General features: G+C 40.7%; 3 protein-coding genes and 1 long non-coding RNA gene across 11 annotated transcripts; 2 read left to right on the top strand and 2 right to left on the bottom strand.

Moving 5' to 3' along the window:
• The first annotated feature begins 691 nt into the window (after window positions 1-691).
• Window positions 692-55,720, top strand: tcp11l1 (t-complex 11, testis-specific-like 1). Of its 7 annotated transcripts, none has more exons than XR_009513358.1 (12): window positions 692-824; window positions 4,203-5,502; window positions 7,437-7,637; window positions 9,029-9,161; window positions 10,323-10,443; window positions 15,403-15,623; window positions 19,469-19,605; window positions 21,671-21,858; window positions 27,931-28,112; window positions 30,310-30,482; window positions 35,791-36,028; window positions 54,185-55,720. XR_009513358.1 is itself a non-coding variant. In XM_059976104.1 (12 exons), the coding sequence occupies exons 4-12, from the start codon at window positions 7,484-7,486 to the stop codon at window positions 31,727-31,729; spliced, it is 1,545 nt and encodes a 514-aa protein (XP_059832087.1). In that variant the 5' UTR covers window positions 692-824; window positions 4,203-4,303; window positions 5,393-5,502; window positions 7,437-7,483; the 3' UTR covers window positions 31,730-33,334. The 7 variants fall into 7 exon arrangements, 5 of the variants coding, with proteins under 5 accessions (XP_059832087.1, XP_059832090.1, XP_059832089.1 ...); XR_009513357.1 differs by lacking the exon at window positions 54,185-55,720 and adding an exon at window positions 31,494-34,674 and having other exon boundaries at window positions 35,791-37,047; XM_059976104.1 differs by lacking the exons at window positions 35,791-36,028; window positions 54,185-55,720 and adding an exon at window positions 31,494-33,334 and having other exon boundaries at window positions 4,203-4,303; window positions 5,393-5,502.
• cstf3 (cleavage stimulation factor, 3' pre-RNA, subunit 3) lies at window positions 34,822-141,807 on the bottom strand. 2 transcript variants are annotated; one of them, XM_059976096.1, is made up of 21 exons: window positions 141,581-141,807; window positions 115,753-115,854; window positions 115,490-115,585; window positions 59,386-59,418; window positions 56,273-56,370; window positions 56,106-56,172; window positions 55,977-56,011; window positions 55,750-55,876; window positions 53,689-53,766; window positions 53,409-53,571; window positions 51,377-51,486; window positions 49,647-49,763; window positions 49,015-49,089; window positions 47,571-47,714; window positions 46,352-46,454; window positions 45,587-45,656; window positions 43,491-43,686; window positions 40,448-40,601; window positions 40,211-40,305; window positions 38,921-38,981; window positions 34,822-35,570 (listed from the first exon to the last, which is right to left on the bottom strand). In XM_059976096.1, the coding sequence occupies exons 1-21, from the start codon at window positions 141,605-141,607 to the stop codon at window positions 35,365-35,367; spliced, it is 2,157 nt and encodes a 718-aa protein (XP_059832079.1). In that variant the 5' UTR covers window positions 141,608-141,807; the 3' UTR covers window positions 34,822-35,364. The 2 variants fall into 2 exon arrangements, with proteins under 2 accessions (XP_059832079.1, XP_059832080.1); XM_059976097.1 differs by lacking the exons at window positions 115,490-115,585; window positions 115,753-115,854; window positions 141,581-141,807 and adding an exon at window positions 63,213-63,328.
• Window positions 141,808-141,846: 39 nt separating this feature from the next.
• Window positions 141,847-231,944, top strand: LOC132397386 (uncharacterized). The gene is made up of 3 exons (XR_009513356.1): window positions 141,847-141,904; window positions 215,407-215,592; window positions 228,588-231,944. It is a non-coding gene; the product is annotated as an uncharacterized LOC132397386 (long non-coding RNA).
• slc35c1 (solute carrier family 35 member C1) lies at window positions 164,881-174,906 on the bottom strand. The gene is made up of 2 exons (XM_059976092.1): window positions 174,190-174,906; window positions 164,881-166,488 (listed from the first exon to the last, which is right to left on the bottom strand). Exons 1-2 carry the CDS (start codon window positions 174,692-174,694, stop codon window positions 165,929-165,931), a joined length of 1,065 nt encoding a protein of 354 aa, XP_059832075.1. The 5' UTR covers window positions 174,695-174,906; the 3' UTR covers window positions 164,881-165,928.
• Window positions 231,945-243,793: the final 11,849 nt, after the last annotated feature.

The following is a 243,793-nucleotide window of genomic DNA, read 5'->3' as shown; positions in this document are numbered from 1 at the left end:
AGGTTCATTTTCTTGCAGACATTTACATGAAAATAAAGAAATACAATAGAGTTGACAAAGTCCATAAACAAGGACTGACAAACAATGTGCAAAAGAAGATGTAAACTGTGCTTGAAAATAAGTTTGTAGAATCAGCTTAGAATTGGGATGAGTGAAGTTATCCACGCTGGCTCAGGAGCCCGATGGTTAGGAGCCAAACTGTTCCTGAACCTGATGCTGTGGGTCCTAGGGCTGCGGTACCTCCTGCCCAATGGTGGTAGTAAGAAGAGAGCATAGCCTGGATAGAGAAGGTCTTTGATGACAGATACCTCTTCTCGTGTCAGTGATCCATGTAAAAGTGCTCAATGGTAGGGAGGGCTTGGCCTACCTTCTGTAGCCTTTTCCATTCCTTGTGTTTCAGGCACTGGTGAGTCCAAACCAGCCTGTGCTGCAATCAGTCAGGCTACTGGTTGGGTTTTTGGTGATTCATTCGGCCCAATTAATCAATTAACTCCGAACCTGTAAGACTGGAATATGGAAGGAAACCCACGCGTTATAACAGCAGCTGGAAATTAACCCTGGCCGCAGGCCATAGATTCGGCATAGTTTTTGGAAGAAAGAAATCGAAAAACAGGTTTGGGACAAAGGTAGAGATGATCCTTGCTTACTGTCCAAAGTTCCTCAAGCAGTTTGTTTTTAAATTCCAGCGTCTGCAGTCTCTCGGTGACAGATGACGTAATGGAACCCTTTGATGGCAACTACAGCTCCCATAACACCCAGCGGCGTATTTCCGGCTCATCATTTCCGTAAATAAACGGTCGCCAGCCGGCCGTTTCGGGCTGACGGTGAGTGGTCTGCGGGAGGTGGAGTAGGTGGCTGCCGGCCGAGCGAATAACGGCGCTCGGACGGATAGATTAATGACAACGGGCTGTGAGCTGGGCCTCGGCGGTATGGAGACGTGAGGCGGTGTAGCAAAGAGCGGGTGAGAGCGGTGGCGAACAGGGAGGAGGCCTGATGGGGTGGTGGTGGTCTCTGCTCATGGCCTGAGACCGGGCGTTGCACAGAACACGCTGCACACATTTAAACACAACGTATATGGGCCGATAGACAGGTGCATACAACTCTGCACATGTATATACAGCTATCCAGTACCTGCCAAGTACATATTGTATGATGTATATATCATCTGTTAGACTGTATGTAATAATCTATATATGCATATTTCTTTTCATCGTATATATGTGTCATAAACACACGCTATCCTATACAGTCTGTTATGATACATACATACATGCGGCACAGAAATGCCTACCACGCCCATGTTTGTTTCCATCCCCACTAATCCAATTTGCCCACTCTTTTGTGCCTTGCCTGTCTAAATCTTCGTTAAATGTAGTGATTGTGTCAGATCCTAAGTCCTCTAACAGCACATTCCAGATACCAGCCACTATCCCTGTAGGGGAAGAAAAGAAAACTTTTCTCTCAAATTCCTCTTATTACCAATTAAATCAAATTAAATTTCAATCGACATACACAGGGTGCTGGAGGAACTCAGCAGGACAGGCAGCATCTTTGGAAATGAATAAACAGTCGATGCTTCAGGTTGGGACCCTTCTTCAGGACAGATTAGACTGTTTATTCATTTCCATAGATGCTGCCTGACATTTTGTGTGTGTTTCTTTGGACTTTCAGCATCTGCAACTTGTGTTTTAAATTTCATTCAAATGACTTGTTGTTTTCCATTCTTCTACGTAATTCTTTCTTCTCTCCACAACAGTTTACTCTTAAACTTCAAACCCTTTCTCATATTTGATGCTCACACTATGGGAGAAAGATTTCTACTAATCTACCTTACATACCTTTTATAATTGTAAATACCACAATCAGGTCACCCCTCAGTTTCCGTTGTTCCAGAGAAAACAAATGTATCCTCTCCGATTGCCCCATAGATAAAGTCCTCCGGTCCAAGCAAGATTCTGGAGTATCTCCTCTGCACTGCCATTGTTGTGTTACGATGGGATTGTGCAGTGTTTAGTAAAGTTGCAATATAACAACTCAAACTTTTATTTTCTGTGCCCTGACTTATGAAGGCAAGGGTGTCATATGCTTTCCAAGGCCCCTGTGTTAAGCAACATTCCTTAGTGTCCTAATAGTTACAGTATATATCCTGCCCAGAACTCAGCAGGTCAGGCAGCATTTATGGGGAGGAATAAGCAGTCAAGGAAGTGTCTCGGTGTGAAACATCAACAGTTTATTCCCTTTCATAGTGCTGCCTGACCTGCTGAGTTCCTCCAGCTTTGTTTTTGTGTGTGTTGGATTTCCATCTGCAGAATCTCTTGTATTTACTATATATCCTACTCCTATCCTACCCAATGATTTGGAGTATGGTATTAATGGATTTGTGGCTAAATTTGCCAATTATACAAAGATAGATGGAGGAGTGGGTAGTGTTGAGGAAACAGAGTCTGCAGAGAGACTTAGATAGTTTATGGGAATGGACAAAGAAGTGGCAAATGAAATAGAATGTTGGAAAGTGTGTGGTCATGCACTTTGGTGGAAGAAATAAACGGGCAGACTATTATTTAGATGGGGAGAAAATTCAAAATGCAGAGATGCAAAGGGACTTGGGAGTCTTTGTGCAAGATACCCTAAAAGTTAATCTCCAGGTTGAGTTGGTTGTGAAGAAGGTGAATGCAATGTTGGCATTCATTTCTAGAGGCATAGAATATAAGAGCAGGGATGTGATGTTGAGGCACTTGTGAAACCACACTTGGAGTATAGTGTGCAGTTTTGGGCTCCTTATTTTAGAAAGGATATACTGGCATTGGAGAGGGTTCAGAGAAGATTCACGAGAATGATTCCAGGAATGAAAGGGTTACTGTATGAGGAACGTCTGGCAGCTCTTGGTCTGTATTCCCTGGAGTTCAGGAGAATGAGGGGGGATCTCATAGAAACATTCCAAATGTTAAAAGGCCTGAACAGATTAGATATGGCCAAGTTATTTACCATGGTAGGGTATTCTAGGACAAGAGGGCACGACTTCAGGACGTCCTTTTAGAACTGAGATGCAGAGAAATTACTTCAGTCAGAGGGTGGTACATCTATGGAACTTGTTGCCACGAGTGGCTGTGGAGACCAAGTCATTGGGTGCATTTAAGGCAGAGATAGATAGGTTCTTGATTAGCCAGGGCATCAAAGAGTTTGGGGTGAAAGCAGGGGAATGGGGATGACTTCTGCTCCTCTATCTTATGGTCGTATTTGGCTTCACCTTGCACTTGGGATTAAATTACAAATGCCTACATTCTGACATCTTTTCAACTTTATTCTGTAACTTTAGACAATCTAATTCATCATCCCACAACATCGTTCCATGTCAAGTTTATAAATCATACCTCCTACATTCACATTAATCCTACATTAATCTAAGTCATTAATATACACTTAGTGGCCTCTTTATTAGGTACCACTTGTAGCAAATAAAGTGGCCACTGAGTGTATGTTCATGGTCGTCGGCTGCTGTAACCCTTCCACTTCAAGTTTCGAAGTGTTGTGCATTTAGAAATGCTGTTCTGCACACCACTGTTGTAAAATGTGGTTTTCTGAGTTACTGTTGTCTTCCTGTCAGTTTGAACCAGCCTGCCTGTTCTCCTCTGACCTCTCATTTTCACCCACAGAACTGTCACTGACTGAATTTTATTTGTTTTGCTTTTTGCACCTTTCTATGTAAACTCTAGGGATTGTTGTGCATGAAAATACTAGGAAATCATCCCTTTCTGAGATATCAAATCATTTCATCTGTAACTAACAATCATTTCATGGTCACTTAGATCCCATTTCTTCCCCATCTGATATTTGGTCAGAACAACAACTGAACCTCTTGACCATGTCTGCATGCTTTTATGCATTGAGTTGCTGCCACATGATTGCTGGGATATTTGCATTAACAAACTGGTGTACCTAATAAAGTGGACACTGAGCGTATATTGCTTGTAGTGGATGAGGTAGATTCAGTTGTAGCATTGGAAATGCCACTGAAATGAAAGAAATTATAATGTTATGAGGACAGTGGGACTACGTTTGTATTGAAATGCTATGGATTTGACAGGTGAAATGGACCATGTTGTGTTTTGGTATGTTTTTTTGTTGCGTGTGTTATTATTTATATGTTTTGGGAGTTTCTCTGTGCCAGTAGCACTTTTAACTTGGCTTATATCCTACTCTAGAAAATTGAACATCTAGAGCAACTGTCCAATTGAGTACAGAGAGTGTGCTGTTCACATTAGACCTGTGGGATGAAGGATCCTTGGCTCTATTTCAGAGATAAGTAATGGACTAATTCCTAGCGTCTTGGCCTGTTGCTTATTTCTCTATCAAAATTCTAATGTAGATTCTGTTCTCACTTGGTGGTTTGTGAGATTTTGCTGTACACAAATGGATTGACATCTTCCTGTCATGATACCAATCGTTAAATGTAATATTTTTCATGTAGAAGTAACTTCGTATGGTTAACGACCAATTACCCTTTAACATCACCAAGCTACATAAACAGTAATGTATATCAACAGGGAACATTTAATTTTATAATGCAAAACTTCACACCAAACCTTAGAAGGGAATTTCTGAGTTGAGAGTTTAATTAGCCAAATGCACGGTTATCAGTAGCTGCAAAAGATGCGGCACATTACCATAGCAGTTGGCATAGAGCTTTACAGAGCCAGTGATCAAGCTTCAGTTCCCTCTGCTGTCTGTAAGGGGTTTGTACATTCTCCCCGTGACCACCTGGGTTTCCTCCGGGTGCTCCGGTTTTCTCCTCCATTCCAAAGACATACAGGTTAGTGTCAGTAAGTTGTTAACATGCAATCTTGGCACTGGAAGTATGGTGACACTTATAGGTTGCACTCAGCACATTTGATGCAAACAATACATTTCACTTTGTTCTTTGATGTACGCATGACAAATAATTCTAATTTTTAAAAAATTTAAAGATACAGTACAGAATAAGTTTTTCAAGCCACTCCCTAGCAACCCACTGATTTAATCCTAGCCTAATCATGACAATTTTCAATGACCAATTAACCCACTAAAAGCATATCTGTGAACTATGGGAGGAAAAATCCACACATTTCATGGGGTTGATGTACAACTTCTTACAGAGGACATCAGGATTGAACTCCAATGCCCTGATTTGTAATAGCGTTCTACTCACCACTACACCATCCTGGCACCCAATCTTTAAAAGAAATCTGGATGAGCTCGATGATAGTGTTAGAAGGACACAAGAATTGTAGGGCTGAAGGAGATTATGGCAATAGTAACCTTACACAGATGGGCAGTCACTTAGCTGACTATCTTTTCACTGAAGAAATGATGCCTTCCTACTGAATATTTGCTGCATTTTCTCTCTGTCTTTCAGATTTCCACAATCCGTGGTACTTTGCATGTATACATGAGAAGATTCTTGATAAGTGTACTTCCATCTCAATGAGAAAAGAAGCAGTGCTGGATCCAGGGGAATGAAGTCCGGCAAGTGCTGCATGCTTTACTGCAGAGCATTTGGGGATTGCTAATCACAATATTAAATTTAGAATAATAATAGAATATTATATAAGTCAATCAAGTGTTGTAGTGCTTAACTTGAAAAGGCCTAGCTTCCATAACAAAGTGAATTGGCAAGTAGAATGGAATCAAATATTGGTAGTCCAAGCAGTAACTGAACGACAAAAATCTTTTAACGAGGTGATGGACTCAGTATAAAAAAGGCACTGTTAGATGAAGGGCATATATAGCATCCAGGAGTTCCCTGGATGATAAAGATATTGAGATGAAAATGAGACAGAGGAGGTGGTAAAAATATAGTAGGGGTTTAAATGAAGGATAAAGGGAAGAGGCAAAGACAGACAGACAGACATACTTTATTGATGCTGAGGGAAATTGGGTTTCAATACAGCCACACCAACCAAGAATAGTGAAATATAGCAATGTAAAACCATAAATAATTAAATAATAATAAGTTAATCATGCCAAGTGGAAATAAGTCCAGGACTAGCCTATTGGCTCAGGGTGTCTGACACTCCGAGGGAGGAGTTGTAAAGTTTGATGGCCACAGGTAGGAATGACTTCCTGTGACGCTCAGTGTTACATTTCGGTGGAATGAGTCTGTGGCTGAATGTACTCCTGTGCCTAACAAGTACATTATGGAGTGGATGGGAGTCATTGTCCAAGATGGCATGCAACTTGGACGGCATCCTCTTTTCAGACACCACCGTCAGAGAGTCCAGTTCCACCCCCACAACATCACTGGCCTTGCAAATGAGTTTGTTGATTCTGTCGGTGTCTGCTGCCCCAGCACACACCAGCAAACATGATAGCACTGGCTACCACAGCCTCGTAGAACATCCTCAGCATCATCCGGCAGATATTAAAGGATCTCAGTCTCCTCAGGAAATAGAGACGGCTCTGACCCTTCTTTAGATAGCCTCAGTGTTCTTTGACCAGTCCAGTTTATTGTCCGTTCGTATCCCCAGGTATTTGTAATCCTCCACTATGTCCACACTGATCCCAAAGAAGAAATGAGAGTAGACCAGTAGCATACATAAAACATAGCCCAGAAGTCTTTCATGAACATACAATTAGTAAAATATTGGTGAATATAGGAAATAAAAGCAGGAGCCTGTCATGCCTGCATCACTCTTCTTTCAGAGCATGTCTGACCTTTTACCTCAGTTTCCTGCTCTAATCCTATAAACTTTGATTGGTATAACATACACCAATCTATTCAGTGACTGAATCTCTGCAGAATTCTCTTGGAGAATTCTAAACATTCGCTTTCTCTGGGGAAATATTTATGAAGCCAATTAGGATTCATAAAGGGTAGCTTCTGATGGCAGAAGGCATGCCTTTCATCTTTCATCTGTCTTCACTTGTTGCTATGGTAATGATGGTGAATAGGTTAAAAATAGAAGTTTAACAGTTCTCAGATTAGAAAAGTTATTCAACTGAGACTGGCCCACTGGCACAGATAGTAGAGTTACTGCCTCACTCCACCAGAAGCTTAGGCTCACTCCGGTGCTGTCTGTACAGAATTTGTGCATTCTCCCTGTGACTGCATGGGGTTCCCTTGGTGCTCCATCATCCTGTGCCATTTCTGTAATTGCAATTGTAATTTCCTGTTAAATTATGACTCATTTGCAAAAGTATAGTTGGAAATTTTTTAAAAGGTTATTATTACACAACTTATTGAAAAATTTTTGCAACCATTTTGGGTGAGCCTATGAAAATTAAGTTTTATGACATTGGTAATCATATCACTGAAATAGTTCGCAATTCCAATTGGTTAATTTCATGGATACCAAAGGAATCTCATTTCTGTGTGGAATATCTCACTGGGGATTTTTGTAAGTCCCCAATGCCAAGCAGAAATTAAAATCAGCAGAGCTCAAGGCCACTGTCTTTTACAGGTTCAAAGTCAAAAAGCTGTGTGGAGTATAGTTGAAGCACTTCAAACATGCCAAAGGAGCCAGAGAAACCACAAGAAGGTGATGGGGAAGAAAAACCCATGAGTACACATCATAGCAGGCAGGATGATTCAGAAGCTGAAAATGTACATCATCAAATAAGCCAAGACACTGAAATCTCCCACAGAGAAGGCACTGTTCGTTGTAAGTTTGTAATTATACATCTTCATATGCCCAAGCGCAGGATCAGAGTTATGAAATGTGGCAAAATTATTGATGTGATTTGTTATGATGTATTTCACTTCTCTCTTTGTGAACTGCTCTGCAAATTCCAAAGTACTAACTCAGAAATTCTTTTTCTTCATAGCCCGCCACCCCAATAGGTCATAAGCGGCCGATAGCGGCTTGTCAGAGTCCTCTCTCCTGGGCCCATCTTTCAAATTGTTCCCAACTGTAACCCATCTTTGAAAATCTTTTGTCTCTCAAAGATGAGCTTCTGTTGGTGTTCCTGTATTTCTGGGTTATTAGAGGATGAGGTTGCTAGCCCAATGCTGAACCTTCTTCTCTCAGCAAGGTTTGGGACTGTCCATAGCAGAGTTAATAGAAATAGCTACATTAAAAGATTTATTAAGATCAATGGTGTATTGTATCACTTCGGATTCTGAACCACAAAGAGGAAAATGCTTAATCATCTTATAGGAGTAACGTGATTTATGATTTGTACAGGCAGATCAGCGGTGCCATTTAAAAACTCAATTTAAAAATTGCAAATTGCCTGTAGTTTTGATAATTACACAATAATTGAAAATCAATAATTTATATTTTTTGCAATTAGCGTTTTGTGCTTTTGTTTCTTAATATTGTAAAATATTTTTTTAAATTACTGATTTCATTAGTTTTTAATATTTCTGAATGCCAGAGGTAGCAAGGGTTTTCCTCTCTCATGCACATGCCCTAGCCATTCTGCGGTGACAGTGGCAGCACCTTAGTAATGAAGATTCAGGAAGTCTTCATGAGAGAATTCTCACTGAAGATTCAGACAATGCATGTGCCGGCAACTTAGATATATATATAAAAACAAGGCAGTGTTTTTTAACAGTGAATAATACATATTGTAATGGGGGGGATAACATTGAAATAACAATGTGGTAATGCTGGAATAAATTGTAGTTTATATATTTTAATGAGTACATTCTCTTTACATTTAATTGACTGTTTAATAGAATTGTCAATCCTCAGCTAGGATATGAGAATGTTCCAATCATAAACATTTAATAATGGAATGCTTATAATATTTAATTCACACTTCTTATTAAAAGGATTTCTGTGCAAGGGGAGACAAACTATATGGTTATATGGTTGTCCATCTGATTCAGATTTGGTTAGATGTTTAATTAACAGAACTGACTTTTATTCTGCTGATTTCTAAAATTCAGTGATTGATTCTTGTTTCAGATAGTCACATCAGATCTGACCTTGAAATCCAGTACTGAGAAGTGATGTTAGTGCCGGCTATCATCCTGCACATTTATGCAAAGGTCAAGGATATATTGAAGTATGAACGTGTCATGACATAATTTTTCTTGTGATTCCAGCTGTTTCTCCTAGCCTGGCATCTGTAGAGGAGCTAATTGAGACAGAAAAGGGCATTTATAACATGGCTCTAGCCCATGAGATAGTAGTTAATGAAAGCTTTGAAATCAAAAAGCGAGACCTACCAGAGAACAGGTATGTTTCTTGAACAGAATGGTAGTGTTTATTGTTTTAGCTTTTGAACCTTTGTACTTTTTATTCTCGTTAATACGTCTGTTGCTTTGCAGTCAAGATCAGATTCTGATCCTTCATTTGATCTCAATGCTAAATGCCAATATCTTTATTTGCCTTAGTGAAATCAGTCAAAGCTTAGTTCTGGGCAAGCTGAGCTTTTCTCTTTGTAGGTCACTGTGACTTAATTTCTAAGTTCACATATTATCCTTTTGCCTCACTTGCCCTGTCACGCACAACCTGGTTCATTCATGGAAGGCTGTGTTTTATCTACTCTAGCCTCAACAGTTTCCTCCAGTTCTGCAAAATCATTTTGAAACCTAAGTCAACCTGAATCTGAGGGACTGCCTATGATAGAAGAGACCTGGACTCTCTTTCTATATTAAAGAGATTATAAAAGTCTGCAAAAGGGACAGATAGATGAGTAGCTTTTGTAATTAATTAATCAAGATAGCCTTTAATATAGAACTTGGAGAATAAGTTCCTTAAGCTTGCCATAGCCAGGGTGTGGTTGTGAGGATAAGCTCCCACTATCTGTATGGTCTCTGACCAGTCCGGATCCTGGCCTTCATGTGTGGCTTAGCTACTAAGCCTGGTGGAATTATTTCTACAGACAGGAGAACGGGTAAAGGTGGGTTACTGCTGCTTTAAGATCCACTGCTTTGGGCAGAAAGGGCTTGTCAGCTGTGGTTGGCTGCACACCTAGGAGAATGAAAACTTTGATGTCAGACCTTCACTGCCTTGCAGCTATACCCACTCATGAGGAAGACTGGGATTAAATCCCAAGGAAAAACCCAGAGTTGGTGTCCCTAGGGCAGTCCTACGTTGAGTTCAGTGCTGGCAACACTTGTGATGCTGCTGATGCCAAACTGTGTCGGTCTCTGCCTTTCCTTTGGATTCATCAGCTGCGCGGAGAGGGGGAGTCTGCTGCATGGATAACACATATTGCACTGCCGTGGCTTGTATAGGCAGCTAGGACGCAACATTCGTGGTCGACCCTGATCAATGGAGGGTCCACAGTAGAATAACAGCATCAAAAATGACACCTATGGTACATAAAAATATTTGTGCTTTGAAGTTAAGAGTGACTGTATAACTAATCTACAATTGGCGACATGTCAACAGTTTTCAGAAGACAATTGAAGGAATTGTGAAGAAAGCTTTTTGGGATTGTTTAGAAGCTCAGCTAAATGAGGATCCACCAGTTTACGACCATGCAATCAAGCTTCTAGGTGAGATTAAAGAGGTAAGATATCTTCAGGATTATTGTGGACCCCCACCAGATCCCCCATCCGATTTCATTTGAAGACTCTAATTCCTTTGTTTAATATTTTATTTGGAAATAGTTAGTTACAGCAGTCCCATCAACAGTCATGAGGAGATGGTGATGGTGGGCTGTTTTAGAACACAGAACATTATAGCACAGTACAGACTCTTCAGCCCATGATGTGCCAAATTCCCATCTCCAGAAGATAACATATTCTACATTAAGCTATTGAAACCTATCAAATTTTGAAAGACCACTATGGAGTGGGTGTGGAGAGGATGTTTCCTGTAGTGGGGCTGTCTAAGAACAGAAGATAAAGCCTGAGGATAGAGGGACAACCATTTAGAACAGACATGAGTTATTTCTGTAGCTGGAGGATGGTGAATCTGTGGAATTCATTGCCACAGACAGCTGTGGAAAGCAAATCATTGGATATATTTAAAGCAGTTCTTGATTAGTCATAGCATCGAAGGTTACGGGTAGAAGGCAGGAGAATGGGGTTGAGAGGAGTGTCAAATCAGCCATGATGGGATGATGGAGCGGATTCGATCAGCCGAATGGCCTAATTCTGCTCTTTTGTCTTATGGTCTAAGTATCACTCCAGTGCAAAAGTGAGTTAGCAGATTTTTTTTCTCATACTCCAGTAGGAAATCAGCTGGGTTTTTTGAAACAATTGGTAGACGTTACTGTGTTCTCACTAAACTTCCAAATTTCACAAGCTGCTGCAATGGAAGCTGAACACTCCGGCTCTCTTGTCTGATACCATCATTGTGTTGGTAGTGATGCTGTAAGGTTAGTGATTGAATTTCCTGCTGTATATTGGTCACTTTCTCACTTGCAAATAGTTTAATGCTTTAATACGGAATAGCAAGCAGTCCACAGATTCCTACCAGTACTTGGTTGTAACCATACAGTATGTGTGGCCTAATACACAGCCTACCCTGCCTTCTGGAGGTAGAATCTGGAGTGAGGTAGAGAAGCAGAGATGAGAGGTAGCTTGCACACCAAGCAATAGCCATTATTGTAAGCTTTTTAAAAACACTTGTCATGATAATCATACATTTAAATATTGTTAGAACTGTACAAGTGAGTGTATGATTTATAAATCATTGTAATTAAATTTATCATAATCATATAATTTAGAAAAAAAGTTGATTCATGTCCATCTTCTGTCCAGACTGGTATTCACTGCATCACCCAAGTTGTTGTACTTAACACTTAAGAGTAAATAGATTATTGAATTTTGTTGACTATCTTTGTAATGTAATTTTTATCTATCCACAAGTGTCTATAAGATCGAGAGTATTTTGAATATTAAATTGAACAGCTTGCATACTCACTTCTGTTTTATTGCAGCAGTACGAAATGCAGGAAATATATTTAACTTTATTACCATGGTGTGGCTACTTGAGTAGTATAAAAGCCACAGTCATCCAGCACAGAAACATGTCCATGCTGCCCACCGTACAGGTTTAATTGCTATTCAACCATACAAATGTAAGCAGCCAAACAAAGCAGCAATCCTCCAAGGCCAAGGTTCAAAAGCTCAAAGTACATTTAATATCAAAGTATGTATGCTATCTACAACCTTGAGATTTGTCTCCTTACAGACAGCCACAAAACAAAGAAATCCAATAGAGCCCATTTTTAAAAAAAGACCATCATACATGCAGTATGCAGAAAAAAAACCCAAATTGTGTAAACAATAAAAGTAAGCAAATAACATTCAGTACTGAAGTTCACAAAAGTGTGTCTACAGACACAAAGCCTGCAGCCAATTCAGGAGCCCATTAGTTACAGGTCACAGCCTCAGTTCTGTGCAGAGACCAGTAAACCTCATGTAGCAGCGAGCTGAACTGGCCTGTCCTTTGCCTCTGGCCCTGACACCCTGACCTTTTCAATGTGGCACAGTGCTTAAACTTTACAAACCTCTAGTTATTCCTTGCTCTCGGACCTGAACCCTGCCACTTCATTACGTACCCCATCATCTCGATTCAGCCCTTATCCAATCTTTCCAATTCAGCTCGGTCTAAGGCCTGGGCTCCATCTCCATTTGCCTTGCCTTGGAATCCAAATCCACTGCAGCCATGGCCAAATATTAGCTCATTCCCACTCTCGTGCCCAGGCCAAGCCACTTCAATTTGGCCCATGCACACCACGTTTCAACCATCCTGCACCTTTGAAACTTCAGTTAACACAGCAAAAATGCTAGGTTGTACAGGCGGTTTAAAAGCTCAACTCTGAATGGAAGTTGCAGGTTATTGTTTACAGTGATCATTTACCAGAAAAAGTTTGATTAATGAAGTAGTTAGGAGTTTTAGCCGAAGTCCCTGAGTGTCATGGTCTGTAGACTGATTGTGCATGGGGTGTTCTGGAGCAGTATCTCAGCAAGAACAAGCATGCAACAGTTCCTTATCCTGCGCTAGTGCAGCTGCAAATGAACACAATCCAGCTTGTCTTCAATCAAGTGAACACTAGAGAGCAGCACAGATAGGAGAGGTCAGCCCACATTAATCTGGCGTTACTTGCATTATGTCTGTAGCTTTTGTTGCCGTGATGGCTCAGGTACTTAGCCAGATGTTTCTTAAGTGTTGTCGGAGTACCTGCTTCTACCACTTCTTAAGGCAGAGTATTCTGGACTGTGTAAGGAAAAAGAAATTCCCCTGCCCCCACCCCCCCAAAGATCCCCTCTAAGCTTCCACCTCTCACCTTAAACCTGTGCTCTCTGGTCTTCGATACCACCACCATGGGGGGGAAGAAAAACATTTTTACTATCAACCACACATAATTGTATATATTACCCCTATGCGGTCATCCCCAATTTTCTCTGTTCCAGGGAAAACAAATCTAACCTATCCAGTCTCTCCTTAAAAGCTCCTGCCTGTAAGGAGTTTGTACATAGTCCCCATGTCCGAGTGGGTTTCCTCCAGGTGCTCCAGTTTCCTTCCACATTCGAAAGATGTACAGGTTAGTAGGTTAATTGGTCACATGTATGTAATTGGGCATCATGGACCATTGGGCCAGAAGGGCATGTTACCATGCTGAATCTCCAATGAAATAAATTGTAGTACTCCAATCCTGGTGAATTCTCTTTGCTCCCTCTCCAGTACAGTCACATCCTTCATGTGAAGTTGGGGTTGAGGTTTACCTATATATTGACTATTCCTTTGATAGTAGTAGGCAACTGTTGATCCCAGAGGATCATGGGTTTGCGCCCATGGTGAACTGTGGCCGCTCCAGGGCACAAGCCTTGGTGGGAAGTTTTGAAGAACTGACTGTTGCCCATGTAGCAGGTTACCCCTCTCCACGTCACTGATGTAGTCCAGGGGAACAGCAAGTGCCGATACAGCTTGGCATCAGTGTCATCGCAGAGGTTGCTAGAGTGAAGTTGTAAACAACATCAAACTGCCTTAGGGACCCTGGCTCCAGATTTCTTCCTTGGGGTTTACTCCCGAAGTCTTTCCCGTGGGTGGGTATGGCTGGAAGGCAGCAGAGGTTTAAAATCAGTTTTCCTTCTCCTAGGTGGGTTGCCAACCAAGGCTGATGAGCCCCAACTGCCCAAAGCAATTGGTTTTGAGGCGCCAGTGGTCCACCTTTGCCCCTTCTCTTGGTAGTAGAAACAGTTCTGCTGGGCCTAGTAGCTAAGCCGCATGTGAAGGCCAAGAGTTGGACCTGATGTCAGAGGCTGTTAGAGATGCATGCCATTTGGAGCACTTTATAAGTTGTGGGAGCTTATCCCCACTACCACCCCTGGCTGTGACACCCTTAGGAACCATTCCCTTGATATTCCTTTACACATTGCTGTAGTCTTAATGATCAGAATCAGATTTGTTATCATTGACCTATGTTGAGAAATTTGTTTTGAGGCAGCAGTACAGTGGAAGACATAAAAAAAAGTTACTATACGTTACTAAAAACAAATAGTGCAAAAACAGAATAGCAAGATAGTGTTCATGGATCATTCTGAAATCTATTGGCAGAGGGAAGGAAACTGTTCCTAAAATTTTGAGTGTGTCTCTTCAGGCTCCTATACCACCTCCCTGATAGTAGTAATGAGAAGAGGGCATGTCTGGATGGAGAGTGCCCTGGATGCCACCTTTTGAAAATGTCCTCAATGGTGGTAAGATTGTGCCCATGATGGAGCTGACTGAGCTACTCCCTCTCCACCTTGTTTTGATCATTGACATCTCCATACCAGGCTGTGATCCAACTAACGGAATGCTCTCCATGGTACATCTGTAGAAATTTGTTAGCATCTTTGCTGCTATACAAAATTTCCTCAAATGTCTCATGAATTATAGCCATTAGAGTGTTGTCTTCATGATTGCATCAGTATGTTGGGCCCAGCATAGAGCTTCAGAGATGTTGACACTCAGGAACTTGAAGCTGCTCGCTCTTTCCATAGTTGACCCCTAAATGAGTACTGGTATGTGTTCCCTCAACTTCCCCTTCCTGAAATCCACAATCAATTTCCTTGATCTTGTGCTGACATTGATTGCAAAGTTGTTGTTGAGACACCACTCAACCAGCTGAGCTTTCTCATTACTGTACTCTTCCATGTTACCACCTGAAATTCTGCCAAAAACAGTTGTGTCATCAGTGAACTTATAAATAGTATCTGAGCTGTGCTAAGCCACACAACCTTAAGTGAAGAGATTAGAACAAGTGAAGAACCAGTGAGATTGCACCCGTTGTAGACCTACTGTAGTAGTAGGCAAATTTCAGAGGACTTTACTGTGGATGGCATGATTTATAAAACATTATGCTGGTAGCTAAAGGTGCCACTTGAACATGTAGATTTGTGCATAAATGGACCATGCCTGTGGTATACCCATGTCTTTTGGGAATATTTTGGGATAGATTGTTACATTCACTTTGGAACTGTTTGGATGTTGCTGATGTTTCCATCTAGTTTCTGATAGCACTGTTATCTTTTAGACTCTGCTCTCATTCTTGCTGCCTGGTCATACCAGGCTGAGGAACCAAATCAATGAAGTTCTGGATCTGGACCTCATAAAACAGGAGGCTGAGAACGGAGCATTGAACATCCCAAAGCTGGCTGAATTCATCATCGGGATGATGGGAACACTCTGCGCCCCTATCAGGGATGATGACATCAAGCTCCTCAGAGATGTCTCTGACGTGGTGCCACTATTCAGGCAAGATTATATACTAAGATTCAGTAATAACGTCTGAACTTCCTAGTGTATCTTGTTTTTATTTTGATTATTAGTAACAAAGTGAAATTTGCAATGTAATATATCATCCTTTCTACCTTTTTGTTCTTCTTCACTCTTCTCATAGTGAACCCCTCTCCCCCCGCCCACAAACATGAAAACTAAAAGTTGCTGCAATTGAGGAAGGAACTTAAGAACTTTCATTTATCTACCTATTCTGACAACTTAATCAACTATATAATATGGTCTCTTGTTTGATTAACTGTTGCAATCTGAACTACATTTGGCCAATGCATTATGGTCGTATGTTCATATACCAGAGTTAGACCATAGAACCACAAGGCATAGGATCAAGATTAGGCTATTTGGCCATTGAATCTGCTCTGCCAGTCAACATGGCTGATTTATTTTGTCATCCAGGAACTTAATTAACTTAATGCTTTGTTTTGATTTCTGGAAGGAAAGTAGGTGCAAAGTATTTTGGTTTATTGATTAGATTCTATTTCTGAAGCTATTACTTTTGATTTGTGCATGATTCTGCAAAAATTTGAAAGTGACACAAAACCTGGAAGTATTGGCAAAAATTGAGGAAGATTTTAACACCATAAGAGGCCATTATATAGCTGATGTTATGGAGAGACTTCGCTGTTGAAATTTAATGTCTAAATCTGTGAAGTGATGCAGTATGCCACTGAGGCAAAGTAGAAACAATAATGACTAACGGGACCACAGGAACAAAGAGACTTGGGCATGAGGACAGGTGTCCCCCGTTTTTCGAACATTCGCTTTACGACAACTTGCTGTTACGAAAGAGCTACATTAGTACTTGTTTTCGCTAACCAAAGAAGATTTTTGCTTTTACAAAGAAAAGACACCCGCTTTATACGTGTGTTTACCCTGAGAAAGACTACAATGACCGTAAAACTTTGTGCGGGCAGTTGTTTGCGTATGTGTGTACATGCGTATGCACATGTGTACCTGCCAATTTTTTTTACTCCAAATTGACTTTGCCCATTGTCTTCCCGATTTTGATAAGTTAAACTACACCTTACATACAATATTTCTACTTTATATAGGGTGTATATTTATCATATCATTCCTGCTTTTACTATATGTTAGTGTTATTTTAGGTTTTATGTGTTATTTGGTATGATTTGGTAGGTTATTTTTTGGGTCTGGGAATGCTCAATATTTTTTCCCATATAAATTAATGGCAATTGCTTCTTCGCCTTACGACATTCGGTTTATAAACGGTTTCATAGGAACGCTCTACCTTCGGATTGCGGGGGAAGCCTGTACGTCTGAAGATCTGAAGCAGTAAATACATAAAATGTAGCAATATATAAGAAATTGTGTCATTCTGCCAAGAAGGTTAAAGGTTATTTAATGTGTAGATAATTACCTTGATCATTGTAGGGCAGTTTGAGAAAATTATTGTGTAGAAGCGTTTGATGTCTCTGGCTTGTACTCACTGTAGTTTAGAAGAATGAATGGAGATCTCATTGAAATTGTTGAATAGTCTAGATCAGTGTTTCCTGAACTTTTTTAGCCCAACGCCCCCCAAAGCACTTTCATACTTGCCAACACCCCTTCCCAAAAGCACCTTTATACCAGCCAACGCCCCTCTTAGGCACAATGTACTTTCTGGCACCCCATTAGTGTAAAATCATGCCTACCATGTGCTAACATGAGAAAAATGATTCTGCTTTTTATTTGTCTTTAAACCTAGCTTACACAGTACCTGTGCACTGTACAGCAGCTTTGATATCAATGTGATCCATGAGCTTGATGGTTGTTAGCAATTGTTGAAATATCTGGTTAAGTTGTGACAGCAAAAACCTGAAGTTCCCACACATAACAAGCGGTTTCTGTTTTTTTTTTGTGTGAGTATGTGGTTCACTGCACTGAAACCTCTTTCAACAAGGTAGGAAGATGGAAATGCAATGAAGAGCAGTTTTGCTCTCTTCAAAGACCAGGAAGCTTTATATGCAAGCTCTGTTTTTTTTCTATCACCTTGCAAAGAAATGGGTTAATTACCCAGTCCAGAATTTCCAGAATGCTCAAATCCTTGAATTGTTCAGAAAATCCTTCTTCAGTGACTGTAGGTTTTAGCAGTACTCTTGCAAATCACTGTGAACAAGAGTGCCATACTTTCCACGCATTACAGAGAAAGTATGAGAACATTCTTCTCCCAATAGTTCCAATTTTCTGATAAAAGTAGACACCATATATTTTGCCTGGCAAACTCTAGCTGAGATTTCTTGTGAGTTTTTTTCAATGGTAGCTTTCTCTTTGCCATTGTCCCATAACGTTGTGACTGGTGAAACACCTAAACAAGCTTGGATGTGCACTGTCTCCCATCTCAGCCGCTGAAGCTTGTAGAGTTGTCATAGTTCTCTGGTGGCCTCCCTCACTAGTCCCCTTCTTGCACTGTCACTTAATTTTTGAGGATAGCCTGCTTTAGGCACATTTTCAGCTCTTCCATATTTTTTCCATTTCTTGATGATTGACTTGTACTGCAAGGGATATTCAATGATTTGGAAATTTTCTTGTATCCATCTCGTGACCTGTGCTTTTCAATAACCTTTCCATGGAGTTGCTTGTAGTTTTTGCCAGGATACTGACTCACCTGCAGTTGGACCTTCCAGATGCAGATGCATATTTACTACAATTAATTGAAACATGTTGTCTGCACACAGTGATCTCCATTTAACTAATTACGTGACTTCTAAAACCAGTTGGCTGCACCTGTGATGATTTGTTGTGTCATATTAAAGGGTGTGAATACTTACGCAATCAATTATTTTGTGTTTTATATTTGTAATTAATTTAGATCACTGTGGAGATCTGTTTTCACTTTGACATGAAAGAGTCGTTTTCTGTTGATCAGTGTCAAAAAAAGCCAAATTAAATCCACTGTGATTCAATGTTGTATAACAATATAACATAAAAACTTCAAAGGGTGTGAATACTTTTTATAGGCACTGTATACTTAACATGATGCTGTGACATCAGCACTGGACTCTGGAGAGAAGGTTCCCGAGTTCGAATCCAGTCGGGCTGCTCCCGGACGTGCTTTCCATCTGTGCCGGGTTGAGTGTCAAGCTCACAACTCGACCTTGTAAAAAAAAACATTGCACTGTGAAAAGGACGTGGGGGACCACTCACAGAATCTTTCCTCCAAGACAACCACTTGGAAAACAAAGTGATTGCTGAGGCTCTGGCAGAGTACGGCACACAAAAAAAATACTTAACATGCCGATGAGGCAGAGTGTGACAAGCTTTTGTGCACAGTTTAAATTCCTTTGTGAGCTAATAGCAAAAGATGTATACACACCCCCCCCCCCCCACCTATCTACCTTAGAGAGACGTTGGTTGAGAGCGATAATAAATCTGCCATGGTGGAACACATTGAATGGGCCGAATCGGCTAATTCTGGTCCTGTGCCTTATGGTCTTAGGCTGGCTTCATCAAATAAAACAGAGCTTTAATTGAACTTTTATAATCAATAGTTAAACCAGAGCTGGAATAAAAAGGATATGAATACCCTAGAGGGAGCATGGAAATTTACTAAAGCAATTCTCTTCACTCAGAGGTTTGGGAGAGTGTGGAATGGGGAGCCAGCGCAAGTGGTACATGCATGCTCGATTTTAGCACTTAAGATAAGTTTGGATGGTAGAGGTATGGTCCAGCTGCAGGTCGATGGGAGTAGGCTGTTTAATTGGTTCAGCATGGACTAGATGGGCTGAAGGGCCTGTTTCTGTGCTGTACTTTTCTGTGACTCAAAACAGCATGAGTTATTCTCAGCATGTATTCTCTATTGATAGGGAGATTTTTGCTGTGCTGGACTTAATGAAGCTCGACATGGTGAATGTTACCATTAGCCGCAGTCGACCACACTTAATGAAGCAGTCTGTTGATTACGAGCGAAAATGTTTCCAGGAATTCCTTGATAAGCAACGTGGTGAGAATGAAGAGTCATTTTATAGTCATATTACCTAGACAGTTTGATGTTTTTAGACTTCACTTGTTATCTATGTGTAACTAAAAAGAGATTTGCTTTATATGTCACATGTACGCTGAAACATCGAAAAGTACAGTGAAATGTGTCGTTTGCATTAACAGCCAACTCAGTTAGAGGATGTGCTGGAGGTAGTCTGCAACTGTCACCATACTTCTGGCACCAGCATAGCATGCCCTCAACTTACTAACCCTACCTTGTACATCTTTGAAATATGGGAGGAAACTGGAGCACCTGGGGAAATCAATTCAGTCATGGGGAGAATGTACAAACTCCTTACAGACAGCGGGTGCTAACCTCTACGCTACCTAAAGACTGAATTTACTAAAATGGAAGAATAACATAAACAGTGGTCACATCAGTAGAGAGAATATGGGTAAATCAGTTGATTTTGGTTATAACCGTGGTGTGCCTTTTTAGGTAGAATGTATCTTTCTTAATCCAGTTATGTTGTTTAAAAATATTCCTCACTAGTTCTCTATCTCAGTCAGTAACTAAAACCAGGATAAGTTAGTAATAATGGTGTGCTAAGATCATATGTTATTCTATTGACATTGCTTATAATATTGCTGAAGAAAAAAAATCCTATGTTTGTTAAAGTCTCTGACCTGATTTAATTTACTTTATATTTAACAGTTTGGTTTTATAGCTTAGAATCATTGAGTTATACAGCAAGGAAGGAGGCCCTTTGGCCCAACCCATCCCTGCTGACCAAATTGCTAGTTCCACATGCCTTCATTTGGCCTGTATCTCTCAGGTCCGCTTTATTTCTCTTCCTTCTTGCCTTAAATCTGCATCCTTTAGTTTTGGACTCCCCTACCCTAGGAAAAACACTGTGACCATTCACCTTGTCTCTGCCCTTTATGATGTTATATACACTCCTTATGTAAGGCCATCCCTCAGTCTCCTATTTTCCAGGCTAAAAACCACTGTCTATCCTGCCTCTCTTTGTAACTCAAGCCCTCCAACTACAGCCACATCCTTGCAAATCTTTTCTGCACTCTTTCCAGCTTAATGACATCTTTCTTTATAGCTCAGTGACCAGAACTGCACATAATTCCTTAACTGTGGTGCATCTAAAGGAAGCAATACAAGCTTTGTACATCCTGGCTTCTCAAGCACTGCGTTTTCTGATTTTAAATGAATTTATTTATATTGGATCTTTTATGACCTCTGAATATTTCAAAGCTTAGTAAGATCAGAAAGTATTTTTAAAGTACAACAGACTAATGTACTGTAAGCTTGCAAGAACAAAAATGTGGTAGTGTTCAGACTATTTATAAAACACTACAGCACAATACAGGCCCTTCAGCCCACAATGTTGTGCTAGATTTTTACCAACTAAAATCAATCTAACCCTTCCCTCCTATATAGTCTTCCATTTTTTTTCCTCTATCGTCCATCTGCTTAATTTAAGAGTTTCTTAAATGCCCCTAATGTATCTGCATCTACCAGCATCCCTGGCAGGGCATTCCATGCACCCACCACTTACTGTGTAAGGAATGTGCCTCTGACATCTCCCCTATACTTTCCTCCAATCATCATAAAATTATCCCCCACCCCCAGTATTAGTTACTTCCTCCCTAGGAAAAAAGCCTTTGGCTATCCACTTGATCGATGCTTCATCATCTTGTACATCCCTATCTAGCTACGCTCTATCCTCCTTTACTCCAAAGGGAAAAGTCCTAACTTGTTCAACCTATTCTCATTAGACAGTTTCTCTTTTCCAGGCAGCATCCTGGTAAATGTCCTTTGCACCCTCTCTAAAGCTTCTGCATCTTTCCCATAATAAGACCAGAACTGTCACAATTCTCATGCGGCCTAACCAGATTTATAGAGCTGTAACAAAATCAATGAAAATAGGAACACACTAATATTAACATTTTCCTTCCCTGACACTATCAATAGTGTAAAATTGTAAATTTCTTTAGTAAGACAACTTTATTGGAAATGTGAGATCCCCCCCTTGATTTTTTTTTTAAAGATTTGTTTTTCTTTTTTATCATAGGTTCACTGGAGATCACAACGGAGTGGCTGCAAGAGGCCGCGAGTGAAGTTCTGGGTTCTGATACTTCTGTGCTTGATGGAGCAACAGCTGCCGCAACCGAAGTTTCGGCTTTGGGCCCTTCCTTGGTATTAAATCATGCCTATGTTAAATTACTGAAATGGGATCACGGCAGCAGACTCTTCCCGGAGGTTCGTACCATTTCCTCACCTCGTATGTCCTGACAGGAACACAGAAAATAGTAGGTCATCAGGCCCTTCAATATGACGTTGTCAGATCTGTGCTGGCCTTAATTTCTAGTGTGTGTCATTTCTCTATACCTCGCTATTCTTCAATCTATCTAATATTTATCCACCTCCATTTGAAATAGTTCCAGTGATCCATCTTCCACCAAATTCCTATTTACCACTGTTTGTGAAGAATTTCTACATACCTAAGTTTCAAATCACTGGTGCTTTATCTTGTAGATCTTGTCCCCTTATTTGAGATTCTCTTAGGGGCGAAAACTAGCCTCCTTTCTAGTTCACTGGAAGGTACAGTCTTCAGTGATGTCTATACTTAATGTGACATATAAGTGTTTGGGTTATGGATTTGTACTTGAATGGAAATCTGTCAAGCATAAGTTTTATGTAATTAAAGCACAAACTTTGTTGGTAGCATAGAACAGTAGAGGCCCTTCAGCCCACAATGCTGTGCATTTCTTTTTAACCTACTCCAAGATCAATCCCTTCCCTCCCACATGGCCCTCTATTTTTCTTTCATCAATGTGCCTTTGTAAGAGACTGTTAAATACATCTGCCTCTACCACCACCCCGGCAGGGTATTCCATGCAGTTACCACTTGCGGTGTGAAAAAATGTAGCTTGGCAATCCCCAATTGCCTTAAAATTGTGCCCTCTCAAATTAGTCATTTGCACCCTGAGTAAAAGGTGCTGGCTGTTCACTCTGTCAATGCCTCTTATCTTGTACCCCTCTATCAAGTCACCTCCGATTTTCCTTGATCAATGAAGGAAGATTTGAGGAGACTAGGCTGCTGTTCAGAGTTTAGAAGAATGATAAGTGATCTTTCTGAAACATAGGGTTATGAGAGGGATTGACAAGGTGGATGTTGAGAGGATATTTTCCCTAGGGCAGGGGTCAGCAACCTTTACCACTGAAAGAGCCACTTGGACCCGTTTCCCACAGAAAAGAAAACACTGGGAGCCGCAAAACCCGTTTGACATTTAAAATGAAATAACACTGCATACAACGTCTTGTTTTGCCTTTATGCTATGTATAAATAAACTATAATGTGTTGCATTTATGAAATTGATGAACTCCTGCAGAGAAAACGAAATTACATTTCTGCATGCAACAAAAACATTTTGAACTCCGAAAAAAAGACGTTGGGTTGAAGGTTACTTTTAAGTAAAATACTCAACGTCTATTTGAGTCCTTCTTGTATTTATGAAAAACGCCAAACTTAAATTTGCCGCCAGCAGCAAACCAAAAATAACGTCAGCCAGCTGTCAACCTGAAAAATAAAAGGACTATTTCACTGAACAATGAAAACATATGAATATACGTAAAATAATACGCAATTAAAATATTTATCATACTTCTTCAGGTTGACTCACACCTGACAATGCAGTCGTATTCAGTAGGGATGGATCGATGCTTAGGGGAGTGACCGGGAAGGATAATGTGTTTTTTTTCCTCTCTGAACTCACAGAAGCGTTTCCCAAACGATGTTTGCATTGCGATGATTGCAGAATGTAAATACTCCGAATTTATCATGTCGTGACATTGTTTGAACTCTCTCAAATTGGGGAAGTGAGACAATGTGCCTTTCTGTAAATCTCTGGCAAGCAACGTCAACTTGCGCTCGAATGCAAAACATCCCCCAACATGTGCAGGGCTGTACGTCCTTGCCCCGTTGAAGAGCTGTGTTCAGCGTGTTCAGGTGCGCTGTCATGTCTACCATGAAGTGTAGCTTTTCCAGCCACTCTGGCTGTTCCAGCTCAGGAAAGTTGAGCCCTTTGCTGCCCAGGAAAGTTTTCACTTCTTCCAGACGCGCGACAAAGCGTTTCAGCACCTCCCCTCTGGACAGCCAGCGATAAAAACACGTTGTAGCGGTTGCTACACGCAGTCAGTAAACTGCAGTCAAAGATAGCTTTATTCGAACTAAACAGCCTTGCTTTTAAGCCTCCCTCAACCCGCCCCCCATGGGCGCGGATGCTGCAAAAGACACGTACTCACAAACCCCCGTAGGCTATCTCCCTTAGCCTGAACGCTGGCTAATTGTGAGCCGGTTCGGATGTGTCAGGAAATGGGTCGCCCGCCACAACGTCTTATTTAGATTGTACAAGATCACCATAATCTTCAAATTTAGATTTACATTTCAAAAACTAACAAACTAACATAAAAAACATATTAATTAAATACTGACCATGTAGCGGTGTGCTACACGCAGCGCTAAAATTACGACACGGAGTCGGTAACTGCAGTCGAAGGAAAAAAACTTTATTCGAAATCTTCAGCCTCACTTTTAAGCCTCCCTCAACCTGCCCCCCCCCCCCCCCCCATGGCGCAGAGGCTCCAAAGCTCTGTGCTCGCAAACCCCCGTAGGCTATCTTATTGTGAGTCGGTTCGGATGTGCCAGGAAAAGGGTCGCCACAACCAATTATTTCCCAAAGCAACAGGGAGCCGCAGCACAGACCTAAAAGAGCCACATGTGGCTCCGGAGCCGCGGGTTGCCGACCCCCGCCCTAGGGGAAGCATTTCATGCCAGTGGCGTAGTTTCACAACAATGAATTTCTCCTCTGAGGGCTGTGAATCCTTGGAATTCTCTCTCCCAGGGAGCTGTGGACAGAGTAAGTGAATGTATTTAAGGTGGAAATTGGTAGAGATCTGAAATACTGAGGAATCAAGTGTCAGGAGAGAGAATAGGAAATTAAAGGCACAGATGGTTTAGCTATGACCTCACTAAATGGGAGAGGGACAGATGGACCTGCTCGTCCGTGGGCTCCTATTTCTCATAATATTAAGAAATTGCAGAGAGTTGTGAACGTAACTCAGCACATCAACATGTTCAAGAAGGGAACCATGGATGATTCTGGTAACTATAGACTGGTGGGTCTTGTGTCAGTGGTGGGGAAATTACTGGGGAGAATTCTTAGAGGTAGGATTTATGAGCATTTGGAAAACTATTGCCTAAATTATGGGAGAGCCAACATGACTTTGTGTGGGGCAAGTTGTGTTTTACTAATTTGATTGAGGTTTTTCACAAGGTGACGAGGTAATTTATGAAGATAGAACTGTGGATGTTGTCGACATGGATTTTGATAGGTTCCTCATAGGAGGCTCATCCAGAAGATTAAGAAGCATTAGATCAATTGGCTGTTTGTATCAGAACTAGAATTGCCCATAGAAGATAGAGTGGGGGTCTAAGGGAATTAACTAGCTGGAGGTCTGTGATTAGTGATGTTCTGCAGGGATCTGCACTGGGACACCGCTGTTAGTGATGTATATAAACAACATTCCCTTTAATTTTTTTATATAGCTGCACAGACCAACAATTGCTCTGGGCAAAAAAATCTTTACATGGCCTGAAAACTGTGTTGAACTTGAAATTAACATATAAAAGAAAACTCCGGTGGTGTGGCAACAAAGGCTACATGCACGGGAGCATTTCAGTTACTGTGCAGCTTAGAGGGAACAGTATATGGAAATGACCTGGATGAAAAGGTTAGTCAGTTTGCAGATGAAACAAAGATTGGTGGTATTGTGGATAGCATAGATGACCAGCAAAGAATACAGCATGATATAGATCAGTTGCAGATATTGGCGGATGGCGTTTCAGCTTGCCAATTGTGAAATGTTGCACCTTAGTAGGTCAAATGTAAAGAGATGATACTGTTACGTACCCCGTAACTGGGTGTCAAACCAGCAAAGATAGAAGTATCCGTTGGAGTCTGGTGGTACCAAACTAAAGGTGTTTATTAGTAAACTACACAATACAATATAAAAAATGCAAATATACATATAAAACAAGTTAGCAGTAATAAACCTAAAAGTGCAGGAATAATAATAATCAATAATAAACAAGCTCTATTGATGTCTAGGGGTAAATGAATTGTCATAGGAAAGTATAGAGTTCAGTTCATAAATGCTGAAGTAGTTACGGTTGTTGTGTTGAAATCGTTGGGGAGGGAGAGAGAGAGAGAGAGAGAACGAGCGAGATGTAACAGTTACAGCAGCCAAACCTTCCATTGCTTTCTTAATCTGTCGTATCGTTGTGGCCATTCAGTTATGACCCCTCTGGTCTTCAGCTAGACTGTTCTTCTGTTGTGGACTCGTCACTCTGGCATGAGTGGACACACACACAAGTCCCCACCGGCCCTGCTGTAACACTGTGAGCTTTACTGACCGATCTCCTGGTTTGGTCTCCAAAGCCCCCACCTTTCTGTGGGTTCCAACACTCAATCAGTGTTCACTGGTGTGTCTGAAGGGTGTCTCTCCAGACCTGTCTTTTATCCCCATTCATGGGGTCTCAGCTATCCATCAACTCTGAATGACTGTGTCCATCAAATCAGGCCACTCCTGCTGTCTCCTGAGGAATGTTAATGAGCAAACTACAGTCCTTGTAGTAAAAGGCAAATAATCCAGAAAGAGTCATAATTCAGTAAATCAACAGTCTCTCTCCCCTCTCTTATCTATAGCAGATGTTCTTGCCTGGGCTTTATCTCTTTCTCTCATTAGCAGCATAACAACAGCATTAGTTCGTAGTTCTCAGGAGTGGGGTTGGGAACGGTTAACTCTGCACCCCATTGTCCATCAGGTCTGCCCATCACTCATAACAGTACACTGTTCAGGGCAAGACCCTTAACAGTTTTGAGGGGCAGAGGGATCTTGGAGTCCACATTCATAGCTCCCTAAAAATAGCTACACAGGTTGATAATGTGGTTATAAAGGGGTATGACATGCTTGCCTTTATTAGTTGAGGCATTGATTTCAAAAGTCAGGAAGCTACGTTGAGCTTTATAAAACTTCAGTTAGTCCGTGTCTGGAGTACTGCATACAGTTCTGGCTGCCCCCATTAGAGGAAGGATGTCGAGGCTTTGGAGAAGTGCAGAAGAGGTTTACCAGGATGTTGCCCAGATTAGAAGGTATGCGCTATGAGAGGTTGGACAAACTTGGGTTGTTTTCTCTGGAGTGGCAGAGACGGAGGGGAGATCCGATAGAAGTTTATAATATTATGAGTGGCATAGACAGACGGTATCTTTTTTCCCAGATTTGAAATGTCTACTATGATAAGATAGACTACTGATCTTACAATCTACCTCGTTATGATCTTGCACTCTCACTGTGTCTGTTACACTTTATCCTGCTTTCTTATATCGTTGTACCTTATTTGTTCCACCTCAATGCAGTCAATTGATCTGAATGAACAATATGCTAGACAAGCTTTTCTCTGTTCCTCAGTACATGTGACAACATAACCAATTCCAATTCCATTGTGATACTTGTACCTGCTTACTGTTTTGGCTTTCGTGGAGGTTGAGTGATTTAAGTTTGAGAATAGCAGCCTTTTCTGGATAGTATCTGAGTTCACTGAACACAAACTACTTACGTAATGACAGTCTATAACACTTAAAGGGTTTTTGGCTATACTGTATAAGTGCTAGATTTTCCTCTTTTAAGTGTATGATTAGTGGTCTGGTGAAGGACAGCAGTGAGGGAATTAGTAGTTTGTCCCATTTCCTTAGCCAGAGTAAAATCTATAAGACCACATGACATAGGAGCAGAATTGGGCCGTTTGGTCCATTGAGTCTGCTCCACCATTGCTGATATATTATCTCTTCTCAACCCTGCCTTCTCCCTGTAACCTTTGATGCCCTTACATTCAGGAATCTATCAACCTCCACATTAAATATATCCAACAACTTGCCCATCACAGCTGTCTTTAGCAATGAATTGCACAGATACACTTTTTTGGTTAAAGAAATTCTTCCTCATCCCAGTTCCAAAGGGACATCCTTGTACTCTGAGGCAGAGCTCTCTGATCCTAGACTCCCCCACTATAGGAAACATCCTCTCCAAGTCCACTATATCTAGATCTTTCAATATTTGATATAATGTGAAGCAACAAGGGAAGAACATTTAAAATCTGACAATAATTGACAGAGAACGAAGCAATTCCCTGGATGAGCCTCCTGATGAGATAAATCCTGTACTGAAGTTTGACCTGCTCAGGTGATTTGCCTTCTTGTTCCTTTCCTTTAGACTGTACTGATGGACGAGTCCCGGTTCATGGAGATGCAGAGGGAGTTGAATCAGCTGACCATTATTGCAGCTGCCCTGCTAGTTATATACAACATGACTGGTGCTGCCATTTCAGGACTCTCGGGATTTCTGGACAGACTGAAGGGGATCATTAAAGTCTTACTGACAGGCATGCATACGCAGTAAGTGATTTATTACATGCTTCAGCTATTTATGGCTCTGTTGATTTGGATTTCACCATCCAGATGGTTTTGTCAGAATATCTAAATCTTAGTTTTAAAGAACCATTTGATTACACAAGAAAGGTTAGTGTAGGTATTTTATTTTTATTTTTTATTTAGAGATACAACGCTAAATAGGCCTTTCGAGTCTTGCCACCAGTTTAATCCTAGCTTAATCATGGGGCAATTTACAATGACCATTTAACCTCCTAACCAGTTGGTCTTTGAACTATGGGAGGAAACCAGAGCATCCAAAGGAAACCTAGGGATGTACAAACTCCTTACAGATTCCACTGGAATTGAATTCCAAACCTTGACGCCCGGAGCTGTAATAGCGTTGCTTGTGGCACCCACTGCATATTTATTGCCTAGTTGACTAATAATCCCTGCCTCCTGGGCTTTCATCTTGAATGTATGCTTGTGTTAGAGGAGACACAAGCTTGAATGTATGCTTGTGTTACAGGCCCCTCAGCCCACCATATTATGCAAGCCTTTAAACCTACTCCAAGATCAATCTAACCTTTATTTCCCCACATAGTCCTCCATTCTCCTTTCATTCTTGTGTCTATCTTAAGAGTCTCTTAAATGTTTCTAATGTACTTTCTTTTACCACCACTCTTGGCATTGTGTCCAGTGTATTGCAGTCTGCAGGACTTGATATTGAATTCTCCAACCTTAGATAACTTTCTGTTTGTTTCAGGATTGACGATTTTTACCTTCCATCTCTTCCTTTGTTCTTTCTTTCAGTTCCCAGTGGGCCAGACTCTACAGTATTACCAAGATTTTAACATTAACACCACATTATTAGGCAAGAGAGCTTAACTGCCCTTTTATTGCTAGATTATTAGTCACAAAGCACTGCAGCCCAAAAACAGGCCCTTCAGCCCATCTAGTCTATGCTAAACTGTTATTTGGTCTAGTCCTATTGACACGTACATGGGCAATAGTTCTCCATGTACTTAACTAAATTTCTCTTCAATGTTGAAATTGAACCCATATAGTTATGTCACCCTATCCCAGAGGTTCCCTTTGTTACATCCACTGCCCTTTCCATCTTCTGCTCTCTTCCTGAATTCAGATGAAAGGTCTTCAATCTGACACATCATACCTCTTTCCATGAATGCCGCCTGATTGGCTGAGATTTTCCAGCCATGAAATTTGGTGTTGCATCTCATGTTTCTATGGAATGGTACATCTGCTTCAGTCTCATCAATTCTGATCTGTCACCTAACCTCATTCATATCCGTCTCTTTCCCATGCCCTCAATACCTTCATACAAGTCACCTCTCCATTACAGGTTGAAAATTAATGCTTCACGTAGTACAAATGGTCATTTTTAGTAAAGAACTCCAAAGTTCAACCACCCCATAGATGCTAGAGTGTCTCTCAGCCATTGAGAGGGTAACCTCTAATTTTCAGTATCCTGTACCACTTACTGCTTCTCTCCCTTCTCTATTTCACTCTTCTTCCCTCTTCTCTATCTTATCTATGTTTATTACCTTCTCACACTTTGTCTCTTCCCTTCTCCATCTTCCTTATCCATTTCTCACCAAGTTCCTGAGCCCTTTCACAACCTCTCCCTCCCACTCTACCTTCTCTCACACCTCCCCTGCCACTGATACTTCCTCCACGTAGCTCTCCTCTCCAGGACTGCCAACACATTATTTATTAAAATCCTAACACGGAGAATTAAAGCTTCTGCCTGTAAGGAGTTTGTATGTTTTCCCCTTGACTGCATGGGTTTCCTCCAGATGCTCCGGCTTCCTCCCATAGTCCAAAGATGTGCTAGTTGGTAGGTTAATTGGTCATTGTAAATTGTCCTGTGATTGCTGGGTGATGTAGCTTGGAAGGCTGGAAGGGCCTGTTCCGTGCTGTATCTTAATAAATATGTTTAAAAATATATATTGCAATCAGTTGACCCCACAGACTGTAATATTGGGAATGCTCTCTGACTAATTTTCAGAATCAGAATCAGGTTTCAGGTTTATTATCACTGACATGTATTGTGAAATTCAGTGTTCTGTGGCAGTGTAATAAACAAAAAACTATAAATTACAAGAAGAAATATTCCAGTATTCTTGCTTATTCTATGTAAAAGAAACAGAGAACCTTGAGTGATGAAATGAACTGATTTATTTTGAAAATGCTGCATTTACAGTTCCTTCCACCTTGCTGAGGCCATGACCAGTATGAGTGAGCAGATTTGTGTGGAAGTGAACCACTGCTTAACTGAACATGGTTTCTCACTACTACCTACTGAAAAAGAGATGGTATTGAAAGGTCAAATCCAGGCTGTAGCTAGTCCGGATAACTCTGTTCGCAAATTAATAGGTAAGAATGTATGTTGAATTACATTAAAATGACTTGTAGTTGTAATTTGTACATTTGGCAGTCCAGACCAGTCAGTGTTGTAGGATGGCCTTTGTTGAAGCTGTCTGCCAATCAGAAATGCTTCAGTTGCTGCACAGAATCTAATAATTGATCTGAATCCAGAAATCAAAGGATTGGAGGATTGATCGGAGCCAGATAAGGTGACTGAGCTACGGGTGGGCAAATCAAACATTCGAGCTTGGGCCTGGTCACATTGGCAATTATCTAGCTAAAAATTTTGTCAACAATTGTCAGTGAGTTCTTATGTTTCAGATGATGTCTAAAATAGTAGAGTCGAGCAGATTAAGCAGGAACTTCTAAAAGATTAGATTAATATGAGCCCTGATGAAATAGCTCAGCCTGAAATATTGTAGAAGCTGCATGACCTGCTGAGTTCCTCCAGCATTTTGTGAGTTGCTGTGGATTTCCAGCATCTGCAGAATCTGTTGTGTTTAGATAAATACCTTATGTTGTGCAAATAAATGTTTCAACTCTCACAGTATCAAGTACCTCCAACCACCACCAGGACAGGCTTCCAACCCTTCTAAGAGGGCGGCTGTAAATTCCCATCACCGGATTCCAGCGGTGATCCTTTATGCTCACACATTATGTGATTGCACCTGTTCAAACCTCATTTCAGTTTTACATTCTAGCTCTAGAACTATAGAAGAGCTAATTTAGAGTGTGTTCCATCATAATTGAAAGTAAATGATTACTGTTTTTAACCAGTTACTTTATTAATTCTGAATTTGCAGTTCTGATGTAGCTACAGTGGAAGAAGGATTATGTTTTTAAGTTTTGGTTTTATTTTTTTCCAGTCTCCACAGAGCTGTTTGGAATCTTAGTAAATCCCTGGTTCTTGACTGGATTGTGACTTGGATATTCCAGTTTGATTTTTTTTAAAAAGTCTTTTTCTAAGGAATCACTCTTTGCAACTCTCCACTTTCATTTAGAATTTTTTTCTTTTGCCAGATTCACGAATTCAGACTTTTCTGAAGATGCATCTCATGTCAAGTAATCCAAAATCCGTTTCAGTCCCTGGAGGGCTTAGCCCCATTAGAACAGAACTGGAAAAGATAACAGTTAAATTTCTTCACCTGGTGAACTATAACAAGATGGTCTTCAGTCCTTATTATGACACTATCCTGGCTAAAGTGCTCCAGAGAAACGAGACACAGCTTCCTGGAATGGGTGAGAAGGAGCAATGATCATGAAATCTAAAGCATTGCACACTGAGCAACAAGATCTTCCCATTTGTGTGTCTCTCCACAGCTGATTTCATTCTCTTTATGGTTTGGGAAGGGAAAGTTGTGAAGAAATAGCTGATTTTGGGGTAATCTGAGGCTTGGGGTGAGGGGGAGTATCCAGTTGAGCTTTGCTGTTTGTGTAAAATAGGGATGGTGTTTTTAAGTCGAGATCCAATTCTCTTCTGAGATACTCATTTTAAATATTTCTTCTCCAAAGCTTTTCTCCATTCCCCTCCTCCATCCCAAAAACTCAGATTTAAAACACCTTGAAACTTTCACTAATTAGAGGCCCAGTGTGACTAATTGGTAAATAATTAATAGAAAGAGCAGCCCTTGGCTTTGGTTAGTTTAGACAGATGCCATGGTATGGTGATGCATACCAGACGGTGCAAGAGGCTCACTGCACATCTCTGGGCAGTGTTTGTGTCTTTGGTGAATACTGGATCTAGCTGGTGTGGTCTGATAGTAGGAACCCCCATCTCTGATGAGCTCTTGCATAATAAATGAAGCACCTCTTTTTGATGCATCTATTTAATTGAACTGTAATCAACAGAGAACCTCCCTGTGGCAACAAGAATGTCTTTGATAAAACAACTCTTATTTCTAGAGTGTAACTACAAGCCTTCATTCCACCCTGTATTCAGGTCAAGAGTTATCACTCTTTCATTAACTTATCTAGATTTCCAACCTCATTATCCTTGGCACAAATCCAATCCAGAAAACCTTCAAATATGATATTGTGAAAATAGAAAGCCCACTTACACTGCAGTTATGCCTGAGTTGGAAGCATAAAATGGATATTCATGTACCATTCAACCTAGTTTGTTGCTTAAATCCATAGGGAATATTTTAATCCTTCTCTTTTGTGGTAGTTCAAGATATACTATATAAAAAAAAGGTACCAGATGTCTTTTCTCTTATATTTATATATATATGAATGTCTAACAAGCCGACACAAAAATGGATTATTTTTGGGAGCACTGTAGAAACGGTTTAAAATGAGGATATTGTTTTGAACAGCACACACAAAATGCTGGTGGAACACAGCAGGCCAGGCAGCACCTATAAGCACAGTCGACAGTGCTTCTCCTTATAGATGCTGCCGGGCCTGCTGTGTTCCACCAGCATTTTGTGTGTGTTGTTTGAATTTCCAGCATCTGCAGATTTCCTCGTATATTGTTTCGATTTGCTTTTATGCACATTACTAATTACTGAATAGTCATCTTTATTTAAATGAAAGCTTTTGAAACATAGTGGCTCTAAACTCAGTATTTTCCTTACTGCTGGTTGTGATCTAGTATCATTGCTTGCTTGCTGAGCATTCATTATGCTTGCCTTTTGTGTACTGTTACAGAGACTGGCAATGGAAACAGCATATATTGTACTGACTACAAGTTGTACTTTACCAGTGTAAATACTAGTAACTTATTTTGTAAAACTTGACAATGGTCACTGATTTTTTTTTCCAGCTGCATGTTTCCAGAATTTTGCAATGTACAGTAGTAATAATGTATAGTATTTAAAGAAAAAATGTATTCTGGTGTAATAAAGGTACATTGAGTGGCAGTAGTAGTTTTATAAATAAACAACAGTAGATATGAATGTGTTTATACAGGTGATGCACTGTGGCTCTGACCACAAGTGCTTGTGTTGATGACTGTACATTTAGGAATGCCTTGGTCAAGGTGGGTGGGGTTGAAGTCAACCTCCTGTTATTAGAGAGCACATTAGAATTACTTTGAAAGAGACATCTTTTAAAAAAAGGGTTTAATGTAGGGTGGTGTATCACCATAAAAGACCAGGCAGGGCTCTACTATGGTTCAGACATGTCCTGCTATTCACTGATAGTTAACTACATCCTCACCCATTTCTAATTCATCTCTATCTTCTCTAAAGCCCCAACATCTATTGCCCTCTGTCCAGCTCTCAGCAGAGACTGTATCACCCTTTGTAAAATGCCTGATGCTAACAGCCAAAAATTCAGCTCAAAAATTTAGCTCATGACACCTAATGGAAGCCCAGCATTGCACAGGTCTGTCTGTCATTAGGCCAAATAAACTTGGTTTTAGATGTAAAACATTGACCTGCCTGGCCGTGAACTATCCGTGACGGAAGTTGGAAGGACTGCGTCAATCTGCAGCACTTTCATCCGATCCATCTCTGAGCAATGATAGTGTTGCTTGTGGCAATGAATAACCCAGAGGCAAGAGAATGGAAAACCTTTTGAACTGACTTTATACTAACTACTTCAGTTCAACTTCAGATCATGACTATTTCAGCCAATATAAAGTTTTGACTATAAGGTGAAGCTAATCCTTAGACTGTGGTAACTGATTTTCATGTATTACATTGAGAAGTGAGAGTATTAGTGCATGAAGAAGTGGTGAGTTGGAAACCCATTCTTGATTTTAGAGGTTAAACACTTGCATGCCTGTTGATCAATGACTCTGATTTCCAGCAAAATATTTCAAGCACAGTGTACGTTTTCTACACTAAATCAAGGATGAATTATAATCTACAAATGGACATTAGATGTTGACAGTGGAAAAGTGCTTTTCAAAATGCTGGGTTATCAAAGAGGATTTTTTTTTCTTTGGCACATTTAAGATCTCAAGCCTTCTTTAAAATAATTAGTTCAGAACTAAAACCTAATTGTGAGTTACCAATTAATTCCATTACCCATTTTCCAGCAGCCTTCTGTTTTTTATAGTATATATTAATTACGTTTTTAACTGTTCCTATTGAATCTGTTTTCACAAACTAACAATTGTTTTTGGAAAAAAAATCTACAATGAATTGCAGAAACACAGGTTGTAGGCTTCTGACAAATGACAGGGTGCTGAGTCATCTTTCCATTGTGCCTGGTCTGGCAAAGCAGTAAACCTGTGCAGCTCCTGACATTCACTGTAAGTTACCTTGCCTTATATTCTTAATAAAACATTCATTGATTTCTAGCAATACTTGGCTGCTGCGCCTGCTATTTAAAGACATAGCAAAGACACTGAGCATCTCGCATACATTAAGATGGCAAAAAACAAGAGTCAGAGTTTAAATGCATTTTCTGTCTTTATTACAAAGATTGTGTTCAGGCTCTCAAATTACAAAAGGAAAAAGGTTACCTTAAATAATGGTAAAATGACACTTGGCAGGAAACCACATGGCATAACAGTTGTAGTTTATGGGATAATAAAATACCTTTCCTTGTATTTGCACCATCCAGTTTTCTTTAAAAAAATGAAACAGACAAATAAAACAAAATCACAAAGATTCACAAGTTGCATTTTTGCATGGAACTAGCTTGCAGCTGAAATGTTTGCACTGGCTGTGTATGGGTGCAATGTCTGGCGATCAATACCAAAGTTTATTATTCTGCCGAACAAAAGCCTCTTCAAAAATGCAGTTTTTCGTACAGAAGAAGTCAGGTTTTATCCAGTTTTTTTTTGTCCCCCTGTCCGGATGAGCCACCTTACTCGAATGAGGCACAACAGTTTAAGCACAGTCTCATTTCCACAGGCAAGTGAAGACACAGCTCATTTCTTGACAGCTTAAGAATGACATTCAGCTCCTTCAAGACATAAAATGCTGCTGGTAGAGGTTTATCGGACTCGCTTCTGCTGGCGAGCCCTGTAAATGTCGTGCACAGGAGGTGCCACCGCACCCTTTTCCTCCTCTTCATCAGAATCTTCATTTGCTGCCCTTTTCAAGGGCTTTTTAATCACTGCATCATTTTCTATAGGTCCATTCCCTTCAGCAACTGTTTCCGCTTGGCCTCCAGTGATCAGTTCAACAGCTTGTTCAACGGCTTGAAGAAATTAAAAGACACACATTAATAAACCAATCTTTCGTGGGGTTGGGCGAATGAAATTTCAGTGCTATCATTACCATTTCAAGTTTGTTATTAAAATTAATGTTGAAGTGGTCTTTTACATGAGGATGTTGTTGACTGGAATGTCTTCAAGAGGCTGCATTTACATGTTCTGCATAGTGTTTACCTCACTTGCTTGTTAATTGTGCTTTCACAGTCTACAACCAGTCCTAATTCTAAGTGAATGGAACACAACCTGTAAGCTGAGGAATCAAATGGTTCCTTGTTTCTGGCAGAAGAAATCAATGATCAGGTCACTTTGGGATCCCAGGAACACCGTACAACACAGATGGAAATGTTTTCTCACCCTCAGAGTCAAAACTGGACACCAATGATATGTACCTTTATACAGGCTGCGGCCATCAGCAAAACCAACTCATCAGCACACCTCTGAGGTAATTAGGAATAAGTGATTATTTAACACATTTAATTACTAAAAACTGCTGTGGGTTCACTCTAGGTGAAAAAAATAATACTTGCCATGTCTAGCTTTTTTTAAATCCCCAGTTTTCAGTACCAGGTTTAATATCACAAATTATGGCTGCAGTGCAATACATTAAAAAAAACTATAAATTACTATAATATAAGAAAGCTCATCTGTGTCACTACTTCTTTAGAACACTGAAGAAGTTTGGCATGTTCCCTCTGACCTGCACCAATTTTTAATTGATGTATCACAGAAAGAATCCTATCACAACCTAGAATGGCAATTGCTCTGCCTACAACCACAAGGAACTGCAGAAACTTGTGGACACATCTCGGCACATCATGGAGCCTTCCCTCCATGGATTTCTTGCTGCCTTGGTAAAACAATCAAAATACTCAATCTCCCCTTCAATCCTGAACCTTGTCCTCAGCCCCTACCATTGGGCGGAAGATACAAAAGTCGAAAAGCACAGACTACCAGGCTTAAGGACAGTGTAAGAGCAATGTATCTATTTTCTGAATTTTGTGTTACGCTTTCATTATGGGTAATTTATCATGTGGGTTGAGCGTGGTATAAGTGAAGAGTATATTTTTGTCACGCTTTGTCTTAGGTTGGTTTAGGTTAGAGCAGGGGATAGGTGGGGAGTATGGTTTTTTTTGTTGACTGCTAACACCTAAATGTTAATTGATTTAATACGCTAAGATTGTTTAAAAACACTTAAGTATGTTTAGATGGCTTATTTTGTTCCATCATTAGTTTTAGTTTCATTAGTGTATTGTTACAAGGTTGTTCATCTTTGCTGGTTTCTTTATAAAGGACTGAGCATACTTTCTTCGACTTAGAACTTTGTTACTCTTGGAGCACATCATAGTGTCAAACCCCATGCTTAGTCTCTGAGCAGTTTTGGTTTGTTTTTGTAACCGCTACAGACAGCTTCTGTCTTTCTGTTTTAAGACACTTGAACAATAAAACGAACTGTTCACCTCACAGTCTTATTCTGTTATGACAATGCACCCTATTGTCTGCCTGCACTCTCTGTATTGTAACACTTCATTCTCACTCCGCTATTGTTTTACCTTGTACTATCACAATGTATTGTGCTGATGAATTGAAGTTTATGAATGGTATACAAGACAGGTTTTTTTATACCGTGTCTCGATACAAGACCAATTTACTAATTCTCCTGTTATCCTGAGCAACATTCTCTGTAACCAAAGAAATGCTGTTCATTTAGCAATTCTGGGCCTCTTATCTAAAAACGGATGTGCTGACATTAGAGAGGGTTCAAAGGAGGTCACGGTAATGATTCCGAGATCGAATGGTTTGTCATATGAGGAGCATTTGATGGCTCTGAGCCTATAATCACTGGAATTTCAATGGGGGTGACCTCATTGAAACCCATTTTAATATTGAAAAGCCTTGATAGACTGGATATGGAGAGGATGTTTCCTGTGGTGGGAGAGTCTAAGACCAGAGGACACAACCTCAGAATAGAAAGGAGTCCTTTTAGACCAGATGAGGAGGAATTTTTTTAGCCAAAGAGTTATGAATGTGGAATTCTTTGTCACAGGCGGCTGTGGAGACCAAGTTTGTCTGTATACTTAAGGCAAAGGTTGATAGATTCTTGATTAGTCAGGACATGAAAGGATGTGGGGGGAAGGCAAGAGATCGGGGCGAAGGAGAAAAATGGATCAGCCATGATGAAATGGCGGAGCAGACTCGATGGGCCAAATGGCCTAATTAGCTTCTATATCTTATGGTCTTACGGTATAAAATCGTGAATGACCGAGAGAGTGAAAGCATCAGTCTTTCTCCCAGGTTTAGGTTTAAAGTGAGACGGTAAGGATTTAGTAGGGACTTCAGGGGCAATTAATTTTTAACAAAGGGTGCAAAAATAGAATGAGCTGCCAGAGGAAGTAGTTATGCAAAGTACAACAGCAATTTTAAAATGCTGTTAAACAGGTTCATGGATAGGAAAGGTTTATAACTAGCTTGGTGGACACCAGGTCCAAATTAACCATTTGGACCAAAGGGCTTGTTTCCATGCGCTACAACTCTGACTCAGTGTTTGCAGTCACAAGTAACCCAGTCTAATCCCACAGACCTGCATGCTTTTTAAACGCAGCAGAAGAGAGAATGCAGAGCTGGTAATAATGAAATCCTTTTTTAGCAGGAGAAATTAAAAGGAACATAACACCACAATTCATTGAATGATAAAAGTCATGAAAGATGAAGGGGTTTAAAACAAATACAGTTTATTATGCAAATATTTTAAGACTTTAGAGATATGAACTTAAAGTTCTGTTCATGCTTTGAATTGGACAGTGAGGATCATGCAAACTGAGATAGTAAACATTCCTTTGCTGTACTCAAGACAACGCAACGTGGACTTTAAAAGAAGTACAAGGGTTTGAATTCCTAACTCTCAATAGCATTTAAAATAAGTACCTCATAGGAAACATTCTATGTCATCTGTCGTAATATTGCTAAAAAAAGTCAGTTGTAAAATATGTCAATGCTTTGGGCTAACAGTTTAACCAGCTTACTTGAACACAATCAGTTTCTTCAACATTTGTACAAGAATGCTGTTAAAACCAAGACACTGGGTATATTTAAAGTGGAGGTTGATAAGTTCTTGATTAGTATCCAAAAATTACTGACAGAAGGTAGAACAGAGTTGAGAGGGATAATCAATCAGTCATGAGTGGACTCAGTGGGCCGAATTCTACTCCTATGTCTAAGGAAAGCAAATACAATTTCAGAAGTAAGTGCTGATATGTGATCTGATATCTATTGCATGGCTGAGTGCTCATTGTTTTCACCAGAGTGTCACAAAGTAACAGCAAAGAATATCGCTTACTGTCTGGTAACTGGCAGCGACGCAAAACTTCAATTAGTTCATCAACTTGAACAAATGGCCCCTGTGGGAAAGAAGTTTACAAATATAATGAGATACTGAGTAACTATCAGTTCAACTCATTGAAAAGAGAGTTTTCCAGTCACCACTTTCTTCAAACTCTGCCTCATTTTCTTGTGTCAGTGTCCAATCCAACACATGAACATACAATATATAGAAAGGGTTCAATTAATTAACAAGAAGATGGAATGGTTATACAGTGAGAAGGAGGTAAGTGTTGCAAGTGCTGGCTTCCCATACTATTGAGCGCAGAGAAACTGTGGTTCTGACAGGTCAAGGACTCCAAGAAACCTTTCGTTCAGTAATTCTGCCAAGATTAAAATCAGAACATATATAACATAGGCCACGATGTAAATCACTTCTTTAAACAGGAATTTAAGGCGACTGCAAATTGCAAAAGGAGGATTTGATCCTACAAAACCTTCACATCAATAACCTTTCATCAGAAAAGTTAAAAAAACAAGCATGGTTCAAGATGCAGAGGAGGGAGATTGAGAGAGACTGAATGCCATTTTGCCCTCTGTTGGTGTGATCAAATGTGGTTATTACATCCTAGCCGTCTATGCGATACACAAGCCAGGACAACACAATATGGAGAGTAAGCTGTTGCCACGCAGCAAGCTCTTCCTCTCTACACAGCTAATGAATCCAAAGGAACAGCAGAGACCCATACAGTTCGGCACCAGTAGCATCGCAGGAGTTGCCAGTCAGCATTGAACTCAACTTAGGAACTACAGCTCCGGAGTTTTCTGTGGGGTTTTCTCCTGAAGCCTTCCCCATGAATGGGTATAGCCACAAGGCAGCAGAGCTTTGAGATCATTGTCTTCCTTTCACTAATGAGCTGCCAACCACGACTGATGTTAAACCACTAGGTACCTGTTTTTGCCACTTCTGTCAGTAGAAATTGGTTCTGCCAGGCTCAGTAGCTAAGCCACATGTGAAGGCCAGGACTTGGTTTCAGAGGCTGTTTGGGAGACTACTCAGAGGCTATTTGGGAAAATTAAATAGATAGTGGGAGCATCCCCACCCCACCCCACCCACTGGGCTGTGACAACCTTAAGGAGTTAAAGAAGTCCTTAAGAAGTTACTCTGACTTTAGTGACCGAGCAAGAGGTCCACTACTGGGCAGATCCTCCTCAATTCCCTCAGCGTTTTACATGTCTGCTCATTATAGTTCATGTTTCAAGGACACCTGAATTGGGGTCTATTGAAAATGGTCACTGCTGAACTCACCTGGAAACACATAGGTGGAGGTAACAGTTTCATAAGCAGCACAGATGCTGGGGGTACAGGAAACACTCCCCCTGGGACAGGATGGAGACCAGGAGCTGTACAATAACAAAAAGTGTTCAAGTATTACACTTTTTAAGCAATGATTAAGCAAAGCACATCCTGACATCCTGTCAGTGAGCCCATTAAATAACTGACAATATTGAAATCAGGAAATAAAAAGCAACATCAGTCACTTACGTGCCAGGTGTCGGGGTTGGAAAGGAATCATCTGGTTTGTGTCAGGTTTTGGATACTCTGGCTTTCGGTCAATCTCATCCTTCATTATGGTTACAGTGGAGGGGGTCACTATGGGGTCTGGGATAATGGCCGTTAGCTTGGTTCGAGAGACGTCCTGGAAGGAGGCAAATCATTGTATTTAGTACGGTGGCATTAACATAAGTTTGTAATAATTGTCTGCTGCTCTCGGGTAACTGTAGTTCTGTGTGTTAGCCAACAGTTCTTCAGAGAGAGCCCAGCTCACCTCGAGTGTAGTGTTTCACACTGCACCGGAGTTGTCCCATTCAATTGTCACATCTCAGCCTTTCAATGCAAGAGACTTGCTCTCTGAATTTGCCCATTACCTTTCATAACCTTTAAGCTGTTTGCCTCACTGATCTCCTGTGGTACTAGGTTCCACATTCTAACTGTAAGGAATCCTTCTGTACTTTTCATCTGACTTGTATTCACAAACTTTGGTTTTGGAAACTCTCTTTCAATTTTACTCAGTGGGATTTATTCACCACTTTATAGACAATAGGTGCAGAAGTAGACCATTCGGCCCTTCGAGCCTGCACCGCCATTCTGAGATCATGGCTGATCATCTACTATCAATACCCGGTTCCTGCCTTGTCCCCACATCCCTTGATTCCCCTATCCATAAGATACCTATCTAGCTCCTTCTTGAAAGCATCCAGAGAATTGGCCTCCACTGCCTTCCGAGGCAGTGCATTCCAGACCCCCACAATTCTCTGGGAGAAGTAGTTTTTCCTTAACTCTGTCCTAAGTGACCTACCTCTTATTCTCAAACCATGCCCTCTGGTACAGGACTCTCCCAGCATCTGGAACATATTTCCTGCCTCTATCTTGTCCAATCCCTTAATAATCTTATAAATTGCAATCAGATCCCCTCTCAATCTCCTTAATTCCAGCGTGTACAAGCCCAGTCTCTCTAACCTCTCTGCATAAGACAGTCCGGACATCCCAGGAATTAACCTTGTGAATCTACGCAGCACTTCCTCTATAGCCAGGATGTCCTTCCTTAACCCTGGAGACCAAAACTGTACACAATACTCCAGGTGTGGTCTTACTAGGGCCCTGTACAAATGCAAAAGGATTTCCTTGCTCTTGTACTCAATTCCCTTTGTAATAAAGGCCAACATTCCATTAGCCTTCTTCACTGCCTGCTGCACTTGCTCATTCACCTTCAGTGACTGATGAACAAGGACTCCTAGATCTCTTTGTATTTCTCCCTTACCTAACTCTACACTGTTCAGATAATAATCTGCCTTCCTGTTCTTACTCCCAAAGTGGATAACCTCACACTTATTCACATTAAACATCATCTGCCAAGTATCTGCCCACTCACTCAGCCTATCCAAGTCACCCTGAATTCTCCTAACATCCTCATCACATGTCACAGTGCCACCCAGCTTAGTATCATCAGCAAATTTGCTGATTTTATTCTCAATGCCTTCATCTAAATCATTGATGTAAATCGTAAACAGCAATTTTAAACAATAAGTCAGACTCTAGAAATAGAAAGGACAACATGAAGAGCAAAATAGAAATTGTTTCTAGACCATCCTTACTGAGATTTTTTTTGAAGAGGTTACAGGGAGAAGAGTCAATGGTCATGCATTAGATACATTCCTATGATTTTGATGAGAAACTCATAACAAACCAACAATTAAGGTCAGAGAATGTGAAGTCAGAGATAATGGAATGGATCTATAACAGGCTTCAGGGCTGGATGGAGAGCATGGGAGTAAAGGAAGAATGCTGTTCGTAGTGAGAGAAGAGTTTCAAACAACATTCGAAAGGTTTCAATGAGATCCCCCCTCATAATTCTGAATTTCAGAGAGTACAAACCCAGAGTTATCAAGCATTCCTTGTATGATAACCCCTTCATCCCCAGAATCATCCTTGTGAAACTCCTCTGAACCCTCTCCAATGTCAGCACATCTTTTCTTGGATGAGTCCAAAACTGTTCACAATACTCAAGGTGAGTCCTCACCAGTGCCTTATAAAGCCTCAGCATCACATCCCTGCTCTTGTATTCTAGACCTCTTGAAATGAATTGCATTTGCACCAACACTACCTGCAAGTTAACCTTTAGGGTGTTCTGTACAAGGACTCCCAAATCCCCTTGCATCTCAGATTTCTGGATTTTCTCTCCGTTTAGAAAATGATCTGCACACTTATTTCAACTACCAAACATTTCCCAATGACCATGCATTTCCCAACATTGTATTTCACTTACTTGCTCATTCTCCTAATCTGATGAAGTCCTTATGCAGCCTAGCTGTTTCCCCAACACTACCTGTCCCTCCACCCTATCATCTAAATCATTGATATACAGCATAAAATGAAGTGGTCCCAACATAGACCCCTGCAGAATACCACTAGTCACTGGAAGCCAAACAGAGAAGGATCCTTTTATTCCCACTCACTGCCTCCTACCAATCAGCCAAGGCTCTAACCATGCCAGTAATTTTCATGTTATGCCAGGGGCACTTAACTTGGTAAGCAGCTTCATGTGTGGCACCTTATCAAAGACCTTCTGAAAGTTCAAATATATAACACCCACTGCATCCCCTTTATCTATCCTACATGTAATCTCCTCAAAGAATTCCAACAGGAAGACCAGATTTTCTACCAGGCTCTAAAGGAAAAGTGACACTCACACTCAAGTATCCGCAGTGATCCAAAGTTTCTAGCAGAACAGTTCCTCTGTGAACTGATTAAATTTAAGTGCAGCAACACTCAATCAAATATTAATAAAAATTAAAGCAGATGTTCCCCTAGAGTGGGGACCAGCTAGCAATGTTTTGAAGAGAAAACCTAAGCTGTAGAACAGTACACGTGACATCAGTGTGAAAGAAAACCATTAAAGTGGCCAATGGACGTAGCAAGGGATTATTATGGAGTTTCAAGAAGAAAACATTTCCAGGATCATTAAGGACATAACTAACTGAATGCCAACTTTGTCAGTGCTGCACACATCCCAATGGAAGGTACATACCTTGTATCCGAGAGCTTTAAGTTCACTGTTTGAACAGGGAAACAGGTCCATGAACTTGTATCTGTCCACCAATAATGCTGTTTCCTTTCCTTCATATTCCTCCTTAAAAGCAGCGAACCTCCTCTTTTCCACCTTCAGAATACTGGCTAGGTCTCCAATGTTACTTTCAAAAGCTAGAAATCGTGCCCAGATCTCACTGTAATGGTAACAACAGGAAGAGAGAAAAAGTAAAATTAGGGTGCAATAACCAGACTTATTGCAGGTGAGGTCACACTTCGGTTAGAGGAGCAACACCTCAATCTATCTGGAAAGCCTTCAACTTGATGAACATCAGTTCCTCCAGCTTCTGGTAATTTCTCCCCCTCATCTCTCTTTTTCTATCCCCCTTTCTGCCCCCACTACCTCTTTTTCTCTTTTCCTTCCTTTTCTTCCATGATCCACAGTCCTCTTCTTTCAGATTTGTTCTCCTTCAGCCCTTTACCTCTTCCACTGATCACCCCTAAGCCTCTTACTTTGTTCCCCATTCCCCTCTCACTTGTCAGCTTGAGCTCCTCTACCTTCTTATATTGGTTTCTGTCCCTTTCCTTTCCAGTCCCAATGAAGTGTCTTGGCCCAAATCGTCAACTGTTTATTCCCCTCTGTGGATGCTGTCAAACTTGCTGAGTTCCACCAGCATTTTTCAGTGTGTTACTTTGAGTTTCAAGCTAATTAATTCCTTGCAGACACTTTTAATCCACAGTAATTGGAAACACACCATAGAGCAGTACATGAGACAGTTAATCAAGACTTCAACAATGCCTTACGCAGAATTCATACTGGTAGTGGAATCCAGCAGCTATCACAAAATAAACTGCTTTAGCAGAGGTGGGTACAATTACAATGTTTAAAAGATATTTGGGCAGGTACCTGGACAAAAAGTTTAGAGAGAACATAAGGAATAGGAGCAGGAGTCGGCCATCTGGCCTGTTGAGCCTGCTCCACCATTCAATGAGATCATGGCTGATCTAGCCATGGGCTCATCTCCACATACCTACATTTTCCTCATAACCCTTAATTCCCCTACTAGAAAAAATCTATCCAACCTTGTCTTAAATGAAAGATATGAGGCAAATGGGACTATCTGGAATAGACATTTTGGTCGATATGGACGAGCTCAGCAGAAGGACCAGTTCAGAGAAGCACAGAATCAGGTCTTTCGGCCTTTCTAAAGCCAGAAGAGATGGGAGCAAAATTAGGCCACTCGGCCAATCGAGTCTGTTCTGCCATTCCATCGTGGCTGATTTATTAAACCTCTCAACCCCATCCTAATCAGTGCCAAACTATTATTTTGCCTAGTCCCATACGTAGGCCATAGCCCTCCATATCCCTCCTGATAAGAGTCATACAACACAGCTTCCGTGACCTACAAATCTTCATTTTTACCCTTCAGACATAGATCATTGAGGATCCCTACCAACAATCCCACACCCACCACCATCAGGAAGGAGGTACAGAAGCATTAGGACTAGGACTGGGTAACAGCCTTTTCCCTCAGGCTGTGAGACTAATAAATGTCCTGCCACCACTGAGGTCTCGTCAGTAGAACAGCAAGCTGTTTACTGTTTACCTCTGCTGAGCTCTGTATTTAGATTTATATTTCATTATTACAAAAATATTTTGGCTCATGTGCTGTGTATGATATATGTCTGTGATATATGTCTAGAGGAACATTGTTTCATTTGGTTGTATATATGTATAGTTAGATGATATTATTAAACTTGAAAATCTCAATATATGAAATCTCTTATAAGAAGATACAAGTAGATTGCTGTAGACTAATCCAAATAATTGTAAATGTGTGGAGGTCCATTCCCTCCAAAGAATATATAAAAATAAATGTTTTCAAAATAAAAGTTAAGAAATGTTTCTATTCTGATTCATTGACTTTTTTCAAAACTTACACCAATCCTCCAGTTTTTTAGACTACTTTTATATAATTAATTATAAGCTGTTTGCTATCTGTGAGAATTTCTAATAAAGCCCACATTGTTCTACATACACTTTAAAACATTGAGTTTTCGATGGACCATTTAAAGTTTAAAGACAGGAAACATTACCCAGATTTCTCAGGTGGTAAGGAGCCAGATGTCAGGACACGTTCAAACAGAACCCTGGTGTTGTTGTCCTCTGAAATGCAGAGAGAATGCAGTTGAACATCTTGCTGTGCTGTACAAGTACCTGGGAATCTGTATAACCTACAAGACTGTGGACCAAGACCTGCGAAGTAGGACTAGATCACAAAGATACATCCCATCGAGTCTGCTCCACCATTCCATCATGGCTAATTTAAAGATCAGCTTTATTTGTTACATGTACATCGAAACATACAATGAAATTTGTCATTTTGTTGTCAATGACCAACACAGACCAAAGATTGTGCTGGAGGCAGCCCACAAGTCATACCACACTTCCATAGCATGCCCACAACTTACTAATCCGGTCTTTGGAATGTCAGAGGAACCTGTAGACCCCAGAGGAAATCCTGCCGGTCACGGGGAGAATGTACAAACTCCATATAGACAGTGGTGGGAAATGAACCCCAGTTGTTGGTGTGGTAAAGCATTATGCTACTGTGCTTCCCTCTTGAAATTACCTACAAAAGATGTTGAGACTGACCTTTTTTTTTTACTGTTTATACTCATCTCTTGGGAAAACATCTGTGGTCAATGACGTCCTTATAGCAAGTGACATTATGGTCCCAGCTTGACTAAATATAACCACATTGTTCCAAGATAATAATCAAAACTATTATATTTGCCAACATCTAACTCTTCATTGGTCTGAAGAAATTTATCATGCACAATTAAGAATATACTACTTACCATTTAAATGAGAAAGATAGTCAATATAAGCCAATATATACTCCGGAATATCACCATACTTCTTCAAACCAAGCTCAAATATCTTGAAGGCTACTGCCTTGTCCTGAAAAGGAATGGTCAAACAGTTACTTGCTTTAGACAATGAAGACATAGGAGCAGTTTCAGACCATTTGGTCCATCAGGTCTGCTCTGGCATTTGATCACGGCTGATTAATTTCCCTTTCAATTTCATTCTCCTGACTTCTCTCTGCAAACTTTAACACCCTGACTAATCAAGAACTCAACCACATACCCCTGCATGTAAAAAGGGACAAAATAAAATCCCCAGGTGATTCACTGGACAGAATGCAAAGTCATCATTTATGCATCCTACAATGTATCAGTACACTACATGCCAGTGGCTTAATTTTAACTAGTCATTTAAACTCTTTGACATTGCAATAGTGCCATTTGATTGTTTCAGATCACAAAAAAATGCATTTGTTTGAAGTCTTTGTAAATCAGCAAGATGATTTTAACAAGAATAATTGCCAATGGTTCCAAGGTTGTCAAGCCGAGGGGTGGTAGGGGGGACAAGCTCCCACTACCAATAAGTGCTCCACATGGCATGTGTCTCAAATAGCCTCTGACAACCATGTCCAACTCCTGGCCTTCTCGTGTGGCTTAGCCTCTAAGCCCGACGGAACTGTTTCTACTGACAGGAGAAGGGGCGAAGGCGGGTCCTGGCACCTTAAAACCAGTGCTTCGGGCAGATGGAGCTTGTCAGCCTGGGATGGTAGTCCATCTAAGAGAAGGAAAACTCTGATTTAAAACCTCTGCTGCCGTGTGGCTGTACCTACCCATGGGAAAGGCTTCGGGAGTAAACCCTGAGGACAAATCCGGAGCTGCAGTCCCTAAGGCAGTCTGACGTTGGCTTCAACCTCGCTCTAGCAACTTCTGTGAAGTCACTGGTGCCAAGCTGTATGGTCCCTTGCCCTTCCCTAAGACAACATTGGTGGCATGGAGAGGGGAGACTTGCTACATTGGCAACTGCCGGTCTTCCATGCAACCTTGCCCAGGCCTGCACCCTGGAGGGGACACTCCAGCATTGCCTCACCGCGAAACACTGAAGCAAGACTTTCCAGGCGCTGACCCATGGTCTCGTGAGCTAACGGATGCCATCAATTGCCAGGCCTAATGACCCACAAGTGGAGGGGTGACCCCAAAACAAGCAGCATACCTTACTGCAGTAGTACTCCATGAGGGCAGCAGACACATAAACATGATGGCGGGTTCTGGGATCTTCCCGTGCCTTCTTAAATATGGATCGACCGGACTTGATACCTTCCGCTCTCCGTGCAAACTTCATATACTGGATGTAAACCTTCAATTCAAGCACAAAAGATTATGACAGAAAACCCTACATTTCCCAGGTCAGCATTACAAGATGGGTTCCAGCCAATGGAAGTTCCATGCACAGTCCAGATCTTCGTTAACTCAATCAATTTGTGCCTATTAGGGCACTAATAGGTGTCCTCAGTGTTGCCCGACTGGGGGGGGGGGGGGTGGAGAAAACAACACACTGTCCACAACAGAACCCTATCTGCTCTGCTTGTTAACTGCATTGAGATGTCCCAAAGGTGTCAGCGTACACAGATGGAGGATGAGGTGCTATTCCTCAGCCTTACATTGGGCGTCACTGGACCGATGTTGGAGGCTAAAGACAGAAAGGTCAGAGTGGGAATGGGCTAGATGGTTAAGGTGACAGGCAACTGGAAGCTCAGGGGCATCTTAGCAAATTTTTCTGCAAAACGGTCACCCAACCTGAGGGTGAAGAGGAGAGCAAATGCAATACCCTGAACTGGAAATGTGTCAATGTTTCCTATTTTCTTTTGAAGGAACTGTTAACTTGACAACTTCAGTCTGCACCCTATCACAAACGTTCCCAGAGTCCTCCTTTCTGCAACTAAAACGTGTGTTTTCTCACTTTCTCAATTCTGACAGAGGAACCTTGACATGAAATGTGCACCCTTCCCATTCATACCACTTGAGAAGCTAAGGGGTTCAACAGCACTTTCTGTTTTTGTTTTGGATTTCACAACATATGCCAGATGTATTAAACCAGAATCTGATTGGCTTTCTAGCATTTCTTCTTTCAATAAATAAAATATAAGCTGGTGAAGTGTTTAATTCAGGTTTAGTAAAAACATCAGGGGATATTTAAAAATTTTTATTTAGAGTTAGAGGCCCTTTCGGCCCAATGAGCTGCGCCAGCCATTAAACCCAGCCTAATCACAGGACAATTTACAATAAATTAACCTACTAACCAGAATGTCTTTGGACTGTGGGAGGAAACCCAGAGTCACAGGGAGAACATACAAACTCCGATGCCGAGCTGTATTAGCATTGTGTTTATGTTACGTTACTGGGTGGATCAGTGGAAACAAGTTACAGATCAGTCATAATCAAAACAAACTGTGACAGAGGCTTGAAGAAATGACGGACCCCTACTCCTATTTTCTTTAATATTCCTATTCTTCCCCTGCTGGGAAAAAATCCACTCAGATTGTTTTTTTTTTGCCATCTCCCTGCCACTACTTTTAAGTCAGTGAGAGTTTAACAAAAGATGGATTAAAATGCACACACTTATTCCTACAGATGGTACAAACTAAAGCCACACTTACCAACGTTGGATCGATATCTTCAATAGCTAAGAGCCGATTGTATATGCTGTGTACCTTTTCGTACTTCATTCGACTCTTTAATATAAAAGAAATTTGACATTAACTGCTGGAGTGCAGAATAATAGGGAGCAGTATGACACAATATTGATTTCACTAACTTCCGATAATTTCTCCCTACATCCCCCTTTTCCATTCTCCCCTCTGGCTCGCCACTTACCTCTGTTTTTACTCCACACCTGCCCACCACCTCCCTCTGATGCCCCTCATCCTTCCCTCTCTCATAGTCCACTTTCCTATCCTATCAGATACCTTCTTTTCAGCTCTTTACCCCTCCACCTGTCACCTCCCAGCTTCTCAATTCAGCACTCTTTTCCTGGTCACCTATCACCTTGCAGTTTGTACTATCCCTCCCCCTCCCCACCACATTCTTATTCTGCTTTCTTCCCCTTTCAGTTTCAGTTCTGATGAAGGGTCTTGACCTGGAATGTCGACTGTTTATTCATTTCCACAGGTACTGCCTGACCTGCTGAGTTCCTACAGCATTTTGTGTCTGTTGCTCTGGACTTACAACATCTGCAGAATCCCTTTTATATACATTTTAGAGACCAGAGGACTGAATAATGTCTACTTACCTCTTCATAATCCGCATATGCAAAGTAAAGCAACATGTTCTTCTTTAGCAAAGTGCTGATGGCCCTCTCGTAGATATTTGCAGCTTCATCACTGAACAGTTTTGCATTGTTCATGTCCTGTCAAAGAGTAACATTTATGAGAATGGCAACTCAAATTAATTGGTAGTGATACAACAGTCATTTAAGAGTCAAGAATAATTTCCAGGAACCTACCAGGAATCTGCCATCTTGTTGGCATTGTTAATAAAAACAAACTATGTTTATGGGATAACACACTCAAAATGTTGGGGGAACTCAGCAGATCAGGCAGCATCTATCAAGACCAGGACTGATGAAGGGTCTTGGCCCAAAATACTGATTGTTTACTCCTCTCCATAGATGCTGCCTGACCTGAGTTAGTCCAGCATTCAATGTGTTACTCTGGATTTCAAGCATCTACAGAATCTCTTGTGCCTATTAACCACATTTACATGAAATGTTGCCATTGAAAAGCAGCAACCATCATTAAAGACCCTCACCACCCAGGCCATGCTCTCTTCTCACTGCTGCTATAAGGCAGAAGGACTTGCACTACCAAGTTCAGGAACAATTACTACCCCTCAACCACCAGGCTCTTAAACAAAAGTGGAACACTACACTCATTCTACTTCTGGTGTTCCCACAACCAAGGGTCTCACCTTAAGGACTCTATTTATTTCATGCTCTTGATATTATTTGCTATTTATTCATATTTGCATTTGTACAATTTGTTGTTCATTGATCCTGTTTACACTTACTGTTCTATGGATTTGCTAAGTATATCTGCAAAAATAGAATCTCAGGGTTGTATGTGGTCACATGCATGTGCTCCGATAATAAATTTTACTTTGAATTTTGCATATCTTTACAGAACTTCATAAACTACTCTTAATAAGTTTACCTTATTAACAAAATAACTTGCATTTATATTGAGCCTTTACTGTAGTAACACCTCCAAAGCTGCTTCCCACGAAGATATCCAGATAAAGTTAAAACACATTAGGTAATGTAGAGATCCCAAAAATAGGTGAGAGAAGACCTTTAGGGAGTGGAGGGTGTTCCAGAATTTGAACTTAATTAAGAAAATCCTGTAGGTTGGGTGCAACAACAACTATAGGTCATAGGTTTAGGTGAAAGGTGAAATATTTAGGGGGAAACTGAGAAGTACTTCACTCTAAGGGTGATGGGAGTGTAGAACAAATTGCCAGCAGAAGTGGTGGATGCAGGTTCAATTGTAACATTTAGAAGTTTAGAAAGGTATGTGGATGAAAGGGGTATGGAGGGCTATGGTCTGGGAGCAGGAAGGCATAAAACCAGGATGGCATGGACTTGATGGGCTGAAGGGCCCTTCTCTCTGCAGCAGTATTCTTTACCAGTTTAACACACTACTTTTAAACAACCTAGAAATCATGTACAACACAGGGAATGTCAAATAATTCCAAAAGTCTTTAAATGGTCTGAGCAGTCTAACACAATATTAATGACCCTGGAAGTTAATAACAAACAGTCTCACAAGCCCAAGATATCTTAATCAGTTCCATAAAACAATTGGTGATTATTTCTGCAAGGATGGTCCAGAGGTGAAACCCATTAAATTGGACTAGTAATTCACTTATAGTTGGTATTCTTGGCAACCCTCACACTAAGCGTGTTGCATCTTCTTATAATCATTGCTTTTATTATCCTTTTTAGATGTACTGATAATTACCTACCCCCTTTTCTGCTAGCAGCTTGCTAGATTGCTCCAAATACTGTGCAGCTTCATACCAGATGTCAGGATGATGCCCCAAGACCAGAAGACATTGCTCATAGGCAAACATAACTGCAAGAAAACACATCAATTCTTTAAAGTCAGTAATAGATCTCAAAAGAGACGTTAGCTAATTTACAACACATACAAAGTGCTGGAGGAACTCAGCAGACCAGGTAGCATTCATGGAAAAGAACACAGTCAGTGTTTTAGGCCAAGACCCTTCGTTAGGAATCGGAGATCACAGAGGGGTAGCAGTGAGAGAGGATTTCATGAACTCCCGTTGAAGGGAATATCTACACTTCTTCAGGACAGGCATCACTGGAAGAGACTGCAATATAGTAGTCCAATCACAAACAAGAGAAATCTGCAGATGCTGGAAATCCAAGCAACACACACAAATGTTGGAGGAGCTCAACAGTCCAGGGAGCATCTTTGGAAATGAATAAACAGTCAAGATGAAGGATCTTGGCGTGAAATGTCAACTGTACTCTTTTCCTTGGATACTGCCTGGCCTGCTGAGTTCCTTTTGTGTGCATTGCTTGGATTTCCAGCATCTGCAGATTTTCTCTTGTTTGTGGTTAGCTAGCATATGATCAGTTATATAATATCTGGTTCTTCCAGAATAACACACACAAATGTTGAAGAAACTCAACAGGTCATGCAGCATCTATGGCGAGCAATAAATAGTCAACATTTTGGGCCAAGACCCCTCATCAGGATCTGCTGAATTCCTCCAGCATTTCGCATTCTCCATAGATGCTGCCTGACCTCCTGAGTTCATGCTTTGGATTTCCAGCATCTGCAGAACTTCTTGTGTTTATGGTACTTCCAGAAAACCAATTTTAAAGAAAATATTTCTTGCCAACTCTTAATTTAAAAGATATCCAATTTATTTGGGTGATGGGGTGGAGATACGTCTCTACTAAAGGAGGAGTAAGATGTTCCTTCGCTCTGCAGGACACCCTTGGGCAAGGTGAAGCACCTGCTTATCCTCTCGATCAGGGTCAAGTGAAGCCATGGGAGCAGGTGGTGGATGGTCGTATGAGCAGCTGGTGCAACACACACATTCCGGTTAAGCGACCACTGACACCAATCAGACAGTCTCTGAAGAGTATTGATAACGACTGGGGTCACCCATCTTGTGAAGATATTGCCCAGAAGAAAGCAATGGCAAACCAATTCTGTAGGAAATTTGTCAAGAACAATCATGATTACATATCATGCTTGTGCATGTCATACAACATGTCACAAAACGATTTATTTATCTCCTTGTAATGGCTTTTGAAGAAATTTCATAATTGCTTTATAGACAATTCAATACTCTCAAAACATAACAATATGTAAGTACTTTTACCTAAGGTACTTAATGCAGTGCCTCAAGGAAGCATTATGACACTAGGCCAGGAAAGAGATGAACAAGTTCTTATTTGGACTAATAACCAAAATACTGACCAAAGAGACAGGTGGAGCATACATAAATAGAGATATGAACATTTAGAGAAGGAATCACAAAATTTGATGCATTGAACATTTTGAAGATAAAAAAATCAGCTTCATTTGTCACAGGTACATCAAAAGATACAATGAACAGCGTCATTTGCCCTACAGTCCGAGGAGGTGCTGGGGGCAGTCTTCAAGTATCGCCACGCTTCTGGTGCCAATATAACATGCCTACAACCTATTAATCTATATTTTGGGATGTGGGAAGTTATCAGAGCACCTAGCAGAAATTCACACTGTCACGTGGAGAACATAGGAACTCTTCAGACAGCAGCAGCAATTAAACCCCTATCATTGTTGCTGTAAAGCGTTACACCAGCTGTTACGCTACTATGCCGCCTTAGACAACATGGTTGCTACTTTAGGCACATCAGAATCTCTCTTAAGAAAAATGAAATGAACAAGCAGTAAATATCTTTTTAGATTGCTTTTGCACAACACAAAATGAAGTTTCTATGAAAATGGCAGCGATATCTGTTAATTAGCCTCACCTCGTTTAGTGATTAGTGTTTGGTCTTCAGTGCGAAGCGGGTTACTTTTCTCCCATTGAATATACTTCTTCCACATCTCCACCTGCTGTGCTTCCTGAGGGCTGTTCTGTGGCGGAACTGACGGAGCATTGCGGTCTAGACCTTTCATGACAGTTTCATACTCCTGCAAGGGAAATATGTAGCTTCATAGCTCTGATGTACAGGAAGAAGGGAGTCCCTTGTATTTTAAAGTTGCCCCAATTTGCAGTAACCTATCACAATTTAAAATGGGAACACTTACCTTTGCCACTCGTCGAGCGTTCATATAATCTCTGCTCCGATCTTCAATCATTTTCTTGGCCAGGTGTATGTTAATGCTCTGTGGAGGAAGAGAGAAAAACTCTTTACTTCCATCACTTTACAAGCTTACAGATAGGGTCTACAATTTCTTGTTGCTACTGTGGCAACAAGTTCCTCTTTCCCTTTATCATTTCCTGTCAGTCACCTTATGTACAGATACTCCTGCTCATAAGGTCACTTTATGGCATGCATTGAGTACATAGCTAATCTTTGCATATACAACCATACTCAGTTACATGTACATTGTGTTTTATAGGATTGCTTTTATATTTATAGTGTTTTTTTTTATTATTTCCTTTCATCATATTGTGTTTTGTTACGCTACATTGGATCTGGACTAACAATCACTTCATTCTCCTTTACAATTGTGTACTGAAGAATGACGATAAGCAACCTTTAATTATGAATACACAATCTTGAAATTGTTATTATTACAGCATAGAAGAGGCCCTCCCAGCCCTTCGAGCCACACTGTGCTGCCCAGCAATCCAATTCAACCCGAGCCTAATCACATGACAATGATCAATTAACCCAACCGCTGCTTCTTTGGACTGTGGGAGGAAACTGGAGCAAATGGAGAAAATCCATGCGGATACGGGGAGAACATACAATCTCCTTACAGGCAGCGGCAGGAAATGAACCCAGGTCACTGGTACTGTAAATTGTTGTGCTAATCTTTTATGGAGGCTGCATGCCTATTTAATCTAATTACTCATATTAAAACATAATTGTTTAATAGAAAATACTCAATGTATTACTTGTCTAATTTTTAAATACTGTTGGGTGCTAATATTCTTTATGTCCGTCTCACCCATTTCAAAGCAGGAGTAAATCATCAGGAAAATGTTTGCTAAAATGGTCAGGTAGGAGCTGGACCTGATGTTACTGTATGGGGTTGGTACAGCACTTCATGCGGAAGGTGGTCAGATATTCAGACTCTGCAGTGATGGTTTCCCATTACAGTGACAGCAAAAGGGCAAATGGACAAATGTAAGCAGACTGTTTAAAAGTACTTATCAACTTTGTAACAGACTGCATTATGATGGTAAAGTCAAATCTGGCACAGGGAAACCGTGCTTAGTGTCCACTTTATTAATTACACTTGTACATCAGCTTGTTAATGTAAATCACTGATCAGCCAATCACATGGCACCAACTTAATGTATAAAAACATGCAGACATGGCCAAGAGTTTCAGTTGTTGTTCAGATCCAACATCAAATTGGGAAAGAAATTAGATCTAAGAGATTTGGACCCATGGAATGAATAATTATTGGTGCCAGATGGGGTGGACTGAGTATCTCAGAAAATGCCAACCTCCTGGGATTTTCACAAACACCACCTCTGAAATTTACAGAGAAGGGTGCGAGAAACAAAACATCCAGTTTAGTTGGCAAAAAAGCTTTGTTAATGAGAGAGGTCAGAGGAGTATAGCCAGGCTGGTACAAGATGACAGGAAGGTGATAGTATCTGAAATAACTACACATTACAACAGTGGTGTGAAGAGCATCTCTGAATGAACAACACATCGAACCTTGAAGTGGATGGGCGACAGTAGTGGAAGACCACCATCCTCAGAGGACATTGTGATAAATAACTTTGCTCTTTGAAAGGGCCGTGACTTTATTATTTTATTTAGAGATACAGCGTGGTAACAGGCCCTTCTAGCTCAGTGAGCCTGCATCACCCAGTTATGCCCATGTGACCACTTAACCTATGAACCCTAGGTAGGTCTTTGGAATGTGGAACAGAACCACAGTGCCCAGGGAACAGACAACTAATATTCATTCAAAATGTAAAAACTCCTTACATAGAGCAGAGGAATTGAATTCGAGTCATGGCGCTGTAATAGCAAATCACTACAATATTGTACTGCCCATAATAAACACTTGATTGAGCAGACTTCACAGTTCGTCCTTGTTCAAGTAAGGAAAATATTCTAATTGGCTGTAAACCTTAACCTTCTCCCTCCGCAGTATATTATCTGTGTCTAAAGGTTTTACCTCTTCATATTTGTTATAATCTCGCCATAACTGTTCAATATTTATCATAGGGTTGACACAGCCTCGCTGATACACTCGGCGCACTGCTGTTATCCTTTGGTTCTCTGCATAGGATCCTACTGCCTCCCTGTCGGAAGTCATGTGCAAGCACGTTAGAGTGAACACAACCTTTCTCTCAGAATAATTAAAGTCAGAATGAATGAACAAAAATAATAGGCATTACTTACACTCCTTTCAAAAAGTTAATGTAATCAACCCATATCTGCAAGAGATTATTAAAATTATTACAGTTTCAGTTCACAAAGTATTTTAAAAATCTTTTTAACACGTTGTGGTATTGAAAAGAAAAGAATTACTTGGTAGGACATAATCTCCATGCCAATTTTATCCAAGGCAAAATCATAAGCTTGGGCCATCTTCTCCCTGCAGTGCAACGGATGAAGGTGTTACAGAACATTTTTTGACAGCGGAAATAAAATTATTTTTAAAAATGAAAGCAAAGCTACGACACTTCAGCTCTTACTTGTAACTAGGAAGTTTCCCTTTAGTTTCCCGTACATAAGCCAAATAACATTTCCATAGATCAATATGCAAAACCTTCATAAGACATCGCTGAAATAACTGGAAAAAAAACAAATAAAATTAGAAATTTTTGAATGAGGAAAATTTTAAGACATATTTCTTCCTATTCTTTAGACCGTAAGTTATCCCGTGACCACTAGGTGCTGTGGCTAGTTCTCCTTAGAACTCCAGACATCTCTGTTTATAGAGCAAATATTGCAAGGCTACACTTCCTGCTAGGAGCTCAACTTTATTGAACAAAGGTCTGTGTACTTGATACATCGAATGTAAAACTCAAAAGCATTTAATTTCATTCCAGTGCTGACAGTCCATTCAAGCTTCTTCTCACCCTTCCCTGATCACTTTGCACTAAAATGAATTTTGTTTTTTTTTGTTCTTAAGGGTTTTTTTAAAATAAAAAAAAATGGATATAATTTATGTTTATCTTGTCAACCCCAGCACCCAGGTCATGATCTCTTCTTGTTGCTACCATCAGGAAGGAAGTACAGGAGCCTCAGGATCCGCACCAGCAGGTTCAGGAACAGTTATTACATCTCAACCATCAGGCTCTTGAACCAGAGGGGATAACTTCACTCAATCCATCACTAAAATGTTCCCACAAACTATGGACTCACCTTCATTGACTCTTCACCTCATGTTCTTAATATTCATTGCTTGCTTATTTATCTATCTATCTATTAAATAATTAATTAATTAATAATTACTTTCTTTTTCTATTTGCAGTTTATTGTCTTTTGCAAACTGGACGAATGCCCGTGTTGATGTGGTCTTTCACTGATTCTATTATGGTTATTATTCGATTATGGATTCATTGGGTTTGCCCACAGGAAAATGAATCTCAGGGTTGTATATGGTGACATACTGTGCCTATAAAAAGTATTCACCCCCCCCCCCCCAAAGCTTTCGTGCTTAATGCTTTGCAACATTGAATCACAGTGGATTTAATTTGGCTTTTTTGACACTCATCAACAGAAATGACTCAAAATGAAAACAAATTTTTACAAATTGTTATTAATTTATTACAATTATTAATAAATAATTGATTGCATTATTACTCAACCCCTTCATCAGTACTTGGTAGATGCTCCTTTGGCAGCAATTACAGCCTTGAGTCTGTGTGGATAAGTCTCTTATCAGCTTTACACAACTGGACGCTGCAATTTTTCCCCATTCTTCTTTACAAAACTGCTCAAGCTTTGTCAGATTGCATGGGGATCATGAGTGAACAGACCTTTACAAGTCCAGTCACATAATTAGTAAATGGAGATCAGTTTTTGGAGATCAGCTGTGTGCAGTCAAGATGTTTCAATTCCTTGTAGTAAGAATACACCTGCATCTGGAAGATCCAACTGCTGGTGAGTCAGTATCCTGCCAAAAACTACACCATGAAGACAGAAGTAACTCAGAAAACAGGATATTGAAAAGTCAGGAGATGGATACAAAATTTCCAAGTCACTGAATATCCCTTGGATATTCTTCTTCTCCCAGAGAGTTGTGGGGGTGTGGAATGCACTGCCTCAGAAGGCAGTGGAGGCCAATTCTCTGGATGCTTTCAAGAAGGAGCTAGATAGGTATCTTATGGATAGGGGAATCAAGGGATATGGGGACAAGGCAGGAACTGGGTATTGATAGTAGGTGATTAGCCATGATCTCAGAATGGCGGTGCAGGTTCGAAGGGCCGAATGGTCTACTTCTGCACCTATTGTCTATATTCCTTGAATATCCCAGTTAAGTCAATCATCAAGAAATGGAAAGAATATGGCACAGCTGTAAACCTGTGTAGAGTAGGCCATCCTCAAAAACTGAGTGACCGTGCAAGAAAGGGACTAGTGAGAGAGGCAACTAAGAGACCTATGACAACACTGGAGGAGGTACCAGCTTCAGTGGCTGAGATGACAACTCTGGAGGAGGTACCAGCTTCAGTGGCTGAGAGTGTGCATATAACAACTGTTGCCTGGGTGTTTCACCACACACAGCTTTATGGGAGAGTGGCAAAGAGAAAGACACCATTGAAAAAAATTCAGATGAAATCTCAGCTAGACTTTGCCAGAAGGGATGTGGGAGACTCTGAAGTCAGCTGGAAGAGGGTTCTATGGTCTGATGAAACCAAATTTGAGCTTTTTGGCCTTCAGACTAAAAGCTATGTCTCGCGTAAGCCAAACATCATTCCTACCGTGAAGCATGGTGGTGATTGCATTGTGCTCTGGATGTTTCACTGCAGCAGGCCCTGGAAGGTTTGTGAAGATAAGGGGTAAAATGAATGCAGCAAAATACAGGGAAAACGTGGAGGAAAATCTGATGTAGACTGCAAGAGAACTGATTTGGGAGAAGATTTGTTTTCCAGCAAGACAATGATCCCAAGCATAAAGCCAAAGCTTCACAGGAGTGCCTTAAAAATAACAAAGTTAATGTCCTGAAGTAGCCAAGTCTGAGTCCAGACCTCAATCCAAATGAGAATTTGATGTTGAATTTGAAAAGGGTTGTTCACTCACAATCACCATGAAATCTGACAGAGCTTGAGCAGTTCTGTAAAGAAGAATGGGGAAAAATTGCAGTGTCCAGATGTGCAAAGCTGATAGAGACCTATCCACACAGACTCCAGGCTATAAATGCTGCTAAATGTGTTTATGCTAAATACTGACTTGAAGGGGGTGAATACTTAATCAATTATTTTGTGTTTGATATTTGTAATTAATTTTTATCACTTTGTAGAGATTTGTCAACACTTTGACATGAGTCTTTTTCTGTTGATCAGTGTCAAAAAAGTCAAATTAAATCCACTGCGATTCAATGTTGTAATACAATGAAACATGAAAACTCCCAATACTTTTTATAGGCACTATACAAGGAAGTTACTCATCTATGTAAAAAATAAAGGGATTTGGTTCACATGCTTAAGGCCAAGTACATTTTAAGATAAGGTGTTCACCAAGATGTAAAAACTAAATTATTAAGCGAACATGTTAGCTTGCAGTGACCAACTAACCATAAAGTATATCTGGCTCCTTTCCTTCTAGTGCGTTAGTGGGATAAAAACTAAAACCTTTAGCTTACCTTTTCGACTTTGTCATAGTTTTTCGCTTTTATCTGTAGCAACAAAAAAAAAGATTCATTACACTTTCCGTAAGTGAGGAAACACTTTGTCTTAAAAAGAATAGCAGTTCCACAGAGATCTCCCTGTGGTTAAATTTTGACATAGAAGGCAAAGTTATAAAAGAAAAAGATATTTAACGAGGATTCAAATTAGTATGGCAGTGATATTAAGGTATTTAGTGTAATTATATATAAGGAAGGAAGGATGTAAACATCAAGATACTTTAATAACTCAAAGTAACAAAAGAAAAAAAAAGATGAAATAGAGATGTAAACAAGAAGATCTAAAACTAGTTCTAAATCATTTATCTTTTTTGTTATTGAACTGTATGACATAGAAACAGGCCCTCGACCCACCACATCTACATTCCACCATAATGCCTATCTGCACAAATCCTGCATTAATTCAATACCTCTCTATTCCCTGCTCATTCAATTATCATTCCAGATGCATCTTAAAAGATGTTATGGCCTCTACTCCAGCACCTAGTCCCAGACACAAATAGCTGTGTGTGAAAAATTTCTCTCAGATCTGCTATAAAACCACTCCCTTAAACCTATGGAAACAGGCATTAGCTATCCACTCTACCCATTCCTCTCATAATTATGTACCACTGTCATGACTCCTCTCAGCCTCCTTTACCCCAGAGAAGATACACCCATTGCCTCCAATCTTGTTTGTAACTCTAACCCTCCAATCTAAGCAATATCTTGGTGAATCTTTTCTGCATCCTCTCCCTAGCTTAATCACATCCTTGTAGCACTTGGGAGTATTGCGACGATACACAATACTCCCAAGTGCTGCCTAACCAACGATTTGTACAACTGTAAAATAATATCCCCAACTCTTGACTGATGGCTGATGAAGGAAAGTGCACCATACCTGTCACCACCCTGGTTACCTGTGCTGACATTTTCAGGGATCTCTGTACTTGTATTCCAAGGCCTCTCCATTCAGCAATATCACCCAGCCATTTGCTGTGTATGATCTACCCTGGCTTAACATCCCAAAATGCATCACTTTACACTCGTCTGAGTGTCTATCTGCCATTCCCTTGCCCACTTTCCCAGCTAAACTCTATCCTGTCGTAACCTTAGACAAACTCCATCATTGTCCATTATATCACCAATATTGGTGTCATCTACAAACCTACTTTTCAAATCACCTACATTCCCATCCAAGTTATTTATATATTTGACATAACAGCAAAAAGTCAGAACTGATCTTTGAAGTACACCATTGGTTAGTCCTCCAATAAGAAAAATATAAATCCTCCACTGCCACCTGCCATTAACCCAATTCTGCATCTAATTTGATAGATCACTCTGGATCTCATATGTTCTAATCTCTAGGTCAGCCTATGTGGAATCATGTCATTAATGTCCCCGTAGACATGTTTACTGCCCTATCCTTATTAATCCTCTTACGAACCACCTCAAAAAATCTCAAATTCCTGAGACATTATTTCCCCCTGCATAAATCCATAATCAGTCATTGTACTTCCAAATGAAAATAAATCCTACCCCTCAGAATTCCTTCCAATAACTTTCCCACCACTGATGTAGGGCTCACTGGCCTGACATACCCTGGCTTATCCATTGTCATGCATCAAAACCAGTTGAAATATAAAAATAATTTTAATTTATATGTAGGAATGCTTTAGGATATCTTAATTGCAGTTACATGCTCTGAAAGAAGTCATGAAGTTCACACCAGTGAAGCACATTTCTCACCCCCCCCCCCCCCCCCCGTTTGCATGTCAATGCTGCAGTGGAGGCCCATACAGGTTAGACAGATGCAATGTTGCTGCAAAAATTGCAATTTGATTCTGACAGAACCCAAAACCCTATAAATTTCAAACTAAAGATCACATATTGGAGGATGATTATATACACCTGGATTATGTTTTACTGTGCTCTAGTTATCAAATAAAATCTGGAATTTAACTTACTATTAAGATATTAAAGTGCCGCTGTAACAGGTGACAATTTGTAGTAGGTGTAAATTATTTTCTTGAATGCACTTCTCTTTCCTAAATGAATACACAGCTTTTGCTTCTATCTCCTCTGGGACAGAGAATTCCTGATCTCAACTACACTCCACATGAGAAATGATTTTTGTCTCATCTCCTTGATTTTTTGTCCAGAATATATAAATCTGCATTTTCTGGACCACCCATTGATGAGAACAACTTCCTTATTTCATTCCGTATCTAACCATTAGAACCTTATATAGATGTGTAGCCTCCGCTCAATATTCTTTGTGTCAACCTCACTTTTCCTGGGCTAAGCTTACAGCTGAAAATCCTCAGCCCTGGAACCATGTCTGTGCCCCTTCCAAAACATTCCTGGAATTTGGTAACCAAAATTTGAAGGCAGTTCTCCAGCTGTGCCCTTTAAACAAGTTCACCATCCCTGCTTTTGACCTCAATGCCTCAATTTATTGAGGTAATAACTCATAACACTGCCTATATCATGCAAGATTAAAATATTTAATATTATCACTACTTTATGAAGACTTGCATTTTCAAAATACAAGATAAATCAGTCATGTTTTAATCTTCCTTTATGGAGGGGATTGGAGTGAAGGTGTCAAACAGATCAAATCGTTTAACATGATAAACATCAGTTTGGATGAAGCATTTAATCAGAAATGTTAATTTTGTTTCTCTCTCCAAAGATGTGGGCTAATAAAGTCATTCAGTTACACAGAAGGAATCATTTGGCCATCACATCCTTGCCAACACCTTTTGCCTTATTCACTAACCCCATTTACCTGTATTAGGGTTGTATCTTTCTACGCCTTGCCTATTTAAGTATTTGAGTAGAAGCCTCTGAAGTATAGCATTTTGTCTGATTTCCTCACCTCCTCTGGCAGTGCATTCTATACATCAGCTATGTTCTATGTGAAAAACTTTCCCCTAAAATCCTTTTAATTTCCTACCTTTCATCTTAAAACTGTACCTTCTTTGTTTTGATAGATGTACCATGGGTAAAAGATGTTGACTATCTATGTCTCTCATAATCTAACATACTTTTATCTGGTGATCTTGGCAGGTAAGATTTGTTTTTTTTTTAAATTTGGGTAACCTGGTTTTCTCTAGAATAAAAGTTCCTAACCTTTATTACACCATGGACCCTTACCATTATCTGAGGGGGTCTGTGGACCCCAGATTCAGAACCCCTGCTCCCGAGAATACGTCCAACCTATCCAATCTCTTGCCATATGTAAAGTCCTCTGCACTCTTTCCTTCTCTGTCCAGTGCAATTACATATTTCTTATGGTGTGATGACCAGGACTATGTACAATATTCGCGATGTGGTCTAGCATTTGGCATTAAGTTGCTAATGAATACTTAACTTTTTATCTTCTTTGTCATCTTATGATCAGCTAAAAATCTCCAACAGGTTCTGCTGATTTTACAAAATTTTTCAGCAACTGGTGCTTTTGTTTTTGTGCTAATATCTCAGAACTTGTGTCCTGGGGCCAATAAATATATCTATTTCTAATGAAGTACAGTGTCCAGCTATCTGGGCTTTGCACATTGAATTGAATTTATTTAAATTTTACATCCATCTCACAACATGAGGGAGTAAAAGTCTGTGCATTGTGACTCCATCACAATGTACAGACAACTGAATTTAAAAGTCTACTGGCTTGTATAAAGAAGCTGTCCTGTAGCCTGTTGGTTCTGGCTTTAATGCCATGGTACCGTTTGCCAGATGGAAGCAGCTGAAACAATTTATGGTCGGTGTCCCTAATGATCTTCCAGGCCTTCTTTACACACCTGCTGTTGTAAATGTCCTCAATGGAGGCAAGTTCACACCCACAGATGTGCTGGGCTGTCTGTATCACTCCCTGCGGTGCCCAGCGATCAAGGTTGGTGCAGTTCCCGTACCAGGTGGTGATACAGCCAGTCAGGATACTCTCATGGTGGCCCTTTCGGTCTTGAGGATTTGGGCGCTCATGCGAACTTCTTCAGCCGCCTGAGGTGGAAGAGACGCTGTTGTGATTTTTTTGCCACAAACCTGGTGTATACAGTCCAGGTGAAACATTACCTCAAACATCTGAAATGCAATTTGCCCACATCTTCACTGAACAACTACTAGCTGTTTCAGATTTCTAACAGATACTGTTCTTTATATAGTGAATATTCATTGGTGTAGGACCGATTCTGAATTATTGTTTACAGCTTGGTGGCAGGAAAAGCAAAGGTTTAACTTGAGTTTTGCATTACAGGAGGAATCATCTGCTAACTAGCAGGTCAAACCAACATACAACCCAGAAATAAACCTTGCATTTCTTCAACAAAGAAAGAAAAAGATATGCTCTTTAACATTGCTTCTGACTTTTAACCTTAAGAAAATGAGGACTTTGTCTTTGCTAACTAACCCATTTATAAAAATTAAGTTATATAAGCAATAAATATATGGCCTCATTGGTCTCCAATGGCCAAACACAATAGAACATGAGGATTCCAACATAATTTTATTAACATTTTATTTTGTCATTCGATTTCTTACAAAGTACTTGGATTTTACTTTTCCCCAAAAAGAACTCCTTTGGGAAGCAAAAGCAGAGAGTTGGCGTAATTAAGTTTTTATGCATTGCAGCTGAGAAGTAGGAAACTAGATGCTACATTACCTCCTGGTCGTCCCAACTATAAAGAGTATATAGAAATTTACAACAGAAGACACAAAATGCTTAACTCTTGGAACATTCAAAATCCTGACTTAAAAATTCCACAAAGATAAAAGAACGCCAATAATTTTCCTAGTGGCAGAAGATACTTTTCAATTAACAATAGGAAATGTGGACTAGATTTCTCCCAAGAATGATTAACTTTTAATGTAATCAGGGTTAAGGGCCTTAAAGTTCCATTGAGGCTACATAAAAGTGCCAGGAAAGCTCTTCTGATGCTTGTAAAACCTTTCTCCTATGATGTAGGAACACTGTGCAATCCTTCCCACTTTGCAGGTATTCTTTCTGTGAAAACATCTCAAAATCTTCTGGTCTCCTTCTGAACCTTAAAACATTCATGGTGTAGAGTTAATTTTTCTTCAATAATCACCAGTGTATTTTGTTTCAGTGTAAAACTTTTAATACCTTTATTAGCACGTTATATTTTGAGGGATCATAACAGAATTTGAAGATACAGTCTGACATTAACTAGACTTACTAGTCTGGAGGATATATCACAGACACCAAGGATTTGATTAAAAGAATAGTAGTGCTTTATTTTATCAAGGTCATGCAAGGAAATTATTGCAGGTCCCTGCAATATACAGAGTTCTCTTCATATACTGTAAATCTGAGGTAGGAGACTCATCACAACATTATACAAAGAGTATCTATTGTTTCTGGAGATCATGCTTTTCTTAAAACCAGAATTTTTCTCCTTTGACTTTCCTTGAATCATGAGAATCTGCAGTAAAGATTCAGTGAATGGAACCAGTGATCAGAACTCCAGGGGATAACTTCCCTGCCTTTGGTTCAACATGTAAACATTACTGCTGGAGCCCTTCCCAAAAAAAAATCCGCCAAGGAGTCTTAAAAGCTCACATCATTCAGAAGTGGCCTCATTGACCTATATGTTTTGGTCATGTCCCACTTTACATAATTACTGGAAGGACATATTTACTACTATTTCCTCAATTTGGAATATAGATTTACAACCTCATTTTATTACTGCAATTTTTGGCATACCAAATGAAGATGGTAATCAGTTTTCCCCTTCAATCAGACGAATGATTGCTTTTGTAACATTAATGGCCAGAAGGTCTATATTACAAAATTGGAAAGAAGTAAATCCTCCTACCACGTTTCAGTGGCTTTCTCAAACTATTTCTTATCTGAGCCTGGAAAAAATTAGAAGCACTATTTTTGACTCATCAATTAAATTTGAAGAAACTTGGAGACCATTTATTCGACATTTTCATATGAATTAATTTGGCCTTTTCCAGACCTTCTTTCTGCTTATTCATGTTCAGGTATGGAGTTCCGGAGTTTTTTGACACTATCATATACTTGTAAACTATTATTATTGCCCATGTTAGTTTAGTTTAGTGTTTTATTTTTCTTAATATATACTTTTTTCACATATTTTCAAATTTTTTCTTCTTTTAATGGTTATTTTTGTTTTTTTCATATATAATCATATGGACTTGATTGATTAAGGTATTTTTTTTTCTGCTGATGTTTAATAGGATATTGTTATCTTATTATCAACGTGACTTCAAGTCTATTGTATTCATAATTTACTCATTATTATGTTATGTTTTTTTTATATGTATATATGAAAATCAATAAAAAAATTGAAAAAGAAAGAAAAGAAAGCTCACAGGCTCTTCTGAACATTGTCAGTCAGATTCTATAAAACTCTAAAATACTAAATTCCTTTAATTCAAAATTCAAGACCATTTAAAATCATTTCCGGTTTACAAGTGTAAACAAGAACAAAATAATTGATGAAGTAGCACAAAAACACAGTAAGATAAAGAGCACGATAATAAAAACACAATAAATATAATTACATGAGATAACTTATATTCATAGGTCGATTGTATAGACATGAAGTGACGCTAGCCACAGAAGAGTCAGTACATACAGTGACTGAGAAGAAATGATCAAGAAGTGGTGGTTGGGGGAGGATGGACAATGATAATACAACAGATTCCATTATAACATTCCCTTGAGCCAGCTGAATATACTTTCCCTGCAATGTAACCTCAATGTGATACCCAGGAATGTTCATATCATCTAATGCACTATTTTTCATGCAATAATCTTTGTGTCTAACTAGATAAGGCCATAAAGACATAGGAACAGAATTAGGCCTTTAAGCCCATCAAGTCTGGTCTGCATTGACACCCTTATTAATCAAGAACCTATCAACCTCTGCTTTAAATTTACCCAATGTCTTGGCCTCCACACAGCTGTCTGTGGCAATAAATTCCAGATTCACCACCTCTAGCTAGAGAAATTCTTCCTTATCTCTGTTCTAAAGGGACATCTTTGTATTGTCTTGTTGAGCAATCTAGAGCTTCTTGTGAATCACTGTCTACAGAATGAAATGAGCTGTAAACTGTGCAACACCTGTATACATTTCAGTCTAAAGCTACTCACAGAACAGGCATCACGATCCAGTAACTCTTAACATGAGCACTTTTTTCCACATATACAGTAGCAAACTCAAATGACTAGAGCAATGAGTAAGAAATTCTCCTAGAATTTCTTACTACCTCAGTAAGCATAACGTGTCATGGTAGCATGATGCTACTACAGCTCAGGGTGATGGAGTTCAGAGTTCAATTCTGGTGCCACCTGTAAGGAGTTTGTATGTTCTCCCCATGATTGCATGGTTTTCTCCGGGTGCTCCGGTCTGGTTAGTAGATTAATTGGTCGTTGTGAATTGTCCTGTGATAAGGCTACTGTAAAAAGGGTGGGTTGCTGGGCACTGCGGCTTGTTAGGCCGAATCTGCACTGTATCTCTAAATAAGTAAATATACAAGAACATGGAACAGTATAGTACAGCTCAGCCCACAATGTTGTTCTGTACCAATTCAATCGGTAATCAAAGTGATTTCTTCTGCCTACACAATGGCCATATCCTTGCATTTTCCTCACATTCATGTCCCTATATAACATCTCTTAAAAAAGATGCCCCTCACATCTTTAAAATTACCCCCTTTCACTTTAAATGCACATCCTCTGGTATTAGCCCTTTCTACCCTTGAGAAAACACACTGCTTGTCTGCTCTATCTATGCCTCTGATAACCTTATAAACCTCTACCACATATCCCCTTAGCCTCCACTGCTCCATCTCTACTACAAACCTATTCTTTACAGATGTTGTGCATTACAGTCAAGATGTGAAACCTCTACTGAATTTACCTTTCACAGAAACGTGGGAATGAAGAATCTACATGTCTCTCAAGATCTTGTAGTACAATAATTAACAAAGAAAAAGTTCCTCACCTGGACTCTAACTATTGTGGCTAGGTAGGTGTTTTAATAACCTGGACTACACTTATTTAAAAAAAAGAGCCAGACACCCTTGCAGAAGGATACTGAAATGATTTCTTCAGTCATAACAGTTATCCATGTTACAGATCTATATGAATCTCATTAGTACACTGTCAGCTGGAAGGCAATCTGTGCATTGGGCTTTCTTTCCACTTTTTGTTCTTGGGATGTATAGGGAATTAGTGCCATCAGTTGATTGCTCAAAACACTGCAATCAAGGGTAATTCAGCAGAAACTGTCCCTCTCATTAGTAATAACTAATTGTCTTCATTAGTTAAATCTAAAGTCTCAGCAGACTTGTAGCTTTAAGACTTTTGGTGTGGTTGTTGATGCAGCTGTGTCCAAAACTATAGCTTTTTTTGGTTTTATACTCATTCATTCATTGTAGGATTCAACAAAAGGCCAGGAAACATTTGTGTTTATTTATTTAGAGATACAGCACAGAACTGACCCTTCTGGCCCAGCCAGCCATTTATCCTCGCCTAATCACAGGACAATTTACAATAACTGATTAACCTACAGACGGCACTGGAATTGAACTCTGAACTCCTTCGCCCCAAGTTGTAGTAGCATCGTGCTAACCGCTAGACTATTATGGTGCCCTATTAGAGTAAGCGAGGCAGTACTTCCAGGTGGAATATTGTAACAATCTGATACTTTCATAGTTATAGTACCATGACTGATATAAGTTTATTGATAAAAGATTATTTACGGAACTGTATATAAATTCTTTAGCTATCATATTGGGATTTAAACTTGCATCCCTCGATCTTAAGTTCAGGTTGTGAATTACTTATTAAGTAACATGACAACTCTTCTACTGTTTCCAAGGCAACAGCTTCTATATGCTTGAGCTGGAAGCCAATGTCTCACTCACCGCCACAAATTAGCTTTTCCTTTCTATTTTAAACCTTTGGACTAGAACATTAAGTCCTATCTCATGGGAATGAAAGAAAGAAGTCAATAATGTTGTCCAATTCATAGAGATTCATGGAGTTACTCAACCCTTTTTTTTGCTACCCAGCCTCACCCCTAACTCTAAGATTCGGATGCAATTTGTTCATAAGAAACTTTTCATGACAATAAGATCACCATGGAGCCTACTTTTACAGCAATTTCTTGTAGTTTACAAATATTTAAAGTGGGGCTTGGTTGGTTCTGAGGAGCTTGCAGGAAAATAGTGAGTTAGAGTTGTGCAGCACTTGCTGCAATCTCGTATATCTATAGGCCAGGGGTTGATTCTGTCTGTGTGGAGTTTGCATGCTCTTACAGTAATTGCACATATGCTCCAGTTTCCTCCCATATCCCAAGGATGTACTGATTTGTAGGCTAACAGGCCACTGTAAGTTACAGTGGACCTCCGTGATAGGAGATCAAGGAGTGGAAGGGCACCTGAAAGAGAACAGGAAATAACTGGGGGAAAGGGATTGCTCTGAGAGCTGACAGACTCAATGGACTGAACAGCCTTCTTGTAGATCAAAAGGCAAAATGACAAGCATAATTTCTTGAAGGTGATAGGCCACGAAGAGTATCATACCAATTCCAGTCACTACATCTATGTGGTGGGCCAGATTGCTTGTTTCCATGCAATGGAAGGTAAATATCAGAATATTCTAAAGAAGTTGCCAAAAAGACTTCATTATGGCCCCACAAATGAGGACTAGAGGGTTAGGCTAGCAAGGATGCAGTTGCTGCACTTGGGGCAAAGAAAATCAAGAGGAGATGAGACACAGGTATTCCAAGACATGTCTAGTTTAGATAGGTTAACTAAAGAGAAACTGTTCCCACCTGTTGATGGTCAAAAGAATGGGGTACACAAATTTAATAAAATAGGGAAAAGATACAGTAGCACTGACATGAAAAAATATTTTTATGCTGAAATGGTTATGACCTGAAATGCACTGCTAACAAGGTAGCATAGAATCAAACCACAATTTAAAAGGGAAATATCATAGGAACTTGTCGAGTTGAGTGATAGGATGAATGGGATGGGGCCAAGAGGCTTCCGCTGTGCTGTGACAATTCTAGTGATAAATCAGAAGTCACTTCCAAACATCAAAAGAACAGATTCCCTACATCAACCATGTTCCTTTGAGATAAGATACAAGGAAACACAGACTTTACTAGAGATGGGACACATTCAATGTTTGGATAATTTAAATAAGTAACGACCAAATATAAAGAATTTAAAGTTATTTCACAGACTTTTCATAATCTGAAAAGTTAACTATTTCTCTCCCTACAAATGCTGTCCATCTTACTGCACATTTTCTAGTTTTATTTTAGGTTTCCAGCACCTGTAGTGTTTTGCTTTTGGGCTGATAATGCTGGGAACAAGTGAGTGCCTGACTATTTGACAAAGCAGCTTATTGCTGGAACTGTCCATTGAATGTGGCCTGGCTGTGGTGAGGCAGACTCTCTCTGTGTCAAATTGTTAACAAGCTTGAATTCTTGGTGCCATAATGAACTGCCCTTCAGCGAACAAGACCTTCACCATCTCTTGCTCGATTAAACCTTTATTCAGTAGGTGCATGCAGAGATAAATTGGTATTTGGCCCAGTTCATCTTCAGCAGCATGATAGCAAAGGACTTTATGCTGTGGAGACTGCTCCCAGGGTTGCACACCAGCAAATGATATTCTCAGCAGAGGAACTGTCCATGATATAGTACTGCCAACAGGCAGGAGGGTGAGCCTGGGATTGGGGTGGAGAGGGCACTCTGATATTCTAGTTAGGGAAATTACCTAAAGTAGGGTCTTGATAGTGGAGATGTCTAGGGTATTCTTCATCAGCTCTTTTGTTCTCTTTGGATCTCCTTGATATGTAGTCCTCCCACCCCACCCCCTTCCCTATCTCTTGCAGGTTTTTCTTTCCCACAGCTTTGCAATAATTTGTGTTTCTATTCTTTGCATTATCTGCGTGATTTATTATCTAACATCGCTTGTTGTCCTACCAAGTTGATTATCAATGCTTTAACCGCCTCTTCATGCTGAGAATATAGCTGCTTTCCATTTCCATTTGGTTTCATGCTTTAATCTTCAGACGTAATGGAGTTGAACAATGGCTGTGGTATTTTGAGACAGTATGTGAGACAATTGATGAATCATTTTGTTTCATATTTAGTAAGTAACATGGTTTGATAGTCCAAAACAGTCAAGTTCAAAGAATGCCAGGATTACTGAAAACTTCAACTGAAGAATGAAATTCCTCATTATCAATTTACAAATAAAGAAACAGTGTCAGTTGAAGGACGCAAACATTTCACAAGAACATCTCACTCCTCTGATTTAATATTCTGCCATTCTGAGAACATTTCACATAACTGAAAGGCAAAGGGGAAAAAATATTTATATAGCACTTTTCATAACCACAGGAGAACTAAGAGTGCTTTTCAGTCAATAAGTACTGTAGAAATGTTGTAACATTGAAAATATGTCAGTTCATTTACACACTACAAACTCCCTCACACGTCAACATAAATAATCTTCTAATGATGTTGATGTGGGGATAAACATTAGGGACGCTAAAGAGCATTTCCCCCATCTTTAAAATTACACCAGGGAATTATTTTGTTTACATCCATCTACAGAAGCAGATGGTTTAAATATTTCATGAGGAAAACAGCACCCTCACTCAGGCCTGAGCCAATGGAGTACCATTTGAACGTTTCCTACGCTGATGTGAGTATGGTCACCACCGAGCTAATGTGACACAACCTGCTGCCTCACACTACAGAGGTCACTTCCCATTTGAAATCTCACTTGTTAATATCCAAATGAATATTTTATTTTAAGAGGATAGCAATGTAGAGGATGCTCTGCAGGTTCCAATTACCTTTCCCCATGGATAGAGGTGAATTGGAATAAATTAAGATCATTAGTGCACACATCAACGACCAACGTAACTATTACCTCTCGTTGAATGTATCACCCCACAGATGGCCTTTCTTCCCAAGGTGCCCATACTATAAAGGTAAGCTTTCAAAGCATTGTGGATATCTGCATATCAAGTGGCCTTCCAAATATTTAAATATGTTTAGTTTGGCTCCACCACTCTTCCAAACAGCAAGTTCTAAACCACCTCCTTTACAAACTACAGTACCATGTTGGTGTGTTACTGTAGCATAGTGGCTAGTGCAATGCTATTACAGTTTGGAGTTCAATTCTGGTGCTGTCTTTAAGGAGTTTATGTTATCCCTGTGACCAACATGGGTTTCATCTGGGTGCTCTGGTTTCCTCCGGTTTCCTCCCACAGTGCAAAGGCGTACAGGTTAGTAGGTTAATTGGTCACTGTAAATGGTTCTGTGATTAATAGGTGGGTTGCTGGGTCAGAAGGGCCTGTTTCTCATTGTACCTCTAAACAAATAAATACATATTACCTGTCCTCTAGCCAACCAGCCAGCCTGTAGTTGAACATGTTTGTTTGTTAATCGCTTGGAAGGACTTTTCATATTAGGAGTCCTTAGAAGATTACAGCCCAATAAACTAGAGATAGATATAATTTCAATAGTGCAGAAGTCGGATCAACTTTAACCTACACACTTAAACTCAGTAAAAGCTTCTCAAGATACTTATCAAAAATTGAAAGCTGACGCCAGGTTGAGAAATAAGAGGACAAAAATAAATCAGAGATAGGACTGCCTTTAAAGAGGAGTAAAAATAATATTGACACATACAAGAAATTGCAATGCTGGAATCTGGAGCAAAAAACAAACCACTAGTGATTCAGGAAAGGATAAGAGGTCCATGTATGACCACTGGAAAGTCACCTCACATGCGAAGTGGAAAGTCCAGACCAAACTTGAATCACAGAAGGCTCCTTGACAGACATGTCAGGACTTGAATGCCATCATCTTCTACAAAGCAAAATACAGAGGATTTTGTTGCCTTTTATGCTTGCTTTGACCAACAAAACATGGAGGTATCTTCATAGACTTCCACAGCCTCTAATGATGCTGTGATTTCAGTCTCTGAGGCCAAGATGACAGCATCCTTCAGGAGGGCGAGTCCACAGAAAGCATCTGGCCCAGGTAGCGTACCTGGCCAAGTATTGGATCAACTAACTTAAGTATTCAGACATCTTCAACCTCTTGCTTCGGCAATCTGAAGTACCCACCTGCTTCAAGCAGGCTTCAATTATATCTGTGCCCAAGAGGAATGTGGTAACCTACCTTAATGACTACAGTCCAGTAGGACTTACATCCACTATGATGAAGTGTCTTGAGAAGCTGGTCATGAAGCATATCAAGTCCTGCTCGAGTGGCTTGGATCCACACTAATTTGCTAACTCTTACAACAGGTCAACAGCAGATGCCATTTCATTGGCTCTTAACTCAGCTCTGGAACATATAGACAATGAAGCTGCATACAACAAGATGCTCTTCATTGACTACAGCTCAGCATTAAACACTATCATCACTTTGAAACTGACAAATAAGCTCCAAGACCTCGGCCTCGATAACTCCTTGTGCAACTGGATCCATAATTTCCTTACCTACAGACCCCAGTCAGTAAGGACTGACATCTCCTCCACACTCACCATCAGCACAGATGCAAAGGCTATGTGCTTAGCCCCCTGTTCTAGTACCTCAATATATACGACTGTGACTCCAAAGCCGTATTTAAGTTTACTGACAACATCACTATTGTTGCCAAAATTAAAAGTGGTGACAAATCAGCATGTAGGAGGGAGACTGATAATCTGACTGAGTGGTGCCACAACAACCACCTCTTAATTCAATGTCAGCAAAACCAAAGAGCTGATTACTGACTACAGGAGAAAGAAGCCAAAGGTCCTAAACCTCATTAGGGGATTGGAGGTGACGAGGGCCAGTAATTTTAAATTCCTTGGTGTTACCATATCAAAGGATCTGTCTTGGACCAGCATGCGAATGCCATTACAAAGAAGGTATGACAACGCCTCTACTTTCTGAGAAGCTTGCATAGATTCGGCATGTCATCTAAAACTTTGACAAACTTCTATAGATGCACAGTTTGAGAGTATCCTGACTGGTTGTATCATGGCTTGGTACGGAAACACCAATGAGCAGGAACAAAAAAATATAGAAAGTGGTGGAATCCAACCAGTCCATCACAAGTAAAACCCTCCCCATCACTGAGCACATTTACAAGGGTATTGCCACAAGAAAGCAGCCTCCATTATCAAGGACCACCACCATGCAGGCCAATCTCTCTTTCACTATTACCACGAAGCAAGAGGTTCAGGAGACTTGGGTCCCACACCATCATGTTCAGGAACAGTTATTACCCTCAACCATCAGACTCCTGAACCAGCATGGATAACTTCACATAACTCAATGCTGAACTGACCCCACAACCTACAGACTCACTTCAATGACTCTACAACTCATGTTCTCAGTATATGCACAATTTGTCTTCTTTTACACGTTGGTTGTTTATCAGCCTTTGTTTATGTAAAGTTTCCATAAATTCTATTGTATTTCTTTATTTTCATCTAAATGCCTGCAAGAAAATGAATCTCAAGGATGTATATGTACTTTGATAATAGATTTACTTTGACTGGAGGAATTCAGTAGGTCGAGTAGTATCTATATCATTGCAAAAGCTATAAAAACCTGATTTCTGAAGTAAAAGACTTTATATGCACTGAATGAAATTATCACCATAAACTGATACAGAATTCTGTAAAGCATTGAAAAAAGAATTTAATCTACCTTGAAGTGAAAAATCATAACCCTTTAAAATATTTTATTTTAAAATAACCTACTTTTGAAATACTTAATATCAATACACACTCAAAGTACTTTGTTAGAGCCAGGTGGCTTGCTAAGCAGCATTATGGTTTAGCTAAGCTCAGAACTCATGCATCAAAATGTTGCACTTTCACAGTACTTTGCAGCAGGGCAATTCATTAACAACTTGAAGTTACATCAAAACAAAACCTATTTCTTGATTGTCAAAGAAAATTGAAAAGAGCACAGCCAATGGAGAAAGACTGAAGTCAACATTCAAAGTAAATTTATTATCAAAGTACATATATGTCACCATATACAGTACTACCTTGAGATTCATTTTCTTGCAGGCATTTACGGATACCGGAAATCCCAAACCCAAGGCAGTTAGTTTCATGGAATAACATTGGCAAATAGATAGTATCTCCACAATTTCTTCTGCAAAATCTGTACCACACTATTTCCTTGTAGAAGACTTACAAATGCCCAAACATCCAACCTTCCACTAGAAACGCCATTCACTGTAATTCAAGATAAGCAATATTAATGCTACTATTATAGTTTAGTGACCTCAAACTGCCAAGTGTAACTTTTCTTGGCTTGTTACAGCTCTTAATTCTCATATCCCAAATATATCATTTTCTCTAATAACATTACAAAAATAAAGGAGTACAAAAATATACTAAAATGTTCAGTTCCCTTGGCTGCCTTTGTCAACAATATCCCATGACCATGTTAGATTGAAGTTTAAAAGACGACGTTTCCTGAAGCAGCATAATTGCATTAAGGATATCATACAGTCAAATGTGGTTCAATAATATTGTAAAAACTGCAGAAATTATCATTATTGAGCTGAAATAGCATGATTAATAATTCATATGATCGACAAATTCAATGCTTTCCTCCACCCAGACTAGTGCAAGTAACAGCTCAACAGTGTGCTGGAAGAATGCATCGTCAAGCAACATCTGTGAGAGGAAAAGAAGTTAAAACCTTGCAGCAGGGCCCAAAACATCAATTATTCCTTTCCTCCCACAGATACTGCGTGTCCTAGAGTTCTTCCAGCAAATTGCTTATTGGTCCAGATCCCAATCTGCAGTCCCCTGCGTCTAATTAACAGCTCGACTCATTAAAATCTTGCCATGCTTGAAATCAGCTGTGTCTTTTATAAAGTGTTACCTGAAATCTTACCCGCACTCTGCAAGCATAGGAGACTGAAATATTTAAATTATTTTATGTCCTTTGTCACCTCTTCCCTCGTATTTCATAAATTTAAAATACCTTATATAGTTGAAACACAGAAATAACCAGAACCAGGCACACATTAGAGCAGCATTTCAGTAGTCATTTAAATACTTACATGTTGCTACTGAAATGCAATGTAAAGCTAAATTTAAAGCAATCAAGCGCTTAGAAATCATCACACTGGCCATTGAATTAACCTTTCTTTTAAAGAGAACATGCAAGGCTATTATATATGACAGAATGCAATGTGAACTGTTGTTACCCAAGGCTAGAGAAAGAGGATATGGTTTTATGATTGACACCTTCAATTTATTTTGACTTCACAGCTTCAATATATAATCCTTATTTATTATTCTCTTCAAATTTTGGGATACTGCTAGCATAGTAAACCAGGGAAGATGGGATTTAGAGCCAATAGAAAGACTAAACCACTGGCCTTTGAAAGGCATTGTCGGAAGAACTGAGAGAGGACTTTAATTTATTCATTAGTAATCCGGGAGCTTTCAACAAGCCAAAGTTTATTTCCCATCCGATTGCTGTTCAGAAGATGAACTGCTTCTTTAAAATACTGCAGTCCTTTTTGAAGACAGAGGTGCTGTCAAGAGGTGGTTTCAGGACTTATACTCAATGACAATGAAGGAATTAACAAGTCAGGATTGAGTGCAATTTGGAGGGGAACCTGCAAGAATTGGCCTTCCCATTTGCCTGCTGCCTTTGTTTTTTCTCCGGTAGCAAAGGTCATTCAATTAGGAACAGCCTGTGAATAATTGCTGTGTACTTTTTAGGTAATAATGCAGACACTTTTGCAGAAAAGATTTACAAAGATGTTGCCAAGTCTCAAGCAACTGAGTTGTAGCTACAGACTGGATGGCTGATGAAGGGTCTTCCTGGCCTGCTGGGTTCCTACAGAATCTTGTGTGTGTTGTTTTTGTCTTCGCAGAATTTCCTCTGGTTGTGGTTGAATGGAAGAGTAGGAAATTAAAAGGTGATCTTGCAGAGGCATATAAAATCATGAGGGAGCATACAAAGGGTGAAAGCACTCTCTCATTCCCCACCCCCTCCGCAAGGACAGAAAAACCAAAAACTGGAGGATATATAGGATAAGGCGAGAGAAAAGATTTAATAACTTGAGGAGCAACATTTTTTTCTTTTTTAAAAAACGAGGAAGATGCATGTATGGAATGAGCTGCCAGAGGAAGTGGTTGAGGCAGGTACAATAACAACTTTTAAAAGACAGTTGGTCAGGAAAGGTTTTAATGGATATGTATGGGCCAAACATGGGCAAATAGGGCCAGCTTTGATTGGCACCTTGGTCAGCATATATCAGCTGGGCCGAAAGGCACATTCCCACGCTGTGAAACTTTGAGTACATGTACGCAAGCCCCACTTGCTGCTCCCCTAGTGAAGCATATAAGCAGTTATGAGTGTGCAAGGTACCTAACAAGCCACTTCAGCATCTTGCATTAAATTGAGCTTCTTTAGTGTTGTGGGAGTTGTACTCATCCAGATAAACAGAGAATATTGTGCCTTACACGTGGTGGAAAAGCACTGGGATGTCCACAGGTGAGCCACATACCACAGAATGAACAGACTTTGCCTTGTACCCTAAGGATTTAACTAGATGGTTCAAAAGTGTTTCTAATCATTGGTGACCTAACACAGAATCTAGAAAGCAAACTAAAAGCTGAAAGTACTCCTTAGGTCAGGATGCAGTAGGGCAGAGAGAAACAAATCTATGTTTCAAGTTCATGCCTTGTTTTCAGGAACAGTTGAAGGTGGTATTGGAAATAAGTAATTGACAGAAGACAGAAAATTAAAAGCTTAATCATGGCTCTAATTAGGCAGTATTAAAACAAATTCCACAGCACAGTTTAATAATGTGAGCAAAGCCAAAAACAAGAATTCTGAATCAGAATCAAGTTTATTATCACTGACATGAAATTTATTGTTTTGTGGCAGCGATTACAAATAAGTCATAAATAAAGGTGAAGTGATTTTTTTCTGATTTGCATAAAGGAGAAAGGTTCAGAAATATGGAGAAGACCAAGTACAGTGATACAGTGTCAATCATTGAGGCAAGCAGTCCAATCAGGTGAATACAGAATTGATATAACACCCCAATTTTGTGAGGCAAAGAATTAAAACCAGTTACTGAAGGCAAAGTCAGTGAAACCGTATATCAGAGAGAGGTGGGGGAATAGGTGGGTGGTTGGAAGGTGTGCTGCAGAATTGAGCTCAGTCAATCATTTAAACAAGAGCTCCATAATCACAGTAGAGATATTCCAACATTCAACAAAATGCATACAATAGTCACCCATAATAGTATTGTTATAGCAGAAATCTACACCACTACAACATAGATTGAGGCATATCCCTCAATCCACAACTACTACCAAGCTAAGGCATTAAACCCTAGTCCAATGAAGGTTGCTTAAGGACAATCCAGGAGCAGTACTAAGCTTACCTCAAAATAAGCCTGATGAAGCTGCAAGACAGGACTACATGCCGACTAAGCTGATGTGCCCCAAACAAAGCTAAGCGATTCATAATCAATGTATCAGATGTCAACTTAATTGTGGATAGTCACGCTGAACTAAGATGTTGATGCAAATCCAAAAACATCCCCATTCTCAATGACGGCGGAGCAAAGGACAAGTGCTTGAGACGAGGCTGCAGCATTGAGTCAAACTGCTGGACAAACTGGGACAAATTGCTGGACAAAATGGGACAAACTTCCAAAGTCTTTCAGTGCTGTTACAATACTGAAATTTACACAATGCAAAAAAATTGCTCAGTTTTGTCCCATTTGCAAAAAAGCAGGACAACTGAAATCAGGCTAATTACTACACAAACCGTCCACTCTCAGAACCAAGTTTATTAAACCATAAGACATAAGAGAATTAGGCCACTTGGCCCATCGAGTCTGCTAAACCATTCCATCACGGATGATTTATTATCACACTCAACCACATTCTTCTGCCTTCTCCCTAAAACCTTTAATCAAGAACCTAACAAACTCTGCCTTAATATATACCCATTGACTTGGCTTCTACAGCTGACTGTGGCAATGAATTCTATTAATTTACGACCTTCTGACTAAAAAATATTTTCTCATCTCTGTTCTAAATGGATGTCCCTCTATTATGAGGCTGTGCCCTCTGGTCCAAGAATCCCCCATCAGAAACATTCTCTCAACATCCACTCTAAGCCTTCGATATTTGGTAGGTTTCAACAAAACCCCCCTCATTCCTCTAAATTCCAGCGAGTATAGGCCCAGAGCTAAATGCTTATGTTAACGCCTTCACTCCTGACTTCATTCTCATGAACCTCCTGTAGATGCTCTCCAATACCAGCACATCTTTCTTAGATAAGAGGCACAAGACTGGTTGCAGTACTCAAGGTGTAGTCTGACCAATGCTTTACAAAATCTCAACATTACATTTGTCTTTCTAACCACAGACTCAACCTGCAAATTAACCATTAGGCAATCCTGCACGCGGACACTCAAGTCCCTTTGCATCTCAAATTTTTGAATTTTCTGTCCATTTAGAAAATCATAAATGGCTTTATTTTTTCTACCAAAGTGCATAACCATAAAAGTTCCCTACACTATATTACATCTGCCACTTCTTTGCTCATTCTTCCAATCTGTCTATGTCTTGCTCACTCAACACTACCTATTTTCATATCATCTGCAAACTTGGCCACAAAGTTGTCAATTCCATCATCTAAATCACTGATATATAACGTGGAAAGAAGCAGTCCCAACATCGATCCTGCAGACCACCACTGGTCCCTTTATTTCCACTCTTAGCCTCTTGCTAGTCAGCAAACTTATCCATGCTAGTATTTCTGAAAATTGAAATAAACATCCACCAATACTCCTTTGTCTATCCTGTTTGTTATTTCCTCAAATTCCAACAGATTTGTCAGGCAAGTCTGTTTAAGGTTTCCCCTTGAGGAAACCATGCTGACTTTGGTCTATTTTGTCATGTGCCTCCAAGTACCCCAAAACCCATCCTTAATAACGGACTCTAATTTCCCTTCTTCTGCCTCCCTTCTTTCTTAAAGAGTGGTGCGACATTTGCAATGTTCCAGTCCTCTGAAATCATTCCAGAATCTACTGATTCTTGAAAGATTACTATGCCTCCTCAATCCCTTCAGCTACCTCTTTCAGACCCCTGAGGTGTAGGCCATCTGGTCCAGATGACTAACCTATCTTCAGACCTTTCAGCTTCCAAGCACTTTTGCTTTGGTAATAGCCAAGATATTCAACTTCTGCCTGACACTTAAATTTCAGGTATTCTGCTAGTATCTTTTACAGTAAAGACTGACATAAAATACTTAAGTTTGTCCACCATTTCTTTGTCCCTTATTACAACCTCTCCAGCATCATTTTCCAGTTGTCTATCTGAAAAAACTTCTTGTATCCTTTTATTATGTATTATTGACCTGCATATTTCATCTTTTCTCTCTTTATGGCTTTATAGTTGCCTTCTGTTGGTTTTTAAGTTTCCGAATTCTCTACCTTCCCACAAACATGTCATGAAATTTGTTTTTGCAGCAGCAGTACACTGTAGTACATAAAAATATCACTAAGTTACAATAAGAAAAATAAAAAATAAATTAGTGTGAAAAGAGAGTAAAATAGTGAGGTAGTGTTAACAGGCTCATAGACTGTTCAGAAATCTGATGGTGGTGGTGGGGGGGGGAGTTGTTCCTAAAATGTTGAGTGTGGGTCTTCAGCCTCTTGTACCTTCTTCTCTGATAGCAATGAGAAAAGGGCATGTCCTGATTAGTTAGGGTTCTTAATGATGGATGCCACTATCTTGAGGCATTGCCTTTTTAAGACTTCTTCAGTGGTATGAAGGATGGTGCCCACGAAGAAGCTGGCTGAGTCTCAACCATCTGCACTTTTTTCCAATCCTTTGCATACCAGACAGTGATGCAACCAGTAAGAGTGCTCTCCACGGTACATTTGCAGAAAGTTTCTAGTATGTGGCAAGACACCTAATATCCCCAAACTCAATTCTAATTAATTATAGCCACTTGCATGCCTACTTTGTAACTGCATCAATATGTTGGGTCCAGGATACATCTTCAAAGTTGTTAACATCTCAGAACTTGAAACTGCTCAGCCTTTCCAATGCTAACCCCTCAATGAGGCCTGGCGTTTTCTTTTAAATTTCCCTTCCTGAAGCCTACAAGCAATTCTTTGATCTTACTGATGTTGAACACAAGATTGTTGCTGTGACATCACTCAACCAGCCGATCTAACTTACTCCTTTACACCTCTTCTTCACCATCTGATATTCTGTCAACAACAGGCATTTATAGGTGGCTTTTGAGCTGTGCCAATTCACACAGTCACAACTGTAGACAGTAGACTGGATGAAAGACATCATTAACACCAATCATCATCAACGCTCAATTGAGATTTCACCACTCTGCTCCAGACCTCAAAGCCTTGGTGCGTACTGGAACCAGAGCTGAAAGTCAGGGGTGAAGTGTGTGATTGCCTTTAAGAGGTAGGCTTTGATTGAGTGGGGCAACAAGAACCACTGGTAAAACTGAAATAAAGGACATCAATGCTTTGAATATTGAAATCTAACTTGCCCAAAGAAAAATAGCTGTGGTTAAGAGGACAATCATTCCAAGCCTAGAACATCACCGCATGAGTTTCTCAGGGTTTTATCCACCTTCAGTTATTTCATCAATAACCTCTCTTTCTTTCATTCCAAGATCAGGAGTGGGGATATTTGCAAAACACTTATAATTTTCAACAAGTGACAAGGCCTAGTTAATAATCAGGCATGAGCTGACAAGTGGAAAATAACATTCACATCATAAATGACCTCCTCAAACAAGTCAGTATTTAACCACATACCTTTGACATTTAATGGAATTACCTTTTTTGAGTCTCCTACCTTCAGGTCCAGAGTCCAGAACCTTAACTGGATAGGCTACATAAGCACTTTGGATACATGAACAAGTTAGAGGCTGAGTATCCAGCTGTGAGTGATTCACCTCCTGACCTGCCAAAGCCTTTTAATCATGTACAAGTAAACAGCATGGTGGAAATAAAATTAGCTTCATGTTACATATACAGTGAAATGCGTCATTTGCATCAATGACCAACACAGTCAGAGGATTATGCTGTGGGCAGCTTGCAAGCATCGCCATGCTTCCAGCGCCAACATAACATGCCCACAATTTACTAATCTAATCTATATATCTTCGGAATGTGGGAGAAAACTGGATCATTGAGAGGTAACCCACATGGTCACAGGGAGAAAGTACAAACTCTTTACAGATAGCAGCTGGAATTAAACCCTGATTGTGATCGTAACACTAACCCTGGATGAATGCAACTTCAATGAAATTCAAGCTCAAGGACATCCAGGACAAAGCAGGTTTTTGATTGGTATCTCATCATCCAATGTCTGGAATATGGGAGGCAACTGGAGCAGCTAATGGAAAGCTTGGAAAGAATTTACAGACTTCTAACAGAGAATTAAAGCTGGCTTGCTGGCACTGTAATTGTGTTGTGCTGACTGCTATGTTACTGTGCTGCCCCATTTCCTCTCCAGGTTCCTACTACTACGATCTGGAAATCTGCCATTCAAAGCTGGGTCTAAATGCTGCAATGGCATCCTGGAACACATTAATTAAGACTGCAAGTTTCAAAAAGTTAGCTTAACATCACCTTTAAAAGATCAATTAAGAATAGGCCAATCTGGAAATATATATATATAAAAAATGAAAATTCCAAAAGATTTAGATACCTATTTTCTGCAATTACAGCAGCATTGTGGAAACCAGACAGTGGCTTAGACTTGTTTTGTAGGAATTATAAGCAAGGCTAAAACATCAAAGAAAATAAATTTTGATCTGTTTTCATGCTAAAAACTAAACTTGCATGCAACTTAAATTGGATATGCATCATGGTGAAAAGAATCATTGTTGTCAGTGATGCTTTGATGGAATAAATATTACTGGGTTGTTAGTTGTAAACAAAAACACAGGACCCATTGGGTATTTTGAAACATACTACAATGTACATACACTACAAATATGAACTTACTCTGGGAAAGGCTACAAGTATGAAAGTCATAATAGGCGTGTGTATCAAGTCAAGTTTATTGCATTTAATGAGACATATATATATATATATATATATAATATACATAACCATTTAGTGTATATAGAAATGAGACATTTCTCCAAACCAGGGTGTAAAGCACAGAAACACATATAACACACGATAACAATGAAGGTAAGGATAAAATCTACAGATGAATCACAAACTAATAGCAAACTAAAGTGCCCCTTAAATATTGTACTGGAACAGATTAACCAGTGATACTTTAAATACAATATGGCAGGGAGCTCAGAAGCCTAATGGCCTGCGGGGGGGGGGGGGGGGGGGAGAGGGGGGGATGTTTCTCCTCCTGATCATTCTTGTTTTTATTCATCATAGTCTCCTGCCTGATGGTAGAAAGTCGGAGGATGTTGGATGGATGGGTGGAATCCTTACTAATAAGGGCAGTGCGTATGCAGCACTCTGATAAATGTCCCTGATGGATGATAGGGAGACCCCTATGATCCTCTCAGCTGTTCTCACAGTCCTTTGTAGGGACTTCTAGTCCGATGTTCAGCTGCTCCCATACCAGATAGAGATGCAACTTGTCAGGACACCTTCAGTGGTGCTCCTGTACAATTAAGATGGGGGAAGGGGAGCCTTGCTTGCCTCAACTTCTTAATAAATGGAGGCACTGCTGTGCCTTCTTGTTTAGGGAAGTGATATTAAGGGACTAGGTGAGGTCATCCATGATGTGAACTCCCAGGAACTTGGTGCACTTAACTCCTTCACTCTCACTATCGAGAAGCCATGTATTCATGATTGGGGTGGGAAGAAGATGGTTTGTATAATTGCAGATGCAAAAATGAAGATGCTCTAGTTAGGGGTAGAGGGGTACAACAAAGTTACATTTTTTGGTGTTTTAATCTACTTTAATAAAATTCAAGAGATACATTAAATAGTAAAAAGTTAAAGAAATAGAAGAGCACAAACTATAAAGGGATATTCACAGACTATGATGCAGAACTGATAAGAGGGAATAAGAATGAAAGCTACTGCAGCTGGGTTGAGAGGTATGCACAGAAATATAAACTAAATTTGGTTTAAGCTCATCTAGGATGGGCATACAAGTTTCAGTATTCTGCTAAAGAAATGACATTACAAGAGATGTCATTGTTGTAGTCACCATTTAGAACATAAATAATTCACAAGAGAGAAACAGCTAACATGCCACTGAACCAAAATGTTAACTTCATCCATGAAGGCTCCATTGCCTGCTGAACATTTCTAGCAGTTTTCCAGATTTCCAGCATCTCTAGCTCTTTGATTTCAAATAATTCACGATATTTAACGTGGTCTCAAATTGCAGAGTCAATATCCATGGAATGAACATGGGAAGATACATACACCCAGTGGCCACTTTATTAGGCAAACCTGTACACCTGCTTATCAATGCAAATACCTGATCTGCCAATCACATGGCAGCAACTCAGTGGATAAAAACAGGCAGACATGGTAAAGTGGTTCAGTTGTTGTTCAACCAAATATCAGAATGGGAAAGAAATGTGATCTAACTCTACGTGACTTTGACTGTGGAATGATTGTTAGTGCTAGATGGTGAGGCTTACATATCTCAGAAACTGCTAACCTCCTGTGGTTTTTCCACACACAACAGTCTCTGGAACTTAGAGAATGGTGTGAAAAAACAAAGATCGAGTGAGTGACAGTTCTGTGGGTAAAAACATCCTGTTAATGAAAAAAGTCAGGAGAACGGCCAGACTGGTTGAAGCTGACAGGAAGATGACAGTAACTCAAATAGCCATGTGACAACAGTGGTGTGCGGAACAGCACCTCTGAACACGAAACCTGAAATAGATGCGTGACAGAAGACCACACAGGGTTCCGTTCCTTACCGAATAAGGGTATATTATTGAAATGTAGTACTTAATCTAAGGGAATTTTGAATCATAAGAATTTGAAAAATTGAGAGAATTGGATAGATAGGGAAGGAATGACAGTCATTTATTTGTCTAGGAAACTTCTGGACACATTCAAGTGTTCCTGTATCCTGAACCTTTCAATGTTCTTAAAGTTTATAGTCTTCTTCCAATGAGGGTGGCTGTAACTGCATGTATATTTATTTCAGCCAAGACACTAATTCATGCAAAAGGTATTAAAATTTTATTTTGAACATTTTAACATTTCCCAGTTTTCTGGAAGCATGAAAGGAAATTTACAGTAAAGTCTATATATTTCATCAACCTACTAAGCCGGATAAGCTCAGTTGTGAATATCACTGACATACATGTAAAAATTGTATGTGAGTGATGTGATGGATCCTGGGCATAGTTCTTGAATGCACTGCCTTCAACTGTATAACTACCGGACATCGCAGCAAGGATTCAGATTCTGGCATTTATGGAACTACTTCACATAAAATCAAGTAAATTCATAAGGAATGCTTAATATATTGAATGCTAGCTTAACAGACATTTGAATGTCCAGGTCAGTGCCTTTAACATCTAAAAATTTTCACTAAATGCCTAGTGGTCAATAAAGCAACTTTAGAGCACAGCAAGTTAATTTGCACATACCTGGCAGCATTTGCTAAATCGCAGAAACAAATGCTCTGCTTAATCTGTTTCTGGTGCTGTACACTGAAGAATATACGCTGACCAGGAAACTATAAGAATTCTTCTCCAATGAATTAGTCTACCAAAGCAAGCAGAAGATGCATCTAATTCCACTAAGAAATGATTTTTCCTGGTGTAGGATTCCCTCAACTGCTTTGGTGTCAGTCTTGTTTCTAGATGTTAAGAGCAGTGCTTGAACTCAAATTTTTATGTTTTGTGTTAATGGCCATTAACACACTCTCATATATTCTAGTTTAAAATACACTCAGTGGCAACTATTAGATATATTAGCTCATTATTGCAAATATCTAAACAGCCATTTGTATGGCAGCAACTCAATGCATAAAAGCATGCAGACATGATCGAGGTTCAGTTGTTGTTCAGAGCAAACATCTGAATGGGGAAGAAATGTGATCTAATTGACTTTGGTCACGGAATGATTGGTAACAGATGGGGCAATTTGAGTACTTCCTGGGATTTTCATGCACAACAGTCTCTAGAATTTAGAGAATAGTGCAAGAAACAAAATATACAGTAAGCAACAGTTCTGTGGGTGAAAGTGCCTCGTTAATGGGAGAGGTCAGAGAAAGGCCAGACTGGTTCAAGCTGACAGTAAATTAAATAAAGCATTACAATAGAAGATCTCTGAACACATAACGTAACACCATAAGACATGAAAGCAGAATAGGTCATTCAGCTCAGTCTACTCCACCATTCCATCATGGATGATTTATTGGTTGTCAAACCTTGAAATAGACCTGCTACAGATGAAGACCACAAACATACTCAGCAGCCACTTTATTAGGTATAGGATTTACATAATAAAGTGGCCACTGAGTGTACATACAAAGCTACTTAAGGTTTTCAGAGCTTCATGTACTGTATGCCATTTATTCACCTAAGTACGTAAATCCTCAGTTAGTAAATCATTATACCACACAGACAAATTTCACACCTTTTAAGCTACTGCTGGCACAACTGCTCAAGAAAATAGTACAGCATAACTGCATCTTTTAACGGTGTTTCTTCACAAATGCCTACAATACAGATAATGGCAGTTTGTATCAAATAAACAATAGTGGGCAGAGCAGTAAGTTTGTTTTGGTGCTGGAAACTTATGCATATGTTTGAGATACATGTATTGGTGCATTTTTAAAAAAATGTCAAAATAGGTTTAGCACCTGTTAAATCAGGTGAGCTGAACACCAAGAACAATTTTAACCCCTTAATTTTCAAGCACTAATACTGATTCAGCAAGATTACATTTATTTTCTGTTACCCAGGGAGCTGGCATAAGGTTAGCCAGTTATTAATGAGATACTTTACTGTTTAATATTTTTGTTTGAAGGATTGTTCAGATAGACTACATGGAGGCTTTGAAAGCCAGTTAAGAAATATCAACTAAATATTTCTATTTTTTTTACCTCTTAAGATGAATCAATGAAACAACTGGAACTCATTACAGCCTTAGGATAAACTAACAGGAATGGCAGTAGACATGTGAGATTTTTAGCTCTGTAAACTCAGCCAGGGAAATATGGTAGTTGGGATTTGAGCCAAATAACCCGAACTAAAAAGCAGACAGCATCAGTAACAACCACCATGATACTACTGAACTGTTATACAATGCATCACAACATTAAGGAAAAAATACTGCCACCTTTACTAGTCTGTATCAAATTCTAGGTATACATCTTTTGAGTAGTCACTAGGGCTAAGATGGCCTGCTTTTACTTCAGTTCCAAGATGAATGACATTAGTGTGGCTACTATTTCCACCGCAGATACAGCTGGGCTGTCTGGCAGGGCAAGTTAGAAGCTTGGAGTGTGCTTATGCTCCTGATAAATGGATTCCAGATAATCACTGCCATGCTGGAAGAGCAGGAGTCAATGTGGCTTGTTTGTTCATGATTTTGCCAGGTTTGAAATTCATAGTCAATGTTGGTCTTAAGAAGTGGTTCCCAGGACACAGAAATTAGTCCACATTTTCTTGGATTTTATTGATTGTTTTTCCTATCAGAGAGTATTGAACAGTGGGGCACATTGGTAGTTTAGTGAAATCCATTATCTGATGTCTTGGTCAAAAGCGACATAGAGCTCATTTTCTGAACGTGCATGAACACAAGAACCAACTGCCATGCATTTGTACAGCTGAATGTCTTAAGCTGTAATGATCCTGCTTCTGGAGTGGAGACAATGTAGCTTGAACAGGCCCAGAACAGATCCAAGTGAAAAGAATTTCCAAGGACAACCAAGTCTGAAAATTATCCAGATTCTTGAGGGATGGATTCAATTAAGTCACGTCAGTCCATGCATCTCTTTTGGCAGAGAAGATCACATTTATTGTGCCTCTAGATCAGGGGTTCTCAATCTGGCATCCACCCTTGCTTGATGGTTTTACTTCGAGGTATGAAAAAACGATTGGGAACTCCTGCTCTGGATGGATGGAACCCACATCACATCTTCTGTGGGTTGAATACCACTTTGTAGCAGCAGAGTAGCAAGGCAATGAAGCTTACTTTAGCAGGGAAATTCAATGCCCATCACCAACAGTAGCATCACTGACCCAAAGGACATAGTTGCCAGATTGGAATGAGAAGGAGCAACGGGCAAATCCACTTGACCATGTCTTGATAAATGTAAATGCTGCAGATGCATCCATCTTTGATAGTATTGATAAGACTGAGTATCACAGTCAAGACAAAACCTTATCTATGTGCAACTACCATTAAGACTTCGTAGCTCGAAAGAGGACATTTAGAAGTTACTGCAAACTCTCAGCAATCTGTAACTTTGATGTTTCAACACAAGACCATTAGACACAGGAACAGAATTAGGTCATTTGGCCCATTAGTTTGCATGTAATAGCTTTGGTTCAATGAAGATGGGTTTTCCTGTAACAGTCTCATGAACCTGAAAGTGAAGGACCAACTTGGTGAAGCCATATAAACTAAATCTACATGCAATCGTGAATAATGATTAACAATTAAATAGCCAAAGGGAAAGAGACTCCCAGGATATCCCCGTTCTTCAATAGTGGTGCAGTCCAGGAATGCCAAAGATGGGGCTCCAATGTCTTCTGCCTGAAGTGGTACGTAGACAATCCATCGCTGCTCCATCCAATAGGCCCATTATAGAACTTGCCTTCACTCAGCTCTGTTTATTCCACAGGAAACCAATGAAAGGCTTGAAAGCAGTGGATAAAGCAAAGGCTCTGGTGGTGTTTCAGAAAAGCTAGAACAGGACAAACCCAGCCACACTACCTCAATACAACCATAACTGTCAAATCAACTTGTTCAGGGTTTAGGCTAGACAGGAAGGATTTAAAGTTAAGCTTAACCAATCAGTTAGCTTAGATGTTAGCCAAATATCCTGTATATTATTGAATTCGTATTTTCTATGCTGATGAACAAAAGGTCACATTAAGATTTATACTATTTAACACATAGCAAAAATATTTAAATACTTGGGCTCAATTTTGATTAAAATTGTCTTATTACAAATATTTATTTCAACAGCACATCAGGAAAATGTAGCCTTAATTAATATTATATCTTTTTGTTATTTTGCATTTATCAGGTTTCCTGAAGGAGTAATAACATGCAGAATATAATGGGACTAACAAACAGGATGCTCAGTGAGCTAGTCAGTCTTTCAAGTCAAGACTTTTACAGCCTGCATAAAGAGGTGGAGGCTAAGGGTGAAGTTAGAGCTGGCAGGTGATAGGTGGATCCAGGCAAGATGGGCAGATAGGCAAAGGGAGGAGGTAAAAGTGGAAATAGTGACAGAGGGCAGCAAAAGGGCTACAGTTGATGGAATTTGATATGGTTGAGCATGGAATTAAATAAGGGAGGCGAAGTGGGCAGATGGTAAAATGGGGGGTGGGGAGGGGACCCAGTGGAAAGAGCTTGAGAGTGATGGATAGATTGAGTAAGTGGAGGGAAATGAACCTACTAAAATTATTTCCAAGAATCGGTACAGGCATGATAACCAGGCAACCTCTTCCCATACTTTAAGATTTCACAAAAACTTTATTCCCCATACATTATTTAGATTAATTATATCCAAAACTCCAGGGAGAAAGAAATGTGTGCTGCCTATTAATGAAAACCTTTTATTAACCATTATTAAATAAAGATCTTATTAACCAATTATAAACAAGATAAAACAGCATCCCTACTCTTACAATTTAGAGCTCATACAATTATTAGTGATGTTTATTGGCCGATACATCAGTGCTACATTTTTATTTGCAAATGTTGAAATTTGATAATTTTTATGTTGACAGGGAGAGAGAATAAATGCCAGACAGCTGACAAGCATTTGGCACATCTTTGGGATGAATTCTTACCACAAAGTTAGCAAATCAAAATAAAAAATAAGATTTAAAGTTCTAAAATAAAAAAAGTACAGATATAGATAGATTCTGGATTGAGGCTAGTGATTTAATCATTTATATATTTGAAAAAAGCAATCAAAGTTGATGCTCCAATGGAGTGCCAAGTCAGTGCTATCCAATCCAAGGTGCCACCTTCCTATTAAGATGTTAAACTTGTGTCCTGTCTAATCTCTCAGGTCTATGAACATAATTTTTTTTGTTGTAACGCTATTTCTGTAATTTATAGCAATTTTATGTATCTGCACAGCAACATATTTCACATTAGTCAGTAACAAATCTGTCAGTGCACAGACTCTCAGCTATCTAAACCTTTGAGATATATTCCTTGTACTGTAGCATTATCCCTCAATCAAAATTATAGCAAAAGTTTGGCTTCCATTAATCTGGAGAACTGTGTGTTCTTTAGCTGCTGCATATCCTATGTAATAAAAATAATTACATCTCAGAAAAGCCTTATTGACCGCAAGGAACTATGATATATGAAAAGGTAAGCGAAATCACTGTACCAATGCATGCCTTATTTACTCTTTCTTGGAAAACTGAGGTTATGTGCAGTAAGATATGACGAGTAGGACTTATGCATCTAGCGCAAGCTTTTTCAGAATGTCAGCTTCTGCGACATCTTCAAAATGCATCTTTTCAACACTACCGCACAACGAAGCTTAATGGCTGAGTTGGACTAGCCCATTGAAGGCCAGTTTATTCCACAGCTCTTTTGTTTCAATATGCATCTAACCTTCACAAATTAACTTGCATGTAGTACATGTCAAAACAGCCCAAATCTTCTATGTACCAGCTGCAGATCTATTTAACTGTGGAAATCAGGATTCCTGCAAGGCACAAACCTAAACTTTCACTGCAGACTACCACTAAAAGGATCACTATGAGCCACAATGATGGAATCCTAAAGAAATTCCTGAACTTCTGTACATTGTCCCAGCAAATACACCAGTAAATCTGTCTGAAGAATGTCCAGTTACCCCATTTATTTCAATGGCAAAGAAATTAAAATACATTAACTTAATTGTTTTCTCAACAATTCTTAATTTTCTGTTTGTAAATTTTAATTAAAATGACTAGGTACGGTTAAATCAATAGCTTTTGAATGCTGAACGGTGGCATTCAAACAATAAACCTGTATCTTTGACAGCTTTGTCCAGTGTCTAAAGGTGGGCAGCTTGCATTATTATCAGAAGGGGCTTTTGCTGCACTAGATCTCGTCAATCAGCTTGGAGCTGGTTTATTTTAGAAGCTTGTGTTCCAGAATCTTGGCAAAGTAGTTTTTTCTAATATCATTCTTGAGCCCTCTAAACTAAACCCATCAAGATTTTGTACATTTAAGTTGGAGTTTATGAAGTTTGAACTAAGAATATACAATCAACTTCATAGTTGCAAACTAGATAGAAAACCTGTTAATATATAAAGAAAGCAATGCAATGGCAGTTCCCAACTGCATGTCATGTAGGGAGGCTGATCAGGGGACTTGGTCACAGAAAACCAGGTGAGGCCCTCAGAAGTTCATCTCACTCTAGACCTCAACCAATATGGCACTAGTGGTAATTGTACTGGGAAACCCGCAAGCAGAATTTAACCCTTTCATTTGAATAGAAGAGCTATTATAGCAAGTACTAATAAAACAATGCAAGTGTACTCAATTTGTTTTATATCTTCTAATGTTTAACTAAGTGCACTGATATTTTCTTTTGACGTGTACTTTTCTAACTGGATGTGATAAATGTACATATAAACACCTTATTCTTTGGAAAGGATATTATAACAGTGTAAGGTTGCAATTAAAATTAGGCAAACAATAACTTACATACACCATAATTTTACAAGTGAAATAATGTTTGATTTATTTAGAATATACATGCTCAAATATTAGGTCACAATAAAATCTGCAAACATTGTAAACCAAGTGTTCAAGTGTTTAATCACAGGTATTCTGCTAAATTTTAGGTCAATAAAAAACTGATCAATAGAATTACAACCACTGAAGTACAGAATCCAATGTTCTTCGTACAAGATACATTGCAGACATGTGCCATGAATAAGACTGCTCCCTAAATGGAAAGGAGAATGGAAAACAGACCATCTGGTTTTGGATGTATTAACATTCCAAGAACAGAAATTAATGTTCTTCCCTCAACTAATGGGATTACAACTGTCACATTATTGATATTTTCATAAAATTTACAAAGCAAATCAATTCAACATTTGCCTAGAATGTAGCATCTAACGATGCAATGCCTAGGAACAATTGCCACTCTTGCATCACACGTAACAAGCCACAATTTGTTAATTGGTTTAGATACATCAGCCACAGAATAAAACCTAATTTTAAGAAGTTCAGTCTGTGCCATTGGGTCAATGTATATGTCCAAAACTTGGTGCATGCAAGTAACTTTTCATTGCTTATCTTTTATTACAATGACCACTAAAATCCTGCTTGATTATGGACCTAATGCAGATAAATGAGATTTAATGTACACAAATGCAACAGTTGATGTGAAGCAGAGGGTTAAAGGTTCTGTTTTTAATTCTATCAAGAGTAAAATCAGCACAGTGAAAAAAATCATTAGGTCAAGAGTGAGGTTGACAGACCCACAAAACTTGCCAACTTTGGGCTGCCTCAGAAGTCAGACTACTTAACTCATTAGCAAAAAAGAACCGAATACTTGTGGGCATTATTGCACGATTAACTAAGCTCATTTTAATAGTTTTCAGGATGATCAGGTGCTTCTGTACATTTTCCTTGCTAGTTCTTCTCCACTACTACAAAGCAGCAATTCCTAGATGGGTTCATTCCAATAAACGATGGGTGGCCTCTGATACTTCAGTGGGATGTCCCATGTCCATATGCAAGAATGTCACCTTGGATGGAGTCTTGATCCTTTAAAAAAGAGAAGCATTCAACCTCCACAGGGTTTGCTCAGTAATGACTAAGAGCCCTAATTTATTTGATCCCCATTTCAAGTTCAACTATCATTGCTGCAGCTGAGTAGTAGTTCAGGGCATGGATTGAACTTATGTTTTTATGTTGTACTTCATCTACTCATTCAATAACTGGAAGTAAAATGCACTCTCAAGATCTTTGCAGCAAGAGTAAATTTGTAGAACACCTCCCTACTGCTTCAAACAGCTTTGTAAATTTCAAAGTAGGCTGATCCAAGATTGTTTGTCATTTCCAGCATACAAGTGTAAAGGAGAAAATAATTGTTACTCCAGATTGATGCACACAAAAAAAACCCAAGATAAACACATTAATAAAAATAATATAAATACAAAAGATGGATACATAAATTGATTACATGTCCATATAGTTGACTGACAGGAAATGTAGTGGAGGGGTGGGTTGGTGGGTGGAGCCTTATTGCTTGGAGAAAGCAACTGAGTCTGATGGTCCTGGTATGCATGCTATGCAGCCTCCTCCCTGATGGGAGGGGAACAAACTGTCCTCAAGAAGGGTGGGTGGGATCCTTCGTGATATCACTGGCCTTCTTCTGGCACTATGATACTTGAAATAATGAAATGCTGAGATAGCAAGGGCTAAAAGAAAGGTCCACATCTACAGCACACTGAATGACCAAGAAATATTTGTCAACTGTAGTTATCAAATTAGCAAACCAGTTTTTAAATCTCCTGAAAAATGTTAGATATAAAACCACACAAAGCGTAATGTCTAAATGGCAGGCGTTAACCTTGACTGGTCCAGTACTGATGAAATCCACTGCTGGTTTCATGTACAAAAGGCCACTTGGATAAAGAGCTATACAAGTGTCACTTTTATATTAATAGAACCATTCTCCACCATAGTTCTACAGGAAAAGTAAGCAAACTTAAAATAAACAAAACATTTGCCCTTTCACTCCTTTCCCTTCATTCATAAAGTGGAGTGCTACTTCCAAGTGGAAGTATTGATTTAATATACTTCCTGATGTATTCTTTTCTATTCAACAGGATCAAAGATGCAATGACCACTTTCAAGAACATCTGAACCTTGAGTAGACTTCTGGACTGGGTTCAACAACTTCAGACATTGAAACATGTGCCTAGACCCACATTGGCTTCTTTCCACAAACAATGATCATTTCTTTATCAGCTCTCCAAAAGAGGGTTCTTTGTTCTTTTATCCCTTTCCCCAACAAATCAACTCTAGTTTTAACATGTCACCCACTGGAAAATGAACTTGTTCACCTACAAAATTACTGCTTGATGTAATGAACATTTTCACTTATTTTTTCTAATTTTAAATTTCCACATCAGCAATACTGGATAGGTGAAGTGCAAATACGAGCTGTATCCTATAGGATTTGGATGAATCATTCTACTGTAACTGAAACCTTTGAAAAATATCGTAATCAGTACTTAATGTTGAGAATACTTATAAAATGTAAAGGGGAGCTGATCAGCTCCAATAACTCAGCATAAAGCCCATAACCAGAAAGAAAACTTCCTTACATTGGGCCTTAAGCTTGGCAATGAACAATGCATGCCTAATATTCGCATGGCCACATTAATCTAGCAACATGGGGCAAATAGCTTTGAATGTTGGAACAGACAACCTCCAACTTCAATATGAAAAAAAAAATCTGCAAATGATTTCTCACTAGTAAGCTGCTGTTTAAATACTGCGCAAATAAAGCATACAAATTCAAGTAGTTTATTATGTTTTATTATGTCAAATACAATGATGAAATGTGGTATACCAACAACAATGTAAACACAAGAGATGCTGCAGATGCTGGAAATCCAAGACACACACAAAGTGCTGGAGGAGTTCAGCAGGGCAGGCAGCATCTATGGAGAGAAACAAACAGCAGATGTTTCAGGCTGAAACCTCTCTTCATCAGAACAAAATGTGTGTTTAATACACTGGAAGCACTGCCCAGCAGAATAGCTTTACAATATATAATCATTGTACTGGTAATGAGGTGTTGGCCCAATTGTACTGTAATACTGCACACATTATGTTACATGACTAACAAACCAAATTGGTGGTGATGGAGGCTAACTAAATAGGAAAATTGTCTCCCCCCCCCAAAAAATTCCAATCTTCCATAATGCCAGGTCCTTTGTATGAATACTAAGGTCTGAAATGTTACAATTATGCGCAGTCAGATGCATCAACCCTGGAGATTCCCACAACTAGATAACCAGTTCCAGGCAATCCAATTCACCCCAAAGGTCAAAAATGGCTGACAGAACTGGATACAGCAAACGTTATGAACCAAACAACATCATAGTGGTAGGTCTGCAGACCAGCATAGTTACAATAAATTGATCAGTTATGTCCTCGTCACAAAAAGCAGGATAAACCACAGTAGCTAATACCACCCAGTCAATCAGGCAATTGATGGAAGATCAGCAACATTATCAAATGGCACTCACTCAGTAATAACCAACTCAGCAATGTTTTTGTTCAAATTTTGCCAGATGCTACTCCAGTCCTTGTCACAGCTTTGGTGAACATATAGTAAAAGAGACAAATTCTAAATGAGTTGAATGAACGCCCTTGATAAAGACACATTTGACTGAGGGAGGCTAAAATCAAATTCAATAGGCAAAGGGAAAATGCTCCAGTAGAGGGAATAATATCTTAGTCATAGTCTTAAGAGCATGGAAACAGATCCTTTGATCCAGATGATATATGCTTACCAAGATCTTTTGTAAAGGAAATGGCTGCAGTTGCTAAAGATCAACCATTCCTGTACCAGGATATTATTGCTAGGAGATCCTCAGGACTGTATTCCTCATCTAACCATCTTCAGTTGTTTAATGACCTTCCATCAGTAGTGGGTAATGTTCACAGACGGTTCCACAATGTAGAGCACACGATACTTTGTAGCAAATGAAGCTGACAATACATACATGAAGAAAGGCTGCGACAGAAATGTCAAATGCATTAGTATAATAGACTCCAATAAATCATGGGTTACTAGTGACTAGAAATTGAACTGGACCATCCGCAGGTGGTGGTATCGCACAGCAAACCATTCAAGTCTTGACACTCCAATGCTCTTACATCAACAAGGTACAAGCTATGGAGAAGCAGGACGACACATTTTCCACTTGCTTGGAAGAGTGCTGTAGTGATGATCCCTATTAGCTTAATATGCAAGAAAAAAACTGCCCATTTGATTTGCACTATTTCAAACACATCAAAAATTGCTTACACCACTGGCATTTAGATGTTTCAGCATGTGGCACCTCTAAATTCACTAGTTACTTGCTGGGGTTTTTCAGTAGCACCTCCAAAATCTGCTATCATCAAGGACAAAGACAACAAGTATTTGAGTACTCCACCATCTTGTTACCTCCAAGTTGAAAACTTTCTTGACTTAGAAAAGTACTGCCAGTCTGTCACCAGATGCAAGCTCTGGAAATTCATCCCGAAGAGCACAGTGGTAATTTTTGCACCACAGGGAAGTGGGTCATTACCTCATGCTCAGTCACGTTTGAAGGTTGTGCCTGTGATGGAACTGACTGAGTCTACAACCTTCTGTAATCCCGTGCATTAGATGCTGCATACCAGGCAAAAAGGGATGAGCAAATAAAAAGTGAAAACAAATTGGTAAAGTTGTATTAAAAAAGCAACTTAATTATACTGCTCAACTCACTGCTAAGTCAAAGTTGATTGCAGTGCTAATCTTCACACGATATTAAACCATGCTGTCTGCTCATTAGAATAACAAAATGTCTTCAACATTATTGGATGTCAAGAAAATATTTTGTAATTGTAATGACACTACCAAAACATTCTCATAAATGCTTACATAGGAAGATAAAGAGAAAAATGGGTTAGAATGGCCCATTCCCATGAAATAATGTGCAAGTATTATTTGACACCAGTTTAAAAATGAGAAATACATCGAATAACTTGAATTAAATTCTTTAGGCATCTTGTACTGAGAATTTCAATTTGGAAACCCAAATGAAAACTCTTAATTCAATCTTGCCCAATACAAGGTACCATTCCATTGCGAGATGTGGCTGTTAACGTATCTCCTGAAACAAATCTATACAGTTTCAGTCCGGTTCCTAGTAGCTATAGAAATGATTTAATAAACCAAAGATGCATGCTGTGGAAAAATGGTACCTGAAACCACTATACTCACACTGTTTACAGAAAGGCAAATCAGTACAAGTCTAATGCTACATATTCACTGCAATCATTCTCTTGTAAGTGGATGTTTTTCCCCAAAGCAAAAGATCTTATTCTTTTGGAATGGTGTTTGCCTAATTAAAAAAAATTGCTGCGGCAAATCACTGAGAACCATCAATTTTGAATTTATCTGCTATGCTAAGAATGAGCTTTGTTCCTGGAGGACACTTAATTAGCTTCCTGCTATTTTAATGCATGTAAATGAATCACAATTGTAATAAGTTACTGAATACATAATTGATCAGCAATTGCACAATAAATTTGTTTGGTTAGAGAAATATTAGGGCCAGCAAGCGCTCAAATTAAACAGCACTGCAGAAATCAAGTTCAAAGTAAATTTATTAAGTATCTGTCACCCTGAGATTTATTTTTGCAAATATTCAGTCGAACAAAGACATCTTAAATATTATTAATTTTGAGTTACAATGTCAAACAGGCTCTTCCAGCTTTTCGACCCATGCCACCTAGCAACTCACCCATTTAACCCTAGAGTAATCACAGGTCAATTTACATTGACCAATTAACCAGTAGGTCTTTGGGTTATGGGAGGAAACCCAAACAATCCACCGGGGGGGAGAAACACACACAAACTCCTTAGAGGGCGCTGGTCTTGAACGCTGACACCTCAAGCTACAACATTATGCTAACCATTACGATACCGTGACGCCCATACAATAGAATGAAAAACTACACAAAGACTGACCTAATGTGCAGAAGACAAACTGTAGAGAGAAAAAAATAGTATACGGAGTCTGCAGGCAAAGTGACAATGGAATACAGTGTAAGGAAGTACACGATCATGCACCTTGGTAGAAGGAATAAAGGTGTATACCGTTTTCGAAATGAGGAATGAATTCAGAAAACATAGGTGCAAAAGTTCTTGGGAGTCCTAATGTAGGATTCCCTAAAGGTTACCTTTCAGGCTGAGTCAGTCAATTGTAATGTGAGCATTCACTCTGAGAGAGACTAGAATATAAAAGCAAGGTATCAATGCTAAGACATTGGTCAGACCATATTTGGAGTATTGAGGACAGTTTCGTTTCTAAGAAAGGATGTGCTGGCACTGGAGGTCATTGAACCATTTATGGAACCACTTTCAAAGAAGCAGAGTTCAGAATAAACCCAGTCCTGATAATAGCTATATTTATTTAAAATGGTAAACACCAATGTTGTAAATATTACAATATTCAATTGACATAATCATTTCATTTGAGGTCTATTACTTGATCAAACTTGAATTTAAATAAGGTTTATCAGGTGTAAGTTGTTTGAATTGTTCTACAGCACTTAAGCTCATGCTTTTATAATTTTATCTCCACTGCAATCACAGCTTATATGTATAATTAATACTCTGAATACATATATCAATTTCCACCCCTTATAGTTATGTTCCAGCATCCTACTGCCATGAAAGGTTGTAGTGGCTTCTTTTTACCAGTAAGTTTACTTCCAGTGAAAACATTCACTGTAACTTAACAAGTAACTATCAAAACAGGTAGCTGGAAATATAGCAACTCAGTCATGACAATGTCCTTCTCTATATCTCACAAGAAATGTTCACTTCTATACTATCAGAAAATCTATGAAAATTTACTAAATACATTTTAACATGAATGGCAGTGTTACCATAACTCTGATTAACACCAATGCTGCCAGTTTCAGTGTATTATACAGGATAAACAATGACCCTAAAGGGATATGCAGGGCCCAAGAGCTACACAGCACTAGATATTTCACATTATCCTAAAACGACGTTCATTTTATTAAAGACAAACTTGAGGCTCATTTCAAAGATCGCTGATAGCTGTGTTTCATGCGCTGAATATAATTCCTTTCCGACACCCTGGTTGTACCTTTCCGTCTTAAATAGTGGTGTAAGCTCTTGTGCTCTACATCTATTCTGCATGTTTACTCTACCATAAGCTTTAGAAAGCAGTTTAGATACACCAAGTTTTAAAGGCATTCTGCTTCAATGGGAGAGAATAATCAAAGTGTAAATTGAGCTGTAAAACTGAGATCCTTTCGGAGGTGGATAAAAGCAGCTAGCAGATATACACCTAAACACTGCAAATCAGTTACTCGTCATCTTTATTGGCAGTAACCCTTACACATGTTTGGACCACATCAGTTTCCTGGAGTGCAAATAACAGAATAAAGCTGCTCTAGAAATACAGATAATTAATGATCCATCTCAAAAATTGTATGGCTGGAGAATGTATAGAGTGCTCTTCTGAAGATAGTTAGCTATCTGGTTGCATTATACTCATTCACAATACAGATGAACATGGCTCAATTAAAGAAAATGCTCATTGGTGTGTGAATGAGGTGTAGAGACCTCATACAGGTATTTACAATCATGTGGCACTGAGCTTCATCAGAATCAAATCTGTCATCTTATTCATCTGTGGGATTATGAATATATAGGAAGATAGGGACTGCCCCACCTTGGAGAACATTAGAATATTCTCAAGTACAACTAATATTAGTCCATTCATAACACCCATAATCCCACATTTCAAATCTTTTTATTATTTAGTTCTTTCATTCAGAACAAACAGTAAAATGACAGCTTTAAAGATATAAAACTAAATATTACAAAAATGTAAATGCCAATTAAATAAAAACAAGTGACTTTAAAAGCCTTAAAAGCTTATCCCATCTCTCAATGCTACAACAAGACTATAAATATATTCTAATTTGTTATCTATGGAAATGAATAGTCAACATTTTGGGCCAGGACTCTTTTATCATGACTGAAAAAGGGGGGAGATACCAGAATAAAATTGTGGGGTGGAAGGGGCAATAGGACTAGCTAGGTGACAAATGAGGCCAAGTGGGTGGGAAAGGCAAAAGGCTGGAGAGTGGACCATGGGAGCAGGGGAGGAGCAGCGCTGGGTGAGGTGACAGGCTGGTGAGAAGACGTGAGGCCAGAATGGGGAATAGAAGAGGGAAAAGGGAGGGGAAATAATTACGGGAAGAAATTGATACGAATGTAATCAGGTTGGAGGCTACCTAGACAGAATGCAAGGTGTTACTCCTCCACTGAGTGGCTTCATCATGGCAAGAGAGGAGGCCATAGACTGACAATGTTGGAACAGGAAAAGGAATTAAAATGTTCCGCCACCAGGAAATTCTGCTTTTGGCAGTTAGGAGAGTGGAGATACTCAACAAAAAAGCCCCTCTCATTATGCTGAGGCCGTATCAGGAGTGCTGGATACAACAGACGATCCCAAGATTCACCTGGAAGACTGGGGACTTGAATGGAGGCAAGAGGAGAATGGGCAAGTGTAGCATTTGTCACTTGCAGGGATGTGTCAAGGAGATTAGTGGAGAGGGGCAAATGGACAAGGGGATCAGAGGGAATGATCCCCGAGGAAAGCAACAAATGGGGAGAGATAAATGTGTTTGATGGTAGGATCCTGCTGAAGGTGGCAGAATTTGTGGAGAAACTATGTAGAAATGCTAACTAGTTGTTCTGAAAGTTAGTTTCAATCTTCATCACAAGACAGCATAATTCAAATTCCAGCAAATCAGCATTTGTTAAAAAAGAATTCTACTTTAAGTCTCTAAGGACCGTTAATTCCTACACTCTCATGCCCAAGCAGAGTATTGAACACTAACACTATAGGCTATTTAATTTGTATTAAGGAATACAGAGCTTATGGGTAAATTATAGTTATCAAATACAAGTCCTACTTTAGTGCAGTATGGGTTAAGTTATTCTTCTCCCTTTTCACTTGCTTTGTAGTAGCATGGGTACTGATGGGCATGCTAAGCACCAATAATGGCTGAAGTTTTAATTTTTATAATCTATATTTTGCCCCAAAAATCTGGAAGGTCACACCTGTAATTTTCATTGAATTTGGAGAAATCCAGTACTTTCCCTACATTTATAAATGAAACATTTATTTTGAGATAATGCAAACAATAGTGATCATTTATATCATCACATTACCAGTTGAAAAGGAGTGCAGGAACAGAGAAACCTGGGGTTTACCCAGGTCAAGTCATCATGCATCATCGAAATGGAGTACAAAATACTAAACCACTACATGCCTTAATTAGAGCTTTGCTTGTTTTTGAAGCCCAGTTTTAGAGGTATTACAGTGACTTACTATAATGGCAGCAAGGATGAAGGAAATTCAAGAAAAAATTGAATGCTTTAATGCTGATCACATTGTGCTGCACTCATTGCTGCAACAATTCTTGTGTTTAAAAATTAATACTATGGTAAAGGAAATAGATTTTATAATTTTGAAAATAATTTTTCCTGAGATTACAAATAGAGGGGTCCAATGTTATAGGCTTGTTGGGATTTTATTTCTAGTTACTGTTTTGAAAGTGATTTCTTCAGGCATTGTATTCCACGTAGTGAAAATCTATAGCATTAGCCTTACCTGGTGTACTCTCCTCCCGAGTAGTAATGATTCTCTAAAATGGACTTGGAAAAGAATATCAAGATTACATTTTTATGCGATACATTTTTGCAATAGGCCTTCTACTAAAGATCTACAAATAGACTATATATCCCACCTACTCATTTCCCAAGAAATTGGTCACTAGCTCAGTGCTCCATTTGTTCATGAGCCTTGAAATATCCTCAGCATTATAAAATTTGCCTACTTAATTAAACCCACATCCAAACTTCAATTAATATTTTTTATTATTCTAGCACCAAGCCAACCTAGTCTCTATTTTATCATCCTCCATAATTTTGCTCAATTTTTAGTTTTATAGTTTTGCCCATTTGCCCTTGTTCATATCACTAGTACACACTTGCTTAGTCCCCTTAAATATGGTAAAATACATTTTCTTAGAGCCATCAATCATTTTAATAACATTAGTTTTTCCCCCAGTGAAGTAACCAAAGGGATGACCATTGTGTTATGTTTATGAAGTCCTTTAAAGTTCAAAGTAAATTTTATTATCAGAGTACATATATGTCAGCACATATAGCCCTGAGATTCATTTTTCTGCAGGCATACTCAGCAAATCCAGAGAATAGTAATGATAACAGGATCAATGGAAGATCAGCTGGAAGACAACAAACTGCAAATGCAAATATAAATTAATAGCAATGCAGAACGATAACATGAAATTAAGAGTCCTTAAAGTAAAATGATTGGCTGTGGGAACAACTGCATGGATGGGCAAATGAGTGTAGTTATCCCCTCGTTCAAGAGACTTTCTTCAAGGTTGAATTTCCCGTTTCTGAACCTGATGGTCCCAATGTTCTTGCACCTTCAACCTGATGGCAGCAGTGAGAAAAGAGCACGGCCTGGGGTGAGGATCTCTGATGGATGCTGCTTTCCTACGACAGCATTTCATGTACATGTGCTCAGTGGTTGGAAGGACTTGACCTGTGATGTACTGGGCTGAATCCACTACCTTTCCTAGGATTCTTCATTCGAAGGCAGTGATGCTTCTATACCAGGCCGTGATGCAGCCGGTCAATATGCTCTTCACTACATGCCAAATGTCTGTAGGCCCCTAAGGAAGTAGAGGTACTGCTGTGCTTTCTTCACAATTACATTTACATACTGGGTCTAGGACAGGTCCTCTGAAAATTTAACACCCAGGAATTTAAAGTTGCTGACCTTCTCCACCTCTGATCCTCCAATGAGGACTGGCTCATCAACCTTTGGTTTCTTTCTCCTGAAGTCTGCAATCAATTCTTGGGTCTTACTGACATTGGGTGAGAGGTTGTCATTATGACACCACTCAAATACCCCTCCTGTATACTGATTCAACACCACCTTTGATACGGTCCATAACATTGGTGTCTTCAGCAAACTTGAATTTAGTGTTGAACCTGTGCTTAGCCAGAGTCGTAGGTGTAGAGCAAGTAGAACAGCAGACATCCCTGTGGTGCTCTTGTGCTGGTGGAGATTGTGGAGAAATTTTTGCAATCCAAACTGACTGGGGTCTACAAGTGAGGAAATCCAGAATCCAATTGCATGAGGGTTTTGGTGACAGGAGTTTTAGACGGTGAAGTAATCACTTGGGCAACCATGAAATTGTGTACTAGAATATAGAGCCAGAGGAAGATGAAAAGAATAGTTAACGCTAGTAAACAGATGTCCAACTAGGGTAAGAACTTAAAGTTCCTGGCAAAACTGCAACATGATATAGATTACCAAGCACAAAGGTCCTGGGTGAATAGAATAGCATGGGTCAGACAGATGCCTCAGGTGTTTTGAATATCCCTCTGACCCTTCCCAGAGTTCACCATTGACAGCATGAGGGAGCCCAGTAAGCCATGGAAGGCAAGAATGAAAGCTGCAGCAGGATCAATGCAAGGATGTTAAAGGTAGCAATGAATAATCATAATAGAACAAGTATATAGTTGGTCAAGTGAAACCAAAATTCAGTTCATCCCTCGTTCTGAGAACTGAGGCCTGCGAGAGCACACTCGTTCCTCAACCATTTATAGCTTGAGCTATTAACTGAAAAACTAAACTCTTAATCCCCCACCAATCTAAGTAATTTTCTGCTTAGTTTTGGGTTGAAGCATATTACAACCCTACTTATCTGAATTGCACTGCATTTCATAACCTTTCCAAAATTAAAACCACTCAAGTTTAATGAGATTGTCTGTCTGAAACTGCTTCAGCCTATTAGCTGCTAAACCCCAGTGGTTACTTGCAGAATCAATATGCTGCTCAAAGATTTAAAGTGATAACCTTTTTATTTGTGCATGTTTGCTTTGCATCAAAAGGAAAATTCTAAGGAACAGTTATGCATGTGTGGTTCTGATACACTGAGCATCATGGATACTATTTGGTGGAGGTTTTGTTTGGCATTTGCACATTGCATTTGTACCTTACCATTTTCTGCGCAAAGTTGTCCTGGAAATAGCTGCTTAAGTACTTATGAAATCAGTGAGGAAATTTCTTCTTGTAATCCAATCTGAAGAGCCGAGAACTAAAGAACAGGACAAATGCCGAACATGGCTGCCTTTTTGTCTGTAGAGAGTTATTCTAAAACACTGATCTTTAAATCTCTGAAAGAATCAAGAAGGGAGTCAGGACCTTGTGGGATGATATGCTGATTGACTGTAAATAGTGATCTCATATGAGAAACAGCATTTACATTTAGAAATATCGTAATAGTCTGATCCTCTCAAAAGAACAGCAAAATCATCAGGTAAAAACCACCAGAGAATGAACTATTTAGAGTATATCTTACACACCCCGTGTCACTGCTGGCAAAATGGAGCCAATGCTACACTGTGTAGATGCTTGCAGGCTTGCCTTACTTGCAACTCCAAGACACAGGTCAGCATCCGGCAAATGGTGATAATGAGATTAGTGTTGCATGCTTCAAATACAATGAGATGGAAGCATGTGTGCCAAAATGTAGCAAATTTGCTGATGACACAAAGCTGGGTGGCAGTGTGAAATGTCAGGAGGATGTTATGAGAATGCAGGGTGACTTGGACAGGTTGGGTGAGTGGGCAAATGTGTGGCAGATGCAGTTTAATGTGGATAAATGTGAGGTTATCCACTTTGGTGGCAAGAACAGGAAGGCAGATTACTATCTAAATGGAGTCAAGTTAGGAAAAGAGGAAGTACAACGAGATCTAGGTGTTCTTGTACATCAGTCAATGAAAGCAAGCATGCAGGTACAGCAGGCAGTGAAGAAAGCTAATGGCATGCTGGCTTTTATAACAAGAGGAATTGAGTATAGGAGTAAAGAGGTCCTTCTGCAGCTGTACAGGGCCCTGGTGAGACCCCACCTGGAGTATTGTGTGCAGTTTTGGTCTCAAATTTGAGGAAGGACATTCTTACTATTGAGGGAGTGCAGCGTAGGTTCACAAGGTTAATTCCCAGAATGGCGGGACTGTCATATGTTGAAAGATTGGAGCGACTGGGCTTGTATACACTGGAATTTAGAAGGATGAGAGGGGATCTGATTGAAACATATAAGATTAAGGGATTGGACACACTGCAGGCAGGAAGCATGTTCCCGTTGATGGGCGAGTCCAGAAATAGAGGACACAGTTTAAAAATAAGGGGTAGGCCATTTAGAACAGAGATGCTGAAAAACTTTTTCACCCAGAGAGTGGTGGATACGTGGAATGCTCTGCCCCAGAAGGCAGTGGAGGCCAAAGGATATGGGGAGAGGGCAGGAACAGGGTACTGATTGTGTATGATCAGCCATGATCACAGTGAATGGCGATGCTGGCTAGAAGGCCTGAATGGCCTACTCCTGCACCTACTGTCTATTGTCTATAATGTGTATTTCAAGGAACCCATCAATAAAAGTTAAATTTTACAGGTTGGTGATTATGATAATTTCTCATTTATCATGGATCCAAAGTAAGCCAATACAAATTGTTTAACCAAATGTAAGCCTTGGCACATTCACATCTCCCATGTGCAAGCACTATGGTGTAGTCATTTAAAGACCATGAGTGACTGCAGCTCAAACCATTCAAATCAAGCTGGACCTGAAAACGACAAATGTATGGAATAAGAATTGGAAACTCAAAATCCATAACCTATTCTCTTTGAACATTATTGCGTAGGAGAATCAAGGTAAGAAAAGTTCATGCTCCAAGAATCCACAAACTACCAAGCAACAACTACCATAACACTCCTTTACAGCCACACACAACCAGTGAAGGCAACTTTTATATTTAAGAATTAACAGCTTGTATACGAATTTTGTTTCTTGCTGATCTATGGTATAACAGCCCCTCCACAACTTACCAAGTATAAAAAATCTATTTTTACTCCCCTGTACTGCTATTTGTACTTATTTACTTTTTAAAATAATTCTGTCTCTGAAGGCCTAGAACAAAAAACTATAGTTCTCACACCATCAAAGCTATCTTCCTGAGGCTATGGTACAGGGAGGCAGCATCCAAACACCTCAGAGACATTCTCCTTTCTCAAAATTGCCACCAGGCAGGAAGTACAGGAACTCAAAAGCCTTACACTTTAGTCTACATTTCTTTCACTTGCACTATTATGTTTATTTTATCACCTGTGTATAATTTGTATTAACTTGTCATGTATTTAATGCACTGGGGTGCTGCAAAAATCTAATTTGCATGGCATATATGTATGCCTATGTCATTAAATGTACCTGGATAATGCTTCTCATACCAACAAATGCAATCAGCCACACATTTGCACTGTTCCACAGATGACAATAGCCATCCCAGCACAAATGCATTACCAAGGAAGCACAAACAATTGTTAACTGCTATTAAATAGATTCTTATGCTTTGGCGAAATTGTGGAGGGGCAGATATAGCACACTAACACTGAACAAAAAAAATCTAATTAACTGGTTATACCTATTATGCCATGCCTATTTTTTTAAAAACCCATAGACAGTATTAAATTTGTTGATGCTAGAAAAGGCCATCCTTGAACATTCCAGTAATCCCTTTACTCTCATGTCCTTTTTGCATGCTGTATTTTGCAATATATAAGCTATTTCTGCTAAAATTACCTTTAATATATTAACTTAGAAAGTAACATTATGGACTAGGCTACAATTTTCTTCTCTAGAACAAAGGCGGCTGAGGGGTGACCTTATAGATACGCAAAATTATGAGGGGAATAAGATGAATTGTCAAGTCTTCTTCCCAGGGCAGGAGAGGCCAAAGCTCGAGGACATGAATTAAGGCGAGGGAATGATCTAAGAGACTGAAGGGACAAGTCTCTCCCCCACAGAGGTGGAGATATATGCAATAGGCTACTAAAATGGTACATGAAGGTAGAGTTGGGTTTAAAAGATATTTACGCAGATACACAGATAGAGAAGGTTTAGAGGGAACCAAAAAAATTACCAATTTAGTTTGCTGACAATTAAGTCCCTACATTTTTTCCAGCCTTCAAACAGAAAGGCAAGCAGGAAAATTGGAGTAGCTCAAAAAGATACCTTAATCAGCGTGAATGTGTTGGTGCAAAGGGCCTATTTCTGAGCAGTACAATTCCATGGTGACAGCACACTAATATACTGTTAATCTTTGGAATTATTAACTAATCCATGTCTCTAAATGTATGCAGCAGGACAAAATATTGAACAGTGTTTATAGACAAACTACCCAAAACCATAGCTGGGTGGTGGAAAGCGGAATTTTTAAAAAAAAAACTGGAGGTGCTCACTGAAGGTTACTTCATTTGACAAAATTATTAACACGGAATACCTGGCAATTTTGAGTACTTTAAACAATCCATGATACATTCAGAAAAACATACAATTATGCCATGCCTGAGATTGGAGGTACACAAAGACCTGAAGACAATGAATGTGAAAATCATCAGTTATATATGAGTGTAAGTGAAAATAAATCTTAAGTTTTTCTTCCATGTTTGCTAAGTTACATTCTCAAGATTACACCATTTCTTCAACTGTATAAGCCTTAATTTTCTGCAGCCACCATTTTGAAGCTACTCATAGTGCCAGAGTAAACATCAGGTTGGTCAAGTACTCCAGTTATTGCCTTATGAGATGTTAGAAATGTTTTTTTTCTGTTAATCTCCTGCCTCGCATGGTAAGGTGTATAGCTTACCAAAAAGTCATGAATACAATTCTTTAATGTATTATCACCATGGCAAAGCTTGCAATAATGATTACAGATACAAAAGGAGAACAAAATAACTAGGCGTCTGAGAAACAAAAGTTATATTTGATAATTCTATCCAAAGAGCCTTTAGGCAGTTCCAGTGAATTGAAAACTAGTCAGAATAATTGCTGTTACAATTAAACAGTTTAGTTGTTATTTGAAAAATGCTTCATTAATTCCTCGGGTTTTCAGTGGTCTAAATTTTTTTGCTGAAGATAATGGCCTCATTTCATTTATTGGTGACTGCTATTGCATGTTGAAAGCCACCAAAATAGGAAGGTGAGCAGAGATGAATGAAATAAAAGTTGGACCCAAGTGAAGCAGAACATGTTTTGTCTCTTCGTCTTCAGTTGCAAGAATGCAGATCAAGTAGATTTTCCCTTCAGCTCAGCCAATAAAACTTGTGTTCAAGAGAAAATTATGGAAGTAACAGATGTGTAATTTCAATGGTGCAAACTGCATAATCTGTGTTAAGATACTTAATACCTCTAGTTTGCTTCAAGAAAATTTTGAAAGAGCAGTGATGCGTGCACTGCTCATTTGTTCAGAATACAAGAATAGATGAAATAAAATTAACTGAATTAGCAACTTTAACCAAGAATATATTAATATTGTTAAAAATAGTGTATACTGAAAGGGTTACAAACGCACAAATCAAAAGCCAAATTTGTTCACTGCAATAACAGGCAAGCTTAAATCATACTACCTTTGCAATGTTAAAAAGCATCATGACAAATGTAAATCAGATAACGTGACAAACTGGAAAGAGGTTGTGTAAATTTCTCCCGCTTTGGAATTTTCACTCAATTTGCAACCTTTGAATTTTGCTTTGCTTCAATTGAGTTGATGATCTTTAGAACAGCTGCAGGTGATATTCAAATTACAGGCTGAAAAGGATTAAATTTAGGTTTAGCAGACCATGCAAGTTAGAAATTATAAAACACATGTACATACTGTACACATCCTCAAACATGCAAAACATTAATTAATAGCTCTAAAAGCAAGATTACTTGAAAATGAAGTCAGAGTAGATGGTAGGTTCAATTCTACCATTCAAAAGAGCCAGAATAATATCTGGAAAAAATATGCAATGTTACAGGACAAGAGCAGGAGGGTAAGGGAGGTTGAACTGATCTTCCATAAACCCAGTACAGACTCAGCAGGCAATGTTTCCTTCTGCTCTAATTTGTTAAACTGCACTGATACACAAAATTGAAAAACTCATTACAAAATTGAAAAACTCATTGCAAATTTAGTGCTAGGTACACAGTGCAAGAGTGTACAAGAATGTCTTCATTGCTGCAAAAACTTGTATGCAATAACTTGTTTCATTTGGATATACTACCACCTGCTGTTAGTGGTTAGGTAATGCCCAGACTCTGAATATTGAATCAAGAAATTACCAATTTAGTTTGCTGTCAATTAGGTCCCTACTTTTTCCACTCTTCAAACAAACAGAAAGGCAAGCACACAAATTGAGCTGAGCACCCAAGAACAATTTGCCACCCTCCAGAAGTAGATTCTCTGACAAGGCTAGTGGTTTCTCACTAGATGTCGCCAATTGAACAACTCTGAAAAAACAAATAACAATGTGCTAATCCAGAATAATTTGGGAGTACAGTTAAAAAGCAGTGAGTGTGGCACTACAGATATAGATGACAAGTCGTTTTCTTCAAAGTGGACAGTTGAAGATTCCATGTCACTTGGATTTAAGTCCTTAAACTGGCATGAAGGGTCTCTGAACTATCACATGACATTCATAATCTAGGGGATAACTGTTTAGTTTGCTGTATTAAAACAGAACTGGCTGTCAGATGTTACAATGTTGGAGAGAAGCAATAAAGAAGTCTATTTACCATTGATTAATTTTGATTCTGAAATGAGTATGCTTTTGAGAGAACAGCAATTTTTTCCACAATGAACTGAGGAAGAAAAGGCTTTTGCAAGAAGTGTCAATGCTGAATGAACCAAGTCAAATTGGAATGTGCAGAGGATTTTTTGATGTATCAATGAGTCTGGTAATAAAGTGCAAAGCCAAACTCAACCTGGCATAAATAAAATCTGGTAACAGGGCTGCTTGAAGTCAGGAAGCAAAGAGCTAGTATATTTATAAGCATTTGTTGAATTGTTTTACTTTAATGCATCTTTACAGACAATAAAGTGCATTTGAAAAGCAAATGTTATAAACCAGTAATAAAATCTTGGGTTCAGTTCCAGGATAAAACAACAGGAACAGTCAGCCCCAAGTCTGCACTATTAGCTACCAAGTGCAAAGCAAATGTTAAAAGTAAACTGCCGACTTCAATTATATGCATGGAAGAAAAAAGCACTGATTTGTGACTGCATTAGCACCACCTCAGTAAAAACATCCATTATAGTGAAGGGAGAATGAAAATTTAAAACATCTATTACAATAACAAATACGGACTTGCTAAGATAATTGTGCCACTATGTCTTAACAAGTCTGATTTTTAAAAGAAATAAGCATTTCTAAGTTTAGATTTAGCAAATTCATAAGATGTTTATTTTACACGTACCATTAAGCAATTCAGTTTATACATCTCTGGGCTTTATATAGTCCTATTTCACATACATACAGATATCACAGGACATTTATGAATCACTATATTTTGGTATATGTGCAAAATAAGTTTAGCAAAAGGCTCTTTGTGGGTATATTCTAAAAGGAGTAAAGTAAAAGGTACATATTTGGGTATTTCAAAGTAGTTGTGTACTTTTTCCAGTGAGGGTACTATATTGCTGTTCAGATTGATAATACAAATGTAGTAACAGGAATCTGCAACCGGCAAAACACACAAAATGCTGGAGGAACTCAGCAAGTCAGGCAGAATCTACGGAGGGGTACAAAGTTTCCGGTTGTGACTTTTCATCATACTGCATTACTAAAATAATTAAAGAAATTCACGATTGAAGCTCTGCTATGGTGGTCAGGTCTCACAACAACAGTTACTACCATGCTACCACCTCAGCCAAATACATCAGCAACCAATTCTATTAGCTCAAATATTAATCTGAGGTACCAGTTTTGAAAGGAGGCTTTGGCATGCTGTGTTACCTAACTCTTGAGTAATGACTGGACAAAAAAGGTCAACTTTCAGTACTTATGTTCCTTGTTCAGTTTCCAAGCAGCTAACTCAAATGAGAATGAGTGTAACTCTGAGCCCTTCTGCAGACAAAAAGTTTACTAGAAGTAATTATATATATATATATATATACATACATACACACACACACACACATATATACATATATATATTTTATACACACACACACACACAAGTCTCTTAGATGCAGCTGAACTCAAGCTCTACTGCACCTCTACTAGGGTCTACATTAGTCACTCCAAATGTTATAGACAAAAAAAACTGAAGTAAACTAGCCACTGGATGCAGGACAGCAGGTAGGAACTCAATGTACTCTTGGGAACCACCGAGAATCTTTAGGTTTCTTGCTTCTAAGGCACTATCAATGTCCAACTCAAAAAAAAATTAACTTTAAAATGCAGATTCTTCAATTTATATAATCCTTTATCAATCTAACAAAAATGATAATTCTATGGGTTTTAATTAAATAAAGGAATAAAGCAAATATAGTTTTGTTTTAAACAACATTTTAAATACAGAAAATTTCAGAATTTCACACAGCATTTGTGGAGAGCAAAATTTAATATTTCAGGTTGATGTCCTTCTGATGAAAAGTCTTGGGCCCAAACCAATGACTTCCTCTCAAAAGATGCTTCCTGACCTATTGAGCTTGACCAGCATTTGTCCCCTCATTTCCAATTTTTCAGCATTCTAATTGAGGTTATAACCGTGTGTTCAGCTGCATTTAATGTCAGGAAGAAAGCACAAAAGCATTCTTGGAAGAGAAAAGGCATTAAATACAATGGTAACCAGGAAGCAAAAACAAAATTGTAGATGCAGCCTATAAGCAGACTGGTGATAGAAACAAAAGTAAAAGCACAAAGAATTGTGGTGATTCTGGAATAACAGCATTGCTCACCACAATTTTCAAAAATCTAATGCTTTAAAATCAAACATAGCCAAATATTCTTAACTTATTCCAGATTGACCTGCAATGGTATACTCATTTTGACCCTAACATTCCCTCCCCCAAAGTGATTGTGAAATCATGATCATTTTACTGCTAGTCCTGTCTGTTCTAAAGCTCATTACATGACCAGATGTTTTAAAGTTTACATTTACTTTATCAGAAATGCATTATATATTTGCAAATATAAATAAAGCCAGCAGAAAGTACCTGTGTTTGCAAGTAACTGAGCAAGTAATCTATTCACTGGAATCAAACAACTATGATCCTTTTACAAGCTAAACATCAGTTCATGTCTGTAAGACCAATTTAATTAACTTTGGCAAAAAACAATATTTACAGTTCACTTAAGTATTTACAAGTCTCCATCAAAAATGAGATACTCAATTTTGTTCAATATGGGATCAATGTCTGAAATAAATGTACTGAACTATAGATTCTATAGATTAATACTGCAGATCAATTTCAAATTGGGACAGTGATGCAACTACAATACTGTATGCATACTAGATCACTCCCTTGAGGTGAAAACATATCTTGTCAGGATATGGATAGTGAAACCAAGCTGATTTGCACCATTTGTGCCTGAAGCTCAAAAGAGCTGTGCAAATGATCTTGGACGAAAATTACAATTACTTCTATTAACTTTTTCTGAAAATTCAAAAGGCAAAGCAAGATTCCTTATCTACATCTTCAAAACAAGAAAACATTTATACCCATGGTGACTCATCCAAACTAATGAATGTAGTGGGGAGGTGAAAAGCAGGGGAAAAAATTTGTGTAATGAATAATGGTCAATTTTCTGCAACATTACACAAATGGAGTCAAGTAGAGACGAACAGAAATTGGTCAGTGAGAGATCATAGAACTAGAGATTGAGGAAAAGTTCTGAATAAGATCATTTATATTCTACCCCTAATTCGACACAAGACCTTTATTTTATTATTCAGTTAAATACCATACCAGAGTAACCATTTGGGAAGGTGCAGAGTTTGGAGCATTGGATTCTCTTTCTAGATTTGCTCAAGCAATTAATCACTATAACACAATGACATCTGGATAATTGCTATTTCCATTTGACAGGTTTGCCCTGGCAACTCTGCAAATACAGGTGAATATATAATAGTAACAAATTTGTCATCAGGAACAAGATTTTACAAATGTGAAGTACATATGATTGCATATTTTAATGAAAAAATTATTAAAGATTTCTCCTACAATCACAATAAAAATAACCACTAAAATTTCAAGTTCTTAAAAAAATTCACTTGAAACAAATGGTATGAAGCATTCAAGGTTTTGGAAAAACTCAAAATATAAAGATTCCCTAATAGCTCATTTGGGAGATCATTCTAAAAATTAATACTCTGAGTAAAAAGATTCAAAAGAAAACGTAGAGTACATGAACAGTTTCTAACCCAAGAACTGCATATTCAAACTACTTCATAGCCGCATATCATAAACATGAAATTTAACAGCAAGAACATTGTACTTAGAAGAAATGAAAAACCTATTACTCCAAGTTTGCTACTGTCACCAAATTAGATTGTGTTTGGAAAGCACTAAGCCCTTAATGACAACTGAAAAATATCAGGACCCAGAAATCATTGCTATATAATCACATACTGTTAACGGGGTATTTAGAGACTTAACATCCATTTATTTTGGATGATTTACCGACTTATTGTCAAGCTATCCAGAAATACACTTAGCGGGATATAACATATCTATTTATCTGTGGAAGGATCAATTTACGTCCACGTTTACTACAATAAACAGACTTAACACACAGTTCAAGTAAAGATGCATGAGAAATCTAAAGCTGCAAGAATGAATTACTGATGGGCACCCCCAAGAACCATGCACAAAATCTGTTACATAAATGACATTCCAATTTCATTGCCCAAGTTCTTCCTTTGGGCACATTTGCCACACTGGGGAGGGATTAACATAGAAACATTAGCAATTAAGAGCTTTGTGGCATTAAAGAACGCCATCAACAATAAAAGCCACAAAAATTATTTTATTCAACTGCTTGCTGAGCCCCGGGTGATGGTGCAATAATTAATTTGTGTGTACTGGCACAGAACCGACAAATTCAATAGTTCCTTGCCAAGTAATACATGCAGATTGATGTTGTCAGAAGCAAGCTAGTTTGATAGAATACTTGGTGATTCCGTCACAAACCTCAAATGAGAAATAATGCAATAAAAAAGTAAAGAATAAATATAATTTCCTAAATCTTCGTTTATGAATAAACATCTTCAATATCTGTTAATCAGATTAACCTCCCATGATGTCAATTTGCTACAAGAAAAATTTCTTATATTTTAAATTAATTACTGTATGTAGCTTCTTGTTGCATTGTAATGTATTCTATCTAATGTATTTTGAAGCAACCTTCTGTATTTTGAATCTGCAGGTCGCTCTATGCCTCCCAACAAAAATGTCCACAGCTTTGAGGTAAATTCCCTTCCAATATCATTAACTTCTGCCTCAAACTATGTGATTTTACAGGTTGGACCCATTCATCTCAGACATCTGAACTGAACCAGATATTTCTAGTCTGTGATGGTTTTAAAACCGAAGATGTTGCTTTAAGGAAAGTTGAAGTAGAAGAGGAAAAGTGAAAAAGGAAATAATAGGATACCATACCTGACACCTGTCAATTCAAAATCTTAAAAGTGCAGACTAAATCAGATCAGTGAAATGTAAAAGTTGCAGATAGAAATCCAAGTCTATAAAACCAATGTCGAAGTAAAGTATTACTGTGAATAACAAAGAAAAAGTAGCGATGTGGGAAAAATATTAATGATTCATCTCCAAAAGAACTTTGCAACTGGTGAGATTTTTCCCATGACAAATAGGAACACAAATCTTACAGTGCAAGATTACTATAGTTCATCTCAAAGTGAAACTGTTCTAATATTAAGGTAACACTTCTCCTGGAAGCAGTACTGAGAACAGAATAAAAAACTAGTTTGACTTCATAATAATCAACTGCTGCTTGCCAGATTTGTGAAGACCATCATGCAAAGGGTAGACATTGAAACTATACTTTGAGTTGAAACTTAAGGATCAGCTTGACTGAACAGATTTTGTATGCTTTTAATTTATCTAACGAGCTGATGCCTCTAGAACAATGCAATGATTTATAACAATTGCATCAGGGCATGATCAATGTTGGCAAAAACTTTGTGCAATAGTGCAAGCTGAATGCCACAGGATGACAAAATCTGGTTATTATATTATGCACCAAAACAAACTTTCCTGCTCCTACAGTCATTCAACATCAATAGCTTTCTGTATATAATTGACAGGAATAAAATAACTACAATTTTTGATAGACCTTGGTTCAAAGCTCAGCATCCCCCATCATATTAAAGTCATGAAACTGTGATCATTAGATCCATAGAAATGACAAACTACTGCAATATTAAACTTAAATAAAAATATAAAGGTTGCTCATTTAAGCTAGTTTATTAAACCAGACATTTAATACTCTTACTCGGAATCATTCATTACACACACATACAATGACTTAAGAATTTTTGATTGTGTCTGTTGTATGGGTATCTGAAGCATTTATTTCAGATCTCTTAAAATAATAAAACAGTTTATTGTATTTCTGTGGTGCTAGAACAACAAGCTGATTACAAGCAAAGTCCTGAAAAGGAAATAAAAAGATTAAGCAAATACAGTATTAAATATTATGAGTCTCTTTGACAAATAAATGCCCCAGCTTGATAAAGGACTATTAAATACAAGATACTGTGAGTGAACAGAAGAAATGAACTCTAAAGAAATGACACGGGAGGCAATAAAGAGACACATGACAACTGAATAAAAGGCCAAAAGCACATAAGATACCATTAAAGACTATTTTAATGTTGTTGCAATTTCAACATGCAACAATCATTGATGTGCAATAGGCCCAGACATTAAAATTTCATTAAATGCTTTAAATCCCTACATTAAGTACAGTCTGCACCTACAGATATCAAGATCCACCTGCAGCTTTCAAAGTCTGGCTATTCACTTAATATTGGTCTAGTTAATTTAACTTACTGGTGTGAACTTCATGAAGCATGGTAGGAATATGCCACTTTTAAATTATCCTCTAAAATTGAAATGAAAAAAATTATTAACCTCGGCTTCAATGTATAGTTTCCAGAATCTGCCAGAACTTGGGAACTGTGTGACAAGTCGCTCATAGGTCTTCCGCGCTTTGTCTATTGGTTGGTTCTAAAAGTAAAAACCATCAAAAAGGTTTACAGCATTTAAAATGTAAAAATCCCTTGATGTTTTATACCCCAATCTTAGTAAGAGGCAATTTCCACAACTGCTTTAAAATCATATGTGCATTTTTCTTGAACTGTATAAGAAGCAAACATAACCCTATGTCACTAAACCTGTGCCTCTCGTATGAGAATGCTCCAAGCATCAAGGTCATATGGATTTTCTTCTAATTTCTTTTCTGCCTTCTTCACTTTTTCTGGGACATACTCTGCAGCCTGTGGAGAAAGAGCATAAGCTTACATCACCATTTGTAGTATCTGTAATACCTGTTTTATAGATTTCAAAATATTATCAAGTTACACTAATATCTTTAAAATGAGCTATTGTAGAATTAAACATACAAATGTCATCTCTATAGTTAAGCAAGCCACACAGCTCAACAACATTCTTGTACAAGAAAACACTAGATTCTAACATACCACCTTATCAGTTGTTTAAGAATATGGACAGATAAGCAGTCTGATCAGAAGTATATTGCTTTCCTTATACATAGATTTGAACAAAACTCACCAGTGCCTTTACAATGAAAATTGGAACTAAATAAAGCACAATACCATTTTAAAACTGTTAAATTTTTACATAAATCAACTATTATTGCGAGGCACTTTCATAGCTTAAGACTGCCAGCACTAATATGTGAGCAATGAATCATTCAGAACCACAATGTTTATCAGTGAGGTCTCAAAGGAGATGTGAATAGGAAGGAATTGGGAAACACGTTAATGAATATGCAGACCCTGTTTAAGTATGAGCATGCATGAATTCACTAAGTTTGGGTTCATTTAAGTAGAGATACTAGGACCTTTAAGGGGCACATAATACATGTACAGGTACACAGCTAACGAGGCAATACAGTCGGCCCTCCTTTTCCGCAGGGGATTGGTCCCGGTACCCCGCGCAGATACCAAAAATCGCGGATGCTCAAGTCCCTTATCCAACCCGTCACAACCTGGTGAACCTTAGGACACAGCGGAACCCCAGACCTTATTTAACCTGTCTCAATGCAGTGGACATTAGGACCCAGAGCTCTGAATGCGCAGTGTTTCTGTTCACAAAAATAATCACAATTGAAAATAAAATGGAAATAATAAAGCGATTGGTCATTGGAAAAGCGTTAGGCTACGTCGGTCAACGATCTGAACAACTTTAAAGGATAAAGTGAGAAAGGCTCTGCCCCGATGAGAACTATAATTATTACTAAGCAACACAGTGGTTTAATTATTGGGTTTTCGGGTTTTGAGATTTTGATCCTCCACATCAACTCGGCACGGTGGAGAGCGCACTAGGGAGCAATCTGTCTCGAGTCCCGAGAACTTCCATCCCAAGCCCAGCGCTGAAACGTACGTTCTTAAATGTTTTATATGCATAGAAAGGTAAAATATATACTATATACTCAGACAAACTGATGCTAAATAATACCGGATGTACCTGTTTCGACTTACTTAGTAAGAGAACTTTCGATTTTTTTTCGATCCTGATGCACGATAACCCACATCCTCCCGTATACTTTAAATCATCTCTAGATTACTTATAATACCTAATACAATGTAAATGCTAAGGAAACTGGTTGTTATACTGCATTGTTTAGGGAATAATGACAAGAAAAAAAAGTCTTGTGCTCGAACAACAAGTGATGGAAAAGCACTTCCGTGTTTTTGCGGTTGGCTAAATTCGCGCATGCGGAATCCGCGGATAAGGAGGGCCGACTGTACATGCAAATTTTAAATTAATGTCAAATAGTACAAGGGATTATTCTTTATTTTGGAGCTGGATTACAAAAGGTCAGAACTTTGTTAATACTCCTTTTAAAGCAAAGGATTCAATTGTGGACATTGCACCATGATTGCAAAACTGAAGGTATATCAGGATTCAGGTGTTTAAAAAAAAGTATGTACTTTTTCTGGGAAAGCTTCAAGTGCATAATCTTAAAATTTTTAAAGTTGACCATTCAGGAGAGAAATCAGCAGAGAGATTGGAGAGCAATAATCCCAAAACACTTGGGAATCTCTCAATCTCAAGATTAATTTTTGTTCTTTATAAAGGCATACAGTGATAAAGAATAAAGATGGCAGAATGAGATTGATACACAAGCTATGATCCAAGGGAATGGTAGAAAAGGTAAGGGAAATTCCAAAAGCACCTCATAGTGAGAGCAAGCAGATAGATAATATGACAAATTCGCTCTATTTGTGGTAACTCCACAGCTATTTGCATCCACTTATGGCAATATACACAACCATCTCTCATTCTTATTGTGGTAATGGGGGAAAAGAAACATGTATAAGTAAAAAAAAATCCTGAAGTAAAATATTTTAAGAACACGTGAAATGTACAGCTAGTTCAGATCACAACTACAGGTGTTCCCCATTTTTCGAACGTTTGCTTTACGTCAACTTGCTGTTACGAAGACCTATATTAGTTACCTGTTTCCGCTAACAGAAGGTGCTTTCACAGTTAAAAAAAAAGGCAGCATGTACCGAGCAGTCAAGCTCCTCCCCTGGAACTATATTCTGGCCACCTTTGCTTAAACACGTGCCTGTGAGCACCTATGCTTTATGTCAATTTATTTTGTGCATCCGTTAGCAAGGTGAGTTCTAAGGTATTGGAAAAGCCTAAAAGAGCACGCAAGGGTGTTACACATAGCATAAAACTAGACATAATTAAGCGTTTCGATCGTGGTGAACAAAGTAAGGACATAGTGAGTTTGGCTAAGGGTTTGTGTAAGTTGATGAAGATGATGTTGAAGTGGTTTTGGCATCTGAGAGATGAAGAGCTGATGAAGAGGAAAGGATAACTGAAACCGAACACAGTAGCAAACGGCCCGAAAGTGAAGACATCCAGGAACTGAACAGAAAGCAAATGCGTGAGATTTACGCTGCCATTGACAATGCTGCAATGATTGCAGAAAAGTATGACTTTAATTTTGAAAGGGTGGATAGGTTTAGGACAAATTTGCAGGATGGTTTAAGTGCTTACAAAGAACTGTACGATAGAAAACTGTGCGAGGCTAAGCAGTCAAGCATACTGTCGTTTTTTAAGTCTTCCACATCAGATGACGAAACTCGACCTTCGACATCGAGGCAAGCATAGGTGGTGTCCTGCCTGCCCTGATGGAAACAGACAACAATGGATACCCCAGTCTCCTCTACCTCCCACCACCCCAACCTCCATCGACGCAGCCTAACACACCATCATCAGTGCTCTCACTGTCTTCCCGATTCTGGTAAGTGAAACTACACTGTACATACATTATTTCTACTTTATATAGGCTGTGTATTTTTATGTGTTATTTGTTAGCTTCATAGCTTAAAGGTTACTGGAAAGAGTGCTTCTGCTGGAAGCGCTTTATGCCGTGTGTTTCTGCCAGGAGCACTTGCGTGTGTTTCTGCTGTGAGTGCCGTCGACAGCGTTTGTGTGAGATTTTCACTGCGGTGGACAGTGCTGCAATAATTGTAGAAAAGTATTATAGGCTGTGTATTTATCAGATCATTCCTGCTTTTACTGTATGTTACCATTATTTTAGGATTTGTGTTATTTGGCATGATTTGGTAGGTTATTTTTTGGGTATGTGAACGCTCACAAATTTTTTCCCATATAAATAAATGGTAATTGCATCTTCACTTTACGACATTCTAGTGTACCAACCGTTCCTTAGGAACGCTCTACCTTCGAATAGCAAGGTAAACCTGTACTTTAAAAACAAGTCACAATGGAAATTACTTCTGAAGATTGATGGTATTTAGGGTCTTAAGCACATCCCAGATTCCAAAGTCATGATGTGCCTCTGTAATTATTTATGGTAATCCAAACTATACGGCAACACACTAACCAGAACTGTGGGAAATGTCTGATACTAGTAGATCAAAGTGCCACTTTTATTCCTTTTTCAGAGTCATTATGCACTCTGTGCCACTAAATGCAAGTTTGTTACACAGACGATCACGTTCAGATGGAACAAGCTGCCATAGGAAGTGTAGAGACAGATACAACAATTAAAAGGCATTTGGATAATCTGGGTACAGGCAAAACCTTCCCTCCATGCTTTTGTTGCACAAAAATACATGCGTCACTTTTTTTTGTAGGGTGCTGCAAAGGTTGAATAAAAATTGGAAAAGTAGAATGTTGCTTAATAGAGACTACAGAAGGATATTTACTTTTCTTCCTCCTCACTACCCCTTCTCCCATTGAATTCGGTAAGAGTATATTTCTATAACCTGTAGAGACAATGCAGGGGGAACCCATTCTTGGACAGGAAAGTAGAGGGATAGGAGTTTAATGTAGGCAAATGGTTTCACTAGCAAATGGGATACCTGTTAAAATGCAATATAGTTGACATGGACAAGATGGGCCAAAACAGCAGGCTTCTGTGTGGTACAACTCGATAATTATTCTTGCTTTGTCACTCCCTTCTCCCCAAATTACTTCAGCCACACACCAAAGATGTGGTTAAATCTGAACATCAGTAACTATTAAGTCTAATTATAGTTTTAACAAGCTTCAGCATTCAGGTCTGGAGACCAGAAGGCTTACAGCTCAGCCAAGGCCAACCTGAGGAGGGGAATCTCTCAGGCTAAACACACATACAAACAGAGGATTGAGAAGCATTTCAACTCCTCAGACCCCCGGCACATGTGGCACAGCATACAGATTATTACAGACTTCAAACCACCTAGTACTGTGCCCCTTTCCAGCTCTGCTTCCCTCCCTGATGAGCTCAATTATTTTTATACTCACCTTGACCGGGGGAATAAGGATGTCACCCTCAAAGCAGATCTCCCACCTGGTGAACTGCCTCTCTCACTTTCCACCTCCGATGTTTGCATTACCCTGAGCAGGGTGAATACAAGGAAGGCAGCTGGTCCGAATGAAATACCTGGCTGTGTGCTCAGAGTCTGTGCAGGGCAGTTGGCCAGGGTCTTCATGGACATTTTCAATCTGTCCTTGGCCCAGGCAGTTGTCCCCACAAGTTTCAAGATTGCCACCATCATGCCAGTGCCGATGCATTCCACTGCCATGGGCCTGAATGACTTCCACCCAGTTGCACTCATCCCCATCACTGCAAAGTGCTTTGAGAGATCGGTTCCATCACATCTGAAATCCTGTCTGCCCACTACCCTGGAGCCCCATCAATTTGCCTATATCACCAACAGGTCTTCAGAGGACACCACCTCCACGGTACTTAATTCTGCCCTGACCCACCTGGACAGCCCCAACTCTTATGTCAGAATGCTGTTCATTGATTTTAGTTCAGCATTCAATATTGTGATCCCCTCCAAGCTGATCGCTAAACTTTGTCAGCTTGGTATCAGCTTATCCCTTGGCAATTGGACCTTAGACTTTCTAACTAACAGACCACAATCTTAAGTTAGACAACCTCCCCTCCTCCACTCTCACCCTGAACACTGGCATGCCTCAAGGCTGTGTGCTGAGCCCTCTTCTGTACTCCCTTTTCACCTATGACTGCGTTCCTTGGTACATGGTTCTAACTCCATAATCAAGCTTGCAGACAACACCATGCTGGTTGGCCTGATCAGAGGGGATGACAAAACGGCCTACAGGAATGAGGTCCAGCACCGATAACAACCTGGCCCTTAACACCCAGAAGACCCAGGAGATTATTATGGACTTCAGACACGTTAAGTGCCACATTCATGCCCCCATCTACATCAACGGCGCTGTCGTGGAGAGTGTATCAAGCTTCAAATTCCTTGGTGTCCATATTTCCAATAATCTCACCTGGTCCCTAAACTCCTCCATCCTGATCAAAAAGGTGCAACAGCACCTTTATTTCCTGCAGAGCATCAAGAAAGCTCACCTCTGTCCCAGGATACCGACAGACCTTTACCACTGTACCATTGGGAGCATACTCACCAACTGCATCTCAGTGTAGTATGGCAACTGTCCTGTATGGGACCGCAAAGCTCTCCAGTGGGTGGTGAAAACTGCCCAGTGGATTATTGGCACCCAATTGCCCACCATTGAGAACATCTACCATAAATGCTGCCTGGGAAGGGCAAAAAGCATCATCAAGGATGCATCTCACCCTAACCATGGACTTTTTACTCTCCTCCCATCCGGTAGGCACTACAGGAGCCTCCGCTCCCGCACCAGCAGGCACAGGAAGAGCTTCGTCCCTGAGGCTGTGACCCAGCTGAACCTCATAGCACAGTGCTAAGCAGTATTGCATCCATATTGGACTGTCACAGTACTTTTATATTTGTATGCTGTAGCACTTACCTTTTATTCACAGTTATTTTGTAAAGAATTCTATTCTTTTGCACTTCTGGTTAGATGCTAAATTGCATTTCATTGGCTTTGTATCTGTACTCAGCACAATGACAATAAAGTTGAATCTAATCTAACAAATACAAAGTCATGAAATATAATTCTACACATTCTCATGGCAACAAAACACAATATCATCACCCAAAGCTCCCCAATGGCATTATTCATATGCTTGAGATTTATAGTAATGATCAGATTGGGTGTAAAGTTTTAGTAAGGTTTTAATTTTAACTCTAACAGATCTCTACATTTTCCATTCTTGAAGAGTATCACAATTAAACTATGTGCAATGCATATAGTTGATTTATAGTGGTTCCAAAGTAAAGTGCAAAGTACTTTATCACACCAGAGGTTAATTTCTTTGCTGACTCCCCTAGGTTTTAAACTCATTGGTGGGATGCCGATTACCAAGGTATTAAAGAAAAGTTTGAAAGCAATTTTGCAGAATTTATTAAAAAAAAGCATTGACAACAAGTACCCAAAAGTGACTAGCATTAAGGAATTTCAAAGAAAAAGCTTGGACAAGGAGTGGCTCAGGGATTTGCACTGTGACTTCAAATACATGCACTCTATATCAATAGTTTAGAAGGCTGAATGCACAGAGACCAAAACCTACAGACAACAGTCCTACAGAGCACCCTACAATTATCTGATATTAGAAACTAGATAGGCAGGTTGAAGATTCTTGAGGTTTTCTAGAATAGGTTCAGAAGAGGGTTTGAAGAAGCAACTGACAATTAAGCAAGCCTGAAAATCACAAGTGATTGCAGCTTCTTTGCTTATTCTACAGCTGAAGAATTGGGAAGGGTCAGGAAGAGAGGTGAATGAGTAAGACCAATGAAAGCAGTATCAAATGAAAGGTGGGAAGAAAGAAGAATAGGGAATTATAGCAGAGTTCTGTCAATATGTGGGATAGAGGTCAAGAGGGCATGAACAAGCTGTATTCCTGTCCACGATTGCAAGCCTCTTTACAAATGTCCAGTGGAACTTGAAGTTCAGTCGTTAAGGACCAAAGCCTTGCTTTGATTACTCATGTATTGAATAAAAATAGAAGGTTGAATTAAAAATTTAAAAAAAAATGTAGATTAAATAGAGACTACAGAAGGATATTATAGAAGGACCTGGGTAACTTCAGACAACAAAATTGGAAAGGATAGCACAATATAGACAATACCCATATTCAGAGTAGTTGCACTTCCAGAAAACCATCCATATTGTATTTTACTATAACACAAATCCTCTCCTCTCCATTTGATGTTTTTCCCCTTATATACAAGCTTGCTTATCAGATATAAAGTGACATTACCCTCCTTAAGTCAAGTCAAGTCACTTTTATTGTCATTCTGACCATAACTGCTGGTACAGTACATAGTAAAAATGAGATGACGTTTTTTCAGGACCATGGTGTTACATGACACAGTACAAAAACTAGACTGAACTACGTAAAAAAAACACAAAAAAAAACTACACTAGACTACAGACCTACCCAGGACTGCTTAAAGTGCACAAATCAGTGCAGGCATTACAATAAATAATAAACAATAGGGCAGTAAGGTGTCAGTCCACGCTCTGGATATTGAGGAGTCTGATAGCTTGGGGGAAGAAACTGTTACATAGTCTGGTCGTGAGAGCTCTAATGCTTTGGTGCCTTTTCCCAGACGGCAGGAGGGAGAAGAGATTGTATGAGGGGTGTGTGGGGTCCTTCATAATGCTGTTTGCATTGCGGATGCAGCGTGTAGTGTACATGTCCGTAATGGCAGAAAGAGAGACCCCGATGATCTTCTCAGCTGACCTCACTATCCGCTGCAGGGTCTTGCAATCCGAGACGGTGCAATTTCCGAACCAGGCAGTGATGCAGCTGCTCAGGATGCTCTCAATACAACCCCTGTAGAATGTGATGAGGATGGGGGTGGGAGATGGACTTTCCTCAGCCTTCGCAGAAATTAAAGACGCTGCTGGGCTTTCTTTGCTATAGAGCTGGTGTTGAGGGACCAGGTGAGATTCTCTGCCAGGTGAACACAAAGAAATTTGGTGCTCTTAACGATCTCTACCGAGGAGCCGTCGCTGTTCAGTGGGGAGTGGACGCTCCGTTCCCTCCTGAAGTCAACAGCCATCTCTTTTGTTTTGTTCACATTCAGAGACAAGTTGTTGGCTCTGCACCAGTCCGTTAGCCGCTGCACCTCCTCTCTGTAAGCTGACATCATTCTTGCTGATGAGGACCACCACTGCCGTATCACTGGTGAACTTGATGATGTGGCTCGAGCTGTGTTGCAGCACAGTCATGGATCAGCAGAGTGAACAGGAGTGAACTGAGCACACAGCCCTGGGGGTGGGGGGGGGGGGGTGTGCTCAGTGTGATGGTGTTGGAGATGTTGCTCCTAATCCGGACTGACTGAGGTCTCCCAGTTGGGAAGTCTAGGATCCAGTTACAGAAGGAGGAGTTCAGGCCCAGTAGGCTCAGCTTTCCACTCAGTTTCTGAGGGATGATTGTGTTGAATGCTGAAGTCTACGAACAGCATTCGAACATTATGCGCCTTTTTCATCCAGGTGGGTTAGGGCCAGGTAGAGGCTGATGGCAATGGTGTTGTCTGTTGAGCAATCGGGACGGCACGCAACTGCAGAGGGTCCAGATATGCCTCATGACGAGCCTCTCGAAACACTTCATGATGATGGATGTGGGTGCAATGGGACAGTAGTCATTTAGGCAGGACACTCAAGACTTCTTCAGCACGGGGACGATGGTAGTGGCCTTGAAGCACGTTGGAACATTGGCACTGCTCAGGGAGATGTTGAAGATGTCAGTGAGAACATCTCCTACCTGGTCTGCACATCCTCTGAGCACTCTACCAGGAATGTTGTCTAGTCCGGCAGCCTTCCGTGGGTTGACCCTGCACAGGGTTCTTCTCACATTGGCCATGGTGAGACACAGCACCTGGTCATTTGTAGGAGGGGTGGACTTCCTCGCCGCCACATCATTTTCTCCCTCAAAACGGGTGTAGAAGTTATTCCGCGCATCTGGGAGCGAGGCATCACCCGCAGTCAGGTGATGTTGTCCTGTAATTGGTGATGTCCTGGATGCCCTTCCACATGCGCCACATGTCGTCGCTGTCCTGAAAGTGGCTATGGGTTTGCTGAGTGTGTGCACGCTTTGCCCTTCTGATGGCCCGGGACAGTTCGGCCCGTGCTGTTGTTAGGGCTGCCTTGTCACCTGCTCTGAATGTGGAGCCACGGGTCCTCAGCAGTGCACGCATCTCCGCGGTCATCTATGGCTTCTGGTTAGCGTGTATAGTGATTAAAATGCTGAAGCCAATATTTGACAGGGACAGAGGGGTGGTTTGCAATGCAAGCAAATTTGTCAATTTAATATTCTGGCTATAAGATTTGTATACATTAGCATGTCAATTAGATTGGGAGAAACAGCCAAGTTCCACCTTTGCTGTGCCCTCACCACTCCAAGGACATCAACAGATGCTGCCGCACTCTTCATCTGCAAGGCTTGTGTAGGAGCAGGAGTGGAGATACTAGGGCAAGCAATGGGACTTGAGAATCAAGCTTCAGGAGAGAATGGTGGTACAGAAGGAATTTAAAGGGGCAACAGATTATAGTGTGCTGATTCGTGGAAGTGCATTAAAGACCTAGAAGTTACTTAAGATTATACAGCTGGTCTACGAGCTGCCTATAACTTTTGCAGCTCCCCATAATGCAGATGGTTGATTCTTCTATTGTGCTTATTCCCCACTACACCACCCCCAAACGTAAATTCAACAAGGATAAATTTTCACAACATAGGAGTTGCCTGCAGAATGCTACTGCTCCTGAATTTTGAAGGTTCGCCTTTGAGTGTGACAGGTTCTCCCATTTCCTTCCCAATGACATGCTGGTACATTAACGGACTACTAAAATTATCCCATCAATATAATCTTGTGGCAAAGAACCAAACTGGAGATGATATATACAAGAGATTAAGTTATTCTGTGAAATTTGGGGTGAGAAAGAAAGATAGGATTGCACTAACGTATTTATATCATAATAAATGTTACGCTAACATTTAGATACAACAATTAGCAAGCATAATGAATTTTTACTATTACTCAGATAAAAGTAGTTTTAAAAGTACCAGTAGCTAAATTTCTTATGAGGAACAGATAGAGCAGACCATATTTCTCCTACTTGGGGATTCTAGAACTAAGAGGAATCCAGAACAAGTGATTTGTAGGCTTGAGAAATAAAAAAGGTATTTCTAATCTTGGAGTTGAAAATCTTTGTAATTCTATACATCTGAGACCTATGGAGGCAAGTCACTGAACATACTCAAGGCCAGAATTTTTGGTTCATAGGGGAGTCAGTAATACATATAGTGGAGCCCTGATCAATCATAATCCCATCGAATATTGGAAGTGGTAGGCTCAAAGGGCTTAAATGGCTTACCACAACTTTTGTTTTCACTGTACTCAAAACATACTAACTGCTTTAAGAGACTTCTTTATGTGCCCAAACTAGAATGCTACAATTTTGAATTGACCAGAGAGGTTACAAAACAAATTAACCACACTGCCAATATCACCAAGCAGTGATTACAATTCAAATTTCAATTTTTTGCATATTGCATATGCAAATGCATATGCATTTTGCATACAGTATCCCTATCAGTTAAACACATTAGAGTTTAGTCTAAAACCTCTATGTTGTTGTCATCCTGTACAGACTTGCTAAACTGAATGGTAATACACCTTAAAGGCAAATCATCTCACTAGAGTCATGCTTCTATAGTGTAAAAGAGGAATGCATAAACATTTCCAATTCAAAATTCCAACCCATTTCAATCCCTTGATGACACTGTTCTTCCACAACTTTGTGTTCTCCATTGGAAAACCCTTCATTCTCCACCAATTTTGGCTTTTATCTATATTTTCTTCAGCACTCTGTCTCACCATGGCTTCAGCTGCCTCAGCCCAAATCAAGAATCCCCTACCCACACTATAAATTATTGCCCCACTACCTTCAAAATCTACTTTGAAGCCTAGCAGTGAGACCTAAACTTGTAGCCATCTACCAACATTTTTTCCAAGTCACTGCGAAGTACCACGTCAGTACTTTTGTTTTGACAAATACCCAAAAGCAATTAGGTTAAACTCAAATGGTATGAAAAGAATCAACATAAAAGTTCACCAGTCAACTCCCAGTAAAGCATCATTCACCCAACAGAGTAACACATCAACTCTGCCACTCTGACCATGCCAGCGTGAGAGCATTTGCAGTTTTCTATGCTCAAAATACCAAATCTTTTCATTAGTGTTAACACAGTGCACAAGTAAGAACTCTGGCCAGTAACTTGTTTTGACAATGATTCTACTGAAGATAATTATACCAAGAATGACAAAAAAAAAATTTAAGGGCTATCATAAAATTTAAAGGATTGTACAGCACCTTAGTGTGAAGTATAAAATATAAAAAGCAAGCAAATTCACACAGGAATTTGAAACTCTAAATGTACAGGATTTAATTAAAATTACAAATGTTTTCAGTTTATATCTCCAATAAAAAAGTTTTGTAATAATATAAATTTAAGTGCATGTGATTAACACTAAAAATATTCTGCACTTGAAAAAAATTTAGTCATTTTTTAAAGCAGCTGCAATCTGAATTCTTCACATTTTATATAGTTACCATTTAAAATACAAAGTTTTATACTATCCCATCATTATGAAATAGTCGACTCTACCTATACATTGTGACATGGGGTCTAATTAGCACAATTTTCTGCAACACTTCGAAGCTCAAATTAAAAACCTACAAAAGTACTCTTGAATTTCAACACAAATATTTGTGTCAGCCAACATTTCCTTTAAAATCACATACTTCAACAATTTTTACTCATTAACATCCTAATTGCCCAACAGCAAAATTAAAAGTCTGATTTGGTACATTCTTCTGAAGAGTATATCCAGTAAAACTTTGAGATGACTACTCTAATCACGCTCAAATCAGCAGCTCTGGAATGAATTATTAAAGAATACATGCTTGTACTTTACAAAAGATAGAATCATGCATTGGAATTCCCCATTAGCAAAATCAGGGAATCTAATCCAAGTAGACTTCACTGGCACATTAGTTACTCCTGTCAACCATAGAATATCCAGATAGCACAAGTTCCATGAAAAATGTACCACAGGAATTATAAACAACTTCAGATAAGCTAATTGTTATAAATATTGCAATTTTAATGCAGTTAACATTGCAATATTTAAGATATTGTAAATTCAATAAATAATGCCATTAGAAGGACAAAATAGAAGGTAACACAGGGCTCAAATAAGAATACAAATATAAATTGTAGGATTTAAAAACTCAACTAGTCTTCTCATAAAAGCAGTGCAGGATTAAAAAGCAAAAATGGATGCTATAGGCAGGAATGGAAACAAGAAATCATGGCTGCCCATATCACCAATGTATATGATTAAGATCAAAGATAGGATCTCCAGCATGACATGAAACAAAGTTAATCCCACTGGAATGAAACATGTGAAAATCACAGATCACAAGTAAAATGTTTCATGATCAGCTTCATGGAGCTGGTGTTCAAAACTACATTGAGGGTTGTTGGCAATAGAAAACCAATTTCAGGATTGAAACAGCAATAGGAGAAGAAGCAGAAAGAGACATTTTGAATTTCAAGGGAATGGAAATAAAACTGATTATCAGGGCAGAGGGTCAAAGAATTCCAGTAAAGACACCATTAAGAGTTTTAATAGGGCCAGAAAATTAAGTTGTATGGTGGAGGAATCCTTGCATCAACAGATTGCCAGTCTGGGAAAACAAGCATGCACCAGATACAGGATGACTTACTGCTCTTTTCCAGAAACTGATGAGTGCTTCAGATCTTGAGGAAACCCTGCACTTAATGAGTAACCCACCTGTCACCAGCATCAAGGAAGTCGGTATTAAATCCATAAATGAACATTACTTCTTACTCAAACATTATGAACAACAATAATCCTTCACAAAGATCTGCTGGTTGAATTACGCGACCTCAGCTTGCTGAGGGAAACGGATGGGTCTAGGTTCCTCGGACTCGCCTGATGCTGGTAGTCGGAGATGGAGACATCGCAAGCGATGTGCGAGGAAGTGGAAGCCAGGCAAGCGGGCAGGGGTCCGTGCCAGGCAAAAAGCAAACCTTAGCCGTCTGGCTCTCCCGTCCATTCTGTTCTCCAATGTCTCCCTGGACAATAAATTGGACTACATCCGACTCCAACGAAATACTCGGCGGGAGTACAGAGTCTGTGTGCGTACGTCTTTACAGAGACATGGCTTACTGATGGAATTTCTGACACTGCCACTCAGCTAGACAGGCTCGCCTTGTTTTGAGCAGACAGGGATGCAGCTCTCTCCGGTAAAAGTTGCAGCGGTGGTGTGTGTATTTACATCAACACCAAATGGTGTAAGAACTCTGTGCTGGTTTCCAGACACTGCTCATCGCAAGTGGAGTTTGTGGCTGTTAGATGCAGACCATTTTACTTGCCATGGGAATTCACCTGTTTATATATTCGGTGCCTACATTCCCCCAGTGCTAATGCTAAGGAGGGGCTCTGTGAACTGTATGGGGCTATTAGCGAAATGCAGAATGCACACCCTGATGGACTGTTTATTGTCACTGGTGATTTTAACCACATGAACCTTAAGTCAGTGCTCCCCAAATTCCATCAGTATGTGGACTTTGTAACGAGGGGGGAAGAATGCATTGGACCTTGTTTACACAAACATCCCCGATTCGTACCGGACAGAGCCCCGCCCCAACCTCAGTTTCTCAGACATCTCCGTCATGCTAATCCCAACAGACTGCTCGTCAGGCGCTCTAGACCAGTTCAGAAGCAGGTGAAAACCTGGCCAGCAAGAGCCATCTCTGCTCTTCAAGACTGCTTTCAGCATACTGACTGGCACATGTTCAGGGAGGCTGCAACCGATGACGACTCTACCAACTTAGAGGAGTACACAGCATCAGTGACCAGCTACATCAGAAAGTGCATTGATAATGTTACTCTGTCAAAGACCATCACTATACGCACTAACCAGAAGCCATGGATGACCGCAAAGGTGCATGTGCTGCTGAGGACCCGTGACTCCGCCTTCAGAGGGGCAAAGCGTGCACATGCCCAGTGAATCCACGTTCACTTCCAGGACAGCGGCGATACACAGCGCATGCGGAAGGGCATCCAGGACATCACCACCTGACTGTGCAGGGGATGCCTCCCTCCCAGATGTGCTGAATAACTTCTATGCCCATTTTGAGGCAGGAAATGACATGGCAGCAAGGAAGTCCACCCCTCCTACAAATGACCAGGTGCTGTTCCTCACCGTGGCCGATGAGAGAAGAACCCTGTGAAGGGTCAACCTATGGAAGGCTGCTGGACCAGCCAACATTCCAGGTAGAGTGGTCAGAGGATGTGCAGACCAGCTTGCAGATGTTCTCACTGACATCTTCAACATCTCCCTGAGCAGCACCACCGTTCCAATGTGCTTCAAGGCCGCCACCATCGTCCCCGTGCTGAAGAAGTCTTCAGTGCCCTGCCTAAATGACTACCGTCCTGTTGCACTCACATCCATCATCATGAAGTGTTTTGAGAGGCTCGTCATGAGGCATAGCAAGACCCTGCTGCCCCCCTCACTGGATCCCCTGCAGTTTGCGTACTGTCCCAACCGCTCAAAAGACGACACCATTGCCATCACCCTCCACCTGGCCCAAACCCACCTGGCTGAAAAAGACACATACGTTCGGATGCTGTTCATAGACTTCAGTTCAGCATTCAACACAATCATCCCTCAGAAACTGATCGGAAAGCTGAGCCTACTGGGCCTGAACACCTCCCTCTGCAACTGGATCCTAGACTACCTGACTGGGAGACCTCAGTCAGCCCGGATCAGGAGCAACATCTCCAACACCATCACACTGAGCACAGGGGCCCCCCCAGGGCTGCGTGCTCAGCCCACTGCTATTCACTCTGCTGATCCACGACTATGCTGCAACACACAGCTTGAACCACATCAAGTTCTCCAATGACACGACTGTGGTGGTTCTCATCAGCAAGAATGACAAGTCAGCTTACAGGGAGGAGGTGCAGCGGCTAACGGACTGGCGCAGAGCCAACAACTTGTCTCTGAATGTGAACAAAAGAGATGGTTGTTGTCTTCAGGAGGGCACGAAGGGACCACTCCCCACTGAACATCGACAGCTCCTCGGTAGAGATCATTAAGAGCACCAAATTTCTTGGTGTTCACCCGGTGGAGAATCTCACCTGGTCCCTCAACACAAGCTCTATAGCAAAGAAAGCCCAGCAGCGTCTCTACTTTCTGCAAGGCTGAGGAAAGTCCACCTCCAACCCTCATCACATTCTTCAGGGGTTGTATTGAGAGCATCCTGAGCAGCTGCATCACTGCTCGGTTTGGAAATTGCACCATCTCAGATCGCAAGACCCTGTACTGGATAGTGAGGTCAGCTGAGACGATCATCAGGGTCTCTCTTCCTGCCATTACGGACATCTACACTAAACGCTGCATCCACAAAGCAAACACCAATACGAAGGACCCCACACAACCCTCATATAATCTCTTCTCCCTCCTGCCGTCTGGGAAAAGGCACCGAAGCATTCCGGTTCTCACAACCAGAGTATGTAACAGTTTCTTCCCCCAAGCTATCAGACTCCTCAATACGCAGCACCTGGCCTGACACCTTGCCCTATTGTCTTGTTTACTATTTATTGTAATGCCTGCACTGTTTTGTGCACTTTATGCAGTCCTGGGTAGGTCTGTAGTCTAGTGTAGTTGTGTGTGTGTGGTTTTTTTTTTATGTAGTTCAGCCTAGTTTTTGTACTGTGTCATGTAACACCATGGTCCTGAAAAAAACATTGTCTCATTTTTACTAAGTACTGTACCAGCAGTTATGGTCGAAATAACAATAAAAGTGACTTGACTTGAACATAATATATCCAACCTACTAGTCCACATAAGCACAAGCACCTATTCTGACAAAATTACAAGAAAACTTAAAACTGGCAAATTGTTTTCATTAGTGGGTTTCCGTGGCACCCAACCTTGCATAGAAATGAGTCAGTAAATCACCATTCCAAATATCAAAATCTATGCTCTCATCTGGAGGAATTATTGCACTTTTGGAGTTGTTTTGTTGAATTCCATTTATTTTCATCTATTTCCATTTTCCTTTAGACTCCTTTCTCATCTTGGACAAACAATATATTGATTGTGTTAAATGAATTCCTTGCATTTTACATTATTGCATCTGCCAATATCATCTTCCTATCAGCCACCTAAAAATCTATTTCCACTCCAGTTTTGTGGATTTGGATAGATAATCATGAGAACTGTGTACTTTCCCACAAATTGAGCAGGTAGGCAGTTTGTGACATGGTCTGCTCTTTTTATTGCTTATACAAGCTTGTTTCCCATGAATGGCACCCACTATTTAGAGGAGTTTGGCTCAGAAATATTTGAGTCAATGGTGATGTTGAATTTTTCCAGCTCAACTTTTAATATTTTCCTGTATCTATAAACGATCTCTTCCCAATCTCTGACCTCTAAAAGTAGCAATCAATACTGGGGTCTGTGGCTAGGAAAAAGAACACCAAGTATGTTCTGTTGCTATTTGGAAGACTGCAAGATCCAGCTTTCTTGTTGATTCAAGTTCAAGAGGGTAGAGTTCTCTGTTTAACTTTAGCAAACACTTTTGACACTAGTAACTCAGTTAGGGAATTCTACTCCTCTGTTCCATCAAAATGAAACAACATTGTTCATTATAGTGGGTTTCAAGATAACTTCCAGGCAGTTCTCGTCTTTCCTGGCTCTTGAACCAGAGGGGATAATTTCACTCAACTGTTCCCATAACTTATGGACCACTTTCAAGGACTCATCTCATGATCTTGATATTTATTGCTTAATTATTACTTTTTTATATTTGCCGTTTGTTATCTTTTGCACATGGGTTGTTTGTCCATCTTGCAGTTTTTCCTTGATAGAATTGTTTCTTTGTAGTTACTGTGAATGCCCACAAGAAAGTGAATCTAGTATATGATGACATATGTACAGTAGATAACGGTTAACTGGACCATTGATTAATTAAGACAGCCACTTATTGGTACAACCCTTAAAGAAAAGCTAATTAAGAAAATACCACACACAAAATACTGGAGGAGCACAGCAGATCAGGCAGCATTTATGGAAATGAATAAAAAGTTGATGATCTGGGCCAGAACAATTCTTCAGGACTGAAAGGAGGAAGACGCCAGAATAAAAAGGTGGGGGGAGGGAAAGGAGGATTGCTAGAAGGTGATAGGTGAAGCCAAGTGGGTGGGAAAAGTCAAGGACTATAGAAGGAATCTTGATAGGAGGACCATAGAAGAAAGGGAAGTAGGAGGGGAACCAGCGGGAAATAATAATGGATGAGTAGTAGTAAAAGACCAGAGTGGGGAAAAGAAAAAGGGAGGAGAAAGGAAATTTTTGGGATACCCTTCATTAATTGGGACAGGAGACTGTTGCTAATGGGTCCCAATTAACTGGAATCCACAGTACTTTAATAATAAACTTACTTTGAACTTTCATGGAAGATTGCTCAATTCTCAGCTGTGACCCAATTAGCAGCATCTTCTCCAGTTTAAGGGACCTCTCATGAATCTTATGTATAAAATTCAAAACTGACAATATGTCTCACACAATACTAACTTCAGAAATATCAGCGATTTTGCATCTTCAGTTCTGCATCTGCCAGAATCTTCTTCCTCCTAGGCTCAAAGACCAATCCCTATTAATTTATTTTTCAGGATCTCATTGAAACCTATCAAATGTTAGAAGGCCTAGACAGAATGGAGATGTGTTGAAATGGGGGTCTAGGAGCAGAGGGCACAGCCTCAAAATAGAGGGATGGCCACTTAGAACCGATGAGGTAGAAGTGTGAGTCTGTGGAATTCATATCCATGAGCTGCCGTGGAAGCCAAATCACTGGGTATATTTAACGTGGAGGTAAATAGTCAGGGCATGAAAGGTTTCAGAGAGAAGGCAGAAGAATGGGGCTAAAGGAGGAAATGAATCAACCATGATGAAATGGTGGAGCAGACTTGATGGACCAAATAGCCTAATTCTGTTCCTATGTCTTATAGTCTTTGCCAGTTCAAACAGGAGGCAGCAAAATAGAAATCCATTGTTGGAGATACTCGCAAAATGTCTGGAGAATTCTTTCAGGAATTAGACCAAACCACAGAGGAATGGTGGCATATTTGCAAGCCAAAATAGTATGCAACCTGGAAGGAAGATGCAGAGGACAATGTTCCCATACCCCTTAAATCTTTTCCTTCTTAGTGGCAGAAGAGCCGACAAGGGAGCGATCATGTTGAGTAGTGAATGGGCAAAACAATCAAGCTTTGCCCTGTATGGTTTTCAATTTCCAAGGTTCTTGTTGGAGCTGCATTCACCATATTCCTGAATTGTGCTTTGCTGATTGAAAAAAACTATGGAGTAACCAGTGATGAATCACGACAAAAAACTGAGGTGCAAAGAGGTGTTGCACTGGATGACCCTGTGATCTCCGCCACAGAGGCCGAGAGGTTGATGTTAGGCTGTCTTTAAAGAGAGTGAACCCATGCAAGGCAGAAGGTCCCAATGGAGTACCTGCTAATACTCTGAAAACCTGTGCCAACCAACTAGCAGCAGTATTCAAGGACATTTCACTGCTAGAAGTGGAAGTTCCCACTTGCCTCAAAAAGGCAACAATTATACCAGTGCTGAAGAATAATGTGGGCTGCCTTAATGACTGTTGCCCAGTAGCACTCACATTGACAGTGATAAAGTGCTTTGAGAGGTTAGTCATGACTAGACAGAACTGTCTCAGCAAGGACCTGGACGCACTGCCATTTGCCTATCGCCATAATAGGTCAATGGCAGATGCAATCTCAATGGCTCTCCATCTGGCTTCAGACCATCTGGACAACACAAATACTCATGTCAGGATGCTGTTCATCTACTATAGCTCAGCATTTAATACCATCATTCCTACAATCCTAATTGAGAAATTGCAGAACCCGGGCCTCTGTACCTCCCTCTGCAATTGGATCCTTGACCTCGTAACTGGAAGACCACAATTTGTGCGGATTGGTGATAAAATCCCCTCCTCGCTGACCATCAAAACTGGCGCACCTCAGGGGGCGTGCTTAGCCCGCTGCTTACTTTCTCTATACATATGACTGCGTAGCTAGGCACAGCTCAAATACCATTTATAAATTTGCTGACAAAACAACCATTGTTGGTAGAATCCCAGGTGGTAACGAAAGGGTGTACAGAAGTGAGATACACCAACTAGTGGAGTGGTGCCACAGCAACAACCTGGTACTCAATGTCAGTAAGACATAAGAGCTAATTGTGGACTTCAGGAATGAACACGTACTAATCCTCAGAGTGATCAGCTTCAAGTTCCTGGGTGTCAAGATCTGAGGATCTAACTTGGTCCCAGCATTTTGATGTAGTTATAAAGGGAAGACAGCTGCTATACATCATTAGGAATTTGAAGAGATTTGGCACGTCAATACACTCAGAAACTTCTATAGCTGTACCATGGATAGCATTCCGACAGGTTCACTGTCTGGTATGGGGGGGGGGGGGGGGGTCCCCGAGGACCAAAAGCCGCAGGTTGCAAATCCAGTCAGCTCCATTTTCAGTATTAGCCTACAAAGTACCCAGCACTTCTTCAGGGAGCGTTGTCTCAGAAAAGCAGCATCCTTTACTAAGGGCTTCTAGCACTCAGGGCATACCATTTTCTCACTGTTACCATCAGGTGGAAGGTACACAAACCTGAAGGCACACACTCAGCAATTCAGGAATAGCTTCTTCCCCTCCGCCATTCAATTCCTAAATGGGCATTGAATTCTTGGACACTAGCTCACTTTTATAACAAATACTTTTATACAGTATTTGTTTTTTGGCACTTTTTAAATTTAATATATGTATACCGTAATTGGCATGTGGCCAAGTGGTTAAGACTTTGGGCTGGCAATCTGAAGGTTGTTAATTTGAGCCTCAGCTGAGGCAGCGTGAGTGACCCTGACCAAGGCACTTAACCACACACTGCTCCTGCACGTTTATAGCCCAGTGGTGGAGGTTGGTGCAGTATGGACAAGACAAGACAATTGATTTACTTGTTTGGTTATTATTTTTATTTTATTATATTTTTCTCTTCTAGATTTTGTTTTGCATTGAACTACTGCTGCTAAGTTAACAAATTTCACGTTACATGCCGGTGATAATAAACCTGATTCAGCATTTGGAGTCCCTGTGTAGGATTCCCTAAAGGTTAATTTGCAGGTCGAGTCTGTGGTGAGGAAGACAAATGCAACGTTAGCATTCATTTCAAGAGCATTAGAATATAAAAGCAAGGATGTAATGTTGAAACTTTAAAGCACTGGTGAGGCCTCACTTGGGAGTATTACGAGTAGTCTTGGGCCCCTTACCTAAGAAAGAATGTGCTGAAACTGGAGCAGGTTCAAAGGATGTTCACAAAAAAGATTCTAGGATTGAATGGCTTGTTACATGAAAAGCATTTGACTCCTCTGGGTCTGTATTCAGAAAAATGAGGGTTGACCTCATTGAAACCTAACAAATGGTGAATGACCTTGATGTGGAGAAGATGTTTCCTATGGTGGGGGAGTCTAAGACCAGAGTGCACAGCCTCAGAATAGAGGGGCATCCTTTTATAACAGAGATGAGGAGGAATTTCTTTAGCCAGAAAGTGGTGAATCTGGAATTATTTACCACAGGCAGATATGGAGGATGTATTTCCGTATACTTAAGGCAGAGGTTGATAGATTCTTGATTGGTCAGAGCATGAAGGGATACAGGGAGAAGGCAGGAGATAGGGGCTGAGAGGAAATTAGATCAGCCATGATGAAATGGCAGAGCAGACTGAATTGAATTTGACTTTATTACTTACATCCTTCATATACACGAGTAAAAATCTTTATATTATGTCTCTGTCTAAATGTGCGATTATAGTAATTTATAATAAATAATGTACAACAGGGTAGTCAATATAACAGAAATATATTTGCATCAGCATGAATTAAACAGTCTGATGGCCTGGTGGAAGAAGCTGTCCCGGAGTCCGTTTGTCCTAGCTATTATGCTACAGTACCATTTCCTGGACGGTAGCAGCTGGAACAGTTTGTGGTTGGGGTGACTCAAATCTCTGATGATCCTTCAGGCTCCTTTTACACACCTGTCTTTGTAAATATCCTGAATAGTGGAAAGTTCACATCTACAAACGTGCTGGGCTGTCCACACCACTCATTGTAGTCCTGTGATTGTGTGAAGTGCAATTCCCATACCAGGCAGTGATGAGCCAGTCAGGATGCTCTCAATCATGCCTCTACAGTAAGTTCTTAAAATTTGGGGGAGGGGGGCCACACCAAACTTTTTCCAACCATCTGAAGTGAAAGAGGTTCTGTTATGCCCTTTTCACCACACAGCCAGTATGTACAGACCATGTGAGATCCTTGGTGATGTTTATGCAGAGGGGTGAAATGGCCTAATTTTGCTCCTATACCTTATGGACATGGGATATCCTGCCTCTCAGCTGATGTTGTAGCCACTGTGTGCATGTTGAGTCAGGGCTAACCTCTATATTGATGGTGAGAGATTCAATGATAAAAGATCTTGAATTTCAAGGGTAGAAAAACCAGATTCCTTTGTTGGGAGATAATCAACATCTGGCATAACATGAATGTTACTTGCCTATGCCTGAACATTGTTTTAAGTATTGCTGTACATGCATGAAATTAACACTGCACAATAAAAAAAAACAACTTCATTTTAATAAAGTAGCCTGAAGATAAACTGTACCCTTGTCACTGCCCTGATGAAATCATGCAATGTTGTCTTAGGCTGGGTTGATTGACCACTGGTGTAAATGCAAATCCGGGGCCCCAAGCCAACATTCCCCTCTGCAAATGGATTCTTTACTTGCTCACCGATAGATTGCAATCAGTAAGGAATAGGCAGCAACGATTATTCTCAGCACTGGTGCTCCACAAGGTTCAATCAGCAGCCTGCTACTCTGCTTCCTGTACTCTCGTGACCATGTGGCCAGATTCTACTCTAACTCCATCTACAAGTTTGCAGATGTCACCACCATAGTGGTCCGTATCTTAAAATAATAAGCTGAAATACAAGCATATTGAAAGCTTAATGATATGGCATCTTGACAACAACCTTTCTCCCACTATCAGCAAAACAAAAGAACAGGACATCAACTTCAGACAAGTGATGGTACACATACTCCTGTATACATCACTGGTACAGATGGTGCGGGAGTTGAGTTTCAAGTTTGAGGAGTGAGCATCACTATAGCCTATACTGGTGCAATCACATAGACAACATGGCCAAGAAAGCTCACTAATGCTCATTCTTAAAAGACTAAATAAATTTAGCATGTACTCATTAATTCTTAATGACAGAAAGCATCTCATCTGGATACATATCAGCTTGGAACAAGAGCAACTGAGCACACAACTGTAAGGAATCGCAGAGTTGTAGACACAGACCAGATCATAGAAACCAGCTTTCCTCTCTATGTACTTATCTACCCTTCTCAATGGCTCAATAAAGCAACCAACATAATTAAAGACCCCACTCATTCTCTCTTCTCCCCCCTTCCATTAGGAAGATACAAAACCTGAAAGTACCTACCACCAAACTCAAGGACAGTTTCTACCCTGCTAAGTGTTTTTAACATACTTTTTTTTTTATACACACACATAAATGCTTTTAGTATGTGCAGATTGGTGATAACATCTCCTCCTCACTGACAATCAACACCAGTGCACCTCAGGAGCGTGTGCTTAGCTCACTGCTCTACTCTCTCCATACCCATGACTGTGTGGCTAGGCATAGCTCAAATACCATTTATAAAATTTGCTGATAATACAAACATTGTTGGTACAATCTCAGATGGTGATGAGGGGATGTACAGGAGCGAGATATGCCAACTAGTGTAGTGGTGTCACAGCAATGACCCGGCTCTCAACGTCATTAAGACAAATAAGTTGATTGTGGAGACGAAGGAACACATACCAATCCTCAGAGGGATCAGAAATGGAGAGTGAGCAGTTTCAAGTTCCTGGGTGTCAAGATCTCTGAGGATCTAACCTGCTCCCAAAACATTGAAGCAGTTACAAAGAAGGTAAGACAGCGGCTATACTTCACTAGGAGTTTGAAATGATTTGGTATGTCAACATATGCACAAAAACTTCTATAGATGTACTGTGGAGAGCATTCTGACAGGTTGTATCACTGTCTGGTATGGGGGGGGGGGAAGAAGCGCACTACTGCCCAGGACCGAAAGAAGCTGCAGAGGGTTGTAAATTTAGTCAGTTCCATCTTGGGTACTAGCCTACAAAATACCCAAGACATCTTCAAGGAGCAGTGCCTCAGAAAGGCAGCGTCCATTATCAAGAACCTCCAGCACCCAGGGCATGCCCTTTTCTCACTGTTACCATCAGGTAGGAGGTACAGAAGCCTGAAGGCACACAGCTTTTTCCCCTCTGCCATCTGATTCCTAAATGGACATTGAACCATTGCACACTAGTTCACTTTTTAAAACTGTATTATTTCTGTTTTTGTATGATTTTTAATTTATCCAATGTACATATACTGTAATTGATTTACTTTTTTCCTTCTATATTATGTACTGCATTGCACTACTGCTGCTAATAAATTTCATGACACATGCCAGTGATAATAAAGCTGATTCTGAATAGAAAGACTCCTAACTTCACAATCTAGTTCATTATGATCTTACATTTTGTTTACCTGCACTGCACTTCCTCAGTAGATAGTACACTTTAAGACTGGGTTGGTATTATAGATGCAACAGAAGCTTTTGCTGAATCTTGGTACATGTGACAATAATAAACCAATGCCAATGGGTCACTTGGCCTCTCAAGCCTGTCTCACTATTTGTCCTGATCTTCATCAACCCTAGTGTCTACAATGGCTGGTATGAACAACTTTCGGTTTAAATACAGAATTATCTAGACCTCAGATTTCAGTTCGAGGGGTGGGGCTCAGAATTCAACAAATAAAACTGACCACTGTTGAAGACATTTGGGTATTTAAACAAATGAACCCATTTCTTAAACTATCTCCAATGGCAATAGACAATCTTGTGATTACAACCTCGAAGATTTCACCTAACAGCCCTCAACTGATGTTCAATGTGGACAAAATAACGATATAGTCAAGCAACACACAAAATGCTGGTGGAATGCAGCAGGCCAGGCAGCATCTATAGGGAGAAGTACAGTTGACGTTTCGGGCCGAGACCGTTCGTCGGTCAGATCATTTCCCCCAGTGGGGCAACAGTTGTTCATTCAACACTTTACAGCATCAGCAACACGGGTTCAGCTTTCACTCCTGCTGCTGTCTATATGGAGTTCTCACTCTCTAGGTGATCCCGGGATTAGTTTGAGGAGAAGTGAGTGCTTAATACAAGGGACTTAGCAAGAGCAAATCTCAAATATTCCCACAATCAGGTAAGATTCTGAAACAAAAAATATTGGGAAAGTGACCAAGGGCAGCGATCAAAGAATACAAGTTTCCCCTCATCCTGGACTACTATTTAGCTCTCAAACACCACCACTATGAATAGCAGCGCCTCAGGTTCAAACCCAGGTCTGTAAGCCTGTAAGGATTCTCCCTATGACAGGATGGGTTTCCTTCAGGTGCTCCAGTTTCCTCCCACAGTCCAAAAACAAACTGACTGGTAGGCTAATTGGTCATTGTAAATTGTACCGTGATGAGGTTAAATTGGGAATTGTTGGTCAGCGCAACTAAGTACCTGTTCCACATTGCATCTCAGCAAGCAATTAAATGGCACAGATTTAAGATGAGAGGGGGGAGATTTGAAGGAGATATGCAGGATAAGCTTCTGTATTCCCCTCCCCTCAAGTATACTAGGTGCCTGCTAGGGATAGTGGTGCAAGTAAATAACACACTGACATTCTGTTACACAGACACATGTTGGCAATGGAATTTGGATCAGGCACCGACATCGTGGGTGACGGGCTTGTTCCTGCGACGTGCCAACTGGGTCACAAATAAAAAAATCTCCTTAGCAACAAAAGACGAAGAGTCCAATCAAGCGTGTCTTTGAACATTAAAATAGAAGCTAAAAAGAGGTAGGTAGCAACTAAATCGCAGAATCACGAGGAAAGACGTCGACTTTCGCGGTTGTAGGTACGATTTCTTTCACACCGAAGGGTGCTGGGAAGCGGCTTAGACCAAGTTCCACTTCAATTATATTCCAGTGACTTTTCTTTGCGCTTGGATTAAAAAAAAGAGGAGAGGATGAATGGAAGCGAGAGAGAAAGACGATGGTGATAGCAACCAAGTTCACCTTTTGAACAGAAATACGTTGGGACAGGCCTCGCCCGCCATTTTGCCACCGCCAGCCGATGAACAGGGGGGAACAAAACCATCAGAGATACAATGAAAAACACCCACTACTTAATTTTCCGAGTGTATACACAGCTTCTATGGTCACAATGACCCAAACTTTTTCCGCCAACCCACTTCCCCTCCCTTACACAACACCAACTGAATCGGACCTACCTGATCCGCGTTCGCTTCACCCGACATCGCTCTTGATTTTTTTTAGATCTATCTTTTAAAAACACACACACCATACAAATGAATGAACAGATGTATAATGCTACCGACTGGAAACACCCTCTCCCAGCTCCGCACTCCTGCTTGTCCCCCACGCCGCCGCCGCCTCCTCCGCACCGCGCTGCTTGTGAAATGGCGGCGGGCGAGCTGTCGTCCACCGGAAGCGGCGGGGCCGGCGTGCGCACGTGCGCGAATTCGGCCCGCCCACCCAGGACCCGGATGTATGGCTGCCCTGTCTGAGGAGCGGATGGGACTTCATCGTCATCGGTGAGTGTGGTAACCTGGTGTGTATTTTGTATAAAAATAATTATTATGAATAAAGGTCATTTTTGAAAATAAATAATCGTACTTAAAAAAAGTTACAGTAGAGTACCTGTATCACAGGTGCAAAACCCTACATTATACAAAGATAATTATACATCCACTTCGTGACAACTGAGTTTAGAGTCACTGAGACAGATCTTGCAGATGCTGGAAATCCAGAGCAACAAGTCTAGAGGAACTCAGTAAGTCAGGAAGCATATATACAGAAAATAAATAGTCGACATTTCGGACATAGAAACAAAGAAAATAGGTGCAGGAGTAGGCCATTCGGCCCTTCGAGCCTGCACCGCCTTTCAGTATGATCGTGGCTGATCATCCAACTCAGAACCCTGTACCTGCTTTCTCTCCATACCCGCTGATCCCTTTAGCCACAAGGGCCATATCTAACTCCCTCTTAAATATAGCCAATGAACCGGCCTCAACTGTTTCCTGTGGCAGAGAATTCCACAGATTCACCACTCTCTGTGTGAAGAAGTTCTTCCTCATCTCGGTTCCAGAAGGCTTCCCCTTTATCCTTAAACTGTGACCCCTCGTTCTGGACTTCCCCAACATTGGAAACAATCTTCCTGCATCTAGCCTGTCCAATCCCTTTAGAATTTTATACGTTTCAATAAGATCCCCCCTCAATCTTCTAAATTCCAGTGAGTATAAGCCTAGTCGATCCAGTCTTTCTTCATATGAAAGTCCTGCCATCCCAGGAATCAATCTTCCTGATGAAGGGTCTCGGCCCGAAACATTGGCTACTCTTTTCTCACGGATGCTGCCTGACCTGCCGAGTTCTTCCAGAGTCATATACGTAATCTGGTGAACCTTCTCTGTACTCCCTCTATGTCAAGAATGTCCTTCCTCAGATTAGGGGACCAAAACTGCACACAATATTCTAGGTGCGGTCTCATCAAGGCCTTGTACAACTGCAGTAGAACCTCCCTGCTCCTATACTCAAATCCTTTTGCTATGAGTGCCAACATACCATTTGCCTTTTTCACCACCTGCTGTACCTGCATGCCCACCTTCAATGACTGGTGTACAATGACACCCAGGTCTCGTTGCATCTCCCCTTTTCCTAATCGGCCACCGATCAGATAATAATCTGTTATCCTGTTCTTGCAACCAAAGTGGATAACCTCACATTTATCCACATTAAATTGCATCTGCCATGAATTTACCCACTCACCTAACCTATCCAAGCCAAGCCACCCTGCATCCTCTTAGCATCCTTCTCACAGCTAACACCGCCGCCCAGCTTTGTGTCTTCCGCAAACTTGGAGATGCTGCATTTAATTCCCTTGTCTAAATCATTTATATATATTATAAACAACTGGGGTCCCAGCACTGAGCCTTGTGGTACCCCACTAGTCACTCCCTGCCATTCTGAAAAGGTCCCGTTTACTCCCACTCTTTGCTTCCTATCTGCCAACCAATTCTCTATCCACATCAATACCATACCCCCAATACCATGTGCTTTAAGTTTGCACACTAATTTCCTGTGTGGGACCTTGTCAAAAGCCTTTTGAAAATCTAAATATACCACATCCACTGGCTCTCCCCTATCCACTCTACTAGTTACATCTTCAAAAAAATTCTATAAGATTTGTCAGACATGATTTTCTTTCACAAATCCATGCTGACTTTGTCCGATGATTTCACCTCTTTCCAAATGTGCTGTTATCACATCTTCGATAACCGACTCTAACATTTCCCCCACTACCGATGTCAGATTAACTGGTCTATAATTCCCCGGTTTCTCTCTCCCTCCTTTTTTAAAAAGTGGGGTTACATTAGCCACCCTCCAATTCTCAGGAACTAATCCAGAATCTAAGGAGTTTTGAGAAATTATCACTAATGCAGCCACTATTTCTTGGGCTACTTCCTTAAGCACTCTGGGATGCAGACCATCTGGCCCTGGGGATTTATCTGCCTTTAATCCCTTCAATTTACCTAACACCACTTCCCTACTAACATGTATTTCCCTCAGTTCCTCCATCTCACTGGACCCTCGGTCCCTTACTATTTCCGGAAGATTATTTATGTCCTCCTTAGTGAAGACAGAACCAAAGTAGTTATTCAATTGGTTTGCCATGTCTTTGTTCCCTATGATCAATTCACCTGTTTCTGACTATAAAGGACCTACATTTGTCTTGACCAATCTTTTTCTTTTCACGTATCTATAAAAGCTTTTACAGTCAGTTTCTATGTTCCCTGCCAGCTTTCTCTCATAATCTTTTTTCCCTTTCCTAATTAAGCCCTTTGTCCTCCTCTGCTGGTCTCTGAATTTCTCCCAGTCCTCAGGTGTGCCGCTTTTTTTTGCTAATTTATATGTGTTACGAACCCCGTAACTGGGTCACTTACCAGCAAAGATGGAAACGTCCGTTGAAGTCTGATAATACTATTTTTAACAGTATTTATTAGTAAAAATACACAAAAATAATATCAATGCAAATATACAGATAATATATGTTGTCAATGCTAAATCTAAAAGTGCAGGTATAATAATAATAAAAAATAAGCTCTATTGTTGTCTAGGGGATAATGTATTGTCCGATGGAAATATAAAGTTCACTCAGTTCATGCAGGCTGCAGGCTTTGGGGACCGCTTTGTTGCAATGGTTGGAGAGAGAGAGAGATTTGGGAGAAAAACTTGCCGATTTTCCTTTTATGATTTCGATCCGTCAGGAGTCTCGTTGTCGTGGCCTTTCACTTGTGGCCTCTCCTTTAGCTAAACCGTTCTTCTGTGGTGAGCCTGCCAACCCAGGCAAGGGAGGACGCACACGAGCCCCCACCAGCTGTCGCTATTAAATGCTGTCACGGGATTTCTAGCGTTTCTCCTGGTGCATCTAAAGGGATTGTTCCCCAGACCCTCTTTTATCCTTACTCACGGGGTCTCAGATGTCAATCAGGTTGGGATGATGCAATCCCTCAACCAGCCCACTCTGGTTGTCCCCTGAGGGGTTTCAATGAATAGTACAGTACTTAATACACAATTCCGTCTCCAAGAGACAATAGCCGTTATCAGTGGTTCTGTTTCGCTGAGGCCAGGACACATTCCAAACCCTGTCTATTCTGTGTGTCTCTCTCTAATTTCCTGGGTCCCAGACCCGAATTAATAGCGATCTTGCGATTCTCAAAAAGGAGGGGGCGACTTTGTACCCTTTGGCCCCTCAGAGTTGCATCACATTCATAACATCTGTATCTTCTTTGGACTTGATACTATCCCTAATTTCCCTTGTCAGCCACGGGTGCACTACCTTCCCTGGTTTATTCTTTTGCCAAACTGGGATGAACAATTGTTGTAGTTCATCCATGCGATCTTTAAATGCTTGCCAATGCATATCCACCGTCAACCCTTGAAGTATCATTTGCCAGTCTATTTTAGCTAATTCACGTCTCATACCTTCAAAGTTACCCTTCTTTAAGTTCAGAACCTTTGTTTCTGAATTAACTATGTCACTCTCCATCTTAATGAAGAATTCCACTATGGTCACTCTTACCCAAGGGGCCTCGCACGACAGGATTGCTAACTAACCCTTCTTCATTGCTCAATACCCAATCTAGAATGGTCTTCTCTCTAGTTGGTTTCTCGACATGTTGGTTCAGAAAACCATCCCGCATACATTCCAAGAAATCCTCTTCCTCAGCACCCTTACCAATTTGGTTCACCCAATCTATATGTAGATTGAAGTCACCCATTATAACTACTGTTCCTTTATTGCATGCATTTCTAATTTCCTGTTTAATGCCATCCCCAACCTCACTACTACTGTTAGGTGGCCTGTACACAACTCCCACCAGCGTTTTCTGCCCCTTCGTGTTATGCAGCTCTACCCATATCGATTCCACATCCTCCAGGCTAATGTCCTTCCTTTGTATTGCATTAATCTCCTCTCTAACCAGCAATGCTACCCTGCCTCCTTTTCTTTCCTGTCTATCCCTCCTGAATATTGAATATCCCTGGATGTTGAGCTCCCATCCTTGGGCACCCTGGAGCCATGTCTCTGTGATCCCAACTATATCATATTCATTAATAACTATCTGCACATTCAATTCATCCACCTTCTTATGAATGCTCCTCGCATTGACACACAAAGCCTTCAGGCTTGTTTTTACAACACTCTTAGCCCTTATACAATTATGCTGAAAAGTGGCTCTTTTTGCTTTTTGCCCTGGATTTGCCTGCCTGCCACTTTTACTTTTCACCCTACTACTTTTTGCTTCTACCCTCATTTTACACCCTTCTGTCTCTCTGCACTTGTTTCCATCCCCCTGCCACATTAGTTTAAAGCCTCCTGAACAGCAGTAGCAAACGCTCCCCCTAGGACATTGGTTCCAGTCCAGCCCAGGTGCAGACCGTCCTGTTTATACCGGTCCCACCTCCTCCAGAACTGGTTCCTATGCCCCAGAAATTTGAATCCCTCCCCCTTGCACCATTTTTCAAGCCACGTATTCATCTGAAATATCCTCCTATTTCTACTCTGACTAGCACGTGGAACCTAGACCCTTCATCAGGAATTGGATACTGACCCTTCTTTAGGGTAACTATCTTACTTCCACAAAGTTCAAAGTATATTTATTATCAAAGTATGTATATCATATAACCTTGAGATTTATTTTCTTGCAGGCACCCACAGAAATACAATAGAATTCATGAAAAACCACACATAACAAAGACCAACAAATGTCCAATGTATATAAGAGGACAAATCATGCAAATAATGAAAGAAAAGAAATAACATTGAGAATCCAAACTGTAGCGTCCCCAAAAGTGTGCCCACGGTCTGTGGAGTCAGTCCAGTGTTGAGGCAAATGAAGCTATCCACGCTGGTCCAGGAGCCCAATATCGGCAGGGCACCAGCTGCTCCCAAACCTGGCGGCTTGGGTCCGAAGACTCTTGCACCTCCCGCCTGACGGTAGAAGTGAGAAGAGAGGGAGACAGGTCGGATGCAGGCAGATAGGACAGGCTCGGGTGGGAGATCTTGGCTGGCACAGAGTAGTGGGGCTGAACACCAGTTTATTTTCCGCTTTCGGGCTTGGTCACTTTAATCTGAATCACCAGAATGGTTCACACTGATAGTAACTCAAATAACAACATGTTACAACCGTGGTGTGCAAAAGAACATAAGACCATAACATATAGGAGCAGAAGTAGGACGTTCGGCCCATTGAGTCTGCTCCACCATTCAATCATGGGCTGATCCAATTCTTCCAGTCATCCCCACTCCCCTGCCTTCTCCCCATACCCTTTGATGCCCTGGGTAATCAAGAACCTATCTATCTCTACCTTAAATACACCCAATGACTTGGCCTCCACAGCCATTTGTGGCAACAAATTCTACAGATTTACCACCCTCTAACTAAAATAATTTCTCTGCAGCTCAGTTCTAAAAGGATATTCTTCAATCCTGAAGTCATGCCCTCCCTGTCCTAGACTCCCCTACCATGGGAAATAACTTTGCCATCTGTAATCTATTCAGGCCTTTTAACATTTGGAATGTTTCTATAAGATCCCCCCTCATTCTCCTGAACTCCAGGGAATACAGCACAAGAGCTGCCAGACGTTCCTCATACGGTAACCCTTTCATTCCTTGAATCATTCTTAATTCTCTGAATGCATGACGTCGAAATGGAAGTGGATGGGCTACAGCAGCAGAGACCATGATCATACACTCAGTGCCCAGTTATTAAGTACAGGACGTTCAAGTGTCAGATAAAATGGCCACTGAGATTAGTTCTGTGTGACAACTGCAGATATTTTAAGCACTCTGACATTGCAGATATTTGTATAACCAACACCATCAGGTCTGCCACATCAGTGAGAACTCAAATTTCATGATTGGAAAATATTTCACAGTAAGAATTTTTATTGTACATTGAAACATTTTTACTTTATACAAGGGTCAGATTGTTAAACATTAAATAAAATTGATTTTGGTATTTCAAGAGCCAAAAGCTTTTATTTTGTGTTTTATGTAAGTTATGAACATATAGATGAACATTTTTAAGGTTTATTTATTATCAAAGTATAGAATTCTGAAATTCTTCACCTAACATCTAACCTACTCCCAAAAGACATATGTTCATGACTGCTTTATACTGCATTGAATCGAGACTAACGATCATTTTGCCCACCTTTACAGCCATGTACTGAAGAATCAGAATCAGATTTAATATCACTGGCAAATGTCGAGAAATTTGTTGTTATGCGGCAGCAGTATGTTGCAATACAAACTGTAAATTACTGTATAAATTATCCATAGCCATCTGGAGGTTCACTCAGCAGACTCTGTGACGGTCCTGATGGCTCTTTGCAGAGTCCCATGTCCCAGTGCAATCCCAGATTGTATTTCAGCAGCATTATACATTCAGAAATCCGATGACAAAGGAGAAGAAACTGTTCCTGAATGATTGGATGTGTGCCTTCAGTCTCCTGTACCTCCTCCTTGATGGTAGCAATGGGAAGAGGGCATGTCCTGGGTGATGGGGGTCCTTCGTGATGGACGCTGGCATTTTGAGGCATCACCTTTTGAAGATATCCTGGATGCTGGGGACGCTGGTGCCCATGATGGAGCTGATTAAGTTTACAACTTTCTGCAGCTTATTTTGATCTTATGCAGTGCCCCCCCCCCCTCATACTTGATGCTGATACAGCCAACAATCAGAATCAGAATCAGGTTTATTATCACCGGCATGTGGCGTGAAATTTGTTAACTGAGCGGCAGCAGTTTAATGCAATACATAATCTAGCAGAGAGAGAGAGAGAGAGAGAGAGAGAGAGAGAAAAAGAAACGTAATAATAAATAAACAAGTAAATCAATTACATATATTGAATAGATTATTAAAAATGTGCAAAAACAGAAATACTGTATATTAAAAAAAGTGAGGTAGTGTCCAAAGCTTCAAAGTCCATTTAGGAATCGGATTGTAGAGGGGAAGAAGCTGTTCCTGAATCACTGAGTGTGTGCCTTCATGCTTCTGTATCTCCTACCTGATGGTAACAGTGAGAAAAGAGGTCTTTAATAATGGACGTTGCCTTTCTGAGACAAAGCTCCCTAAAGCTGTCCTGGGTACTTCGTAGGCTAATGCTCAAGATGGAGCTGAGTGGATTTATAACCTTCTGCAGCTTCTTTCAGTCCTGTGCAGTGGCCCCTCCATACCAGACAGTGATGCAGCCTGTCAGAATGCTCTCCACAGTAAATCTATAGAAGTTTTTGAGTGTATATGTTGACATACCAAATCACTTCAAACTCCAAGTGAAGTATAGCTGCTGTCTTACCTTCTTTGTAACTGCATCAAAGTGTTGGGACCAGGTTAGATCCTCAGAGATCTTGACACCCAGGAACTTGAAGCTGCTCACTCTCTACACTTTGGATCCCTCTATGAGGATTGGTATGTGCTCCTTTGTCTTACATTTCTTGAAGTCCACAATCAGCTCTTTCATCTTACTGATGTTGAGTGCCAGGTTGCTGCTGCGGCACCATTCCACTAGCTGGTGTATCTCACTCCTGTACGCCCTCTCATCACCACCTGAGATTCTACCAATAATGGTTGTATCGTCAGCAAATTTGTAGATGGTATTTGAGTTATGCTTAGCCACACAGTCACGTGTATACAGAGAATAGAGCAGTGGTCTAAGCACACACCCCTGAGGTGCACCAGTGTTGGTCTTCAGTGAAGATGATATGTTGTCACCAATTCGCACAGACAGTGACCTTCTGGTTAGGAAGTCAAGGATCCAATTACAGAGGGATGTACAGAGGCCCAGGTTCTGCAACTTCTCAATCAGGATTGTGGGAATGATGGTATTAAATACTAAGCTATAGTCGATGAGCAACATCCTGACATTCTGTTTGTGTTATCCAGGGTGGTCTAAAGCTGTGTATAGAGCCATTGAGATTGCATCTAATGTTGACCTATTGTGACGATAGGCAAATTGCAATGGGTCCAGGTCCTTGCTGAGGCAGGAGTTCAGTCTAATCATGACCAACCTCTCAAAGCATTTCATCACTGTTGATGTGAGTGCCACTGGGTGATAGTCATTAAGGCAGCCCACATTATTCTTCTATGGCACTGGTATAATTGTTACCTTTTTGAAGCAAATGGGAACTTCTGCCCATAGCAGTGAGAGGTTGAAAATGTCCTTGAATACTCCTGCAAGTTGATTGGCACAGGTTTTCAGAGCCTTAACAGGTACTCCACCGGGACCTTCTGCCTTGTGAGGGTTCACTCTCTTTAAAGACAGTCCAACATCGGTCTCTGAGCCAGAGATCACAGGGTCATCAGGTGCAGCAGGGATCTTCACAGCTGTAGTTGTGTTCTCCTTTTCAAAGCGTGCATGGAAGGCATAGAGTTAATATGATAGTGAAACATCGCTGCCATTCATACTATTGGGTTTCACTTTGTAGGAAGTCATGTCTTGCAGTCCCTGCCACAGTTGCCGTGCATCTGATATCGCCTCCAACCTCATTCAAAATTGTCCCTTCGCCCTTGAAATAGCCCTCTGCAAATCATAACTGGTTTTCTGGTACAGGCCTAGGTTGCTAGATTTAAATGTCACAGATCTAGGCTTCAGCAGACGACGTACCTCCTGGTTCATCCACGGCTTTTGGTTTGGGAATGTACAGTAAGTCTTCGTAGGCACACACTCATCCACACAGGTTTTAATGAAGTTGGTAACAACTGCAGCATACTCATCCAGATTCAAAGCTGAATCCCTGAATACAGTCCAGTCCACTGATTCAAAGCAGTGCTGTAGGCGCTTGGATACATACATGGAATTATGATGTAGTGGCCATTACAGAGACTTGGCTGGCATCAGGGCAGGAATAGATTCTCAATATTCCTGGATATCAGTGCTTTAAAGGGGATGGGGGGGAGGGGAGGAGGGGTGGCATTACTGGTCAGGGATACTATTACAGTTACAGAAAAGGTGGGTAATGTAGCAGGATCCTCTTTTGAGTCAGTATGGGTGGAAGTCAGGAGCAGGAAGGGAGCAGTTACTCTACTGGGGGTATTCTATAGGCCCCTTGGTAGCAGCAGAGATACCGAGGAGCAGATTGGGAGGCAGATTTTGGAAAGGTGCAAAAATAACAGGGTTGTTATCATGGGTGACTTTAACTTCCCTAATATTGATTGGCACCTGATTAGTTCCAAGGGTTTAGATGAGACAGAGTTTGTTAAGTGTGTCCAGGACGGATTCCTGTCACAGTATGTTGACAGGCCGACTAGGGGGAATGCCGTACTAGATCTAGGATTAAGTAACGAACCGGGTCAGGTCACAGATCTGTCAATGGGTGAGCATCTGGGGGACAGTGACCACCGCTTCCTGACCTTTAGCATTATTATGGAAAATAATAGAATCAGAGAGGACAGGAAAATTTTTAATTGGGGAAGGGCAAATTATGAGGCTATAAGGCTAGAACTTGCGGGTGTGAATTGGGATGATGTTTTTGCAGGGAAATGTACTATGGACATGTGGTCGATGTTTAAGGATCTCTTGCAGGATGTTAGGGATAAATTTGTCCTGGTGAGGAAGATAAAAAATGGTAGGGTGAAGGAACCATGGGTGACAAGTGAGGTGGAAAATCTAGTCAGGTGGAAGAAGGCAGCATACATGAGGTTTAGGAAGCAAGGATCAGATGGGTCTATTGAAGAATATAGGGTAGCAAGAAAGGAGCTTAAAAAGGGGCTGAGAAGACCAAGAAGGGGGCATGAGATGGCCTTGGCAAGTAGGGTAAAGGAAAACCCCAAGGCATTCTTCAATTATGTGAAGAACAGAAGGATGACAGGAGTGAAGGTAGGACCGATTAGAGATAAAGGTGGGAAGATGTGCCTGGAGGCTGTGGAATTGAGCAAGGTCCTCAATGAATACCTCTCTTTGGTATTCACCAATGAGAGGGAACTTGATGACGGTGAGCACAACATGAGTGAGGTTGATGTTCTGGAGCATATTAATATTAAGGGAGAGGAGGTGTTGGAGTTGTTAAAATACATTAGGGCGGATAAGTCCCCAGGGTCTAACGGAATATTCCCCAGCCTGCTCCACAAGGCGAGGAAGAGATTGCTGAGCCTCTGGCTAGGATCTTTATGTCCTCGTTGTCCACAGGAATGGTACCGGAGGATTGGAGGGAGGCGAATGTTGTCCCCTTGTTCAAAAAAGGTAGTAAGGATAGTCCGGGTAATTATAGACCAGTGAGCCTTACATCTGTGGTGGGAAAGCTGTTGGAAAAGATTCTTAGAGATAGGATCTATGGGCATTTAGAGAATCATGGTCTGATCAGGGACAGTCAGCATGGCTTTGTGAAGGGCAGATTGTGTCTAACAAGCCTGATAGAGTTCTTTGAGGAGGTGACCAGGCATATAGATGAGGGTAGTGCAGTGGATGTGATCTACATGGATTTCAGTAAGGCATTTGACAAGGTTCCACATGGTAGGCTTATTCAGAAAGTCAGAAGGCATGGGATCCAAGGAAGTTTGGCCAGGTGGTTCAGAATTGGCTCACCTGCAGAAGGCAGAGGGTCATGGTGGAGGGAGTACATTCAGATTGGAGTGTTGTGGCTAGTGGTGTGCCACAAGGATCTGTTCTGGGACCTCTACTTTTTGTGATTTTTATTAACGACCTGGATGTCGGGGTAGAAGAGTGAGTTGGCAAGTTTGCAGACAACACAAAGGTTGGTGGTGTTGTAGATGGTGTAGAGGATTGTCGAAGATTGCAGAGAGACATTGATAGGATGCAGAAGTGGGCTGAGAAGTGGCAGATGGAGTTCAACCCAGAGAAGTGTGAAGTGGTACACTTTGGAAGGACAAACCCTGAGGCAGAGTACAAAGTAAATGGCAGGATACTTGGGAGTGTGGAGGAGCAGAGATATCTTGGGGTACATGTCCACAGATCCCTGAAAGTTACCTCACAGGTAGATAGGGTAGTTAAGAAAGCCTATGGTATGTTAGCTTTCGTAAGTCGAGGGATAGAGTTTAAGAGTCGCGATGTAATGATACAGCTCTATAAAACTCCAGTTAGGCCACACTTGGAGTATTGTGTCCAGTTCTGGTTGCCTCACTATCGGAAAGATGTGGAAGCATTGGAAAGGGTACAGAGGAGATTTACCAAGATGCTGCCTGGTTTAGAGAGTATGGATTATGATCAGAGATTAAGGGAGCTAGGGCTTTACTCTTTGGAGAGAAGGAGGATGATAGGAGACATGATAGAGGTGTACAAGATATTAGGAGGAATAGATAGACACTGGGAGACAGTGTTTGAGGGTTGGCACAACATTGTGGGGGCCAAAGGGCCTGTCATGTGCTGTACTATTCTATATTCTACTTAGAACTTTGAAGTTTCTTTCATAATCTCCATTTAAAGGGTCATTCTTACCCTCGGCCATTAGGCTCTACAATGAGTCAACCTACATGTGGTCAAGTTATGGCCCTCTCCTGTTAGACTGCTACCCCGCAGAGTGTTATACGGCCAGCTACATCATGGTAGACACTCAGCTGGAAGGCCGAAGAAGCGCTATAAGGATCAGATGAAGAATGCTTTAAGGAAGTGCAAGATCAGACCCGAGGACCTGGAGGATGTTGCTGCTGACCGTAACACTTGGCGACAGCAGTGTAGGGTTGGGGTTGGTATCCTGGAGGTGGAAAGATCAACCAGAAGAGAGCCAGGAGAAATGCAGCCATGGTTGCCATCACTACCACATATACATGTCCCACCTGCAATAGAGCTTGTGGGTCAAGGATAGGACTGTATAGTCATCAAAGATCTCACCGTTAAAGGAGTGGACATCGTTATTGGATTTTGATGGACAACCAAAGGAGGCGAATCTCTGTTTACCACACCCTGCTATAGCAGACACCCTGTGCAATACTACCATTATGTCTGAGGCACTGTGAGAAAAACACATTTCACAATTCTGAAACACATTACAGCTAAAGAAATATATTTTAAATATTATCATTGTCATACTGCGGGAGATGTAGCAGTATGTATGAAGGCATGCAAGATCCCATACAGCAATATAATCATGAATAAGCAATTGATTATTATTTTATTTGTGGGAATAAATAGTGGTTACAGAGTGAATTCCCCTGTTGGTTCAAGGTAGCCCTGAAGAATCTTTTTCAAACTTCTGCTACTACATCCTAACTGGGTGGCACGGTAGTGTAGCAGGTAGCGCACTGCATTACAATTCCACCTGTAAGATCCCATTTCCACCGCGGTCTGTAAGGAGCTTATACGTTCTCCCCGTGACTGCGTGTGTTTTCTCTGGGAACTCCAGTTTCCTCCCACAGTCCAAGTACGTAGGGGTTAGGGTGAGTGAGTTGTGGACGTGCTATGTTGGTGACAGAGATGTGGTGATACTTGCTGGCTACTCAGCGGAACCCACGCTGATTTGGTTTGATGCAAACGATGCACTTCAGTGTATGTTTCAATGCACGTGTGACAAATAAAGTTAATGTTTAGAAAATGTCTTAATCTTTACTTGAATAATGGAACCAATAGACAATAGATAATAGGCGCAGGAGCAGGCCATTTGGCCCTTCTAGCCAGCACCACCATTCACTGTGATCGTGGCTGATCATACACAATCAGTACCCCATTCCTGCCCTCTCCCCATATCCCTTGACCCCGCTATCTATAAGAGCTCTATCTAACTCTCTCTTGAATGCATCCAGAGACTTGGCCTCTACTGCCTTCTGGGGCAGAGCATTCCACATATCCACCACTCTCTGGGTGAAAAAGTTTTTCCGCATCTCTGTTCTAAATGGCCTACCCCTTATTCTTCAACTGTGGCCTCTAGTTCTGGACTCACCCATCAGCGGGAACATGCTTCCTGCCTCCAGTGTGTCCAATACCTTAATATCTTATATGTTTCAATCAGATCCCCTCTCATCCTTCTAAATTCCAGTGTATACAAGCCCAGTCGCTCCAATCTTTCAACATATGACAGTCCCGCCATTCTGGGAATTAACCTTGTGAACCTACGCTGCACTCCCTCAATAGCAAGAATGTCCTTCCTCAAATTTGGAGACCAAAACTGCACACAATACTCCAGGTGGGGTCTCACCAGGGCCCTGTACAGCTGCAGAAGGACCTCTTTACTCCTATACTCAATTCCTCTTGTTATAAAGGCCAGCATGCCATTAGCTTTCTTCACTCTAACAATCAGAACTGCATTGGAGGTATGAACTTGGTGATGTTCTTAATTTCCTGGACCGTCTTAAACCTGTAACTTGCAAATTCAAAGGAGAAAATGCTGCTAATGATCAAATTGCTGTCTTGACTGTTCAATTGCATAAACTTAGAACAAAATGATTTTTATTTCTTTTACTATTGGTTTGCATGAGGTACATTTCCAGATTCCTTCCTATCTGTTCAAGCAGTTAAACTGGGATGCAGTTTTAACAATGCTTGCTGCAACGTCTTTCATACCAACCACCCCCCCCCCCAACCCTTGACAATTTTGCCCATCAACTTGCACGTGACTGGGTTAATTATCATATTATGTTTCTCACCTCATAATATGTGTGTTTTTTGCATGACTATGTTTTTTTGCTTGCTATTTTGAATGTGCTGTATAAGTTTTGCACTTTGGGCCCAGAGGAACACTGTTTCTTTCAGCTCTGTTCATGTATGGTTGAATGATAATTAAACTTGAATTTGATTTGATTTGATCAGTATATTCCAAACTTTATCCACAATTGGTTGTATTTCCTCCCCCACCCCCTTTTAGCATTTTATGATGTCACCAGTCCTCCCTTTAAAGACTTAATGCTATTCTACTGATTCGAGGACTACTGGCTTTCTAATTGCATTTTATTGAGCATAGAACAGTACAGCACAGTACAGGCCCATGATATGCTGACATTTTAACCTACTCCCTGATTCCTTTCCACATAAGCCTTCCATTTTTCTTTCACCCATGAATCTATCTAAGAGTCTCTTAAATGTTTCCAATACAGGGGTTCCCAACCTGGGGTCTCCAGTATTGGTCCATGGCATAAAAAGGTTTAGGAACTCCTGCTCTAATATATCTGCCTTTACCAACGTTAACAGGTATTTTACTATTTTTGTGAACACCCTCACTATATTAGCTCAAAATTATTCAACTTCAGGGAGCTTTGACCTTTGTTAATCTTCACCCAACCTGAAGAAGGTCACACACATTGGGTTGAGAATCACGAGTCTGTTCGACCATATGGGCATTAAAACCACAGGTTTGATCCATCTGTATTGCACTTGCTTGTAGGAGCCCAACGGGAGAGTCATCACCTGGAGGAACTTAGGCTAATATATCTTCTTTCTCACTGACCATAGAGTCAGTGAAGAGGCAGTAGAGGAGGCCATGGGCTAACATATAAGAATGGGAGTAGGAAGTTGAACTGAAATGCTTAGCCACTGGGAGACCTTACCTTTTGTGCTGGATTGTCTGGTCTCCTAATCTGCATGGCGTCTCACCGATGTAGAGGAGGCCACATCAGGGGCATCAGGTACAGTAGATGACCCCAACAAATGCTGAGAATCCTGCCACTACATGGCTTTCTTCCCACAGTCCAAAGGCATACTGGCTGGTAGGTTAATTGGTCATTGTAAATTATCCCACATTTAGGCTGGGATTAAATCAGGGGTTTCTGGGCGGTGCAGCTCAAAGGGCCAGAAGGGCCTATTCCATGCTGTATCGCAATAAATAAAAAAATAAAAAGTATGCTTTTTGTTCTTCTATATGTCCCAGTATCTATGGGTAAAACGATAATGAAATGGGCCCTGAGGATATAATTTTCAAACCTTTGTTAGAAGGGCATAACTGAGGAGTTGGATTGTTGGAACCCTTTCATCATTGTGAGGGTTGTTTTCATTTGGGACTCTTGTTTGTGTAAGCTGGAGAATATGCTTCTCAGGTGATGTTTGTTTTCCAGGTAATGTTTGCATCTGTAAACTATTAAAATCTAAGAATACTGTTTCCCATTCTTAAGCTTCATTTGACATATTTGCACAACATGTTGTATTTAGTATTTCCTTCTATTTTAACATTTACAAATACATCTCAAAATCAGGAACAGGAGAATGCAATTGTGCTCTTGAACCTGCTCCACCACTCAAGTAGTTCATGAATAATCGAACCTTAGCTTCAACACCACTATCCCAGGTCCTCCCTATATCCCTTAATCCCTCTTATAGAACAAGTATCAGCTTGTTTTAAAAACATAAGGCATAGGGGGAGGATTAGGCCATTCAGCCCACTGGATCTGTTCCACCACTCCATCATAGCTGATTTATCATCCCTCTCAACCCCATTCTTCTGCCTTCTCCCCATAACCTTTGACACCCTAACTATCAATCTCCGCTTTAGATATACCCAATGACTCAGACTCCACAAATATCTGTGGCAATGAATTCCACAGATTCACCACCCTCTGGCTAAAAGCCATCTATAAACTTGCTGACGACGCCACTGTTGTTGGTGTCATCTTCTCAATCACTGAGGTCAGACAAACTGGCCTATAGTTTCCTTTCTTCTGCCTCTATCCCTTCTTGAAGAGTGGAGTGACATTTGCAATTTTTCAGTCTTCAGCAATTATTCAAACATCCAGTGATTCTTGAAAGATCATTTCTAATGTCTCCACGATCTCTTCAGCCACCTCTTTCAGAACCCTGGGGTTTACACCATCTGGTCCAGGTGACTTACCTACCTTCAGACCTTTCTATTTCCCAAGAACCTTCACTCTCGTTATGGTAATTTCACACGCTTCATGACCTCTGTCACCTGGAGCATCCCCCATATAGCTAGGGTCTTCCAGTGAAGACTGATGCAAAATACTTATTCAGCTCAGCAGCCATTTCTCTGTCCCCCATTACTACCTCTCCAGCATTGTTTTCCAGCAGTCCAATATCCTCTATCGCCTCTCTTTTACACTTTATATATCTGAAGAAACTTTTATTATCTTTGTTAATGTTATTAACTAGTTTACTTTCGTATTCCATCTTTACCTTCCTAATGACTTTTAGTTGCCTTCTGCTGGTTTTTTAAAATTTCCCAATCCTCTAACTGATGCACCATCAATAACTGAGACGTGAGTTAAGGTAGGCTTTTATTGGCTGGAAGAAAGCACAAGCAGCAAGTGACCACCACACAACATCCTGGAGACTGAGGAAGGGGGCTGTGCCTCCAATCGCCTTTATACCGGGTTCTGTGGGAGGAGCCACAGGAGCAGTCAGCTGGGGAGGGGGGTGTGTGTCCAGACAGGTATATGTAGTTCACCACACTAACTTCACACAAATTGTTGCTCTATTATATGCCCTCTCTTTGGCTTTTATGATGGCTTTGACTTCATGGTTATGTCATTATTCCTTTAGAATATTTCTTCCTCTTTGGCATGTATATACCCTGTGCCTTCTGAATTGCTTCCAGAAATTCCAGCTATTGCTGCTCTTCTGTCATCCCTGCCTGTTCTTTTCCAGTCCATTGTGGCCGCCTTCTCTCCTCTGTAATTCTCTTTACTCTGCTGTAATACTGATACATCTGACTTCAGCTTCTCCTTCTCAAACTTCAGGGTGAATTTGCTCATATTGTGATCACTTGCCCTTGAGGATTCTTTTACCTTATGATTTCTAATCAATTCTGGTTCATTGCACAACACCAAATACAGAATAGCTGATCCCTCTAGTGAGCTAGTGACTCTCTAGAAATTCCCCCTCCTGGAATCCAGCATCAACCTGATTTTCCCAATCTACCTGCACATTGAAATCCCCCATGACTATTGTACCATTGCCCTTTTGTCATGCATGTTCTATCTCCCTTTGTAATTTGTAGACCACATACTGTTATGGGTCTGTATACAACTCCCATCAGGGTCTTTTTACCCTTGCAGTTCCTTAGCTCTATCCACAATAATTCAACTCCTTCTGACCCTATGTTACCTCTTTCTAATGATTCACTTTCTTTTTTTAAAAATCAACAGAGTAACGTCACCCCCTGTCCTTCTGCCTGTCCTTTCAATACAATATGTATCCTTGGATGTTAAGCTCCCAGCTATAATCATCTTTTAGCCATGATTCAATGATACCTACAACATCATACCTGCCAATTTGCAACTGCGCTGCTAGTTACCTTATTCTGTAAACTGCACACGTTCAAATCTGACACCATCAGTCCTGTATTCACCTATTTTGATTTTGTACACCTTTTACATTGCAACTCAACCTGTTGACTGCAATTTTGCCCTATCAACAGCTTCTCACTGAACATTGCCTCTGTTTGTAAATCAGCTACCACATCTTCAGCACTTTCCTATGATACTTCTTGTATTGAAAAAATAGGCACCTCAGGACACTAGTCACACCATGCTCAACCTTTTGATTCCTGACTTTGTCTGAGGTTTACCAGCATCTGTCTCCACAATCTCTCCACTAACTGTTCTGGCACACTGGTTCCCATCCCCCTGCAGCTCTAGTTTAAACCCCACTGTGTGGCATTAACAACCCTTCCCACTAGGATACTGGTCCCGCTCCAGTTCAGGTGCGATCTGACCCATCTGTACAGATCCCACCTTCCCTGGAAGAAAGCCTAGTTATCCAAAAATCTTATGCCCTCCCTCCTACACCAAGTCCTTAGCCATGTATTAAACTGTATAATCTGCCCAGTTCTGGCCTCACCAGCATGTGGCACGGGTGGTAACTCTGAGATCACAACCCTGGAGGTCCTGCCTTTTAACTTAGCACCCAACTTCCTGAACTCGCTGTGCAGAATCTCGTCACTCCTCCTTTGTGGATCATGACTTCTAGCTGTTCACCCTCCTACTTAAGAATGCTGAGAACTGGATCCAAGATATCCTGGATCCTAGCACCCAGGAGGCAACATACCATCCAGGAATCCTGCTCTCGCCCTTGGAGCCTCTTGTCCATTCTCCTAACGAATCCCCTATTACTACAGCTTGCCTCTTCTCCCCACTGTTCCCTTCTGAGTTACAGAGGCAGACTCAGTGCCAGAGACCCGACCACTGTGACTTTCTTCTGTTAGGCCATCCTCCCCAACAGTATCCTAAGTGATATACCTGTTGAGAGGAGGGCCAGAAGGGTACTCTGCACTGGCTCTTTAACCCCTTTTTTAAAAGCACAGAGAATGGTAAGTGCATGGAACACAGTGCCGGGGTGGTGATACAAGCAGCTTGTGTACTGTAGTGGTTAGCACAACGGTTTACAGTACCAGTGGTCAGGGTTTGATTCCTGCCTTTGCCTGTAAGAAACGTAGAAAACCTACAGTACAATACAGGCCCTTCAGCCCACAATACTGTGCTGAACATGTACTTACTTTAGAAATTACCAAGGGTTACCCATAGCTCTCCTCTGTACCTACTTCCAAGCACCTTAAAACTGTGCCTCCTCATGATAGCCAGTTCAGTCCTGCGAAAAAGCCTCTGACTATCCACATGAGCAATGCGTCTCATCATCTTATACACCTCTATCAGGTCACTTCTCATCCTCCAACACTCAATGGAGAAAAGGCCAAGTTCACTCAACCTATTCTCATAAGGCATGCTCCCCAATCCAGGCAACATCCTTGTAAATCTCCTCTGCACCCTTTCTATGGTTTCCACATCCTTCCTGTAGTGAGGTGACCAGAACTGAGCACAGCACCAAGTGGGGTCTGAACATGGTCCTATATAGCTGTAACATTATCTCTTGGCTATTAAACTCAATCCCGCGGTTGATGAAAGCCAATGCACTGTATGCCTTCTTAAACACAGAGTCAACCTGCGCAGCAGCTTTGAGTGTCCTATGGACTTGGACCCCAAGATCCTTCTGATCCTCTACACTGCCAAGAGTCTTACCGTTAATACTATATACTGTGAACCACCTCATACTTATCTGGGTTGAACTCCATCTGCCACTTCTCAGCCCAGTTTTGCATCCTATTGATGTCCCACTGCAACCACTGACAGCCCTCCACACTATCCACAATACCCCCAACCTTTGTGTCATCAGCAAATTTACTAACCTATCCCTCCACTTCCTCATTCAGGTCATTTATAAAAATCACAAAGAGAAGGGGTCCCAGAACAGATCCCTGAGGCACACCACTGGTTACCGACCTCCATACAGAATATGACCCATCTACAACTACTCTCTGCCTTCTCTGGTCACGCCAATTCTGGAACCACAAAGTAATGTCCCCTTGGATCCCATGTCTCCTTACTTTTTAAATAAGCCTTGCATGGGGTACCTTATCAAATGCCTTGCTGAAATCCATATACATTACATCCACTGCTCTACCTTCACAATGTGTTTAGTCACATCTTCAAAAAATTCAGTCAGGCTCGTAAGTGTAGCATGCTGTAGGGTTTCATTTATAATGTAATGGTTTCTCTGCAGCAGCAATGTTTGGGTTATGACAAGAGATAATGGGGTTTGGAACGCTGTTGTTCTTTCTTGTGAGCTGGAAGAGAGATTTTTGCGAGCTTTTGCTGAGGAGAAATGAGAGATGTGAACGGAGAGAGTTGGTAGACTGCTGGACGGGGTGGACTTGGAACGAGGGTCCGAAGGGCAGTGACGATCGGAGGAGGTCGATGGTGGATGATCGACTTATCAGTGAGCTCCAACATTGCACAACAGACTGTTTAATAAGATTGGGTTCTTTTTTTTTTTCTTTTTTTCAATTTTCTACTAACCATATAGTCAAAGTAAGAATTACAAAGCTTAATTGTTTAATCGCATATCGTGTACTGTTTGTTATTTTGGGGTACTGATTTGTAACGGGACACATTGTACAGCATCCACCCAAACGGGATTTATAAGTTTGGCCAGGCCAGGGGCTATCACCCCGCTATATTAAGCCGCTAGCCGAAGCGAGTTACATAAGACACAACCTGCCTTTGACAAAGCTTTGCTGACTATTTCTAATCATATTATACCTCTCCAAATGTTCATAAATCCTGCCTCTCAGGATCTTTTCCATCAACTTACCAACCACTGAAGTAAGACTCACTGGTCTATAATTTCCTGGGCTATCTTTACTCCCTTTCTTGAATAAGGGAACAACATCTGTACCCCTCCAATCCTCCTGAACCTTCCCCATCCCCATTGATGATGCAAAGATCATTGCTAGAGGCTCAGAAATCTCCTCCCTCGCCTCCCACTGTAGCCTGGGGTACATCTCATCCGGTCCCAGAGACTTATCCAACGATGCTTTCCAAGAGGTCCAGCACATCCTCTTTCTTTATATGCCCAAGCTTTTCAATCTGCTGTAAGTCATCCCTACAATCGCCAAGATCCTTTTTTGTAGTGAATACTGAAGCAAAGTATTCATTAAGTAGGTCAGCTATCTCCTCCAGTTCCATACACACTTTTCCACTGTCACATTTGATTGGTCCTATTCTCTCAGGTCTTTTCTCTTGCTCTTCACATACTTGTAGAATGCCTTGGGGTTTTCTTTAGTCCGGCTCGCCAAGGCCTTCTTATGGCCCTTACTAGCTCTCCTAATTTCTGTCTTAAGCTCCTTCCTGTTAGCCTTATAATCTTCTAGATCTCTATCCTTACCTAGTTTTTTGAATCTTTCGTAAGCTTTTCTTTTCTTCTTGACTAGATTTTCAACAGCCTTTGTACACCATGATTCTTGTACCCTACCATCCTTTCAGTCTCATAGGAATGTACCTATGCAGAATGCCGCGAAAATATCTCTTGAACATTTACCACATTTATGCCGTACATTTCCCCGAGAACATCTATTCCCAATTTATACTTCCAAGAAACCACTGTAAGGGATTACTATGTTCTCCCTGTGACCGTGTGGGTTTCCTCCCATAGTCCTAATATTTACTGGTGGTAGCTTAACAGGTCATTGTAAATTGTCCTGTGATTAGGCTAGGATTAAATGGGGATTGCTGGGTGGTGTGGCTCGAAGGGCCCATTCCACACCACCACTCAGCAAATAAATACATTTAGGGACATTTAAAAGACTCCTAGATAGGCACATGAATGACTGAAAGATGGTAGGGGGGCTATGTGGGAGGGTGGTGTTAGAGTAGTTTAAAAAAATCAGCAAACATCGAAAGCCAAAGGGCCTGTACGGGATTGTATTATTCTATGTTCTCTGGCTCCACTCCATGACAAACAAACCTAGCCTCTCCTATTCAGGAGCAGTTTATGATTCAGAGTTGGGGTATGACATCCAAGTAAATTAATCTGGAAGAAACCCGGAGAGAAGAGAGAGCTGACTATGTGCAGCCATGGATAGAGAGCAACTGAAGAACCTGGAGCAGTTGGGATTCAAGCCACAGCACATACCTTACTCTGGGCAGACAGGAGTGGCTACCTCATTTCTTTATTTTCATTTAGAAATACAGCACAGTAACAGGCCCTTCCAGCCCAAACAGACCCATGCTGCCCAATTACACCCATGTGACCAATTAAACTGCTAACCTACACGTCTTTGGAATGTGGGAGGAAACCAGAACACTGGGAGGAAATTCATGTGGTCTCATGTGCCAGTGGCCCAATGAAACCAGGAATGGTAGTGCCAATCGTAAGTTTTGTGCTTCAACGTTTGGAAGGGAGCAGGAGAGGAAAATCTGAAATCACCAGCAGATAGACTACTGAAGATCCAACTAATGAAGGCACCATATGCCTTTGTAACAACCCTTTCAACTTGTGCAGCAACATGGTTGTGCCAAACTTTTCAGCTACTCCAAGATCAATCTCACATAGCGCCCCCCTCCCCAAACCTTCTCTTCCCAGCATTCAGATATTTATTACGTACATGGAAGTGTACAGTGAAATGCATCATTTGCATTAACAACCAGCACAACCTAGGGACGCGCTGGGGCTAGCTAGCAAGTGTTGCCATGCTTTTCCGGTGCCACATTGGATGCCCACTATGAAATCACAAACAGCGACAGCAAAGCCCACCGTAGTACAGAGATTTGGAATGGCATTGGTAAGACAGACTTTGGTGGGGCCAAGGAGGTTATTACACAGCAAGACTAATAACTAATAAGATAATGGTAGGATATATGAAGTTCTTTAAGGTTGACTCTGTAGTGAGGTTTTTAAATGCATGGTAACAAATCACCAACCACCTGGAGACCTAAAAGGTGATTTTGTCTTCATTTAGACACTCAGTGGCCATTTTATTTGATACCTCCTGTACCTAGTAAAATAGCCAGAGTGTATATTTCTGGTTTTCTGTAGCTGTAGCCCATCCAGTTAAAGGTTCGATGTGTTGTGCGTTCAGAGATGCTCTTCTGCACACCAGTGTTTGTAACTGGTGGTTATTTGTGTTAGCATTGCCTTTCTGTCAGCTTGAACCTAATTGGCCATGTTCCTATGACCACACTCATTAACAATTGTGTTTTTGCCCACAGAACTGCCACTCACTGGATAGTTTTCATTTTTCGCACCATTCTCTGTTAACTCTAGAGACAGTGGTGTGGAGGTCAGCAGCAGCTTCTGAGATACTCAAACCACCTCATTTGGCACCAACAATTATTCCACAGTCAAAGTCACGTAGACTAAATTTCCCCCCATTCTGATGTTTAGATTGAACAACAACTGAACCACTTGACCATGTCTGCATGCTTTTATGCATTGAGATGCTGCTACAATTGGTTGATCAGATATTCGTATTAACATGGTGTACCTAATAATGTGGCCACTGTGTACTTTATTCATAAATTGACTTTGAATTCAAAGTTCAAAGGAAATTTATTATCCAAGTACATACTGTATATATCACTATATACAACCCTAAGATTTGTCTTACCTTTAACCCGTTATACGGTAGGATTGGCAAAGCATCCTTTCAATTCAAGGCAGTTCAAAACCTACATCTCAGCAATAGATATTAAAACCGTTATTGACACTCATATGTACTATAAACAAACATATTTTTAAAGATTGATTTATAAGCTTTTATAAATCAAACAAAAGGATTGAAAGCTGTGGTAAAAGGTTTTATTTTCAGATTATCAAAAAACAATTAAACTTCTGATTAACAGGTTTACACCATGGCATGGAATGTATTGGAATCCTCAATAAAGAAACAGTTTTTTTCCCCCCAACTCAATGAGTTTACCCTTTCGGTGAAAACATAAGTGTTTTAAGCAATCAAATTATTGCAAGATAAATTCACAAGAAACCCTTCCAGTTCTCCTTTATCCCAAAAGAATTATAATGCCTTTTTCTTTAAGGGTTACAAAAGACAAGATGGAATTGTGTTCCCTTCCCCTTCTGCTAAACAGTAGCAGGTGAAACTTGCATTGTATTCAGGAATTTGGTTATAATTCAAAGAACTGAAATTTGCAATCATCATTCTACTACATTGCACCATTGCCCAAGGATGAATTTCTAACCGAATGAGGACATGACAGGCAAAATCATCTCCCTCTTGATCACCTTTCCCAATTACCACAATCACAGTCCAACAATTGCATAGACAAGGGTGGGACAGAAGCATATCATGGCCTTCACAAAAAGGGGAGTGCGAGAACAAAAAAGACCCAACTAGTTTACAATGTTCGCATGAATGACAGACAACTCCCAGGTTATACTGCATGAACAAGGGAGATCCCCCCCCCCCCCAATTTACTGTATGCCGTAACCTTAATTAACCACAAGGAATTTTAGGGAAAACTGAACAGGAGTGTTGTCAAGGCATCTGCTTGTTATCTGTGAACAGGAGTCAGCAATGCAACACTTTTAAAGTTGGCATGGCTCACATGACAGCAATGACCTGATGGAAGTTGGGAGTGTTAACACGGTGCCTTGAGTGTACTGGTCCTTACTGTTGAGGACCCACTGATTTGAGTGGGCAGGCAAGTGAAGCTGGAGCAGTGCAGGAACATTCCAGCACCGTCCATCGTGTCTGCAGGGGAGACAATGAGAGAAAGAGGGGAGTGCTGTTGCAAAAATTCAACTATTTGGAAATTTCCATCCTCTATCCACTCAAACTTTCCCGACACTCAAGTCTAACAGATCACTCCCTTGTTTTAGACCCGAGCTTCATTCCTCTCGCAGCTCTTGCTTGACGTGTGCTCCTGCATCTTCCTCATTTCGACTCCTTTCACCCAGGTGTAGGCAAAGGAACCAAACAGGACCAACAGGTTACTAGCCCACCAAAGAGCAGTCTTGACCTCTTCATAGTAGGACACGGCCAGGACCGTTTGTGTACAGGCCTTGGCGGTACCGGAGACGTTATGGGTCAGTGGGCTGGTGAACTTGATCTGTAGTCCCGTGACATATCCAATGGCAAAACCAAACACACCTCCTAAAATCATCATCGCCCAAAAGTTGTAACTGCTGAGCTTGTCAAAGTTGAACAGGGTTTTCAGTTCCCCAGTGAAGATAATTAATGGAATAAACAAGATGCAAGCGTTAACATTGTTGTAGTAGGTTAGTCTCCAGATACTTCCGTCTACTGCTGGCAGAACCTTCTTCGTGTAAATGGCGTTCAGTGACACACACAAACTGGCCATTACTCCAAACATCACTCCAGTCCACGACAGACTGCCAGTTACTCCCTCCTGATTTATTCCCAGGCAAAAACCACCTGCAAAGAAATTACAAAATTATACACAAGAGGCTGGAAACATTGACATTTTAAACAAATGAACAGCCAGTGGCTTTCCAGAATCTATAAAGGCAATTTTGATTACGGCATTGTTGATACCATGGTACTGATTTCCACAACCTATGGACTCACTTTCAAGGACTCTACAACTCACACTCTCAATATTATTTATTTATTTATTACTATTTTGGTTTCTCTTTTGCACATTGGTTGTTTGTGTGCAGTTTTTCATTGATTGTATTGTATTTCTTTGTACTTACTGTGAACGCCCACAAAAAAAAAAGAATCTCAGGATAGCATATGGTAACATATACGTACTTTGATAGTGAACTTACTTTGTACGCGGGATGGTCTCAATTCAGTGGTCATTGGTTGAAAGCTGAACAACCCACCTCACACCTACACAGTTAGTCACTATCCTATTGTGTTTTCATGTGCCTTGCTACTAACTTAGAACAGCTTCTCTTGCCAAGAGTAATTTTCCTGTCAGAATCACCTTATGTACAGATACTTATGCATTATGTACATAAGCTAATCTACTGTAAATAGTTACTTAAGTGTTGTGTTTTGTATGCTTGCTTTTATATTTATACTTTTTGAACTTATGCAGCATCTGATCCACGTCACTGTCTTTACACTTGTCTACTGAAGAATGAGAATAAACAATCCTGAATTTTGAATTGAATTGAGATTTGGTGGGGTTATTGATGGGTAAATAGGATGCCTGAAGCTCTTATTTAAGCCTTTTGGCCAAAGTGTAGAGAGAAGGAAAAGGAAACTACATTGCTTTGAATCGGTGGACTGGACTGTATTCAAGGATTCATCTTCCAATCTGGATGAGTTTCTGCAGTTTTATTGATTTCATTAAAACCTGTGTGGATGAGTGTGAGAAAAACCTGCTGTACATTCCCAAATTGAAAACTGTGGATGTAACAGGAGGTTCATCATCTGGTGAGGGCTAGACCTGTACCATTTAAGTCTGGTGTCCCAGCTTTGTAAAAGAAAACCAGGTATGACTTGTCAAGGGCTATTTCAAGAGCAAAGGAACAATTCTGAGTGAGGTTGGAGGCAACATTGGATGCAAGTCAACTCTGGCAGGATTTGCAAGGTACTATTTTCTACAAAGCAAAACCCAATAGCATGAATAGTAGCGATGCTTCACTATCAGATGAGCTCAACGCCTTCTAGCCCACTTTGAAAGGGAGAATATAACTAGCTGTGAAGATCCCTGATGCACCCAATGACCTTGTGGTCTCTGTCTTGGAGGCTGATGTTAGGCTGTCTTTCAGAAGGGTGAACTGTTACACGGTTACTGATGGAATATCTGGTAAGGGTCTGAAAACTTGCGCCAGCCAACTGGCAGGAGTATTCAAGGTCTTTTTCAACCTCTCATTGCTATGGTTGTAAGTTGCCCCCTGCTTCAAAAAGGCAACAATTATACCAGAAACCAAGAAGTGTAGTGTGGACTACCTTAATGACTAATACCCATTAGCATTCATATCTATGGTGATGAAATGGCTTGAGAGAATTGGGCATGGCTAGAATGAACTCTTGTCTCAGTTTGTTCACTATCGCTCAGTGTTTAACACCGTCATTCCCACAGTTCTGATCAATAAGCTACCTAGGCCTCTGCAATTAGATCCTTGACTTTCTAACCGGAAAACCACAATCTGTGCGGATTGGTGATAATTTCTCCTCCTCACCGACGATCTACACTGTGTTCTTAGCCCACTGCTCTACTCAAGACTGTGTGACTATGTAAAGCTCAATTACTATCTATAAATTTGCTGATGATACAATGATCGTTGGTAGAATTTTAGATGGAGATGAGAGGGTGTTCAGGGACGATATATACCATCTAGTTGAGTGGTGTTTCAGCAACAAGCTTGCACTCAATGTCAGTAAGATGAAAGAACTGATTGTGAACTTCAGGAAGGGTAAGACGAGGGACCACAAACTCATCCTCACAGATGGATCAAAAGTGGAGAGAGTGAGCAATTTCAAGTTCTTGGGTGCCAAGATCTCGGAGGATGTAACCTAGTTCCAATACATCGATGCAGCTATAAAGAAGGCATGACACCGGCTATATTTCATTAGGATTTGGTTCGTCACTTAAAACACTCAATAACTTCTATAGATGTACTGTGGAGAGCTTTCTGAAAGGCTGCATCACTGTCTGGTATGGGAGTGGAGGGGTTTACTGCACAGGACCAAAAGAAAATACACAAAGTTGTAAAATTAGTCAACTCTATCTTGGGTACTAGCCTGCATAATATCCAAGACATCTTCAAGGAATGATGCTTCAGAAAGGCATTGTCCGTTACTAAGGATCCCCATCACCCAGGGCATGCCTCTTCTCATTGTTACCATCAGGTAGGAGGTACAGAAGCCTGAAGGCACACACTTATTGATTCAGGAACAGCTTCTTCCCCTCTGCCATATGATTCCTAAATGGACATAGAAATCATGATCATTACCTCACTTTTTAAAGAAATATATTACTTCCTGTTTTGCACTGTTTTAAATCTATTTAATATACGTACATACTTACTGTAATTGATCTACTTATTTAATTTTTCTTTTTACATGATCACATATTGCACTGTACTGCTGCAAATTTCACAACACATGCCGGTGATAATAAACCTGATTCTGATTCTGAAATGCAGTGATTTGCAATGTACTGTCTATAGTGGGGGAGTCTAGGACCAGAGGTCACAGCCTCAGAATAGAAGGATGCCGCTTTAGAACAGTGATGAGGAGGAATTTCTTTAGCCAGAAAGTGGTGAATCTGTGAAATTCATTGCCATGGCAGCTGTGGAGGCCAAGCCATTGGGTATATTTAAAGAGGAGGTTGATAGGTTTTCGATTAGTGAGGGCGTCAAAGGTTAAGGGGAGAAGATAGGAGAATCAGGTTAAGAGGGAAAATAAATCAGCCAAGATGGAATGGTTGAGTAGACTCGATGGGCCATATGGCCTAATTCTGCTCCTATGTTTTATGGTCTGAGAAGGCAGTGGAAGCAACCCAAAATGTTATTTCAATGCTGAGCAGTACAAAAGTTTAAAATAGTTTTGATGGAACACAGCGAGTCTTTGCAAGTGGTTTTGAGCAAGTTAATTCATTACATTTACCAGCATCATTACCTTGATCACCCTCTGTTTGAAATAATCTGCCCGGATAGCAAAAAACAAAAGCTTTTCACTGTATTTCAGTATGCACGTGACACTAATAAACCAACAACTGCCATACAGAGTGTGGAATACAGGTTTGAGGATTGGAGTAGACTCTTTCAAATCTGGGATGCTCTAACTTGACTTCCTTTTATTTTTAAGATTAGCTTTCTGGCCCTTCTTTAATAATGTGTGTACCCAAAATGATTTAGGTCCCTTAACATTTTACCATTGAGGATATTGTTCCTCTCCTCATTCTGCTCCCTTCCAGACACCAACGCATCATCGCAAACACCTCACCCACACAGTTCCAACAAAGCTCACCAAAAGGAGAGGCATTGGAGCCCAGCATTTAGCATACTGCTGTTACATCGCCGGTGACCTGGGTCCAATTCTACTGCTGTCCGTAAGGAGTTTGTACTCTCTCCCACTGACCTTGTGGGTTCCTTCTGAGCACCCCCACATTCCAAAGACGTAGGTTAGGAGGTTAATTGGTTACACGTGTATAATTGGGTAGTACAGGCTTGCTGGGAAGGAAGGACCTGTTACCGTGTTGTATTTCCAAATAAAGTAAATTGAAAATTTAAAAAAAAAATGAAGGAACAGCACCTTATCCTCTGACTATGTACACTGTAACCTTCGAGGGTCAATTTTGCTGATAATTCCAGATAATGAATATTCCCATCATACATTTCACAATCATTGATATTTTTAATTTTCCTGCTTTTACATACCATCGAGATTTCTGTCATCTCATGTTACCACCCCTCTAGCTATTCAATCTCTCCTTCCTTCTACCCTATCAGGGTCCATTTTGCCTCGTCCCCACTACCATTCTGTATCTTGTAACAGGTTCTCAGATGAAAGATCATTTACCCCAGACATGCTCTCTTTCTCCACAAATACTGCCTGACCTGTTGAACATCTTCAACATTCTGAGCATCCATGGTAGTTTGCCCTTTGAACTGCACTGAATCTCAATCTGAACACTCACAGCAAATCACGGGCTTTATTATCTCTGTATTTTTTCTGGAGCTGGACCTTCACAGAGTCTTAGAAAAGTACAGGATAGAAACCTGCCTTTCAGCTCATCTAGTCCATGCCAAGCCATTTAAACAGCCTACTCCCATTGACCTGCAGCAGGACTATAGTCCTCCATACCCCTACCATCCATGTACCTATCCCAACTTCTCTTAAAGTCAGACAAAAAAAACACTAAGATCATTTTACTGCACAAGAATTAGCAACAACAAACAGTGCAGAACACTCCTACCACATTGAACACTTCAGCATAGTACAGGTCCTTCGGCCCACGATTTTTGCCAACCTATTAACCTAATCAAAGATCTAACTAACCCTTCTGCCTACATAGCCTTCCGTTTTTCTATCATCCATGCTCCTAATGTATTTGCCTCCACCCCAGGCATGGGGTTCCACACATCCACCACTCTGTGTAAAAAAAAAACCCTCTCTGAAATGCCTTCTATGCTTGCTCCAATCGCCTTGAAATTGTGCCCCCTCGTATTAGCTATTTCTGCCCTGGGGAAAAAGTCTGTGGCTGTCCACTCAATCTATGCCTGCAATTAGCAGAAATGTTACTGGATAAATACCTACACCCAAAACATAAGGACAGATTTACCATGGATATTTACCAATGAAGCTCTACAGGAGTTGATTTCTGACCTTGCAGAATTATCCACGTTATTGTTAAGTCCCTGGGACATCTTAGTAAATCAGATGCTCCATAGAAATGCAAACTTGCTAACACCACATCTTTTTTCGTAGATTACAATACACCTAAAACTGTGTAAAGCCTTCTGCAATTAGCTAATACAGGCTATTTTTTTTTTTCTTTGAATGTTCAGCATGGTCAATCTATGTCAGGGGTTCCCAACCTGGGTTCCACGGACCCCTCAGTTAATGGTAGGGGTCCATGGCATAAAAAAAGTTGGGAACCCCTGCCCCACGTGATCAAAAGTGGTCAGCAGTGCAAAGGGTGATCAGCTTGAAGAACCTATCCTGAGCCCAAAACGCTGATGCAGTTATGAAGGCAGCACATTGGTACCTATATTTCACTGGGAGTTTGAGAAAAATTGTTATGTCTCCTAAGACTCCAGCGAATTTCTAGAAATACCACGGAGAGCATTCTGACTGGTTACATCACCATCTGGTATGGAGGGGCTACTCTACAGGTTTGGAAAATACTGCAGCTATTTCCAAACTCAGCCAGCTCCATCACGACGCTGGCCTCTCCAGCTTCGAGGACATCTTCAAATGGTTGATGCCTCAAGGTGTTGGAGTCCATCATTACAGACCCCCCATCACCCAGAACAAGCCCCCTTGTCACTGCTATCACCAGGGTGGAAGTACAGGGGACTGAAGAGACACGCAATATTTTACAAACAGTTTTTCCCCACTCTGCCATCAGATTTTTGAATGGTCCATGAGTACTACCTCACTATTTTGCTCCCTTTTTGGACTACTTATTTTTATACATTTCTTATTGCAACTTATAGGATATTTTTGTTTTGCGCTGTACTGAACAAATTTTACAACACGTCAGTGACAATAAACATGATTCTGATGGAAAGAGGCCGTGAAACTCAACATGTCTATGCTGAGTAATAAGCATCTGTATTAATGTCATCTTCCAGTACATGGCATGTAGCCTTTTATTTTGCTTATTTGGAGATACTGCATGCTAACAGATCCTCGCTTATTTGGAGATACTGCATGCTAACAGATCCTTCTGGCCTATCTCCTTACAGACGGTGATGGGAATTGAACTGTGGTTACTAGCACTGTAATGGTTTACACCAACTGTTAATCGACCATATTGCCCCATGCCTTCTCTTCCTTGGCAATTTAAGTATTAATCTATACACTTCGTAAATTATAGAAAAGGCATGGCAGTACCTCTACTTTCTTTGAAGTTTGTGCAGATTCAGCATGCCATCTAAAACTTTGACAGGCTTCCATAGGTACACAGTGGAGAGTACCACTGTGTTTGCATCACAGCCTGGCATGGAAACACCAATGCCCAATAACTCAAAATCCTACAAAAAGCATTGAATTCAGCCCAGACCACAGGAAATCCTCCCACTATTCAGCGTATCAAGGACCCCCCCACCATTCAGGCTATGCTCTCTTCCTGCCTCTCCCATTGGGAAGGAGGCACCGGAGCCTCAAGTCCTACATCGCCAAGTTCAGAAACAGATATTACCCTTAAATGATCAGAATTTTGAACCAAGTGGACAACTTCACTCAGCTCAACTCTGAACCGATTCTACAACCTATAGGCTCACTTTCAAGGACCCTACAATTCATGTTATTTATTTACTATTTATTATTACAACATTTATTTGTGTTTGCTGTCTGATTGATTGTCAGTCTTTGGTTCATTGATTCTACTGTATTTCTTTGTTCTATTGTAAATGCCTGAAAGAAAAAGAATTGAGGATAGTATATAGTGACAACTACATACTTTGAAAATAACTTTACTTTGAATTGTTAGCCATTTTACTTCCAACCCTTTGTCCAGCCATGTGATCCAGGTACTTCCCACTCTCTGGGTAAAAGTCATCTTCCTCAAAACTCCCCTTATCCCCAGCTTTGGGGAATCAAGAGCTAGAGGGCAGAGGTTTAAGGTGAGAATGGAGGAATTTCACAGGACCCTGGGACACATTTTCACCCAGAGGGTGGTCGGTATATGGAACGAGCTGCCAAAGGAAGTAGCTGAAGCAGATACATTAACATTTAAGATATACCTGGGTAGATACAAGGATAGGTTTTGAGGCTTATAAAGTTAATTGGCCAAACCTTGGCAAATGGGTGCCTTGGAGGTGGATGGAACCCAGTCTATCACAGGCAAAACCATCCCACCACAGTACATTTACATGGAGCACTGCTATAAGACAACAGCATCCATCATCAAGGACCCCCACCATCCAGGCCATGTCCTCTTCCACTAAAGGAGGTACAGGAGCCTTAGGCCCCACACCACACCCAGCTCATAGTTATCTCCCAACAACCATCAGCATCCACTCTGAATGGATTCTATGACCTACAGACTCATTTCAAGGACTCCTTACAACTCTTCTCAATATTTTTATTATTTGCAGAGTTTGTTTTCTTTTGGACATAAGCTTTTTGTCCGTCTTTATGTACAGCTTTTTTGTGAAATTATATTGTATTTCTTCCTTTTCCTACAAATGCCTGTAAGTAAATGAATCTCAAGGCAGCGAATTATAACATACCCATTTTGATGATAAATTTACTTTGTACTTCTGGTCCGTTTCTGGTTTCCTGTCCTTTCCCCCAGTTTTATACACCTCCAACACAACTCTTAACCTCCTCCACTCCGGAGGAAAGAGACCTCGCTTCTCCAGTTTCTCTTCCTCACTGAAACATCCCATCTCCGGTAACATCCAATAATTTTCCTGTGCAAGTTTTCCAAGCAAGCAAACATACACACACAGTGAATTGTTAAGCAGCTAGTTTCATAATTACCTATGATGATGCCACAGCACAGTATGGCTCGGAGTGAAGTGGTTTGCTTCAGCATTGCATAGGACAAGAGGACGTTGAAGACGGTGGTCAAGGAACGTCCAACGTTGTAAAACGCCACCCCAACATACTTGAGGCAGAGATTATTAAAAGTGATCATCCCGATAAAGACCACGGAGAGCGGGAGAACTTCCCTAGAAACCTTGAGGTCCAAGGTAACGGACGGAAAATCCACCAGACTGGGACAGAATGTGGCCAATGTGTTCAGGACGAAGCAGAGCGCCACTGTCACCAGACACTGGAAACAAGTTACAAACAGGGGGGCGTCCAGTTGCAGAGCCGGGCTGGCCAATAGGTACTTGTTCAGAAAGATCATCGTGATCGATATGAACCAATACACGACCACCACACAAGTGATCTTCACTGCCTTCACTGCAAACGACTCGGAACTCCCCTGCTCCAAGTTAGACAACGCCATTTTGAGGATATGGGATCGTTTTAAATTCATGAATCCAGCAGCATATGTGATTAAAAACAGGTCATGCAACGATGTTATTTTCCTTAAATAAAAAGGACAATAAAACAGTAACAATTAAAATAACAAGACTAAATAAATTATATACAGGCTCAGGGCACCACTCGTACAGAGACCCACAGACCAAGCATATCCAGTCACAGCCGGCCTGGCGCGCCCTCCACTTCCGGGTAACGTATCAAATTCATGGTCGCCCAGCAACTAATGTTCGCATGGGGTTCTACGTTACAGCGTCACATCGGGAAGTTGGAGTCCCTGCGTCCCTCCGGTTGCCAATGATTTGGCTTTCTAGGTCTTGGGACGGGAGAGGCGATAAATGCAAGCCTCCCCCTCCTTCCATTCACCCTTCACGCCCCGGAGTCCAGAAGTGTGAAGTAAAACGGAAAATGTTGGAAGAGACAGAGTTGCAAAACCTTGACCCTTTCGCTTTGGAGATTACACTATGGATGTATGGACCACGAATTTTTGCACTATTTCTTCCTTTGTGTATGTATGTGTGTGTTATATATATCCAGTTCCAGATTCTTTTCCTCGCGGTTTACTTCCGAAGCCTTTCCGATAATTGGGTGGAGCGGAAGTTTGAGGGCAGTTTTCCTTCTGCAGGACGGGCTGGCAATTACAGCTGATGAACCCCACCTGCACAAAGCGACTGGTTTAAAGGTGCCAGTAAGCCGTCTTTGTCCGTTCTCCTGTCAGTAGAAACTGTTTACTGCACCTTATAGTATTTTTTGATACTGTATTTAGAAATTTTTCATTTAATTATCTTTGAGAGCATCCATCCTCGCAGATGTGCAAAAGTCTTAGGCACCCTAGATTTTGTACATTTTGTTTTTGTCTTCTGTATTAGTATGTCTGTAGAAAAGAGAAAAATTTAGATTTCCAAGCAATAATTTTCCAAAAAATTAAATAATACATTAAAAATTTTTTTGTTAAGGAACATAACACACAAAGTAAAATACCACTTTTCAAATCAAAAACTTTTATACTTTGTAGGTATGTAACATGATTAAAGAAAGATAACAAACAGGTGCTATTGATAAATGACAACAGGAGTTAAATGAACTAAACTGATCAACTGAAACAGAAACGGGTGCAGGAGGAATCATATGGGCGATGGACAACCAAGCTAACATGTGAGGGTGTAGCAGATGTGACAGCTTGACCTTGAAATAATCAATTCTTACACCATGACAAGGATGAGTATAGCAGTAAGACACAAAGTGGTTATCCTGCAACAGTAAGGTCTCTCAGAAGCAGAAATTTCATGACAGACCGGAGTTTCAAGATGTGCCATCCAAACTCTTCTGAAAGGCTGAGCACCAGAAACGTTGTGGTTAGCCATGGGAACTGAGTGCAGTAGACGAGAGATACATCAGACTGATGTCCCTTCTCAATCGGAAGAAATCTGGCTTTGAACTCCCAGAAATCACTGGAACCCAAATGCACGCCTCTACAGTCCGGAACAGTCTTGTCAGAAGTGGTCTTCGTGGAAGAATTGCTGCCAAAGAGTCATTTCTCCAAAGTGTAAACGAGGCCAAGAAACTGACCTACTTACAAAAGACAGACTGGGGTGTTGAACAATGCCAACAAAAGCTCCAGACTGACAAGTCAAATTGTGAAATTTTTGACTCAAATAGAGGTGGTTTGTTCATAGAAGAGCTGGAGAGTGCTACGTGGATGTGTGTCTGCACCCAACAGAGAAGATTCCCTGCAAGTTTGGGGCTGCACTTCTGCAAAAGGAGGTGGTGATCTGGTCAGGATTAGTCGAATCCTCAGAGCTGAGGAATACAAGCCGATTCTCATCCATGATGCAGTGCCAAACTGTAGGTGTCTGATCAGTCCCAACTTCATTCAGCAGCAGGAGAATGACACTAAACACTCAGACAAGGTGATAAACGAACTGTCTTCAGCAAAAAGAGAAATGGGGAGCTCTGCAACAAACGATATGGCCTCCAGACAGCCCTAATCTCAAAGCATTGAGGCTATGTGGAAAGAACTATGGCAAGTTCTGCAAGATGCTTGGAACAGCTTACCAGCCAATTTTCTTAAAAAAAACTACATGACAGCGTACCTAAGAGAATTGATGTAGTTTTAAAGGCAAGGGGTGATTTAGTTTATTTTTACTGCTTACTGCTTTTTATAGTAATTTCGATACTTAGAAACTTTAATTTTATTATTTTTAAAGTGATGATACTTCCACAGAATTTTTTCTACGTGTGTCTAAGACTTTTGCACAGTACTGTAATATGTATATATATCTATATCAGCGGGAGGATGGAAGTTTGGCGATGTTGTAAAGGGATAATGTCAAATGGCAGGCGTGGGTGGTGTTGCTTCGAGTAGGTTGTTTCTAGAGTTTTATTTTATGGCATTGGAGATGTTGTCTTTTCCTGAACAAAAGCTCTCTGGTTAATCCCTGCAAGCAATTACTTATTGAATTACTTCTGAATATCATTTTATTTATTTAGAGATACAGCATGGCGACGTGTCTTTCCAGTCTCACAAATCTGTACCACCTGCTTGATGGAACTAGTCAGACCTGTTGAAGCAATACATGTTTCTGTCCTGTTAAACAAATCCAACCAGTTATTTGTAATTACATTAGCAAGCTTGAGAGTACAAGGAAGACGTAACAGCCCACTGATGTATTTCCTTAAAAAATAAGAGGCCAGTAGGATTGTGTGAGTTTAAGAGTTGACCATGGATGTTGCGTCCTAGCTATCTAAGCCTGGGCAGTACAATATGAAGAGCAAGCTGTTGCCCATGTAGCAAGCTCCCCCTCTCCATGCAACCCAAAGGAACTGCAAAGACTGATACCGTACCAGCTGCGTCATAGGAGTTGTCAGTCAATGTTGACCTCAACAAAGAACTGACTGCCTTAGGGACTCCAGCTCTGGATTTATCCTTCGGCGTTTCCTCCCGAAGCCTTCTCCATGAGTCGGTGTAGCTGCAAGGCAGCGGAGGTTTGAAATCAGAGTTTTCCTTCTCCTAGATGAGCTTCCAAGAACGGCTGATGAGCCCCTTCTGCCCGAAGCGACTGGTTTTAAGATGCCAGTAACCTGCCTTCACCCCTTCTGTCAGTAGGAACCATTCGGCCAGTAGGAGTGTGTGAGTTTAAGAGTTGACCATGGATGTTGCGTCCTAGCTATCTAAGCCACTTGTGAAGGCCAGGAACTGGACTTGGTTGTCAGAGGCTGTTTGAGGCACATGCCATTGGGAGCGTTTAATAGTTAGTGGAAACTTGTCCCCATTAAAACCCCAGTTACAATGACCTGAAGGAACCAGCCAATAGGATTGATCCTAAAGCAATTGGTGGAATGGCAGGAATTCAAGGCCACCCAAATCCGACGATATCAAAACTTGAAACCTGCACCATCACCATACAGCTTCTACCTCACTGATAAAAGTTCATAAAGTAAATTTATTATCCAAGTATGTATATGTCATCATATACCACCCTGAGATTCATATTCTTGCAGGCATTCACTGAAATACCATAGAATCAATGAAATACCATAGAACAAAGAATTACCATAGAATCAATGGAAAAACTGCACATAAAGACTGACAAACAAACAATCTTGCAAAAGAAGACCATCTGAGCAAATACAAAAAACATATACTATAATAATAAATATTACTGAGAACGTGAGTGGTAAGAGTCCTTAAAAATGGCTTATAAAACAGTTAAATGGTCCATTTGTACATTAAAATGAAGTCTTGATCTCATAATCTCATGGTCTTGCACCCTATCTATTGTTCACCCTCATTGTCCTTTGCCTGTAACTTTATATTCTTCATTTGAGTTATTGCTTTTTCCTTGTACTGCCTGTTACAGTTGCAAGAAAAAGTTTGTGAACTTTTTGCAGTTACCTGGTTTTCTGCATTAATTACTCATAAAATGTGGTCTGATCTTCATTTAAGTCATAATAATAGACAAACACAATCTGCCTCAGCTAAAAACACCAAACAATTGTACTTCTTGTCAGTATAGAGTATATCATTTAAACATTCACAGTCTAGGTTCAAAAATAGTCTGGGGTGATGCCTTCTACAAAAGCTATTTGGAGTCAGGGGTTCCAATCAATGACAGGAGATTGGAAATGTGGGTTTTAGAGGTGCCCTGATCTATAAAAATGACACACAGTTAGGTTACTGACGGAGCCAGCTCTTCTCAAGAAGGATCTCTATGTGCATCATGTCTTGATCAAACCAACTTTCAGAGGACCTTATTAGAAGAATTGTACAGATGCATGAAGTTTGAAAAGGTTACAAAAGCATTTCTAAAGAGCTGAGTGTTCATCAGTCCACAATAAGATAAATTGTCTACAAATGGAGGAAACTCAGTGTTGTTGCTACTTTCCCTAGGAGTGGACATCCTACAAAGATCACATCAATGCTGCAGGAGATTTAAAAAAAAACCCCAAGGGTAACAACAAAAGACCTGCAGAAATTTCTAGAACTTGCTGAGGTCTCTGTTCTTGTGTTCATTATAAGAAAAACACTGTACAAGAATGGTGTTCATGGTAAGACACCACAGAGGAAACCAAAAATTTTTACTCTCCAAAAAAAATTGCTGCACGTCTCAAGTTTGCAAAAGACCTCCTGGATGTTCTACAATGCTTCTGGGACAATGTTATGTGGACACTTGAGACAAAAGTTGAACTTTTTGGGAGAAATACACACTGCTATGTTTGGAGGAAAAAGTACACTGCAAGCCAACACCAAAACCTCATCCCAACTGTGGAGCCTGGTGGAAGGAGTCATCATAGTTTGGGGCTGCTTTGCTGCCCCAGGGCCTGGACAGCTTGCAATCGTTGAGGGAACAATGAATTCAAAACTGTATCAAGACATTTTACAGGAGAATGTTGGGGTGGTGGTCTATCACCTGGAGCTTAATAGATGTTTGATTATGTAACATGACAATGATCCAAAACACAAGAGTAAATCAACAATACAATGGTTTAAAAAGGAGAAAATTTATGTTTTGTAATGGCCAGGTCAGAGTCCAGACCTTTATCCAATTGAGATACTGCAGCATGACCTGAAGAGGGCTGTCCATGCAAGGCATCCCAGAAATATTGATGAACTGAAACAGTTTTCTATGGAGGAATGGTCTAAAATTGCTCCTTGCCATTTTTGTGCAAGTCTGATCAACAGCTACAGGAAACATTTGGTGGAGGTTCTGCCAGTTATTAAATACAAGGGAATGCATACTTTTTCTAGCCTGGACTGTGAATGATTAAACAATGTGTTCAATAAAGACACGTAAAGTGTGTGTTATTAGTTTAGGCAGATTGTGTTTGTCTATTATTGTGACTTAGATGAAGATCAGACCACATTTTATGAGTAATTAATTGAATTTACTTTATTTCTTACATCCTTCATATACACGAGGAGTAAAAATCTTTTATGTTACGTCTTCATCTAAATGTGTAATTTATAATAAATAGTATGTACAACAGGACAGTCAGTATAATATAACATAGCTATACAATTGTATCAGCTTGAATTAATCAGTCTGATCGCCTGGTGGAAGAAGCTCTCCTGGAGCATGTTGATCGTGGCTTTTATGCTGCGGTATCGTTTCCCAGATGGTAGCAGCTGGAACAGTTTGTGGTTGGTGTGACTCGGGTCCCAATAATCCTTTGGGCCCTTTTTACACCTGTCTTTGTAAACATCCTGAATAGTGGGAAGATCATATCTACAAATGCCCTGGGCTGTCCGCACCACTCTCTGCAGAATTCTGCATTCAAAGGAAGTACGGTTCCCATACCAGGCAGTGATGCAACTAGTCAGGATGCTCTCAATTGTGCCCCTGTAGAAAGAGGATTTGGGGGCCCATGCCAAACTTCTTCAACCATCTGAGGTGTAAGAGGCACCGTTGTGCTTTTATCACCACATAGCCAGTATGTACAGACCACATGAGATCATCAGTGATGTTTATGCCGAGGAATTTAAAGCTGTTTACCCTCTCAACCCCAGATCCATTGATGTCTCTATTCCACCTGTAGTTCACAACCAGTTCCTTTGATTATGCAACAGTAAGGGAGAGGTTGTTTTCTTGACACCACTGTGTCAGGGTGATGACTTCTTCTCTGTAGGCTGCCTCATTATTATTTGAGATTTGGCTAATCAGTGTAGTGTCGTCAGTAAATTTAATTAACAGATTAAAATGCAGAAAGCCAGGTCATTGCAAAGGATTCACAAACTTTTTCTTGCAACTGTAGTACTTGTATTTTAAAATAATCTGTATGGATGGCATATAAAATTAAATTTTTCACAGTATCTCGGTAAATGTAACAATAATAGACCAATTACTAATTCTTTTGTTACAGCTGCGTCTGTAGTCTGTCTCTTGAATGGTTCTGTAGTATGATAAAATGGACCCTTGACCTCAAATCTATCTCAATCTTTGAATCAGAATTAGGTTGATTATCACAGACGTGTACCATGAAATTTGTTAAGTTAGCAGCAGCAGTACGATGCAATAAGGATCTTCCACCTTATTGTCTACTTGTGCTGCACTTTCTCTGTAGATGCTGATTAGTGGGGGTCAGTGCTGGGGCCACTATTTTTATGATATATTTTAATGGTCTGGATGATGGAATTGATGGTACGTGGCTAAAATTATACAAAGATAGGTGGAGGGACAGGTAGTGGTTGAGGAAGCAGTGATCCTGCAGAACTTGGACAGATTGGGAGAATGGGCAAAGTGGCAGATGGAATATAATGTAGGGAAGTGTATGGTCATGTACTTTGGTAGAAGAACTGAAAGGGTAGACTACTTTCTAAACGGGAGTGATATTTAGAAATTGAAAGTACAAAGGTACTTGGGAGTCCTTGGGCAGGATTGCTAAAGGTTAACTTGCAGATTAAGTCAGTGCTGAGGAAGGTAAATGTATTGATTTTGAGAGGACTGAAACATAAAGAAGCAAGGACGTATTCTTGAGGCTTTATAAAGCATTGTGTAGCAATTACTTTAAAACAAATGAAAACCACTGGAAGACCAAGCCCGGAGATCGACACTGTTATCACAATAATGCAGTTCCAAAGTCGGGAAAGGTACTTGCGATCTTTTATTATGAAACCAGCAAAGACAAATGATCTTGTAGAGTTAAAGAAAACTAACAAAACTAAATTAGCAAAGTAATGAAGAATGTGGGTAGGGGTGAATCTCATTGAAACCAGCCAATATTGAAAGACCAAGAAAGAGTGAACGTGAAGAGGATGTCGCCTGTCGTGGAGAAGCGTAGGACCAGAGGGCAGAAGCTCAGAATAGAGGGTGTTCATTTAGAACAGAGAAGAGAAGAAGTTCCTTTAGCCAGAGGGTGGCGAATCTATGGAAGTCATTGCCACAGGCAGCTGTGGGGCTCGTCGTTGGTGATATTTAATGTGGAGGTTGATGGGTTCTTGATCAGTAAGGGTGTCAAAGGTTACAGGGAGAAGGTGGGAAAATGGGGTTGGGGTGGAATAAATTATCCATGATTGAATGGTGTAGTAGATTCGTTGGGTTGAATGGCTGAAATATGTTCCTATGTTTTACACTTTTCTTTTGCATCGTCAGGAAATTTGGGTACAAAACATTTCAGGAAAGTGCATTAATGTAGATAGTATACAGTTGAGATTCCAGCTTGGGTTGCTGAGGCATTCCACTGGTTACAACTTTCCATGATTAGTTTCAAGTTTATGGGATCTTAGGGACCAGATGTATGGGTATTTGGATAGACGTGGACTGATTAAGGATAGTCAGCATGGCTTTGTATGAGGTAGGTCATGTCTAACCAATCTTATAGAGTTTTGAGGAAGTTCTGAGGAAAGAGGATGAAGACAAGGCAGTGGATGTTGTCTTGTGGACTTTAGAGAAACATTTGACAAGGTCCTGGACAGGAGATTGGTCGAGAAGGTCCAGTGGCTCAGCATTTAAAGATGAAGTAGTAAATTGGTGTAGACATTGGCTTTATGGAAGAAGCCAGAGAGTGGTGGAAGAGGGTTGCCCCTTTGACTTGGAGACCTGTGACTAGTGGTGTGCTGCAGGGATTGGTGCTGGGTCCTTTGTTGTTTGTCATCTGTATCAATAATCTGGGTGATCCAGTTAACTGGATCAGCAAATTTGCACATGACATCTGTATAGTCAGGAAGGCTATTATGTCTTGCAGAGGAATCTGCATCAGCTGGAAAAAATGGCAGATAGAAATTAGTGCAGACAAGTGCAAGGTTTTGCACTTTGGTAGACCAACCATAGCAGATCTTACGCAGTGAATGGCAGGGCACTGAGGAGTGTGGTAGAACAAAGAGATCTGGGAATACAGGTCCATAACTCATTGAAAGTGGCATCGCAGGCAGATGCTGTGGGAAAGAAATCTTTCGGCACATTGGCCTTCATAAATGAATGTACTGAGGACAGAAGACGGGTGAGGCCTAATTTCAAGTATTGAGTGCAATTTTGGTCACCTACCTACAGGAAAGATGTAAATAAGGTTGAATGAGTGCAGAGAAAATTTACAAGGATGTTGCCGAGTCTGGAAGACCTGAGTTATAAGGAAAGATTGAATAGGTTAGGACTGTATTCTTTGGAACGTAGAAGATTGACAGGAGATTTGATAGAGGTATGCAAAATTGAGGGGTATAGGCAGGGTAAATGCAAGCAGGCGTTTTGCACTGAGGTTGGGTGGGATTACAACCAGACGTTATGGGTTAAGGGTGAAAGGTGAGAAATTTTAGAGGAACATGAGGGGAAACTTCTTCACTCAGAGGGTCATGAGAGTGTGGAATGAGCTTCCAACACAAGTGGTGCATTCCAGCTCGATTTCAACATTTGAGAGAAAGTCTGGGTAGGTACATGGATACCGGGGGGTCTAGGAGGTGCTCGTCGATAGGAGTAGACAATTTAAATGGTTTTGACATGGACTAGATGGGTCGGAGGGCCTGTTTCTGTGCTGTACTTCTCTATGACTATAACCCATTGCAGTAAGGTCAAGGGGGAGATTGTAGACAACAAGTGATCCAACCAAGACCTCACCAATACAGCTGGTGGTGAAGGCAGAGGAAGGCTGCAGCAGTGACGAGTCCCCAGTCCTCTTGCTCTCTATGCCACTGGACCCTGACCCTGATCTGTCAAGAAATGTGTGGTGGCTCCCTGTGCATCAGCCTCCCTTCATTAAACAAAGCCACTCACAGCTGTTCTCCATTATGGGAATAATCCCTTGGAAGAACATCATTCTCTCCTTGAGAATGATGTACTTTTATTAGTACTACTACTAATAAAAGTGAATGAAGAATTGTCCATGTAAATAGTGGCTCAAATCTTTTACCCTGAACATTACACTTGTTTCATAAGAACATTGGTTTGTGTTGTATAATAACAATGTCGAACATATATACATTCTGAGTAGCACCTATTGGAAGCATTATTGAATTGTAAGAGAGATTGGGAGGATTTCATTTGTTTAACTGGTGTCAAAAGATGAAAACCAATAAAAAATATAAACTTAGGACCCTCTGTTGAAAGTCTAAATAACCATGATTAAGATAAGTTCACTAAGAAAGAGCAAGTGGGAAAGATAAAGAAATTAATTTTACTGTACCACGCTGTAATGTTTCATGCTAATGTAATGGTTTCTCTGCAGCAGCAGAGTTTGGGTTCTGACTAGAGATAATGGGGATTTTGGAATGTGTGCTGGCCAATGAGGGGTGTTGTTTTTCTTTCTTGTGCGGCCTGAGCAAAGGTTTCACGGTCTTTTGTTCGGCGGAAGATGCCAGAGCGGGGACGTTGTAGTCTGCAGGACAGAGTGGATTCGGAATGGGGTCGGGAGTCGACGCCTGAGGAGAAAATTGATGGAGAATGAACAGAAGGGAGCTCCCTTTTTCTTTTCTGTTTCTTTACTAACTTATTATAGTCAAATTAAGAATTATAAAGCTTAATCATTTAATTGCATATTGTGTACTGCTTGTTATTTCATGGTACTGATTTGTAACAGGGGAACACATCACGCAGCATCCACTTAAACAAGATTTCTCAAATTTGGCCAGGCCGGAGGCTGTCTTCTAGAGTAAGCCGTGAGCCGAACCTGAGGATTACATGACTTTTAAATAAATGATGATTTGAATGACAGAATTGATAGCTTTGTTGCAAAGTTTGCAGACAAAACAAAGTTAGGTGGCGGGGCAGATAGATTGAGGAAGTAGGGAGGTTACAGAAGGACTTGGGCAGATTAGGAAAATGGGCAAAAATATGGTAAATAGAATACAGTGTTGGGAAATGTATGGTCATGCACTTTGGGAGAAGAAATGGAAGGTTTGACTATTTTCTAAATGGAGAGAAAATACAAAATACTGAGGCAGAAAAGGACTTGTAAGCCCTTGTGCAGGATTTCCTAAAGGTTAATTTGCAGGTTGAATCTGTGGTGAGGAAGGCAAATGAAATGTTAGTATTCATTTCAAGAGGACTAGAATATAAAAGCAAGGATGTAATGTTGAGACTTTATAAAGCACTGGTGAGGCCTCACAGAGCATTGTGAGCAGTTTTAGCCCCTTATCTTAGAAAGAATATGCTGAAACTGGAGCAAGTTAAAATAAGGTTCACAAAGATGATTCCAGGATTGAAAGGCTTATCATATGAAGAACGTTTAATGGCTTAGAGCTTGTATTCACTAGAATTCAGAAGAATGAGGGGTGATCTCATTGAAGCCTATTGAATGGTGAAAGGCCTTGATAGAGTGGATGTGGAGCAACTGTTTCCTGTGGTGGGAGAGTCTAAGACCAGAGGACACAGTCTCAGAATAGAGGGGCGTCCTTTTAGAACAGAGATGTGGAGGCATTTCTGTAGCCAGAGATTGGAGTATCTGTGGAATTCCTTGCTACAGGCAGCTGTGGAGGCTAAGTCTGTGTGTATATTTAAGGCTTAGGTTGATAGATACTTGATTGTACAAGGCATGAAGGGATACAGGGAGAAAGCAGGAGATTGGGGCTAGGAGGAAAATTGGTTCAGCCACAATGAAATGGCGGAGCAGACTCGATGGGTCAAATGGCCTAATTCTGCTCCTATATTTGTGATAAATAACTAGATACTGTACATTGTACATTAGGTGTTAAACAGAGAAATCATTGTGAGGACGATGGCTAATTCCCTAATGAACATTGTAATCCAACAACAGGCACCATGGCTCGTGTGATATTATTATACCTTGGGGTGTTCATGAGCTTGAAGTTCATTTCCAGCGCTATTCTATAAGGGGTCCCTGCACGTCCTTCCCTCAGAATGAGTGGGTTTTCTCTGCATCCTCTGCTTTCCTCCCACAGTCCAAAGACATACCAGGTAGGTTAATTGTTCATTGTAAATTGTGCTGTGATTAGTTTAGGGTTAATCGGGCTTGTAGGAGTTTGCTGGCCTAGCTTGAAGGGCTGGAAGGGTCTACTCCAAACAGTATCGCTAAAATAAAATTGAAATGCGCTGTTGTGACTGAACCTTTTGGAGGGTAATTTATCAAAGAGCTTACCAAAGTCCATATAAATCATCAAACACAAGGAAATCTGCAGATGCTGGAAATTTGTCTCGGCCTGAAACATCGACAGTGCTTCTCCTATAGATGCTGCCTGGCCAGCTGTGTTCCACCATGCATTTTGTGTGTGTTGTTGTTCCATATAAATCATGTCTACTGCCCTGTCCTCTTCCATCTTGATTGAGCATCTCATCCAAAAAGCTTAGTCAAGTTCTTAAATCAGGAGTGAAGAAGGGTCCCGGCTGGAATTGTTGACTCTTTAATCTGTTCCACAGATGCTACTGGACCTGTTGAGTTCCTCTAGCATTTTGTGTGGATTACTCTGGACTGCCAGCATCTGCAGAATCTCTTGTATTTCTCATTTATGAGAGACGGGATACCAGAGAGTAATAATCCATTGACTTTTTAATGGAAGACCATAAAACAGGAGCAGGAGGAGATCATCAGACCCCTCAATCCTCCTCCATTCATTAATCCTCAGTCCTCAACTCTCGACAAATGTATGGTGGAAAACATTCTGGCTGGTTGCTTCAGCCCCTGTTATAGAAGTGTCAATGCACAGGATTGGAAAAAGCTGTAGACTTTGCCAGTACCATCATGGCCACAAGCCTTCCCACCATCAAGGACATCTTCAAGAAGGTAGCCTTTGACAAGGTGCCATACATGAGGCTGCTTAGCAAGGTAAGAGCCCATGGTATCACAAGAGAGATACTAGCTTGGATAGAAATTGGCTGACTGGCAGAAGCACAAGAGTAGGAATAAAGGGACGCTTTTCCAGTTGGCTGTTGGTGATCAGTGGCGTTCTGCAGAGTCAGTAATGGGAAAATCTTTTATCACATTATCTGTCAATGATTTGGATGATGGACTTGATGGCTTTGTGCTCAAGTTTGCGGATGATATGGAGATAAGTGGAGGGACAAGTAGGGTTGAGGAAGCAGGGAGTCTGCAGAAGGTCTTGGACAGATTGGGAGAATGAGCAAAAAGTAGCAGAGAGAATATAGTGTAGGGAGGTGTATAGTCATGCACTTTGGTAGAAGGAATAAAGCTGGAGACTATTTTCTAAACAGCAAGAAAATTCAAAAAATCTGAGGTGCAATATTGAAGACTTTGTGCAGGATTCCCTGCAGCCTAATTTTCAGGTTGAGTCAGTAGTGAGGAAGGCAAATGGAATGTTAGCATTGTTTTCAAGAGGACTAGAATACAAAAGCAAGGTTGTAAGGTTGGGGCATTACACACAATGTGGCGGAGGAGCTCAGTAGGCCAGGTAGCATCTACAGATGCATCTTTGAAAATGTCGACAGTTTATTCCCATCCATAGATGCTGCCTGACATACTCAATTCCTCTAGCACCTTGTGTGTATTGCTCTAGATTTCCAGAATCTTCAGTACCTCTTGTGTTTACAAGGCATTGATCAGACTGTACTTGGAGGATTGTGAGCAGTTTTGGGCTCCTTATCTATGAAAAGATGTGCTGGCATTGGAGAGGGTCAAGAGGAGGTTCATGAGAATGATTACAAGAATAAAAGGGTTAATGTATCAGGAGCGTTTGATGGCTCTGGGCCTGTACTCACTGGAGTTTAGAAGAATGAGGGGAGATCTCATTGAAACCTATTGAATATTGAAAGGCCTAGACAGAGTAGATGTGGAGAGGATGTTTCCTAAAATGGGCAAGTCTAGGACTAGAGGGCACAGCCTCTGATTGGAGGGCTGTCCATTTAGAAAAGAGATGAGGAGGAATTCCTTTAGCCAGAGGATGGTAAATCTATGGAATTCATTGGCATGGATGTCTGTGGAGGCCAAGTCAATGAGAATATTTAAAGTGGAGATTGAAAAATTCTTGATTAGTCAGGGTGTCAAAGGTTATGGAGAGAAGGCAGGAGAATTGGGTTGAGAGGGATAATAAATCAGCCTTGATGGAATGGCGTAACAGACTTGATGGGTTGAATGGCCTATTTCTGCTCCAATGTCTTATGGATTCCCCTTAAGGACCCTCAGCATCCAGCACACATATTCTTGTCATTGCAGGAGGCACAGAAGACTGAAGAAACAAACTTGACATTTTAGGAACAGTTTCTTCCCCTCTGCTATCAGATTTCTTCACAGTCCATGAACAGTAAAAATGAAATAAAATCAATATTTGGTATGTTATAGATGCTGTACAATTAAATACAGTATAATAGAAATATCCATTCACTCATTCTTTAGGTGCCATGTCATATGACATGGGCGATCATGGTCTTTCCATGACCATGATTGATCTTGGCAAATTTTTCCACAGAAGGATTTCGCCATTGCCTTCTTCTGGGTAGGGTCTTTACAGGAAGGGTGAGCCCAGCCATTATTGATACTCTTTAGAGATTGTCTGCCTGGCGTCAGTGGTCACATAACCAGGACTTGTGATATGCACCAGCTGCTCAAACGACCATCCACCACCTGCTCCCATGGCTTCACGTGACCCTGACTGGTGGGACTAAGCAGGATCTGCACCTTGCCCAAGGGTGTAGCATCTGCTTAGCTCCCCCCTCCCCCAGCAGGCAAGTGGGAGGGAAGGAGCACCTTACACCTCCTTTGGTAGTGTTTAGTCTCCACCCGGCCACCAGTATATTAATATAGAATATTAACACTATTAATGTGCATTCAGTTCTGTATCAGGCTTCTCAATGGAAATACTTTTAACTACAGAGCATTTCTCTGGTTCTGCACTGATCGAGTGCTTTGCCTTCTTGCCGACACTACAGAACTTCTACCCATGCTTGTAAGGAGTCTGTACGAAATCAAATTTATTTTGAACCTCCTTGCCATTAGACCAAGAACTTGCTTGAGCAAATTGGTGCAGCAGTTCTGACCAACAGCTGTGCCATGTTAAATAAAAGATGCAAAATCACTTACTTCTCACTGTAACAGAGGTACGTCGCCTTTGGTCTCAAGGAACTGCCTCGGCACAAACTCAAGAGATTCTGCAGATGCTGGAAATCCAGAATAACACAGGCAAAATGCTGGAGGAACTCAGCAGATCAGGCAACATCTATGGAGAGAAATAAAGTACCAATGTTTTGGGCAAACACCCGATGAAGGGTTCCCATGAAGGGTCTCCACCCGAAATATCAGCTCTTTAGATACTGCCTAGGCTGCTGAGTTCCTCCAGCATTTTGTGTTAGGTGAATGATCACAGCTGGCCACTTTCAAATAAGACCACTGGAGGGCACTCTGGGACCATCTTTTGTGTTCCTGATTCTATTAACCAATATTACCTATTAGACGCTAAGACCTTTAGAGTGCTTTCACTTGCTCGATTTACACTTCAAATGTATGAAATGTGTAAGATGTTACTGAGTGAATGTTTCAATTTGTTTTAAACATTCATTTGGCCTATACTGATTGCCACTTAGTCTAATTCTCTTCTCAACATCTCTTCTCAATATGGATAAACTTTGGCCACAAGGTATGGATATCTGAAGTGCTAAATAATTCACCCAAAAGGCTGTCTAGGAAACACTCTTCACAACATCTGTTCTTTTTATGTAAGTTAAATACAATATATTTAAAATCTCTTTTGTCTCTGTGCAAGTTAAGCCAACTTTGTCTTCGAATCTATTTGGACACACTTTTAATTATATTCTCTGTCCATAATGAAAATACAACATAAGTTCAGATTACTCAGGTGTTAAATGGTGACATTGAGTTCTATGTGCAGCAGTCATCTCTGCTCCTGAACAGTGGAGAGTATTCTGGCTGACACTGCTTGATATGGAGGTGCCAATGTGCAGGATGAAAAGAGGCTGCAGAGGCCATAAACTCAGCCAGCTCAATCACAGGCAAAACCCTCCCAGCCACTGAGGACATCTTCAAAAGGCTGTGCCTCAAGAAGGCAGCATCTCTCACTAAGGACTCTCAGCATCTGGGACATGCCCCTCCTCACTAATAACTTCAGAGAGGAGATTCAGAAGCCCAAAGGCACAAATTCAATGCTTCAAGAACAACTTCTTCCCCTCCACCATGAGATTTCTGAACAGTCCATGAATCCATAAACAGTATCTCACTATTGCATTTTTGCTCTGTCTATTGTTCATTGCATTCATTCATACATCTACCTATTTATTTGTTTACGTGTCTGTTATGTATGCTGCCACAAAACAACACATTTCATGACATATGTCAGTGATGGAAAAACCTGATTCTGATTCTGAACCAATGGTTCAATGGTAACACTTGATCCCCTCATATTCCAGGCAACGGGAGATCATCTGGTACTAATTAATCACCTGGTTAAGAGAAAAAAGGAGGTGCACAGCAGGTATAGACAAGTAGGAACAAATGAGGTGCTTATGGAGTACAAGAAACGCAAGAGAACACTTAAGAATGAAATCAGGAAGGCTAAAAGAAGGCATGAAGTTGCTCCATCAGACAAGGTGAAGGAGAATCCTAAGGGATTCTACAGATATTTTAAGAGCAAAAGAATTGCAAAGGACAAAATTGGTCCTCTGGAGGACCAGAATGGTAATCCATGTGTGAAGCCAAAACAGATGGGGGAGATCTTAAATTAATTCTTTGATTCTGTATTTACTCAGGAGATGGATACAGAGTCTATAGAAGTGAGGCAAAGTGGCATCAACTTCACGGACCCTGTACAGGTTACAGAGGAGGAGGTGTTTGTCACCCTGAGGCAAATCAGGGTGGATAAATCCCCAGGGCCTGACAAGGTGTTCCCTTGGACCTTGCAGGAGGCAACTGCAGAAATTGCTGGGGCCCTAGCAGAAATATTTAAAACATTCTTAGTGAAGGGGAGGTACCAGAGGATTGGAGGATAGCCAATGTTGTTCCGCTGTTTAAAAAAGGCTCTAAAGATAAACCAGAAAATAGTAGGTTGGTGAGTCTGACGTCACTTGTGGGAAAGTTATTGGAAGGTATTCCAAGGGACCGGATGTATAAATATTTGGATAAACATGGACTGATTAAGGATAGTCAACTTGGCTTTGTGCTTGGTAGATCATGTCTAACCAATCTTTTGACAAAATTACCAGGAAAGTGGATAAAGCCAAGGCAGTGCATGTTGCTTACATGGACATTAATAAGACATTTGACAAATTTCTGCATGTGAGGCTGGTCAAGAAGGTTCAGTTGCTTGGCATTCAGGATGAGGTAGTAAATTGGATTAGACATTGGATTTGTGGTCGTAGAGGGTTGCCTTTCTGACCGGAGGTCTGTGACTAGCGGTGTGACGCAGGGATCAATGCTGGATCCTTTGTTTGTCATCTATATCATTAATCTGGATGACAATGTGGTTAACTGGATCAGCAAATTTGCAGATAGCATGAAGTGGACAGTGAGGAAGTCTATTATGTCTTGCAGAGGGATCTGCATTGGCTGGAAAAATGGGCTGAAAAAATGGCACAGGGACTTTAATGTAGTAGACAAGTGTGAGGTTTTGAACTTCCAACCAGGGTAGGTCATACACAGTGAATGGTAGGGCACGGAGGAGTGCAGTAGAATAAAGGGATCTGGGAATACAGGTCCATAATTTGTTGAAAATAGTGTCACGGGTAGGTAAGGTGGTAAAGAAATCTTTTGGCACATTGGCCTTCATAAATCAAAATATTGAGTACGGGAGATGGGATATCATGTTAAAGTTGTATAAGATATTGGTGAGGTCTAATTTGGAGAATTGAGTGCAAGTTTGGTCACCTTCCTGCAGGAAAGATGTAAACAAGGTTGAAAGAATACTGAGAAAGTCTACAAGGATGCCACTGGGCCTGGAGGACCTGAGTTATAAAGGAAGATTGAATAGGTTAGGACTGTTTTCTTTCGAATGTAGAAAATTGAGAAGAGATCTGATAGAGGTATACAACATTATGGGTGGTATAGAATGCAAGCAGGCTTTTTCCACTGAGGTTGGGTGAGACTACAACCAGAGGTCATAGGTTAAGGGTGAAAATTAAGAAGTTTAAGGGGAACATAGGGGTAACTTCTTCACATAGAGGGTCATGAGAGCGTGGAATGATATTCCTGCGCAAGTGGTCTGCACGAGCTTGTTTTCAATGTTTAATAGAAGTTTGGATAGCTATATGGATAATAGGGGTATAGAGGGTAGGTCGATGGGAGTAGGCAATTTAAAAGGTTTTGGCAAGAACTAGATGGACCAAGTGGCCTGTTTCTGTGCTGTCCTTCTCTAAGCCTCTAATAAGTGAAACATGTTTTGTTAATACTACGATTATCATTCAGTTTCCCATGCTCACTTCCCATAAAACTTATTGTGCTGTAACCTCACCCTCCTGCCAGTGGGGGCATCTCTGCATCCTGCAGGTATGGAGAGATGTTACTCATGGGATTTTCCCATTTTTAATTGTAGAGAAGCAGTTTATAGTGGAAAATATAAAAATCCATCACTCTGGTACCTGAAAGAATTGGCTGGGGATTGAATTATGTTTCAGTCTTCTGGTCCAGCATTTAATTTACTTAGAACACACAACATGGAACACTCGGTCCTTCAGCACATGATGCCTGTGCCAATTTAGACTAATGCACATGGTCTATATTCCTCTGCTCTCTGCCTGTCTAAATGTCTCTTACTCATTGCGATCGCATCTGTTTCCAGCACTTCATTCCCCTGGCACCCACCACTCTATGTAATAAAACTTGCCAGGCAAATCTCCTTTAACATTTCCTGCTCTCACCTTAAAACCTTTAAAGCTATCACCTCTGCTATTTGATGCCTCCACCTTGGGGAGGAAAAGAGCTTGACTGTCTATACCCCTCACAATTTTATAAACTTCTGTCAAGTTTCCCCTCGCTAAATGTCAGTGACAAAAATCACTTTTTTTAAAACACAAAACACATACAACTGATGCTATTTTTAAAAAAGTTTGCTATAAGTACGGTGTCATGTCTAATGACCTTGTAAGTGCACTTGACTAATGCTCGTGACCCAAATAAATGAAAGGAATCCCAGCTATTTTCATGATTAGTTTTTGATTTCTGAGTGTTGTCCCAAATAAGTGGCTGCCCTGATTAACTGATGGTCCAATTAATACTGCACACTGATTCTAATCAGCCAATCCTGTGACAGCAACTCAATGAATAAGAGCATGCAGACATGGTCAGGAGGTTCAGACCAAACATCAGAATGGGGGAGGAAATGTGATCTAAGTGACTTTGACTGTGGAATGATTGTTGGTGCCAGACAGGGTGGTTTGAGTATCTCAGAAACTGCTGATCTCCTGGGATTTTCATGCACAACAGTCTCTTTAGCAGGGGTCTCAACCTGGTTCCACAGACCCCTTGGTTAATGGTTGGGGTCCATGGCATTAAAACGCTTGGGAACCCCTGCTCTAGAGTTTACAGAGAATGGTGTGAAAACAAAGAAAAACCCAGTGAACAGCAGTCCTGTGGGTGAAAATACCTCATTAAAGAGAGAGGTGAGAGGAGATTGGCCAGACTGGTTCAAGATGACAGGAAGGCAACAATAACCACGCATGGTGTGCAGAAGAGCATCCTGAACACACAACATATCGAACTCTCGAAGTGGATAGGCTACTGATGCAGAAGATCATGAACACACACTCAGTGGTCACTTTATTTGGTACAGCGGTACTAAATAAGTGACCAATGGGTGTAATTGCATTGCCACCTGTAGATAACTACAAACTTACTATCCAAGTTCAAGTTCAAGTTTATTGTTCTTCAATCATATAACTATACCGCCAAAAGAAACAATGATTCTCTGGACCAAGAGTTCCAACATAGTACATTGGAGCTCTGACCAGTGACCAATCAGGAGATCAGAAGCTTGAAAGGAGGGAATTTCACTTGGGTCCGCTGACTGAGTGTAAAAGGCAGTAACCTGTGGCATTTGTTTGGAGCTCTGATCAGCAACCAGCGGCAGCTTCTAACAATCCGCATTAAGCAACTGGAACTAGGTGAACTCTGGATCATTCAGGAGGCTGAAGGGGTGATAGTTAGGACATGTAGAGAGGTAGTTACACCCAAGGTGCAGGACACTGGACACTGGGTGACAGTCTGGAAGGAGAAAGGGGTTAAGGAGCCAGTGCAGAGTACCCCTGTACTCTGGCCATCTCCCTCAACAACACGTTAACACTTTGGATGTTGCTGGGGGGGGGGGGGGGATATCCCAGCAGAGGAAAGTCACAGTGGTCGTGTCTGGCTCTGTGACTTAGAAGGGAAGTGGGGGGTAGGAGGGGAAGAGGTGTGCTGTGGTGATAGGGTATTCTTCTTTAGGGGAACAGAATGGAGGTTCTGTGGGCGAGAACAAGATTCCCAGATAGTACTTTGCATACTGGGTGTCGGGGTTCAGAACATCGGGGTGTGATCTCAGGGTTGCTACCCATACCACACGCTAGTGAGGCTAGAACTAGGATTATACAGTTTAACACTGGCTAAGGAGTTGGTGTAGGAAGGAGGGCATAAGGTTTTTTGATCATTAGGTTCTCTTCCAGGGAGGTGGGACCTGTACAGAACAGATGGTTTGCACCTGAAATGGAGGGGGAACTAGTATCCTAGTGGGAATGTTTGCTAATGCTACACATTGAAATTTAAACTAGGGTTGCAGGGGGATGGGAACCAGGGTGCCAGGACAGTTGGTGGAGACAGATTTTGGGAAGACTTAAGACAAAGTCAAGAATCAGAAGGTTGAGCATGGTGCAACTAGCGTCCTGAGATGTGTATACTTCAATGCAAGAAGTATCATACGAAAGGAGAAATGAGCTCAGGGCATGGATCGACGCCTGGAATTATGACATTGTAGCCATCAGTCAGACTTGGTTGCAGAAGGGGCAAGACTGGCAGCTCAAAATTCTGATGTTGCGTTGTTTTAGTCGTGACTGAGTGGGAGGGATTAAGGAAGGAGGGGCGGCCTGACATTTTCCTGACTAGTAATGACAGTCCTCTGTCAGGACAGATGGGAGAACTTGTCCAGTGAGGGGTTGTGAGTGGAACTGAGAAATAAGAAAGATATGACCATGCTAACTGGGTCATATACAGCCCACCCATCAGTTGTAGGTATTTAGAGTTGAGGGAGAATCCTAATGAATTCTACATGGGTTCTCTTGGGGCACTATCTGGAGTAAGTTGCATTTTGGCTTTGCTCTGTTCATTTTTCAATTTTTTTACCACCCTTTCACTACCTATATTAAAGTGTTTATAACATTCTTATATGCCTGAACTTTGATTTTTAATCGCTGGAGTTGAATGCCAGAGGGCAAAAGGCATCAGCCGAAGGCAAGGAAGCCAGTAATGGAAGTGGAAGGAAAGAAGGAGATTCTAACAACCTAAACAGTCTCCACTCACTTTGGAAGCTATGTCGAAGCTCCAGGATGATAAATACAATAAAACATTTTCTACTTTGGAAGTATTGTTAAAGGAGATTGAAAGTCGACTGGGAGCTCTTAAGCTGGAGAGTGAAAAACAACAGCGGCAAATTTCTGAACTCGATGAAACTGGAAGACAGAGAGATTGCAGATTGGATGCATTGGAAAAGAAATTAACTTCAACTACTCAAACACTGGAACAGTAAAAACTCAAGATTATTGACCTGGAAACTCGCAGTTGTAGACAGAACCAGCGAAAAATAGGACTGTGAAGACGTTGAGAGTGGTAACCTTACTAAATTCTTTTCTCAATTTTTAATGGATGTGTTCAGGTCTGAAGCTCTCTCTACTACCCCTATACTTGATCGCGCCCACCAGGCTTTAAGAGCAAAACCTCCTAAAGAGTTGAAACTTCGACCTGTTATACTCCGATTCCACTATGTGCAAACCAAGGAGCATTTAATTCGAATTGCCCATCGGAAAGGGGTTATTGAACACGGAGACCTCAACTTTTGTCTGGTTGAAGACTACTGTCCTGAGGTAATGCAAGAAAGATCGCTTTTTAAACCGATGATGTCCGAGCTTTATCAATGAAAGTTTCAACCTGCTCTGCTATTTCCAGCTCGTTTAAGGGTTGTTCTGCCTGATAAATCATGTAAATGGTTTAAATCTGTGGAAGCTCATCAATTCCTTGAGGATCAACGTTTGATCCCAGCTGTCTAATAAATTTACTGTTTCTTTGTGTTTGTATTCATTTGGTTTATAAGTTAATAACCAGTTCATAGATCTAGACTTTAGAAGTTTAAAGATTTTTGTCCTTGGTTTGATAACACTAGTACTTTGTTTTGGAGTTTGGATATTTATCATGCTTCTAAGTTAAAGTTCCTTTTTTTACTTTGTTATTTTATTTTATTATTTTCAATTGTTCGTTTTTGAAAATAATTAAGAATTTGATTTGGTGACTGATTATTTTTCCCCCTGAAATATTAATAAGATTGTATTCTGTTTCACTTTTCAAGACCTTGCCTGTCAAAATGTTTTGCAAATGACTGATTTTTTTTGAACATTTATTTGATGTTTTTTATGGCATTCCTTTCTCAATGCTTTGACTATGGATGGCATTTCGCATTCTTCTAAATTTTTTTTGTGTCTGTATTCATTTAGTTTATAAGCTAATAACCAGTTTATAGATCTGGACTTTTAAAGTTTGAAGATTTTTGCCCTTGGTTTGATAACACTTGTACTTGTTTTGGAGTATGGATGTTTGTCATGCTTCTATGTTAAAGTTCTTTTTTTCTTTATTATCTTATTTTATTATTTTCAATTGTTCATTTTTGAAAATAATTAAGAATCTGATCTGGGGATTAATTAAGTATTTGATTTGGTGATTGATTGTTTTTTCCCCCTGAAATATTAATAAGATTGTGTTCTGTTTCACTTTTGAAGATCTCACTTTTCAAAATGTTTTGCAAATGGCTGATTCTTTTTAACATTTGTTTGGTGTTTTTTTATGGCATTCTTCTTTCAATGTTTTGACTATGAATGGTATTTGCTTTTTTTTCAATTTTGAAGATTTGCCTTCAAGAGAGTGGGGGTAGGGGAGTTTCTAGTTAGCTTTCTGGCTGTCTATTGGCCAGTTTTTGGGCTTTTGTGGGTGGGGATTGAGGCTATTTTTAGTTTAGTTTTTTTCATCTGGGCTGATCTGAAACTACAAATATGTCTGAATTGTCGTAACTTCTGGCTCACCTTTAAACCTTTTTCCCTCTTCCTGATTCATAAGTTTCCTATGCAGTAGGGTTAACCCCGTACATAACATATGGTTTATTCAAATAAAATGGATAATATTATTAACTTCGTCTCATGGAATATGAATGGTTTGAACCATTCAATTAAACGGAAGAAGATATTTAAAGTTTTTCATAGATTGAATCCTCAGGTTATCTTTGCCCAGGAAACTCATGTGAGGAAGGAGGATAATCAGCATTGTTTTAGGTTTTGGAAAAGACAAAAATTTCACTCTAACTCACAGGCTAAGGTGAAAGATGTATCTATTTTATAGACTCCTTGGTTTCATTTGTTCATTATGAAACAATTTCAGACCTGAATGGTAGATTTCTATTAATTACTGATTTACTTTATAACCAAAAAGTTGTTATGGTTAATATTTATGCACCAAATGCCGACTATCCTGAATTCTTTAAACATCTATTTGCATCTCTTCCTAATTTAAATGAATATATGTTGATAATGGGTGGAGAGTTTAACTGTTGCCTGAATCCCTCGATGGACAGGTCTGCGTCCAATCAGGTACTTACAAACAAATCTGCTCTTCTTATTAATTCCTTTTTAGTTGACCCCAGAATTTTAGAAATTTGGAGGTTTTTATATCCTAACAATAAAGAGTTCTCATTATTTTCTCATGTATATCATGATTACTCTAGAATTGATTACTTTTTTATTGGCTCTCGATTAGTTCTGTCTGTTACTGCCTGTGAGAATGATGCAATCGCTGTTTCTGATCATGTGCCCTTGAAACTATCAATAAAATTAACTGATGTAACTTTTAGCGCTAGACAATGGCAGTTCAATTCTACTCTACTTCAGGACTTAAACTTATTAAAGAACAGATTGCCTTTTTCTTTTCAAATAACTTTATGGAAGAAATTACCAGTGGGATATTATGGGATAGTTTTTAAGTATACATCCATGGGCAGATTATTTCATATTCTGTTGGATTGAAAAAATGAATTAATAATGTAATATGTACATTGGTTGACAAGATTAAAGAAATTGATAAAAAACTATTCTGCTGCTTCTAATATGGAGCTTTATAAAAAGAGAGTTGAACTTCAGATGCAACACAGTTTGTTATTAACATCCCCGATTGAAAATCAATTACTTAAAACTAAGAGTAAATTTTATAACATGGTGATAAATCGGGTAAATTACTGGCCAACCAATTGAAAGTTGCTTTGGCTAAATGTCAGATTATTAAAGTTCATAAACAGGATGGTATTTTGATGGTGGACCATGATGAAATTAATAAGCCTTTTCAAAAATTCTATACCTCTTTATAACAATCAGAATTTCCTGATGATTCTGCCACAATGCATGAATTTTTAAGGAAATTGAATATTCCAAAATTACCACTTAATGAATGTTTAGCATTAGATGCACCCATCATGGAAGAAGAAATAAAGGAATTTCTTTGATGAATTCTGGTAAAGCACCTTGTTTGGATGGGAATACAGTAGAATTTTAAATATCTTTTTCAAATCTACTTTCTCCTGGGTTATGTAGGATCTTTAAGGATGCCTTATTTGTAGGTAAATTATCACAATCCTTTTATGAAGCATCTATTTCTTTAATTCCTAAAAAAGATAAAGACCCCACTGAACGTGCATCATATAGACTTATATCCTGGTTGAATGTGGATTCCAAAATAATTTCCAAAATATTGGCAATTAGATTGGAAAATATTTTGCCACAAATTGTCTTTGACGACCAGACAGGATTTATTAAAAATCATTATTCGTATTTTAATGTTAGGAGGTTAATGAATATTGTATATACTTATTGATCTAAAACTCCAGAATGTCTTATTTCGCTTGATGCCAAGAAGGCATTTGATAGAGTTGAAAGGGAGTATTTATTTAACATGCTTGAGAAATTTAATTTTAGCCCAAAATTCATGTCTTGGATTAAATTGATATATCATACGCCTTTAGCTTCTGTACTTACCAATAGTCAGAGATCTCCCTTTTTCAGGCTTTTTCAAGGTACTAGACAGGGCTGTCCTTTAAGTCCCTTACTATTTGATATTGCCTTGGAGCCCTTGGCAATCGCTCTTCATGATTCACCCAATATATTTGGCATTATTCATGGGAATGGGACGCATAAGGTATCACTATATGCAGATGACCTGTTACTATATATCTCTAACCCAGAAAAATCCATCCCTGCAATAATATCACTACTTGTTCAGTTTAGTAGTTTTTCTGGTTATAAATTGAAGCTTAATAAGAGTGAGTTTTTCCTATTAAATATGCAAGTTCTAATCTATAGACAATCACCATTCAGTCTGGTTACTGATTATTTTACTTATTTGGGTGTTAAAATTACTAAGAAGCATAAGAATCTATTTAAAGTTAACTTTTTACCCTTAATTGATTATGTTAAACAACTGCTTACTAAATGGTCCCCATTGTCCTTATCATTGATTGGTAGAATTAATGCTATTAAGACAATTATTTTACCTAAATTTCTGTATCTATTTCAGGTGGTACTAATTTTCATTTCTAAATCCTTTTTTGATATTATTGATTCTAAAATTTCTTCATATATATGGCAGAATAAAAATCCTAGGTTAAGTAAGAAATCAAAAAAGTTACAGAAATCAAAAAAAGGATGGCGGTTTGGCAATGCCGAACTTAAGATTCTATTATTGGGCAATTAATATTCGATATTTAACATTCTGGACGCAAGATCTGGATGAAATTCAATGTCCACGATGGGTGAACCTCAAGTGCGAGTCTGTATGGGGGTTCTCAATGGCTTCTATTTTAGGGGCCTGGCTTCCATTTGCACTTACTAAACTGGATAAACAAATTACTAATCCAATAACTAAACATACAATACGAATATGGTTTCAATTTTGTAGAATTTTTGGATTGACTAAATTTATCCTATCAAGTCTTATTATATCTAATTTTTTTCTTCCAACCATCCAGAACTGATCAAGCTTTTCTTTTATGGAAAACGAAGGGAATAACATGTTTTTGTTATTTATTCATGGATAACTGTCTCATGTCATTTGAACAATTGTCCAAAAGATATAATTTGCCTAGATCACATTTTTTTCAGATATTTACAGATCAGAAACTTTTTGAATGCTATTTTACCTCCTTTTCCAATATCACATCAAACTGAAATTACAGAATTTTTTTTTTAGGTTTAAACCCCTATCAGCAACTATTTATGATCTAATTACAAAAATACATCTAGGTACATCTGATAAAATTAAGAATGAATGGGAAAGAGAACTTCAGTCATCTTTACCTATAGAGAAATGGGAGAAAGTTCTCCAACTAGTTAACATTTCTTCAATCTGTGCTAGACACGCTTTGATACAATTTAAGGTGGTTCATAGGGCCCATATGTCTAAGGATAAGTTAGCTCATTTTTATTACCATATAAATCCTGTCTGTGACAGATGTAAGTCTTAGGTAGCTTCCTTGAACACATATGTTCTGGTCTAGTCATCTTTTGGAAAAATATTGGAAAGACATTTTTGATATTATTTCAGTAGTTTTGTGTATTGATTTACAACCTCATCCTATTACTGCAATTTGTGGACTATCAGTGATGGACTCCAGTCATTTATCTCCTTCAGCTTGCCATTTGATTGCATTTGTTACGTTAATAGCCAGAAGATCCATTTTATTTAAATGGAAAGATTCTAATTCCCCTACTACATTTCAATGGTTTTCCCAAACTATAACATGTTTAAACTTAGAAAAAATTAGGAATGGTACTATTGACCCTTTGGTTAAATTTGAAGAAACCTGGTGGCCATTTATTCAGCATTTTCGTATGATGTAAACTGACCTTTTCTGAATCCCTCTCAATAACTCTTTGTTCTTTTATAGAGGAGCAGAGTTCATGACAAATAATGATTTTAACCGATGAAACATGGTAGCCCAGCTTTTGCTTTGTTTTTATTTTGGTTTTTTTAAGTTTAGGGGAACTTTTTTTCTCTGGAAAAAAACTTTTTTTGAATCTTTTTCATGTTTAGTTGCTAAGGGACTGGGAGGCTTAGATTACTCATGTTACTCGGAGTCTGTTTCTGTATACGTTAACTGTTATTAATGTAATCCCGATCTCTTTGTATCATTATCATTGTTACGTTTAATGACTCGAAACTTAATAAAAAGTTTGAGAAAGAAAGAGAAAGGATTCTACAGATACGTTAAGAGCAAAAGGATTGCAAGGGGCACAATGGGCTTCATAACTGAATGTATTGAGTACAGGAGATGGGATGTCATGTTGAAGTTGTATAGGACATTGCTGAGGCTTAATTTGGAGTATTGTGTGCAATTTTGGTCACCAATCTACTGGAAAGATGTAAACAAGGTTGAATGAGTACAGAGAAAATTTACAAGGATATTGCCAGGTCTGGGGGACCTGAGTTACAAGGAAAGGACTGTATTCTTTAATACTCAGAAGACTGAGAGGAGATTTGATAGAGGTATACAAAATTATGAGGGATATAGATAGGGTAAGTGCAAACAAGCTTTTTCCTCTGAGGTTGGTTAGGCTACTACTAGATATCATGGGTTAAACATGAAAGGTAAAACATTTAAGGGGAACATGAGGGGAAACTTCTTTACTCAGAGGACCGTGAGAGTGTGGAATGTGCTGCCTGCACCAGTGGTTGCATGCAACTTTGATTTCAACATTTAAGATAGGTTTGGATAGGTACATGAATGGGAGGGGTATGGAGAGCTGTGGTCCCTGTGCAGATCAATAGGAGTAGGCAGCTTAAATGTTTTTGGCATGGACTAGATGGGCCAAAAAACCTGTGCTCTGCTTCTCTATGACTCTATATAACACACACACATGGCACATAAGGTAATAATACCACAAATGAATTAACAAAATCTGTGCATCAATGCTCCTAAGGGTTCTACCACTTATCATTTACATTTGATCTTGTAAAGTGCAACACCTCACATTTCAGAATAAAACATCATCTACTATCAAAATGCCAGGTATAGATTTATTACAGCAATGTTAATGTAATATCACTAATGTGCCTTCCAGAAATTAGAGGCCATAAAATCATAAGATAAGGTAGAAGAATTAGGCCATTCAGCCCCTCGAGTCTGTTCCATCATGGCTGATTTTTTTTCTCTTTCCTCAACCTCATTCTCTTGCCTTCTCCCCATAACTCTTGATCCCCTCACCTATCACATCTATCAATCTCGATCATAAATGGCTGCACTGTGTGCCAACAACAACCTTGCGCTTAACACCCAGAAGACCAAGGAGATCATTGCGGACTTCAGGCATGCTAGGAGCCACATTCATGACCCATCTACATCAACAGAGCCTAATCTAATCTAATCTAATCTAATTTAAATAAAGATGCAGTAAAATAAGGCATAGGTGTGGAGGGATAGGGATAGGGATAGGTTATTGAAGGATCAGAATTTGAAATTTGAATGGTGTGGTAAGGGGTAGTTGTGGAGGGATAGGGGCAGGTATTGAAGGATCAGAATTTGAAATTCGAACAATGTGAAGTCTGTGTACTTGTTCAGCTGACACAAACATGAGACATTATCAGAGGCATGAACATTTACACCATCATTATTTCATTGGGGGTTGTCAAGCCCTTGTTTATCTTCCCATCATACTATATGTTCAGTGTCTCCTCCATCTGCATTTATGTATAATCCTCTTTGTCTCACTATCTGCCCATCCATCTATATGGACAACATAGCGGTTAGCGTAATGCTATCAGGGCTCTAGCGACTCAAGTTTAATTCCTGCTGCTGTTGGTAAGAAGTTTGTAAGCACTTTCCATGACCTTGTGGGTTTCCTCCAGGTGCTCTGGTTTCCTCCCACATTCCAAAGACTTGTGATTAGGCTTAGTAAATTGTGGTTGTGTTATGTTGATGCCAGAAGTGTGGCAACACTTAAGGGCTGCCCAGCACCTTCACTGTTTTGATTGATAAGGCACTTCACTGTATGTTTCTATATTTTGATGTACCATACTTTGCAAAGGTCTTGGGCACGTGTAAAAAAAGTCTGTAAAGCGAAGTTCCTTTCAAAATAATGAAATGAAGAGTTTTGCAGTATCAAAATATTACTATAAGGAGCAGTAAACTGTAAAAGACTAAATCAAATCAATATTTGGTGTGATCATCTTTAAAACAGCATCAATTCTCTTGGGTACACTGTCATGCAGTTTTATAAGAAAATCGGCTGGTAGGTTGTTCCAAATATCTTGGAGAACTTGCCACAGTTCTTCAGCAAACTTTGGCAGTCTTGCTTGCTTCTGTCTCTCCAGGTAATCCCAGACAGCTTGATGATTTCTTTATTTATGGAGATACAGTGTGGACCAGGCGCTTTGAGCCACACAGCCCAGCAGCCCCCGATTTAACCACGGGACAGCTGACAATGACCTATTGACCTATCAATCAGTATGCTTTTGGACTGCGGGAGGAAACCCAAGCAGTCATGGGGAGGACATACAAACCCCTTACAGGTAACGACAGGTTGAGCTCAGGGTTATATGGAGCCAATACCAACTGAAGCCATATAGAAAATCCAGGGTGTTCTAGGACTTCTCCACACTGCTGTACATGTGACAAGTAAAGCTAAAATTTTGTCTCTTCTCTTATATCTGTCTTAAGTAGCTGTCTCACCCTCTCTCCATTGCTATGGAAATAAAGGAATGGAAAACGATAGAGCCTGAATAATGTTTCCATTATTCATTTTGTAATTTTTAGAGAGCATATTTAGTGATATTGCATTATCATTACTGTAATAAATCTTTTCCTGGCATTTTTAATACTATTAGTGAAGCAGTAAGAGATTTTTCAGTAAGGTAATGTCAGAACTGAGTTATGGACAATCCAGGCTGGTGCAGAGTCCTCCGGACTGACTGCAGTCCAAGCTTAAAGGACAAAGGTACTGAAAACAAATTGTTTGCCGGGTACATTTTTTGGGAAGTGAGGTGGGATGAGAAGGAAGGAGGTAATGTTGTTTCTGCTGTGATACTGTGTGTCATTTGGGTGGTGGGGTGGAGATATGCCTCTACCAAAGGAGATGTGAGGAGCTCCTACCCTCTGCTAGCCTGCAGGTCACCCTTGAGAAAGGTGTAGCACCTGCATAACCCCCTCCCCCTCCGATCAGGGTCACACGAAGCCATTGGAACAGGTGGTGGATGGTCGTATGAGCAGCTGGTGCAGATCATGTCCCTGGTTTAGTGACAACTGATGCCAGGCAGACGATCCCTGAAAGGTATTGATAATGGCTGGGGTCACCCATCTTGTAAAGACGCTGCCCGGAATACAAGGGCAAACAAGTTCTGTAGGAAAATTTGCCAGGAACAATCATAGTCATGGGAAGACCATGATTGCCTACATCTCACGACACGGCACATAATGACAATGATAGGCAGAGTAGGTGGCCAGAATCAATATTGCCAAGGTGGAAATGTGAAATGATGGAAGGCACAGTTTTATGAGGGAAACGTTTGAGAGGGAACGTTTGAAGATAATGTACGAGGCCAGTCCTTTTACACAGAGAGTGGTAGATGGGTCACCTGCCTTGTAAAGACCAGAAGAAGGCGATGGAAAACCACTTCTGTAGAATAATTTGATCATGGAAAGACCATGATCACCAGCATGGCACTTAACAAGCTAATGAACTGTGTGCCATGCCGCTGGGAAAAGGTGTCATCCTTGCCCATTTCTGGGAAGCAGCTTGTGCTTCCTGAATATATTGGGATTGGAATTGGTTTATTATTGTTACATGTACCAAGATGCAGCAAAAAACTTGTCTTGTACTCTGCTCATGCAGATCAAGTTATCACACAGTGCGTTGAACTGGATTAAGGTACAACAGTAACAATGCAGAGTAAAGTGTAAAAGCTACAGGGAAAGTGCAGTGCAGGTAAACCATAAAGTGCAAGGTCATAATGAGGAAATATCTGTGGTCGGGTGAGTACAGTGTTGCTCTGGGAATCCTGCTGTTAAATAGGGTAATAGAGCAGTTAGGAGGGATAATACAGAGAAGTGTAATGCGTTCTAAATAGAAGGACAGTGAGACGTTCCCAGGAGGAGAAAGAAAATCTAATGTATTTTCCAGCGTTCTTGAGGTAGGAATGTTCGTCAGGTTTCTGGGTGACCACCCTCTTCAAAATTCCTCTGTGGTGTTGTTGCTTGTCATCTACACTCTGTGGCCACTTTATCAGGTACACCTGCACACCTAGTTAATGCAGATTTCTCATCAACCAATCATATGGCAGCAACGCAATGCATAAAAGAGGCTCAGTTGTTGTGCAGACCAAAATTCAGAATGGGGATGAAATGTGATTGAAATGTCTTTGACCTAGGAAAGTGGTCACTGAGTGTAAAAACGTGTATATCAAAATTTGGATAAGAATATACAAGGCATGGTTAGCAAGTTTGCAGCCACACTAAAATAAGCAGAATAGTGGGCTGCTTGTGTCAAAAGGTTGTTGTGATGCGTCTAGCGTGGTAGTGCCTGTCTTTTGGCTTCCACTGCTGACCAGTGATCTTCGTAAAGGAAAGCTGAATGTGTAGGTTCAAGAGCTGTGAGGTAACGTTACAGCTTTATAGGACTTTAGTTAGACCCCGTTTGGAATACTGTGTTCAGTTCTGGTCACCTCACTACAGGAAGGATGTGGATACGATAGAGAGAGTGCAGAGGAGATTTACAAGGATGTTACCTGGATTGGAGAGCATGCCTTATGAGAATAGGTTGAGTGAACTCGGCCTTTTCTCCTTGGAGCGATGGCAGATGAGAGGTGACCTGATAGAGGTGTATATAAGATGATGAGAGACATTGATCATGTGGAGAACCAGAGGCTTTTTCATAGGGCTGAAATGGCTAATATGAGGGGGCATAGTTTTAAGGTGCTTGGAAGTAGGTACAAGGGGGATGTCAGAAATAAGTTTTTCACAGAGGGTGCGTGGAATGCACTACCAGTGATGGTGGTAGAGGCAGATGCAATAGGGTCCTTACAGAGCCTCTTAGATAGCAGCATAGAGCTTAGAAAAATAGAGGGCTATGTGGCAGGGAAATTCTAGGCAGTTTCTAGAGTATGTTTTATGGTTAGCACAACATTGTGGGCTGAAGGGCCTGTAATGTGCTGTAGATTTCTATGTTTCTATGTAAGTGTCTTCCTGCCAGTACACAGCTCTCCAACAGCCTCTTCATTGGCGACACATGTAAACTGAACAACAGCATATGGGGAGGAGGTCTGGCCTCTGCACATATAGCATGCAGACCCTCTGGTGCGTGGACAAGCCCTGGTGCTCGTGAACCAGATCCCCAGCTGTGGGTAAATAGCCCCACTGCCTTGTGGGCAGCCTCGGGAGAGACGAAGGCTACGGGAGTAAACCCAGACAGCAAATCCAGAGTGGAGCCCCTAAGGCGGCTGGACGTCATTGAACATCCTTCCGGCAGCTCCTGCAGCCAAGCTGGTGCCAAACGTATTGCTTCATAAACTTTCCTTTGGATTACACTGGTGAGACTGAGAGGGGGATCTTGACGACTCGGGGTCTCCATACCATATGCCCAGGGTGACCCATAGCCAAGGGTCCTTTGAAACAGACAATGCCATCATCATCATCACTGGACAGTGAAGAGGTTTATCAAAATTACTGGGGGATCTTGATCCGAGTTTTATTTGGATAAGTGCAAAGTATTGGATTTTGGAAGTGAAATACCAGCGGGATTTTCTGAGTTTACGGTAGGACCCCGAGGAGTGTTGTAGAACAGAGGGACCTTGGAGTACAAGTACATGGTTGATTGAAAGTGGAGTCACAGGTAGGCAAGGTGGTGAAGAAGGCTTTGGCATGCTGGCCTTCATAAGTCAGGACATTGTGTATAAAATTTGTGAGGTCATGGTGCAGTTTAAACTGTTGATGAGGTACTTAGAATATTGTCCCTGCTATAGGTAAGATGCTTTTCAACTGGAAAGACAAGGATGTTCCCAAGACTTGAGGGACTGAGCTTCAGAGAGAGAGGTTGGGCAAGGTAGGATTTTATTCCTTCCAGAGTAGGAGACTGAGAGTTGATCTTGTCGAGATGTATCAAATTACGAAGGGGATAGACAGGGTGAATGCACTCAGTCTTTTTCCAGGATTGGGGAATCAAGAACTAGGGGGATAGGTTTAAGGTGAGAAGAGAGATGTTTACTAGGAACTTGAGGGGCAATGTTTTTTCTCCATGTTTTATTTTACTGTCTATGAGCAGCTAGAGGAAGTGGTTGAGGCAGATACAATACAAATTTAAAAGCTGGTTGGACAGACACATGGATTGGAAATGCTTAGAAGGTTGTAAATAGGCAGATAGGCCTAACTTGTTTGAGGCATCATGGTTGGCATTAACCAGCTGGCCTGGAGGGAATGTGTCTATGTTGAATACCTCTATACAAGAAGCTATGAAAGCCCTGCAGAGTTTAAAGATTTCCCTGAGCTGAACTGGTAGACAACTTTGGTTTAAAGTTTTGTCTCAGGTCTACAGTGAGGTGTGTGCCTATTGTGAAACACAACCTTCCTGATGTGGGGCAGAGACGGAGGCATGCATGGGATTTTTCTGCTATGGGGTTGGCGATGCAGCAATCCTGGATAGTAAATGAAGACTAGTTGCCTGGAGACATGGTGCAAACAACAACAGAAAGGTCACAGGGATGTTAAACTGTCCTGGTGAAAGCTCTGAGTTCACCATACATCTTGTGTGTGATGACAAAGACCTTAGTTTGAAAAGTCATGCATTGTTCAGAGTCCCTCTGCTTATCCCTTCATCGGTTTTACAATGCCGATTATTTAATTGTTGCCTTTCTGCTGTTTGAGATCCAGTTAACCACATTTTTACTGTTCCTTGTATTACAATAATGCACTATGATTAGTAACACACAAAATGCTGGAGAAACTCAGCAATCAGGTGACATCTATGGAGGGGAATAAACAGTTGATGGTTTGGAGTCAGGACCTTCTCAATGAAGGGTCTCACCCTGAAACATTGACTGTCTATTCTCCTCTGTAGATGCTGTCTGACTTGCTCAAAGTTCAAAGTCAATTTATTATCAAAGTACTGTACATATATGTTGTCTTTTATGCACTGGTTCACCGCCCTGTTGGTGCATTCTTTCATTGATTCTATTATGGATACTGGATTTATTGAATGAGCCCACAAGGAAATAAATCTCAGGATTGTGTATATGGTGACGTATATGTACTTTGATAAGAAATTTATCTTGAACTTTGAAAAATCCTTGAAAGTGAGTCTGTAGGTATGGGAACAGTTCAGTGACGGAATGAGGGAAGTTATCCCCTCTGGTTCAAGACCCTGATGGTTGAGCGGTATTAACTGTTACTTAACTTGGTGGTGTGAGCCTTGAGGCTCCTGTACCACCTTCCCGATGACAGCAGTGAGAAGGGAGTATAACCTGGGCGGTGGGGGTCCCTGATGGTGGCTACTGCTTTCCTGCAACAACATATCATGTAAATGTGTGCAGTGATAGGGAGGGCCTTATCAGTGATGGTCTAGGCCATGGACAAAACTTTCTGAAGGATTTCCATTGATGGCTATTGGTGTTTCCATACCAGGCTGTGATGCAAACAGTCAATATAATCTCCAACACGTATCTATAGAAATTAGTCAAAGTTTTGGGTGTAAGGACAAATCTTTGCAAACTTCCAAGGAAGTCGAGGTGCCCCCATTCCAATAGCAATGTGTGTGTTGCTGAAGAGTCTGTGGAATCTCTTATGTTTCCTAAATAGATCCACTTTTTTCATTTGTTAACCACATTCATTTACTGCTTAAAGTAATTACAGATAGGATTAAGAAAAGGCTTTTTAGTTAAAAATCAAGATTAATCCAATTTGGGTAACACAGAATTAGTTCTGTTCCAATTGGGTAACAGAGAATTAGCTTCCATTCTAATTGGCCAGAGGATTACCATGATCCTGGAGTGAACCAATCATGTGCTTTTGGGCACAAGATCATGTGATCAAATGTGCAGAGTTCTTCCTCTCAGAATTGACAGCCCCGAAGTCTGGATACCGGTACAGTTAGCCAACAACTAGCTGTCTTAGTTCAAGACTACTTTGAACACAAGATGATTCCAACACAGTGGAATAAATAAACATCCCTTGCTGTACTTCGCTGATTCCAGGGATACTTGGGTCCAGATTGAAAAGTTTAAAGTTCAAAGTAAAAATTATTATCAGAGTACATACATGTCACCACATACAACCCTGATATTATTTTTGCTGTAGGCATACTTAGCAAATCTATAGGCAGTAACTGTTAACAGGATCAATGAACAACAAACTATGCAAATACAAATATAAATCAAAAGTCCTTAAAGTGAGACCATTGGTTGTGGGAACACCAGAAATAGAATGAGTGCAGTTATCTCCTTTTGTTCAAGAGCCTGATGGCTGAGGGGTAGTGACTGTTCCCGAACCTGATGGTGTGAGTCCTGAGGCACCTGTACCTTCTACCTGATGGCAGCAGTGAGAAAAAAGCATGGCCTGGGTGATGAGGATCTTTGATGATGGATGCTACTTTTCTACGGCGATGTTTCATGTAGATGAGCTCAATGGTTTGGAGACTTTTACCTGTGATGTACTTGGCCACACTCAAAGACATTGGTGTTCCCATACCAGGCCGTAATGCAGCCAGGCAGCATACTCTCCACCCCACCACACATCTACAGAAGTTTGTCAAGGATTCTGATGCCATGCTGAATCTCTGCAGACTCCTGAGGAAGTCTGTAGGGCTTTCTTTGCCATAATATTTATATGATGGTTCCAGGACAGGTCCTCTGAGATAGTGACACCCAGGAATTTAAGGTTACTAACGCTCTCCACCTGTGATTCTCCAATGAGCACTGGCTCATGGACATCTGGTTTCCCTCTCAGTTTCTTGGTTTTGTTGACATTGAGTGAGAGGTTGTTGTTATTACACCACTCAGCCAAGTTTTCAATCTCTTTCGGTATGTTGATTCATCACCACCTTTGATATGGCCCACAACAGTGATGTCAGTAGCAAGCTTGTATATGGTGTTGGAGCTGTACTTAGCCACATAGTCATAGGTGTAAAGTGAGAACAGAAGGCTAAATAGACATCCCTGTGGTACTTCTGTGCTGATGGAGATTGTGGAGGAGGTTTTTTTTTGCCACTCTGAACTGTCTGGGGTCTGCAAGTGAGGAAATCCAGGATCCAATTCCTCTAGGAGGTATTGAGGCCCAGGGCTTGGAGTTTACTGATTAGTATTGAGGGGATGATGGTGTTAAATGCTGAGCTCCCAGATTCCAGGTGATCAATAAAAGGAGATACTGTTACTCACTGAGTTGCTGCAATGTTGTGCTGTGGTTGAAGCACTGAGAGATGATTGGAAAATACTTGAAGTAAAGTCATATACTGTATTTATAGAGATAAAGAGGCACTACAGCAATGAAGTAGGAGTTGCAGCACATGTAGTCCATACTGGGCTGATATTCTACCTTGTCTATTCCACTTGCACCTGGACTGTATCCCTCCATACCCCTTCCATCCATGTACTCATCCAAACTTCTCTTACATGTTCCAAATGAATCTGCATCCCCCCCACTTCCAATGCAGCTCATTCCACACTTGCACCACCCTCTGAAGACCTTCTCCTCCACATTCCCTTCTTAAATGTTTCAGGTTTTACCCTAAATCAAGGATATCTAGTTCTAGTTTTACCCTACCTGAGCGGGAAAAGCTTGCATCTTTTCTACATGGCTCATAATTTTGTATAGCTTTGTAAGATAGTTCCTCATTCTCCTATGCTCTAAAGGAAACATGTCCTAACCTACTTAACCTGTCCCTGTAACTCAGGTTCTCAACATCTGTGTGAATTATCTCTGTACTCTTTCAAGCTTAATATCTTTCCTGTAGGTAGGTGACCAGAACAACACACAATACTCTATATTTGGCCTCACTAACATCCCAACTCCCATACTCAATGTCCTAATTTATGAAAGCCAATGTGCCAAAAACTCTCTTTCTGACGGTATCTACTGATGATGCCACTATCAGGGAATTATGGATCTCTATTCCCAGGTCTCTATGTTCTACCACACTCCTCAGTGCCCTATTGTTCACTGTGTAAGTTCTACCCTGCTTTGTCCTGCCAAAGTGAAACACCTCACACTTGTCTGCATTAAATCCCATCTGCCATCTTTTTAGTCTGTTTTCCCAGCTGGTCCAAATCACTTCACAAGCTTCTGATTGTGAAAGTGCCTGGAGTAAGACTAGAGCAGGGGTTCCCAACCTGGGGCCCATGGACCTCATAAGAACATAAGAAATAGGAGCAGGAGTAGGCCATCTGGCCCATCGAGCCTGCTCCGCCATTCAATAATTTCATGGCTGATCTGGCAATGGACTCATCTTCACTTACCTGCCTTTTACCAAAAACCTTCAATTCCCCTACTATGCAAAAACCTATCCAACTTTGTCTTAAAGATATTTACTGAGTTAACATCCTCGGTTAACAGTAGGGGTCCACGACATAAAAAATAATGGGCACCCATGGAGTAGAGTGACAAAGGCTGCAGGAAATCGGGCATCATTGGCAGACTTCCCTCCGACTCTTTTCCCATCACAATCTGAAAATGTACCTCCTTACTTCATCATTACAGAGTTCTGAATGCTGGGAATCTCTCCCCAAGCAGCCCTTTCACTATGGTCTCAAGGACACTTAGGAATAGGCATTAAAACCTGGTCAGCTCTCTTCAATGAATAAAAAAACACATATACTCAGTGGCCACTTCATTAGGTACACCTGTACACCTGCTTGTTAATGCAAATATCTAATCAGCCAATCCTGTTGTATCAACTCAGTACACGTAGACATGGTCAAGAGGTTCATCTGTTGTTCAGACCAAACATCAGAATGGGGGAGAAATGTGATCTAATGACTTGGACCCTGGAATGATTGTTGGTGCTTTGACTATCTCAGAAACTGCTGATCTCCTGGAATTTTCACACACAACCGTGTCTGGAGTTCACAAAGAATGCTGTGAGAAACAAAAGACACCCAGTGCGTGGCAGCTTTGTGGGCCAAACCGCCTTGTTTATGAGAGAGGTCAGAGGAGAACGGCCAGACTAGTTCAAGCTGACAGGAAGGCGACAGTAACTCAAGTAACCACGTGTTACACAGTGCAGAACGCACACCACGCTGTGCCTTGAAGTGGATGGGCTACAGCAGCAGAAAACTATGAACATGCACTCAGTGGCCACTTTATTAGGTACAGGAGGTATTTGATAAAGTAGCCACTGGGTGTAGATAACTCTACCAAAGTTCTAGGACAAGGATAAAGTTCTGAATAGTTTCATGCACCATATTAGTCACTGATCCAACCCTACTGTGAACTGTTACATTGTGTAACTCTCATATAATGTGGTTTAGTTGGCATACATAATATTAACACTCTTTATGTTGTGTCATCATGTCTTCCAGTGCCTTTTGTTGCTTCAGAACTTAGTTCCCATTCGCTGCTCTATATAATTTTGTCCACTTGTTATCTTATTGGCTTTTCAGTCTCCTTGCAACCGTCCTCTCCTGCCCTGGTCTACAAGCTCCGATTTTCCAATAGATTAAAATGTAGCATTTAATTTATTTAATAAGGTGTGAATTTATTTTCTTACTGCAGGTTGGTATCGATTTTCCATTTTGTGCAAGAAAATAACATGTCATGTCATCACAACTCCAAGTTTAATTTCCAAAGGAATTTTGTTGGAATGAGAAATTTGGGGGAAGTCATGATAGTGTAATGGTTTAGCATAACACTGTTACAGCATCAACTACCTGGGTTCCATTTCCACCACTGTCGGTAAGGAGTTTCTACATTCTCCCTGTGATCACGTGGGTTCCTCCCAATTTCTTTAAAAAAAGATGTGCGTGTTAGTAGGTTAATTGGTCACACGGGTGTGATTGAGAGGCATGGGCTCATCAGTCAGGGACGGAATGTTACCGAGCTGTATCTCTAAATTAAAACAAAAAAAAAGCAACATGGATTTCAGAACAGATTAGGAAAGGTTTGGACATGTAAGATGGTTTTATTAAGGGATAAATTTCAGACTTGTAAGTGTCTGGAATGCTTCACATGGCCCCATTGTGCAGCTGCAGCAACATGAAGGAATCTTGGAATGGGTCCTGTTCTGGTGACATAGACACTATAGCCAAGAAAGTGCAACAGAGCCTCTACCTTCAGTCTATCCATTTATTTATTTATTTGTCACATGTACATCAAAACTCAATGAAATGAGTTGTTTTGCATCAAATCAAATCAGCGAAGGTTGGGCTGGGGGTAGTCCCTAAGTGTTGCCATGCTTCTGGTGTCAACAAACATGCCCACTAAACCTAACTGTCCGTCACCTGGAACGCGGGAGAAAACACTTTCAAGGACTCTACAACTCATGTTCTCAGTATCCTCTATCTATCTTTTTAAAAATCTATTTATTTATCTATCTCCCTGTCTACTTATTTATCTGCACATCTATTTACTTATTCTTTATTTGTTAACTTTATTTATTTTATTTGCACAGTTCATCTTGTTTTGAACGTTGGTTGTTTGCCTGTCTTTGTGTGTAGCTTTTCATTGATTCTATTCTATTTCTCTGTTCTACTGTAAATGTCTGCAAGAAGATGAATTTCAGGGTAGTATGTGGTGGCGTACATGTACTTCGATTACAAATTTACTTTGAAACTGGAGCACCTGGAGGAACCCACGAGGTCATGGGGCAAAGGTGCAAGCTCCTTCCAGAGAGTGGTAGGAATTGAACCCCGATCTTACAGCCAGTACTGTAAAGTGTTGTGCTGTCCACTATGCTACAGTGTCGCCCTTTCTTGCACCATGAGTAGTGAGGGCCTGAAATGCTCTACCACAGCTGGTAGAGACCAGAAGTGTTTGAGAGACCCTTAGGTAGGCAGATGAATGTGCAGAGGAGCGAAGGATATGGTCATTGTCTGGGAAGAGGGTGGAGATTAATGAGTCTTTGGTTTAATTAGCTTGGTACGACTTCATGGGTTGAAGGGACTGTCCTGTTACGTACTGCTCCACGTTCTTCATAGGGCACAAGTTCCTTGGGTTCAGTTCCTCTGAACTGATTATATAACATACAGACTCACTTTCAGCTATTCTTTGCAACTCATGCTTTCTCTGTTAGTATTTTTATTTTCAGTTTGTCTTCCTTTATGCATTGGTCTGTCACTCTTTGTTATGTATAATTTTTTGTAAATTCTATTGTATTTCTTTATTTTTCTGTAAATGCCCACAAGAATAAGAATCTCAAGGTAGTATATGGTAACACATAGATACTTGGAAACCAAATTTTACTTTGATTTTGACTTTCCTGCCTTTCTTGAACTGAATGCCCCATGAAGCCGTTCTAGAGGGCTGTTGTGACAGGAATCACATAGGGACCAGGCAGGGTAAGTACATTTCCTTCCTTTGGGACATTAGACAACCAGTTGTATTTAAAAAATATTTAACAGCTTGATGTTAATTTCCCCACTTGCTGGGCTTTAAACTTGTACCTGCTGCTCATTAATCTGAATGTTAGTCCCTGATGTCACTGCACCACAACCATATGGGAACTTCAGACAGACTGTAAAGATAAAGAAATGAAGATTAGAGTCTTAGAACTCTATAGCACGGAAACAAGACCATTCAGTCCATCTAGTCTGTGCCGAACTATTAAATGCCTAGTCCCATAGCCCTCCATAACCGCCCCCCCCCCCATCCATGTACCTTTCCAAATTTCTCTTAAATGTTGAAATTGAACCCACATTCACCACTTCTGCTGGAAGCTCGTTCCACTCTCTCACCACCCTGTGAGTGAAGATGCTGAAGCCTCAGGTACCCCTTGAACATTTCACCTTTCATCCTTAACCCATGACCTCATTGGAAAAAGCCTGCTTGATTTTTCTCTGTTTGTACCCCTTGTAATGTAAAATACATGATTTTTGTATTAGTTCTATTTGTCACGTGTACAAAATTCAAAGTAACTATATTATCAAAGTATATATTTGTCAACATATATAGCTCTGACATTCATTATCTTGCAGGCATATTCAGTAAATCCAAGAACCATGATGGAATCAAGACCGCACCAAACAACCGATGTGCAAAAGACAACAAACTGTGCAAATACAAAAGAAAAGAAATAATAAGTATGCATTAAACACTGAGGACATGAGATGAAGAGTCCATGAAAGTGAGTCCATAGGTTGTGGGAACAGCTCAGTGATGGGGTGAGTGAAGTTATCCCCTTTGGTTCAAGAGCCTGATGAATGAGGGCTGATAACTATTCCAGTACCTGGTGGTGTGAGTCCTGAGGCTCCAGTACCTACAGGAAACATGGAGTGAAATGCGTCATTTGTGTCAAATCAAATCAGTGGGGATTGCGCTGGGCAGCGTCAAAGTGTTCCCACGCTTCTGGCATCAGCGTAGCATGCTCACACCTCACTAACCCTAACCTGTACATGTTTGGAATGTGGCAGGAAACCGAGCATCTAGAGGCATAAACCCGAGATTCTGCAGATGCTGGAGATCCAGAGCAACACACACAAAATGCTGGAGGAACTCAGCAAGGCAGGCAGCATCTATGGAGGGGATGTTTAGAGCTGTGACCTTCATCAGGACCAGAAAAGGAGGAGGAAGAAGTATGTGTGACAATGAAATGTTCTGCTGCCTTATTTAACAAATGTAGGGCAGCATCCTGGTCAGCATTTAATCCCCATCAGCTGCTCTTTGTGGGATCTTCCTGTGTGCATTGGTACACTATTTCCCACAATACACCAGTAAGCATACAGCTAAGATATGTCATTGGCTACAACTGACCTGGGATTGTGAAAAGTGTTATAGAAATGGTTTTAACCAAACAAGTATAAGATATTACTTCAAGCCCAAGCCGGGCTCCTATCAGCCAATCTATGGAGTGGGATAAACAGTTGACATTTCAGGCCGAGACTATTCAACAGGACTCGGCTGAAACATTGATGATTTATTCCTCTTCCTTAAATGCTGCCTGACCTACCGAGTTTCTCAGGGTGTGTGTGTGTGTGTGTGTGTGTGTGTGTGTGTGTGTGTGTGTGTGTGTGTGTGTGTGTGTCTGTGTGTGTCTGTGTGTGTGTGTGTGTGTGTGTGTGTGTGTGTGTGTGTGTGTGTGTGTGTGTGGGTGGGTGTGTGTGTGTGTGTGTGTGTGTGTGTGTGTGTTCTGGATTTCCTGCATCTGCAGAATCTATCAGACAATTATACACACTCAAATCTTTCACCTTACTGCTACCAATTACCAAACGTTTAGCAGGTGAATGTTTGTGTATGTAGCACTGGACTGGAAAGACTCTCTCCTGCTCCCTGTGACCAAGACAGCGAAGAGTCTCTTTGTTTGTTCAAATTTTCATTCCAGACACGTCAGCAGGTTGGTGATAAGATTGCAGAGAGTAAAATAATGGTAAGTTCTCTCATGTTACAATTTGCAGATCATTTGAAATGGAACAATGCTATATTCACTTTGAAAATCAGGGTGATAAAAAGAGCAAAGACTGGAAATCTAAAGTAAAACAGAAAATTATAAAGATGCAATTCTACTGGAAATCCAGAGTAAGACACACAAAATGCTGGATGAACTCAGTAGGCCTGGCAGCATCTATGGAGAGGAGTAAAGAGTCGCCATTTCAGGCTGGAAAGGGAAAAAGCCAGAATAAGCTGGTGTGGGGACAGGAAGGAGTACAAGGTGGCAGGTGATGGGTGGGAAAAAAGTAGGTGGCTGGGGAGGGGAGTTGATAGCTGGAGAAGGTAAAGGGCTGAAGAAGAAGGAATGAAATGGAAGAGTAGAGTAGACCATGGCGAAAGGGAAGGAGGAGGGGCACCAGACAGGGGGTGATTGGCAGGTGAGGAGGAGAAGGGGTAAGAGAGGGACCAAAGTGGGGAATGGAAAAAGAGAGAAAGGGGAGGGGTGAGTGATTACCCGATCTTCTGAGTTCCTCCAGCATTTTGTGTTGCAAAACAGAAAATGCAAGAAACATCAACCCTGTTTCTCTCTGCACAGACCACACCTGACCTGCTGAGTCTTCCCACAGTTCTATTTCCTTCACTTTGCTCAGTTCTTCATCTATAGAGTTAAATAAATTCTCCACAATTCTATAGTGAATCTATAAGGTTAGTAAACATCCAAATAATAATTCCTGAATACAGTATTTAAGTTGATCAATTAACATGATCAAAGTTTAATGAAATGATTTTCGTACTAAGTTTGAATGTTGTTGCTTGACATGCTATTGGCTGAACTCTGCACATCTTGCCAAACATCCACCCGTGACTCGTGGGGGATGTTTGTAGATGGATGGCAGTGTGATGCTAGGTGTGAAGTATAGGAAAAGTATGGCCATTCAGCCCATCATGTCTGCCTACTAGATCGTAGCATCATAGTTGATCTACCCCAGATCTTATTTCCACTTGCCTGTTCCCAATAGCACTCAATTCTCTGATATTTTAAAAACTTGCCTTTAAATATCCATAATATACTCACAATATATGAAATTATGATGGGTATAGATAGAATAAATGCAAACAATCTTTTTCCACTGAGGTTGGGTGAGACTAGAACTAGAGGTCACAGGTTAAGGGTGAAAGGTGAACTGTTTAAGGGGAACATGAGGGGGAACTTCACTCAGAGGGTGGTGAGAGTGTGGAACGAGCTTTCAGTGAGAGTGGCGGATGTGGGTTCGATCTCAACATTTAAGAGAAATTTGGATAGGTACATGGATAGGAGAGATATGAAGTGACATGGTCCAGGTGGAACTATGCAGAATAATAGTTTGGCATGGACTAGACAGGTCAAGGAGCCTGTTTTCTGTGCTGTTGTGCTCTATGACTCCAATGGTGTAGTCTCCACAATTCTCTGGACTCGAAGCCTGGGGACTCTGAGTAGAAGTTGCCATGCTCCTCATTTTTAAGTGATTGTCCCCTCAACATTCAACCACGTCTCCCCATTTACCACATGCCCACTAGGTGGAAACATCTCAGCATCTCCCCTGTCCTGCCCCCTCAGGATCTTGAATGTGTCAGGGTCCAGGAGATGTTGAGCGATACAATGCAAAGATATCAGACACCCACTGCTCCAGTACAATCCCAGTAATTTAAAACAAAATGCCTGTTCCAACCATGGCTAAGAGATCGCACCAGACCTTTATTTCTTCACAAGGCCAAGGAAACTGATGCCCCTCAGCAATTTATTTATAGAGGTACTTTATGTTATGTTTTGTATCTTCAAAACATTAAACTAATTCAAAGAAGATAAAGGGTTTTAAATGCAGACAAAACATAATCAGAAAGGATCCTATCCAGATCATGGTATTGCATTTGCTCTGCATGAGACTGTAAGAACCCGACAAAGATGCTGCTTTCCTGTGACTATGTTCCTGAAACATTAATTCAGCTCCTCTATTTTCATTTTCATGTTTTCAACACGATTATGACTTTACTTTTATTGCAGAAAGAAAGAATCTCCGTCCATTTTGCTAACACAGCAAGAACCAATTATGCTGATTTAGCATGTTCACACAATACCAAATCTCTTCCCTCTTAAAAGTTAACTTTTAAAACATTTCCAATCTCAGGAATGATAGAATTAATTTAATAAAACTCCCCATTGTTTGATTAGTACACTGTGAGCAGCAGCACTGGTTTGTTCATTTAATATATAATTTTGTTCAAACTAAATCTCTAGTCCCTCTGTTAATGAATATCGAGACGACGATGCTCTACTTCTTCATTTAGACTTAATTTATAGCTTCACGCTGCCTGTCTTAAATAGCTGATGCAGTTATTGGATTAATAAATTGGTTTAAGTATCCTGCATTAAATGCCCAATCATTTCATCACAAATTTTCTTTTATTTAAGCCTTTTCTCACCAAATCTATTTCATTAAATTGCCATTCCTGCTCCCAATCAGTTTTGAAGTTTAGTTGAACACTCTCCTGGTGCTAACTGCATTATTAGAACATAAGATATAGGAGCAGGAGTAGGCTAATGTCCCCCCTGAGTCTGCTCTGCATTCAACAAAATCCTGCCTGATCCAATTAATTTCCTGAATGATCAATTTTCAAACGTTACTTTAATTTCTCCAGCTTCTTTTGGAACAATGCAGTATGAAGGCTCTAAACGAACCTGACTACATTACCACCCACTCATCTTGAATCTGATGTTACAGAATACTTGTCTTTAGTGTTTTTAAAAAGTATTTAGAGAGTTAGAATATGTAGTTGAGTGGCAGGGTGGAGTTGTGGGGCGCTCCTTCCCTCCGCTAGCCTGCAGGTCACCACTGGGCAAGGTGTAGCTTCCCCCCCCACCCCCCCCACTCCCCACCAATCGGGGTCATGTGAAGCCATGAGAGAATTGTGCTGGCTGGTCGTATGAGAAATTGGTGCATATCACAAGTCCCGGTTATGCGACCACTGATGCCAGGCAGACAATCTCTGAGGAGTATTGATAATAGATGGGGCCACCCGTCTTGTAAAGACACTGCCTGGAAGAAGGCAATGACAAGTCAATCCTGTAGAAAAACATTGCCAAAAACAGTCATGGTCATGGACCATGATTGCCCATGTTATACAACATGGCACATGATGGTGATGAGACTGAGTAGTGCAGGGTTTTAAATGTTTCCTGTGAACATGGTAGTACATATACTAACACCAGCATTCTGGAGGGTTCAAGGTACATTTATTGTCAAAGTATGTATGTAATACATAGCCCTGAGATTCATCTTCCCACAGTCTCCTTGGCCTCGATGCCACACACTTTGCTCAACCTCACCGAACACCCTCAGAGAGAGCAAAGTGCCAGATCGTCCAGTTGGCCAGAGAACACATTGCCAAAATGTAGATCGCAGGCTCTATCATTTCAGTGAAGTAGACGATGTAAAAGGAGTGAAAGATGTAATTTTGTGCACAACCTGAAGGATGTTACCCTCTGTCGTACTGTTCACTTGTGCCATCTTCTTCTGGAAAGAAGCCAACGTGAAGAGCATCTCCACCATGATAAAGCAACACCAACGCCCTCGGATTGGTCACGTCATTCGGATGCCTCAGTCACGTCTCCTCAAACAGATCCGATGAAGGGAGGTCAGCAAGCCTCTGGTGGGCAAAGGAAACACTTCACAGATAACATCAGAATCAGCCTGAAGAAATTCAACTTTACATCTGAAAACTGGGAAGACATTTCTCTCAATGTGGAAATCTGTTCAAGAGGGACCTGTGCTACATGAGAATGACTTCAAATGTGCCTCGGAGAACAAGCAGCAGCTAGAAAGGAGAGACTGAACAACCAAAGCAATACACACAAAATTCTGAAGGAACTCAGGTCAGGCAGCATCTATGTAAAAGAGTAAAAAGTCGATGCTTTGGGCAAAGACCCTTCTTCAGGACTGTGAAGGGTCTCAACCCAGAACATCGACTGTTTACTCTTTTCCATAGATGCTTCCTGACCTGCTGAGCTCCTCGTCAGCCAAGGCTCATGATCTTGCTGATGTTATCGTACTTCCTTACAAGGGCATGTTGGTCTTGAACTCTGACCAGTCTGTCTTTAAGTGCCCCCCACATTTTGGATGTGGACTTGCCCATTTACAGCTGCTTGCAGTGTAGGATGGTGTTTCTCTGAGTGTCTTCATGAAATTGAGGAATTTCTGAAAGCAATGTTAGGGAAAAGTTAGGGAAAGTTAGTGTAAATTTCAATGCTATTGTGTTGACCCAGTAATATTCCATCATTATTGATCTGACTCAGTTTCAAAGTCGCTATATGGATTTTTCAGCTGCAAATCAGAAACAGCTTTAATATGACTGGCATATATCATGAAATGTATTGTTTTGTGGTGGCAGCATATAGCAATGCACAATAATAAAAAAACTATGAATTACCATAAGAAATATATGCACAACATTAAATTAAAGAAGTAGTGCCAAAAGAGAGTAAAATAAAATACCAAGGTAGTGTTCCTGGGTTCATTGTCCATTCAGAAATCTGGTGGTGGAGGGGAAGAACCTGATCCTGGAACACTGAGTGTGTGTCTTCAGGCATCTGTACCTCCTCCCTGATGGTAGCAATGAGAAGAGGGCATGTGTTGGGTAATGGGGGTCCTTAACATTGGATGCTGTCTATTTGAAGCATTGCCTTTTGAAGGTGTCCTGGATGCTGGCCCATGATGGAGCTGGCAGAGTTTACAACTTTCTGCAGCTTTTTCCAGTCTGAGCAGTGGCCCCTCCATACCAGACAGTGATGCAAGCAGTTAGAATGCTCTCTAAGGTATATCTTTAGAAACTTGCAAGAGTCTTTGGTGACATTCCAATTCAATATTAATTGTAATTGCATCAGTATGTTCACCTTAGGATAGATCTTCAGACACGTTGGCACCCAGGAGCCTGAAACTGCTGATCCCTTGATGAGGACTGATGTGTGTTTTCTTGACATCACCCATCCTGAAGTCCACAAACAATTCCTTGCTCTTACTGACGTTGAGTGCAAGATTATTATTGTGACACCATTCAACCAGCTGATTTACCTCACTTTTGTACACTATCTGAAATTCTGTAGTTGTATCTTCAGCAACTTTATTGATAGTGTTAGAGCTGTGCCTAGCCACACAGTTGTGAGTGAAGAGAGAGTCGAGCACTATCATCCTTGAGGTACGCTAGTGTAGATTGTCAGTGACAAGGAGTACAATTTCCGATCTGCAGTGACTGTGGTCTCCCGTGGAGGAAGTCAAGGTTCCAGTTGCAGAGGGAGGTACAGAGACCCAGGTTTTGGAGCTTGTTGATTAGTACTGAGGGTTTGATTGTGTTGAATGCTGAGCTGTAATCAATAAAGTACAGCCTGATGTAGGTATTTCTATTGTCCAGGTGATCCAAGGCTGAGTGGAGAGCCAGTGAGATGGCATCTGCTGTAGATGTATTGTGGCGATAGGCAAATTGCCTATCCAATTTGGATACAGCTGGCAAACAAGTCAATAAATAAAACTATTTAGTATTTTCCAAACTTGTTGGCATGGTGATTTGAATTTAGCCAATAAACGTTAGTCACATTGGTTAATTGTATGGCCGGATCACCACATTCCCAGTGTTCAAAATGTAGTCTTGATAAAGTGGGAGAAAAGTTCTTCACAAGCCATTTGATGCCACCTATGCAAGTGATTACAAGCCAGGACAAATGGAAGCTGAAACACAGGGCTTTGTCAGCTGGAAGGTGTAAAGTGCCTCCTTTTAGTGGCAGTGTTTACTTCAATAATGATCACAATGTAAAGAAACAATGTGGAAAGGTGCCCAATAGTGAATGTTCCACTCTAGCAGAATCCTGCACAAAATCTCCAGGACTTCAAAACTCTAGGTTTAAAATACATTTGTTATCGAAGTATGTATACCATATACAACCTTGAGATTCATCGTCCTGCAGGCAGCCACAAAGCAAAGAACCACAAGAGTCCACAAAAACCCCACCCCGCAAAGACTGTCAAATGCCCAATGTATGAAAAGGACAAATCATAATAGAAGTAAAGAAAAATCACACAGAATGTGAATTGCAGAGACGCTGAAAGTGAATCCACAGCCATGGAGCCAGTTCAGCCGTCTAGGAGCCACAGTCACAGAACCATGTTCAATGCTGAGGTGAGTGCTGATGGCTGCAGAGTTGTTTCTGTGCTGAGGTGAGAAGAAAGCTAAGCACCATAAGTCCATAAGATATAGGAGCAGAAGTAGGCCATTTGGCCCATCAATTCTGCTCCGCCATTCATTCATGGGCTGATCCAATTCTTCCAGTCATCCCCACTCCCCTGCCTTCTCCCCATACCCTTTGATGCCCTGGCTAATCTGCTTTAAATGCACCCAATGACTTGCCCTCCATAGCTACTCGTGGCAACAAATTCCATAAATTTACCACAGCCTGACTAAAGCAATTTCTCTGCATCGCTGTTCTAAATCAACGTCCTTCAATCCTGAAGTCATGCCTTCTTGTCCAAGACTCCCCCAACATGGGAAATAACTTGGCCATATCTAATCTGTTCAGGTCTTTTAACATTCAGAATGTTTCTATGAGATCCCCCCTTCATTCTCCTGAACTCCAGGGAATACAGCCCAAGAGCTTCCAGACATTCCTCATATGGTAACTCTTTCATTCCTGGAATAATTCTGGTTTGTCCTTTGTCCCTGGCTTCTTTTTAATCTGATTCAGTGCTTAAGCTGGCTTTTTTCTTGTTCCCAGGCCTGGGCCAAGCCATTTCAATCCAGCCTGAAGTTTCAATTCAACCCCAAGTCGGCTCCAGGAAGGGTCATCGTGGCCATACCTGCCTTCTTGAGAGCCTAGTTTGCTGAATCCTTCAGGATACAGCAAAATGCCAGATCATTCAGCTGATTCAGAAGCGCATTTCCCAACAGGAAATTACGGGCTGAAGATTGCTGTGATTGTAGCCCAGAAAAGGTATGTGTAATAGAATAGTTTGCTGCCTGCAAGACGTTGCCATGTCTCGCCAGAGCCATCTTGCAGGTGGAGTTTCCATCTCCATCTGGAACTCCATTCCATGTATTGACTTCTTCCCTTTGCGAGGTACAGCTTGGTTACTGCAGTCCTTCAATTGCCTTTCAATGGTTTGAACTGGTAACAGGGAGAATCAGAAGGCCATAGCACATTTAGTCCAAGTAGAGTCCACTACCGAGACTCTTCACTTTCCTCTTCTCAGCCTTCTTTTCTTTTCCCATATTCTTGTCCGGACTTCCATTTGATACACTCTTGACAAGAAAAGAAAAAATCAAATGTCACTACTCAGACCATTTCTTGAAACATTCCAAATGTCAGTATACATTCATGTACTGTGTTAATTGGGTATTCAGGCTTCTGTACCTCCTCCCTGATGGTAGTAATGAGAAGACAGCATTGTTCTGGGTGGTGGGAGTATTTAATCACACTCAGCATCAATGTGGCATTTTCCAAGCAGAAATGGGGGTGGATTCAGATCAGTATAATCAAGAGGGCTGGCCCAGCTGTTGGTTACACACATTAGTTTCAAGGAGGCAAATCTGTGTGGGTGCCAACCTGAAATTATTAACCTGCTCAGTTGAGGAAAAACACCAGAGACATGAAATTACCTCTGAAATGGATCTTATTCAGAGAGGAGTTTGCAGCCCCACGCACTTCGGGCGTAAGGTAGCCAACTCCCAATTTGTCGGTTTACAAAGGTCATACTTATACCCAAAAGCAGAGTACTACATTCGCAAATATGGTTACCGATTCAAATCCATCAATTGATTGGCTATTGCATAGCTAAGCACGCAAAATACTCGGAATAAGCATAGACGCAAGCGTAATACTTGGAATGGGTATGGACGCAAGCAAAACACTCGAAATCGGTATATAGCTCAAAATACTGCCAAACACATTGTCTTGTGGTCGCAAGGTTCCCTTTTCTTTGTGGTTGCCACATGCTGTCTGGAATCTTATTTTAGCTACTTCCCCAATAACGTATCCTCTCCCTGGTCCTGTCTACATATTTTGCTACACTTACCCCTCGCCCACCCCTTCTACACGTACCCCTTACCCTCTTCACATTCTCATGGGGACAAGCTTAGTGGAGAGAGGTGTCTCTTCACAGTGGTTCTGCAGATGTATGTTTGCTCAGTCTCTCCTTCACTCTGGAGGGTGGATGCTAGACAATGGAAGTATTGAACTAATTAAAAATATATCGCGCTAATTATGAGAAATCTCAAGGTGTGTTTGAATAGCTATAATAGATTTTTGGAATAACTTGAAAAGGCAAATATTGATAGATCTAGTCTTTGATGGTGTCCTTTAATTAGCCAGCCTGTTCTTAGCAAATCCGTGAGGGATGAAAAGGGATCGAGATTGGGAGGTTTCTCTGAGTGGTGTCAAGGTGCTCTGTGGCCTCTAGTTACAGCCCTGAGGCTGCTTGGCCTGTTTTTTGAAAGGAGATGTTCAAATTGACCTCCTTTTTCCATGTTGGGTTGTGGAAATGCCACGTTGGCATGGTGACTCTCGCGGGCTGCCTCCAGTGCAATCCTCAATGATTCGATTTGACTCAAGCGATGTAGTTCACTAAATGTTTCAATGTTTATGTTTACAACAGCAGGTTCAGGAACATCCACTTTCCAATAGCCATCAGGCTTAGCACAACCCAAACTCTACCTCAGCAATGGAGCACTATGAACCACTTCTTGCACTACAATGGGCTCGGCTCTGATTATGTCCTTCTTACAATAATGCCTTGTTTAGCACATTTTATTTCATTTTGTGTATAATTCATGTATATTTATGTTCAAAGTAAGATTACTATCAAAGCACATATATGTCACCATATACAATCCTGAGATTCATTTTCTTGCAGGCATACTCAATGAGTCCATAACAAACTGATAACTACAATAGATTCAATGGAAGACTGCACCAACTTGGGTGTTCAACTAGTGTGCAAACAACAACAAATAAAATAAAAAGAAAGAATAATAATAAATAAATGAACATGAGGTGAAGAGTCCTTGAAGGTGATTCCATAGGTTGGGGGAACTTTTCAATGATGTGTTATCTGAACCTATGTGCCTCACTAATCTGTCACCACCATTGAGCACATCTAAAGGAGAACATAAGAACATAATAGGAGCAGGAGTAGGCCATCTGGCCTGTCAAGCCTGCTCCGCCATTCAATAAGTTCAAGGCTGATCTGGCCACGGACTCATCTCCGCCTACCTGCCTTTTCCCCTTAACCCTCAATTCCCCTTAAGAAAGGGGAATTCTCAAAAGAAAACAGAATTCATCATCAAGGACCCCCACCATCCAGGCCATGCTCTCTTCATGCTGCTGCCATCAGGCAGGTGATAACACCACCTGGTTCAGGAACAGTTATTACCCTTTAACCATCAGGGTCCTGAACCAGCGTGGATAATTTCACTCACCTCAACACTGATCTGATTCCACCACCTATGGACTCACTTTTCAAAGACTCAACAACTCATGTTCACAGTATTATTTATTACCTTACTCTTTTTTTGTATTTGCTCTGTTTTTCTTCTTTTGTACATTGGTTGTTTGTCAGTCTTCACGCGTGTTGTTTTTCATTGATTTTATTGCATTTCTTTGTTCTACTGTGAATTCTTGCAAGAAAATGAATCTCTGGGTTGTATATGGTGATATATATGTACTTTGATAGTAAATTTACTTTAAACTATGGACCGTGTTTTCTCATCGACCTGTACCTCACCATACTTATGCATGTGACAATAAGCTTCATGTGACTGGTTGCCTCCTATGTTACTGCTTCTTGGCTCTCTCCTTCAGATTAGCACCACTCAAATTGACCCAGCATGGCTGTTACTATGTTACTGATTGTAGAAATTTGCTGTGTACAAGTTGGCTGTCATGTTGGCTTAATAAACTGTGAAATACTGAGAGACTCATAGAGAGGATGTGGAAGGGCTGTTTCCTGTAGTGGGGTTGTCTAGGACTGGAGGGCACAGCCTCACAATATAGAATGTCACTTTAGAAGAGAGATGAGAAGAAATTTCTTTAGCCAGGGGGTGGCTAATCTGTGGAATTCTTTGTGGAGGATGATAAGTTTTCGATTAGTAAGGGTGAAAAGGTTATGGGGAGAAGGCAAGAGAATGGGATTGAAAGATGATGGAATGACAGAGCAGAGTCGATGGGCTGAATGGCCTAATTCTGCTATGTCTTATGGACTCTTGATTTTAATGCAATATTTTTCCATGTGCAAGTTTTACTCAAAAGGGATGTCCAGTTCTGGAGAAATTTCCATGAAAAAATAGAGATTATATGGAATTTTAGAAAATGTAATTTTAATGAAATTCCCCCCACCACGAAAGTGCATGAAAATCATCATTAAGGTTGGACTGGAACAAGAAGAGGGAGAGCTTCAGGTTTTGTTAGATACTTGGCTCAACTCTCCAATCCCAACACAAGCTCTTCGTTAACAATATGAGCCTCTTGCCTACCCTTTAATGAGCACTTAAACTATACAAGTTCTGCAGACTAAACTTACTTGGCAAAGCTAAGTATTCCCACCTAATTGGGTTCCCCACACAGTGCAGAATGGCATGGGAACGGTAGATACACTTCTCGGTTTGTCACGCTGCTCACTAATGAAGAGCAGGAAATATTAGGAGTGATCCCAAAGGTGCTCATTTCTAGTCTCCAAAGTGAACATTATTCATTTTTAATAACCTTCTTCCTTCCATTTCCAAAACCAATTTTCTATTCAAATTCCCAGACCGCCTTCCCTTCACAAGGGTCCATTGTTTCTTTAACTGGTTGTCTGTGAAGAATCTCATCAAACACACAGAAATCCGAGTAAATGCTCCACACTCTGGATTATTCGGCCTTCACTCCAATCATTTTCGTCACATACCAGTGATCACTCTTGCTGAATTGCAGGGTGTCCCTGGGTAATGAATGGGTTCTGTTGTTACAGATGTCTATAAGTCCTTGGAAAACACACAAAAACCATTCTATTTATTTATTTAGAGACACAGCATGGTAATAGACCCTTCTTTCCCAATGTGTATCCACTGAGCAATCTACTAACTGGTACATCTTTGGACTGTGGGAGTAAACCAGAGCACCTGGAGGAAACCCACATGATTATGGGGAGAACGTAAAAACTCCTTATAGACAGTGATGGAATTGAACTGGCGCTGAAATAGCATTGCGCTAACCGCTACATTACCACCACCCCCGACCTGTAGGGGAAGGTGGGGGATGATGGAACCTATGACTTGGTGGCTTGTATTCCTTCCCCTTCCTCCAACATCTTATTCTGGCTCCTTCCCTTTCCTGGTGAAGTGTCTCAGCCCAAAAGGTCTACTGTTTATTCCCCTCCAGAGATGCTGCTTGACCTGCCAAGTTCCTCCAACATTTTGTGCGTTGCTCTGGATTTCCAGCATCTGCAGAATCTCTTGTGTTTATAAACATGAGAAAATTTGCAGATTCTGGAAATACAAAGCAATACACAAGAAAGGAACTCAGCAGGTCGGGCAGCAACAAAGGAAATGAATTACCAGTCGATATTTTGGGCCGCGACCCTTCTTTAGGACTCTTGTGGTTTTGGTATATTGGCACCAGAAGCACGGTAACACTTGCAGCCCGGTCATTGACGCAAACGATGCAGTTCACTGTATGCTTTGATGTACATGTACCAAAAAAAGCGAATCTTTCTTCTTTTATCTTTCACTTTTTAAGGATCAGACAACTTCCTGGTCTCACTGATCACTTCAAGTAGGATGGGTTCTGCACAGCTGCTGAAATAACCATTATGACAGAAGCCCACTGTTCGTCCAGTTTCAAATTCCTCTGAGTACGTCATGTATAAACTTCAAAAGCACAACACTGAGCGACTCTGCTTGAAACGGGAGGCAGAATACACAGTGAGTGAGAAAGGGGCTCAGAGAAGAGGTAATGTAAAACACATAAGACATAGGAAGTGAATTAGTCCATTCAGCCCATCAAATCTGCTCTGCCATTCTATCACGGCTGATTTGTTTTCCCTCTCAAACCCATTCTCCTGCTTTCTCCCCATAACCTTTGACATTCTTACTAATTAAGACCAATCAACCTCCACTTTAAAGGGCAGATGATGCATATCAATGAGCACAAATTAATGGATTTCCTGTTGCTGTGCTTGGATTTGAGTGTAAAATTGTTACTTTTCTCATAGTTTAAATTTTTCTAGGCTTGCTCAATTTTTTTTAATAATGTAATCACCTATATGTGTAAGTGTTCAGTGAAACTTTCAGTGATTGTGGTGTAGCTGATTCTGTATTTTCTAGAAGCTTCTTATTTATTCAGTCATGATGAAGCTTCTCAGCCTCTCCATAGATGCTGTCGAACCTGCTGAGTCCCTTCAGCATTTTGTGTGTGTTGATCAATATTTCCAGCATCTGCAGAACCTCTTGTTTATTCAATTTGTTTTATTGACATACAGCGTGGAGTAGGCCCCTCTGGTCCTTAAAGCTGTGCTGCTCCACAGTCCCCAGTTTAATCATGGGGAGAACATACGAACTTCTTACAGACAGTGGCAGGAATTGACCCAGGTCAAATTGAAATATCACATCACTTGAAACTGGCCATTTCATAATTTATTTGTTCTCATGGAAGCCTTGTTCTCTTCGAGTCTCATTGACCATTGTCCCTCTGTTGTCTCTTTAGCATGACCAAGGTTCACAGCTTTGGAATCTGTGGGCTTGTAAAATCAGGAAATTTCTCTGGAAATTTCGCGGAGAATGGTAGCCCTTGCAGCTCAGGTTGTTCGAAAGCAGATGGATTCTGCTGATTGCAAAATTATCTCAGCTCAGCTAATTATCCCTAAAGGACATGCCAATAAGACAACAGAACCACACAAGTGGAGAATTTCAAAATATGACAATTAATGTTACTTTATTCACTTGGCCATGATAAGTTGCAACTCTATACACTCACTGGCCACTTTACATGCTCGCGGCCTTCTGCTGCAGTAGCCCAACCACTTCAAGGTTTGATAATCTTCTGCACACTACTGTGTAACGTGTAGTTATCTGCGTTATTGTCACTTTCCTGTCACCTTGAACCAGTCTGACAATTCTCCTCTGACCTCTCTCATTAACAAGGCATTCTCGTCCACAGAAATGCTGCTCACTGGATTTTTTTTTCTTGTTTATTGCACCATTCTTTGTAAACTCTAGAGACTGTTGTGTGTGAGAACACCAGGAGATCAGCAGCTTTTGAGATACTTAAACTACCCCATCTGGCACCAACAATCATTTCATGGTCAACATCGCTTAAATCTCATTCTGATGTTTGAACCTTCTTTTTATGGATTTTGTTCTTAGTTCTTTGTTCTACCAGGAATGGCTGCAAGAAAACTAATCAAATATATGTATTTTGATAATAAATTTACTTTGAACTTTGAAATAAAAGGTCCTTGAAGACCCAGAAATTTGTCTTTGGAATTGAAACTGCATTGGCATGTTGGTCCATGGCTTCCTCTTCTGTCACAATGGAGGAGCAACACCTCTTATTCCATCTAGGTTGCCCGCAGCCTGATGGCATGAACATTGATTTCTCCTTCTGGTAACCTTTTTTAAAAAGCTTTCTTTTTTTTCTTTCTCCTTCTCCTTCCCTCTTCTATTCCCCACTTGGGCCTCTTACTTCTTCTCCTCATCTGCCTATCACTTCCCCCTGGTGCCAACCCTTCTTTCCTTTCCCCCTTGACCTATCACCTCCCACAGCTTTCCCTTCCCGTTTCCCTTTCTCCCATGGCCTATCACCTGCCCCTGGCACCCCTCCTGCTTTCTCCCTTCAGATTTTTTCCTCTCCAGGCCTGTGGTGAACTACATATACCTGTCTGGACACGCCCCCTGCTGACTGCTCCTGTGGCTCCTCCCACAAACCCCTGTATAAAGGCGATCAGAGCCTGGGGCCGGCCCTCAGTCTCCAGGATGTAGTGTGGTGGTCAATTGCTGCTTGTTCTTTCTTCCAGCCAGTAAAAGCCTAATCTCGCCTCACGTCTCGGAGAGTTATTGATGGTGCATCAAAGCCTTTACCTTTCCCACCTACCGGGCTTCACCTATCACATTCTAGCTCATTCTCTTTAACCTCCCCCCACCTTTTTATTCTGGCACCTCCTCTTTCCAGTACTGAAGAAGGGGCTTGGCCCGAAACATCGACTGTTCATTAATTTTCATGAAGGCTGCCTGACCAGCTGAGTTCCTTCAGCATTTTGTATGTGTTGGTTTGGTTATTTTCTTCTTTGTTTAAAATGCTCCTGGTTGAGGTCAGGAGTGTGCATCAGAGCATAACGCTTCACAGGTGGTCGGTCTGCTGTGATTCTTTGGAGGCCCTGTCAGTTGCCACTGACAGCTGTTCAGACAGTGAGACATGACACAGACTCTGTCCACTGCCCTGAAATGGCACTTGCTGATGCTTGTGTTGACGGGACTCGCATTTCACTCATATATGTGAGCATGGAAGATGTAATAGTGAGGCTTTATAAAGCATCGGTCAGAATGCACTCGGATTATTTGAGTGCAGTTTCGGACCCCTTATCTAAAAACATATTGGAGAGGGTCTGGAGGAGGTTCAGGAGAATGATCCAGGGAAAGAAAAGGTTAATACCTGAGGAGTTTTTGCAAGCTCTGGGCCTGTAGTAACTGGAATTTAGAAGAATGAAGGAGGATCACATTGAAACCTAGCAACATATTGAAAGGCCTTGATTGAGTGGATGTGGAGAGGATGTTTCTTACAGTGGGGAGTCTAGGACCAGAGGTTACAGCCTCAGAATAGAAAGACATTGCTTCTGGGCTTTCTCCTTCAAAGTAGCACCACTCAAACTGACCCGGGATAGATTGAGCAAACACAGACCAATCTGCATAGAGGGGTCAGAAGTGGAGAGAATAAACAATTTCAAGTTCCTGGCTGTCAAAATCTCTGAGGACCTAACCTGGTCCCAACATATCGACGCAGGCAAGACAGTGGCTATATTTCATTAGGAATTTGAGATTTAGTTTGTCACCTAAGATACTTGAGAACTTTCACAGATGTATACCGCAGAAAGCATTCTAACAAGCTTGGGCAGTATGGGCAGGAGGGGGGTGGTAGGTATGCTTCTGCAGAGGATTGAAAGAAACTCCAGAAAGTTGTGAAAGTAGTCAGCTCCACCTTGGGTTCGAGCCCCTGTAGAATCCAAGATGTCTTCAAGAAGTGGTGCCTCAGAAAGGTAGTATCTATCATTCAGGATCCCCAGCACCGAGGACATGCCCTCTTCTCATTGTTACACTGCTACAGCCCTCCCTTTAGAGCAGAAATGAGGATGAATTTCTTTAGCCAGAGGGTGGTGAATCTCTGAAATTCATTGTTGTGGAGACAAGTCATTGGGTATATTTAAAGCAGAGATTGATATATTCTTGATTAGCCAGGACACGAAGAGATACGAGGGGAGGCAGAAGATTGGGGCAGAGAGGGAAAATGGATCAGCCAGTAGGAAATGGTGGAGCAGACTCGATGGGCCAAATGGCCTTATACAAAGGTGTATATTAAGTTCTTGATATCTCAAAGATGATGGTGAGAAGATAGGAGAATGGGGTTGAGAGGGAAAATAAATTAACCATGATGGAATGGAGGAACTGATTGATGGGTCGAATGGCCTAATTCTGCTCCTATGTCTTTTGGTCTTGTATATACAGAAAGGAGGAGGGATGAAGTATTCTGCTGAAGAGGGTGTGTGGAAACAGAATGTTAGGATGACCTTGTAGGGAACATACAACAGCACAGATCAGGTACTCTGCAGTGCTGATTGAATCCAATGAGTTTTCAATGCTAAAAAAAGATTAAGGATTGGCTATAAAGATTAGCTTTTATTTTTTCACACGTACATTGAAACACACAGTGAAACATGCCATTTGCGTCAATGACCAACACGGTCGAGGATGTGCTGGGGGCAGCCGGCAAGGGTCACCATGCTTTGGGCGCCAACATAACACGCCCACAGCTCACTAACGCTAACCCATAGTAGTTTTGGAATGTGGGAGGAAACCAGATCATCTGGAGGAAACCCACACGGACACAGGGAGAAAGTCCAAACTGCTTGTACAGAGTGGTGGGAATCGAATCCTGGTCGCTGATTGCTGGTCCTGTACAGCAATTGCACTAATCGCTATGTTACTGTGCCAGTGCTCGAACCTCGAATTGCCTCCACCCAGAAATCTGTGCAGGTTGGTGCAAGGGTAGGAGAGGGGTAGACTGCAGCAACAAGTTTTGTTAAGCAAGATATCGGTGGGATTTTGAGGTAAAATTAGGCAAATGAGGTAAGGATCAGGCAAGATCTAACTGTACCAGGAAACTAACTTGAGCATAAACACAAGAGATTCCGCAGACAGTGGAAATCCAGAATAAATCTAGAACACTCAAAATGGTGAAGGAACTCAGCAGGTTAAGCAGCATCTATTGAGAAGAATAAAGAGATGTTGTTTCAGACTGAGACCCTTCATCAGGACTGGTAGGATAAGGATGTGGAGGGAGAGGAAGGAGTACACGCTAGAAGATGATAGGTGAAGCCAGGTGAGGGGAAAGGTCAGTGGGTGGGCTGATTCACTTAATCTTGTTCCTCTGTGCAAAGGAAGGCAGATCACTTCTACATATTGTCAAAGCCTTGAATTTGTCGGGCTTTCAGTACCATTAACTGTGGTGTTAACTGTTCTGGCTAACAAAATAGCTTCTCTGTATTGTTATAATGAAATATCTTCTCTGTAATGTTACTTAATGCTGTAATGGGTTTCTGTATCTGGAATGTTTGGGTTATGACTGCAGATAAGGGGGGAACTAACCTATGGAGAATTGTTATGCTATCTTGTATGTGTGAGCTGAGTAGGAGTTTGCGGTCTTTTTCGGGAGGCGAGTGAGGAGGGCGAAAATGTGAGGAGTGGCCTGCAGTTCCAGAGTGATGGATACTGGACGTTGATGGTTCAGACGGTGGCCGAAGACTCGGAAGGTCATTGTGTATGGAACCGGAGGCGTGAGCTCCAACGTATTAAAATATTATGTGCACAAACTGATAAACTTACTGATTTGATGCCTTTAGGTTATCTGTTTCTACTAACCCATCACTAAGAAATAACTATAGAGTTACAATTATTTACTCACCTTTGGTGTACTGTCTGATATTTGTGTTGCGAGCTTGTACTGGGGGGGCATTACACCGTATTTACACCAAAGTATTGCATTATTGGTGGGGCGACGGTGGTTCACCCTAGGCGAATGTGGGTAAATTGGGGGCACGGATGCTACAAGGCAGATGTATGAGGGTGAAATGGGGAAAATGCGTGGAAACCTTGGGATTCTCCACCCATGGACCTGAGGCAGATGAGTTATCGACTACATTCAGCACTAAAACAGATTGTTCTTTACATTCTGGGAGAACCAAGGATTATGGGGACCAGACAGGATACTAAAGATAAGAACACAAGATGCTCAAAGTCCAGAGCATCACACACAAAATGCTGGCAGATCAGGCAGCATCTACGGAGAGGAATGAACAGTTGATATTTTGGGCTGAGTCCCTTCATCAGGACTGGAAAGGAAGAGGGAAGACAGCAGAATAAAAAGATGGGAGGACGTTAAATGTTAAATCACGTGACGACTGCTGAGAGGATCATCGGGGTCTCTCTTCCACCCATCTGAAATATTTATCAGGATCACTGGGTTTGCAGGGCCCTTAGCATTGTCAATGATCCCTCCCATCCGTTCCACACATGATGGACCCTCTACCATCAGGCAGGAGGTACTGTATCATTAGAATGAGGACTGTTAGGATGGGAAACAGCTTTTTCCCCCAGACCGTGAAACTACTGAACTCCCTGCCACTACCCAGGTCTCATCACATTTGAAGCACCAGTAACATTATACTGTTGCCCTTTTAACTTATGTTGTAAATGCACCTTATTATTTGTGGCAATATTACTTTGTGTTGTACCTGTTATATGTACTGTGTTGTGCACCTTGGTCTGGAGGAACCTCGTTTCATTTGGTGGGATACAATAAGCTTCTACCTGAAATTGAAGGTGGTATAGCAAGCAGAGCCTGTGATGACACACTGACAATACCATTGTGTCAACACTAAATGCACATGTCAGATTTCTGCCTAGGATTTTAATGATAAATTCACTGTGTTTATTTTCACACCTCCTTTAGAAGGGGAAAAACTTCTATATGTTTACTGTTCAGGGAGTATTGCTGCTGACAGTTGTCCTGACTGTGGCATTTTCATTTTGTGGACCCGAGTGCTCGAGGAACAATTTAAGAAAAAGTGACCCAGCCAGGAAAAAAATGGAAAGCCATTAGTGTGACTGAAAGCCAGGGGTCAGACTGAAGAATAGAGACTTTGCTAACCTGTCAACCTACCACTCTGGTGTTCTTTGCCAGCCCTGGAAATAAAGTTGTAAGCCCGACTGTCCAATACCTTATTTTCACTGACGGATGACTCTAGTGGAAGTGTTGTGGCTGGGGATGGTGTTAGTAATGACTTTGTGGTGTCTGGAGTGACACAGTGGCACAGCGGCACAGCAGCTACACTGCCAAAGCAGAACTAAACGCATATGTGCCAATTCTGTGACATGAATTTTATTGCGTCCAAAAGTGCTACAGGGCTAATAAACCAAAACAATTCACGCCATCTTAAAAATTTCTTCCCTCAGGCAGTTAATCTGATCAACCATTCTAGTTAGCCACCCACGTCCTCCATCTGTTATCCTGTCACTGCAGTGCACAGTAAACACTATAGACCACCTTTTATGATGCGGTCTGCATTGAAAATTACATTGAAAACCATGGGGCGGGGATCTTATTGAAACCTATCGAATGGTGAAGGGTCTTGATAGAGTGGATGTGGAGAGGATACTTCCTATGGTGAGAGAGTCGAAGAGCAGAGGACACAGCCTCAGGATAGAGGGGTGTCCTTTTAGAACAGAGATGAAGAGGAATTTCTTTAGCTAGAGACTGGTGAATCTATGGAATTTGTTGCCACAGGTGGCTGTGGAGACCAAGTCATTGGGTATATTTATGGCAGAGTTTGATAGGTTCTTGATTGGTCAGGGCATGAAGGGACACGAGGAGAAGGCAGGAGATTGGGGCTGAGTAGGAAAGTGGATCAGCCATAAAGAAATGGCAGAGCAGACTAGATGGGCCAAATAGCCTAATTCTGCTCCTATATATGGTTTTATGATCTAATTACTGTACATGCTGGTATATATGTATTTACGCACATTTTATTCCATATCCGTACTTCTAACTTTATATAATTCTTTATTCTTTATAATTGTTGAAAGTTGTTGTTTTTGCTGCATTTTGCACCAACACACCGCGGTAAATTCCCAGTACATGTCAGTGTGTGTGGTGAACAAAGAGGACCCTTGATCTGCCATGAGGTTTCAATGTGTTTAGCGCAAGGCTTTCTGTGGCGTTTGACAGTAAAGTGCTATTTATTCATCGATCGTGGATGTTGTAGGAAGGACGGTATTTATTGAACCCCCCCCCCCCCAATCGGAGTATTTCACTCTGCCTTTTCAAAGAGTAACCAAGAGGCCATCACATTGATCCCAGTCAAATGCACAGACCTCAGTGAGACAGAGAGGATTTTAATGAAGAATCAGCGGTTCCACATTCACCAGTGCATGCATGGAATTTGGTATGTGGAGTTGCAGCATGGTAACAGGCCCATCTGGGCCAATGAGCTCAGTCAAACCCACATGACCACATGACTTACTGACCTATTCATCACACAAAATGTTGGAGGAACTCAGCAGGTCATGCAGCATCAACAAAGGGAAATAAGCAGTCAGTGTGTGTGTGTGTATGTACAGAATTTAATCCATACAAACTTGTGCCAGTTATCTCCAGAGCTTCTCATTACTCATACCCTCCATGTTGGACTCGGGGTATTTATTTATTTATTTTTTGAGGTCCAGCGTGCAGTGGAGTAGGTCCTTCTGGCCCTTTGAGCTGTGATGCCCAGCAACCTCGATTTAACCCTAGCCTAATTACAGGACAATTTGCAATGACCATTTCACCTGCTAACTGGTATGCCTTTGGACTAGGCAAGGAAACTGAAGCACCGGATGAAACCCATGCGGTTATTGGGAGATTGTACAAACTCCTTACAGACAGCAGGAACAGAGCCCGGGTCACTGGCACTGTAATAGCTTTGTGCTAACTGCTGCACTTCCATGATGTCCCAAATGTCAAATTTTTATTTTATTTATCTGAATTTAAATTCCCAAGCTCTCTTGGTGGGATTCAAACTGCCATCTCACAACTAATAGTCCAGGCCTCTGGGTCAATTCAAATACTCCTCTCAACCTTATTCTATTGTTTTTGTTTTTTGGTGGATTGAAATTTTTTGTATCATTTTAATAGATATTAATTTTACTTGTCACCTGTAATTAATTATGGATAATATGTAAAAGTACATAAATTACATACATTGTCACACTACCACATGATGCGTGCATGTTTCACTTAAATTAAACTCGAAGGTAGACTCAAATTTCAGACTCCTTCGGTTTCCTATGAATTAGTTTAAAGTTTTTTTTCCAATATTTTTATTAGTTTCTACATAGAAAAATACAGAGTACAAGAAAGTATACGTAAAAGGTTAGAAAAGATTAAAAAACTACCAATTACATTATATCTGTTCATAGTAACAATTATGTTACCCCGTATTCATATGTTAGTCAATAGTTATATTGAACTATACTAATTTACTACAAAAGAAAAAAGTGTCTAACCCCTACCAAGACCAAAGCTGTTCATTAAGGAGAAAAGAAGGTAAATACCTTCTCATATAATAAAAATTAATAATAGTCAGCATCTGGGTTCAAATAACTAATTGGTTTTGAAAATAATTCAGAAAAGTTCCCCACAATGTTTGAAAGTCTTGACGAGATTTAGAAATTGAACAATGAATCTTCTCTAAATCTAACCATGACATAGCGTCACATAACCATTGAGCATGAGTAGGAGGAAGTACATCTTTCCATTTAAACAAAAGTGTCCTCCTACCTATAAGAGAGCTAAAGGCCAAAATATGTAAATCAGATGCCTTCAGCTTAATATCTTGTCCTGCAACAATACCAAATAGGGCCGTCAGAGGGTTAGGCAGTTTAAAGTTTTGAAGTTATAAGACATTGCAGGTCCAGTGACGTGCATCGTCTGCAGAAATTTAAATCAGCGAGGATTACGCTGGGCAGCAGCAAGAGTCACCATGCTGTTGGCGCCACATAGCATGCCCTCAACTCACCAACCCTAACCCCTATGTGGTTGGAGTGTGGGAGGAAGCTCATGCGGCCACGGGGAGAATGTAATGTACTAACCCCTTCCAGACAGCAGCGGGAATCGAACAGCAATCTTACAGCCAGTGCTGTAAAGCGTGGCACTATCTTCTATGCTACCATGGGGAAAGAAAAGCAGCATCGATATAACACCTCTTCCTGCCATAAAGGAGTGCATCAAAACACATCTGAGTGAACTACCTTGACCACGCTATGTTGGCATGGAATGTGTGATGACGCATTCAGGCTGTCACCAGCACATCATTAGGCTGGTTGTTAACAACAGCAATGCATTTCACTGTATGTTTGGATATACAAGTGATAAATAAATCTGAATTTGAATCTGGATAATTTAGTTTGTAACTCATTCTTTAGAAGCAGACTTGAGGGGTCCTCCGTTGGTCAGACTCGATCATTGATCTTGCGTGATAACTGTCTACGTGATACGCAAGCCAGGGCAGTATGATATGGAGAGTTGCTATTGCCCATGCAGCAGGGTCCCCCTCTCCATGCAGCTGATGAGTGCAAAGGAATGGCAGAGACTAATACAGTTTGGCACCAACATGCAGCAGTCTGCGTTGAGCTCAATGTAGGACTGCCTTAGGACTCCAACCCTGGATTTTTCCAGGCAACACACACAAAATGCTGGAGGAACTCAGCAGGCCAGGCAGCATCTATGGAATAGAGTACAGTCGCCGTTTCGCACCGAGAATCTTTGTTTTTAAAAATCTTCCGATCCATGCTGGATGTGACAGCATGGATCTGGTGGAGGATAAAGTAGTGGGCAGGTCCATTACAGGCGGCAGAGAGAGAATCCCAGAGTTTTGGAAGTAACTAGGATAGGGACGCCAGCTACGTCCTCAAGACGGAAAGTGTGGCATGTAGAATGGGGTGGGAGAACCAGTGGGAGAAACTGTGAGTTCATGGGGTTCTCAAAGGGTCCAAGTCGAGAAGCTTGAAAACAAATCTGGAAGCCACGTGGTACGAACTGGCGGCGAAGACATGTTCCTAGGGTTGGGGTGGGGGGGGGGTGGCTAGAAGGAAAAAAAGACATTCCCAGGAAGGATGCATGTCTGTAGTAGTGGGTCTGGATAGGCACGTGGTCAAAGATTCTATCTTGTCTGGATTTTTCCTCAAGGGTTTGCTCCTGAAGCCTTTCTCATGAGTGGGTATAATCACAAGGCAGTGGAGACTTGAGATCAGAGTTTTCCTTCTCCTATCTGAGCTGCCAACTATGGTCAATAAGCCCTGTCTGCTGGAAGAAGATTGAATAGAAACAAAATCAGCCTCATCCACTGGTACAGCTACTTAGCAGACTGAACCACGTGAAGAGAGTTGTGGTAAGAATCAAATGAAAAGCCCTTGTGAACAGTTAGAAGCAAGGGGTGAAAACACAGTTGAAAGTAAAGAAGAACTCTTTAGCCAGAGGGTGGTGAATCTGTGGTGAATCGATGCCTAGTCATTGAGCAAATTTAAAATAAAGGTTGACAGATTTTTGATTAATGAGGGAGGGGTCAAAGGTTATGGGAGGAATAGGGTTGTGAGGGATAATAAATCAGCTATTTTGGAATGGCAGTGCAAACCTGTTTGGCCAAATGACCTAATTCTGCTCCTATGGTCTTATATTAACGAACACATGGGACTGGATAAAGCAAAGCCTAAAGTCAGCTTGTAATGGATGCTCAGAAAGCCTGGAGGTATGATGGAGAAATTCAAACAGAATTTTGAATGGATTAGAGAGTTCATGAGAAAATCCTCACAGGTCAAAGAGACCCTTCGGACCCTCCATAAATACTGAATGTGAAGGGAAGGATGAACTTAAGGGAAAAAGGTTGGTCCATTGGATACCATAACTGCATCCTGGATGTGAGAGGGTAGATATAGAAAGTTCTGAAAGAATTTTATATCTCCTTCTCTGCTCATTTTTGGATGAAACTGATATTGATGTTCAGAATGAACAATGCGAGATATTAGAGGACATATTATGCAATCCAGTGGTTTGAAATATGTTGGCAGGTAGGGATACTTGGAGGAGATGAGTGCATGTTGTGAGTGTGATTTTTCAGTCCTGACACTGGTTGATGTTATGTTACTATTTATTGAGGCAGTGGGCGTAGACTGAGTTACCCTGATGTTGGTGTTGGGCACATTGTTGGAAAGAGTTCTCAGACAGTTCTACCTCTTGGTTCTAAGAAAGCAGCGCTGAGTGTATGTTTGCGGTCTTCACTCTTGTAGCCCATCCGCTTCAAGGTTCGATGAGTTGCGCATACAGAGATGTTCTTCTGCACACCACTGCTGTAAGGTGTGGTTACCTGAGTTACTATCGCCTTCCTGTCAGCTTGAACCAATTTGGCCATTCTCAAAGTTCAAAGTAAATTTATTACCAAAGTACATTCTACATCACCATAAACTGTTTGTACAACCCCAAGATTCATTTTCTTGTGGGCATACTCAATAAATCCAATAACCATAATAGAATTAACAAGACGGACAACCAGTATACAAAAGACAACAAACTGAGCAAATACAAAAAGATGGAATAATAATAATAAATAAATAAGCAATAAATATTGAGAACATGAGATGAAGAGTCCTTGAATGTGAGTTCATAGGTTGTGGGAACAATTCAATGATGGGGCAGTGAAGTTATTCCCTCTGATTTCAGAGCTTGAGGGATAATAACTGTTCATATAACTGGTGATGTAAGTCCTGAGGTTCCTGTACCTTCTTCCTGATGGTAGCTGCAAGAAGGTCTCTGATGATGGAAGCTGCTTTCCTTCACACCATGTAAATGTGCTCAATAGTTGGGAAGGCTTTACCCGTGATGGACTGAGCAGTATCCACCTTTTTTTTTGTAGGATTTTCCATTTAGGGGCATTAGTGTTTCCATACCAGGCTGTGATGCAGCCAGTCAATATACTCTCCACCACACATCTGTAGAAGTTTCTCTAAGTTTCAGATCCATGCTGAATCTTTGCAAATTTCTAAGGAAGTAGAGGCATGCCATGCTTTCATCTTAATTGCCTGGGACAGATTCACTGAAATGATAACACTGAGGAATTTAAAGTTGCTGACCCTCTCCACCTCAGGTCACCCGATGAGGACTGACTCATGGTCCTCCGGTTTCCTTCTTCTAATCAGCTCCTTGGTCTTGCTGATGTTGATTAAAAGGTTGTTCTTGTGGCACCACTCAGTCAGATTTTCAATCTCCCTCCTATATGCTGATTCATCACCACCTTTGATTTGGCCTTGTGGTGCAACTGTACTAACGGAGATTGTGCAGGAGATGTTGCTGCCAATCCAAACTGACTGGGGTCTGCAAGTAAGGAAATCGAGGAACCAACTGCTTAAGGAGGTATTGAGGCCAAGGATTTGAAGCTTATTGATTGGTTCTGAGAGGATGATAGTGTCGAACGGCAAGCTGTATCAGTAAAGAGCCTTCTGATGTACACATCTTCACTCTCCAGATGGTCCAATGTTCCAGGGATAGATGAACAGCTAATGAAATGGCATCTGCTGTGGACTTGTTGTGCTGGTAGGCAAATTGGAGTGGATCCAAGTTGCTTCTCAGGCAGGAGTTCATATGTTTCAACATCAGTCTCTCAATACACTTCATCACTGTGGATCTAAGTATTACCGGACAATAATCATTATTTGTCTGACCTCTTTTTTTAGCAAGGCATTTTCATCCACAGAACCAATGCTCACTGGATGTGTTTTGCTTTTTGCACCATTCTTTGTAAACTCTGGAGAGTGTTGTTCATGAAAATCTCAAATCAGCAGTTTCTGAGATACTCAAACCATCCCGCCTGGCACCAACAATCATTCCACAGTCAAAGTCACTTTGATCACATTTCTTCCCCATTCTTATGATTGGTCAGAACAACAACTGAACCTCTTGTCCATATCTGCATACTCTTATGCGTTGAGGTGCTGCCGCATTTGGTGAAACGTGGGTTAATCAAGGGCCGACAGTGTGGACTCACTTGGGAAAGTCATAACTACAATGAATTTTCGGGGAGGAACAAAGAAGATAGAGCATTAGACGCTGATAAAAATTATTGGCAATGTCCCACTGATGCACCATCAATAACTCACTCTGAGACGTAAGGCTTTTATTGACTGGAAGAAGGAACCAGGAGTGAGTGTCCATCATACTATGTCCTGGAGACTGAGGCCGAGCGTCAGGCCTCAGATCTCCTTTATACAGGGGCCTGTGGGAGGAGCCACAGGAGCAGTCAGCAGGGGCTGTGTCCAGACAGGCACACGTAGTTCACCACACCCACATGGTAGATTGATTAAGCAAATAAAGGAACCAATGGGTGTGGCAGGAGGAGAAGGCAGCCTTTTTTGGAATTGGATGGTTTATTATTGTCACATGTCCCAACGTACAGTGAAAACTTGTCCTGCATACTGTTCATACAGATCAAATCACTACAAAATGCATTGAGGTAGAACAAACTAAAATAATAACAATCATTGGTAGTGTAGTGGTTAATATTGTGCTATTACAACACTGGTTCCTCAAGGTTGTTATAGCTGGGGGTGGGAGTGGGGATAAGCTGCCACTAAGAGCTCATGCTGCCAAGCATCTCATATCTGATAACCAAGTCCAGCTTCTGGCCTTCACCTGTGGCTTAGCCACTACACCTGGCTGAGCCATTTTTACTGACAGGGAAGTCCATAAGACCATAAGATATAGGAACAGAATTAGGCCATTTGGCCCATTGAGACTGCTCCACCGTTTCATCATGGCTGATCCAATTTTCCTCTCAGCCCCAACCTCCTGACTTTTTCCCTTTTCCTTCATGTTCTGACCAAGCAAAAATCTATCAACCTCTGCCTTATATATACATAAAGATTGGGTCTCCACAGCTGCCTGTGGCAGAAAATTCCACAGATTCTCCACTCTCTTGCTAAAGAAATTCCTCCTCATTTCTATTCTAAAAGGAAACCCCTCTAGTTTGAGACTTATACTCTGGACTTATACTCTCCATATCCACTCTGTCAAGGCCTTTCACCATTTGATCAGTTTCAATGAGGTTACCTCTCATTCTTCTGAATTCCAGTGAATACAGGCACAGAATCATCAAATGCTCTTCAAGTGACAAGCCATTCAACTCTAGAATCATTTTCATGAACCTCCTTTGAACCCTCTCCAGTTTCAGCACATCCTTTCTAAAATTCATTGTTCAAAACTGCTCACAATACTCCAAATGAGGCCTCACCAGTGTTTTATAAAGTCTCAACATTACATCCTTGCTTTTATATTCTAGACCTCTTGAAATGAATGCTAACTTTGCATTTGCCTTCCTCACCACAGACTCAACCTCCAAATTAACCTTTAGGGAAACCTGCTCAAGGGCTTTCAAGTCCTTTTCTGCCTCAGTTTTTTTGTATTTTCTCCCCATTTAGAAAGCTGTCAAACCCTTCATTTCTTCTACCAAAGTACTTGACCATACACTTTCTAACACTATATTCCATCTGCCACTTCTTTTCCCATTCTCCTAACCTGTCTGTCCTCAAAACAACTTGCCCCTCCACCTATCTTCATATTGTCTGCAAACATTATAACAAAGGCATCAATTCCAT

This window comes from Hypanus sabinus, chromosome 7 (genome assembly GCF_030144855.1).
Source record: "Hypanus sabinus isolate sHypSab1 chromosome 7, sHypSab1.hap1, whole genome shotgun sequence".
NCBI lineage: Eukaryota > Metazoa > Chordata > Chondrichthyes > Myliobatiformes > Dasyatidae > Hypanus > Hypanus sabinus.
The sequence above is the reverse complement of the archived record's forward strand: the minus strand, read 5'-3'. Positions and strand labels throughout refer to the sequence as shown.

Excerpts from the sequence above, each read along its gene's own strand:
- tcp11l1 (XM_059976104.1), top strand. The coding sequence starts at position 7,484 with ATGCCAAAGGAGCCAGAGAAACCACAAGAAGGTGATGGGGAAGAAAAA. Across the intron at positions 7,638-9,028 it reads CAGAGAAGGCACTGTTCGTT|CTGTTTCTCCTAGCCTGGCA; the intron begins GTAAGTTTGTAA and ends TTGTGATTCCAG. Across the intron at positions 21,859-27,930 it reads GCAGCAGACTCTTCCCGGAG|ACTGTACTGATGGACGAGTC; the intron begins GTTCGTACCATT and ends CCTTTCCTTTAG.
- cstf3 (XM_059976096.1), bottom strand. The coding sequence starts at position 141,607 with ATGTCGGGTGAAGCGAACGCGGATCAG. Across the intron at positions 56,012-56,105 it reads TGGAGATTATGTCCTACCAA|ATATGGGTTGATTACATTAA; the intron begins GTAATTCTTTTC and ends AATCTCTTGCAG. Across the intron at positions 47,715-49,014 it reads AAGATATCGATCCAACGTTG|GTTTACATCCAGTATATGAA; the intron begins GTAAGTGTGGCT and ends CTTGAATTGAAG.
- slc35c1 (XM_059976092.1), bottom strand. The coding sequence starts at position 174,694 with ATGAATTTAAAACGATCCCATATCCTCAAAATGGCGTTGTCTAACTTG. Across the intron at positions 166,489-174,189 it reads GTGCTGTGGCATCATCATAG|GTGGTTTTTGCCTGGGAATA; the intron begins GTAATTATGAAA and ends ATTTCTTTGCAG.